The 263,493-nt window shown below is 40.5% G+C and overlaps 3 protein-coding genes across 4 annotated transcripts; 1 reads left to right on the forward strand and 2 right to left on the reverse strand.

Moving 5' to 3' along the window:
- Positions 1-97,108: 97,108 nt before the first annotated feature.
- On the forward strand, positions 97,109-157,962 carry LOC307135820 (otoferlin; the record flags this gene model as incomplete). Its single annotated transcript, XM_079832497.1, has 41 exons — positions 97,109-97,151; positions 97,369-97,471; positions 97,618-97,672; positions 105,174-105,305; positions 105,465-105,527; positions 108,002-108,086; positions 108,170-108,329; positions 108,729-108,915; positions 110,676-110,862; positions 113,475-113,698; positions 114,026-114,134; positions 115,244-115,421; positions 115,507-115,627; positions 118,703-118,803; positions 120,082-120,172; positions 120,281-120,397; positions 120,491-120,643; positions 130,981-131,170; positions 131,256-131,380; positions 134,437-134,571; positions 134,665-134,826; positions 134,911-135,030; positions 141,296-141,457; positions 141,544-141,706; positions 141,837-141,907; positions 142,919-142,948; positions 143,386-143,517; positions 143,628-143,685; positions 144,131-144,225; positions 147,460-147,603; positions 147,724-147,861; positions 147,935-148,062; positions 148,142-148,312; positions 148,469-148,629; positions 148,788-148,930; positions 149,018-149,106; positions 149,191-149,289; positions 149,789-150,030; positions 150,133-150,311; positions 152,003-152,103; positions 157,782-157,962. 41 exons carry the CDS (start codon positions 97,109-97,111, stop codon positions 157,960-157,962), a joined length of 5,328 nt encoding a protein of 1,775 aa, XP_079688623.1.
- Positions 157,963-165,310: 7,348 nt separating this feature from the next.
- Positions 165,311-210,212, reverse strand: syncripl (synaptotagmin binding, cytoplasmic RNA interacting protein, like). 2 transcript variants are annotated; one of them, XM_079833465.1, is made up of 12 exons: positions 210,081-210,212; positions 199,882-200,040; positions 196,163-196,281; positions 192,339-192,446; positions 192,094-192,207; positions 190,433-190,609; positions 190,219-190,354; positions 187,798-188,003; positions 181,930-182,079; positions 181,731-181,852; positions 173,043-173,406; positions 165,311-166,637 (listed from the first exon to the last, which is right to left on the reverse strand). In XM_079833465.1, the coding sequence occupies exons 2-12, from the start codon at positions 200,027-200,029 to the stop codon at positions 166,599-166,601; spliced, it is 1,683 nt and encodes a 560-aa protein (XP_079689591.1). In that variant the 5' UTR covers positions 200,030-200,040; positions 210,081-210,212; the 3' UTR covers positions 165,311-166,598. The 2 variants fall into 2 exon arrangements, 1 of the variants encoding a protein (XP_079689591.1); XR_013817784.1 differs by having other exon boundaries at positions 165,312-166,637; positions 172,836-173,406; positions 210,081-210,209.
- Positions 210,213-227,021: 16,809 nt separating this feature from the next.
- Positions 227,022-245,362, reverse strand: LOC307136444 (uncharacterized protein). The gene is made up of 4 exons (XM_079833467.1): positions 245,306-245,362; positions 230,879-230,907; positions 230,044-230,727; positions 227,022-227,418 (listed from the first exon to the last, which is right to left on the reverse strand). Coding segments are annotated over exons 2-4 (912 nt in total). The 5' UTR covers positions 230,880-230,907; positions 245,306-245,362; the 3' UTR covers positions 227,022-227,191.
- Positions 245,363-263,493: the final 18,131 nt, after the last annotated feature.

Consider the following 263,493-nt stretch of genomic DNA (forward strand, 5'->3'; position numbering starts at 1 on the left):
AATGAAAACGCTGTCATTCATTCCTCACCCTCATGTCGTTCCAAACCAGTTAATATTGCAGTTAATATTGTCCATGTACAGTGGTTCAACCTTGATGTTATGAAGCGACAAGAAGACTTTTTGTGGGCAAAAAACAAACAAAAATAACGACTTTATTCAACAATCTCTTCTCTTCCCTGTCACCTGCCTACGCAATTCACGTGAACACCAAACGCAGCGCATACAAGTTTGAAACAACACGAGGGTGAGGAATTAATGACAGTAATTTCATTTTTGGGTAAACTAACCCTTTAATGCTGATACTCATTTATTCATTATCAGACCCACAACATATGTGCTATTTCCAGAAGCATTAGATTATACTACATGTAATATTCATAGTTTTCATGTGATGTCACATCATGGGCATCAGAAGCAAAACAAATGTGGGTGGGTCCTCTCAGAATTTTTTTTACTGTAGATGGCATTTACATCAAGTACAAATATACCGCTTTGTTTGCTAAACGTCTGGTTGGGAAAGACAAATTTACGGAAATCACTGTATCGTTGAGAGTGGCAATAGTGTAGGGGCAAGATGCATGGCATCAAGTTTTGACGCAAATCATTCTGAGGTTCGAATCCGCCTTTTGCCGCACTCACTCTACTCCCTTTTCCCATCACATATCAAAACGGAAAGGCATTTATTTTCACAAAACAATGAAGAAAATATGAGAAAAGTGGAAATAAAGCGTCTAACGTGTTTAATAATAAGTGTTTATCAGGTAGGTAAACAGACATGTGCTGAATTAGAGACAATAAAAGGTCCAATATCATTGGTCTTAAAAAGTGGGTGGGTCTTGTCCCACCCACATACAATGGTTCCGACGCCCATGCGTCACACGCTAGGAACGCCCACCTGGAGGGCAAAGCAAGGCTTTCCTCCGTTGCCCAGCACCAGTCATTTTTACCAGGTTTGTAGTCATTAATGCAGTAAGACAGTGATATTAAAAGACCAAATTCAATATACACCTTATTGATGATGCATACTTTGTACAAATTGTAAAATGAAGTGGTGCAACAACTTGATTTAAAATAAAACCCATTAACAAATCCTTGATTAGCGTTAAACTTTGCTTAATTTAATCCTTATTGGTGCAACTCACCCTATACCCTATTTTTCACGTTAAGCGTTTTAAAAACGTCCCGCTGTTTTTAGTGACTGAAATACTGCAGCAGATGCGGTATATGGATCATAAGGGCACACACTGTAAAAAATCCAACTTGTGTTTTGTATGAAAAATTCAGCTTTTAAAGTTTATTCAACTATTTAACATGAAAAAAGTTTGTACAACTAATTGACCCTAGTTGAGAAAACTCAAAAATGTTTTGCAGCTGGTTGCCTTAAACTTTTAAGTTTTCTCAACTTTTTTTTTTTACAGTGACTGAACGTGCATATTGTTCACATATTTATGTTTTAAGATGGAAATTTGACAGGCTTGTCCTGCAGTTCAATGGTGGTTTTGCCCTCCTGGGCTCCGCGACAGTCACGTGACTGAAAACTATGAATTATGTCTCTTTAACAAAGAGACACATAATTTTTGAATGTTAAAAAACACATTATTTTCCCCATATTCTCCATTGTTGCAGCTCGTCTCTTCACAGTCTGTCAGTAACGCTCTGTTAACTTCCTGTCTCTATGAAGCCCCTCCTTCTGAATAGCACAGTGTGCTCTGATTGATCGGCTGGAGCAGTGTGTTGTGATTGGTCAAGCGTTCTAGCATTTTTGGGGAAATGTCCCATGGTTTGGGGAAATGTCTTATGGTAAGGGAAATCCCGTCCCTTTCCAGGAGTTTCAGCGTCTCAGGTCTAAACACGTTTTGACTTAACTTGAATTATATCACGAAAATATTACGAAAACGTCTCCGGTTACGTGTGTAACCTAGGTTCCCTTTCGAAAGGGAACCCTTGCAAGTATTGAACAGGACATTTTACAGTGGTATATTTGTATTTTGTAATTCTCTTATACATTTCTGTGACATGAAGGAGACAACGCACTAACTAACTCAACCAGGCCCCGCCCCTTTATTCTGCATATTAATTATTTAAATGAGGAATATTGTGACGTGTTTGTACCTGGAAGAAAGCTCAAGACTAATGGAGGCGTTTCAGGAGTTCAGAAACACTGACACTGATATAGAGAAGAACTCAGAGCTTTCTCGTGCTCAAACGGCAAAATAACACACTAAAGAAAGCGTAATAGGTCCTATTTAATAAACAATCCCCAGAATGCTCTAATTTGCCCCAAAGTCTTTAAAATAAACATAAAAATGTAATTCACGTTGAATGTCTTTGAATCGCAAATGTCTGTTCCAGTTCCAGGTTAATGGGTAATTCAAATTCACACTGAACATTAAATCAGTGTTATTTTAGTATCATTGAGATACTATTATAGTTTTTATTAATATTTTGAATTAAATTTTTATTTTTATATTTTATGTTTTCATTTTCATTTTAGTTAAAGGCACAATATGTAATTTTTCGCCGCTAGAGTTCGCTTATTCAAAACAAAGGCGTGTCTTGATGTCTTGATTTGGCGGAGCTTTTATTCTGCCACAGATGAGCACTTCCGCTTCTTCAGCTCGTTTGTGTGTGTGGTAACGCAGTGCTGTTTTATCATATTACACACATCTGAGTGTGTTAAAGTGATGTTATTATCTCTGTGCGTTCACTCGGCGCTGCTATGAGACACTTGTTCACACTGCAGTGAGCGAGATCATATCAGGCGGTAAAACATGGTACTCTGTGCGATAAATCAACAACACCAGATTTACACAATAAGACTAACTGTGTTGAGCTGGAGAACAATCATTAGTTTCTGTCCATCAATGATCCAAACAGTTGCTCATCTGTCTAATACAACAGCAGGTATGATGTCATTGATAGGCGGTCCGTGTCCTGGTTAAAATGGCTTCTTTCTCTGGATTTAAACATTCTTGAAAACATTTGGGATAATGAAAGTACACAACTCAACAAACATATAACATTGTTCTAGAAAAAAGTGCTCTTCTGATTTCCTGTTACCTGGTTTGGACCCTGTTTTCTGGATTGCCCTGTTTGCCTGAGTTCTCTGACTGGTGTTTGCATGTGTTTATGACCACTTGCATGTTTATTCCACAGCTTTTTCCTGGAGTTTTTCTCGCTAGCTTTGTCATTGAGGGCTATTGTGCTCGTGAGGGCATTTCCAGGATGAATTTTTCAATGGTTTCTGCCAGGCTAAGCCTCGCTTGTTTTCTGTACTTATGGAGACAAGGCTGAAAATCCTCCATATCAGGGCAGTAAGACTGTGTTGATGTGTCGGCCCTTGACTGTTGCCCTGCAGCAGGTTTAGCATCGCCTGCCATCACCTCCTTTCCCTTATGTGAGTTACTGCACTGGTAATGAGCTGCAGTAACACATACAAAATGGAAAACTGACCTGCAGTTCACAGTCTAAAACACAGCGTGACTGAATATGGAAGTGGGTGCATGAATCAAGGGTACGGCGATCTCTCACCTTTAATGTGTGTAAGTACTATCATTAGAGGCTTTTGCAGAACATCACCGGCAACCAAAGCACAAAACTTAAATTATGAGACAATGTAGATGGAATACATCTATGGCATTATAAATCTGAATATGTACAATAACAGTAATGAGCAAGGTCACTTATAACAGAGCATTTTGGATGGTGGTTTTATTACATTTAAAATAACAATAACTAAACTCATCTTGCATACATTGACACTGTCATGGGATTGCTCACACAACATTTCTGACATCATTTTCTTACCCACATGTCAAGACTTGGGTTATTTTCAAAACACCAATGAAGGTATTTGTAATGAAACCTGAGAGATTCCTCCATTTGAAAGTCCAGGTAGAAAGGTCATAAAGGCGTCGAAAAAACAAATCCATGAATTAAGTGGTTTAACCCTTGTATTATGAAGAGACTAAAAGCTTAATTAAGTCAGTTCATCATATAAAGCAATCATATCTCTTTACAAGACTGGGATTAAACCGCTCATTTTTCATTTTGCTAGATACGACCCTATTCCATGTCTGGGATCGTGCAGAGCATCTGAAGCCCTTCGAAGCACACTTTTACATATAAATGAATGCAATTGTTAGCAAAAACGAGGTTAACAGGTGTGTTTGGAGTAAGATCCGTTTGTCTGTCATGAGATACTTCCTCTTCTTGGCCGGGTTACGTTTCTCTATGTTGTAAACTTTAGGGCCGAGGCTTCAAAACCGTGAATTTTTAAGTGTTTGATTTTCAAATGACGATAGTTTTCAGCCGCCACATTTATCAAGGTACGATTCTTCAAGTCCAGTCAAGTCAACTTTAATTTATATAGCACTTTTTACAATGCCGATTGTTTCAAAGCAGCTTCACAGTGTTAAACAGGAAAATAATGCAACTAATGCGAATGCATTTATTTGAATACTTAGTTGAAAATGTAGTGTCCCCAACTAAGCAAGCCAAGCCAAAAGCGACAGTGGCAAGGGACCAAAACTCTATCAGGTGGCATAATGGAGAAAAATAAACCTTGGGAAAAACCAGGCTCAGTTGGGGTGCAAGTTCTCCTCTGGCCATCATGACGTGTCGGTGAGGAAATTATTAGATGGGGATGTTTCAAAAGATCGGAGTCATCCCGCTGGAGACGGGTTTATTGAGGATGCCGTGTCAGTGAGGCAATTATTAGATAGGAATATTCGAAGGATCGGAGTCATCACGCCAGAGACGGGTTTATTGAGGATGCTGTGTTGGTGAGGCAATTATTAGATAGGAATATTCGAAGGATCGGAGTCATCACGCCAGAGACGGGTTTATTGAGGATGCCGTGTCGGTGAGGCAATTATTAGATAGGAATATTCTAAAGATCAGAGTCATCTCACCAGAGACGGGTTTATTGAGGATGCTGTGTTGGTGAGGCAATTATTAGATAGGAATATTTGAAGGATCGGAGTCATCACGCTGGAGACGGGTTTATTGAGGATGCCGTGTTGGTGAGGCAATTTACATTTACATTTATGCATTTGGCAGACGCTTTTATCCAAAGCGACTTACAGTGCACTAATACAGTGCACTAATTACAGGGACAATCCCCTGGAGCAACGTGGAGTAAAGTGCCTTGCTCAAGGACACACTGGTGGTGACCGCTGGGATTGAACCAGCAACCTTTTGTATATCAGTTAAGTGGTTTAACCCACTGGACCACCATCTCTAAAAATTATTAGATAGGAATATTCTAAAGATCAGAGTCATCTCACCAGAGACGGGTTTGTTGAGGATGCCATGTCGGTGAGGCAATTATTAGATAAGAATATTCGAAGGATCGGAGTCATCACGCCGGAGACGGGTTTATTGAGGATGCCGTGTCGGGGAGGCAATTATTAGATAGGAATATTCGAAGGATCGGAGTCATCACGCCGGAGACGGGTTTATTGAGGATGCCGTGTCGGGGAGGCAATTATTAGATAGGAATATTCGAAGGATCGGAGTCATCACGCCGGAGACGGGTTTATTGTGGATGCCGTGTCGGTGAGGCAATTATTAGATAGGAATATTCGAAGGATCGGAGTCATCACGCTCGAGATGGTTTATTGAGGATGCCGTGTCGATGAGGCAATTATTAGATAGGAATATTCGAAAGATTGGAGTCCTCACGCCGGAGACGGGTTTATTGAGGATGCCGTGTCAATGAGGCAATTATTAGATAGGAATATTCGAAGGATCGGAGTCATCATGCCGGAGATGGTTTATTGAGAATGCCAGTCAATGAGGCAATTATTAGATCAGAATATTCGAAGGATTGGAGTCATCACGCCGAAGACGGGTTTATTGAGGATGTTGATGAGGCAATTTCAGAGGGGAGTCTAATTTACACGGTCTCTGCAGACACTTCAGCGATGCGTTGGTCATGTCTGGGAGCAGGTCCATCATCTGATCTGGATACGGCTCAGGTCTGGCTGACTGCAGTAAACCTTGTGATAAAGAGAGAGATCCTTCATACGATGGGATTGACACCATACGAATGTTTCATGAATCTCACGTGAACCCTGTCGTAAGATGATTTCTGCGCTCGGATCTGCGTTCCTTTCTACGTTAGATTGATAAATGAGGCCCACTGAATTTAGGCCTTCACATATAAACATTCATCAGTTGTGGTAAACAGACGCTCAAGCATGTTCGCTTGATGTGCGAGAACCAATGAGGTTCATTCTCGATTAGTTTTATGATCTCTTTATGAACAGGTTGAAGCGTCAAAGTAGTAGCTGTCTATGGAGGGACAGAAAGCTCTCAGATTCCATCAAGATTTTTGCTTATTTTTGTAAAATCTTACAGGTTTGGAACAACATGAGGGTGAGTAATTATTGACAGAATTTAAAATTTTGGGTGAAAAATGCCTTTGAGAATGACCCAAATATTGGCTTTGTGTTTGTGGGATGAGACCTTATAGGGACAGCTACAGCTATTACAGCATGTCACACAGTATGTGCAGTTAATTGTTGTAACTTCTCAAATGACACAGTAAATATTATTGTGATATTTATCTATGCTGACGTAATATAAATTAATATAATTGTACGATTATGAAATACTAGAAGATAAAAAGTGGAGCTTGGTTTTCTGGAATATATAATGAACTAATTAATACCCCAGCTCATTCCCTCTTGACCTCTGCACACCAACAACTTCCCACACAGGAGAAAAAAACACACAGGAACTGCTAACATGGGGCCAGACTGTTGGCACGGCAACAGAACAAACACAAATGTGATTGGAACTTGCTTCAAGGCCAGATTTGTTGCATTACTGCATTGGTTTCCCTGTTGTTGTTCAGCCTAATGCAATAAGACTGGTAAAATACTACAAGAAGAACGCCTGGGAGTCTCCCGCCACCGATATTTCATACAGTGTCTCTCTCAGCAGCCAGTTCAAGAACCACACTGGTTTATTTACAACACGTGCAGTTTTGCTCATGCATCCTGCTAGTACTGAAGATTTGCCAGGTTCAGTCTCAAGGTGACCAGACACCTATTCCTGAGTCCCGACCCAAAGTGTGCCTTCTAATTATCTCTCCATCCCCTATTCGCTGTTGGGAGCAAAGCCAAGGCACACCTAGTTACAGACTACTAACTACAGACTAGCTACAATCAACAACCCCCACTTCATTGTGGACATGTTAAAGGGATAGTTTACCAAAAAATGAAAATTCTGTCATTTACTGTTGTTCCAAACATGTATGACCTTTTCCCCCTGTGGAATGCAAAAGGAGATATTTTGAAGATTGTTGATCAAACAATTTCAGTTCCCATTGACTTTCATTGTATTATTTGTACATTGTACATATAATGGATGTCAATGGGAACTGAAACTTTGATTTTCAATATTCTTAAAAATATCTTCTTTTGTGTTCCTGAATATTTGGTGTTTGCTTGTTTGGCATGTTTTGTAAAAAAACAAAAAACAAAACAAAAGGCACAATCTAACCAGATAATTTACAGCTATACGTTGAGCCGATAAATGCATACACAAACCCTATAACATTTAATCATCCAGCAGTAACACATCCTCTTCATACAGCAGTCCATACTGTTGCTACACTGAGCCAAACTGATCCAGGCCGTTCCCCATTTCACGGAAGGACGGCGGTATGTTGCAGCTGAAGATGCAGAGGTCTGTCAGCATAAATTTTACTGATATCACCTCCATCGGAGGCCTATAAAGCTGATTTATTATAAAAACAGCTCCCCTGTGTTTACCGCACACATTCTTCTGTCTGCAACATCTTTCAAAGTGAGCACATGCAGGTGCTGAGCCCCATCTCAGCTGGACGGACTCGAGCAGAGAGGCATCACAAAAACGGAAAACTTAAACACAATGATGGTAGATATACAGTGAGCTTCGACGTTTGAGACCACTTTGAAAATCTAGGATTCGAAATGTGGAAATACACACTACTGTTCAAAAGTTTAGGGTCTGTAACATTTTGTAATGTTTTTGAAAGAAGTCTCACCAAGGCTGCATTTATTCGATCAAAAATACAGTAAAACTGTAATATTATTACACTGTAAAAGTATTGTTTTCTATGTGAATATATATTCAGCATCATTTTCAGCATCATTACTCCAGTCAAAGTTAAAAGAACAGCATTTATTTGAAAAAGAAGTCTTTTGTAACATTATAAATGTCGTTACTGTCAATTTTGATCAATTTAATGCACCCTTGCCGAATGAAAGCTTTCATATCTCTTGTTTATCTTATTTATCCTAAAACCTTTGAATGGTAGTGTATCACGTGTTTCCATAAAAATATTAAGCAGCAAAAACTGTTTTCAACATTGACAATAATAATAAATGTTTTAAGCAGTAAAGCAGCATGAAGAATGAGAATGATTTCTAAAGGATTATGTGACACTGAAGACTGGAGTAATCAGTCCCTCCAGAAAAACGTGATTATGCGATCGCATGATTAAATGCATAATCAGCCAAAGTCTGCATATTTATGCGAGGGCCGCATTTTTCAAATACGCCGCACTTTCGCCGCATTAATTGCCTATTTCCGCGTGCAAAATATGCGGGGCTAGCATGATTTCATAATCCCCGCTTTTTCGTTGCAAAAAAGTCATTTTAGCAGAAAGTTGAAAAAAAGAGCTGCCATTTCCCCCAATTGCCATGGGAATGTTTTGAAGTGACGTAATTACCCGACGCGAACTTCATCGAAAAGCTGCAAACCTCGTGGTGAAACCATAGATATCGGTGAAACCATGATGAAGCATGCAAATTCCCATTTGCCAACAAAAATAACAGCAAAAGACCGCGCAAAGCAGTTCCCTTTCGTTCAGTCACTACGACGTAACGTTAGTGACTAACGAATGGGGGTTTCGCTTAGAAGCCTATCATCTTCGAGCTTAGAGAAAACGCCCAATGGCGTGCCAATGCCATAGGGCATGCGGAATTTGCATACGTAACTCCGCCTCACCGCGTGAGTATATAAGGAAGTATGTGGCAATATGTTTCTGCTTTCGGAGCCAAGAGAACCTACCTCTTCACTCCTACAACCTTCTGAGACTCTGTCAGCTTCTTTGAGACGAGCAGCTTTCCAGTCGGTGTTGGTGTAACGGCGCGTTCCAGTGATCGCATACTTCCTGCCTGCTGATCTGCGCAGTGGTCTGCTAGACGGCTGGTATGTGTTTCCCTGGGCGCTTCGGCATCGACTGCGAGGCTTTCCTCTCACAAAAAGAGCTTGCGCGTGGCACGTCTTTTTCAAGACGGCTCGCCCGTGCACTTCCGGGTGCGATCGATTTCCGCTGCTGTCTATGGGCGCATTCACTGCTCAGTGTGTTTGGGCTTCAGCACGTTCGGGCAGTGTTTGCCTATGTGTCACGTTTCCATTGCGGGAACGTGACCATCGCGATGTCGCGGTCGAGACTCAATGATCTCCGTGAGGAGAGAGAGTCCCCTCTGCCACACCCCAATCTACCGTCCCCGAGTGAGATGGTACTTTGGCTGGTGGCCAGGGTGACCTGAGGGCTATGCTGTGGTATTAAGAACCCCAACGATCATTCCTCGGGCCACGCTCCCCTCTTGCACATTGCTTCCCGCGAGTGTTGGACTGAATCAACGGCCCGTCTCTGACGCCTCGTTCGTTCAGTTCACGCTCTGGATAGCAGTGAGATGTCGATCGCCGCATCCCAAGGTGGGCTGGAGTCCTTTGGGGATGGTGATTAGGTTATGCTCCGCCTCCGGGTGTGTCAGCATTGCCTGATCCGACCTAAAGTTGACAGCCATGTTATCTCGAGCAGCCGCGAGGGGCAGAAGGTGGCCACACGCTCCCTGGGTCGGGCGATGTCCACAGCTGTGGTCCGGGAGAACACCTGGCCTTACCTGGTGATGTGGAGGACGTTGAGCGGGCCCACCTCCTCAACTCACCCATATCCCAGGCTGGCCTCTTCGGCGGCGCGGCTGAGAACTGCGCCCAACGGTTCTCATCGAGTCCCGAGATGGGCATGGCAGTCTTGCGACAGCCCCTCCCTGGCCTATTCCTTTGAGACCGGACCTCCTTACTCAGAGACGGGGCACCCTATGGCACCCGCGTCCCGACCTGTGGAACCTCCACGTGTGGCTCCTGGACGGGACGCGGCAGGTTTGAGTGGCCTGCCACCTACGGTGGTCGCCACCATCACTTCCGCTAGGGCAGAATCCACTAGGCATGCCTATGCGTTGAAGTGGAACCTCTTCGTCACCTGGTGCTCTTCCCGCCAAGAAGACCCCTGGAAATGCCCGATCGGGTCCGTGCTTGAGTTTCTCCAAGAGGGGTTGGAGCCAAGGCTGTCTCCCTCCACCCTCAAAGTTTATGTGGCCGCAATATCTGCCCACCACGATCTCTTGGAGAACAAAAAGGTAAGTCAGCACGACCTGATTATCAGGTTCCTGAGGGGGGCGAGGAGACTGAATCCTCCTCGCTCTCCTCTCGTACCCTCTTGGGACCTCTCAGTAGTTCTAAGTGCTCTGCAGAGGCCTCCCTTTGAGCCTTTGCGGTCGGTTGATATTAAGTTTCTGTCTATGAAGACGGCTCTGCTGACCGCATTGGCCTCCGTTAAGAGGGTCGGGGACCTGCAGGCATTTTCGGTTGACGAAGCATGCCTGGAGTTCGGGCCGGCTAACTCTCACATGATCCTGAGACCCCGGGCTGGATATGTGCCCAAGGTTCCCACCACTCCGTTTAAAGACCAGGTGGTGAACCTGCAAGCGCAGCCATTGGAGGAGGCAGACCCAGCCTTGGCACTGCTCTGTTCAGTACGCGCCCTCCGCGCCTACGTAGACATGACGCAGTGTTTCAGGACCTCAGACCAGCTCTTTGTCTGTTATGGTGGAGAGCGGAAGGGAAGTGCTCTCTCAAAGCAAAGGCTGTCTCACTGGATAGTGGACACCATTGTTTTGGCTTACCAGCAGCAAGGTCGACCATGTCCCCTTGGTGTGAGGGCACACTCCACTCGGAGTGTGGCCTCCTCTTGGGCTCTAGCGCATGGCGCCTCGCCGACAGACATCTGCAGAGCTGCAGGCTGGGCGACACCCAACACATTCGCCAGATTCTACAATCTCCGAGTGGAGCCAGTGTCCGACTATGTACTCGCCCCCCCGAGGGGCCGGTAATGGGCCAGGCTCAGGTGTCTTCGCTTGCTCGCCACTCCACTCCTCGGACTGGATACGTGCGATATTTCCTCAGGTGAGCTCCCCGAGAGCCCTGAGCTCCTCCAGCACTGCTTACGCCGATACCTGCGTGTCTGCCCTCTAGCGAGCCCAGACCCTTGTGTCCGGCCAGGTGCCCCGTGTGCATGGTTCCCCTCCGGCGACCCCCACACGTGTATTTCACCGTAAGTCTCCGCAGTGAGCGGGTTTCTTCCCTTGGCGTGTCCCCGCCACCCCTAGGGTTAAAAATCCACCTTCGGCTGGTACCCTAGAGTTTTCCCATATGCAGCCCTTAGCGGGTCATATGTGTTCTCTTAAGTCCTCCCCACGGGTAGGCATCTTGGCATTCCCTCACTGGGATATGCTTCCCAGTGTACCTTGGTATTCCTGTGTTAAGTGGGAGTCCTTCGTCCGTACTAGTCTTATGACAGGGTACTCACACTAACGCAGGGCACTGGAAGACAGCTGAGTGGCGGGATTATATTGGGACCCCCATTCGTTAGTCACTAACGTTACGTCGTAGTGACTGAACGAAAGGGAACGTCTTGGTTACGGATGTAACCCTCGTTCACTGAGGAGGGAACGGAGACGTAACGTCCCGTTGCCACATCAGCTGTGCTACCTGGAACGCAGGAGTTCAGTCTTGGCTCCTCAAGCAGGTAACATAATGCGTTTATGAATCAGTGAGTCGATTCAGCGGTTTAGAGCGTTATGAATCAGTGAGTCGATTCAGCGGTTTGGAGCGTTATGAATCAGTGAGTCGATTCAGCAGTTTGGATTGCCAAATTCACGTATTTCAGCAGTTTGACACACAATCCGAATCATGAATCGACTCGATGATTCATAACGCTTCGAAGCTTCAGGATGATCGGCATCACTATAAAAGTCGTTATTTAGGTTTTTTGCGCACAAAAACTATTCTCATCGCTTCATAAAGTTATTGTAGAACCACTGTAGTGAGATGGACTTTGTAACAACGTCTTTAGTGTCTTTTATGGGTCTAGAGAGTGCACAGTGCATTGTGCCAATGGAGGCCTTTCAGAGCCATCGGATTTCAACTAAGGCCTAGTCCACACGTACACGGGTATTTTTATAACCAGAGTTTTTCCTTCTCCGTGTTCCTAAGATGAACGGAGGTTTTACGGGTGTCCAACGACATGAGGGGAAGTCATTAATGACAGAATTTTCATTTTTGGGTGAACTAACCCTTTAAGAGATTGCACTTTGTGCATTGGAAGCACTCACATGTCTGTTTTGTATTGCTACCTCTGTAAAACAGGAAGTTATTTATTATTTTTTTCAGAAGTTGTAGCCTATTCCTTTTGTAAAGCAACAGAACTTGTTTGACTCAATGTTTTGTAAATTTGAGCCATGTGTTTATTAATGTCTTCAATAAAACAAGATGAGAACTTAAATATTCCCAGCACTTTCTGATGTAGTGCTTTTTTTCTCTTTTTCATCAAACCGCAGTTTTTGCAAGTTCCCGCAATTTCATCGCATTAAATTGCATAAATATCCCGCATTTTCCATCGCATTTTTTAAGAAAACGTGCCGCATAATCAAGGATTTTTGTCCGCAACAGTCACAAAAAAACCCCGCATTTTTCTGGAAGGACTGAGTAATGATGCTGAAAATGTCTCAGTTACGACTGTAACCCTGATTCCCTGAGAAGGGAACGAGACGCTGCGTCAGATGTTGATGCTATGGGAATGCCTCTGCATGATTGCGCCTTTAATGATTGTGTGATGAGCTTTAAGCTATATAGCACACCCGGACCAAACAATGTCAGCTTCTGATTGGCCAAAGCAAGTTGATTACATGCATGCAGGAAGTATGGCAAGGCAACTCTTCTTAAGGAACCAGGGTTACAGTCGTAACCCAGAAGTTCCCTTTCAAGGGAACTCCATGCTTAACATTAATACTTAACATTAATACTTACTACACCATACTGACGGGTGCCTTTCCTAGTGTGTGAATCATGGCACAAACATAAGACATAAGCCCCAGAGACCCCGGTGTGGAGTCCAAGCCCAGGTTACAGAACCACACAAATGTATGCGGAGAGGACCAGCCCGCCATTCATTGAGACACATTCTGCAGAAGTTTCCACACTGCCAGATCTAATAAGATAACCAGCTTCTAGAGACTTGTCTCTGGTGTATTTTGAGTACTCTAGTCTGAGAGTGCTGCCCCGACCCCGGCTCGGGAGGTGACACTCTGCCTCTATTGTGCTCCAAATTATTTGGAATGCTGCCGCCTGCTTTTTTGACTCCTGAAACCTCTCGACAACTCAGGTGACAGTGTCATAGAAGAGGCCAGGAGGGGGCAACTGGGTGTTCAGGAGGAAAGATTTCTCCATATCTTTTATTACAGGGATGTAGCCGAGTCGGGAGAGATAGCTCACAAGTGTCTCTTCAACCTTAGGCATACCCATGTTCATTCAACACCTATACTGAAGAGTAGTTCAATACTTGGGGGCTGAAGACACGGGCGAAAAATGGTTTATTTCACTATTTTGACATCTCGATATGGAGATCAGGAATAAATGGAAGGCCCCGTTGCAGAGGTTGCGCTTTGCTAGGCAGGAAGCATGAACCTCCTGCCTGTCAACCAGCCATTTGATATTTAACTTGACCACAGCTCGAGTAACAAACTCTACAAGCTCCTCATAAGCAGGGGATGGAGGTGGCATGTCCTCTATCTCTCCAACCTCGATATTAAGCACTCCTCTGAGCTGAGCAAACAAACAACACATCAATTGTGTATCTCCCATGATGTAGCATGGGCAGGGAGCAACAGACCATTTAAATTGCTCTTTGCTCACCATATTAAAGGGGTCCTATAATACCCCTTTATACAAGATGTAAAATAAGTCTCTGATGTCCCCAGAGTGTGTATGTGAAGTTTTAGCTCTAAATACCCCACAGATATTTTTTTATAGCATGTTAAAATTATCCTTTTTGTGTGTGTCCCTTTAAATGCAAATGAGCTGCTACTCCCGCCCCTTTCAGGAAGAGGGCGGAGCTTCAAGAACTCATGTTAGCAGCTCAGATTACCTTATCTTTTATGACATTATATTGCATTTATATTATGTACTGGATTGCAATACATGTGAAAGACGGATGACAGCTTGAGCGACTCCTAAATGTGCTCGACTACAACCTCTTCTCAACATGGCCTTTGTTGTGTGTTCCCGGGGGCGGGGTTTATGTAAATTTTAGGGTTTGTGATGTCACTAATCCATGAATAAGCTCGTTGTAGTCCCTACCAGCTGTTTGTTGTAGTCCTTAAAAAGCGATTTCTGTAAAAGAAAATATCTCCCTTTGCTTTGAACTTTGAGCATTGTAACTTTGCAGGTGTTGTTTATGCTCAAATAGCAACATTACACACTAACTAAAGTTAAAAAAGTTGAATCATATCAACCATCCCTTTAATATTTAATAAATAAATAAACATTCAAATAAATTGTACAAATTTTTTTTAATTGTAATTATATTTCACAATATTTAAATTTTTACTGTGTTTTTGATCAAATAAATGCAGCCTTGGTAAGTGTAAGTTTTTTCTTTCTTTAAAAAAATAATTTAATTATTACAACCGTTTGACCGGCAGCATATACGCTCAATTATCTGTGAAAAAGCAAGACATTCAAGTTGCGTCTGTTCTCATTGCAATGCTTTAATGTCTGAGAGAGTGAAAGGTGGTTGATCTGGCTGAGGTCTGGAGGGCTTCAGATGAATGAGAAGCTGGCAGCATTGAGAGAGACTCATGGGGAACAAGTACACAACATCCACACTGTTAGACTGGAACACATTATGCCGGTGTATGAACAAGACCTTGCGAAATAGACACGTGTTCAAGGCGCTCCAGGAGAAATATGTCATAACACACCACTCTGCTTCTTTTCATTTTCATTAAAAATATATATTAAACATTAATAGCCACATAAATGTGGTCCAGGCAACGCCTACATTATCTTCACTGCATGTATATTTAAATATCCTAAAAAATAAAGTTATGAAACTTCTCTTTGCCCTCAGTCAAAACGATTCGGCAAACAACAAATGATGGTTCATGAGACCAAAGATCGCCCGTTAGATCCACACAAGATGAATTATATCTGATGTTTAACCACTACAGGACATCAGAGCCAGCGGCCGACGGCAGAAGGACTGTCCGAGGAAAGGCTGCTCTCGCCGGGGTTAATGAGCGGTGATTGCCCGCTGATCCACTGGAGCTCACAACAAAAATGCAAGATTTTTTTTTTTTAAATAGGCGCTCTCTTTATAAATAAACCACAGATTTGAGCTTTAAACAACTACATTCCCATCTGAAAAAGTCTTAAAACTACATTTTGCGACACAATAGTACTATTTTAAAATTATGCGGGGTTTCTCATCACGTCACTTTACCACGTGACAGCAGCAAGAAGGCTCCTGATTGGTTAACGCGGCACGAATTGACGCCAAAGTTAAAAAATTTCAACTCGGGCGTCAGACGCGAATTCGCTTCAAACGCGTGAATGCACAAAAAGCACCACTCACGCAAGACGCTTAATTCGTGTCATTCACGCGAACTGGACACGCAAATGAGGCGGAATCGCGTCTATCGCGCCTTTCCATTGACTTAACATTGAAATAACTCGCTCCTGACGCTCTATTTGCATTTGGTGTGAACGCAGCATTATGATGCCCATTCAGACACCTCAAGACAACAACTCTACTGTCCAGCTCATGGTCCTGCCGTAATTAAAGAGTAAGACGCAATGATAAAATAGACATGAGATTAGAACTGCGCTGCACTGAAAAAAGTGAAACGACTATGTCATTTAAATCATTTATTTCTATACTGATCTAATCAAAACTCATGGTTTCTGGTTTAAACTTGTTTTCCAAAGTATTCCAAACTTCCACTGGCATTAATTTCAGAATAAAAACTATGTGGTGGGAGCTTCATGGAATGGGTTTCCACAGCTGCATGCAAGCCTCACATCATGAAATACAATGCCAAGCATTGGATGTACTGGTGTAAAGCACGCCACTACTGGACTCTGGAGCAGTGGAAATGTGTTCTGTGGAGTGACGAAGCACGCTTTTCTGTCTAATGTGCGAGTTTGGGTTTGGCCAATACCAGGGGAACGTTACTTGCCTGCATAGATGTATTTTGCGGGTAGGACAAGTCCCCGCCAATTTTTGCCAGGGTCGATATTGTCTCCACCACTTTGTGAAACCCCTCGCGGTACAGATGTATCTAATGCAAATTAAACATCTCTAGTTGACTAGCAGAGTTAAATAATAGGCGATCTGGTGCTGGAACATGTTGTTTTTTAAATCAGAGTGCTCCTTGCCACTGTTAAAACTCGTTCTCAATCCTATTTGTCACATATTGACACTTGGTCAGGACCCCTCAGCGTCACTTTTTTCACACGCTTAACAAAAGTTCTACCGCCAGACCTTTCGCCAAGACATTTTGGACAATGCTATGTTTCCAAATGTGTAGGAACAGTTTGGAGAAGGCCTTTTCTATGCTTTCATGTCAATAAAGACATGGTTGGATGAGTTTGGTGTGGATTAACTTGACTGGCCCTCGCAGAGTCCTGACCTCAACCCCATCGAACACCTTTGGGATGAATTGGAACAGAGATTGTGAGGCCTTCTTGTCAAACATCAGTGCTTCATTAGTTCAGATGGAACTGGACAAATATTCTGAATGTTCCGATCCAATCTGACTTCTGACCTAAAGTGTTGCCTGAATCGTAATCATACACTGTTTGTTCATTGGCCAGAGGAGAACTGGCACCCCGACTGAGCCTGCTTCTCCCAAGGTGTTTTTCTCCATTATAGCCGCGTTTCCACCGTGGGAATTTCCCCCAGGAACTAGGGACTTTGGGTTGTTACTCTGTGTGTTTCGACCACAGGAACCGGGGTCTAAATAAAGTTCCGGATAAAGATTTCCCCCTCAAAATGGCCCTGCTCCCAAGGCAGTAGTTCAGGAACTTTCGGGGGTGGGACTTGGGCACTGAACATGCTGATTGGTTGAGCTCACGCAGCATTTTATTGTTTACTATACGAATCAACAATGGAGTTTAAAAAATATGACCGATGGACCGATGACGAGGTTCAGGCTTTATTACGGTTATTTGCGGAGGATGAAATCCAGTGGGCTCTGGAAAGTCGCGCACAGTCCTACGTCATCTGTCTAATCTTCAAGTTACTTTAGACTGCTATGGAAATGCAGACAGCAACAGGTCTGAGGGAAAAAAGAGTGCCTGGGACAAATTGTTCCGGGTAATTTCGGTGGAAACGGGGCTTATGTCACCTGATGGAGTTATAGTTCTTTGCCACCGTCGCCTCTGTAGCCTTTGGCTTTTGGCTTACTTAGTTGGGGACACTAAATATTCAACTATATTACTGATCCGCTCGCATTGACACCATTGTATGAGAATTAAACTGAGCTGGACGACGACATAATAGTTTTCTCCAGAGCGGCTGTACAGCCGAATCAAATTCTGTTGCATTACTTTCCTGTTACCACTGTGAAGCTGCTTTGAAACAACCTACATTGTAAAAAGCGCTATATGATAAAGGTGACTTGACTTGCTTGATATCACAAATGCTCTACTCACACATGCTCAAAAAAAGAGAGGAAGCTGTTAGAGCTGCAAGGGGAGGACCATGTGTTTAGAATGCAATATTATTACAGTCTCTGTTGGTTTAATGGTAATTTGTCCAAATCCATTTATCCATATAGTGTAGCTTTACAATAGAAAATTTAGCTTTCGTTTATGGTGAAATTAAGCTGCAAAGAGCTAAAATTGGAACTGGAATATGCCATAAAACAATTGCAAATAAAGCATTTTTTTCCGTCCCAAGTGTCCAAGACAAACAAATGTTTTAGCTTTATCTTGAGTGAAAATTCTACTTTCATATTATAGCAAATTTAGCTTTTGTTTATGGGGAAATTAAGTTGAAAAGTGCTAAGGTTTTTTTGGGTATGGTATATGCTCTTTATAATAAATAATCATTTTACTTTGAATTAATTTGTCTTTGGGAAAATAAATATGTTTAGATTACTATTAAAACAACATTTAAAGATTGAAGCATACCATAAATATAATTTGAGGAAGAAAAAAAAAACAATACATTTGGCTGTAATGATTTAGAATACTTTTTAATGTTTATTCAATGCATAATTTGTTTCCCAGTGTGGGAAAAAAAACATTTATGTTTTATAAACAACACAAACTATATAGCTCACAAAATCAAGGACTATACACTCTAAAAAATGCTATGTTAAAAACAACCCAAGTTGGGTTGAAAATGGACTAACCCAGCAATTGGGTTGTTTTTAACCCAGCGATTGGGTTGTTTTAAGCAAACATTTAACCCAAACGCTGGGTTAAAACGACCCATTCACTGGGTTAAAAAAACAATTACTGGGTTAGTCCATTTTCAACCCAACTTGGGTTGTTTTTAACATAGCATTTTTTAGAGTGTAGGATTATACTAGAAACCAGTTGAGAATATATCTGGGTCATAATTCACATAATTTTTCTTTCTAAGGAGCGTTTATAGCTACTTAAATGTCTTAATTATTAAGAATTACAAAAATTTGTTTGTTTTTCATTACAGAAACTGTAAGAACTTCACTTCAGGCAAAGTATAATTAAAATACATTCTTATTTTGTGACATTTATCCACGTCAACTTCTTAACAAGACACTTTTGTCCGCCTCAGTATGTAACTTAGGGTACGTTGACGGTACATTATAATCCCTGATAGGAGTGAGTTGGATGGAAGGTGCTATAGATAGAGAAAAGAGGAAGAAAGTAAGTGGAGGTATTTAAAGTCTTCTCACTGTGTAATACTTCCTCTAAAGTGCATGGTGTCAATGGCAGCTTTTCAGCAAGATGGATAGCAACACTATGGCTGGGCTTTTATCAGTCTCCCAGGAACCAAACACAAAAGATACCAGCCATTATACGGACAACCAGAAGGCGCCTGGGGATGTATGCATTTATCTAGATCTGCTGGAAAATGAAAGTGCTCCCTGTGCTTTGGGCTAAAATGTTAGTTGCTTTGCAAACTGCAATGTGTTGTCCAAGCATGCAGTTGAGCAGACCTGAAAAAATATGCACTTAAGGCTAACATATGCATGATAAAAGCAACAAAACATAGATTTTGAATTCATGGGATTTACTGTATTATCGCCTCTTACCTTTACTTCTTTACTTAATGCATGTCCTTTCTGCTCTGTGTATTACTCCAGCTTACAGAATAGTTGTAACAATGTTCATATTTTTATAACACTTTATATTAGGTGTACTGACTACTATGCACTTAAAAGTAATTGATAGGTACAATGTACTTATTGTGTTGTATTGCAAAAGAGCTTTGGGTTACACTTTATTTTAAGGTGTCATTGTTACAGTGTAATTATATATTTGGGTACTGAGTAATATTAATTAAATACATGTACTTACTATAGGATTAGGGTAGGATTATATTTGGCAAAAGGAAAGGCAAGAGCTCCTTTTCAGTCAGATAGCACCAATTTCAAAACAATTCTCCCCTTTCAGCCACATTGCCAAGTTTAATTGAAAGCCCATTATGCCAGCAGTGAATTACCCCTTTATTATAAAGTGGGACCATTTTATAGTTTAAAATTGCAAATATATTTGCTTTATACACGTGATGTCCAGACGATCTCTTGATAAAGTGGTTTGGTTCTGTAAGCAATAAATCATGATCAAAAACAGATACTGGCCATATGTGTGTGTCTTCACGTCAAGCTTGATCAAGTCCAAAATGGACAACTTATGTGGTATAAATCTTGACACATGCTTAAAGACAAGCAGAACATAGGCTGAAAGTAATATTTCCTCATCTTGACTCCATATTTGTCTGTTTTTAATGAGAACAATTGTAACTTTCTGTAGAAAGTGAATTATTTTGCAAGTTCCAAATTGTGAATTATGTGTATGTTAAAGATACACTCTAAAAAATGTAAACACTCTTAAAAACAACCCAAGTAGGGTTGAAAATGGACTAACCCAGCAATTGGGTTGTTTTAACCCACACTCTAAAAACTATTACTATGATTTACTCAGATAATTTGGTGAAACATTTTTACACTAAATTGTTTTTAATAAACTGAGTAAATGTAAGTAAAAAAATTAAGTAGATCTGAGTAACTCCATTTGGTACATTAACAAATACAATTGAGTAGAAAAAAAAATGGGTAAAAACATTTAAAAACCAATATTTATGAGTAATATGACTTGTTTTTATTTATGAGTAATATTTACTTTTATAGTCGTCTTGCGTTTCACTCGTAGCCGAAAGATGCTGCAACACGCCTGACACCATAACCTTCCAATAAACAAACAGTGCACAATTGTGAGAATATTTTATCATCCAAATTAATTATATTTGTTATCTTTAGGGAATAAAGTTGTATGTTTTGAGCAAGGCACCAAGCGTTTCAAAGACAGACGCCACACTCGTTTAGGTGACTCGCATTGTGTCCCTGTATGTTGTTTTGCATTGAATAAAATTATTTTAAGCACAGCAATGATTTTATAGATAAAATAAAACACACAAACCTGAATTTCACAGAGGAAATGTTCCAATTCTGCGACGTTGAGAAGAAGGAACTGCTCTGGAGACTGAAGAGAATTCAAACAGCAGCGCTCAATCAACCGTCAAGTCGTCGTCATGTCAAGGGGCGGGGGAGGGGTGCAGTGTTTTAATCGAGTAAACTTACTCAGTTTCTTCAGTGCATGTTAAATATTAATACTCTTGATTTGAATTAAGTAATATTTGTGGTTCTTGAAACAGATCGATTTAATTCTCCCTTCTCAAATATTTTGATAGAAGTTTCACAAATATATTAAGTATATTTTAAATAAATAATTGGTTATTCGAGTACTAAATTATTTTAGTGAATTAAACTTAAATATGACTGGATTGTTGGATTTTTAGTCAATTATTTTGGTACGTTCAACTCAAACCATCAAGTAAATGATATTCAAAATTTTATTAAGTTAATAAAGTTAATTATTACTGTGATATTTACCAAGCCACTGAATCATTTTTTAGAGTGCAGTGAATGGGTCGTTTTAACCCAGCGGTTGGGTTAAATGTTTGCTTTAAACAACCCAATTGCTGGATTAGTCCATTTTCAACCCAACTTGTGTTGTTTTTAACCCATCATTTTTTAGAGTGTATGTTTTTTTAAACATATACGTTCTATGAATAGAGCCCCTTTTTTACCAGTTAAAGGGATAGTTCACCCAACAATGAAAATTAGCCCATGATTTACTCACCCTCAAGTCATCCTAGGTGTATATGACATTCTTCTTTCAGACGAATAAAATCGGAGTTATTAAAAAAGTCCTGACTAATCCAAGCATAATAATGGCAGTGAATGTTGCTCTGTTTTTGAAGTCCATAAAAAATGCATCTGTCCGTCATATAACTGCTCCACACGGCTCTGGGGTGTTAATAAAGGCCTTCTGAAGCGAATCATTGAGTTTGTGTAAGAAAAATATCCATATTTAAAATAAAGTTCCAGTCGATCGCCTTCCGTGGAAAAGTGTTGAAAGTGCAATTCAAGATGCGTACGTGATGTCTGACGAGCGTACCTTATAACGTAAGCCTTTGATCGGCAGAGGCACTTTCAACACTTTTTCCATAAATGGAATTCGGAAGGCGATCGGACGAAACTTTACTTTTATAACATTTTAAATATGGATAATTTTCTCACACAAATGCATCGATTCGCTTCAGAAGGCCTTTATTAAAGGGTAACTTCAGTGATTTAGCATTAAGCTTCTCGTGATGAATGAGATCTGACTCCTGCTGAGATGCCGAGACTTTCGTTCAGCTCACTCGCACTTTATTGAAAAGACACGTTCAGTTTTTAATTTAAGTGTCTATTCACTACCTGAACAAAATTATTTTATTACTATGAATATCAAAACAACGTTGGTGGCGGTGTCATGGTGGGCAAGTGATAACCAGTAGCCGTGGCTTTGGGAGTGGCCTCGTTGGGCAGCGAAGCAAGTGCATTCTGGGAGTTGTTGTCTTTCATCCACATGAGACAAAAACACATTTTCTGTCTTTTCTTGGTCTAGAAGGAAACAAATTCAAAAATAATTTCATATTTCCAATACATAAATGACACAGTTTAAATACACATTCATCTTCCCAGCGCTGAAGTGCCCCTTTAACCTCCCAGAGCCGTGTGGAGCAGTTATTTGACGGACAGATGCATTTTTTATGGACTTCAAAAACAGAGCAACGATTACTGCTATTATAAAGCTTGGATTAGTCTGGACTTTTTAAATATAACTAAAATTTTATTCGTCTGAAAGAAGAAAGTCATACACACCTATAGGATGACTTGAGGGTGAGTAAATTATGGGCTAGTTTTCATTTTTGGGTGAACTATCCCTTTAACTTGAGTCGACAGTTGTAACTATGTTTTTGTCTTGTTGTAAAAGGGTACTTTAATTTTTGTTATGTTTCTGTAACAAGTTATTGTAAAAAAAAAAAAAAAAAAAAAAATTAATGGTGAGCTGCCACTGAGCAAGCCCACATCTGCCTCTTTCCTTCTCTCATTATTTCTCTCCGTTTTCAGGAGTACTATAAAATGCCTACTGCAAGTAAAAGCAGCTTGAGTCTTTCAGCATCGTGCTTTCTCAGATGAGCACTTTTTTCCACTTAAAACCTTCTCTTTTTTCACAGTTTATAATACACATTACTTTTCATTCTAAATAAGCAATAAAATCACAAGAAAACACATAGGATTGATATTTTTATGCAAGGATTCAGCTTCTACATTCAGCACATCAGCATACAACGGTATTGATACTCCTCAATCAATCTGCCCATCTCTAACAAAAAGAACATTTTCGTGTTGTTTCTTAAGAGAAAGCTCTTTGATAATAGGTTTGACTATGCTAAAGTAGAGGCAGCTGTCCAGATTCCTGAGGAGATGTATAATCATCCTATGATGTGTATAATTATATCGTGGATGTCAAAAAACAGAAGTGGCCAAGAGGGCAGCGAGTAGTGACAAGACACATTTATATGCTTTTTGCCTTTAGAGGGGTAAAAATCGGAAGAAGCCTAATCTCTCTTGCCCTTTTGAGTTCCTGAAAAAGTGCTTATTGAAACTAAACTGCAAAAACAGCTAGGGCTGTGCAACTCGGTGATGTCACACACAAGATTGCATCAGCATGACCAGCCATATTTACAGGTAATTGACACCTATTGCGTGATCAGTAACTTGGCCCATCCAGTCAGGGCGAGGTAAGACTTTATTACTCATTTATCATTATAAAAAACATTATTGACTGGGACTATTTATTGATAGATGCTAACAACATATTCAGTGTTTTATTAAAGTGTATTATGGATGCTGCTTTATTGGGACATTAGTTGTCCCAATCCCTAGTGGTGTGTGCACACTAGGGATAAAACGGTATGGAAATTTAACATCACGATAATAGCGACCCAAATTATCACTGTTATCAATATTATCACAGTTTTGTTCAAATGAGATGAAAGTGTTCAAAAAGAACAGATGCACACGCTTAAAACATTTCAACAAGTTTTATATTTGAAAATAAACAAGCAACAAACAAATAAAGCAGCTCTAAGCACTTTTTTAAGCTAGATTCTATTCTGTGGGATTTCCTTATAATGTCCGTCTTCAATAGCAACGCATAACTCATAAATAATAATAATTTGGTGTAAATATAATCGCTTATATTATCTCTGTAAATATATTCTCAAGCAATATTCTCATCAGTGTTCTATCAGCTATGACGCATTTAAATCAGCATATTTTGTGTAAGAGCCCAAAGAGTATCCTAGTGAAATAATGCATATCCATATTTTCATATGATTTGAGTTTATTTTATTAAATATCAAAAGGTGTGCATCACACCTGACACCTAGATGAACACTTTACAGTTTTATGACAGTAAGTCATTCTCGTCAAATGCTATTGAAGTTAGAAATGTGTATACCAATGTTGTATGTAACTTTAGAGATGGTCCCTTAATTCGGGAATCTCAACGTAAAGTCAACTTTATGCCAGTCATATCAAATGCGCTGTGGTTCTGCTTTGTTTGTTTGAAACTATTTTTGCTGCTAAAATAGAACCAAAACAGTGAACCACTGTACGACAAATTAATCTCCTGCATAGGCTACGTTGCATGTTCATCTCTGCTTTGAGTGCAGATTTCAGCGAGTTAGAGCCGCGCGCTCTGAACAAAACTCTGCTAATCTGAACGCCTGATTATTAGACATAGCATTCATAAACTCAATAGAAACAGGTGTGATGGTTATAATGCGCAACGCGATTATAACAGATGGCTTTTCAGAAGACTATAAGAAGTTCAACCGCCAAAGTGGCTAGTGTGAGTGACTGTGCTACACGCCACAGCCAAAATACACCCGCAAATGCCGGTTGTTAATGTCAAACCCTGATTATTATCCCTTAAATGTCACCCTAGTCTTGTCTGAACATGTTCGTTCGTACACAACAGCGTTGCATGCTGCGCCTGCACCAGACTGTCGCTGACTGGACAAGATTTACCCCGAGTTTTCAAAGTTGTGATAATCAAACGCGGTTTTAATGATAATTAAATTTTAAACAATATTACTAACCGTCAGTACATTTTATCGTGGTTTATTGTGAAACCGGTAATCGTTTCATCCCTAGTGCACACCAAAAGCGAAGCAAACATTCACATCGCGTTACTCGCGGGATTACTTATTTTACGCGTCACCCATGCAAATAAAAACATTGCGCAATGAGGAGTGTCTTCACGCATGTCAACAACAACAACAACAATATTTATTTCTGCCATTTTTTCACCATCAACCACCATGTTGGAAATAACTACTATTGCTGCTATGTGCCTGTTGTGGAAATCCAAATGCCGAAGTGTCTGGGTTCACAGTCCATCCAGAGGCGCACACAACTGCGCCTGGATGACAGCCACTTCCAGCGCTACTTGAGGATGACCGGTGCCCACTTTGATACCGTGTCAATAAGCTCTCCGCTGATTGGCTTGCGCAACAATGCATCATGCGAATTTTCCACTCGAGTTGAAATTTGTCAACTTGCACAGAAAACGGGATTGAGGCGTTCGCGTCAAGCGCGTCATTAGCGTTACCGGCATGAATTTGCATCTATTCGTGACTTTGTATGTAATCTACTCGCGCAAAAAGTTCACAATGCCCGATATTAGGCCTGATTTTCACTCACTGACAGGTTTTGTGAATTATCAAAGACGCGATCTGAGAGAATCGCAGATGAGTCGTCAACGCCTGTGAGATATTTGGCATGCTAAATATCTGGACATGTCGGCAATTGAAAAATCCTGCTGTGTGAAATGTGGTCTGACTGAAAATTACATCGGTAATCGATGACCTACAGCCAATGAAAGCATGAGTACATGCACTTCCAAAGGATGAGGACTCGGGCTCGAATTGATACAGTAAAACCAACCTCATCATTATTGTTTGTATCATTGTGTATCAAGTGCTAAGGAAGAGCTGAAATTCAGATATGCTAATGGGAGTTTTGTTTCCAGGCGGTCGACCAATCACAACAGACATCTGACCAACCAGAGCAGAGCAGGATCCCTGAAAAGAAGGATTTAGTGAGACTGTATCCTTGATCGAGCTGTTTCAGACACTGTGAGAAAAAAAGTTGATGTTGCAGTGTTATGAGGGGGAAAATGTATGGATGTGTCACAATTGCCAGTGAGAGTGCCCCTGATTACCACCTGAGGGCACTCAACCCCGGACTGTCACTCCATCACAAACTACATTACCCATAATCCTTTGCCCGGACTCATCATCACTATTTGTTTGCACCTATGTCTCATCACCTCATTACACCAGCCTATATAAACCATGTTCACTCTGTCATTCACTGCAAAGTCTTGTAAGTTGTATCACTGCATTTCTGAACGTTTCCCTGGTTTCTTGTCTCTTGGTTTTGGATTACTTGCCTGTTCCGTGGATTACCCTTTGGCCTGTCTCACCTGCCTGTTTGGACTGCTTGCCTGTGTATGACCTGTTGCCTGTTTTTGACTACGATTGTGGATTACCCCTTACAAATAAAGCTGCATTTGGATCTTCTACCTTCTGTCTCAGAGCAGTTCGTTACACCTGGTCATGTCCATCATTCATTGCGAAGTCTTGTATGTTGTTACACTGCATTTCTGAGCATTCTCCCCTGTTTCATGTCTTGTTGTTCTTTGGATCTCTTGCCTGTTTCCCGGATTACCCTTTTGCCTCTGTCCCCTGCCTTGTTTGCCTGTTTGGACTGCTTGCCTGTGTATGACCTTTTGCCTGTTTTGATTATGATTGTGGATTACCCTTCATTAAAGCTGCATTTGGATTCTCAACCCTTTGTCTCTCGGAGCAGTATGTTACAGGATGCATGTAAATCTGTTGACTTCAAAACGAAACTAGAAACTTTTATTATAGCATAATAAGGGCACTTTTCCCCGCCATTGACAAGATTTTCTTTCACACAATGATTCCCCGCCATTATTTTCCGCAAGTTTTTCTGGCAGTCCCTGTCTTCACTGGTTTTATGCATCTGCTAAAATAGTTAAGCATCTCCAAATCCAAAAACAAGCGAAGACCATCTGTGTAAACCCGAAGGAGAGAATAGAAGTTGTTTACACACAAGTAAGCAAACGTGATCCTCAAACATTCAACAGCATATTAATCAAAACTGCCTAAAGCCCAAAGTATACTTCGTTTTGTACACAGTTGAACGCACAGCGTTCACAACGACTAATACGTTCGACGCATGCACAGTTTTTAGCAGTCTTGCACCACGAGTTGCAACCCATGTAAATACTGCAAAAAAATGTAATGCGCATGTGCGACCTGCATGTACAAAGTACGCGTAAATGCGGTTCAGTACGCGTGTACTCTTCTGAATTCTCATCACGCGCACTGTACACTGACCCTCGCATAAGCGTAAAAAGTGAAGTATACTTTGGCCTTAACTGTCACAATTCCCCTTCTAGGACTTTTGTTTTGAAGTGTATTTTCTGGTCTTTTTGTTCCTTTTGTTTAGTTCCTGTTTTCCTTGGCTGTGTCCGAAATCGCCTCCTATACCCTTAAAAAGGGCACTATTTGAGGGGTCAGCCATGTATAGTGGTGTCCGAAACCATGGTGGACATTATCGAGTACATTAATTCAATCCCACAATGCACCAATGTTGCTACAGAATACCCATCAGGAAAAAATATAGAAGAATGCAAAGAAAATTGGTCAGTTGAAACTAGGACTTCCTTATTTGTTAACTTTTTTTATCACATTGCATTGCTGAAAGCAGGACTATAGAGTTGGGTCTGAGATAGGACAGTCAGAAATGAAATGTGGTTCAGGGAATACAACAAATGGACAGTTATTTCAATTTATGCTTTTGGCACACACTTTGAAACACTGGTGGTCAGAAATTTGACCCATGGTCAAGTGGACCCACTTTGCAAATTATGCTTTCTTTGCAAACATCCAGGCAAGCGTACAGTGTTTTGTTCTGGGACTTGAGTTTTGTCTCGACTGCATGATCACCTGTCCTATATACTTTGTGCATGATCTTGAGAGAACTGAAACACAGCTCCCCAGCTCCAGAGCTTGGACGAAAACTTCAGTTTTCAGCCTCAAAATGGACATTAAAATCATTGAGCTGACCTTGCAGATGTTGCAGGTGTCTGGCTGTATTACTGTGATTTATGATTGCCTTAAGCCTCTGCTATGTGGTATGACCTAATGTGTTGTTTGATACCATTATGAAATATTAAAGATGATATATGTTTTATGTTAAGGTTTCTTCTATCCCAGCTGGTATACAGATACAGAGACTATGTTTTAGTCATTACTAGGGTTGAAAAGTGTAAACCTCATATGGAAATATAGGGTAATTGATTGTATTGAGGGTTTTATTGTAAACATTTGTGAAATTACGTATGATCATTTTTTGGATTCTTTGTGAATCCATTCAATCTGAATAAATGTCCTCAAAGTCCCATTTTCTTAGATTAAAATGTTGTGGTGATTGATGTTTAGAAAATGCAGGGTATAGACCTAATTTTTATCTCATCTCATTTCAAGTTTTGCTGAGGTTTTCAGTGCTGCTAAAGAACACTTGTGCATTTGCTAGGGTTCTTGTTATCGTGTTGCTAGGTGGTTGTTAAATGCCCTGATATAGAGGGTATGCATCGCCGTCAATTTCCCGCCTGAAAGCCGGGATTGAGTGGCAGAAGAGCTGCTGTGTGACTGGAGTTAAGAGGGGAAAACGCGAGTAAAATGAACCGTTATCAGGTTAAACCAAGCGGCAACCTCCCGCAGTTTCTCTTGAAGCCAATACGGAAGTGCCTCAAACTGCAATTCATCGACTGGCCGCTAGGGACAGGATCCAGAAGGGAGCAGAATCTCATTGAGCCCCATGTTAAAATGGCCAACTTTAGAGCAGAATAAAACATGTTTACAGCCTGGTAAAAATTGTGCTTTTGGTCTATACGGCTCATTTTGCCCTTCATGACAACTGTGAGGGGGGTGATTTTTTTTATAACTCATTCGTTTACATTATATAAAGCCTTAAAATTCTGCATAATTAAGGGCGTGGCCATTTCGAGTGACAGGTGGATAGCAATTTATCTGCTGTCTGTTAGTCATCGCGTCACTTAAGCTCCGCCCACGTCCCGCCTTTTTGCCCATTTTCTGTTAACCGGGAGTGACGCGCGATGACGCGTTGCCAAGATGATACTTTGCGCTTCAGAACGGCTTATCAGAATCCTATGGGTGACGTCACGGACACTACGTCCATATTTTTTTACAGCCTATGGGTTAAACTAAAGGTTGGACTCAACATTAAAATGACCAAAGATTTAGTGATCCATGGATATTGACATGAAGACTAGATTTATATGATTTCATACATAAATATTTATCACTTTCAGTCTTCACAATTTCGAGTATGAATCCCCGCATGTATATGCGGATGGGCCTATGTATTGAAGCGTGCATGTGGTTGTTTGTCAAGAATGAAAAACAAAAGTTTTATTCAAATTCAGAATATATTATAGGTCTATAATTTTTTTTATATACCCCAGACAACGCGCAAAGAGCACTCCCTTTATAAACGCTAAAAGCTCACTCATTCAATGAACGCGATCTCACAAATCTTCGTTATATTAATCAGTGAAGCTGACGACACAATGAATCTCTTTTTTACATAATGTCTACACTTAGAGAGGATTGGCGCACATGCGAAACTCGGCACTGGACAAAAACTCCAGCAGTGGTAAGTGGATTCTAACTTCAACACCTTTGATTGGCCATTGCGTTCAAGAGATCAACTAACATGTCTGTGATTGGCCATTGCATTGTAGAAATCAACAAACATGTCTGTGATTGGCTACATTACTAAATACAAATACGCACTGGATTCTAGACCAGCAGTTATGGGCACCTTTTCCCTCTAAAAGCAATCAGTAGCAGAAGCAGCAGACGGCAGTGGTCTGAGTGAGAAAATGACACGCTATTATCAAGTCTATCTCCCTTCCTATCTTTCCGGAGGGGGGCACGGGGATGTCCATGGGGTCCGTGACCATGCCCCCCGACTCCTCACTCTGGCACCGGGCCTGGTTTTGTGTGATTTTTGTTGCAATCGCGCTGAAAACACTCAGTGTTTCAAAACACTTTTTGCCACTCAGTGTGGCGTAACCGCAGTCACTCTGGCCGACGGTGAAGTCCCATGCATACCATCTACAGTTCAAGCTAATTTGAAGAACAAACAAGTGTGATGTAGTTTTTTGAACAAAATCAGGCCAAACAAACTTTCCAGAAAAGTTCGCTCTGGCTGGTATTACCTTTGATTGGTCAGTAGCAAATCTGCGGGCTGTAAATGAAAGAGGTGTTTGTTCCCCTCCTGTTTTATGTAGTTACAGGGCGGAGCTGATGGAGGGAGGAACCATGGAGGAGACAGGGCTGATCTTCAGGGGGCCGACTGACAGAGGTGGAGGTGGTGCCAGTGCCAGTGGAGGCCAGGGTGTAGCCGTAAACCATGGATCCACCAGCCCAGATGAAGCTGTGGACTTGCAGACCCCACGGCGAACACACCACTCTGAAGGTGGACAGAAGGTGAGCGGAAGGGCTGACTGGAAGTAGGAGAGGTGAGGATAAGGGGGAGATGATGGGAGGAGGTGGGAGAGGGAGCACTGGGTGGGAGCACAGGAAGTCCTGGCGGTGCTGGAGTCATCCCTGGACTCTGGACTGGAGACAGGAAGTGGAGTCCACTCTGGACTGGAGACAGGAGGCGGAGTCCACTCTGGACTGGAGACAGGAAGTGGAGTCCACTCTGGACTGGAGACAGGAGGCGGAGTCCACTCTGGACTGGAGACAGGAGGCGGAGTCCACGCTGGACTGAAGACAGGAGGCGGAGTCCACTCTGGACTGGAGGAAGAAGTTCTCTCTGGACTCTGGGCGAAGGAAAAAGTCCTCTCTGGACTTTTGTTGCGGGGCTGAAGCCTTCTATTCACACTCGTCGCGGGCTGGAGCCTTCTATTCACACTCGTCGCGGGCTGGAGCCTTCTATTCACACTCGTCGCGGGCTGGAGCCTTCTATTCACACTCGTCGCGGGCTGGAGCCTTCAATGGAATTGTTGCAGGTGTCTGTGTCTTTCCGGGATACTCCGGGCTGAGCAGATGGGTAATCTCTGGAGCGGGCAGAGAGATGGTTACTGGAGGTGTTAATAGTCCTGGGTAGTCGGAGATAATAGTGTTGTGGTCCTCAACAACTCTCACGGTGAGGGAGGATCCGCACAACCACAAGGTGTAGTCGATGAACTCGATGAAAGGAAGGTGATCCTCCCCCAACAGCAGCGTCTGGCCGAGTATATCGTCCATCCCGCTCCAGAAATGCTGTTTCAGAGTTTCTTCGTCCCTGCGCGCCTCATGATAGAGTTCCAGGTAATCCTCCACATAATCCTCCAACGATCGGCCTAGTCCTCTTTATCCATTCTTAGGTCCAGTATTCTGTCACGGGTGTGTGTAGGCAAGAAGACGAAGATGGGCTGACACAATTCTCCAACGAAGCTTTAATGATCAAGGAATCTCAGGTGAGTAACGACAGGCAGGTAGGCTACACAACAAATTCTAGACTTTGACGTACAATACCAGACAAGGAATGACTGAAAAGGCAGAACGAAATAGGGAACACAAACGAGGATGATGACACACAGCTGGAACAGATAAGCTAATGATGACAGTGACCATGGAGACAGACAAGTGGCGGGAACCAAGAACAAAGGACCATGTGAAAACGGAAACAGGATGACAACACAAACTATTATAGTTACACTATAATTACCGAAAATTACACTGTAAATAAATTTTACTTATGCAGTCCTTTCCGGGCTGTAATCTAAAGCGTCACCGAAGCTTCTTAACAAACTGCATCAGGGCGTGCTACAGAAACTGCACTGTGTCAGATTAGAAGGCCCTCCAGCGAGTTGTAAAAACTGGCCAGTACATCACTGGTGTCTAGCTGTCCTCCTTCAAAGACATTTATCACAAACACTGCCTATGGAGAATATGATTAAAGATACCTCCCACTCCAACGATAGTATTTCCCTCTCCTACCATCTGTTAAATGCTACAGGTGCATTCGCACTAGTAGACTCTGGAACAGTTTTTCTCCATCAGCTAACAGCCTCTTGAACTCTGATCTCAGACACTATTCTCAAAAAAAACTTCTTGCACACTTTTACACTGGTAAAATTGCTAGAATGGTGATTTGAAACATATACCTTATTCTCTGTATTGTGTCCAAATGGGTATGGCAATATACATTTACCATGTACCTGTTCTCAAACCAAGCTCATGCTCAACTTGTCACCATGATGGTAAGCCCCCCAAAAAACATAATTACAGAAACTTTTCTAAGTTAGCATAGCAAAACATTAAACACTACTAAATCTCCCCCTTAAATGTGCAGTGTGTGAATTTTAATTTCATCTAGTGGTAAGTTTGTGAATTACAACCACCAACCACTCACCCCTCCCTTTCAAAGCACATAGAGAAGCTACGGTGGCCAACACAGGTCAAAGATGTTGTGGTCTGAGACAGCAGAGAGTAGCTAGCTCTATAGAGCAGTTTGTCCAGTTAGGGCTAGTGTAGAAACATGATGGGGCAAAATGGCGATTTCACTGTCAGGGGACCCGCGGTGTATGATAATAAATTCTAAGATAATAAAAAAAAACATAACGGTTCATAATGTAAGGTCTTTATACACCAATGAAAACATAGTTATGTGTATTATATGTGATCCTGGATCACATAACCAGTCATAAGTCTCACAGGTATACGTATTTGTGGCAATAGCCAACAATACATCGTATGGGTCAAAATTATACATTTTTCTTTTATGCCAAAAATCATAAGGATATTAAGTAAAGATCATGTTCCATGAAATTATTTTGTAAATTTCCTACCTTAAATATATCAAATGTATTATTAAGCAGAGGGTGACCTACAAAATGTTTAAAACTTGCAGGGACAATTCCGTTCGCTAGAGAACTGTTAATAATAGCTGTTACAGCTGGGCTCAAAGTTTCAAACACTTCCTTAAAAAGACAAGTTGGGATGACATCAGACTCACAGCTGGAACATTTAGCCTTAAAAACAATAGCAAGTAGCTGAGCAGAGCTAACTGGATGAAAACAAGTTAGTGAATCGGTTGGTGAACCGATCAAGGGGGGATTATATACTGCTGGCTTAAGCCTTGTTTATACTTTTGCCTGGCTCCGCAATGCAAGCCTCCACTGACTGCATGCGGCGCTCTCCAAACGGATGAGGCGTTTATACTTGACGCTCTCACCATTGTGCAATTCTGTGAAACGACAGAGGGCGACTCGAAGTAATTGTTCTATAAACCATCAGGAAACAGCAGTGAGAAGAAGTAGAAGAATGTACACTTGTGACGATATTCATTTTAGCACACTTCAACAAAAACAATACTACAAAAGAATCGTGTAAAACTCAGTAAACCTTGATATTATTACTTGTGACATGAGAACAAAATGTATGTAGGCCTACGATGACGTCTATTTTGCCCCGCTTAAATTGTCATTAAAGATGTCATTATCATTAAAAATTGTGTAAAAGTTCTCACAGGTTTCCAGAGATGGAACAAGAAAAGGAGCTGGTAAGAGTCTTAGTACTGAATCAATAGTCTTACACAGCATTCTCAGCCAATTAGCATTTTCAGTGATGAGTTTTGAGAGGAATTTAGATTTGGCCTCTTTCACTGACTTTTGGTAACTGGTTAAGCATGCAGTTAAACATTCATACGATACTTGGAGTTTATCTCTTTTCCACTTCCGCTCTTTCTTACGACACTTGTCTAAGAGAGCGAGTAAAATCATTTAACCAAGGCTGAGCGGGGCCCTTTCCCATAGCTTTTCCTGGGCTTAAGGGGAGCAAAAGAGTCTAAAGAAATGGAGCATGCTTTAGTAAAAGCCTCCACCATCTCTTCAGTGTTTAATTGGTCGAAGAGGGCAGCATCCGCAAGGTTGACTTAATAGTACTCTGAAAATAAACTGGCAGTAGAAGGTTGGATGAAACGAGAGTAACTCACAGACTGAGAGCAAGTTGAGGTGTGAAAAACACAGACAGATTCAAACACAATTGGCAAATGGTCTGAAATTGCGGTATCAACTACTCTTAGATTAGTTACGGGAAAACCAGGTGACAACACCAAATCCAAAGTGTGGCCCAAATTATGAGTTGTGCTAATGACAGATTGTGACAGATTAAAAGATTCAATAAGACATACAAACTCTGTTTTGATGGACAGCAAAGATGAAAGTCTTCTAGCAACAGCAGTCTATTACAACGAGATAAAATATTTGAGAGGAGCTCAGAGAACTTTTGACTGTGTTGACTCTCATTAACTCTACCTCAAAACTGGAATACACATCCGTTTGTTGTTTGTTTTTAAAATGTTTTTCAAAAACAGTAGCGACACCCCCACTCTGACCAGAGAGTCTTGGAGTGTAAAAAAGTCAAAAATAAAATGTCCAGCGAGTTTGAAATGAAAAAGTATTTTAAAATGAACGATTTATTGGATAATGACCTCAGATTTATCAAGGCCATTCTCAGCGTCGGCGAATCAGTTGTGGTTGCATTGGTTCATTTTAATTTATTACAGCGCTGACCACTGTAATATTAATGATTAATTTGGTGTTATTTTGTGCAGCATAGTTGACGTCACTTGCATTTACTGTATGGTGAATTCAGGATGATTGGGACAAGTCATCTCAATTGAAAAAAGTGTCCCAATCACCCTGAAATCACCCTACGTGCATCGCACGAACTGGTATGCCTGCCCCTCGAATGCAAACTGTTGAAGCATTCTGTGTCGAGGAAGAATGGAGACATGATAGTACGCGTCCTTCAGGTCGATTGCTGCAGACCAATTAAATGGACAAATGCATTAAAAAATGTGTTTGGCTGTCAACATCTTGAATGGAAGCCTGTGAAGGTTGGGAGGGCACTTGCCCTTGCGCTTTGGTTCAAGACACGCAGGTCCAGGATTGGTCAAAACCCACTGCTGTTCTTGGGTACAATGAAGCAGGGGCTGTAGAAGCCGGATTTCATCTCAGCTGGAGAGACGGCCTCTATCGCACCCTTCGCCAGTAGGGTGTCGACCTCCGCACGCATGACAGTGGCATTGCCACCCACGATGATATAGCGGACTCCCCGAAAGCAGGAAGGAGGCATTGCGAACTGAATCGTATAGCCGAGCCTGATCGTTCAAGCGAGCCAGCAGGACAGATTTGGAAGCTCTAGCCAGGCTCCCAAAAACTAAACCATTGGGGTCATGCGAACCACAGGTGTGACCACGATGGGGCAGCGAAGCGGAATGACCTGCCCAGATATGGGAGGCTTTGGGGCGTCCAGAGGTGTGGGCAGGGTCATGTTCCGGATCCTGACAGAGGAGGTCAGGGAAGGAGTGATCCTGTTACTATCTCCAGGGAAAGAGCTACGTTCACCTCCGAGCTGCCCGTCTCAGGAGCGCTGCTTGGCCTGGCGTTTGGCAGGCTTAGGGGCGGAGACCGCTGGGCCGCATTCCTGCGACCTCTTTTGCGCCCTTGCCCGGGTGAAGGCTGCTGCTCAGGCCGGGCGGGAGCTGGAGGAGGGTGCCACCGATGGGGAGCAGGCTGAGGCACCTGAGCCGGCGGCTGGAACTCACTGGAACGCGCTGTCACATCGACACTCTGGGGAGTTGCTCGTCTTGAAAAGAATAGCTCAGAAGGCAAGTGAACACTCGGCTCCAAAACAGAAACATAATGCAAGATTGCACTTGCAGCTTCTTATATACCCATGAGGTGGGGCGGAGTTGTGCTATGCAAATTCCGGGTGGGAGCTGCAGGAGGGCACCCTCACCGGGGAGCAGGCTGAGGCATCTGAGCCGGCGGCTGGGTGGAGGAAGCAGCTTGCCGCCAGGGCAAAATCTGTTTTATCGCCTCAGTCTGCTTCTGTGCAGCCGAGAACTGTTGGGCAAAATCCTTGACCGCCCCGCCAAAAAGCCCAGCCTGGGAGATAGGAGAGTTGAGGAACTTGGTCCGCTCAGCCTCTCGCATATCTGCCAGGTTGAGCCATAAAGGGTGTTCCTGGACCACACAAGTGGACATCACCTGATCAAGAGATCGTGCAGTATCCTTTGTCGCCCGTAGTGCGAGGTCGGTTGCTGCATGCAACTTTTGCATTAATGCGGGGTCAGCATTACCCTCGTGCATGCTTCTGAGCACATTGGCCTGGTCGACCTACAAGATGACCTGCTCCTCGTCCTCCCTCACTTGCACAGTGTCTGTGCAAGAAAGCTTACTGGGGAAAACGGAAACGCATCCATGCCAGGCTGAAGGTTTGGCAACAATACAGAGTAACTGGGACCCAGTACTTGCCGCTCTGCCATGCCCATCTCGGAACTCGGCCGTGAAGCCAGTGCTGAAGTGGTCTTATATGAAGCAACCAAGCAGTATTACCGCGGCTGCAGATGCCATATGCCCCAGCAGCCTCTGAAAAAATTTCAGTGGGGCCGCTGTCTTGCCATTGAACGTATTCAAGCTGTTCAACACTGACCGGACTCGCTCCTTTGTGATGCGTGCAGTCTGGTTGACCAAATCCAGCTCCATACCGAGAAAAGAGATCCTCTGCGTGGGGCAGAGTTTGCTCTTCTCTCGTTTGACCCGAAGTCCCAACAGGCTGAAGTGACGGAACAGCATGTCCCTGTGTTTTCACAACTGATCCCGAGACTGAGCCAGTATGAGCCAGTCGTCAAGATAGTTGAAAATGCGAACGGCGCATTCTCTGAGCGGAACAATGGCTGCCTCCACGACTTTCGTGAAGACGCGAGGCGACAGGCACAGCCCGAAGGGGAGGATTTTGTACTGATATGCCCTCCCTTCAAATTAAAAGTGTAATAACAGTCTGTGTCGAGGGACAGTTGAAACATGAAAGTATGCGTCCTTCAGGTCGATCGCTGTGAATGAATCTCGGGGACGGATGCATTTGAAAATGCATTTCAGCATTAGCATCTTGAATGGGAGCTTGTGCAGGGCCCGATTCAGGACACGCAGATCCAAAATTGGCCGTAACCCACTGCCAGTCTTGGGTACAATGAATTAGGGGCTGTAGAACCCCGACCTCATATCGGCTGGAGGAACCGGTTCCATCGCGTCCTTCGCCAGTAGGACAACAATCTCTGCCCGCAAGACATGAGCATCGCTGCTTCGCACTGAGGTGAAGTGGATGTCCTTGTACTTAAGAGGCCACCGCAAAGGCAAGTGCCCTTGGGAGGGCACTTGCCCTTGTGCTTGCCAGCGGACTTTGCGGGACCCTGGACGGGTTGGGCGCCTCCCTTACGCCCGACCACCTGCGGTCCAGGTGAAGGCTGCTGCTTGGGCTTAGCAGGGGCAGAGGCGGACACAGGGGGACGCCCTCGGCGACGAGCAGGCGGAGGCACTGCGGCTGACAACTGGGTGGAGGCAGCAGCTGGTCGTCGAGGCAGGATGTTTTTTATACCGCCTCCATCTGCTTCCTGCTTCTGGGCCACCGAGAACTGCTGGGCGAAGTTCTCTATGGCGTCGCCAAAGAGGCCAGCCTGACAGACAGGGACGTTGAGGAACCGAACTTTGTCGGGCTCACACATATCTGCCAGGTTTAGCCACAGGTGATGTTCCTGGACCACTAGTGTGGACATCATCCGACCCAGGGAGCGTGCGGTGACTTCCGTCACCCAGAGAGCGAGGTCCGTCGCCGCACGCAGTTCCTGCACAACCCCTGGGTCGGAACTACCCTCGTGCATTAAGGGTGCAGGACAGAGGGTAGTGATAAAGGGAAAAACTTATACAGATTATGTATTTTGCTGTTCCATTTGGTTCATTTTTCCGATGCACATCCGGGAAAAAAAGTATTTTAGAGGAAACGCTCTGACAGTGCTGAAGCACACAGGGGAATGGCTGTGGCTCACAGCAGCCCGAAAGTGCAAGCCTGCTGTGAGCACTCAATCTCATTAAAGACGCCCAGCTTTGAGCTGTGAGAACAGCTGTTTGTTCATCAAACGTGATGTGACCACCGCTTACCATGTTATATCAACCGCACCAGATCCAGAGAAGTCAACTCCAAAGGCAGATACATAGTAACAGTCTTCATAGGAAACAACACTGGAAACCACAGCAATTGTTCGGCTCCGAAGCAGAAAGCAAAGATGCGGTATTCCACTTCCTTATTTATACCTGCGCTGCAGGGAGGAGCGTGGAATGCGTGAAACGCATGCCAATGTTCATTGGGTCGTTTTAAAACACTCAACATAGATTGGTCTCTGAAAACGATCCCCAATTCGCTGGTCAGTTCCGACGTACGTCGAACGTGACGGACCTAAAGGGAACTACTGTATAAGTATGATGTTATGTTCACTTAAAGAAAACTTGTGATGTTTTATTAACAAATTTCAGGAGGAGCACGTTCAGATAATTAAACCTAATTAAACACAAGTGGAGAACGTTCAGATAATTAAACCTAATTAAACACGAGTGAAGCACATTAAGCTAATCAATTTAATCAACGATAAGAGGTGTATATATACAGCAAAAATAAAAAAAATATTTTAGCATCCCTCCACCACCCCACCCCATCTCCTCACTTTGATTTTAATAAACTCTTATTAGATGCCAACACAATCCATAATACAATACAGTCTAGTTCTAGACCAGGGGTCTCCAAACTCGGTCCTGGAGGGCCGCTGTCCTGCATAGTTTAGCTCCAACCCCAATTAAACACACCTGAACATGCTAATCAGTGTCTAACTAGGGCCTTGTAAGACACTGATTAGCTGGTTCAGGTGTGTTTATTTGGCGTTGGAGCTAAACTCTGCAGGACAGCGGCCCTCCAGGACCGAGTTTGAGGAACCCTGTTCTAGACTATCTCTATCACCGGGTGATACTCTGGGATCAGGCTAAAATTCTGAGCCCTTCCCCGGACAGCACGCCAAATACGCATAATCTTTACTCTATTTAATTGGATGTAAGTGTGAACTTGTGAAACAAGTATACTTGCAGTATAAAACTATTAACCTACTGAGAGTACACTTCAAAATGTACTTTCATAAACTAAAAAAATGTGCTAAAAGTATTTGACTAGTAAACTATCAGTACAAGTTCACTTGTAGTATAGTTGCAGTACAAGCTAAAAACTTAGTTGTAAACTAGTTGTGTGCTCAGTTTACTACTGTTACACTTAAAGTATACTTTAAAAGTATACTAGCTAAATACACTAAAAAGTGGGCCAATTTAGTCCCAAGTAGTTTTGAAATAGTACACTTACAAGTTCTAGTACATTGATATTAATATACTTACTACATAAAGTATACTTAAAATATACTTTACTTAAGTATGCTTAATAAAATTAACTTGAAGGATACTTACTTTTCGTAAGCGATTCACGTGGTTTGGACAGTCATAGAAACACCAAATGTTGCATAAACAGTATTTTTAGCATTTGAGGGGAAAAAAACGAAAACTAGTCCATTGGAGTGAAGAGGGGACCCTTTAATTCGTACCTTTATAGTCCGAAAAGTTAAATCGGGAAAAACTTGATAATCTGCAATATATAATATGAGGATGCGTAAGAACGCTAAACCCTTTGTAAACAGGTTGCGTGCATAAATGTTATCCCTGGCTAAAGAATGAACAATGTGAAAATGTCAAGCAAGATAACGCTTGATTATGATTCTGTTTACCCGAGGTTTAGAATGACCCAGAGTAAAATATTTCAAGAGTGATAAGCGCTAGAGAATGAAAATGAGGATGGAAAATTGTATAAATATTTGATGCAAAAATCTTCATAAGCTAACCTCCAGTAGCATAGCATAAAGATCTGAAAATGCATTCCATGACCCCTTTAAGTTAAAAGAAACTGAGCTTATAGAACACCTGCTGTAACATCAGGGGTGTCTAGCTTTGCAGTCAAGGAAATGTGACTCAAACTGTTGCAAGGATAAGCTTTATTGCAGAACCTCAGGTGGCCAAAGAAGGGTTGAGGGTGGAAGGCCACAGGGATGCTGGGAGGAGAATGCAAGGAATGTCCATTACTGTTTACAGCCCGGGACGCTTCACACATGCAGGTCAGGGGGCTGTCATCTGTCTTCCACTCTCTTACGCTCAGCTTCTCGTCCCCCCTCATTACACGAGGGTCAAGCTCAGAGGTGACCTAATTAAAAGCTCATTACATCACAGACAATATCCATTAGCATGCCAGGTCAAGCTGTTAATCCATTAGTGTTGCAGAGGCTGCTTGTCCAAGCCTCACATTTTAAAAGCCCCCTCTTTCCCAAAGTATACAAGTGCTCGCACACAGAATCTCTACTTAATACTATCTGCGTCCAAATATAAGATGATCTCGCACAGTCCTCGGATAATCATTGTGGAGTTTAAGGAGGGATCCATTGCTCACACTCACATGACAATGGATCTGTTCCAAAACTTAGTGAGCTGCCTACTTAGATGGCATTTCAAGGCATCATACATGCTTAATAATAAAGGTTCTTTATTAGCATCAGCTGGTTTAATGAAGAACTTTTAACATTCGTTGCACAAAATGTTCTTTATAGTACAAAAAGGTTATTCAGATTCAAATATTCTTAATGCAAAAGAGTGGATATTTGAAGACCTGTTCACTGAAAGGTTCGTTGGGGAACCCAAAAGGGTTCTTTTATGGCATTGTTACAAAAAAACCCTTTTGAAACATGTATTATTAAGAGTGTAGGCATGCACACAATGCTACAAGCCATTACAAAGAGGAAGAAAAAAGCCATCCCTGCATTTTTCCTTTGTAGAGAAGGCAATCACGAAATTCATTGCACTGAGCAAACAGAAATCATTGCAATGAAAAGATTTTAGAAATATATTCATTCATGGTGGAAGACCATTACTGGTGTAGTGAGGCCCGATTTACAACTGGTATTAAGATTGGTTTTGGTTGATTGGATCACAAGTAGATGGGGGAGACACATTCCTGTTTACACCTGGTGTTTTAATCCGTCTCTTTTGTCCACTCTCAACCACTTCTGTCCTGATTTCTTCGAGGGGAGGGTCAATGGGTGGGTGAATGTATGGACTTTTTCAGATCTTTTGATCTTATGGATAAAATAAGTTTGCACAATTTACATATGAAAGACAGGAAAAACCTACGGAGAGCATCAGCTTTCGTTTCTGCTCTGACAGCCGCAAGACCAGCAGAACACTGTGAGTGTGTGTAAGAAATCAGGAATGGTGAGAGAACATCGAGTTTGGTTAATTTTTCATCTTCAAACCAAACTTGGGTCTTTAGCCGACAAAGTTTAAATCCCGTCTGGATAGCGCGCTTCCGTTGATTTTTACGCAATAGGTCAGTAGGCGGAGAGTAGACGGTCTTTTAGTGGCTTGAGCGTTTACACTACGAAAGCAATCCGGTCGAATGGTTTTTCCACTACCTCTGGAAGTAGTCGAAAATGGACAAGCTCAAACCGTTTTAGACACATTTACACCTGTATTTAGAGTCGGCCACTTGTGATTCGGTCGTCCAAAACACATCTTAATACCAGGTGTAACAATGCGTGAGATGTTGTTCTGTGGATGTTAAAGTTTCTCCATGGAACCATAAATAAAGAATCTTTATTTCTATAACCAACAATTTGTTGTTCGCCATGACACATGACACATCCGCCAAGGTTAAACCAAGTAAAATACAAATTAGAAAACTGGTGATTTTGCAATACCAAGAGATAATCACTGAAAAAGATTTTTTTATTTTTTGTTTTAAAAATGGTCAAGCAACCAACTTCACCGTTTTTGGACCACCTGAGATGGACTGAACATTACACATAAGATTTGTTAAGCAACTCATTGGAAAAACAAATGACAGTAACATCCGTGCACACATTTACGCAGTCTACTTTTGAACTAAGGCTTTCCACAAGATGCCAGGAGACAGTGTGGATTTCGTGCATTATATCTGCACCTTCACATAGGCTTCTCCTGTCCCTTGAATCTCCTGTAGCGTCTATTGAAGTTTTGTTCAAACAACGACCCATGCACCTGCGAGCTGAATGCATGTATTTATCCGTTCACTGGGGACTGAGCCATACAGAAGCACTCTGCTATCTCTTTGAACCTGCTTCCCCTGGTGGCTTCCTAACTATACAGCACTCAATGCTTTGTAAGTGACTCCAGCAGTGGGGGCAGACTGAACAGAATAGAAAGTTAACCGAGGAGAAGAAATGGTAAAACAAACAAAAAAGACCTAGGAAAATGTCTTTGATGCATGAGGAGCACACAGGGGGATCAAAGACCTTCACTTTGACCTACGGCTTTTGTCTTTTAGACACTTTATTGAGCTCATGTCTGGACATCAGTGTATGTCACTACCATATTCAGGACAGGGAAGCTGGTTCCCACTGTGGGACACTAGATTGCCACCGATTCCTCTATAAAAAACTTCAGTCAACGGCCAATCTTGTGCCTTCCCCTCCTGCACGGTTCCAGAGTTTCAAGTGAAGGGGAGTGACATCTAAATCTTTACATGTCAGTTTCCCCACAAAGAAAGTGAGACAGTCGTGGGTAGATTAATGGAGAGAAGATTTGCCCAGTGTTGTACCTCCTTTAGAGAATCTGACCATTATAAAAAAAGTATTAACAGTAAAGGCTGGAATGCAGTGCACAACTTTTGTACACGATTTGCGTGTGAAAGCATTTCCCAGAAAGGTTTTGCTCATGTTCAAGTTGGTCACAGGAATTTGACAGAAAGTTGCGTGGTTTTAAAGTGACTTCTGTCATACGTCACTACACTATTGACAAGTGACCTGTTGGATGGGAAATTTCACTGAAATATCGCTAATGTGACAACATTAAAGGATTAGTTCACTTTTAAATAAACTTTTGCTGATAATTTACTCACCCCCATGTTATCCAAAATGTCCATGTCTTTCTTTCTTCAGTCGAAAAGAAATGAAGGTTTTTGATGAAAACATTCCAGGATTTTTCTCCATATAATGGACTTCAATGGGCTCCAAATGGTTCAAGGTCCAAATGACAGTTTCAGTGCAGCTTCAAAGGGCTTTAAACGACACCAGATGATGAATAAGGGTCTTATCTAGCCAAACCATCAGCTTCTGCGAGAAACCCAGCAGTATTTATGCTATTATTTTACCTCTTATCAGACGAACGTGATCATCTCTGAGCTCCGCCATAACTTCCGCTGAGTGAGGTCAAAATACGAGTGTTGTCATAGATGTATACGTAGATGCCTCATTAGCGCCTGCACGGATCATTAGAATGAGGCATCTATGACCGATATTTCTATGGCAATGCTCGTATTTGACCTCACTTAGCGGAAGATATGGCGGAGCTCAGAGATGATCACGTTCGTCTGATAAGAGGTAAAATCATTTATTATAAGTGCCGCGAAAGAATAAACATGTTTTAATTTTATCATGTGTTTTCACGTCTGCCCTCCTTTTATAGCATCAGCATTTTCATCCATCTTGTGGATGTCCTGGGAACTAAGATTCACTTAAAGTAGGATCTTTATTGCTTTTCCAACTACAAACTACAAACAAGCTACAAACACTACAAAGAATTGTTCTATAGACAGAATCTGAACTATAATAATGTCAGCATCACTTGGCCAATGAGTATAGTTTGACCTCATCCTAATGCATCCTATTAACATAGCTGTATGTCTTGCACACACCCAATCTATTGTTTTTCATTAGCTAGTAATATCTGAGGTAAATTTGGTGAAAGGTAGCTCTTCATATGCCATTATATGGGCGTTGTTGAATTTCATTTTAGATCCTTCCATTCTTTCTCATGTAGACAACAGGTAAAATAAAAATATAAGGATTATGTGATATAGTGCATATACAATATATTGCCTAAAGTATTGGGACACCCCTCGAAATCATTGAATTCAGGTGTTCAATCCCTTCATGGCCACAGGTGTATAAATCAAGCTCTAGGCCTGCAGACGCTTCTACACACATTTGTGAAAGAATTGGGCCGCTCTCAGGAGCTCAGAGAACTCAAGCGTGGGCCGTGATCGGCTGCAACCTGTGCAATAAGTCCATTCGGGAAATTTACTCACTAATAAATATTCCACGCTCACTTGTTAGTGGGATTATAAGCGATCTAATTATAGAGCGGGGTCAGCGCATGTTGACAAGTCGCCAACTTTCTGCAGAGTCAAGAGCAACAGACCTCCAGACTTCTGTGGCCTTCAGATGAGCTCAAGAACAGTGTGTAGAGCTTCATGGAATGGGTTTCCATGGTCGAGCAGCTCATCCAAGCCTTACATCACCAAGTGCAATGCAAAGCGTGGGATGCAGTGGGGTAAAGCGAGCCGCCACTGGACTCTAGAGCAGTGGAGACGTGTTCTCTGGAGTGAACAATCACACTTCTCTGTCTGGCAATCCCATGGACGAGTCTGGGTTTGGCGGTTGCCAGGAGAACGGGACTTGCCTGACTGCATTGTGCCAAGTGTAAAGTTTGGTGGAGGGGGGATTATGGGGTGGGTTTTTTTTTCAGGGGTTGGGCTTGGCCACTTAGTTCCAGTTAAAGGAACTCTTAATGCTTCACCAAGATATTTTGGACAATTTCATGCTCCCAACTTTGTGGGAACAGTTTGGGGACGGCCCCTTCCTGTCCCAACATGACTGCGCTCCAGTGCACAAAGCGTTGCTCCATAAAGACATCGATGAGCGAGTTTGGTGTGGAGGAACTGAGAGACAGGCCTTCTCTGAGAGCCAGGCCTTCTCGTCAAACATCAGTGCATTTTTCGTTTTGATATGAGTTTCTGAAGCGGAAAACTATGGAAGCTTCTCAGTTTCTGCCACAGAATAAAACATTTTAAAAGATAATTGTGACTTTTTACATCTTCAGACTTTTTTCCTCATAATTGCGAGATATAAAGTCCGAATTGGTAGATATAAAGATATAAATTCTGACGAGTTTATATCACGCAATTCTGACTTTATAACTCCCAAGTCAGAATTATGTTTTAAATATTCTTATTCTGTGGTAGAAAAAAAGCTTCCATAGAAAGCTGATTCTCGTTGTCCCCGTACGCATTTTAGCACATTTTAGCGCTCAAACTCAGTGAGGTCTCATTTTAGTACGTCAACACAACAAAAGATGTGATGGGCTACTCATCACAGAACATACTGTCAAAAAGGCACACAATTCTTATTCACAACATGTAAATTTATGTGGTTGCCAGTGACGAAATCAGCAAAAATATCTCTCGCAAATGACTATTTTTGGTCCCAATTTTTACGACCGTTTAGTTGCAGACTGGAGCCTTGAGTGAGAAACCTATCAATTGTTTGGCTTGATATGTTTTTTAGAGACTTTTGACAATTAGATAGAATTGTCCGTCAACGATTGCTTCAGTTTTTGTAAAATCAATCCTACACAGTCAGATCCTACCAGTGGCTGATGCATATGAGTAGATGATGTGACAAAGGAATTAGCATCATAAAGACTGTAGTCTTTATAAAGTAATCGCACATTATTTAAGTATTGTTGTGGCTAGTTAGGGAAAGTTGGGAAACTTGAAGTGTTTGCGGGTTGGGGGTGATTAGGGAGGAGATCTAGAGATGGGGGTTTAAGTATGTTGGGAACGAAGGCACACAAATTGTCCAGCTTTCATTAGTGTGGTGAGTGAAGACTCCGCAGAGGGCTTGATTCCCAAGACTCTCAGATAACAAGTGGCTTCTCACACTGGGGCTTTCTGTTTCCTCCAAATAAAACCAAAAAGAGAAAAAAGGAGCGAGATGGAGAGTGAGTTACCACAGAGGGGGGAAAAATGGGAGAGTGATTCCAGCAGCCAACTGTTATCTGCCTGACATTCAGTCAGTGTAGAGTTATTTTGGTTTATTTATCCCAAGAGCAATGAATGGCTGCCGACAAGATATTTCTGATAGATGTGATAAGGGCTTCCCTCCTTTAAACATGCCCTCTTAGCTTAAAGTTAACCTCATCTCTAAAAGCCATTAGTGACAGACATAAAGCTGGAGGTCTTCACTGAAACATTAATCTGCACACGAGTTATTCTAGACATCTCCAAAAGCAAACAGAAAAATGAAAAAGTCCAGAGTGGAATTTCAGGAATACGCAAGACTGACAGCTTTGTTTCAACTAGAAGGTCAATCATCTTTAGCTTTAGCGTGTTAACCACTAGAGCAAGGTCTTCCATGGCTGGGTCAAATTCAGAATTGAAGAATTGGCTCCCTTCCCTTCCAGTGTAAATTTGAATCGAACTGGACACTATGATTAATAGCTATTTTAATTTATAGAAAGAGGAATTTACTTATCAGATATTTAAAAAAAAAATGCACTCGATTTCATTAAAACCAAGTTTTTGTGGATAAGCTACAACAGGTAAACAAGTCAGCTGTGTGGACGCTAGGGCAATATCGATCAATCTTCATTTTGATAAACCGAGATCTTTTAGTCTATTCTGTTTTCAGTTGATGCATGAACAAAACTTCACTAAACATTATTTGTGGCACGCCTGTCATCCAATAATCGCAATATGCTTTGTTACTTTTGAAATTCTGTCAATTTTAGAACAAAATTCAAACAATAAATGTGGGTTTGGCGTTCTTTATTGTGGCATAACAGATCCCTGCAGCACCTCAGTTCAAGCGGCATGTTTTAGTACAAATTTGATTAAAACCACAGTTTAAATGTTTATCATTTCAACAATAAATTGGAGTAACTTTCTCATGTGCAATTTGAATATATATATATATACTTTTTTATTGTTAATTATTAAATAAATGTGATTAATTCATTATTAAATAAGCTTAATTGTTGGATTTTCGCTAAATTAAAACTTTAATTTCGTTTTCAGTGTTTTGGTAAACAATTCATTTTGATGCATCACTACCAGGAATCCTTTCCACCCCTTTATGCCCAGTACACTTTGTACGATTTTGGGCTGTCCCAGATGAAAGATGACCAATCGTGGCGATTTCTGTGGTCGTACGTCCACCGTTCAAAGATGGCCGCTGTCACGGTCTTGCGTCTGAAGATAGCCTTCGGTAATTTTCTGAATGTGTCAGTAATTTAGCATGATCATCTCACAGTGTGTTTGCTGCTACGACCTACGTCTACTGACCAGCCAATAAAAATGCATCATGAAACACTGTGTTGATGGCGCTAAAACTTAAAAGGCACTAAGTAAAATTATTTGTGAAAATAGCACATTTTCTTAGTGGGGTATTCTGTGTTAACAGGTTAATATATCAAGATTTTTGGTCTTGTTTAGTGCTTTTTGCTTTCATTATCCCACCTAAAACATAACTTAACCTTTTGACTGACATCTCTACTGTACAGTAGACCTTAATTCGATCATATTTTATGATATTATGTCTTGTAAGGGCCAAAATATTGAGGACCCTTCATCCAGTTTGGAATGGATGCGTTTCATTCTAATCGGTCAAGGACCCTCATTCCTTTTATGACTAGTAGCTTATGATTTCATTATAATGTGGAAATTCAGACAAATAATGAGTCTACATTTACATTATTATATGAAATCACCTACTACACTCAGCCATTGAATAATATGGGACTATTTTTTTTTTTTTATATATATATAATTTTTCATTTATTTTCATTTCACTTTTTGATACACAATGCCCTGTTGGGGCAACTTAATGCTGCACTGTTCCACCACTTTAAGACAAATGTATTTGTTGTTTGTTGTGTTTTCATAGTCAACAGATTATAAGATAGATGCAGCTTTTTTGAGTTTGCATTGAATGTTCTTCGACTTTTATACATTATACATTTGTTTATGAATAAAGATTGATCTGTTGAAAGCAGTTATTTTGAGTTAGATGCTAAATATTCTCCTCCTATTTATATTTGACATTGAAGGGGTGCATACAACACATTTGCCCATCGGCAACTATAGTTGCCGCACATACAAATACGATTTTCAAGAAGAAAAAAACAAACCTGGGGAAAATAAATATATGCAGAACATGTTCACATAGGACACTATTAACATGACTATATGCATGAAACCATTCAGAACAATTTGGTTGCATACAGTATGCAATAATAACATAGAGTGTAAATGATTATATTCATTAAAATTATTAAATGGATGCCGCCTTAATGGGACAATAAAAGCCCTCCCTACACCCTACCCAATAAATGCTTTTATTATTATTAAACATTTCGTTAGGCACTTTATTTCCATTTTTAGAACATTTTCTTAATATTTATTGAAAGTAAATGCCTTTCTGATGTGATATGTGACGGGAAGAGCGAGCTCAGCAAAAGGCGGATTCGAACCCGGGTCAATCGGGTCAAAACCTAGATCCTTAAGCTTTACGCTTTACTCACTACGCAACTGAAAACGTTGAATTACTCCCCTTATTTTTTTAATGTTGCTTTTTCCAAACAGGCATTGTTAGGGAAATGACTTTCGCTTCCTCCTCTTTTTTTCAGTGGACATAACCACAATTGCCAAAGTGCGATTCATCTTGCTCTATTTGTTTACCACTAGCACATGCTGATGACATTTTATTCTTCTATATTAACTTACGTCGTAGCCTGTGATTCAATAGCTGTGATCATAGTACGGCCTTCATACGTATTTTGTAATGATCTTATAGGATTGCCGAAATCACACAGTCTGTGACAACGCAGTAACAACAAGGCATTCATGACGGCCCTGGATGGAGCGTCTTTCAGATGGGCATGCATAAATTACGTTTTGAAAAAAAAAACAGGTATGTTTATAACCCCTCATCAGTGTTGGGGGTAACGCATTACAAGTAACTTGAGTTATGTAATCAGATTACTTTTTCAAGTAAATAGTAAAGTGACACATTACTTTTCAAATTTACAACAAAATATCCGAGTTACACTTTTCAAAAAAGTAACACAAGTTACTTTTTCACATTTATTTGATTGACAGCTCTCCTGCCCCCATGTTGAGAAAAATAAGTGCAGAGGTGTGTGTGTGAACATGAGGGTTATTGTAGTTCTAGACTAAATGTGAGCATTTATTTATCTCACTTGCACAATAAAGATTCTGTACTCCTCAAAATGAATAAAATCAGTCAAATGCAAAATCAGAGTACTATGCAAACCTCCAATAATAAAATTTTAAATAAAACAACAATTTTTATGCATTTAATCTACCTTTATTGACCAATGTCTTGCTGCTGACCTTTGATGATTCAGTTAAACCATGAGCAAAAATTACTAGATTTTTTGTGCTTATTGGTAAAACTTTTTTTTCTCCTGCGGCCTATTCTACCATTATCCAGAATGGCAGCAGAGCTGCGCCCTCTACTGTTCATGCGTGAATTTGCATTTTTACCTCAGCCTGGGGCTTATTATTTCAATTTTGGTTTGAAGAGGTCTTTACATTTGCACAAAAATAGAACTTTTTTGTTATAAAAACAAAAAAAAACAAGCCCAGCCCAGGTGAGAAAAAGTAACGCGAAAGAACCACAAAAGTAATGTAACGCATTACTTTTCTTAAAAACTTTTCTCAATTAGTTACTTTTTAAGGGAGTAACGCAATATTGTAATGCATTACTTTTCAAAGTAACTTTCCCCAACACTGCCCCTCATATTATATATTATATATTTTGGAGTTGTCAAAAATAATGGTTGACTCAAATGTACAGGTGTTATCAACCAGCTGTTTCTACACAAACCTTCTCATAAGGCGGCCAATACACTCTGTTTTTAGCGTATGAAGCGAAAGTTTTCATATTTCTGTGCCCAACCATCTGGCCAGCTCGTGATGAGAAGCAGAGATGATGGCTGGTATACAGCACTGGCAGTGCTCAAGTTTCTGCTATCTTTTGGGAGCCTTTGATGTGCATTGCTCCCACCCCTGGCTTCCTTCTCTCAGGAAATTGCATTCTGTCTGTTTCCACTGCAGATAAATGATCTAGGAAGGGGCTGCACACTGTCAGCAGCCAGTCCTGCATAACACCACGGCCTGTGTCGCGTTAACTGCGTGTGGCTTCATCTGCGGCCGGCCAGGTAATGAGCAAACACACTGCATGCATTTCAACCATATTCAATGAAATGAAATACAACGGTAATAACCCCTTGAGATTTTTTAAAGCTTTTACTTGTCTTGGAAATGACGGTTGCTAATAAGAGCCTACAGAGGCTGTTGGACATTAAACATCATGGTAAACAGGTAAACTCATTCACTAACTAGTTCGCTTTCACTGCCTCTTCGTGTTTATTCTCTTGCAAACTATTCTACCTCAAACTTTCAGTGAAAAGCGTTTTTAAATAAAGATTGAAAGAGTTGTCGGAAGCTTAATGGTGATGACTCTAAAGTCATGTGACCCTGGTGTATTTCGTTTATAGGCTACGTTTAGCTTTTTACTTCTGCCGATTGTATTTAGGCTTTAAAATTCATAAAAGTTGTGTTGAGTTGTGAGAAGTACATGAATAATGAACTTTTGTTGGCCACAAAGCTTATTTACTGCAATAAGCCAATGAAAATATATTATTGTTTTTTTTTTTTTTTTTAAGGGAACCAGGGTGAAGCTAACCTAAAGCGATAGTTCACCCAAAAATGAAAATGATCCTACAATTGATTCACCCTCAAACCATCCTAGGTGTAATATGACTTTCTTCTTTCAGTTATATTAAACAATATCCTAGTTCTTCCCAGATTTATACTGGGAGTGAATGGTACCTGAGATTATGAAGCCCATAAAGTGCATCTATCCATCATAAAAGTGCATCTATCCATCATAAAAGTGTATCTATCCATCATAAAAGTGCACCTATCCATCATAAAAGTTTATCTATCCATCATAAAAGTGCACCTATCCATCATAAAAGTGTATCTATCCATCATAAAAGTGCATCTATCCATCATAAAAGTGTATCTATCCATCATAAAAGTGCACCTATCCATCATAAAAGTGCACCTATCCATCATAAAAGTGCACCTATTCATCATAAAAGTGTATCTATCCATCATAAAAGTGCACCTATCCATCATAAAAGTGTATCTATTCATCATAAAAGTGTATCTATCCATCATAAAAGTGCACCTATCCATCATAAAAGTTTATCTATCCATCATAAAAGTGCACCTATCCATCATAAAAGTGTATCTATCCATCATAAAAGTGCATCTATCCATCATAAAAGTGTATCTATCCATCATAAAAGTGCACCTATCCATCATAAAAGTGCACCTATCCATCATAAAAGTGCACCTATTCATCATAAAAGTGTATCTATCCATCATAAAAGTGTATCCATCCATCCATCATAAAAGTGCACCTATCCATCATAAAAGTGCGTCTATCCATCATAAAAGTGTATCCATCCATCATAAAAGTGCACCTATCCATCATAAAAGTGTATCCATCCATCATAAAAGTGCAACTATCCATCATAAAAGTGTATCCATCCATCATAAAAGTGCATCCATCCATCATAAAAGTGCATCCATCCATCATAAAAGTGCACCTATCCATCATAAAAGTGCATCTATCCATCATAAAAGTGTATCTATCCATCATAAAAGTGCACCTATCCATCATAAAAGTGCATCTATCAATCATAAAAGTGTATCTATCCATCATAAAAGTGCCTCTATCCATCATAAAAGTGCATCCATCCATCATAAAAGTGCACCTATCCATCATAAAAGTGTATCTATCCATCATAAAAGTATATCTATCCATCATAAAAGTGCATCTATCCATCATAAAAGTGCATCTATCCATCATAAAAGTGTATCCATCCATCCATCATAAAAGTGCACCTATCCATCATAAAAGTGTATCCATCCATCATAAAAGTGCACCTATCCATCATAAGTGTATCTATCCATCATAAAAGTGCACCTATCCATCATAAAAGTGCACCTATCCATCATAAGTGTATCTATCCATCATAAAAGTGCACCTATCCATCATAAGTGTATCTATCCATCATAAGTGTATCTATCCATCATAAAAGTGCACCTATCCATCATAAGTGTATCTATCCATCATAAAAGTGCACCTATCCATCATAAAAGTGCATCTATCCATCATAAAAGTGTATCCATCCATCCATCATAAAAGTGCACCTATCCATCATAAAAGTGTATCCATCCATCATAAAAGTGCACCTATCCATCATAAAAGTGCACCTATCCATCATAAAAGTGCATATATCCATCATAAAAGAGCACCTATCCATCATAAAAGTGCATCTATCCATCATAAAAGAGCACCTATCCATCATAAAAGTGTATCTATCCATCCATCATAAAAGTGTATCTATCCAACATAAAAGAGCACCTATCCATCATAAAAGTGCATCTATCCATCCATCATAAAAGTGTATCTATCCAACATAAAAGTGCATCTATCCATCATAAAAGTGCTCCACATGGCTCCGGGGGGTTAATAAAGGCCTTATGAAGCGAAGTGGCATGTTTGTGTAAGAAAAATATCCATATTTAAAACTTTATAAAGTAAATTATCTAGCTTCCTCCAGATCGCCTTCCATATTCAACTTATGGAAAAAGTGTGGTGTCTCTCGCAGTTCAAAATGCTCAGGCTACGTCTGACGACATTGCACACCAGTTACGCTTTTTTCCAATCTAGCTGAAGCTAGATCATTTACTTTATAACGTTTTAAATATGAATATTTTTCTTACACAAACATGCCACTTCGCTCCCCCAGAGTCGTGTAGAGCAGTTATATGATGGATAGATGCACTTTTATGGACTTCAAAAACAAAGCAACAAGTCACTGCTATTATAAAGCTTAGATTAGCCAGGATATTTGTAATATAACACTGATTATGTTCGTCTGAAAGAAGAATGTCATAAACACCTAGGATGACTAGAGGGTGAGTAAATCATGGGCTAATTTTCATTTTTGGGTGAACTAACCCTTTAAAATGTATCGGAAAATTAATATATATTTAGAAATGAATAGTTCATGTGTAGAATTTAGCACGAACCACAGTTAATAAATTATGCAAATGTATTCATGGTTATTTCATGTTGGCTATTGCATTAAAAAATTGGAATACTTCACCCAAAAATCACTTACTCGATCTCATGTTGTTTCAAATCTGCATCGACATTTAAAAAAGAAGATATTTTGAAGAATGTTGGTAACCAAACAGTTATAAGTTCCACTTCACACACTTCCCCTTAATTTGCATCTACGGTTACATGAATAATTTTTAACATCCATGGAGCCTCTCGATTGCTCAAAAGGTTCTTCAGATATTTCAAATGTTCTTCACTCTGGTTCTTTTATGTACTGTTTACTGAAAGGTTCTTTGGCGAACCAAAAATGGTTTCTTTATGGCATCACTGCGAAATCCCCCTTTGGGAATCTTTATGTTTAAGAGTGCACCTCCTCAAAGTCATAATGCAACGGGTCAAAGGTCATCCCAACAAAAAAATCGCAGCCTTGGCTGTCATCAACATTCGCATGCACTGCCCACATTACGGCTCTGGAAAATGTTGCGTCTGCATTCTGAGTCATTCTCTTTGATGACAGACAAGAGCAAGGCTACCTCAACCCTCCGTCCCATTCCAGACGACTCCCTGCCTCTCGCAAGGCCTCTGACTGACGGGCCGTGAAGGTTCCCATTTCATTCAAGTACCGCGTCACCCTCCATTCACAACATCATAGAAAAAAACACACTTGAGTATTTCGGCACAGGAAGTTTCCTGCGGGGAGAATGTTTGGTTTCAGGTCAGTGTGCTTTAGTCGGAGAGGAGGTGCGCAGGGGGAGGTAGTGGAAACTTGAAGGCAGTGGGAGTGCAAGGCAGCTGGTCGGAAAAGGAAAGGCCGGTGGGCCTTTGGGATCTTGACGGTGGGGGTGGGCGATAGTGCCGTTGGGTCCTTGGAGGAAACATTAGCAAAGCGTGGAGGAAAAGCTGCCAAATTAACTTCTCACCCTTTCAATCACACCCCAGAGAATTCCTATCCCACTTCACCTCTGCCAGTCTGGTTCGTTTTTTCAGCCTCTCTTCCCATTCCAAGTTAAGACATCGAACGACCCCTGAACGCCTTCGCTCCCCAAATACCCAGAACACTCAGTAACGTTAACACACCAACAAGCCAATGAGGTCGTATGGCCTCTTTCTGCCCTCGACTTGTTATTTTTCCTTTTGTGTGCCTTACGAGCAGAACTTAGTGAGGCTCCCCCTCATGTACCTTTTGAAGGAGTGGAATAAATGTCTCATTTGTATCAGTGACACTTGTTCTAAATGGTCCATTTATGTTTAGGCCGATTTGAAGGTGTTATTGGGAGCCTTTTTTGCTTGAGGTATTTTTATTCTTTGCCCTTAATAACATTCACTAAAATGAAAAGCAGATGCGGACCATATTGGACCCATTGTAAAAAAAAAAAAATACTTTTTTTTTTTGAGTGGTACTAATTTATTATGCTCTTGCAACATCTGGAATTCTTTATAATTAATGCATTGACCTCAAGATTTACCTTCCACCTGTCAAACCAGAGATGCTCCTATAAATGACTATGGACATTGTTTTCTTTTTCCCAGAATAAGGAACCTATGCCTATAGAAACCTTTGCACATGTGCCATCCAAAAGTTTATTAACTATAATTTCTATATAGTCATATAACTATATATAAACTATTTCAAGTTATATAAACTATAACTATAACTATAATCACCATAGACTAAAGTAGGAATGATGTATTTTTGTAGGCTAAAAGCATAGACGGTAAAAAAATATGGACGACGCAACTTTATTGGCTGCCACTGAAGTAAGTGAAGCCTCCGGAGGTCCGAATATGGCGCTGATATCTTGCGCAGATTTGGGACCGGAGTCTGTGCAGTAGTGACCTCTGGACCGGAGTCTGCACAGCAGTGACCTCGAGACCGGAGTCGGTGCAGTAGTGACCTCTGGACCGGAGTCTGTGCAGTAGTGACCTCGAGACCAGAGTCGGTGCAGTAGTGACCTCGGGATCGGAGTCTGTGCAGTAGTGACCTCGGGACAGGAGTCTGTGCAGTAGTGACCTCTGGACCGAAGTCTGTGCAGTAGTGACCTCGGGACCAGAGTCTGTGCAGTAGTGACCTCGAGACCGGAGTCGGTGCAGTAGTGACCTCTGGACCGGAGTCTGTGCAGTAGTGACCTCGGGACCAGAGTCTGTGCAGTAGTGACCTCTGGACCGGAGTCTGTGCAGTAGTGACCTCTGGACCGGAGTCTGTGCAGTAGTGACCTCTGGACCGGAGTCTGTGCAGTAGTGACCTCGGGACCAGAGTCTGTGCAGTAGTGACCTCGGGACCAGAGTCTGTGCAGTAGTGACCTCTGGACCAGAGTCTGTGCAGTAGTGACCTCGGGACCAGAGTCTGTGCAGTAGTGACCTCGGGACCAGAGTCTGTGCAGTAGTGACCTCGGGACTGGAGTCTGTGCAGTAGTGACCTCGGGACCGGAGTCTGTGCAGTAGTGACCTCTGGACCGGAGTCTGTGCAGTAGTGACCTCGGGACAGGAGTCTGTGCAGTAGTGACCTCGGGACCGGAGTCTGTGCAGTAGTGACCTCGGGACCGGAGTCTGTGCAGTAGTGACCTCGGGACCAGAGTCTGTGCAGTAGTGACCTCGGGACCAGAGTCTGTGCAGTAGTGACCTCGGGACCAGAGTCTGTGCAGTAGTGACCTCGGGACCAGAGTCTGTGCAGTAGTGACCTCGGGACCAGAGTCTGTGCAGTAGTGACCTCTGGACCAGAGTCTGTGCAGTAGTGACCTCGGGACCGGAGTCTGTGCAGTAGTGACCTCGGGACCGGAGTCTGTGCAGTAGTGACCTCTGGACCGGAGTCTGTGCAGTAGTGACCTCGGGACAGGAGTCTGTGCAGTAGTGACCTCAGGACCGGAGTCTGTGCAGTAGTGACCTCGGGACCGGAGTCTGTGCAGTAGTGACCTCGAGACCGGAGTCTGTGCAGTAGTGACCTCGGGACCGGAGTCTGTGCAGTAGTGACCTCAGGACCGGAGTCTGTGCAGTAGTGACCTCGGGACCGGAGTCTGTGCAGTAGTGACCTCGGGACCGGAGTCTGTGCAGTAGTGACCTCGAGACCGGAGTCTGTGCAGTAGTGACCTCGGGACCGGAGTCTGTGCAGTAGTGACCTCGGGACCGGAGTCTGTGCAGTAGTGACCTCGGGACCAGAGTCTGTGCAGTAGTGACCTCGGGACCAGAGTCTGTGCAGTAGTGACCTCGGGACCAGAGTCTGTGCAGTAGTGACCTCTGTACCGGAGTCTGTGCAGTAGTGACCTCGGGACCAGAGTCTGTGCAGTAGTGACCTCGGGACCAGAGTCTGTGCAGTAGTGACCTCGGGACCAGAGTCTGTGCAGTAGTGACCTCGGGACCGGAGTCTGTGCAGTAGTGACCTCTGGACCAGAGTCTGTGCAGTAGTGACCTCTGGACCAGAGTCTGTGCAGTAGTGACCTCGGGACCAGAGTCTGTGCAGTAGTGACCTCGGGACCGGAGTCTGTGCAGTAGTGACCTCGGGACCGGAGTCTGTGTAGTAGTGACCTCTGGATCAGAGTCTGTGCAGTAGTGACCTCTGGATCAGAGTCTGTGCAGTAGTGACCTCTGGACCAGAGTCTGTGCAGTAGTGACCTCGGGACCGGAGTCTGTGCAGTAGTGACCTCTGGACCAGAGTCTGTGCAGTAGTGACCTCGGGACCGGAGTCTGTGCAGTAGTGACCTCGGGACCAGAGTCTGTGTAGTAGTGACCTCTGGACCAGAGTCTGTGCAGTAGTGACCTCGGGACCAGAGTCTGTGCAGTAGTGACCTCGGGACCGGAGTCTGTGCAGTAGTGACCTCTGGACCGGAGTCTGTGCAGTAGTGACCTCTGGACCGGAGTCTGTGCAGTAGTGACCTCTGGACCGGAGTCTGCGCAGTAGTGACCTCAGGACCGGAGTCTGTGTAGTAGTGACCTCTGGACCAGAGTCTGTGCAGTAGTGACCTCTGGACCAGAGTCTGTGCAGTAGTGACCTCGGGACAAGAGTCTGTAGAGTAGTGACCTCGGGACCGGAGTCTGTGCAGTAGTGACCTCGGGACCGGAGTCTGTGTAGTAGTGACCTCTGGATCGGAGTCTGTGCAGTAGTGACCTCTGGATCAGAGTCTGTGCAGTAGTGACCTCGGGACCGGAGTCTGTGCAGTAGTGACCTCGGGACCGGAGTCTGTGCAGTAGTGACCTCGGGACCGGAGTCTGTGCAGTAGTGACCTCTGGACCAGAGTCTGTGCAGTAGTGACCTCGGGACCAGAGTCTGTGCAGTAGTGACCTCTGGACCGGAGTCTGTGCAGTAGTGACCTCGGGACCAGAGTCTGTGCAGTAGTGACCTCTGGACCGGAGTCTGTGCAGTAGTGACCTCGGGACCGGAGTCTGTGCAGTAGTGACCTCTGGACCGGAGTCTGTGCAGTAGTGACCTCTGGACCGGAGTCTGTGCAGTAGTGACCTCTGTACCGGAGTCTGTGCAGTAGTGACCTCGAGACCGGAGTCTGTGCAGTAGTGACCTCTGGACCAGAGTCTGTGCAGTAGTGACCTCTGGACCAGAGTCTGTGCAGTAGTGACCTCTGTACCGGAGTCTGTGCAGTAGTGACCTCTGGACCGGAGTCTGTGCAGTAGTGACCTCTGGACCGGAGTCTGTGCAGTAGTGACCTCGGGACCGGAGTCTGTGCAGTAGTGACCTCTGGACCGGAGTCTGTGCAGTAGTGACCTCGGGACCGGAGTCTGTGCAGTAGTGACCTCTGGACCGGAGTCTGTGCAGTAGTGACCTCTGGACCAGAGTCTGTGCAGTAGTGACCTCTGGACCAGAGTCTGTGCAGTAGTGACCTCTGTACCGGAGTCTGTGCAGTAGTGACCTCGGGACCAGAGTCTGTGCAGTAGTGACCTCTGGACCAGAGTCTGTGCAGTAGTGACCTCTGTACCGGAGTCTGTGCAGTAGTGACCTCTGGACCGGAGTCTGTGTAGTAGTGACCTCGGGACCAGAGTCTGTGCAGTAGTGACCTCGAGCAGGAAGTAGAGGCGCGATATCCAAAGCCCGCCCACACTCTCACAGATGCAGATCAATGTATTATGTTGGTGTGAAATAAACAGTTATGGAAATGTGGAAGTTAAAGCTAAAGCTCCAATCTCCTCACGAAAATCCAGAAAAAAAAGTCTGGTGCCTCAGTGAGAACTTCAAAAGCCGTGAATCTCAGCTGTCAATCATGACTTCACACCCCCCCATTTTCATCAAATAACTCACTAAAACCAAACTCATTTAAAAAACGAACACTTGAAATTAAATCATTGTTATAAAAACTGCCTAAAATGACAGAAACCAATTTTGGAGAAAAAATATATGAAGTGTAATTTGATTGTTTAGTTTGTCTCATGTCCAATAGAATACACGGAGGGGCTAGGTTATGAGCTATACTGGGACCAGCCACCTGGAGGCGATTGAGGCGCGTCAGCTTCAGTTATTTACAGGAGTGCTGCAGGATTGGCTAAAACCTGAAAACGAGTTGTATTTTGGCACTTCCGGTTCCATCGCCCTGAAGTAAATGGGTTTTTGAATGAGTTTTTGGTTAAATGCCTGAAATATTTTTATATATTACTTTTATTGAAAAAAGTGGTTGCTAACAAGTGTCTAAATGGGACTACAGAGGTTGTTGTAAACATGACATGATGCATTTCAGTAGTTATATATCTTTCAACATACAGTCAAACCAAAATTTATTCAGACTCATTATCACAGTTTATTTGCTATAGTTTAGAAAAGGGTATTAAAATATGACAAGAACTCAGAATTAAACTGTGTCAGAACAAATTCATCTTGATAATGTCAGATAACTTTGATAGAAAGGGTAAGTACACAATTAGATAATACCAGTTTAGGTCAACCAATGACCAAGCAATGCTTCATTTTGTTCAGTCTGTGGTGTCAAAGGTCACATTAGCAATTAAAGAAAAAACACTGAAGCAAAACATGCTCAGGTCAAAGTGTCTGAATCATTTTGATCCCTAATGATTATCAATTTTACTGGTAGTCACTGTATGAAGAATTTTTGGGTATAATATGTCACAGTTAACTTTACTTTGCTATCCTCACATACATAAATTAACTATAATGTCCTGCACTCACTAGCAAAAAAACAAATATATCTGGTGTCTGAATAATTTTTGGGTTGACTGTACCTTCTGATGTTCATTCATGTTTATTTTGTGCTGTAACTAGCTAAAGAGGAAGAGACGATTCATGTGCGCTACGCTCTGCCGCTTCACTTGAACGACAGCGAAATTGACAGAATCTGAAGTTCTGAGTCTGTGTTTCATATCAAAAGTGACAAAAGTAACAAAGATCAAAGCTTCTGGGGATATGTTGGATGGGAGGCATGAGTTTTGTTCATTCTTCAATGAAGAGAATCACTTAAAAGGCAGATCTTGAAGGCAGCGAGTACAGATTGACAGCTGCCAGTTAATTGTAAATGTCTGAGCTGTCTTATCCAAGAGAACTACCATGCTATTCTGTTTGTGCCCATAGTGGATCGTATTTTATTATAACATGGTCCAAACTTAACATGAGCCTTAGATGAGTAAATGAAACAGAATAACTCACCTTTCTGTGAGTCAGAAACTTTATGAGAAACTGCACCATTAATTGGTTTAAATTGAACTGATGTGAGCAAATGGGATCAAAGACATATAAACGGTCTGCAGAAATCCATTGTAACTTGTGTCTTCTATCTTCTAAAAGACAGAAATGAAGCCAGTAAAACAAGACATGTGGTTTGCACAGAAGCAGTCCCTGATACAGAGGAAAGCAGGAGAACCAGAGGACCTTTTTGGATCACTAGATTATAGAATCATTAGTCTAAACGTAGCTTTAAAGGCTGTTACTCTACAGAAAATAGGGGACAAGCTAATTAACTTAAATGACTAACTGAGATAATGAGAGCCCAAAAGCTCATTCCTCTCAGAGCAGCAGCACCTGGAGTGAAAACTTTGATATTAACCTTCCATGTACCAATAAAAAATGTTCAACTGCTTCCCCAAAACAGCTTTTAATGTTTGTTCTTGATATAAAACTGTTGACCTTTGACCTTTAAGAAAACATCATGTATGCATGAAAAAAGATGACATTTTACAAGAAAAGTGGCTAATTTCGTAGGCCTATTTCTCAACTATTAATTTACGATTAAAAAAAAAGTATGTTTTAACTATATCATAATCATGAAATTCATTTCTAGAAGAAAACAAAATATAGCAATGCTAAGCTATCAATATCATGATGCAACATTGACAGTGCTGTGCACTAAATATGTTTTACATGGACCAAAATGATTATTCCACTTTATATGCAAACACCTAAAAAAGGAAATGCTTCAAAATATGCTTACCGTGCTTCCTTTCATCAATGATCCTCAAAAACTAGTCCTGCATTTTTGGGGGATGAAACCAAATAATGATACACATCATATCAAATATAAAACAACGACAGAATAAGTTTATGTGACTATAAAATTGAAAAGTGATTGATTACAAAAATAAATGATGCAGGCCCACAGAATGTTAATTAGTGGTTTCCACAAAGCCCAAACATACAAGAGCAAAGATTTATTGTGAGAAGAACAAGGGCACTCTTCCCATTACAGAACGCTTTCCTTTGTTTGACTTTATTAATACCAATATATTACTCAAAGAAGCAAGGGTGCATTACAGCCAGAACATGTACCCTAGGATAATAAATGGCAGCATTGTGAGGGCCTAAACATTTTCGTTCATCCCCAGCTGTTTCCTTGCTCATCATGCTGCGAGATAACATGAAACACTCACGCAACAGCTTCATTTCACAGACATCTGTCATCCATTAAGGACAATACACTCAGCCTCTAAGGGGCAGAGGCTGATCTCTGTAGGGTGTGTGTGTGTGTGTGTGTGTGTGTGTGTGTGTGTGTGTGTGTGTGTGTGTGTGTGTAAGAGAGAGAATGGAAGGGGTTAGGCTGAAACTAGATAGGGTTCCTTTAAAACGACAGATATTTCTAATGGACAAATTCCGCAGGATATAATGTTGCCAAAGACCTTAACAAGAAAGTTTCAACATTCCAACACTATTTTTCTCTAATTGCTTAATTAATATTTAGAGATGCACCGATCATGATTTTTTTCATAGCCGATTCCAATATATTTACAAGCAAATGAGCTGATTCCAATAGGCTACCGGTAGCCGATTTTTTTTCTTTAAGCAAATTTATTCGTTGTTTATTACATTTAACAAATAAAATATCTGTAGTCATTTTATAATGAGAGGCAAACCCTACATTCTAATCAAATAAAGATTGTTGATTGCAATTGTTTTTTTTATTTAAATTAGATTGTATAATTTCAAGATTTAAAGTAAAAACAAAATGATCTGTCTTTAGCTTTGTGAAATTATGAATTAACTAAAGTGAAATTACATTAAACATACATGCACAAAAAAAAACTGCAGACAAACTGAATGAAAATGCGAATTCACTCTCTGACAGTAGGTGGCGCTTATGAAACAGCCAAAGCATTTGGAAACAGCAGTCCTTGGAAATAGTGTCCTTGGTTACAGCTGTACACAAAGCAGAGCTTCACTTATAACACTAATTTAATAGGCATTATGCTGAGTTAAGAGGAAAAGAAAATGCAATTCATACTTTTCCGAAGACAGTCAGTTCCCTTCCAAATTTTTCAAACAGTGAGCGGTACAGTATGTTTTCTGCTGGCGCGTCTGTGCTTTCCTCTCCTCTTTGTGTTCATCTTCAGCGTGTCCCATCTTTGACTTCTGTTAACGTCCTGCTTACAGACTTTGTAATATTTCCACATTTTGGGAAATGATTGCAATGCAGTTCGTGTAGAAGTCCGGAAAAGCCAAAATAAAACAAAAAACATAAGTTTATAGCAAAAACCGTCTGGCTCGGATTGATTGCTGGTCGACTGCTGAATCTCTACTAATATTTGATCATGTATTAGCTCACGATCCTTTGGAGGATAAAGCAACTTTAAAACACGAACACAGAAGATCAATTAATTCATCTTGGGACTTCAGATACATCCAGCTTGTAATCTTGAACCACCTTCCGACGCAAAAAAAGCATTACGAATGGCCAAAAAATTGTCTTTTGTATGTCAAAAGCCAAATTGAAAAGTTTTAAATCTGTGTGACCAACTTGAACCTATTCCGAAATTTGCATGGGGTAATGTTTCCTTACACATTGCGTGTCTTTTGTTTATACGATGATGCCTGAGGTCGAAGAGACACATTGATAATTCACAAATTCTCGAATACACATTCTCTCAGAACAACCTCCACGATGTTGGGGAAAGTGTTTCAGGCAGTAGGTCAAGCTGGTGCTTCGCTCGATGAAGCTCAGAGAACGATTCTTCGTCGAACGAACCTCCTACACTCAAATCCTTTAGCAGGTCAGTCTACAGGTGTGCCAGACTGACCTGCTAAATGATTTGAGTGTAGGAGGTTTAATCAACGAAGAATCGTTCTCTGAGCTTCATTGAGACACAGACTTGTCGCTCTGCATGACTAAACAGATGGCCTGTGCCATTTGGTGCATTCAATGGTTGCCACGGACAGACATCTGTGGCTGAACCTGACGGCATCAACGACAGAGACAGAACGTTTCTGCTCGATGCCCCTCTTTAACCTTATAGGCTGTTTGGCGACTCGGTTAACACAGTCGTCAGTAGATTCCGGAAGGTGAAGAAACATGAGGAAGCATTTGTGTAATTCCTTCTTTGCCGTACTCAAGTAGAGCGGCTGTCGGCCACCCAGCCCAAACCCGGTCCTTCTCAGTGGTGAGAGGCACAAAAGCAGCATTAGGCGAGTCGCACTCCCTCTTGCCAAGATTGGCTTGTCTCGAAAAAGAAGAAGTCTGGATGGCTTTGCGTCTAGGTCCACAGATACTTTTCTATAGTAATCCTGCCACAACACAGCAAGTTCATGAGGTTTGCTTTCAGAGGCTGTCCAGCCCAAGGGATTTGGAGGGGCTATCATCTTAATTGGCAACTGCCTCGAAATGATGGCTACCATGTCCTAGTGCGGGTGGACAACACAGCGGTAATCTCTTATATAAACCAGGGTCGGTCTGAGTTTGCGCTGTCTAAAACAGGCTAGCACAGTAGACTCTGCTTTGGGCTCAGGACAAGTTCCCGTCCCTCAAGGCGATTTATATCCCTGGATATCTCAATGTGGGAGCAGATTTATTGTACAGGCAGATTGTGCTGAACGGGGAATGGAAACTCCACCCTGAGGTAGTCAAATCTGGGAACGATTCTACAAAGCAGAGGTGGACCTCTTCGCCTCTCAAGGGACAGCGCAATGTCCCCTCTATTTTCCTCTGAGTCATCCAGCCCCCCTGGGTCTGGACACAATGGTGTATGCGTGGCCCAGAATGCGCCTTAATGCATTTCCACCGATCGCTCTGCTCCCGGGAGTCCTGGCCAAAGTTCGTCAACAAGGGTCTTGCCTCTTACTTACAGCGCCATGTTGGTTGAACAGAATTTGGTTCTCAGAGATAATATCCCTCCTCAACGGTTTGCCATGGGTGATACCGAACAGGAGGGACCTTCTGTCTCAAACACAGGGGACAATACTTCATCCCCGGCCCAAATTGTGGAGCCTACAATTTTGGCCCAATAAGGGGTACCAACTGAGGGACACTGGGCTTTCAGTTGACATCATAGAGACCCTCCTCAGTGCTAAGGCCCCCTCCACGAGAAGAATCTATGCCACTCTCAGCAGGCACATGCCTTACCAATCTCAGGTTTTATGTGGCAGCCATATCAGCCTGCCACACCCTGACTGACGGGGTGCCAGTCGGGAAACCTCCTTTGGTCACCCTATTTACCCTATGGGGCCAGGCCTTCAAGGGGTTTGTTGAGATCCCCTTCAAACCTCTAGAGTCTGTATCTGACAAGCTTCTGACCCTAAATATAGTTTTTCTAATGGCAATTACTTCTCTAAAGAGAATTGGAGATTTTCAGGCTCTGTCAACTTCACCATCCTGCTATTTTGCATCCTCATCCTGACCTTGAATATACATCCGTTCTCGAATTCTCAAATATACATCCGTTCACAAAGCAGGAGCAAGCTTTGGCAAGGGACACCCCATTGCAACAAGTATGTGATGTGGCAGACTGGTCCTCTCCTCATGCATTGATGAGATTTTAAAGTTTGGAGTTCATGTTACCCTGTGGCTCTCACATCCTGGAGTCAACATCTTAGGCTCATATCTGGGACATTTTGCGTGCTTATGAGCACACACTACACAACCGTCAGGGGTCCAGACACCTCCAGTGCAGTAGCATGGGTATTCTTGTTCCCATGGTGCTAGAATCAGCACAGCATAGAGAGAAGCTTTTGAAAGGGAACATATCGGGTTACTTGACTGTAACCCTTTTCCCTGAAAAAGATGCTGCGCTTCATTGCCACACTGAGGATGTGTCTAGACATCTCTTCAGATAAAGTGATACCTAAAAGGCGGACCTGTTGCACATCTATTCGTAGCCTTTGACGAGCACACATTCCAATTCCCATGAGAGGTTCAAGTTCAAGAGTGTTTGCACACATTTTTCACAGCCGGTCACACACAAATCGTTCCCATAGCACTAGAATCAACACAGCATCTCATTCCTATTCAGGGAACAGGGTTACAGTCAAGTAACCCGAGACATTCACACTAAGACGAATACTATGTAGGAAATAATTAACAATTATGTCTGTTCAGACCAACATGAACATTCCCATAACGACAATGCAATAGATATTTTTGTACGAAGAGATTTTTTTCCCCATCAAACTACTTTTGGTCAAATGTCCAAAGCCACTGTGGTTACATAAAACTATGGCTTAGTGGCGCATATAGACAGACTATTCTGTTAAGTCTCCAGAACAGGCTCTCTAATCTCTGTACTCTTGTATTTGGTGTAGTTTGATGAAAAAAAAAATCTGAAAGGAAAGTTGGGTAACCAGTGTATTTCTGCTTTTCCACTATAAGCACCACCTACTGTGAATTTGTATTTTTATGAACCCTGTCTGCCATTTTTTACACATTGTACTGAAAATCGGACTGAATTTTTGTGCCAAGCATTTGTGTGCATGCATTACCCTTCTCAGTGAACCATGGTTACAGTCTTAACCTGAGATGTTCCCTTTTGAAGTAGAACTCTATACTGTATCATGGAGTTTATGCTTAGCTCTTACTGGTTACATCCATTGCACTGGCATGGCTATGGTGGCAAGGCTGGATCCTTCCATGAGGAAGCCACACTGGGGACAAGATAGCTTGCAAGAGACTCCTCAACCCGGGCCATCCCTGCAAATCTGTGTTCATTGAGCCCCTTAACATTGTTTGCATATTAAAGTGGCATAACCATGGGCCGAAAACGGCTTCTCCCACGATCTTGACACCATAAGCAAATCAGGTATAAATGCCATATGCAACCTCCTCAACCTCAATGGAGTCGAAACAACCATGCAAGCTCATCACTTCTTCTTCAATCAATGCAGAAGAACTCGATCGCCACTTCAATGCAATTGGACGGGACCATCAAAACTTTCTCCTGTGATTTCACCTCGGACGGTCTTCTACAGCTCAGGCTAAATGCAAGTTAATTACAAAACACAAATCACTGTGTAGTTAGTAAAACTGTAAAGACAAAGGAGTTTATCAATGATGGTTCTTCCCAGGTTTTAGACTCTCTGCATAACTTCATCCACCTGTTCTGACCCGGTTCTTCCAACCACATTAACTTTGCCTCTTGCCATGTATGTTTTGTGTATGTGTGTTTTATCTCTGTTCAATCTTGTGATTTAGTTATTAAAGTTTGTGCACAATATATTTTTGGTTCTGACTCCCTGCCTGAAAACAAAATGTCACTTAAATGATCGACCTCGTTATGCGCTCTAAGCACTTATGTAAATACAAAGGAAGAATTATTTTTCTGTGGCCATGAAAAATATCCTTTTCTTAAAATTAATTAATAATCAATACTGAATGTTCATAGGATGAACTAATTGATTTATTGTAATGTTAATGTTAGGGTGTTTGTAACTACATCAAGGTAATCTATTTAACTGATTCAAATATTCACAATTAATTATAATGAATAATCATAATGAGTTATGAATAATTATTCATAGTTTCCCCATTCCCTACATAAGAGAGCAGAACTACAAGTGTGAACACACCCTAAAGCTTACATCTTTTTTGTTGGTGCATTTCATTTCTGTACAAGGAAAAAAACTGGCACACACCCCCCCAAAAAAAAACGTTTTATGTGTGGTGTGTTCTCCATTGTTTCTATTAAAAATGTATTTGCAATAAGAAATTCACACGTTTGGTGTGAAAGGGCCTCAAGCTGGAAATTATTTGATTCCCATAAAATAACACTCCTACTAACCTGCTTTGAACACACTGTCTGGTGGCCTATCCTTGCATAAATGCTGCTTTTATTGTGTCACGGTTGGGAGTGGAACATGACGGTGTTAATGAATTATCAGTTAGACAGCATATCCACTAGACAAAATACACTCACGTTTACAGAAAGTGGCAGCCTGGCAGGTGTTCACAAAGACAACTGTTACATGAACAGGACTGAGTGGTTGTTAGAAGAGGTACACAATGAGGGTGGATTTCTATAACCATACATGAAAACATTAGGTGGCATTTAATTACAGCTTAACCCTAGCCAGAGGGCTCGCACAGGGCTTTGCCTCTTATTCATCTATACTGAGAATCAAGTTAAGTCGTTTAGGGACACATCCCTTGAAGATTTTTAGTGATACCACTTGATACCACTTGTACTCAGGGTGGATTTAGAGACAATAAATTCATAGAATGTTATCCCACAACATGGCCATGCATACTCTGTTGTCTTATGTTCACAACACTTATGTTTTTTTTTTTCTAATATCTTTGCTTTAGCTAGAAGAAGTTCTTAATTGCCATCAACTAAATTTAGAAGCCAAATTAGTGTACCTAATTAGAGATTATCTACACAGTGTGAAAGTACAACACTGACTTGAAAATGATGCTATAGATTCATCAACAGCATATATTGTTGCTCACTCTTCATTGCATTTCTCACATTGTCATGAGGTGAATATATATTGGTGACATTTTCTATTTTTAGACTTATGTACATGCCTAGAAAGATTGATATAGATATATTTTTTTTAACATTCATCTTGGTATATTACCTTGCCATTATAACCACTGACTAAACAATATCATCTTAATTGTATACCGGTATCAAGGATTCATTAAAAAGTTTTTGGGAAAAATGCTATTTTTTATTTGCATATTTGAATTAGAAATGAAGAAAAATTTCACAAACATTAAATTCACTTATGTAAGAGGAGAAATGAGCAGCCTGTTAGTAGGGGAATTGCATTGTCCAGAATCGTAGGTAGGTGAGGTATAAACGTTAATGTTTGCTCCCATCTAGTGGTGGAAGTTTAGTGTCAGGCTGGCAGAGAAAGACTCTGTTGACAATCCATGTCATTATCATGGAAGCATTACACATGAAAAACATTTGTAGACATAAAAAAACAAGTTTACTATCCATAACATTTTTTGTTTTAGTTGCTTACATAAATTGGCGTTGGCAACTTTATTAAGCCTTCAAGCATGCAGTTACAAAATCTAATTTAAATTTGAGAGAATTTGAGAAGGAGAAAAAAAAAATTTAAGAGGGAAAAAGTAATGTTACTTACATAAATCCGTAAAAACAATAAAGAGTTGTAATTCACACATTTATTCAGAAGAAAAAAATATATAATTAAAATGTTAAATATTAAATGCAATAAAACTTCATAACTAATATTTTTTTCTTAATATAACTTTAATAAAACATTTTAATATAATCATACACCCCTTCATGCACGTAGGGTATTTTAAATCCAATTGAGAAATCAGATTCAAAGGCTTATACAAACATTTTAACAACAATAACCCTGTGTTGATCATAAACCACACAGATTATGATCAACACCGGGTTATTATCGTTAACTAAAATATAAAAAAATATTTCTGTTAATTGAAATAAAACATAAATATTAGTTGAAAACTTAAACTAAACTACAATTATAAATGTTGCCGTGGCAATAATATTTAACTGATATAAGTTGAAGCAATAAAATATACATAAATTAAAGGTGCACTATGTATCATTTTTTCAGTGAAATATCCAAAAACTACTAAGCCAGTGTTATATATTTTGTTCAGTTGAGCACTTCAAATGTTTTCAACTATTTGTAAATCGTGAGATGCTATTTTAACCCGGGACGTGTGAGGGCGTGGCCTGTTGATGACATCATATTTGCGTTCCCCTCGGTTTCTGGTTTTATTCTGCAGAAACGCTTTACTCTCACTACAGTGTGAACAAGTGTCATAGCAGCCACTGAGAGAACGCACAGAGTAACGCCATCCCATCATCAACACACTCAGATGTGTGTAATATGATCAGCAGAGCTGCGTTACCTCACACTCATGACCAGAGGAAGTGGCGCCGGCGACTGTGGCATAATAAAAGTCCCGCTGCTCACGAGGCTTGTGTTGCGTTCATCTTATTAACAATCGCTCCAGCGGTTCCTCAGCTCCACAACACTCGTCCTGCTCTGCTTCACTACAGTAACGTTAATAATCACATCAACATGATTTCTGCCCGAGTCCTATCCCGATTCTTTCCCACCGGCTGTGAGCTGAAGACCACATGTCCCAAGATTCTGCGCTCAAACGTGCCGTCATCAAACTACGCCTTTGTTTTGAACAGGCGACCTCTAGTGGACGGAAAAGTTACATAGTGCACCTTTAAAACTAAAAAGCAATATTTTTAAAAATCAAGTAAATAACTAGAATTAACATGATAAAAATATAGCAAATTCATAAATTAAAAATATAAAAATCAAACTAAAAATATATACATTAAAATGTATCAGTCCAATTGAGCTACCAGTCAGATTATAAATGGATCATTTGGTTGTATCTGTAAACAAACACTAAAAAATGTCCATACAATTTCCAAATTACTGATGAATTTCATGAATCAGGCAATTAAGCTAATAGTCCTACACTGAAACAGCGTTGGTAAAACAAAGACAATAACCGACAAGAAACAGAAGAACCTCAGGAGTATAAATTCACAGGATGGTAACTAACTAAACTATAAACAGATGTAAAACATAGTCAATAACCAGAGTGACAAAGAAAGGAATAATTAGCAACTCAGGAAACAGGAACTGATAACACAGGAACAATAGAATGAAAGTAAAAGAATAGTCCTTGAATAGGCATCCATAGACACATCCATGTTACTTTTCCATTGCACAAATGGTTCTAGTTCAACTGTTTAATAAAAAATAAGACATTTTATGTTTATGTTATGTCCCCTGCTATACAGAAAAAAAATGTGACTTCTAAAACAAGGTAGGCTATGTACCGAACTGTCATGAAGGGTGTGAATGACCAGGCGAGAGAGAGGATCTAAATGCTAGGACGTTTAATAACACCACATGAAACCCGAATAACACAAGGGACCTAGGCAAACTCATACAACGAACCCCAAGTGAAACATAAGCACTATATATACACAGACAAACAAGCGAAACAAGATAACAAGGGGGTTAAATGGTAACACCTGAAGAGCTAAATCAGCATGAAAAACTACAAAGAACTGCAAAGCAATACACACAACAGGAAATAACATAAAAGTCCACAAACAGACAGGGAATATATAACACGAACCATCATTTTTGTCTATTGTTACATATCATCTAAGTTAACTGTTAACTATAATTAGCTGGCTGTAATCTTACTATATGTAACTGAATAAGACGGACCACTGATCTCTCTACCAAACACAGTTTTCACAGTGATCATTCCCTGCTCTACAGGTCTTCGATGTGAGAACATCCGTTGGGAAACGGATTCCCCAATAGGGAAAGCAGAGGTAATACTGAGTGCCAACCCTTAAAGGCCAGTGTAAACCCTCTGCTGTACCCCAAGAAGACTTTATGTGGTCTAATATTAGAGTCCTGTTGATCTGTAAGATCCAGGAAGGTCCATTAGATGCCTTCAGATATTGAAAGTAGATGAGTCAGTGGATTGACTCTCTCCCAACACACGAGGACGCTGGTTTCCCTGCTGTGTAAATAATCACCTACAACTGCACTTGTTCTGTCTCGCCCCACCAGCTAATATCTCCCATCCCCCATATGCCACAAAAACAATTACCTACTTTACTGTAATGCATACTAAACACTTTGTTGCACCTGGAAGCAAAAAGGTTAAAGCGGTGTTCTCATGTGCACCCTCATTGTACTCATCAGTAGCTTCCATAAAAGGTACTCTACATCTCCCAATAGTTGTAAGAGTTGGTGTGAGCATCTGTAATGGGACTTTGCCCCTAATTTACCCAACAAATAGATTCATTACTAATTTCAAGGAAGGATATGTTGACTACAAAATAAATCTATTGCCTATTGTCTCAAAAGTGCTCAGTTAACTGGTCGTGTAATGTGGGATTTGGGCTACAAATACTAATATATATTCATGCTTACGTGCAGTGTGTGTTTTGTAATTCCATCCTTAAGATCCCGTTTCTGTCTGTTGAGCAATCAATCCATGTACAGTGTCTTGTTATAATTCGGGGTGTTTCCCCAGCTAAACAGTGTAGTCCTGGGATCACCTTAGATCCATATCCAAACGTTTTGGTATAAACAGCCTCTCCTGCAGTAGAGATGTGTGTGTCCGTGTACTTTCTGTGTGGTTTGTTTGGCTTTCAAGTCAAGTCAGCTTTAGTTATATAAAGCTAAATCCAATAGAGCAGCGTTGCCCGACGTACGATAATTATCGTATTTGTACGATAATTTTGACCTCTGTATGATGTACAATTATGTAAAATACCAAAAAAATACCATAATGTACGATGATTTCAGAATTGTGTGACACTTCAAATGATGGCCGTTGTAATCATAGGGCTTCTATACATTGATCTCGCTGTGGATCACGTCTGCCGTCACAATTGTGAGGCGAACGTGGAGTTACACGTCTTCCATGTCATCATCGTGGAGAATAAATCTCTTAAGTTAACGTTCCTGCTGCGACGCTTAGGTCAGTTGTTTCCAAGCTAAGGTCGATAGTTTAGCGATAAAGCACATTTTCTTCAAAATACGATAATTTTGAGCTTCTGATACGAAACTGGGACATTTCCAATCTGGCAACACTGCAATAGAGATTGTTTCAAAGCATCTTTACAGGGATAACCAGGAAAATAAGGATTAAATGATGCAAACAGTGTTCAATTCTGCTGTAAATCAGCTCTAAAAAAAGAACATGGTGTCATTGTTCAGCTGAGGTCAGTTCAGTGTTGATTCAGTTCTGTTCAATAACCGTGTAAAGGTCATTAAATATGAAATTAGTTATAAAGCAGCTCTGCAGAAAACAGTCATCGTCCAGCTCAGTTCAGCTCTCCGCATCAGTGCAGTCAAATCAATAATATTGCTGAATAATAAGTGTCCCCAACTAATCACGCCAGAGGTGACAGTGGCAATGAACCCAAACTCCATCAGTGACAGAAATGAAGGTAAAAGCCTTGGGAGAAACCAGGCTCAATCGGGGAGCTAGTTCTCCTCTGGCCAAACAAATGAACACGATGAGGTAAGGAGTCAGGCTACATCACAACAGATTGTAGATTGGTATCATTCCGAATATTTCATCCAGTTCCTTCTGCTTGAAGATTGGGATACATGACGCCGGCATATGGTGGGTGTACCTGATTAGTGCCTTTCTAAAACTGAAATGATTGGAAAATACAATAAAGTCTATCTACTTTATAATTTCTTGTTAAATTCAATTGGTTACTTGCCATTTCTTTGTAATTATTTGTAAAAATCACTAGCAATTTCTGAGTGAAAATAGTTTTACACAATTTTTTTTAGTGATGACAATCTTACTTTTCACTTTTCACAATATCTAAACAAGGTTATATTTAATATATTCTCCAATGTCATTATGTGTCATAAGTTCTTCAAAAACCTGAACATCTCTGTTGGCCTGAAAAATGGATGGCAGGGTAATGTGCACTATTCACTTTTAGAAGATCTGTGGCTGGTTGCATAAAGCACCTAAAGTGTAATTTCCCCTTAAGATCACAAACTTGAGGGTGTTGCAGAAAATAACTTACTTAAAGAGATAGTTCACCCAAAAATGAAAATTCTGTCATCAGATAGAGCAACCATTGACTTAGCCTGGCTCCGCCCTCCTACGTACTTCCGCTCAATTTTCATTTTCCTTCAGTACTACGTCTGGGACTGCGGTGTATGTTTAGGTTTTCCCCCGAACAATTTTTTACCGGTCCAATCAGCGAACAGAGGGAGTGGCTGAGAGCGATGACGTTGATGTCGTGCGCTAGTTTGAGTTGTAGTTCAGTAATGGCGGCGGTGAAAGATGCGAGTGTGTGGCAGCGCTGACGAATGTCCAGAAGTTAAGAGTGTGGCGAGGTGGACGAGCGAGCGAGAGCGGTGTGCGTGATTGAGACACACCGGTCTCGAGTCCTCTCATGAGGGAGCACGGAGGCATATAAGGACGAGCGACACCGGTGAAGGACGAGAGAGGACCAGGCCTGGATTTTAAGTTGGGTTTTGTTATGTTTGTGCGCGGCAGTCGTCCGTGAGGGGCTGCCGCTTTTACTTTCATTTTGTGTTTATTATTTGATTAAAAGTTGTTAAACGTTCGCCGGTTCCCGCCTCCTTCTTCCCTGAACAAACGAACTCCCGTTACACGGAGCAAGAACAATCACTGCTGTACTGCTGATGTTGTGGTCCGGGAAAAGTCTTTTCCAGCTCGCTCCGTTAGTGGTGAAGGAGTTGCTGAAGCCGTCCGTCTCCCACCACCCGCGAGAAAAACCCAGGCTGAATTATCGACTTTTGACAAACACCAAGGTCGTGTGGTAATGTAATTGCTCTCCGAATCCACATCTCTGAGTTTTCAAGAATATATCACTTCAAAACTCACTGTTTATATCCTTTATAGACCCTCTCAGAGCACTGTACGGTTGCGTGAGCTGTAATTTGCATTTCTAGACTTGTATTTCTTTAAATACTGGCAAGTGTTTACAAGAGCAAAATATTTCACCACCGCTCAAAAAATAAAATAAAAGCACGTAAACATTTGAATTGGGCTGTTATTCAAGGCAGCATTTATTCTTATCATACTAAGCATATGACATTTTATTGACAGCATACAATCATGTTATTGATTGCACAATATGCACCACGAGAGCAGCGCGTTCTGATCACAAAACTCTCCTCCACCGTGAATAAATAACAATCCGAATGTACTAATGCACGAGGTTTTATCACTGACACTGAGGTGGTGTGCTCAGTTAACGTGAGAATCAAAGGCGAACGGCGCGTGACATACGTCACGACCAAACGTTAGTGATTGGTTAGGCAGATCCAGAGTGACTCTTGGCAGATCCAATAGTTTTAAACTTCAACAGAGAACCCGCCTTCAAGGAAGTAAACGCTTGTCAATGGAGAGTGGCCAGACTCTATGTACAAATGAAATGTACGAGAGTCTGGTAAAACCAGGCTACCATTGACTACCATAGTAGGGGAAAAAATACTAGGGTAGTCAATGGTTGCTCTATCTGCTTGGTTACAAACATTCTTCTAAATATCTTCTTTTGTGTTCAGCAGAACAAAGAAACTCATACAGGTTTGGAACAACTTGAGGGTGAGTAAATGATGACAGAATTTTCATTTTTGGGTGAACTATCCCTTTAAGGGTTTCTTTAGGTGAAATGTCATAAACCCTAAGAATTTCCCTTAAGGCGAGACACTACAGGTGAATAAGGATTTTTTTTAATTACAAGATATCACTGTGAAACTTCTCCAGTTTATTACTGGCATAAACATAAGAAAAAAATGTATTACAAGTTTTGTGTAAATTAATGTTTTAATATGCAAATGAGGCCTTATATACTTAAATATACGCTCATTTGCATACTTTTCCAAAAACAAAATCTGGAAATTGGAAAGGACCATGTTTAAATTGTATTGTTCTATTTGTTGACATATTAGATGAGATGGCTTTTACAGAGGGGATTCTGGATATCTTATTTTGTGCTTAAGTAAATTTGAGAATACTGACAATAGCGTTAAAAAAATCAATTTTCGCCATGTTTTTTGGAGTTAAAAGACCTATAACTCAGGATAGGAATGATATATCAACAAATCCCTCTGTAAAAGCCTTCAGAATATAGTTCAGTATAAGACTGCAAAAGTTGGTGCTTGTAGGTGCTACTGAAGTGGATATATCTGACTCTGAGTGTGAGGAAAAACTCATTTTGAGAAAATGGCCTTTAAAGTTTTATACTGTATAACTGCATACATTTCTATAAAACCCCCAACCTGCAAGCAAAATATATATTCAGTTAATTAATATCAGTAGTGTATAATATTTAAAACACGTGGAAATTGATAAATGAATAAATTATTAATAGCAATAGCTATTAGAGAACTACCTTAAGAGAACTACCTTAAGTAAATATTTTTCACTTAAGTAATCCCTTAAAAAAACTATGATAGTGTTGCATAAAGCCCCTTAAGTGTCATTTTCCTAAGTATAACAAAAGGTTTGGGAAAACTTAATCTTAAAGGGTTAGTTCAAATTCTGAAAATTCTGTCATTAATTACTTCCCCTCATGTCGTTGGACACCCGTAAGACCTCCGTTCATCTTCGGAACACAAATGAAGATATTTTAGTTGAAATCCGATGGCTCTGAAGATGAACGGAGGTCTTACGGGTGTCGAACGACATGAGGGGAAGTAATTAATGACAGAATTTTCATTTTTGGGTGAACTAACCCTTTAAGTGTGACACGGAGCTAGGATGTTCAATCCAAGTCTTCTAAAGAGACACGATCGGCCACTTTATTTGATAAACAAATTGTAATTAGGCGTTTATTCACATAAACATTGATTAACGGAAGCGCAAACGTACGTGCGTCATGCACAAGAACAAACCATTGGTTCCTGAGCATGTGTGAACGTTTGAGCTACTGAGACGGCCTGAATCATATGGATTACTTTTAGGACATTAGTGAGGAGAGAATATTAAAAATATCTTTATTTGTTTTCCAAAGATGATTGAAAGTCTTATGGGTTTTGAACGACATGTAAATGATGGCAGAATTTTAAATTTTGAGTTTCTCATCTGGTATTTCTCTTTCATATTTGGTTTTCTTTTTTGTTTTCCTTGTCCATGTTATGTTGTTTTCTGTATTAACAAATAACGAGTCCATGGCAACAATAGAATTTTATAACGGTAAAACCTGGATTGCTGTCGTGAAACACTTAACAGTTTCCTAAGAGAACCGTTTAAGGGATTATATGCACGAATGGATCATAGAGTGCACTGAGCATGTTCCCCAGTTTTGAAAATGGACCATCTACAGTACTTAAGATTTGATTAGCAAAACCAGTAATTTCCCTGTTAGCAGCAACATCCGGTGAGTGAACTAGTAAGCTAACCAACACAAGTTGTCCAACTGATACTATGCAGTGCCCAACGCCCACTTCAAGTTGGCACTTGCCATAGGAGTCAGGTGGATGAAGCAAACCTCCAAAGTGATGGACTCCAACTGCTCCTAATTTATATGATTTCACATGGGAAAATGATATTGTACCTCATGCAATTGATAGTTTAATTATAATGTTTAATTGGAATACAAGTGCTATTCTACCTAGTGCTATACCAGCAAGTGCTATTCTAGATAACAGCTTGGGAGAAAATGTCTTTGCTCACACCAACAGGCTCTTTGGTTTCCATAAGGGCTCGTTAGTATCCACAGGGAACATGCTACCTTTTGAGAGTAAATTAGTATTTAGGGTTACACTTTATTTTGATAGTCCACTTTAAACATTCTACTAACTATAAGTAACTTTGCAACTACATGTCAACTAACTGTCATTAGAGTATTAGTTGACTGTCAGTAGACTGGTAGGTTATGGTTAGGTGTTAGGGTTCGGGTTAGTAGAATAAGTTGAATTGTAGTTGCCAAGTTACTTATAGTTAGTAGAATGTCTAAAGTAGGCTATCAAAATAAAGTGTTACCGTATTTGGTTACAGAAAACAGCAAAGTCGTTGTATTGTGTTTAATGAATGCTCTTAATGCCATTTGACTTTTACTTTCTTTAAATATGAAGTGTCTAATTTTTCAGTGTTTAAATACTTTGTGCTTTCCCTCTTCAATGTTGTCTGGCTATCAGCAGACCAAGCTCAATCTTTTAAGATTGAATATTGGTCTGGGGAGTCCGCTCTGCACAACTGCACAAGAGGCGTGATCAACGGGCATAGTTCAAATTACTCTGTACACAATTGGATAGTCATTCAACCAATCAGACCAACGATCCATCGCTTCTCTGGACCTGTCCCAAATGGCACACTAAACCCTCACGGTCTTCCTTTGCGTCCTCACTTTCACGATGAAATGCCGCTTTGACTGCCGGGAAGAAGTCCTCTGCGTAGCTCGCAAACTTGAGGGCTCAGCTGAAGTGCGCATAACGGCTGCAAAGGGGGTGCTCACAAGCACCCTTCTTTTAGCTTAAATGACGAATGGGACACCATACAGTCTTGTGGACTTAAAGGTGCACTATGTAAAAATGTTTGAGTAAAATATCCAAAAACCACTCGGCCAGTGTAATATATTTTGTTCAGTTGAGTACTTACAATATCCCAAATGTTTCCAACTATTTGTAAATCGTGAGAAATTGCTATTTTAACCGAGGAACCGGGACGTGTGAGGGAGTCGCCTGTCAATTGCGTCATATCTGCGTTCCCCTCGGTTTCCGGTTTTATTTTGCAGAAACGCTTTACTCTCACTGCAGTGTGAACAAGTGTCAAAGCAGCCGCAGAGTGACCGCACAGAGTAACATCCTAACATTATTTTCAACACACTCAGAAGTATCTAATGTGATAAACAGAGCAGCCTTACCTCATACTCATGTGGCGCCGGCGACTGTGTCATAATAAAAGTTCTGTCGCTCTTCTCATTAACAATCGCTCCAGCGGTTCCTCAGCTCCACAACACTCGTCCTGCTCTGCTTCACTACAGTAACGTTAATAATCACATCAACATGATTTCTGCCCGAGTCCTATCCCGATTCTTTCCCACCGGCTGTGAGCTGAAGACCACATGTCCTAAGATTCTGCGCTCAAACGTGCCGTCATCAAACTACGCCTTTGTTTTGAACAGGCGACCTCTAGCGGACAGAAATGTTACATAGTGCACCTTTAATGGACACACGCACACAGCGGCCATTGTAAATCCACAACTGCACATGAAGTGTGTCATTTGGGACAGGGCCATTAATCATTGTGTTAAACCCGCCAATAGCGTGTCAGGTGGATAAGCCGGTTTGTGATTGGTCCCTGCAAATTTGTAACAGAAGCAGGATAGAAATATGTAATGCAAGGTGAAATCAAATCGCCAGCAGATTGGGCTGGGTTTACCCAGTCTATCTTCAATGTGCAGTGGTCTGAGTCAACAACTTTAACACTTATGACGCTAAAGCAATATCAAACTATTTTCACACAATGCTGGTTTACGTCCATAGTGCACACTTGGGTAGTCTGATATTGCTTTTGTATATCACTATGTCAAAAACAAGTACAAATACGAGCAATTAAAGGGTTAGTTCACCCAAAAATGAAAATTCTGTCATTAATTACTTACCCTCATGTCGTTCGACATCCGTCAGACCTCCGTTCATCTTCGGAACAGAAATTAAGATATTTTAGTTGAAATCTGATGCCTCTGAAAGTCCTCCATTGGCTCAATGGCACGGTTCACTCTCAAGACCCTTAAAAGGCACTAAAGACGTTGTTACAAAGTCCATCTCACTACAGTGGTTCTAAAATAACTTTATGAATTGGCGACAATAGTTTTTGTGCGCAAAAAACCCCTAAATAACGACTTACATAGTGATGACGATCTCAAAACAAAGCATCATGAAGCTTCGAAGCGTTATGAATCACTGAGTCGATTCAGCGGTTTGAATCGCCAAATTTCAGCAGTTTGGCGGTTTGACACGCGATCCGAATCATCATTCGGCTCAGTGATTCATAACGCTTCGAAGCTTCATGATGCTTTGTTTTGAAATCGTCATCACTATGTAAGTCGTTATTTAGGGTTCCCTTTCAGTCGGTCACGTTCGACGTACGTCGGAACTGACCGACGAATTGGGATCTATTTTCAGAGACCAATCTACTTCGAGTGTATAGAAACGAGCCAATAAACATTGGCATGCGGTTCACGCACCGCCCCGCAGCGCGGGTATAAAACACGGACGTGAACAACGCATACCGCTTTCAACTTCGGAGCCGATGGTTTTGCTGCTTACCTGCACAAGACTGTTTCTGCCGAGAGTGTTCAAGAGAACGAGTCTGGAGAGTGCTCTTCCTGGTGTTGGCGTGACGGCGCGAGTCAGCGAGTGGCCGCAAAAGACTTCCGGTGTTGGTTCGTTGGGCGTTTCCTTTGAGTGCTCACCCGCGGGCTTGCACTATCGGACCGCGGGGAGCCGCGGCCATCTCCCTGAGTGCTTCAGCACTATAAAACAGCATTTTTCCATTCACAAAAGAGCAAAATACACGGTTTGACCCTGCGTCTTTTTCAAGATGTCATTCAAACCGTGTGTTTCTGGATGCCGTCGTTTTCTGTCCCCAGTTGACGGTCATGATCGTTGTCTCACGTGTTTGGGCGTTCAACACGCTGAGGCAGCGTTCGTGAATGACTCATGTTCCCATTGCGGGAACATGACCATCGCAGTGCTTAGATCTAGGCTCGAATACCTCAAACGGGGTGGAGTCCCAATGCGCATCTCCCGATCTAGCGGTCCTCCCGCTGCAAAGCAGAGGGCTGCTACTTTGGCGGATGCCTTTGGTGGAGATCTGAGGGTGACGGTCAGGGCTTCGCCGACGGGCCAAAAACCCCTTGGGCCCCTCCCACCCTCCGCTGCGCCGGTGGAGCTTTCGGAGGAGCGCGCTGGTTCTTCCCACGGGGGGCCGGCCGTTTCCTTTGGGGCTCCGGCTGAGGATATGATTTCGCTGGCTGCATCGGAGGATGAGCTAATGGGTTCTGGAGATGACGACCCGGCTGCGTTGCCCCCTTCGGGTGTGGCAGCGTTGTCCGAGCCGGATCCAGAGCTTACGGCTATGCTCTCCCGGGCCGCCGCGAGTGTCGGGCTCGAGTGGAACCCTCCACCGTGTCCCGAACCCTCGCGGTTGGATGATTGGTATCTCGGGGCGGCCCGTGCTGGTTCTCAGCGCCCCGCCCCAGTGCCATTCTTCCCGGAGGTGCATCAGGAGCTCACGAAGTCGTGGTCGGCGCCCTACAGCGCCCGCCATCGATCGACTGACTCCTCCATCCTCACTACCCTCGACGGTGGTGCGGCTAAGGGCTACGTGGGGATACCTCCGGTCGAGCGCGCCGTGGTGATGCAACTGTGTCCCAGGGCCGCGGTCGACTGGCGGAATGCCCCGCGTCTCCCCTCCCGGGCGTGTAAGTTCTCGTCCGGGTTACTGGGCAAGTCTTACGCTGCCTGCGGAGAAGCCGCATCATCGCTGCATGCCATGGCGCTCCTGCAGGTCTACCAGGCCAAAGCGCTCAAGGAGATGCACGAGGGTAGTGCCGACCCAGGGATCATGCAGGAACTGCGGACAGCGACGGACCTCGCCCTCCGGGCGACGAAAGTCGCTGCCCGCTCCCTGGGTCGGGCGATGTCCACTATGGTGGTCCAGGAACGCCACCTGTGGCTGAACCTGGCTGATATGCGCGAAACCGACAAACTGCGGTTCTTCGACGCCCCTGTCAGTCAGGCCGGCCTCTTCGGCGACGCCATCGAGAGCTTCGCCCAACAGTTCTCGGTGGCCCAGAAGCAGACGGAGGCGATCAAGAACATCCTGCCCCGGCGGACCGCTGCTGCCTTCACCCCTCCGCCGGGTCCAGCGCCTCCTCCTGCTCGTCGCCGAGGGCGTCCTCCTTCGTCCGCCTCCGCCCCTGCTAAACCCAAGCAGCAGCCTCCACCCGGGAAGCAGGGCGCCGGACGCAAGGGGGCCGCCCAACCCGCTCAGGGCCCCGCTAAGTCTGCCGGTAAACGTAAGGGTAAGCGGCCCTGAGACGGGCAGCCCAGGGACAGATGGATCTGCTCGGAGGGAGATGGTGTCCGCACTCCTCCCCCCCCCGGAGGAGGACCGGGGGGCCAACTACATAACATCTCTGCCACTAGCTCCTCGGAGCTCAGTGGTACCCACATTGTCAATAAAAGAGCAGTTTCCTATGTCCCTGGGCCCCAAGAGGGCCAAGATCGTTGTGCACGACGCCCCCGGGCCTTGCCACTCCAGTCTTCCCCTCTTCTCGCCAGGGGGCAGTGTGAGGCTAGAGGACGCCCCCGGGCCTTCTCTCCCACACACTGCCCCACCTCGGAATGTTCAGACCCTTCTCCGGGTCGCCTCCGGGCCGTCCGAGTCAGGTCTGAACATTCCACCTCGCTGCCTCACCCCGGGTACGTCTGTGGTGCCGTTGGTCCCGCTTGCTCAGTTTCTGGGAGCCTGGCTAGAGCTCCCGGGGCTGTCTCGCTGGCTCATCCGTACCATCAGACTCGGTTACGCGATTCAGTTCGCGCACCGGCCCCCCAAATACAAGGGCATCCTGTTCACCTCAGTGCGGAGCAGCGATGCCCATGTATTGCGGGCGGAGATCGATGTCCTACTGGCGAAGGGCGCGGTCGAGCCGGTTCCTCCAGCCGATATGAGGTTGGGGTTCTACAGCCCCTACTTCATTGTACCCAAGAAAGGGGGTGGGTTACTGCCAATCTTGGATCTGCGCATTTTGAATCGGGCCCTGCACAGACTTCCGTTCAAAATGTTAACGCAGAAACGCATCTTCGAATGCATCCGTCCCCAAGATTGGTTTGCAGCGATCGACCTGAAGGACGCGTACTTTCATGTCTCTATCCTTCCTCGACACAGACCGTTCCTACGCTTTGCGTTCGAGGGGAAGGCATATCAGTACAAAGTCTTGCCCTTCGGGCTGTCCCTGTCGCCCCGCGTCTTTACGAAAGTCGTGGAGGCAGCCATTGTTCCACTCCGAGAACGCGGCGTTCGCATTCTCAACTATCTCGACGACTGGCTTATACTCGCCCAGTCTCGGGAGCAGTTGTGCGAACACAGGGACCTGGTGCTCCGTCACCTCAGCCTGTTGGGCCTTCGGGTCAACCGAGAGAAGAGCAAACTCTGTCCCACGCAGAGGATCTCTTATCTCGGCATGGAGCTGGATTCGGTCAATTGGACTGCACGCCTCACAGAGGAACGAGTCCAGTCAGTGTTGAACTGCTTGAATACATTCAAGAGCAGGACGGCGGTCCCACTGAAATTCTTTCAGAGGCTCCTGGGGCATATGCAGCCGCGGTAACGCCGCTCGGATTGCTTCATATGAGACCGCTTCAGCGCTGGCTACACGACCGAGTCCCGAGGTGGGCGTGGCAGAGCGGCCAGTATCGGGTCCCAGTTACCCCGTACTGTCGCCAAACCTTCAACCCTTGGTCCGACCCCTCGTTCTTACGGGCCGGAGTGCCCTTAAGACAGGTGTCCAGGCATGTTGTGGTATTCACAGATGCCTCAGCCTCGGGTTGGGGGGCCACGTACAACGGGCATGCAGTCTCGGGTCTGTGGACGGGGCCCCAGCTGCATTGGCATATCAATTGCCTGGAGTTAATGGCGGTACATCTTGCGCTAAGTCGCTTCAAGAAGCTGCTTCAGCACAAACACGTACTGGTCCGCACGGACAGCACTGCGGCCGTTGCGTACATCAACCGTCAGGGTGGTCTGCGCTCCCGTCGCATGCTCCAACTCGCCCGCCACCTCCTCCTGTGGAGTCAGAAGCATCTGAGGTCGCTTCGTGCCATTCACATCCCTGGTGCGCTGAACCAGACAGCCGACAAGCTCTCTCGTCAGTGTCCACTTCCGGGAGAGTGGCGACTCCACCCCCGGAGCGTCCAGCTGATATGGGACCTTTTCGGAGCCGCACAGGTAGACCTGTTTGCCACTCCGGACTCGTCCCATTGCCAGTGGTACTATTCCCTGAACGGGGGTACCCTCGGCACAGATGCACTGGCGCACAGCTGGCCCCGGGACCTACGCAAATATGCGTTTCCCCCAGTGAGCCTTCTAGCACAGACTCTGTGCAAGGTCAGGGAGGACGAGGAGCAGGTCTTGCTAGTTGCGCCCTACTGGCCCAACCGGACCTGGTTCGCCGAACTTACACTCCTCGCGACAGCCCCACCTTGGCCGATTCCCCTGAGGAAGGACCTTCTTTCTCAGGGAGGGGGCACTCTATGGCACCCGCGTCCAGACCTCTGGAAACTCCATGTCTGGTCCCTGGACGGGACGCGGAGGTTCTAGGTGGCCTGCCACAGGCAGTGGTAGACACCATCACTTCAGCTAGAGCCCCCTCTACAAGGCGCCTCTATGCCCTGAAGTGGAACCTGTTCGTTGACTGGTGTTCTTCTCGCCGCGAAGACCCCCGGAAGTGTTCGATTAATGTTGTGCTTTCTTTCCTACAAGATGGGTTGGAGCGAAGGCTGTCTCCCTCCACCCTGAAAGTGTACGTCGCAGCAATAGCGGCGTGTCACGATGTAGTGGAAGGTAAATCCTTAGGGAAGCATGACTTAATCGTCAGGTTCCTCAGGGGTGCGAGGAGACTAAATCCTCCTCGTTCTATCTCGCTACCCTCTTGGGACTTAGCCCTGGTGCTCAGAGCACTTCAGGGCCCTCCTTTTGAGCCTTTGCAGTCCGTTGAGTTAAAAATCCTGTCTATGAAGACGGTACTCCTGACTGCATTGGCCTCAATCAAGAGGGTGGGGGACCTGCATGCGCTTTCGGTCAACGAATCGTGCCTAGAATTCTGGCCCGGTAACTCTCACGTCATCCTGAGACCCCGGCCCGGATACGTGCCCAAGGTTCCTACCACTCCCTTTCGGGACCAGGTGGTGAACCTGCAAGCGCTGCCCTCGGAGGAAGCAGACCCAGCCCTGGCTTTGTTATGTCCCGTCCGCGCTCTTCGCGCTTACGTTGACCGGACACAAAGCTTTAGGACCTCAGAGCAGCTCTTCGTCTGTTACGGAGGCCAGCAGAAGGGAAAGGCTGTCTCCAAGCAGAGGTTAGCCCACTGGATAGTGGATGCTATAGTCTTAGCGTACCAATCGCAAGACGTGCCTTGCCCGTTCGGGTTGCGAGCGCACTCCACAAGGAGTGTTGCCTCCTCCTGGGCGCTGGCTCAAGGCGCCTCGCTGACAGACATCTGTAGAGCTGCGGGCTGGGCGACACCTAACACGTTCGCTAGATTCTATAGCCTCCGTGTGGAGCCGGTTTCTTCCCATGTACTCGCCTCCAACGGCCGGTAAACGCGAAGTGCCCGTTCCTGTGTCGGCTTGCTACGCCACTCCCGCCTATGGCCGGATACGTGCGTTATTTTTTCTCCAGTTGTGTTCCCCAGAAATGGTGAACCCTGTCGAGCTCCTCCGTCACCCCTTCGGTGTCAAGACGTTGCGGCCGTCTGACACCAGGCCTGCACCCGTATGCTTGTGGAACGTGTGTGTTAGGCTGGGTCCATATGTTGCGGTTCCCTCACGGTGACCCCATATGTGTATTTCCACGGTACCTGCTACCCTACTCGGCTAGCCCCGTGTCTTTCCCTTGACAGAGCCCGCTCTGTCGTCTCTGGGTGTGTTCTTTCCCCCCTGGGACCAGGTTGGATCCACCCCAGAGACTGCCATATGTAGTTGCTACCCAGTCAGGCTAGTCCATATGAGTATTTCCACCTCTCCTCCTCCGGAGGACGTGGCTCCGCAGCGTACCATCTCCCGAGACGGGCACGCTTTCCCAGCGTTATCCAATAGTCACGCTGAGTGGGTCTTGCAGAAACAGCAGTGTCGGACCTCCCTGCTTAAGCCCTGTCTGCTGCTCCAACTAGGAGCACCCAGTGAGCTTGAGCAGGGCGCTGGAAGGGCTAGCACCCTGGCGTTTTTGTAGGGATCCCAATTCGTCGGTCAGTTCCGACGTACGTCGAACGTGACCGACTGAAAGGGAACGTCTCGGTTACGTATGTAACCCTCGTTCCCTGAAGGAGGGAACGGAGTCGTACGTCCCGTCGCCAGGTGCTGTGCTTCAGCTGCAGGCCCGAGTCACATCTCGGCTCCTCAGTTGTAAAAGCGGTATGCGTTGTTCACGTCCGTGTTTTATACCCGCGCTGCGGGGCGGTGCGTGAACCGCATGCCAATGTTTATTGGCTCGTTTCTATACACTCGAAGTAGATTGGTCTCTGAAAATAGATCCCAATTCGTCGGTCAGTTCCGACGTACGTCTCCGTTCCCTCCTTCAGGGAACGAGGGTTACATACGTAACCGAGACGTTTTTTTGCGCACAAAAACTATTGTCGCCAATTCATAAAGTTATTTTAGAACCACTGTAGTGAGATGGACTTTGTAACGACGTCTTTAGTGCCTTTTAAGGGTCTTGAGAGTGAACCGTGCCATTGAGCCAATGGAGGACTTTCAGAGGCATCAGATTTCAACTAAAATATCTTAATTTCTGTTCCGAAGATGAACGGAGGTCTGACGGGTGTCAAACGACATGAGGGTAAGTAATTAATGACAGAATTTTCATTTTTGGGTGAACTAACCCTTTAAGTATGGTACGAAAAAACCAAACGAGTATCCCAAAGTCCCCTTGCTTGTACATCAGGCCTTTAATTTTGAGTAAATTATAATGAAAACGTAGTAACTTCAGTAAAATCAGAACACAGCACATTTACATTTGTCCACATCAATAGCTTCTGTATCCAGGTACCTGTTTGGATCTCTTTTCCCCAGGCAATATTTAAATTAGGGTTGCACAGTTAATAGAAAAAAATTATTACAACAATTAGTCTTCTGAAAATAATTATGAAAAGTGTCAATTACACAGCTATTTAGACAAACTCACACAGAAACAAATTCTTCTTTTTACAATGTGTTTTGCACTATTGAAAATAGGCAATGGCTGCGCAATGGGTCATTCCAACAATTCCCATGGTGAATGATCAATTCGTTTTAGTCGGTTCAATTTAAGGAATTGGTCTAGTTAGCAAGATGGTCTAAACCAGGGGCCACTGTCCTGCAAGGTTTAGCTCCAACTCCAATTAATCACACCTGAACCAGTTAATCAAGGTCTTACCAAGGATACTAGAAACTTATAGGCAGGTATGTTAGGGCAAGTTGGAGCTAAACTCTGCAGGGCAGTGGCCCTCCAGGACCGAGTTTGGACACCCCTGGTCTAAACAATCAATTTGCGATTCAGTCTAAATCATTTCGACAGGTCATGCACGCACCAAACCTGGTTATGGTATCTGGTTATCTCCTTATGGTAATCTCCCATGGAGAGCCGTGGACACAAGGTAACCACACTCGGGCTGCCCAGAATTGGGCTACCAGCAACAGATGGGCCCTGCCCTGACGGACTCTCTCCAGAACTCCTGGAAACAGAGCAATCAGGGAAAATGTGTACAGACAGAGAGGGGCTGGATGAACCAAGGCTCTGTCATGACAACCCTTGAAAGATTGGTATGGTAATAGAGATTAGCATGGTAATGAATATGGCAGTGTTAATGTATTTGGTCTTGGCTGAATAGATCATTAATGTGTTTACTGTGATAATGGACTGAGGGTGGGAGTGGGATTCTGTATCCGGTTTCGGATTCAGCAGAATCTTAACCAGTGGATTCGGTATTCGGCCAACCCCCAAAAATCTGGATTCGGTGCATCCCTAGTCATGACGTCACCCCACCTGTGACATTCTGCCATGCCATTGGACTGATTTTACACGTGTTTCAAGACACAATCACGCAGAGGCATTCCCACAGCGCCGCAACTATGATGCAGTGTGGGTTCCCTCGAAAGGGAACATACGAGAGGAAGGGGGCTGAGTTTTGTATGACGACTTCAGATATGATAGCTAGATTGCATTTAGATTGGAATGAGATCCGATCACAATGTGTGGGACATGCAAATCAAATAACAATCCAAACACAAATGCATTTACACTTGTCTTTTCAATGCATACATGGACAATGTTCAGATTAAGGTTGCATGTTACAGTTTTTCACGATTGCTAACACACTATAACTGATTAATTTGGCACAATTGCCCAAACCATTTATTCAATTCTCAAGACACATTTCTCCAAACTATAAACACATTTCATTTGTTTTCACACACATTCCAATTTTCAAATTTGGCAAAACTCTACACAAAAATGCCCTTATTTTACAGTGGTTTAACACACCAATCAGAATGGATGGGTTTCAGGTCACATTCATATGTGGAAATAAAGCTGATATGAATCAGATATGTGCATTTGTTTTGCTATTAATGTATCCTTCCTCTAGAGATATCAAAAATGGTTCAATGATAAAGCTTTGTGAAAATATAATCAGAATTTAAAAATTTCCACACAAAAAAAGAATTAAAATTTTTGGGTGAACTATCCCTTTTTCATGGTTTTTCGTGGAAGCATCGATGTCAATAAAGATCCTTTTTTAAGAGTGTAAAATAGCAAAAGGATATTTATCAGTCTTTGGGATGCATGAAACTGGCTGCATACTGGCTTGGGCCCAGCATTGCCACAGGCCCCAGCTGACCAATAGCATGTAAAAACAGCACGGGAATAGATTAGCGTGATATACTACACCACCGTCAGATGGTACAGCCATAGAGGCACTGGAGCACAAAGAGATTAGGATAATAAGCCAAAGCCAAGAAAGCGCTTTCAAGAGAGAACGTATAAGATTGCAACCTGCTATCAGGTTGGCTCTGGTTCGCCCTGGATGACATTGTGAAAGGTGTCAGTCTGTAGACTGAGTTACACACTCATTTATATTTACTATAACCTCAATTTTGTAACCTCATTTTTGGGAAGCAAATAATACAAAACTTTTTGTCAAAAAAAAAAAGAAAATACTTATATACAGTGGCCAAAAGTGATGGCCAGAGGGGATATTTGTTTTTAATGACCCTACAAGTTTGATTAAATCGTCAAAATATTAGAAAAATATTTCTTTTTTTTATATATATTTCAATTTTGAGGGAAGAACGCAAACTACAGCTACAGGTTTACATATTTTACTATGTTAAAACAAATGCATAGAAAAACTGACAGAAAAACCTTACATTGACTACAACATAATCAGTTATTAATATTTTGAAGGTTCATGTGTTCATAATTGAGTTGTATGACAGCCTAGCCAAAAATTATGTATGCACAATTTGGCATGTTTTATTGTGCTATTTCACAAATAAAACAATCGACTCTAGACACAACTATGATATGCTTAAAAAATATTTTATTCATTTTTTATAATATTTTGATAAAGGGCGATGATTTAAATTTTCCTAGGCTACTACTGTACTTCTAAAAAAAAGAAGGGTTTAAAAGGCAAATAATATTCAGTAATATTATCGATTTAACTGCACTATCAAAGTTAAAACTACAAATTTTACCAAATTTTTCCAAAAACTCAGAGAGCCCTATTTTGTCAATCTGAGCTCATGGTCTGAAGCTCATAGTCTGAAGCTCAGGTTGCTAGTTTAACAACGGAAAAACAGTCGGCGTGCCAGGCACATGGTCCAAAAGGGTTGTCCCTAGTCTCTTAAAGGGGCCATAAACTGGCTTTTAAAAAAAATTATACTGTTGTCTGAGGTCAACTTATGACATTTGCGTGGTTTTTACATTAAAAAACATCATAATGAATAAGTAATGGGCTATTTTTTGCCCTGGTTTTGAGGCTCGCTCAAGAAACGTTCGGTTTCTATGGGCGTGCCGCACTGAAGACTTGGAAGTAAACACCCACGGCTATGATTGGATAAGATTTGCATATTTAATGAGCTTCAGCTCCCCTCAGTACATGTGGGGATTGTTTTGAAAGCGTCTGGGGAAACGCTCACACGACTCGCGAAATGTCTTTATCAAACAAACACAATGATTCATCTCTTATCCACCCGCGATTGACTGGAATGTTAATTTTGTATTACTTGGCCGGCCGATTGGTGAATATAACACACGCCTGCGCACGCACAAGAAACGAATGTTATTTCACTATTTAAGATAGTCCGGCCTGCCGACGGGCTTTCGTTTTGGTAGCCCATCTGAAAAACACATACGACGTTGGGCCTTGCAAACTTTGAAGGAATGACTCAAACCTGAAGACTCGAGAGATGAACTAATCAATTCACGGCCCAGATCAGACATGATGACCTAACTAACGGCTGATACCCGATAAACTTTCCATGGAACAGACATGTTTAAATGTGAAGTGACAAAGGAAAGAATGATTTGGATCGGAAGGTGAGGTGAACTAACAGACTGCATACATAGCCTTAGCCTGAAGACCCAGCTTAAGCAAATAATTCATCAAAAGTTTGGCCATTTTCTCAAAGTTTGGCCATGGCTGCATTAGCTATAGTTTATTTTTTATTCCAAAAGTAGCCTACTAAATGTGTTGAAAAATGTAGCATGTAACATTTTAATTAGATTCTGCTGAAATGAACGAAATTACTTGAAAAAAGATTTGTTCATTTTGCTGAACGAGATTCAAAGATCCGAGTCAGTAAAATGATCCGAACTTCCCACTACTAGTATGTTTAGAAATTATATCCAGTTTAGCTCCATGTAGGCCTGTGATGTTATGTTAGTGGAGTCGGTGGGCGGGGCTACAGAATCAAGCGTTGTTCTTCTTCTGTTGAGGCGGTGCTTCACCACACGATGACGTCAATGGTCGACATATTCTGAGATCTCTCGTTTTCTAGGCCTGGTGTCAATAAAAGCTTTTCTTTGACTAACAAGGAAGTTTTCAGCTCTGAAACTTACAGGATATTCGTATATTACCATGACCTTTTATATATCAAAAGCTCAAGGGAAAGTTGATTTCTCAATTCATGACCCCTTTAATGGCAACATCTTCATTTCACAATATTTTTTTTATCGACATTTTAAAAATATTTTTGCGCAAATCTCTAATGGAAAATGACTATTGTTAAGCCCTGTTGTTGGTCTATTTTCAAATATATAAATCAGAGGTAAAAAGAATTTCGCAACTTACACCCACATGAGACTTTGATGAAGCAATGAAAATTCAGAGCATCTCTAACCTCTAATAGGCGCATTATTAGAACAAACTGTCCACTAAATAACACCATATCAGTTTGGTCTGTTTTGTTTTGTTGATTCAAATAACCATGAATAATTCAATATATATAAAGTGTTTAGGTTATGCAAAAATGCATTAGAACATTAAAGAGGAGGTCTTGTCTAATCTATTCTCTAAACAAAACTGTATACACAAATAAAACGTTGTTGTAGAACTTTGTTTATTCAGTATCATTCTCTTTTATTGGCTAATGATGCATAAATGTCTGTCAAAACAATACGAATGATGCTACCTCATTGTGGATGACGCATTCAACACTGATTGGCACAATTTAATAATTTAAGACATTTCACTGGATACAGGCAACTTTAGACCTTAAACGTATACCTTACAAACAGCATGTCTTATTTATGAGCTGATTACTTTAGTTTGACTTTTCAAACGCATTGTATTGTATACTGTCTGCTAAAGCATTGTTGATGGAAGAGACACAATGCAGGTGTTTTGCTTCATGCACATTTGATCATTTCCATCATGTAAGCAGAACTTTATATTATGCATCAGTGAAATGCAGACGTGGAATTAGCTGTAAAGACTGACACACATTTCATCTTTAAAAATATGCTCTTTGTACTTTAGCTAATTCATTTTTTATTAATATTGTTCTTTAAATAATGTATACAAATTAAGTTTAATATTTAAAAAAAAAAATTCTGGAACTTCATGAATAAGCAGTATCACATTTCAGGACATTTGCATTGTAGATTACCACATGACACTGCTGGGTTACTAAAGCTACATGTCGTCAGCTAGTCTGCAAGCTGCAGTTGGAACAAGACATCATTAATTATTGAAGCCAGAGTCAGTTTGATTTGTCTCCTGACAATTACACATGCTTCTGTTCAAGCATCTGACATTTGATGCAAACAGTTATGAGGCCAAATTATATTTGAATGAGTGATTCCTCAAATCATGAGTGTTGTTGAGCAGAGTATGCGTGATAGACCCACCGTTTTCACCTTGTGGCTCATGTAACAGGTTACTTTTCTCAGTGCAGATGAGGATATTACACTGACACGCTTGTTTATGAAAGCCATATGTTTGCAAGATTATGCATTGGATTTAAAGGGGTAGTTCACCCAAAAATAAAAAAATTTTCCCATGATTTACTCACCCTCAAGTCATCCTAGGTGTATATGACATTCTTCTTTCAGACGAATACAATCAGAGTTATATAAAAAAAATGTCATGGCTCTTCCAAGCTTTATAATGGCAGTGAATGGCAGCCCAAAAAAGCTCATCCACCCATTATAAAAGTGCTCCACAGTGTCAGAGCCAGAGGGGTGTCCAGGGTGTCCAAAATTTAGATCGCTAATCGCTACTTCCATATCACCTCCTATTGAAAGAAGCGTGTATTTTGACATGCGGCAGCATGGCACATTGTTCATGTATTAACGTTGAATATTAAAGGGTAACTTCAGCGATTTAGCATTAAGCTTTGTATCAGTAGAAACTCTGTATTATATTCGAATTATGGTACTTTTCCCCCTCTTATCCCCCTGAGACGAGATAATTATGCATTTTATTTCTGGAAAAAATCCTCTGATGACGCAAATATCGTCATTTTGCGTCATCAGAGGATTTTTGGCCAGAGGCTTGAGCAGGGATGTGCAAACTCGGTCCTGGAGGGCCACTGCCCTGCAGAGTTTAGTTCCAAACCTAATCAAACACACCTGAACCAGCTAATCAATGCCTTCAGGATTACTAGAAAGCTACAGGCAGGTGAGTTTTATCAGGGTTGGAGCTAAACTCTTTAGGGCAGTGGCCCTCCAGGACCGAGATTGCCCATCCCTGGGCTAGAGACTACAGGAGCTAGTTTTGCATGTTTTCAACCCGCCCACAGGGGAGAGAGCTCACTCACAGAATGTAAATACGCACGGCCGCTCGGCTCGGGCATTCATAACTGAGCGGTGCAGAGCAAAGTGAGTGTTTTAACTTTTCAATGAATTCCTATGAAAGTTTAGCTTCCATATGCGATCTGAAAACGTGCCATAGAGTCCTGCACAGGCCTCAAAACTAGGCCCTAGCCCGGCCCTTGTCCGACAGCTCATCAAAATGATCAGCCCGAGTCCAACTGGAGCCCGTGATTTTTTTTATCCTCCCTATTACACATAGTTCAGTTTTGTTTTAATGTCAAAGTAGTTATATTTCGTTTTGTTTCTTTTATTAAGTTAATTTAGAAAAATGTTTGCAGCATTTTTTGTTTGTTAAATTAAAGTTTTTGTTATTTAAAGTGATGACCAATCGGCCAGCGGCCAACAGTGAGTTAACCCAACGCTTTAGCCTCTGAAATCAACACTTGACTTGTCTTGCTTAAAAAATCCATATAAAACACTTAAAGCATCGTTTAAACGTTTAGCCTACTATCACCCCATCACAGTATAAAGACATTTTTGACAAGATGAGGCTGGCAGATCGCAACGGCGCGCACAAACGAAACGGGCTACACAATCTAAACAAATAAAAATAAAAAAGAACATGCAGGTTGTCTTACCTTACACCTTTCCCGCGAAATGAATATAAATCTGATCTTCAATTCCCGCGCTATATGCACATTTAACGGAGTTCATGTCAACGAAAGCAACTAATATGAGCATTTTATTCATCAGCTCATTTCAACATCAAAGACCGCATTATGAGAACGAGCGACCTAAACACTGGTAAGAGCCTTTAGTCTCGTTAGTTTTAATGAAGATGGTTGTGTTTTTGAGCATCTCAGACTTAGCTTATTTTCAGTTTCATTTGTGGCAGTTTGCGTGTTGGCTTGCTTTACTCATTTGCGGCGATGCGTGTTGCATATGCCGTCCTCTAAACACTGTGAGGCGGTCTTGACAGTTGCGGACTCGCGATATCATGGTCTCATGTTGTTTCCACCAGCGCAGCACATCTCATTGTTTCTTTTAATTATTGAATGTCTAAAATATGAAATGAAGGAGAAGCCTAAAAAGGCCCGACGCCCGGCTTGCGTTTGAGGTATGACGGGAAAATTGGCCCGAAGCCCGGCCCTAGGGGCGTAAAAAAGTCGGGCAGAAATGCAGGGCTCTAGCGTGCCAGACTAAACATGCGTCGTGAATGACTGCCGCGCTTACCACAGCTCTGCTCAGCTCTTCTCTTGTGATGAATGAGATCTGACTCCTGCTGCGTCTGTGACGGGACTTTCGTTCGGCTCACTCACACTTTATTGAAAAGACACGTTCAGTTTTTAATTGTAGTGTTTGTTCTCTAACTGAACGAAATTATTTTATTACTGCGAATATCAAAATGACAGTGGGGGCGGTGCTGCGGTGGGCAAGTGATAACCAATAGCCGTGGCTTTGGGAGTGGCCTCGTAGGGCAGCGAAGCAAGTGCATTCTGGGAGTTGTTGTCTTTCATCCACATGAGACAAAAATACATTTTCTGTCTTTTCTCTGTCCAGAAGGCACCAAATTCAAAAATAATATCACATTTATACTACATACATGACACAGTTTAAATACACATTCGTCTTCCCAGCGCTGAAGTGCCCCTTTAAGAGAATATTAACAATAGTTAGATAGATGCACTTTTATGATAGATAGATGCACTTTTATGATGGATAGGTGCACTTTTATGATGGATAGATGCACTTTTATGATGGATGGATGCACTTTTATGATGGATAGGTGCACTTTTATGATGGATAGGTGCACTTTTATGATGGATAGATGCACTTTTATGATGGATGGATGCACTTTTATGATGGATAGAGGCACTTTTATGATAGATATATGCACTTTTATAATAATAGATGCACTTTTATGATAGATGCACTTTTATGATGATAGATGCACTTTTATGATAGATATATGCACTTTTATAATAATAGATGCACTTTTATGATAGATGCACTTTTATGATGATAGATGCACTTTTATGATAGATATATGCACTTTTATAATAATAGATGCACTTTTATGATAGATGCACTTTTATGATAGATGCACTTTTATTATCATAGATGCACTTTTATGATAGATGCACTTTTATGATAGATATATGCACTTTTATAATAATAGATGCACTTTTATGATGGATAGGTGCACTTTTATGATGGATACATGCACTTTTATGATGGATAGATGCACTTTTATGATCATATATGCACTTTTATGATCATAGATGCACTTTTGTGATCATATATGCACTTTTATAATGAATAGATGCACTTTTATGATCATAGATGCACTTTTATAATGAATAGATGCACTTTTATGATCATAGATGCACTTTTATAATGAATAGATGCACTTTTATGATCATATATGCACTTTTATGATCATAGATGCACTTTTGTGATCATATATGCACTTTTATGATCATAGATGCACTTTTATGATGGATAGATGCACTTTTATGATCATATATGCACTTTTATGATCATAGATGCACTTTTATGATGGATAGATGCACTTTTAAGATCATAGATGCACTTTTATGATGGATAGATGCACTTTTATGATGGATAGATCCACTTTTGTGATATATAGATGCACTTTTATTATCATAGATGCACTTTTATGATGGATAGATGCACTTTTATGATGGATAGATCCACTTTTGTGATATATAGATGCACTTTTGTGATATATAGATGCACTTTTATTATCATAGATGCACTTTTATGATGGATAGATCCACTTTTGTGATACATAGATGCACTTTTATTATCATAGATGCACTTTTATGATGGATAGATGCACTTTTATGATACTTTTATTATCATAGATGCACTTTTATGATGGATAGATGCACTTTTATGATAGATGCACTTTTATGATACTTTTATTATCATAGATGCACTTTTATGATGGATAGATGCACTTTTATGATAGATGCACTTTTATAATAGATGCACTTTTATGATAGATGCACTTTTATGATGGACAGATGCACTTTTGTGATGGATAGATGCACTTTTATGATGAACAGATACACTTTTATGATGATAGATGCACTTTTATGATGGACAGATGCACGTTTATGATGGATAGATGCACTTTTATGATGAACAGATACACTTTTATGATGAGAGATGCACTTTTGTGATGGATAGATGCACTTTTATGATGATAGATGCACTTTTATGATGGACAGATGCACGTTTATGATGGATAGATGCACTTTTATGATGAACAGATACACTTTTATGATGATAGATGAACTTATGATGGATAGATACACTTTTATGATGGATAGATGCACTTTTATGATGGATAGGTGCACTTTTATGATCATAGATGCACTTTTATAATGAATAGATGCACTTTTATAATGAATAGATGCACTTTTATGATCATATATGCACTTTTATGATCATAGATGCACTTTTGTGATCATATATGCACTTTTATGATCATAGATGCACTTTTATGATGGATAGATGCACTTTTATGATCATATATGCACTTTTATGATCATAGATGCACTTTTATGATGGATAGATGCACTTTTATGATCATAGATGCACTTTTATGATGGATAGATGCACTTTTATGATGGATAGATCCACTTTTGTGATATATAGATGCACTTTTATTATCATAGATGCACTTTTATGATGGATAGATGCACTTTTATGATGGATAGATGCACTTTTATGATGGATAGATCCACTTTTGTGATACATAGATGCACTTTTATTATCATAGATGCACTTTTATGATGGATAGATGCACTTTTATGATAGATGCACTTTTATGATAGATGCACTTTTATGATGGATAGATGCACTTTTATAATAGATGCACTTTTATGATAGATGCACTTTTATGATGGACAGATGCACTTTTGTGATGGATAGATGCACTTTTATGATGAACAGATACACTTTTATGATGATAGATGCACTTTTATGATGGACAGATGCACTTTTATGATGGATAGATGCACTTTTATGATGAACAGATACACTTTTATGATGAGAGATGCACTTTTGTGATGGATAGATGCACTTTTATGATGATAGATGCACTTTTATGATGGACAGATGCACGTTTATGATGATAGATGAACTTATGATGGATAGATACACTTTTATGATCATAGATGCACTTTTATGATCATAGATGCACTTTTATGATGGATAGATGCACTTTTATGATCATAGATTACATTTTGTAATATAACTCAGATTTTATTCGTCTGAAAGAAGAATGTCATATACACCTCGGATGACACGAGGGTGAGTAAATCATAGGCTAATTTTCATTTTTGGGTGAACTATCCCTTTAACATAGACTGCTTTCCAGTTGTATTCAAGACACAGCTCTTGTATTTATAGGTTTAAACAATGATTTTTTTTTAATTGAAAAATTTACAACGTGAGAGACAAAAAAAAGGATTGTGTAAGTGAACAAGAAGAGAATCCTTGGTTACACTTTATACATGTATTATGCATTTAAGTACAGAGTAATATTAATTAAAACATGTACTTACTGTTGGGTTAAGTTTAGTTAGTTGCATGTAACTATCTATAGTTTACTGTTATTGTTGTTATTATAAGTAAGCACCGGTCAGAAGTTACATGTGATACTGAAGACTGGAGTAAAGATGGTGAAAATTCATGAAATGTTAAACTATAATATCCAACAATGTTACTGTTTTTACTGCATTTTTGATCCAATAAATGCAGCCTTGGTGAGCAGAAGAGACTTCTTTCAAAAACATAAAAATCTTACAGACTTCAAACTATAAATAATACATAATAGGAGTAAAATAGGTCAACACATTGCACTGCCATTTCCTCCGAATCTTGAGGAAGTTCTAGTTAGATTACATGTATCCCATCACTGGTGAGAGTTGGAGATTAGTAGGGCGTTATGTTCAAATTCCTTTAAACTATTGATTGTTGCTTCTGCAGTTTAGTTGGTTTTTCCCTGGTTTGTTACTCTGAGGATATGGCGTTATATAGTAGCGGCTTGTCAAAGTTCCACACGATCTCTCTCATCAGGAACTAGTTCTAGTTACCAGTGTCTCGGGTTCAACACTCATACACTATTCATGGCCATATCACATCTCTCCTGACCATCTTCAGGCTTAGACCAAACCAGACTCTTTTTGAGTTACTTTTGTGGCCTCTCTGTTTCTGTCATCCAAATGTCAATAATGAGTTTGTAGGCAAGTTATTTTAAAAGCATCTCGATATTGGAATCAGTTTGCCCTTCCTGCTAACTCCTAGATGTGAGAAGTCGAGAACCAGCTGCATTGTACGGTAAGTTTACAGCATCTTTACATATGAGACTTTGTGTGTCATGGAAAACATTGCAATCCTAGTGGCGGTAACTTAATGACAACGGCTTTCAGATTTGGCATGGTGTTGGTGTATTAATGAAAATGTATTTGGGATAAAAAGTTAAATCGATTTCTTTTTTGGTACAGTTAAAACAGTAATATTTGACTGTCTCCAACAATACCTGAACATTGCAATGGGAATATGTTCTTGACATTATAAAATCTTAATTTATAATTGCTGTTTGAGAAAGAAAAACTATTAGAAAATATTAAAGCTAGTAAAAATCACACAGAATCCATTAGCTATGTTTAGATTGTATAAAGTATCCATAGCTCTCAGATTTTAATGTGTTGTTGGTAATAATCTTTCTTTTTTGCTCATTTTCAACATTCAGCACTTTCATTGTTAGTTCTAAAAACATTAAATCCTTCATGTATCTGCTAATACTGATGGGTTAGGTTTAGGGTAATCAACTTTACTGAATAACTGAATGCAAATTACCTTTTTTTCTGGTTATTGCTGTTAAATTAAAATGTAATGCATGAGAGAATAAAGCAACACAAAGTTCCAAAGATATTGTTTATGTTTATGACAGATGTTTAACTTTTATTTTCCATTTTTCATGTTCAAAACGATCATTTATCCAGAGGATAAATCAAATTCATAACAATGAAGCGCAGCAAGCATCGCGCCTCCAAGGATGATGGCAAAGGTGAAAGCGTTTATTAACTTGTGTGAAAACGTTATCAATTATCATGAATTCTTCAACATAATTATTTCAATGTTTTATTTGTAGTGGATAATGTGTATTTAGATAAAAAAAAATATTTAATCGTTTATTTCATGTGTGAATGTAGTAAAAAAATAAAATAAAACCGAAATCTATTGTGCTGTTCATAATGACATTTCATCATATTTGACTTGTGAAGATGAACCGGCCATTCTTGAGACGGAGGATATGAGGATGCCAGACCCGGATACCATCTCTCTAGCATCAGTAACTGCCGTCACAACCAATGTCTCCAATAAGAGGTGACCAAAAACTATTTACATAATATCAAACATGATATTCCACGTTATATATATATTTATGATACGTTCTAACACTATATATTACTATATTCTAATGTAGTAGGTCGATCAACTCTTTCTATTTTCTTCACCCAAAAATGTTTTAGATCAAAGCCTGACATCAAGATTGAACCTAGCGCTGGAAGACCAATGGATTTCCAAGTATGTAAAACAGAAAGAGAATTAAATAAATCTCATCAAATGCCCAATTAGCCACTCTTACAAATGTTGATTACAATGTATTTTGATGGTCCCCTTAAGATATTCTGTTGACTATGAGTAACGTTGCACCTACAGGTTACATTAGTTGAGAATTAGTAGAAGGCTAGGGTTAGGGTTAGGGTTAGTAGAATAAGTACTTGAAAAGTTACTTATAGTCAGTAGAACGTCTGTTGGGGAGAATCAAAACATGTCTACTAATACTCTAATGTGAGTTAGTTGACATAGGTGCAAAGTTGCTTATAGTAAGTAGAATGAGGGGACCATTGTTACCCAAATATCCCAGTCTCAAGTTACCAGTGTAACCATGGCTCCCCGAGAAGGGAACGAGACGCTGTGTTTGAGTAGCGACACTATGGGAACATCTCTGCATGTTTGTGAAGCGTGTGTGAAATCAGTCCAATGATGTGGCGGGACATCAGCCCGGAGTGTGTGTGTGTGTGTGTGTGTGTGTGTGTGGCATCACAACCAGGAAGCTCTATAAATAGAACTTGGACCAAACAATGGATTAGGGCTGTAACGATTTGACCAAAAATAAAAACCTCGATTAATTGAACATTTTACCTCGATTACGATTAATGAACGATTATTTTTTATTTTTTTATTTTTTTGCCCTCATAAGGTTGAGTAAGTTCACTGATAAGGTTTTTACTGTAAATATTTTCTACTATTACAGTTTTTCTTGATTGCTTTGATGCAGCCGTCAGCTCAAACTCCACATTTTGAAATGAGTTAACACACAGGCCTAAACAGTGGCACTCATGGTCAAAATGACACATTTTGTTTGCAAAAGGCTGTAACCGCACCAAAACATTTAAAATATGCAACTAAAGCAAATTTTGCCTTCAAACAACACAACTTGCACACAAGTATATGAACTCTTTCAGGCAATCATTACACAATTGACAACAAAATACAAAATACAGAACTGTGCACCATTGCTTGTCATTGTAGTCTATTGCCAGTCACGTTTGTTGTCTTTCTATATAGGCTGTGTCAAATTTGCCTTTTTGCAAAGAATTGGATCCAGAATAAGAAATGCTTCGATGCATTTTTTATTGATTCCATGACATTCATTTTTTTTTTTTCAAACCGTGTCTGAAACCTGAAATACTGTAAATATTACAGAGAATACATGTAAACCAAAATACAGTAAAGTCTATTGGAGTATAAGACATAGCCACTATTGATACTCAGTCTCTTCTGTCGTGATGATATCACATTCACATCCACATCACATTCAATATCCTCTCTAGCAATGCACCCAGGGAAAAATCATCTTGCATGCCTTATCCAACCTCGACATTCCTCTGCACCTATTTCTTGGGCAGCAGCAGTCATTGCATTGCATCATAAACCTTCCACCTCCAAGCACTGAATAACTCCTCTATGGGATTGAAAAATGGGGAATATGTCATCCACCTCGCACACAGAATCCTCTTCCTCGGACCCCTCTACCTCTTCCTCTCACTCTCATCTGCCTTAGACCTCCTCCATCCATGCTGGTAAAGAACAACACAGACGTGGCACCTTTTTTTTTATAAGGCCTGCAGGCTGATTGCTAATTGAAGATTTTTGTAAAGGAGTGTCAAACAGGTGTTTCAGTGATTTCATACTGACCTAGGTAGTTTCTAATAGTCAGGAATAAATGGTTTCTGTTTGGTTACCATAGCTAAAACAATGGGGTCTGGACTGCTTGAATGACATCCGTGTTAACTGTTTTGCAAAAGGGTGGGGAAAATGTGTCAATCCAATGAGAAAGGGTGAACACATTTGCAAGATGTGTCTTCTGCTCTGCTGAGATAGTGATGATGAAAACGGAGGGATCCTAGTTTCTTTAACCAGGTCAAAGCAATCAAGAAAAACTGTAAAGGTGGATTTTTTTTTCTAATGAAAAAGTGCGTTTCTTTGTGATTTTAAAATGCTTGAAGGAAACGGTTAACTTTCAGCAGTTATTGTCTATGGGGCAGATTACTGCTTGTTGTACATCAGATAAATTAGCACATAGACCTACATTACATTTATTTGAATGCATTAATGAGAGAGTGATTGTGTGTGTGAATTACTCATACCGTGTATGAAGCTGTGGTTTGTAATTCAAAGGTATTCAAATGTATGCCTATAACGGTTGAGTTTCTGAGCTACTTTAGTGACTTTACTTTAGTCACAGGACAGCGTTTATCCTGCGTTTCTGCGCTCCTCTGCGCGCGATCTTCACGGGATGTGCGAGCTTCTGTCTGAGTGTTCGTTTGTCACAATATATCAGGCATTAGTTCAACATAATACACATCTGATGGTCTAAAATCACTCTAATGTTCAAACTGGCAGGACTTAAAACACATAAAAATGACAGCTTTGTGAGGACGCAGGTGAAAGTGATCTGCCTTCAGGGTCAGAGACGCGGCACGGCTCGGCTCTCTGTGTCACAGAAAAACGCTGAGCACTGAACGGAGAAGTTTTCCATATTGTTGTTTATGAATAGTGCACAATCGCTTTAAATGTTCAAGCCTTTAAACGCATTTACTTGACGCATTTACGTGATGGGAAAACGGAGAAGATTGAGTTTGGCGAAAGCCAGACTCAAAACGCGGGTCGATTTGTGTCAAAACTAGATGCCGTGCGTCTTACCCCTACACTACTACTGCTCTCAATGATATGGCGATTTCCGTACTTTTGTCTTTCCGAACCCTACGTTTAGCAAACAAAGCGGTATATTTGTACTTAATGTAATTGGCATCTACTCCAGTAAAAATATTTCTGAGGACCCACCCACATTTTTTTTGCTTCCGACGCCCATGCGTTCATGTAAATACTACCTTCAAATTCATCAATCGGAATAAATTGTGTCAGCTTCTGATAGGCCGAAGCAAATCGGTCACAAATATAAAGGAGGTATAGCTGGGCGATGCAGCGTCTCGTTCCCTTCTCAGGGAACCATGGTTACAGTCTAACCTGAGACCTTTCGAGGGAACTTGTGCTGTGTCAGAGTAGCGGCACAAAGCGTTAAAACACAGCACTGACTAGTGTGACTGTGCTCGTCTAGTGTGGTGTGGAGCCCATATCCAGGTCATAAAACCTCACGAATGTGTGTGGCGAGGACCAACCAGCCGCATCACACATTTCCTGCAGGGATACTCCTGACCACAAAGCTTTATAAGCCCCCAAACTCATGGTAGAGTGTGCCCTGACAGCCATTGGTGAAGGCTGACCGCACACCTCATAAGCAAGAGAAATAGCCTCGACTATCCACTTGCTCATAGTTAGTCACTGGAGAACCCTTCTTAGGAGAACACACCAATAGCTGATCAGCAGCTCTGTGGACATACACATCTATACTCTTACTGAGATATTTTTCCTGGTTCAACATCTCAAATGGAGGAAGGCGAAAGCTTTGCAAGGTTATCAATCGTGTAAAATTGGGAGGAACCTTAGGCACGTAAACCCATCTTGGGAACGGAAATGCTTTAACCATGAGCCAGAAATGTCTCTCCTACTGACTCAATAGGCACAAAGACTCTCTAGTACAGGGGTCGGGAACCTTTGTTGACCAAAGAGACATTATTATTTTTATTTATTTTTTTGGTTAATGCATTTTTCCAAAGGATCCACAGTAAAAAAATAAATAAAATTAGTATTAAAAAACATGCTTTTTTAAATTAAAATTTTAACAGTAGTTAATATTAGGTCCATGACTAAAAACAAACATATATGCAGCAAACAATATGGAATTAATGCAATATGGAATTAATTGTGCACGGCTTTTACTGTTAGCCTGGTCCTACCAGACTCTCGTACATTTAATTTGTTCAGAGAGTCTGGCCACTCTCCATTGACAAGCGTTTACATCGGCTATTATTTTATCAGTGATAAAACCTTGTGTATTCAGATTGTGATTTATTCACAGTGGAGGGGAGAGTTTTGTGATTGGGAATGCGCTGCTCACGTGGTCCATAACATGATTGTATACTGTAAATAAAATATCATATGCAATTAAATGACCACACGAAATTTGTTTGGAGAAAACCTAAGCATATACAGCAGTCCCAGACGGAGTACTGAAGGAAAATGACAATTGAGCACAAGTACATAGGAGGGCGGAGCCATCACTGTGAGGTTGACTTATAAATCCTCTTTGTGTGTATGAACGCACACAGTGCTTACGTCGACTGTGTTTATGTGAATCCTCGACTTGGCATTTTGATATATTTCTGTGTTTATTTGGTCGTTTAGGCGTGCAACTAAAGACAAAGGCAACTATGCTTGTCCGTGTTGCGCTCGGAGCGCGCGCACAGCATCCTGTCAGTAATTCAGTTGTCTTTCGCGACTTATTGTGCTTTTATTATTTATTTTTGTCAAACTGAAATTCACCAATCGGGTGAAATGTTTCGAAATGTCTCTTTGCACAGCAAAGCATCAGTCTCAATAAAAGGATAGGCCTATATTAAAGTTTATATAGCCTACTTTTACATTTTCACTGCTGTTCTAGAAATGGTTTTCGGTTACCTTAAACAAGCTACAGCTGCTTGAATCCCAGTGCAGGAGCTGTTACCACAGAAACATAAGTGGTTAGTTGATTGCTGTCGCGACTCATGACACTCGCGAACAGCACTGAATACGCGCAGCTAGTACAACTTGAATATTATTATCATCAACTTTTCATCAACTTCAGTAGGCTGTACAACAAGGGAATGGTAATTGGCTGCGTTTTTCTGCAGAGAGCGGATCTCTGTTGATGTGTCAAATTTTTTTATCGATCATTTGTTGGTAAAGGGTGAAAGACGGAACAATTCAGACAGAAGGATTGCTGAAGGCACAGAAGCTCACATTGTTTGGTCCAGGTGCTATTTATAGAGCTTTCTGGACTGATTTCACACATACTTCAAGATGCAAATACCAGTGATGCCAGTAACGCGTTACTTAGTAACGCGTTACTCTAATTTGACCACTTTTTCCAGTAAAGAGTAATCTAACGCGTTACTATTTCCAAACCAGTAATCAGATTAAAGTAACTTATCCAAGTCACTGTGAGTTACTTTTTTTTGTCATTTTCCTTAGTAAAAATATATATTTTTGCTTTCTTGTTTAGTCTCAGCAGGGTTTTTCCTGCATAGAGAATTACGAGGCGGCCGCTCCGTCTGTCGACAAAACTCAAGACAGGCAGTCACTTGTTCAGATTAGGCATGTCGTGATAATTAAATAATCATCAGAAATATATATTGTCACATTATCCTTCAGCAATCATTATTAGTATATTATTTGCTAGTAGCCTACAAAGTCATCTAAAGCCATTCCATAGCTGAATGTCTTTCCTCCGCTGCTCTGTCATTCTCCGTTCAGCATTCAAACTGCGCGTCGCGTTCGGTTCCAGTCAGCAGCTGCTCGGTAAAGCTCACTCCATATGCAATATTCCCGTTATAATACTTGATATGTTGATAAAATAATTTATCTTCCTGGAGTTTATCTTGCGGTTTCTGAAAGATGTTGTGCTCGCTACTCAGGTGACAACACAAGGACTATTAATTAGCATCACACGCACAATAACCAGAATTAAAAACTGTGAAGAAACAAATAATCAGTGAATGTTTGGACCGATAGGCTACATAGTAGACTAGGATTTGTGGGCTCAACGCTCATCTTCTCTTTATGCCGTGGACTTTTCAATGTGCACTCGCGCTGCACTGCACACTCTGATTCCATGTTGCTTTAAGCGCATCATTCTGCACCCGGGATGCGCATAAGCGCTTTGTTGCCGCTCTGTTTTGAAGCGTTTCATATATTTTCATAGTTTTGTGCACTTAAAGATTATTAAAAAATATATTGTTCTCACGGATCGATCATATATTTGTTGTCCCTTTACAGAGCTGCACATTACGTTTACAATAAAATATAAATCTTGTAATTTTATATTATTTGTGTAGGCCCATATAATTATTTACATTCATATATAAATATAAATTAAAAATTAAATATAAATTGTTTTTCATAAATGTATTTAATAAAAACAAAGTAATTTGTACCTTTTCATTAACATGTTTAGGGTTTTATGTTTAGTGTTTTATGTTTAGTATAGTGTAACATGTTTTATGTTTAGTGTTGGCAAAAACGGTTGTCATTTTTATGTTGAGGCTGCAGAGGTGTTGTCGGCAACTGATGAATGTAACTAATAAAGTAACTTGTAATCTAACTTAGTTACTTTTAAAATCAAGTAATCTGTAAAGTAACTTAGTTACTTTTAAAATCAAGTAATCTGTAAAGTAACTAAGTTACTTTTTCAAAGTAACTGTGGCAACACTGGCAAATACACACATTCTCAGGAAAAAAAGGTACAGTGGAGGAACAATGTTAACTGTACCTCTAAAGGTACACAATTGGTCCTAAGGGTACCATTATACCATTGTTTTCCTCACTTAGAGCAGAAGTTCGGTCCTAGAGAGCCGCTGTCCTGCAGAGTTTGGCTCCAGCCCTGAAAGACATCTATAGAAGCTCTTATTGAGAATTAACAGAGGTTTAGATGTTGATGTTTTTTTAGATGCTGATCGCCATTATGGAGATCAGTGTTTTATTTAGTTGGGCAGTTTGACTCTTTGCTTTTTATTTGAGTTTGTGGTTTTTGTTACAGTGTTAACAACACACATAATCTGTTCAAATCAAAAGAAGCCATACAAAAATTATCATGAAGAAAAATGTTTGATTGAACTCATCACTGACTAAAAATATTAATAAATAATATTCACCAACAATACTTTCTTGCCACAGATCAGACATTCTGAATTCAGATTTTTAAATACATTCCAGGGGAAAAAAAGTTTAGACGCACAATGATATCAAGAGTCAGCATATGAATCTCAACAATGGTGACATACTTAATGCTGCAATGCATGCTGGGAGCCATGAGTTTTATACTGTGGTGGCTTAGTAGGGTTGGAGCTAATCTCTGCAGGACATCAGCTCTCTAGGACCGAACTTGCCGACCCCTGACTTAGAGGTACAAAAATGTCTCCTTAAGGGTCCCACCCCAGTGACGGCCACTTGTACCTTAAAAGGTACAATTTTGTACCCTTTTTTTTTTGAGAGTGCAGAGGTGTTCCCTTAGCATCAATACTCCGACGCAGCGTGAGTTACCTCGAAGGGGAACTGAATGTACTCGCATTAGATAAAAAAGCATCAAAGCATGTTAAAACAGGGGAATTTATTGTAAAGAAAGAAAAGTTTGGTTTGGTTTGTAATGCTAAAACAATAGATGTAGTGCTGAAAATAAAGGTGGTCAATATTGTGTGATTTTTGCTTTGGTGAAACTTTAGTGGAACATGTAAAGACAAATCTGTAATATACTTCACCCGCAGATATAGATACTTGCTTTAATATTTTGTTTCTAATTACAATGGTTTGGGGCCACTTACCACATACAGTATTTCCTACATTTGTGTTATGCCCCACTTTCCAGGTTAGTGTCACTGTTATCGAGGCTAGACAGCTGGTGGGACTGAACATGGATCCAGTGGTGTGTGTGGAAATCGGCGATGACAAAAAATACACTTCAATGAAGGAGTCAACCAACTGCCCTTACTACAATGAGGTATGGGATTGTAATATTGTCCTATGGAAAATGAATGACCAAAGCAAAAACTGGTTTGTATGTTGTCTACTAAACTGTAATGTTATCTAAGCATTGTAGATTAAATGTTTTGGGAAAATTCATCCTAAAGCTTATTATATGCTTACTTTTTTTTTATAGTATTTTGTTTTCGACTTCCACGTTCCTCCTGATGTCATGTTTGACAAGATCCTGAAAGTGTCCGTAAGTATCATAGAATAACAGCCTCCCATTGTGAAAAAGATATACACTTTAGCATACTTTTAAAAAGAGTACTTATTATAGAATAGGAAATACTTATGTTTGAAATGAATGTAATGTTTTGAGACACTTAATTGCATGTAAATTGCAATTAAATATAGTTTAAATGTATATTAAATGCAAATTAGCTGAACTTTAGTGTGCTTTTTTGATTCACCTAAGTACATGTTTATTTGTAATTTCGTAATTATTTCTATTGTCTTTAAAAAAGGTTAAAGTCTACTTCCGAATGTACTGATTGTTGCTTGTGTAGATAAATTCAAAGGATGCTGTGTGATCAATTGAGAAACAACATTTAATAGACACAGAGACTACAATACACAATCCAACATAACATTAGCACAAGACTAAAAAAGCTTAAATACACAAGGTAAGGTAATCAACAGAACAGGGAACAGAATAATTAGAAACATGACAGCTAATGAAAGACTAATGCTGTGTTCACAGTCGCCCCCTATACCCTCATTCACTATTCCCTACATTACTCCACTAATATAGTCCACTTGAAGGAGTGAATGAAAACGATTGACTTCGGACACTGGGTGTGCCGGCAGGGAATTTATACCTGTATGATATTCCGCCGTATACCCACATTGGACCAGCGGTTTGGGAAATGGATGGTTGGTGGCGCCATCTTCTGGTCAGACGTGGGAATTCAATCAAGTCTCACAGTGCATTATGGGTTTTCTCTAGCTGTTGAGCATACATTGGTTGTGGGTATTGCCGTGCATTGATACCCAATAACGTCCACTATGGTTTCGGACACCACTACAAATGGCTGTCCTCTCAAATAGTATAGGGGGCGATTTCGGAAACAAGGCCTAGAACTCAGGGAAATCCTATTTGGAAGTTTATCCTGTAGGATGTTATTGGATTCTTAGAATCTTATTGGACATTGTGTTTTTATTTAATGGAATTTCACTTTGTCCTGTGATTATTATATTGTATTTATTATAATAATTAATTCATTAATTACTTTCTAGAGTAACTTAACTTTTTTCGAGTAACATTCTTTGTGTGTGTGTGTGAGAGAGAGAGAGAGAGAGAGAGAGAGTGAGAGTGAGTGTGAGAGAGAGTGTGTGTGTGGGAGAGAGTGTGTGTGAGAGAGAGTGTGTGTAAAAGAGAGAGTGAGTGTGAGAGAGAGTGTGTGTTTTGGAGAGAGTGAGTGTGAGAGAGAGTGAGTGTGAGAGAGAGTGTGTGTGAGAGAGAGTGTGTGTGTGTGGGAGAGAGTGTGTGTGAGAGAGAGTGTGTGTTTTGGAGAGAGTGAGTGTGAGAGAGAGTGAGTGTGAGAGAGAGTGTGTGTGTGTGGGAGAGAGTGTGTGTGAGAGAGAGTGTGTGTAAAAGAGAGAGTGTGTGGACTGGTAATCCCTATGTTATGGGGACAAAATGTCCCCACAAAGATGGCAATATACGAAATCCTCATCCTTGTGGGGACATTTTTTCGTCCCCATGAGGAAAACATCTTATAAATCAGATTAAGTGATGTTTTTGACAATGTAAAAATGCAGAATGTCTCCTGTGATGGGTAGGTTTAGGGGCAGTGTGTGTGTGTGTGTGTGTGTGTGTGTGTGTGTGTGTGTGTGTGTGTGTGTGTGTGTGTGTGTGTGTGTGTGTGTGTGTGTGTGTGTGTGTGTGTGTGTGTGTGTGTGTGTGTGTGTGTGTGTGTGTGTGTGTGTGTGTGTGTGTGTGTGTGTGTGTGTGTGTGTGTGTGTGTGTGTGTGTGTGTGTGTGTGTGTGTGTGTGTGTGTGATGGGTAAGTTTAGGGGCAGGGGCAGTGTAGGGGGATATGAAATACGGTTTGCACGGTATAAAAACCATTACGCCTATGGAAAGTCCCCATAAAACATGAAAACCCAACATGTGTGTGTGTGTGTGTGAGAGAGAGAGAGAGAGAGAGAGAGAGAGAGAGAGAGAGAGAGAGAGAGAGAGAGAGAGAGAGAGAGAGAGAGAGAGAGAGAGAGAGACCCAATTAGATCCCATTAAAATCCTGTAGAAATGATCCAACAGGATATTTATGTGTTGTCATATAAGACAATTCCCACAGAATCCTTTAGGAACGTTCCCAAAATATGATAGACATTCTAAATGGAATCCTGTGCAGGTTTCTTATTGGAATAATTTAGGATTTTTTGACATGGGATGTTAGTCAATATCAAAAAAAGTCAATTTTTAAGTGTTTTAAGAAACAGTCATGAATGTGTAATCTCTTTAAATACACTTAAGTGGCCTTTTATTTCATTGATGGTAAATTATCTGCAAGAACTTTTTTTATTTTTTATTTATAAACTTCTATGAGCTGATCGACGTACACTACAAGTGCACATTCAATACAATTAAGCACACTTTTTTTTCTTAAAAGATGATCTTTTTCAATTTTGCATTAAGCTTAATTTTAAACTTGTTTTAAATTGTTTTAGGTTATTCACTCAAAGAATCTTTTGCGAAGTGGCACACTGGTTGGGACCTTCAAGCTTGACGTGGGCACAGTATATACACAACCTGGTACCTGCTTTTACATGTTTCTATATGAAGCTCTCCATTTCACTGAAGACTTCGGGTTTTCAGGATCTTTTTCCCCTTTACAGAGCATCAATTCTTCCACAAATGGGCCAGTTTATGTGACCCCGAAGACATCACTGCAGGATGCAAAGGCTATGTCAAGTGTGACATCGCAGTTGTTGCAAAGGGCGACACAATCAAGACTCCACACAAAGCAAATGAAAGCGACGAGGATGACATCGAGGGGTAAACAACATGTCCTATACTGTTAATGCTATTATTAGCGTTATTTTATAAGATCACTCTTACACTGAACAAACTCCAGTGTTCCCAAATTGTTTGGACAGTCCTATGAACTAGATATTTTATTGTATATACTAATTACTATTCATAAAATATACTAAATTAAATTCATCTTTGGTGAAAAACGTTCAGAAAACCTTAGCAATGCCCTGGCAATCATGGCAGTGACTTTTTCACCATTCATAATTTCTGCAGGAAATGTGAAATATAAGTTTAGCATAGTATATAACCTGTCACACAACAATAAAAATGCCAGATAATTCCATATAACAACATATTTAAAGCCAATATAAAGGAAATTCCATATGCAGCAACACATGTGGCTTTCTCTTCTTGTTCTAGCAACCTTCTCTTGCCGGAAGACGTCCCATCTGAGCGGCAGTGGGCACGATTTTATGTCAAAATATACAGAGCCGAGGGCTTACCCAAAATGAACACCAGCATTATGGCAAATGTCAAAAAAGCTTTCATTGGAGAAAATAAGGACTTGGTTGATCCGTATGTCCAGGTGCTATTTGCAGGACAGAAGGTGGGCAGAATTCTTATTAATATACACACACACACACACACACACACACATTCAATTTTGTATTGTTTGCATGAACAGCTGAATCACTATTTCCTAATAATGTCAAAAGTTCCTTCTGTTTTAATAATCGTTTGGCCCGCTTTATGTTAATTAACATACTAAAGCTAATTTAATTATTTGTATTATTATTGATTGATTATAATTTAACTGTATAGTTTTATTTGACATTGCATTTAAAGTAAAGGTTACACTTTATTTTTCTTTATTTTAAGGAATCCATGTTACAGTGTAATTATACATTTAGGTACTGAGTAATAATTACTTTAGTTTTAATTTTAGGGTTAGTTGCATGCAATTATACATCTATTACTACATGTAACATGTAACACGGACACTGTAAAATAAAGTGTTACCAAACTGTAAAAAATCCAACACACCAAAATTTAGACTAATGATTATGTTTTAGTTAACTGGACAATTAAATGCAAAAAAGTTGGCTTAACTAGTGAAAAGAAGTTGGTTCAACAATCGTTGGTCCAACTTAGCATTAATTGAAAATTCAATTTGTAAATGTAAGTTAACAAGCATACAAGTTGCAACAAGTTAACAATGCATTCTGGGTGCATCATGCAAAACTCATCCATGGCTCCCAGAATGCATTGCGGCATGAAGCATGCCACCATTGTTGAGATTCATAGGCTGATTCTTGATGTCTGTGGGAGTAAATCTCACAGGAGGTCAAAGTTCTCAGTGTACAATCTGTTTTAAACCTTAGACAGCTATTCTGATTAAAACCGTGCTTGATCTTTTCAAGAATCACAAAAAAAGTTATATTAGTATATTGCTCATACTCAGTCATAAAATCAGTGAATTAAGCCACTACACAATGATTATATTCTTATCATCGAGCAGCCGACAGCATCTGATTGTGTTTTCACTTGCTTTTCTTGCCATACATTAAAAAGTCGTCAAACTGCCCAACTAAAGAAAACACTTATCACCATGATGGTAACATACAAAAAATAATAAATAAAAAAAAACTATAAAAACTCAATCAGCTGAACAAAATATCTTAAATTGGGAGACGTGACCTTACTCAGTTAATTGAGTTAAGTGAACTACTTTGTTAAAAAGTTGAGTAAACTCAAAAAAGCTGTGCAGCAAGTTGCCTTACAATTTTAAGTCATGCCAACTTTTCTTTTTTTACAATGTAATAAATTGCAACTTCATCATTATAAATGTGTAATTTGCAAATGTAGTTACATACCTGACATACATGTTTCAATAGAAATAACATTAAAAGTTTTAGTTTGCCATAAATACTTGACAGTACATTTGACAGTACACTTTGACCAAATTATAAAATGACATTTCAACATGTACTTAAGTCCTACTTTTAAGTGGGTCCAAAAAACACTATTAAGTTCAACTAATTGCATTTAATATAAATATACAATATAATACATTTTCATGTATTGAAGATAACGCAATTAAGTGTCTGAAAACATTACATTCAGTTTGGACTGAAGTATATTATTTTAAAGTAGGTTATTTCCTTTAAAAAAAAAATACTAATTACATTTTGCTAAAGTGTCCTTTTTTCACGAGGGGAGGCATCATAATCATTGGTACATTGTCCTTTAAGAGAAAAACTATATTTTAAGTGTGCACCTAACTTTTAGAAGGAAGCTAAATCTAACAGACATTAACTAAAAGTTACAAAAACTCGAACTGATGTTTTTTATCTGTCCACAATGCAGGGAAAAACTTCCATTCAGAAGAGCAGCTATGAGCCGATCTGGAATGAGCAGGTCGTTTTCACTGAGCAGTTTCCGCCACTGTGCGGGAGAATGAAACTCCAGATCCGCGATTCAGATAAAGTCAACGATGTGGCTATCGGCACGCACTTCATTGACCTGCGGAAGATTGCGAATGATGGAGACAAAGGTAACAGGGATGAGTTGGCAAAGTCTTCAAAATAAGTCTTTCTTGTTGTTTAAAACATCTTGCTTTGGATGCTCAACCACAGAAGCCATCACTATATTGCTGTTCAAGATCATTATCAAAATATTTGTAATGCAAGAAACGCTGACACTATTGGATGAGAACAAAACTTGAACTGTATTGAGCTGAATAATCATACTATTGTCTTCCGTATGGCTGCTTTACACTGAAACAAATGGTAACCTAAAAAGTATAACATCTAACCAAATTATTCAAGCCAAATTATTATTTAATATTGCCGAATCAACTTAAATACATTAATTTAAACCACCAAATACATTTTTATGAATAAAAAAATGTAAGTAAAAACAGCACTTTACAACTTTTTGCAATGTAGCTGAATCAAATTAGTTTCGTACATCGACACGCTTGAACTGAATTGATTCAACATTGATTTGGATTGAACTGAATAATACACTTATCTTCTGTTAAGCTGCTTATAGATGAATTGAACTCATTTCATAATTGAAAAACTCTAGTCTACACGGTTATTGAACTGTGTATATAAAAGGTGACTTGACGAGACTTGACGACGAATTTACTTGACTTTACGTCTTGACTTGACGTCTTGACTTGACAAGACTTGACAAGACTTGACGAATTGACTTGGCTTGGTGTCTTGACTTGACGAGGCTTAAATTGACGAGACGACTTGAGATGAGATGACTTGACGAGACTGACGACTTGACATTATGAGACTTCACGACTTGACGAGATGACTTGACTTGACGAGACTTGACGAGACGATTTGACGAGACTTGGCCAGACTTGACGACTTGACTTGACGAGACTTTGACGACTTGACTTTATGAGACTTGACGAGGCGACTTGACGAGACTTGGCCAGACTTATGCCTGGTTCAGACTACACAATTTTTTTTGTCTGTTACGATAGTCACTGTGTCAGATTACGCGATTTTGACACCTAAAATCTTGTCGTGTCCTGGACAAGAAACATGTCAGACTACACGTTGCTTCGCGACCAATCATCGCTTGTTGTCTTTAACGACGTGCGTGATGTCATCGAGAAGGCGAAACTAGCGACTGACTTCCGGAAACAAACAAGAACGTAACCAATGTCTGTAGCGGCGTGTTTTGTACTGGCTGTCTTGTGTTTAGAAAAGCGCAAAAAAAGAAAGAAAACCCAACCATGGACACGTTCCTGGCTTGCTCGAAGAGGGCAGTATGGGTTGTCAATCCTCCAAGGAGAACTTGAGGTAAAATATCGTTCTTTTTATATTAAATATTTTGTTATTTGCCAGTAGTGAAAGTTCTCTCTCACACACACACACACACACACACCCTCACTCACACAGTAACTCACTCTCTTTCTCACACACACACACACACACACACACACACACACACACACACACCCTCAATCACACAGTAACTCACTCGCTCTCTCACACACAACCTCACTCACGCGCACACAAAACACACTCACTCACTCACTCACTCATTCACTCAATAACAAAATCTCTATCTCTCTCTCACACACACAATTTTCTCTATAGCGAAGAAGAATATAATGAATGATTTGCTAGCTTAAAAGTTACAGCTAATTCCAGTACTCACTGGGTTGCTGAAGGGCTTCCGCTATCGTACGGCAGCTTTTTTTTTGTAATCTGTCGTGGTTGTCCCTCAATGAATCATCGTACAGGCAAGAGTACTGTTGCCACATCTCCACAAACCTTTCCTCCATTTCATAACTCCACCTAGCCGCACCATCATCTCTCTTGCGTTTCGCCATGTTTGAAAGCTTTGTACGAAAAGCGTCTGTGCTCCGATTGGTCAGCGTCACCCATGTGACGAACCCGTCGTGGGGACCTCAAAAAAAATTCAACATGCTAGTCTTTCTGCTGTGACGTCGTGAACTATCGCAGATGCGGATTCGGTTGTCGTATACTATGACACACTATACGAGATGATACGATCATTCTTGCGTCCCGACGTCCATTGTCGTTTACGAATCCCTACGACACCATACGTCAAACGGATCGTGCCAAATTCGGGCTAAAATCGTGTAGTCTGAACCAGGCATTAACGAGACTTGGCCAGACTTGACGAGACTTGACGAGACTTTGATGACTTGACTTTATGAGACTTGACGAGACGACTTGACGAGACGACTTGACGAGACTTTGACGGCTTGACTTTATGAGACTTGACGAGACTTGACTTGACGAGACTTTGACAACTTGACTTTATGAGACTTGACTTGACGACTTGACTTGACGAGACTTGGCCAGACTTGACGAGACGACTTGACGAGACTTGGCCAGACTTGACTTGACTTGACTTGACTTTATGAGACTTGAAGACTTGACGTGACGTGACGTGATGTGACGTGATGAGACTTGACTTAACTTTATGAGACTTGACGAGACTTGACGAGACGAGACGAGACTTGACTTTATGAGACTTGACGTGACGAAGACTTGACTTGACTTTGTGAGACTTGACGACTTGGCGAGATGAGACGAGACGAGACTTGACTTGACTGATAAGACGAGACTTGACAAACAGAAATATTTATCCTGCTTCCATTCTTAGGCTTTCTTCCAACTCTGGGCCCGGCTTGGGTCAACATGTACGGTTCGACACGCAGTTACACACTCATGGATGAGTACCAGGACCTGAATGAAGGACAAGGGGAAGGGGTTTCGTTCCGGGCTCGTCTGCTGATCAGTCTGGCGGTGGAGATACTGGACACCTCCTCTCCTGAAGTAATGAGTTCCACCGAGGTACAGGTGGAGGGGATACCCAACATCTCAGATGTAAGTGATCCACTGACGGGGGGGTTCGACAGGCCAATTACTGTGAATAATTAATTGTCTTTATTTATCTCCCTACATTATTCATTTAGCAGTAATACTCATTGTAGTTCTTTGTGTGCAAGACAATCATCTGCACAGTCAGAGCCAAATTAGGCTTCATGCATGTGACTTGTTAAAAATTAAAAAATTAATATTTCGGGAAAACTTCCAAAACTCTTCCAGAATTATTTATGAACACACTGACTTTTTTTCGTGTGTGTGTAATCTTAGGAAGGCCCTGGTATGCACAAAACATTATTTAATCTATTGTTTGTTGCTTATATCTAGAATGCCACAGGGAAAATTGAGGAATTCTTTCTCTTCGGATGTTTCCTTGAGGCCACTATGATTGACAGAAAGATTGGAGACAAACCCATCAACTTTGAGGTTACAATAGGTAAAATCTGTGGTAGACTAGTTATTAGCCTTTCAAGGTGTGAATTTTGCAGATTTTTTTTTCTGAAGCGAATTGCATTGCATGGAAGGTCTACACTTGATCCGTTCATGCATTCCCTAGGAATCAAACCCATGGCCTTGACGTTGCTAACACCTTGAACTAGAGGAATAGCTATTGTAATAAACTGCAGTGAGAGTTGTCTATCATTCAGAATGTTACTGAATTGAGATAGTAAACATTTATTCCGTTTATAGCCCATATGACTGAAAACAATCTTTATGTTTTGGTTGATTCAAAACATATTCAAAATTGTGTATCAAATGTTGCCAGTTTTTTTATATGCAAAGAGCATTAATTCGCACCAAAGACTATAGATATAGAAAGGCGGTTCACTCCTATTATTTAAGAATGGGGAAAAACTGCAACGCACAATATGGCAGAATAAGTCCCGCCTTCTAAATAAAAGGGCCAATCACTGATTGGCAAAGCCATTGCATCACTGCAGCTGCCATTAGAAGCTCCGGTTCCCATAGAAACCTGAGACTCGTGCTTAGGACTGGCTCGTCTGGCCTGAAAAATAAGCTTTTTAAGCACTATTTGAGCATAAGAAACAACATTTATGGGACAGTTCATATCAGATTTTGTTTATGATTTGAAATATGTTATTCAATTGTGAGTTCGGCCAGCAGTTTTTGAGATTTCAGGATTCCCCCATTCAAATAGATAGGACTTCGTCTTGGATGCCCGAAATAGCTGCAAATATGGCCGCCGAGTGAACAGACTTTCCTTGAAAGGGACGTTGTTGGCATTAACTAACACAAACTAAATATATGTGTTGTTGTTGTTCATCCAGCAAATGGATTAAATGGAAATGTTACCAAACATCATCAAGAACTATCATTTCTAGTCTCCAAAATATAGATATTATATTGTGCTGTCCATACATTAAACAGTTTGAGCAGTCTGAACTGAATGGCACCGTTTTGGACTCGGAAACCTGTTTGAAAACAATCATTTCTTTAATTTCACTTCACTTTTATGCAAGTAATGAAATGAATCTGGGAAATGTGTCAGATGCCTTCCTCATTAAACTATCCTCTCAACACAAGGAAACTACGGCAGTGACCTTGACACTCCAACCAAGCCAAAAACGAAGAAGAAGAAGGGTGGCGATGGCGATGAAGAGACTGAGCTCATTCACGGCTCCAGTGAGGAGGAGGAGGATGATGGTGGAGATATTTCTTCAGTTTCCTCCACCCCTCCAATGAAACCAGTCATCACTGACAGGTTCAGTCACTCGACACTTATCCCAAAAAAATGTTTTACTTTTGGTGCATATTCATGTGAAATATCTTGTTTATTTTTCCTGCAGGAACTATTTCCACCTCCCCTATTTTGAGAGGAAGCCCTGCATCTATATCAAGAGCTGGTGGCAGGACCAAAGAAGACGACTTTATAATGCCAACATCATGGACAACATTGCAGACAAACTGGTAATAAATCAATGAATATGGGTTATATCAGTTCCTGAAATATTGATCTTTTTACGGTTGTCTGTACACACTTTTTAGTTTTGACATACACTGCCGTTCAAAATGTTTTGATCGGTAGGATTTTTATGTTTTTAGAAGAAGTCTCTTCTGCTCACCAAGGCTGCATTTTTTATTACAAATACAAAAAACAGAACTATTCGTGAAATATTATTAAAATGTAAAATAACTTTAAGTTTTCTATGTGATCATATAGTAAAGTGTAATTCATTCCTGTGATCAAAGCTGAATTTATCATCATTACTCCAGTCTTCAGTGTCACATGATCCTTCAGAAATCATTATAATATGAGGATTTGATACTCAAGAAACATTTATGATTATTATCAATGTTGAAAAAAAATTTTCAGGATTTTTTGATTAATAGAAAGTTCAAAGGAACGGCATTTATTTGAAATAGAATATTTTGTAACGTTATAAATGTCTTTACTGTCACTTTTGATCAATTTAATGCTTCCTTGCTGGATAAAAGTATTCATTTCTTGAAGTTCTTTATAATAAATAAATAAAATATTCTAACTGTCAATACTTTTGAACGGTAGTACAATGTTGCAAAAGCTTTCCATTTCAGATAAATACTGTTATTTTGAACATTCATCAAAGAATCCTAAAATAACTGTTTTCAACACTAATAATTTAATAATCATAAATGTTTGTTGAGCAGCAAATCCTCATATGAGAATGATTTCTGAAGGATCATGTGACACTGAAGACTGGAGTAATGATGATAAATTCAGCTTTGATCACAGGAATAAATTACATTTTAAAATATATTCAAATAGAAAACTGTTATTTTAAATTTTAATAATATTTCACAATATTACAGTTTTTTGTTGTTGTTGTTGCTGTATTTTTTTATAAAATGAATGCAGCCTTGATGAGCATACGAGACTTCTTCTAAGAACATAAAAAATATTACAGATCAAAAACTTTTTAACGGCAGTGTAATTTCATTTTTCACAAAAAAAATTTAAATCCTAAGGCAAGCCACCAAAAGACTAATCAATTTCAATATCTCCATACTTTTATACCCAGTATATTACTCATAGTACATTAAGAAGATTGTTTTTTATTACAAGTTTTCTGAAATGAAAAATGCAAATAAGACATTAAATATTTAAATATGCACTAAAATGCATAAAAATGAAGAACAGAAATCTGAACACTAAAGCCAGGTTTGACATTCTTGTTTAATTTTGACATATTAGAGTTAAAGGTTTTTTCAGATGGGATTTGGATATCTATTGTTGTAAACAAAATCTCCATATTTTAAGGAATAAATTGTTATATCAAGTGATATATATATATATAATAAACCCCTCTGTTTAAACCTTTAGAAAGGTTCAGTGTGTTAAGGTTAAGTGAGTGGAGATTTCTTTAATAAATTGAAATCTATAGATGCAAATAGAAAAAGTGTATTAAAATAAACACTTAAATGTGTATTAGGTCACACTTTAGTTTAGGGTCCAATTCTCACTATTAACTGTGACTTTTGCTTCAATAAACTCATAATTACTGCTTATTAACAGAGGCGGACAGAGTACACAGCTTCATTACTTCAGTAAAAGTACAGATACCCCTTGATAAAATTTACTAAAGTACAAGTAAAAGTACAACAGTCAGATGTCTGCTTAAGTAAAAGTACTGAAGTACTTGTTTTTAAAAGTACTTGAGTATCAAGAGTACATTTTCTAAATATTGCATGACTTCTGCCACAGTGCTTACATTTATGTACAGAAATGTCCTACAGGGAGTTATGAAAAATGTTAATGTTATGGTAAAAAAGACGTTTCGTACTCAAGCTCAGATTAGAAAAGATACATTGTATGCTCTCTCTATTTGTCAGGGGCATGTCAAAACATGAATCTGAAAGGACTTCAGTTGATTATCTATGTTACAGGATTAGCTTGCCTTGGCTTACTATTGTCAGGCCAAAGTTAGCCATCTGAATGGCAAAATTGGCGGGTGCATGTGGCTTCGACTACTCAAACGTAACCGAAAATGTAAAAAGCTGCATTATCGCAGCTAGCCAATCATTTAGTGCACTTTTCTGTAGCTAGAATCTAGCTTAGAAGAAATGTAAGGAAGTTTATTTCAATGTACGTACCTTGACATGCTTCCGCAAGTTGGAGGTTGAATTTTTGTAGGCGGTGATTAAGTACTCTTTTGGTAAACACAGCAAACATTTGAAGCGAAAACTATTATTAACTTAAAAATGTAAAATAGTCTGGCGAGGTGGGGCCACGGGTCGGCACATTCCCGGAATAGACCTGCTGCGTCTTCATCCATTGTTTCGTCCATGGTTTCGTCTCTTATCTAAATCTGAACATGGAGTTGACTTTGGCGGAAAGCTGAAGTTGATTGCTGATAGGCTGTCCCAATCAGTGGCGCCTGCACAATCCAATCTCGTTTGAGAGGGAAACAACAAATTGAGGGTTTCCGAGATTTTCCTTTTTCCTTTTTTTAAATAAGTAACGGATACTTACGGTTATGGATAGAAATGTAGCGGAGTAAAGAGTACAATATTTGCCTCTCAAATATACTTGAGTAACGTCATGAGTACTCCCCAAAAATGATACTCGAGTAGTACAGATCCCTCAAAATCGTACTAAAGTACTGTACTCAAGTAAATGTAATCCGTTACTGTCCGGCTCTGCTTTTTAATAGTTAGTAAGGTAGTTGTTACATTTAGATTAGGGGATGTAGAATATGATCATGCAGAATAAGGCATTAATATGTGCTTTATAAGCGCTAATAACCAGCAAATACCCTAGTAGTATGCATGATAATAAGTAACTAGTTAAAAGTGAGAATGAGACCCTAAATTAAAGTGTTCTTTTATGTTTTATTTCCACTAGTCATGTTAAGACATGTTATGGAAGCCCCAAAACTTGAGGAGTGCATGAAAAAACAATGTTTTTTGCCTTAAATCTAATTTTTGTTGTAGTTTATTATAATAATCCTGTGAAAATACATCCATACGTTTACATTGATGCCTGTGCTCTGTATCATTTTATAGGAAGAAGGGTTAAATGATGTGCAGGAGATCATTAAAACGGAGAAGGCCTTTCCTGAGCGCAGACTCAGAGGAGTCCTGGAGGAACTCAGCAATGGATGCAGGTTTGCTAACATGTTATTCTGCAGATCGTAACCCAGACAGCAAATAGTGTCGGATACATGCGGATTAAACGCGTAACAGATGTAGGCCGGATCTGGGCCGACACTATGTTGCTGTCTGGGGAGCCAGTTATGAGTCGTTCAATGGAAACGGTGCAATTTGTGCTTCATTTGTGTGATTTAAAGAGGCCATAATATTCTCTTATTCAAAGTCTTGATTTTGTTTTTGGGCTCTATTAGAACAGGCTTTCATGCTTGAATGTTCAAAAAACACATAAGTTTTTCCCCATATTCTCCATTGTTGAAGCACCTCTCTTCCTAGTCTGTCAGTAGCGCTCTGGGCTGTGTTTCCCAAAAGCATCAACTATGGTCGCAAGTTCTGCTGTTATCAGCATAGTTCATTGAGTAGGTGTTTCCTGAAACCATAGTTCCAATGACATTTGCAAACAGTTGTGTGGTTGGAACAACAGCTCTCGACCTGTGGTTTCTTATTTGCATGACGTGTGGGCTTAATACATCCTTATCTGGACTGGAGCAAAATAAGCAAGCTGGCAATCTAGATCTTATATTTAGAATATATTCAAATGTCATGTACGTATTCTAGTTAGTCTCTTATTGGCCTGATTAACCAAGCTGTCCATAAATAAATAAAAAACAAGAACAATTTAATATAATAACACATATTATACTGACACTTCATATTTAATGGTAACTAGATTATTTGTTAATTGCATTTAATGTTTACGCTTTCAATAAAACATTTGCTATTGGTTTGACAATGTATGTTTGGACTGAGTTTCCGATGCATTTACACTGTTCTGGGGCTAAATACTGTTCTGAGTGCGTTGAAACAGTGAATCGTTTTGCGAAGCAATTGTCCACTGCAAAAAATGCTTTTCTTACTTAGTATTTTTGTCTTGTTTTCAGTCCAAATATCTAAAAAATCTTACATTAAGAAGCATTTACTAGACAAGCAAACGTTTTTGTCTTGTTTTGGGGGAAAATAACTCAAAATTAAGTGAGTTTTTGCTTAAAATAAGCAAAATAATCTGCCAATGGGGTAAGCAAAATAATCTTGTTTTCTTATTTTAAACAAAAACTCCCTTCATTTTGAGTTATTTTCCCCCAAAACAAGACAAAAACCTTTGCTGTTTTAAGAATTCAAGAATTTTGAGGCACAAATGGCACTGTTGAACGATTTTCACAAAACATTATCACTGAACCATTTCTGATATCTCTAGAGGAAGGATACATTAATAGCGAATTTTATATCTCTTTCAGTAACTTTGTAACTTTGGCAAACGATGATCAGAATCAGGCCGGGAAGACTAAACTGGACCGGGAGAGGGTGAAATTATGCATGCAGGAAATGGTAAAACACTTTCAGTTAAAAGCATCTCTAACAAATAAATGCTATTAATAACTAATGTTAAAATGTCATTATGTTTCTGCTGCTTGTTTTTGTGTCTGTTGCCGACAGGAAAACATGGGCCAGCAAGCAAAGAGCATGCGGTCACAAGTTAAGAAAAGCAACGTGAGGGACAAAATAAAACTGGCACAAAACTTCCTCCACAAGCTGAGATTCTTGTCTGATGAGGTAGTGCACAACATGTTTGGTTATATGGCCATATAGATGAATTCAAATCACTGTAGAAATATTCATGTCAATCCTTTTGGTTTTTCATCGTAGCCACAACATAGCGTTCCAGATATTTACATATGGATGATAAGCAACAGCAAGCGCATTGCATACGCCCGCGTTCCCTCCAAAGACATCCTCTTCTCACCTGTCGAGGAAGAAACCGGAAAGGACTGTGGGAAGGTCCAGACGATCTTTTTTAAGGTTGGGATGAATTCACTCGAAACGTGTCTTAAAAACAGCATGTCAGAATACTTATCTTGAATCATGGGGAATCATGAGTTCCTGATTTGTATTATGAAAACAACTCAAGACTCTCTCCCCTATTGAAACTACGCTGCCAGAACACAGAAAAGTAATGCTTTACAGTATTGCGTTACTCCCTTAAAAAGTACCTAATTGAGTTACTTAGTTACTTTTTAAGAAAAGTAATGCGTTACGTTACTTTTGCGTTACTTTTTCTCACCTGGGCTGGGCTTGTTTTTGTTTTTTTATAACAAAAAAGTTATATTTTTGTGCAACGGTAAAGACCTCTTCATACCAAAATTGAAATAATAAGCCCCAGGCTGAGGTAAAAATGCAGATTCACGCATGAACAGTAGAGGGCGCAGCTCTGGATGATGGTAGAATAGGAGTGAAGGAGAAAAAAGTTTTACGAATAAAAACAAAAAATCTAGTAATTTTCATCATCAAAGGTCAGCAGCAAGACATTGGTAAATTAAATATAAAGGTAGATTGTGCATACTGTTGATCATCTGTCCATCATCATATAAAGGCCGCCCTGATGATCTGATTGGTCCGAACAGCTCTTTTTCCAGCATAGTTGCTCCACAACGGATCAAGTCCAGACCAAACTTCCCAACCTCAAATGTTGTGGGCGGGGCTAAGTTCGGCTATTCCAGGCTATTGCAGTCATGGATCAAAAAATAATAAGTGTGATTTCAAAATGTAATAATACGTAAAAATATATTAAACAACATGAAAAAAAATTATTAGAATAGCAAACAATGTGGTCACGGATCGAATTACTATAAGCATGTATAAAAAAATTAAAAGTGCATTTAAAAAAATAATGAGCATGAATCAAAACTTTAAACATTAAAAATTATATTGCACAAAACTTAAAGGGTTAGTTCACCCAGAAATGAAAATTCTGTCATAAATTACTTACCCTCATGTCGTTCGACACCCGTCAGACCTCCGTTCATCTTCAGAACACAAATGAAGATATTTTAGTGTAAATCTGATGGCTCTGAAAGGCCTCTATTGGCAGCAATGAAATTTATACTCTCAAGACCCATAAAAGGTTCTAAAGACGTCGTTACTACAGTGGTTCTACAATAACTTTAGGAAGCGACGAGAATAGTTTTAGTGCGCAAAAAAAATCTAAATAACTTTTTTCAACAAGTTTCTGTTTTCCGCTTGGGCCTTTGACGTGAACTCACGAAGCACCACGACGCATGTGTGAGAATATGACATAGAGCCGGCGTTCTGACACATGACCCGGAAGCGAGGAGCTTTGTTTACAAGCAGAGGAAGACGCGCCGTATCTAAGCTGTTGAATTCTACATTGGTCTTGGCGTAGTGGTCAAAATGGGGCTAAAGTGTGCATTTCCTGGATGCCCGAACACCGGCTCTACGTCATATTCTCGCGCATGCGTCGTGACGGTGCTTCATGAGGTCACGTATGACTTATGTAATGTGGTCTTAAAGGTCCCATTCCGCATGATCCCATTGTTCAAACTTTAGTTAGTGTGTAATGTTGCTGTTAGAGCATAAATAATACCTGTAAAATTATAAAGCTCAAAGTTCAATGCCAAGCGAGATATTTTATTTAACAGAAGTTCCCTTTCAAAGCCTACAGCGAACGGCCGGCTTGGACTACATCCTGGTACTTCCTTCTTTAATTACGTCAGTAGAGCAGTAGAACAGACTAACCTCCGCCCACAAAGAAACGCGAAAAAGGGGGCGCGGTCTTGTTGCTCCCGCGTGGAGAAGCGGACGTGTCGCGTGGAGAAAAGGAACTGTTGCGTTGAGTGTGTTTATCGCCATGTCGTCGAGACGCTGTTATTTTCATCCAGGAGTCAAATCACCTTTGTTTGGCTTTCCCAGGGACGCTGTAGAGATTATTGAACGCATACATCTCTCCGTTAAGAGGTGTGACCTTTCCAACGTGCGCTAAGCTGCTGTCGAATCATAACACAGGAACTGCTGGCACGTGCGCTAAGCTGCGGTCGAATTACAACACGGTAAGCGCTTGCACAATCAGAACTCGTTACGTATTTCTGAAGGTGGGACTTCATAGAAAGAGGAAATCACCAGCCGTTTTTAGGACAGTGGAAACAGCGGTACACAGATAAGTACATTGTGTGAAAAATACTGTGTTTTTTTACACGCGAAACATGAACACATGTTATATTGCACACTGTAAACACAATCAAAGCTTCAAAAAAACACGAAGAACGGGACCTTTAAAAAGTATGTTGTCCTTGGAAAAGGCTAGAATTCATGCTGCCAGCAGTTATATCACCCTGTAGCCCAAGACTGGTTTCCCACTGAACCTAAGTAGGGCTGAGCCTGGTCAGTATCTGGATGGGAGACCAATTGGGAAAACTAGGCTTCTGCTGGTAGAGGTGTTAGTGAGGCCAGCAGGGGGCGCTCATCCTATGGTCTGTGTGGGTCCTAACACCCCAGTGTATGATGGGGACACGATACTGTAACAAGCACGTCCTTCGGATGAGACGTTAAACCGAGGTCCTGACTCTCTGTGGTCATTCAAAATCCCAGGATGTCCTTCGATAAAGAGTAGGGGTGTAACCCCGGCATCCTGGACACATTTGCCCATTGGCCCCTGTCCATCATGGCCTCCTAATCATCCCCATATATGATTGGCTACATCACTCGGTCTTCTCTCCACCAATCAGCTGGTGTGTGTGGTGGGCGTTCTGGCGCAATATGGCTGCCGTCGCATCATCCAGGTGGTGCAGCACATTGGTGGTGGTTGAGGAGAATCCCCCCTTGTATGTAAAGTGCTTTGAGTGCCTAGAAAAGCGCTATATAAATGTAACAAATTATGTTTTTGGAATGAATAAGTGAATAAGTGTAAAATAGTTTAAGTTTGAATTTCTCTTATAATGTAACAAGACAAATAAAAAGTAAAGCTTTACGAGACAAATTATGGATTCACGCATCAAATTCTTTGTGCAACACCCTTGTGGAAATGGCGAAGAACAGAAAATGGCTCAGATCGCCATTACATATTGCAACTGAAAAGTTGCACTTTTTGTTTTGTTTTATTCCATGGTAGAAATAAGCTTCCATACAAGGCAGCATAAAACAAGCATTAAATGTAAAGGGAAAACAACCTAAAAAAAAATGAATATTTTTTTTTTTTATAATACCTTTAATTGGCTTGTTCTGAACTTTAACTAATGCTCAATATTAATTATTTTGAGTAGGGAAAACAAATTAAACAAATTAGTTCAGTCAAATTAACATTTATGAGTATTTAGAACTTTCTGTTTATTTTGAGTTCTCAAAACTGACAGATTTAAGTCATCTGAATTGTTTCATTGTTTTGAGTTTTATAAACTTGTTTCTTTTAATTTAGACTAACAAATTTAACTGAAACTGGGCTGGGATTTATATTTCCCAGCATGCTTTGCCATAACACTCGAAAGGGAGAGTAAAAGCTAAAATGTCGTCTTATATAGCGTTTTTTTAGCACAATTAACGTTAAGTGGGAGATTTAGTAGAGTTTGATGTTTTGTTACAATAGTTTAGACGAGTTTCTGGTAACACTTTACAATAAGGTTCATTAGTTAACATTAGTTAACTATGGAAAAAACTAAGTCTGGAATGGTTGACACTTCATGCACTCGACTGTCGAATTACATAGCGGAGAGGGAGGGGCTACCAGATTCCGATGCTGAATGACAAAATAACCATGTAAAGTTCATACACTACACGGTTGAGTAGATAGTGCATAAGTGCATAGTGCGTCATTTGGGACACAACTATTATGTTAGCAATTAGCAAGTTAGCATTTACTGAATTAGCTAGTTAAAGCTAGCCAAGTTTCCACTACTAAAAATATTTAAGTTGAGATTACATGATCATTTGAATTAAAATGTATGAATTTGCTTAATCAAATATGTATAGTTAAGAGCAATTAAAATGTACAAAATATACAACATGACTTTGCGTAAACATACACGCCACTTTCTAAAGCCAAATGGTGTTATCTGTACGCTTTTTGAGCTATCAGCGTGTACGTCTACGCCGTGTGATTCCGCATGTATGTCCACGACGAAACGAACCATTATGTGTGTGTGTGTGTGTCCACAATGTAAATGGATTCATAAACATACTAAATTATGTTTTTTTGAAAATGTAAAAATGCAGAATGTATCTTGTGATGGGTAGGTTTAAGGGCAGTGTGTGTGTGTGTGTGTGTGTGTGTGTGTGTGTGTGTGTATGTGTGATGGGTAGGTTTAGGGGCAGTGTGTGTGTGTGTGTGTGTGTATGTGTGATGGGTAGGTTTAGGGGCAGTGTGTGTGTGTGTGTGTGTGTGTGTGTGTGTGTGTGTGTGTGTGTGTGTGTGTGTGTGTGTGTGTGTGTGTGTATGTGTGATGGGTAGTTCCCTTTCGAGGGAACTCGCACTGCATCGGGACGACGCTTTGGGGATACTCCCTTAGCATCAGCGAATCTGAAACCAGAATGCCAACTAGGCCAATCCGATTGGCATGCGTGATGACGTCATCGTGACGGCATACCCGGAAGTATAAAAGGGGGGCTGGAACGTAATGGCGGTAGTCATTGCTCTTCAGCAGGCGCTATCTGTTACTGTCTGTCTATTTACTGTTGTTTGTCAGTGAAAGTGTGTGAGAAAAAGTATGGAAAGTGTGAGAGTGAATGAATTCAAACAGTGTGTGCATCCGTGTCCCAGGTTCATGTCGGGCTCGGATACACACCTGCTTTGTGTGCACTGCCTGGGCGTCCAGCATGCCCAAGCGGCTCTCGAGGGAGCCGCTTGTGAGCACTGCGAGAAATTGACGCTCAGGGTGCTTCGCTCTCGGCTGGCTGCGTTTGATGAGGCCGGCCAGCCTCGTGAGCCCCGTGGTTCTAGACCCGCAGTCGCTGAGGCGGCTCGGCGTCGCAGATCATGGGGCTCACAGCGGGATTTGTCAGAGGGTTTCGGGACTGCTGCGGCACTTTCCCGATCCTCCTCTGACAGTTCCGAGGATCTTCCTCCCCGTGTGGAAGCCCGCTCTGCGGCTTCTTCCCCCGGGGTGGGAGGTCCGGTGCTTGTTCTCTCTGGTTCCGAGGAGCCGGAAGAGATAGGCACCGAGGCGGGGGATGAAGCAGGAATTGTTTCATCACTTCATCCACCCGCCCAAGAGGAGCTGGTGGAGGTGTTGACCCGGGCAGTGGCCAAATTAAATATAAGTTGGCCACAAGAGGCTCCGGAAATCCAGCTACCCAGCAGGCTGGATGACCGGTTCCTCTCACACCGGGTTCAAACACCTCGCCGGGGCCTGCCTTTTTTCCCGGATCTACACACGAGGTGTGTAGATCATGGAAACGGCCCTATTCCTCGCGTGTGTCCAATCCTCCAGTGTTGGATTATTCCAATGTTCTGGGGGCACGCGAGGCGGGCTATGGGGCGATGCCTCGGGTGGAGGAGGCTCTCGCGAGCTATCTTTCACCCGATTCTGCATCGTCCCTCAAGGCTCCGGTTTTGCCCACCAAACCCTGTCGGGATACCTCATCTTTGGTGGGCAAAGCATATATGGCGGCTGGTCGGGCTGGTGGTTCCCTGCACACGCTATCAATTCTGCAGGCATACCAGGCCGACCTCCTTAAAGAGTTGGACGAGGGAGATGGTCCCTCTCCGGAGGACATTCTGGAACTGAGGAAGGCTGCAGATTTGTCTCTCCGCGTCACCAAGGAGACGGCCCGCGCTATCGGCCGCTCCATGGCTTCCATGGTGACCGTGGAGAGACATCTCTGGCTGAATCTGTCGGGGATAAAGGAGAAGGATAGATCTTTTCTCCTGGACTCCCCGATCTCGCCTTCTGGACTGTTTGGAGACGCGGTTAACACCGTTGTTTCCAGACACCAGGAGGCGAAGAAACAGTCAGCAGCCTTCCACCAGTATCTCCCTCGCCGCTCTAAACCTGGGAAGGCTGGCCCTAGCGGGCAGCCTCAGCCATCATCCAGCTCCTCGCACCGAAAGGTGCAAAAGGAGAGCGTTGCTTCTAGAGCCCCTCCCCCGGGAGCCTGGCAACAGAGGCGGCGCTCTCAGCAGCAGCCTTCAGCTCCTAAAGGCGATCTTCGGAACGTCCTTCAGGCGCGGAAGGCTGCTGGGAAGAAGTCCTAGCCACGGCAGGGCTTCTAAGAGCGGTCCCCCCCGCGGAGAAACAACCGAGGTTGTTTCCTCCGCGGCGCTCTGGGGAAATCGATGTGGTAATCCCGCCGTCTATGACGCTTCGGGCCACATCGATTTCCCGCGAACGCATGCTGCACCAGCCGCCTCTGGAAAGACCTGCGGCTGGTCAGCTCGCGCGTCCGCACACGGAGAACCGTGTAACACCCGACGCCAGCCTCGAGAGGCTGGTTCCCTTAGTAGATTATTTCGGCGCATGGAAATGCCTTCCGAATATTTCTACGTGGGTCCTGCGTACTGTAGAAAAGGGGTACAAACTGCAGGTCGGTTTTCCTCCTCCACAATTCAGGGGGTTATACTGGACAGTAGTGAGACCCGAGCAGGTTCGGGTAATGGAACTAGAAGTAAAAACTCTTCTAGCGAAGGAAGCCATAGAGCGTGTTCCTCCGTTGGAAAGGGAGTCCGGGTTCTACAGCCGGTACTTTATAGTTCCCAAAAAGGATGGAGGGTTGCGTCCGATTATAGATCTGAGGGTTTTGAATCTGTCTCTGAGGAGCTTCAGGTTCAAAATGCTCACTATTCCCATGATCGTGAGTCAGATCCAGTCCAAGGACTGGTTCGTCACGATAGATCTAAAGGACGCATATTTCCATGTCTCCATCCTCCCATGTCACAGGAAGTACCTGAGGTTCGCTTTCGGGGGCGAAGCGTACCAATATCGAGTGCTTCCCTTTGGCCTAGCCCTCTCCCCACGCACGTTCACGAAGTGCATGGATGCAGCTCTGGCTCCAATGAGACTTCAGGGCATCCGTGTGCTGAATTATATCGACGACTGGCTCATACTGGCCCAGTCGTACGAGGTGGCGGTTCGGCATCGAGATGTCGTTCTGAACCACATGAAATGCTTGGGGCTGAGACTCAACACGAAAAAGAGCGTGTTGACGCCGTCCCGGAGGACTACGTTCCTCGGGGTCGTGTGGGACTCGACAACGATGCGGGCACGATTGTCTCCCGCGCGAGTCGAGACCATACAGGCGATGGTCTCAGGAATAAGGCTAGGCCACAACATCACTGTGAGGCACTTTCAGAGAGTGCTGGGTCACATGGCAGCAGCGTCCAACGTAATACCTTTTGGCCTGCTGTACATGAGACCCATCCAGTGGTGGTTGAAAACCAAGGGGTTTTCTCCCAGAGGGAATCCTTTCCGTATGATCAGGGTAACGCGCAATTGCTCTCGTTCCCTAGCCATATGGAAGAAACCTTGGTTTCTGTCCCAAGGGCCAGTGTTGGGAGCGTCTTGTTGCCGGAAATCCGTTTCAACAGACGCCTCCCTCACTGGCTGGGGCGCGGTCATGGACGGCCGCTTTGCGAGGGGCCCATGGGAGGGCCGTCATTCCTCCTGGCACATAAATTGCCTGGAGATGATGGCGGTCTACAAAGCTCTCAGGAGCTTTCTCCCGCACCTCCGCGGCCAGCATGTCCTGGTACGGACAGACAATACGTCTGTCGTAGCGTACATCAACCGCCAGGGGGGACTGAGGTCGCGCTTTCTGTACAGGATAGCACGCCGAGTCCTCCTGTGGACCCAAGGGAAACTGTTGTCCATCAGGGCAATGTATGTCCCGGGGGTCCAAAATCAGGGAGCAGACATCCTGTCGAGGCAGGGGCTGAGGCCCGGGGAGTGGCGACTCCACCCAGAGGTGGTGGAGGCCATATGCAAGAGGTTCGGCCCAGTGGAAGTGGATCTGTTTGCGTCTCGAGAGACGTCCCACTGTCCACTGTGGTTTTCCCTCACGCATCCAGCTCCGCTGGGGCTGGATGCCATGGTGCAGACGTGGCCGAGGCTGCGTCTGTACGCATTTCCCCCGATTGCTCTGCTCCCGGGAGTCCTGGAAAGGGTCCGTCGACAGGGGGTCAGTCTACTTCTGGTAGCACCCCGTTGGCCGACTCGAGTTTGGTTCTCGGATATCATAGCTCTGCTAGCAGGTCAGCCGTGGGAGATTCCTCTGAGGAGGGATCTCCTATCTCAGGCGGCGAGTACGATATTTTACCCCCGCCCGGAGATTTGGAACCTATGGGTCTGGCCCCTGAGGGGACCAGATACATAGAGGCTGGCCTATCGGCGGAGGTGATAGAGACCTTACTCAGCTCCAGGGCTCCGTCTACGAGGAGACTGTACAGCCTCAAGTGGAATGTATTTTCCACTTGGTGCAGAGAACGTGAGGTGGACCCAGTTAACTGCCCAGTGGCTTCAGTGCTGGCTCCAAGATCGTTTTTCTGCAGGGCTTACCCCGTCCACACTCAAGGTGTACGTGGCTGCCATTGCGGCTTTCCACACTCCTCTGGGTGATGGGCCTCTGGGTAGGCACCAGCTGGTTGTACAATTCCTCCGTGGGGCTCGGAGGATGAGGCCTGCGGCTCGGACCAGAGTTCCAACCTGGGACCTGGCAGTGGTTCTCGAAGGATTGGCTGAGGCCCCCTTCGAACCATTGGAGTCGGCTGGACCAAAGGATCTGACCCTTAAGGTGGCTTTTCTCCTTGCCATTACCTCTCTCAGGAGAGTGGGAGATCTCCAGGCCTTGGCGGTAACGCCGACCTGCCTGGAGTTTGCCCCGGGAGGAGTAAAGGCCATCTTACACCCTAGGCCGGGCTACGTGCCTAAGGTGCCATCAAGGGTGGTCAGGTCATTGGTCCTGCAGGCATTTCATCCTCCGCCTCATGTGACGGCGGAAGAGGGGAGACTTCACCTACTCTGCCCGGTTAGGGCGCTCAGAGTTTATTTGGCGAAGTCTGCACAGTGGAGGAGATCACAACAACTGTTGGTGTGTTTTGGCTCACCTAAGAAGGGATTGCCTGCGTCTACTCAGACAATCAGTAATTGGATTGTCCAGGCGATTACCATGGCCTATCAGGTGCGCAGTTTGCCTTCACCTGTGGCTGTGAGGGCTCATTCCACCAGAGGCATGGCCTCTTCGGTGGCCCTTCTTTCTGGGGTCCCCTTGCAGGATATCTGCGAGGCGGCCGGGTGGGCTACCCCACACACTTTTATCAGGTTTTATAGCCTGGATCTCCCTACGACGCCTGGTGCTAGGGTGCTCCAGTCCTAGCTGTGCCCGGTTTCCGGCTTCACACTAGGGCAGGCGCTACCCTTCGGTGTGGCCTAGTGGGTACTCGTTCCCCAAAGCGTCGTCCCGATGCAGTGCGAGTTCCCTCGAAAGGGAACTGCTCGGGTTATGTATATAACCCTTGTTCCCTGAGAAGGGGAACGAGCACTGCATCCCGACGCCACACCTTGGCGCGCCTGGAGCGCATGCTTCAGAGCAATTACTACCGCCATTACGTTCCAGCCCCCCTTTTATACTTCCGGGTATGCCGTCACGATGACGTCATCACGCACGCCAATCGGATTGGCCTAGTTGGCATTCTGGTTTCAGATTCGCTGATGCTAAGGGAGTATCCCCAAAGCGTCGTCCCGATGCAGTGCTCGTTCCCCTTCTCAGGGAACAAGGGTTATATACATAACCCGAGCAGGTTTAGGGGTAGGGTGATAGAATGAAACAGCGTTGATAAACACGCTAAAAAACGATTATGCATCTTGATAGCACGCCAAAATGGCATACGAATTGGTGCGTCATACATACGCCATTTCATGAGATCAGTCTGAAATATAAATCTGGCAATTCTGCTCACTTAATCTTTTTTGAACTGATTACCTCTACACTGCAAAAAATGCTTTTCTTACTTAGTATTTTTGTCGTTTTCAGTCCAAATATCTAAAAATCTTACATTAAGAAGCATTTACTAGACAAGCAAAAGTTTTTGTCTTGTTTTGGGGGAAAATAACTCAAAATTAAGTGAGTTTTTGCTTAAAATAAGCAAAATAATCTGCCAATGGGGTAAGCAATATAATCTTGTTTTCTTATTTTAAGCAAAAACTCCCTTCATTTTGAGTTATTTCCCCCTAAACAAGACAAAACTTTTGCTTGTCTAGTAAATGCTTCTTAATGTAAGATTTTTCAGATATTTGGACTGAAAACAAGACAAAAATACTAAGTAAGAAAAGCATTTTTTGCAGTGCATTACTGGGAGTTTTGACAATTTATTTGGGTTTACAGTGAGTACTAAATGACTTTCACTCATCCTGTCTTTCTAGCTTCCTGGTAAGAAAAGTTTTGGACCTGCGGGCTGGACGGTTCAGGCTAAAACTGAGCTGTACCTGTGGCTTGGCCTGAGCAGACAGCGTAAAGACTACTTGAGCGGACTGCCCAATGGCTTTGAGGAGAACAAGGCCGTGAAAGGGCCTGGCGTTCAGTCCACGCCCCCCATCAGCCTGATGTACACCAGTAAGACACAGATGCATTTACAGGATTGGCTTCAGACTGTCTGTTTAATATTTGGTGATGATAACTCTTTCGTTCGTACCAACAGTGAAGCAGATCTTCCAGCTGAGGGTTCACATGTACCAGGCTCGAAGTCTGTTTGCGGCAGACAGCTCAGGCCTGTCAGACCCGTTCGCCAGGGTTTTCTTTTCTACTCACAGTCAAGTCACAGAGGTGAGATCAAAGTTGCACGGCAATTTGTCAACATGCTAGTAACATTTTACCTCAATGTGCAAATTTAAGAATACCTTTAAGCACATCTGAAAGACTTAAAAGGATTGTTCACCCAAAAATGAAAATTAGCCCATAATTTACTCACCCTCAAGTCATCCTAGGTGTATATGACATTCTTCTTTCAGACGAATAAAATCTGAGTTATATTACAAAAGTCCAGGCTAATCCAAGCATTAGAATTGGATTCATAGTTGCTCTGTTTTTGAAGTCCATCAAAAGTGCATCTGTCCGTCATATAACTGCTCCACACGGCTCTGGGGTGTTAATAAAGGCCTTCTGAAGCGAATCGATGCGTTTGTGTAAGAAAAATATCCATATTTAAAACTTTATCAAGTAAACTTTCGGCCGACCGCCTTCTGTGGAAAAGTGTTGAATGTTGAAAGTGAAACTCAAGATGCGTTTGTGACGTCATGACGAGTGGATTTGGTCGTGTTAGTCTTTCCATCGCAGGGGAACTTTCAACAATTTTTCCATAAATTGAACAGGGAAGGCGGTCGGCCGAAAGTTTACTTGATAAAGTTTTAAATATGGATTTTTTTCTTACACAAACGCATCGATTCACTTCAAAAGGCCTTTATTAACACCCCAGAGCCACGTGGAGCAGTTATATGATGGACAGATGCACTTTTGATGGACTTCAAAAACAGAGCAACTATTACTGCCATTCTAATGCTTGGATTAGCCTGAACTTTTGCAATATATCTTCGATTATATTCGTCTGAAAGAAGAAAGTCATATACACCTAGGATGACTTGAGGGTGAGTAAATTATGGGCTAATTTTCCTTTTTGGGTGAACTATCCCTTTATGGTGAGAATTCATATTCCATACTCCATATTTAAAATGTTTTACACTTTATCCAAAATAAACATTGAAGACAAAATAGGAAATTATATACAGTACACGAATAGTATGAATATATTATTCTTATAACATGTTGAAAAAATTAGAGCATTTTGCGAAACTAAGTATTCTTCCATTATTATCCATAAAATGATTATTGAATATTTATGTTGGTGGCATTTCAAAAATGATGATTATAAATGTTATACTTAACTTATATGTTGTGTGTATGATGATATTTGATTTATTCGAGATGAATTATTATATGACAAAAATATGAATTTGAATGATGTAAATGTATATGCATTTATTTAAATTACGAATAAATCAAGAGTTCTTCCAGCATTATCCATAACATTAAAGTTAATTTACTGAATATTTACACAGGTGACATGATTATTAGTAGTTACATTCTACTAACTATGAAACATTATCCACTACATGAGAGTTAGTGGAATAAGTTGACATGTAGTTTCAAGTTACTTATAGAATGTCTACTAGTGTTACCTTATTATTATATATGATATACATTATTATATACATGTTATATATGATTATTAATACCCCCTGTGTTGTGTGTATGATGGCATGTTGATAGGTAATTAAATCGAGGAAAAAATATAAATTTATAAAAAATTTTATATTATTAAATGTTATATGATAAAATTAATATTATTAAATGTAATTAAATTAACAATTCTACATTCGGTTTGCTACATCTCCTCAAGTTTCATATTCAGGAATTGAAATAAAAAATAGATGATCAATTACATTCCTAATGGTGTCAAACCCAAAAAACTTGCCAGCCCTGATGAAAAATGTATATTGAACTGAATATACAATATATTGCCAGAAGTATTGGGACACCCCTCCAAATCACTGAGTTCAGGTGTTCAATCACTTCATGGCCACAGGTGTATAAATCAAGCACTAGGCCTGCAGACGCTTCTACACACATTAGTGAGAGAATGGGCCGCTCTCAGGAGTGTGTGTGTGTGTGTGTGTGTGTTGCTTCTACACACATTAGTGAGAGAATGGGCCGCTCTCAGGAGCTCAGAGAACTCAAGCGTGGGGCCGTGATCGGTGGACATCTGTGCAATAAATCCATTCGGGACGTTTCCTCACTACTAAATATTCCACGCTCAACTATTAGTGGTGTTATAACAAAGTGGAAGCGATTGGGAACAACAGCCACAAAGTATAGGCTACGTAAAATCACAGAGTGGGGTCAGCGCATGCTGAGGGTCACAGAAGTTGCCAACTTTCTGCAGAGTCAAGAGCTCCAGACCTCCAGACTTCTGTGGCCTTCAGATGAGCTCAAGAACCGTGTGTAGAGCTTCATGGAATGGGTTTCCATGGTCGAGCAGCTCATCCAAGCCTTACATCACCAAGTGCAATGCAAAGTGTGGGATGCAGTGGGGTAAAGCGCGCCACCACTGGACTCTAGAACAGAGGAGACGTGTTCTCTGGAGTGACCAATCACGCTTCTCTGTCTGACAATCCCATGGACGAGTCTGGGTTTGGCGGTTGCCAGGAGAACAGGACTCGCCTGACTGCATTGTGCCAAGTGTAAAGTTTGGTGGAGGGTGGGTTATGGGGTGGGGTTGTTTTTCAGGGGTTGGGCTTGGCCCCTTAGTTCCAGTGAAAGGAACTCTTAATGCTTCACCAAGACATTTTGGACAATTTCACGCTCCCAACTTTGTGGGAACAGATTGGGGACGGCCCCTTCCTGTCCCAACATGACTGACCAGTGCACAAAGCGTCGCTCCATAAAGACATGGATGAGGAGTTTGGTGTGGAGGAACTTGAGTCCTGACCTCAACCCGATTGAACACCTTTGGGATGAATTAGAGCGGAGACTGAGAGCCAGGCCTTCTCGTCCAACATCAGTGCCTGACCTCACAAATGAGCTTCTAGAAGAATCCCCATAAACACACTCCTAAACCTTGAGGAAAGCCTTCCCAGAAGAGCTGAAGCTGTCAGAGCTGCAAAGCTTTTGGCAATATAGTGTACCTAATGAAAAAAAGTAGTTTGGTGCTTCTTTTCAGCTTGAGCAGACGAGCAATGAGCTGTTTGAGATTGAATGTAGTAAATCACCACACAGAGTTTAAAGATGTTTGAAGAACAAAATAAAAAGTTGATTATTTCTCTCAGGTCCTGAATGAGACGTTGTGTCCTACATGGGATCAGCTGCTGGTGTTTGATAATGTGGAGCTCTATGGCGAGGCTGGCGAACTGAGAGACGATCCTCCTATAATCGTCATTGAGATCTATGACCAGGACACTGTGGTGAGTGTTGATATCCTCAGAAGTGTTCATTTCCTTCTGCTTTTCATGCTTTCACGCTCATAAATGTGCTCCGATCTCATTCTGCTTCTCAAGGGAAAAGCCGATTTCATGGGAAGGACATTTGCTAAACCTATAACCAAGATGTCAGATGAGCATTACGGGCCGCCGCGCTTCCCTCCTCAACTGGAGTACTACCAGATCTACCGGGGAAACTGCACTGCGGGAGAAATGCTCGCCGCCTTTGAACTGCTACAGGTGCGCCTGTCTGTGTGTGTGTGTGTGTGTGTGTGAATATATATATATATATATATATATTCATTTATTGTGGAAATCTTTCAGATTGGACCAGGTGGAAAAGCCGACCTGCCTCCAATAGATGGACCAACAGATATCGACCGTGGTCCAATCCTGCCTGTTCCTATTGGCATAAGACCCGTCTTGAGTAAATACCGAATTGAGGTGAGTTGCTTGTTATCTTGTGTCATTTTGAGGCCAAGGCAACCTCCAAAAGTCTAAAAATAAATGTTTATTTTACCTTTGGTAATTACATTACGCGATTATTGTATTTAGGTACAAAAATGTACGGCCTTTTGGGGAATTTTGTCAGTTTGAAGCCCAAACATGTCAAGTAAAAATGATCTGTGTAGCATTTTTCTATACACATTGCTTTAAAGTAGCTTTATAAAAAAAGATGATGATAAATTGATAAATTCGCTCTGAATCAGAAGTTGCATCACTGGTCTTTTCTTCCCTATTGTGCCGTATATCCGAGTGAAACAAGAACAAATGTAGGGCGGGGCTTGATTTTGTCTGTGAAGATTTGATTGGATGATTGTGGTTTGCTATTGGTGGATCTCATGTGAGTGACAGGTTGCCCCGACCTCGTCATCAGAGAAGAGATGTCACTGCTTTTCTGATTTAAGATTACCAGGAGCATGAATTTAAAACAATAATGATGTGTACCAATAAATTCTGCAATATTCCATTAAAAAATATGAATTGTCAGTTTTAATTTCATTGCGACTGTAATGTTTATAATAACTTAATATCCTCATGCCTTATAGTAACATTTATCAGATTAGAGCTAGATTGTTATATAGTTATATTTTACGATAATATAAAAATAAATCAAGCCGTTTATATTTGCTATATAGTACATAGATACTGCTTTATGTGTCTGTATGTATGCAGGTAAGTTTGGATATACTTATAGTGATTTAATAATTTGCTATTAATTATGAATTCATATGAATTTGAGTTTTATTGAGAACCTGAGTTCCCTTTCAGTCGGTCACTACGACGTACGCCGGTAATACAGACGAATTGGGATCACTTCAGAGAGCCCCTATCAGCTTCGAGATTTAGAGAACAGGCCAATGGGCCATTGGCGTGCGAGATTTGCATTTGCCCTCTGGGCGACGAAAGTCCCCACCCGTTCCGTTGGTCAGGCGATGTCCACCTTAGTGGTCCAGGAACGACATCTCTGGCTCAACCTGGCCGATATGAGGGAGACTGATAAGAACCGGTTCCTGGACTCCCCCGTTTCGTCGGCCGGGTTGTTCGGCGACGCGGTCGAGAACTTTGCCCAGCAGTTCTCGGCCGCCCAGAAGCAGACGGAGGCCATTAAACACATCCTGCCCCGGCGGTCCGCTGCTGCCACCACCCCGCCGCCGGCTGCAGCACCTCCGTCTGCCCGTCGCCGAGGACGTCCTCCTGCGGCCGCCCCCGCTCCCGCCTCAGCCCAGCAGCAGCCTCCACCCGGGCAGAGGCGTGGAGCCGGCCGCGGGAAGAACGTCCAGCCCGCTCAGGCCGCTGCCAAGCCAGGTGGCAAGCGCCGTCGTAAGAGACCCTGAGACGGGCCACCCAGAGATGGAGGAAACTGCTCTTCAGGAGATGGCTGCAGCAGGAGGGCCGGGGGAGAATCTTTTGTTTGTCTGTTCCACCACTGGCCCCAGTGCCAGCGGTACCCAAATTGAAGCAATAAAAGAGCAGTTTCCAAAATCTCTGGGTGCCAAGAGAGCGTGTCTGGCAGTATGCAACGCTACCATGCCTTGTACCCCTCAGACGCCTCTCCCTTTGCCAGTAGGGGGTGCTGGCTGTCGGGACGGACACACTCAGCCGCTTTAAAACGCCGCTCAAAGACAAGCACGTTCTGGTCCGAACGGACAATAATGCGGCCGTTGCGTACATCAACAAACAGGGTGGTCTACGCTCCCGCCGCATGTCCCAACTCGCGTGCCATCTCCTCCTGTGGAGTCGGAAGCATCTATTGTCCCTTCGTGCCATTCACATTCTGGGCCTGCTCAATCGTGCAGCAGACGAGCTGTCACGGTTGCCAGTGCTCCCCAGAGAGTGGAGACTCCACCCCCAGGTGGTCCAGCTGATCTGGAGTCGCTTTGGGGCCGCACAGATCGATCTGTTTGCCGCCCCCGACACGACCCACTGCCAGTTCTTTTATTCCCTGACCGAGGGGACCCTCGGCTCGGATGCTCTGGCACACAGCTGGCCCTGGGGCCTATGCAAATATGCGTTTCCCCCAGTGAGCCTTCTTGCACAGACACTGTGCAAGGTCAGGGAGGACGAGGAGCAGCTCCTCTTGGTAGCTCGGTACTGGCCCAACCGGACTTGGTTCCCCGAACTAGCGCTCCTCGCGACAGTACCTCCTTGGCCCATTCCTCTGAGGAAGGACCTCCTGACTCAGAGACGGGGCACCCTGTGGAGGTTCTAGGTGACTTACCACAGGCTGTGGAAGACACCATCACTTCCGCTAGAGCCCCCTCTACAAGACGGCTATATGCGTTGAAGTGGAACCTGTTCGTCGACTGGTGCTCTTCTCTCCGTGAAGACCCCCGAAAGTGTTTGGTCAGATATGTGCTCTCTTTTCTTCAAGATGGGTTGGAGCGAAGGCTGTCTCCCTCCACCCTCAAGGTGTACGTTGCCGCCATTGCCGCTAATCACGACCTGGTTAATGGTGAGTCCATAGGCAAGCACGATCTGATAGTCAGGTTCCTGAGGGGGGCGAGGAGATTAAATCCGCCTCGTCCTCACTCTTTACCATCTTGGGACTTAACTCTGGTGCTAACCGCATTGCAGAGAGCGCCCTTCGAGCCTTTCCAGTCAGCTGAGCTTAAAATCTTGTCTCTAAAGACAATACTCCTGATTGCATTGGCCTCTGTTAAGAGGGTAGGGGACCTGCAGGCATTTTCGGTCAACGAATCGTGCCTGGAATTCGGGCCAGGCAACTCTCAGGTAACTTTGAGACCCCAGCCCGGATATGTGCCCAAGGTTCCCACTACTCCCTTCCGGGACAAGTGGTGACCCTGCAAGCACTGCCCCCGGAGGAGGCAGACCCAGCCCTGGCTTTTCTCTGTCCAGTTCGCGCCCTGCGCATCTATGTTGACAGAACGCAAAGCTTTAGGACCTCAGAGCAGCTCTTCGTCTGTTACGGAGGACAGCAGAAGAGAAAGGTTGTCTCCAAGCAGAGGATGGCCCACTGGATAGTGGATGCCATCGTCTTGGCGTATGAATCCCAAGACGTGCCCTGCCCGCTCGGGGTTAGAGCTCACTCCACCAGGGGTGTTGCTTCTTCCTGGGCGCTGGCTCGTGGCGCCTCACTGACAGATATTTGTACAGCTGCGGGCTGGGCGACACCAAACACGTTCGCTAGGTTTTATAGCCTACGTGTAGAGCCGGTTGCTCCTCGTGTGCTCGCTTCCCATAGTCAGCAACACTGAAGTGCCCGTTCTAAGTGTCGGCTTGCTGTGCCATTCCCTTCCCCATGGAACGGATACGTGCGCATATATTCTCCAGTCGAGTTCCCCAAGGAATGGCGAACCCTGTTGAGTCCTCCGCAACCCGCGGCAGTCGGATGTGGCGGAGCGTCCGACACTAGGTCTGGCACTTGTATGCATTTGTGGAACTTGTGTCAGGCTGGGTTCCGTATGTCGTGACCCCTACGGCGGTCCCATATGTGTATTCTCCACGGTGCAGCTCCCTTCGGCGAGCTCGTGTCTTTTGTCTCAGTACGGTGTTCCTCCCCCGCCTGCAACAGGCCGGGGCCACCCCTGTTGCACTTCCGTATGTTGCACTGACGTTTTTTTTTCTCTTTCAATTCAAACAATTTGGCATCATGACAAGCCTAATCACTGTTTGTTGATGTGTATCACTTAGCTTATGTGATTTGTGCAGTTTTTGTGTGCAGTTGGTTGGGAAATATGTTAAATTTTTTTTACAAAATATCAATTTGTGAACACAATACAGCAGAAGAGTTTTAGCATTTAATGTGAGATGTATTTTATATCCATATAAATGTCAGCTTGTTGTGAAAATGACTTTTGCCAATTGGCTGAATGCTAGGGAATCAGTGTCGTATGTTAGACTAAAGAGAACAGCCTCTTTGTAACGGGTACAGATGAGAGGATACGGATACTCCATCCCGGACTGTCACTTCCCCAAGGACTACATTTCCCACATCACTCACTACTAGGGATGTCCCGATCAGGTTTTTTTGCCCTTGATTCCGAGTCATTTGATTTTGAGTATCTACCGATACAGAGTCCCGATCCGATACTTCTATAATACATAAAAAAAGAATAAAGAAGAGGAAAAAAACTGATCCAGGATGTTCCTTATTTTTTATTTAATTCACCTTATTTAACCAATAATGTCTCTGCAACAAAGTGATGTCATGCCGCACGCGTTGCTTTTCTGTGTGGAGTCAAATGGGTCTAACTCTGTGCCACCGCATAACTATAGATGTGTTAAAAAACAATGAGAATATATATACATATATATCCGAGTCCTGATCGGGAGGTAATGTCCGATTCCGATCGAGTCTGAAACCACGTGATCGGGCCCGATTTCTGATCACATGATTGGATCGGGACATTCCTACTCACTACCCAGACTTCCTTCCTGATTACATCCACCTGCACCTCATTACCTAGCCTGGTCATGTCTATCATTCATTGCGAAGTCTTGTCTCGTCTCACACTGCATTTCTGAGCGTTATCCCTGGTTTCATGTCACTTGGTTTCGTTGGAATTCTTGCCTGTGTCCCGGATTACCCTTTTGCCTCTGTCCCTGGTTCTGTTTGCCTGATTGGACTGTCTACCTGTGTCTCTCAGAGCAGTTTCGTGACACTCAGTTTCACACAATGTGCTGATGGTTTCGGTTTCTTAATACAGAATACGTGGAACATTTTAAAACAATGCAGGACTTGCTGGATTAGCGACAGTAAAGGCATTAATAATCTATATTCTCACTTTTGGCCATAATTCAAAAGTATATAATTGGGTCTGAAGACATTTCAGTAAATATTACAGTGAAAACTTTTTTTTTATTATTCAGGGTTGGGTTTTTCCAAACAATATGATCAAAAATTAAATTCCACTGTTTTCCATACATGAAAATGTAGAGCAAATAAATTTAGCTTGGTTCATTATAGAAATACACCGATCAGGCATAACATTATGACAGGTGAAGTGAATAACACTGATGATCTCTTCATCACCTGTTAGTGGGTGGGATATATTAGGCAGCAAGTGAACATTTTGTCCTAAAGTTGATGTGTTAGAAGCAGGAAAAATGGGCAAGCTTAAGGATTTCATCGAGTTTGAAAAGGGCCAACTTGTGATGGCTAGACGACTGGGTCAGAGCATCTCCAAAACTGCAGCTCTTGTGGGGTGTTCCCGGTCTGCAGTGGTCAGTCTCTATCAAAAGTGCTCCAAGGAAGGAACAGTGGAGAACCGGCCACAGGGTCATGAAGGACCAGTGGAGAACCGGCCACAGGGTCATGAAGGACCAGTGGAGAACCGGCCACAGGGTCATGAAGGACCAGTGGAGAACCGGCCACAGGGTCATGAAGGACCAGTAGAGAACCGGCCACAGGGTCATGGAGGACCAATGGAGAACCGGCCACAGGGTCATGAAGGACCAGTAGAGAACCGGCCACAGGGTCATGGAGGACCAGTGGAGAACCGGCCACAGGGTCATGAAGGACCAGTGGAGAACCGGCCACAGGGTCATGAAGGACCAGTGGAGAACCGGCCACAGGGTCATGAAGGACCAGTAGAGAACCGGCCACAGGGTCATGGAGGACCAATGGAGAACCGGCCACAGGGTCATGGAGGACCAATGGAGAACCGGCCACAGGGTCATGAAGGACCAGTAGAGAACCGGCCACAGGGTCATGAAGGACCAGTGGAGAACCGGACACAGGGTCATGAAGGACCAGTGGAGAACCGGCCACAGGGTCATGGGCGGCCGAGGCTCATTGATGCCCGTGTGGGCCGATCAAACAGACGAGCTACTGGAGCTCAAACTGCTCAAGAAGTTAATGCTGATTCTGATAGAAAGGTGTCAGAATACACAGAGCATCTCAGTTTGTTGTGTATGGGGCGGCACAGCCGCAGACCAGTGCCCATGCTGACCCCTGACCCCGCCCAAAGCACCAACAGTGGCACGTGAGCATCAGAACTGGACCACGGAGCAATGGAAGAAGGTGGCCTGGTCTGATGAATCACATGTGCCTGATTGGTGTATATGTACTGTATCAGGAATTGAACCTGTCCCATATGCATACTACAAAAATATACCACTAGACTATCATGAGTTGCAGTCTTGTGAAGAAGAGCCAGAACGCTCACAAAAAAAGCTAGGTGCACTTATACAGCTATAAAAATAATAAAAAAGTATAAATGTAATGAAAAAAATATTTGTGCAGGTTCTCTTCTGGGGCCTGAGGGACTTGAAGCGGGTGAACCTGGCCCAGGTTGACCGTCCCCGTGTGGACATCGAGTGTGCTGGGAAAGGCATTCAGTCAGCGCTGATTCAGAACTACAAGAAAAATCCCAACTTCAGCACTCTGGTTAAGTGGTTTGAAGTGGTGAGTTTTCGCATTTTTCTATCTCAGGATTTTCAAAATGATGTTGATTGCACTAAAATGTGATAACGTTGAGGATTTCCCCCCAGGACCTGCCTGAGAACGAGCTTCTCCACCCCCCTCTGAACATTCGGGTGGTGGACTGCCGGGCTTTTGGCCGTTACACGCTAGTCGGCTCTCATGCCGTCACATCTCTACGCAAATTCATTTACAGGCCGTCGGACAAGAGTGTCAATAGCTGGTCTGCCATGGGTGTGTATGCAGGGCTGAGATGAAAGTTATATAAATGATAATCATCAAACTTTTGACCGGTGGAGTATACTTTTATATTCGTCATTTCTCAGCTATATCAAGCACAACTAATGTTGTTTCTCCTCTACAGAGGAGGTTGTGATCCACACAGAGCCAGAACCAGCCGTAAAGAAGATTGAGACAGTGGTCAAACTTGACTCAGTAAGGAAAATCTATACAAAAATAAAAAAGTATCAATCAAACATTTGGACACATTTAAATGAAAAAAAAAAAAAAAATCTATGCTTTCACTTTACTTAAATCCCTCCCTATTCTAGCTTATGCTACTCTGTCTTATGTCTGAAACTTTGTATTTTGAGCACTTTTTGTGTTTACTCGCCTCTTTGTGACGAATCACTTCCTGTATTCCTCATTTGTAAGTCACTTTGGATAAAAGTGTCTGCAAAATGAATAAATGTAAATTGTTTAAGGTGTTGGATTGAGTAGTGAAACAAAAGAAGCCAAAAAGTTTGCAGTGATGCATGTTTCACTATCGTTTATACCATCAAATATACACGTTTTCATTTGTGTCACGTTTTCATCACTACATCATGCAGACTGCATTTGTGTTATTTCACAGTTTTTGTGACTGTACTATTAGATTTTATTATAAACAATAAGTAGTTTTGTCCAAACTTTTGTCTGGTACTGTAAATCATGTTTTAACGCAATAAGGATTTTATAAAAACATATTGGGCCCCACTTTATATTAGATGGCCTTAACTACTATGTACTTACATCAAAAAATAAGTACAATGTACTTACTGTGTTTGTATTGTATTGAAAAACACTTTAGTTGATATTGAGGTGGGATACAGGTAAAGTTAGGGACAGGTGTGGTGGTATGGGTCAGTTTAAGGGTAGGGTTAGGGACAGGTGTGGTGTGGTGTGGTGTTATGGGTAAGTTAAAGGGTAGGGTTAGGTGCAAGGGAAGTGTCAACAAAAATAATTATAAATGTAAGTACAGAAATTAATTACACATGCAGGTATTTTTAAAAATGTAACTACAATGTAAAAACATGTATGTACACAATAAGTGCATTGTATCATATGCTTAATTAATTTGTTAGTACATAGTACTTAAGGCCACATAATATAAAGTGGGTCCACATATTTTTTTATATTTAAAAAAAGAGACTTTTGAACTTGTTCATTTTATTGAATCTGTTTCAGGCATCTGATGCTGTGGTTAAAGTTGATATGGTATGTATACAGATATCATATGTTTCTTATTGTGTTCAGTGCCTGTTATATTCATCCCAGCTAACAAAAATATGTTCTGAGAATGTTTTGCTAATGTTCACATAAAGTTATGCAAAACATTTTTTAACATAACTCAAAACATAACTCTGAACATTCTTGAACAACTAGTAACATTTTAAAAACATTCCCTGAACGATGTATACATGTTTTTGTGCTAACATTCTAAGAACATAATTAAAGACCAGATAGCTTTGAACAAACATTATATTAACGTTACTGGAAGAACATTTGTTCATAACTTTGAGAGAACCTTGCCAGAACATTAGCCAACGTTCTGAGAACATTCCCTGTTGGCTGGGGAAAAAATTACATTCAGAAATTCATTATTTTTGTGTGAAAAGGGCTTTTTGAATTTTGTGTCTTGAATATTGTGGCAGCCAGATGATGACAAAGGCGGGAAAGGGAAAAAGAAGCGGAAGAAGGGTGAGGAGGTTGAAGAGGAGGAACTGGATGAAAGCATGCTGGACTGGTGGTCCAAATACTTTGCCTCAATTGAAACAATGAAAGAGGTAAAATCTATAGAAGAATTATTTAACATTTTCCAGATACCTTGAAATCCATAAAATGCATGAAAAATGCATTTTTTTCAACTGAGAAAATTGTATACTATTTTATTTAGACCATGAAAGCACAAGAAGCAGAAGCTGAAGAAAAGGATGATTTTGACTCTGGAGAGGGTGGAGGTAACTCAAGCAGTGTCACTGATTATGTCTCTAACACGAGACACCTGTAGAAATCTAAAAACATTGATTAACTTGCACTTAAAACTTTGCACTAATGCCTGACATGAAATATTGTTTTCAAAAAGTTTTGCATTTTGTTGTTGTTGAGTATCATATTTGACAGATCAGTTTATGGCTCACATAGTCTGATAATAGTGAGAATAGTAATTTATAATTAATAAATAATATATTTATGCATAATTATGTAAGACAATATATCTACAATTTTCATACAAATATTTTTAAAAAATTGTACTGCCCAGATGAAGTGATACATTTATTTACATATAATAATCCTGTTCAAAAGTTTGTATGCACTCTATTCGTAATACTGAAAATCAACGCTTGTTTGTTCTCTTCTCTTCTGTTCTTTGCACTGATGACTAAATATGTTTGAAAGGGACCAAGAAGAAGAGAGGAAAGGGAAACAAGAACAAAGCCATGTCTGGGGAGGGCGTACCCGAGAAGAAGAAGCATAAAATAGAAGAACTGAAGGTACATTTGTAGTTAGGTGTTTAGCAACAAAAGTATATTTGAAAAGGGAAGGCATAGGTGAATTCGTTCAGCCTATAATATGAATAGCTCACAAATATGAAGATAAATGATACGCTCAATTCAAGGACATGAATTTATTGCATGGATGGTGCAAGAACATAACGTCTAAAATGCATATGCACATTTAATTATAACGTTAACTTTAACTTGATGTCGTTGCATAGAATGTACAAAGTAAACTGTATGCTGAAATTACCGCAGCATTAACATTTTGAAAATGCGAGTGCAACTCTCATTCCCTGATGAAGGGAACGGAGGCGTTGTGTCGAAATACTGACACTAGGGGTCACTCTTGTGATCCCCAAACATCTCTGATGTATTCAGAAAAGGCCAATTGGCCTGTGGAATTTGCATGTCTGCAGACAAGCCCCTGTGTACCAAGAAGGTGCAGCTATGCTACTTGCAACCTACCAATGCCAAGGGGAAATAACCTCAGGTGTCCACATTACAGGGTGATCCCCCCCACCTCTTGGAAGAGGTCACTCCGTAGGGCCTCTTATGATTTTTCACAAAGGATTTATTTTATAGCAGAGGACACCTGTTTAACGTTGGGAAGCATTCTCCTTCTCTTTTGAGAAAGGAACACTACAGAAACCCTATCCAAAGGGGAAGTTAGTATATGGAAAGTACATCCTATGGACTCACCTAATGGGGAGTACTACATATGGTCGAGTCAGGTGAGTCGACCATAGAGAGTCGCTGTGGTGGGCTCCACCTGATGAGGGGGAAGACACAGGGTTCAGCGATAGGGAAACCGATCAGTGGAAGAATACATCTTATGGGGTCACCATTAGGGAACCACTACAAATGGAGCACTAGCCAGATTACTAGGGGTCACCTGAAAGGGGAATACCACAAGTAATGGGCCTGGTGGGGAGTTCCTTAGCCGAACTCACTACCGATAAATATCCTGGGTTCACCAAACCTAGGGAACTCTCTGGGCAGAAAAGCGCACGTTACCACCTCAGAGAGGGGGAAGGCGCCCATGCAAGCACTACACCCAACCAATCATCCTAATTTTACATGTTATTACCCAAGATTAGAGACAAAACTGGTTCCATGCAGAGATTATAAAATGACACAACAAAGACAGGGCTGGGTCTCCCTTGTCAGGAGGGATCATTTGCAAGTTCATCACTTGGTCCCTGAAGGGAGTAGTGGGAACTTTGGACACATATCTGGGCCATGGTCTCAGGACCATGTGAGAGTCTCTCAAATTCTAGACACGATTCATTAACAAAGGCGGCTTGTAGGTCCCCCACCCTCTTAGCGCAATCAGGAGGGCCATCTTCATAGAGAGGGCACTAAGCTTGACTGATTGTAATGGCTAAAACACATCTTTCTGTAAGGCCAAAGAAAGACCCCAAGAGGTAATGAGGCGAGGTCTTGAAGGATTCAACCTTTGTGCACCTCTCAGGAACCTAATGATCAGGTTGTGCTTCCCCAGAGACCTGCCACCCACAGTGTCATGGTTTGCCGCTATTGCAGTCACGTACACTTTCAGGGTGGAAGCGGATAGGCGCCTCTTAAGGCCCTGCTGGAGAAAGGAAAGCACGGACCCGATGCCACATCTCCATGGGTCTTCACCATGGGAAGAACACCATGTAGGTGAAGAGGCCCAACAAGGCATACAGTCGCCTAGTGAAGGTCTCTTGTCTGAGTGATTTTGTGTCTATAACCGCTAGTGATAGCAGTGAATTCTTCCTCATCCCATCCAGTAATCAGATGTGGAGGTTCCAGAGGTCTGCGTGGGTGCATGTGCCAGATTGTGCCCTGTCCCTGAGAAAAAAGGGCCAGGGAGGGATCGATGTTATCAGCATGAGCTCTGAGAACCAAGTCTTGTGTGGCCATACAGTGTAATCATTGAACCTGTTCTTCTGATTGTCTGTACAATGTGGGGAGCCGAAGTGTTCGAGTCTGAGGTTCTGATGTGAATCTTTGATGCCTGCCCATCGTGAAAACAAGGGCCATGAACACAGTGTGTGTGACCCAGGGAAAGTGCTCTTTTTCTGACCATGTCAAATTCACTCCCCCCTCTAACGGGAGTGAGTCCTTGGGCGAACAGGTCCACAGTCTCTCCTTCCCTGGGTCGCCTGTGTCAGGAACACTTCGAAGCCTTACGACAGTTCCTAGCGGCTTGCTGATGGGAGGGCGATACCACCTTCCTGCTAATGGACCTTTGAGATCGCTTACACCCAGAAGGACACGGAGGGAACTGCATCTTTAAAAAGATGTGATCCGCAGTGTAGCTCTTTTAGAGTAATTTGCTTTTTTATTAAGCAAACTGCCTCTTGTAGAATGCCGCTGGGCACTCCATGCACTTATCTGTGCAAATGACTACAGAGACCGCTGATGTGTGCTCAGGTTCCAGCAGCAATGAGGTGAATGGAAAATTTGTTTCTTTTGCATAAAGAGAGAACAAAGCTGAGTGTGTGGTACATGCCTTTCATACCCATATGTCCATGGCCAGACATGCAAACTCCAGACTTATTGCTCTCTTATGAATACGTCAGAGGTGTTTTGGGCTCCCAAGAGTTACCCCTGGTGTCGGCATTTTGACAAAACATTGAAAGTCACCAACAGAAATGGATCATTACTTATATAATGAATGTGTGGTTTATCAAACCAGTCAGTCAGATGTGCATGGAAGTTGCGTTTGTTATAGGTTGTCCACATGTTTTCTTTCAGCACTATCATTGGCTGGTAGAACGAAAATGTAATAAAAAAAGGTAGCATTTTATTTAAAATAAAAATAAGATAAAGACCTTTACGTCATGTATCTAGAATCTCTTCATGTATTCCAAGCTAGATTCAAAACCTTCAATATAAACCAGTTTTACCATGTAAAACTAAATCATTGAGTTCATTAGAGTATTTTTTTAACCAGTTAATTTAAACAAATCGTCCAAAAGAACCTGTTCACGGAAATTAATTGCACTTCCAATCATTATTAGCAAGTGAGAGACAGAATAATGACTAGCTCTGTTGAACTGAAAAAGGCTCTTAAAGAAGAGTCGATTCCCTTTGATGGAATGGATTCCAACTTTTGGAATCAACTCTTGATTCCCTACACCTTGGAATCTATTCCTTTTGGAAATGGACTCCCAGGCCAGCCCTACATATGGGATACCTTGTGGGTGTAAAAGAGTGTGGGAATTCTTGTTTCCTCTACAGGTGTACAACAGAGAGCTTGAATATGAGTATGGCACCTTTGAAGATTGGCTTCACACCTTTAACCTGTATCGAGGGAAGTGTTCTGATGATGCTAATGTTGAGCAGAATGCAGCAGATGAAGACAGACTTATTGGAAAATTCAAGGTTTGTCGTCACTCATTGCCCATTGCCTCTTGTTTCTGACTTGCTAATTCCCACAAATGTATGAAACACATTGAACATTCTGAAGCTCATCTCGGAGTTTGTTTGTTGTGTATCCTGTAGGGTTCCTTGTGCATCTACAAAGTCCCTGTATCGGATGAAATGTTCAGAGAAACAGGATTTGATTCCAACATGGGCATGTTCCAGAACATTCCACACAATGATCCAGTTAACATCCTTGTCCGGGTCTATGTCATCAGGGTATGTAGTACCACAGACCCTTAGAGTCTTTTTCTGTGTGGCCATTTGAACAATTGTTATGTCTTTGTCTCAGGCAACAGATCTGCATCCCGCAGACATCAATGGGAAAGCAGACCCATATATTGCCATCAAGCTTGGCAATTCAGACATCAAGGACAAAGAGAACTACATTTCTAAGCAACTCAACCCTTTGTTTGGAAAGTTAGTACTGTTGATTAAAGACTTCTTATTCATTACTAGATAATATCAACGTTAACTTCAACTGCCTTCAAACTCCCAGGTCTTTTGATATTGAAGCAACACTCCCGATGGATTCTACCCTCACTGTGTCCATCTATGACTGGGATTTGGTGGGAACCGATGACCTGATTGGGGAGACGAAGATTGACTTGGAGAACCGTTACTACAGCAAACACAGAGCAACATGTGGTATCAGCGCCAACTATGCAATGTATGCAATTCTTATTTTAAACACATAGACACTTGGTGACTACTAATATTCAATGAAATGTATGCGAAAATGCTATCATTATCTGGGGTAGTTCGAGGTAACGATATTGCTTCAAAAAAAGGATGGATAAAACTTTTCCCACTGTTTTTCTTTTAGTCATGGCTATAATGTGTGGAGGGACCCACTGAAGCCAACGCAAATCCTTGCCAAACTCTGCAAAGATGGAAAAATGGATTCACCCCAGTACGGCCCAGGAGGAAAAGTGAAAGTGGCGAACAGAGTTTACACGGGACCAACTGAACTTGAGGATGAAAATGGTATGTACGTTTTCACAAAGCATTTGGAAAGGGAACAAGTATAATGGTGGTCATCTTGGTCAATCGTCTTGGTTCAGAACAATCACATTGTTCTGAATTGCTGAGTTCCCATCGGAGAGCAGCACATCAGAACAAATGCACATACTTTTCTACGGCAGGACTGAAGAAACAGACGGATGAGCACCTGGCTCTTGCTGTACTAAACCGCTGGGAAGATATACCACGATTAGGCTGCAAGCTGGTTCCAGAGCATGTGGAGACGAGGCCTCTCCTGAATCCTGATAAACCTGGGATTGAGCAGGTCAGGAATAAAGTCCCAAAAGCACCACTGTCAGATAACGAAATGGCGATAATGAACCGTTAGTGAACATGAGTGCTTGTGATGTAGGGGAGAATTGAGATGTGGGTGGACATGTTCCCGAAGGATATGCCTGCACCTGGACCCTCTATTGATATTTCACCTAGGAAGCCAAAGAAGTAGGAACAACTTGGTGAAAGTTTTTGGCCAAATACAGAAGAATATAAATGAATATACTCAAAATACCTTTTCATCATTAACAGATTTGAGCTCAGGGTGATCGTGTGGAACACAGATGAAGTCGTTCTGGAGGACGATGACATTTTCACAGGAGAAAAATCAAGTGACATATTTGTGAGAGGGTACAGGATCTTTTTCACTGAAATCGCTTGATCCTATATACAGTCTGTGAATATTAAGAACGCTTATATCCACCATTGAATAAAAAAAGAGCTAATTGTGACACTTTATCTCACAATTCTGACATTTCTTTCTATTCTGACTTTTTTTTTCTGAAAGTCTGAATTGTGAGGTATAAACACATTTTTTTTTTTAATTGCCAGTTTACATCTCATAATTCGTCATAATTGGAAGAAAAGTAAATTGTGAAAATTAAAGCCAGAATTATGAGGAAAAAAGTACATTGCAAAAAAATAGTCCGAATTGTGAGAAAAAAAGTAAATTGCGAGAAATAAAGTCTGAATTGTGTTTTTAAAAGAAGCATTTTATTTTCAACAAGGCTGCATTTATGCAATAAAAACAGTAATATTGTGACAATTATGTCACATGATCCAGTATACCGTTTGTGATCACAAGAGTACCAACTAACTGTACCATCACTTTGCAACTTGTGACCAACAGATGGCTGAAAGGCCAACAAGAAGACAAGCAGGACACAGACGTCCACTATCACTCGCTGACCGGAGAGGGCAATTTCAACTGGCGCTTTGTTTATCCCTTCGACTACCTCCAGGCCGAAGAAAAGATCGTCATCTCAAAGAAAGAGTCCATGTTTTCTTGGGATGAGACTGAGTATAAAATTCCTGCCCGACTGAATTTGCAAGTGTGGGACGCGGATCATTTCTCTGCAGACGACTTCTTGGGTGTGCTGTTGTGTTTTTACTTTGTAAAGTCATTTTAGATTCAGGCTCAGTCTTAATGGCCTTCATTCATATGGTCACATGTGTGTTTGCTTTTTGTTTCAGGTGCAATCGAACTTGACCTGAATCGATTTCCTCGAGGTGCAAAGACAGCAAAGCAGTGCTCCATTGACATGGTCATTAATGAGCAAGATATGCCCATGGTCAACCTCTTCAAACAGAAGAGAATTAAAGGCTGGTGGCCGTTTGTGGCCCGTGATGAAAATGATGAGATGGAAATTACAGTAAGTGACCTGCAAATAAATATAATCATTACGAAATGAACAAATAGTAGTGATAATAGAAACATTTTCATCAATTGCTTCGCAAAATTATTCACTTTTCTGAAGAGCTTGCAAAGCCACAGGCTAGTGGTGCCTGCTGGTCTAAATGTTGTAAACCAATTGAGCATAAAATATTATAGCATATTTGAATGATTTCTTAAGGATCATGTGACACTGTAGACTGGAATAATGATGCTGAAAATCAGCATGTATGCCAATGTAACCGGTCCTACTCAGCCCTAGCGTGCTTCATGAGACCAGGGGAGTGAGGTTTACACACGCAGCTCTTACTGGCTTATGTCCATTACACTCACCCCCCCTAAACCTCACTCGCATCTGGGTCATGGCACCAAATGCAGCCGCTCCTACTTGACCCGCTCCGAGTGGGATTCGAACTGGAGTCTCAGGCATGGGAGGCGGGTTCGCTAACAAGGACACTAAAGACCGCAGCCTCTAGCGTCAGTTGCTAGCGCACCTCTTGAGGCCAGGGGAGTGAGGTTTACACACGCAGCTCTTACTGGCTTATGTCCATTACACTCAACCCTTAAGCCCAACTCCCATCCGGGTCACGGCACCAAATGTGACCAGTTCTACTCATGCTCAGAGCAAGATTCGAACCGGTGTCTCCGGCATGGGAGGTGGGCGCGCTAACAAGGACGCTAAAGACCGCAGCCTCTAGCGTCAGTTGCTAGCACACCTTTTGAGGCCAGGGGAGTGAGGTTTACACACAGAGCTCTTACTGGCCTATGTCCATTACACTCACTCCCCTACACCTCACTCCAATCCGCGTCATCTCACCAAATGTAACCGGTCCTACTCAACCTTCTCCGAGCAGGATTCAAACCGGTTTTCTGCATGGGAGGTGGGCGCGCTAACAAAGACACTAAAGACCACAGCCTCTAACGTTAGGGGAGTGAGGTTTACACACACAGCCTTACTGGCCAATGTCCATTACACCAAGACATACACAAACATCTGCCAGTGAGCATCCAAGCTGCGGCTGCACAAACGGACATACTTGAATTCCTGAAAGCAGATATAGACATGTGGTGCTGGGGAGGAGGAGGGTGAAAGTGATGTGAACACGTGAACTTACAGTGACACTAGCACTAGACCATTTAGATTCATTGGCTGAAGGATTACACATCAGGACCCATCAGCTCATGCCATGAAGTACACGAGGCAGTTGGCTGGTAGATTACACATGAAGTATGACTACTGTATGTGCAATATTCATTTTTATTCCAAACCAAAATTGAAAAATTCTCCCCTCTATGCTTTCAAATTCCAAATCTCATACGTCTGCATATTCAAACTCAGTTGCATGATGCACAACATTCTGAACAATACAAATCATATGGACTACTGTAATGATATTTTTATGGTGCTTTTTTAAAAAAATTTGGAGCTTGGTAGTAAAAATCATCTTTCAACTGTTCTTTGAACATTCTTCAGAATATCTTGCTTTGTGTTCAGTGAAAAAGAAAATCTTACAAATTGTAAACACATGAGAGTGAGTACATTACTTCTTTTTTTCTTTTTCTTTTTGTTGCATGATCTAACCCTGTGAATGATAAAATGTTACTCCTAAACCATTTCAGCATTTTTGCTCAGCTCTGATGTTTAGTTTAATGTGTTTTTAATCCCTTAAGGGAAAAGTAGAAGCAGAGCTTCACCTGCTGACAGGTGAGGAGGCCGAGAAGAGTCCTGTTGGTGAAGGACGCAATGAACCAGAGCCTCTAGAGAAACCCAAGTAAGAGCAACAGTTACACTTTTACATCTGACAATTTTTTACTTTCACTAAAGTCACATTTAGTTTGTTGAACTACACATTATACATCACTTTAAAAAATGTATGATAACACTTAAACAATTATATTTAAACACTATTTAAATTGGCACAAAAAACTCTCGTTGGAGTTTTTCAAATGCAAAGGTTTTAAGGGCTTTTACTTATTCTGATGAGCTAAAGCATTATGACCAGTAACAGGTGAAATTAATATTGTTGATCATCTTTTAACAAGGCCACATATTAAGGTCTAGGTAGATTAGATGATCAGCAAACAATCAGTTCTTGTAATCAACGTGTCGGATGAAGGAGAAAAGGTCCGGAATAAAGATCTGATGACCAAATTGTCATGGCAAGGCGATTGGGTCAGAGTATCTCTGAAACGGCAAAGCTTGTTGTTGCTCCTGTCAGCAGTGGTGATATTTTACCAACAGTGCCCGAGGAGGGATGAATAAATAAGAATGTAGCTAAATGTCTGCTAGAGTGGGAACCCATCAGCGATCGCTTAATCAGAGCAAGATTCAACTCAAAGTACTGTAAATGGACCATATTGCAGTGCTATGCTCATACCAATGAGGCAACAGATGAGGACAAAGATGACTGGTATGAGCAATTACAACAGGCCACCAGTAATGTCCCACAGCAGGATTTGCTCTTGATGATAGGAGACATGAATACCAAAGTAAGCTGTAATAATACCAGTGAGTTGGATATGGGGTATCTCAGTTGTGGAAAAATCAATGACAATGGAGAAAGACTTGTTGACTTCTGTCTTAACAACAGCTGTCTCATTGGGGGCACCATCTTTACTCATAGGGACATTGTCAAATTGAGATGGAGATCGCCAGATAACCACACTGTTAACCAAATTGACCATGTTGTCATCAATAACAAATGGCGCAGGCATCGATCCCTACTAAATTTGAGGGTACATAGGGGAGCAGATGTTGGCAGTGATCACTACTTGGTCATGAGGTAAAGCTAAAACACCAAAAAACAAAAAACACCAAAAGCAGCGAAAGATTCTTCATGCCAGCAAGTTACGGCAGCCAGAGACAGCGAAAACCTTTTCCATCAAATTGAGGAACCACTTTGAAGCACTAGCAGTTAAAGATGGACAAGAGCAAGAGAACGTGGATGATATATGGGGTAATATCAAGGAGGTGTTTACAGAGACTGCAAATTAAGTGATTGGCTACAAGAAAAAGAAGGACAAGGCATGGTTAACACCTGGTATTTGGAAGAAGATAGATGAAAGAAGAGTACCCAAGGAAAAACTATGGAGTGCTAGATAACCCAGACTCATTGAGCAAGCACAAGAAGAGTATAAGACCAGAGACAGAGAAGTAAAGAGGAGTGCTCGAAATGATAGGAGAACCTTTGTTGAGAAGCGGAACAGGCTGTAGAACGGGGAGAAATGAGTATTGTTTACAAGATCAAGCAGTTGAGTGGTCAAAACATAGTTCCAACCATCCTCAACCATCTGGAACCAGATGAGCCAGCCAATCCTGCTCCATCCAGTAATATTGAGGGAATAGACTGCCACCCTCCCACCAAAGAAGAGGTAGTGGATGATCTGATAAAGCATCAGGGATTGACTCCTTGCAAATAGAGCTGTTGAAGGCAGACACATCACATCTACACATCAACCAGCATGTTAACAGACTTTTTTCAGAAGATTTGGGAAAAAGACACTATCCCAGAGGATTGGAGCCAAGGTCTCATATTCAAACTGCCCAAGAAAGGACACTTCAGCAACTGGGACAACTGAAAGGGTATTACACTTCTTTCTATTGCCAGCAAGGTTTTCTGTAGGATCCTGTAGAAAAGGGTTGATAGTGCCATAGACCACAAACTGAGAGAATAACAAGTAGGTTTATGAAGGGGGAGAGGATGCATAGACCGGATATTTACACTGTGTAACATCATAGAGCATGTCTGGAATGGAACCGATTTTAAAGACTTCAAAAAGGCATTTGACAGTGTCCACCGATAGAGCTTATAGAAGATACTAAAAGCTTATGGAATACCATCCAAGGTTGTACAACTTTTTGGGAAGTTCTATGAACACTTTGAGTGCTCCATTATCCTTGAAGGTACATTGACAAACCTTAGAAGTCAGGTCTGGCGTACGGCAGGGTTCAATTCCTGATCACCATTGACTGGATTATGTATCAAACAACATCCGACCATGCCCGTGGCCTTCAATGGACTCTTATCTCTCATTTGGAAGACCTTCACTTCGCCGATGATCTAGTAGTACTATCAGCCCACATTCAGGAAAGGTCAGACTGAACAGATTTGCTAAACAGACCTGCTTACACATAAACAAGCAGAAGACACAGGCATGCGTATCAATGCTCCTGTCTCTTACCCAGTTACTATTGAGAGCCAATCGAGGATGAGAATGATTTCACGTATCTTGGCAGCGTCATTAGCACTGATAACGGAGCCCAAAAAAGACAACAAGGTCCGAATAAATAAAGTAAGAGGAGCTTTTTTGCAGACTCAGAACCATCTGAAGTCTAAACAGCTAAGCCTCAGAACAAAGCTCAAGCTTTACAACAGCAATGTTAAATCAGTTCTTCTGTGTGGCTCTTAATGTTGGAGAATATTGAAGCAAGATAGATGCCTTAGGAAGATCTGCTGGCCCAATATCATCTCTAATGTCAACCTGTTCAAAAAGACAAGATCCAAGAACATATCTCAGGAGATCAAGATACGCCAATTAAGATGGCTCGGACATGTACTCAGGATATCTCAGTAAAGGATACCTAAAGTGGCTTTGCATTGGACACCAAATGCAGGAAGTGCAAACGAGGCAGGCCAAGAACATGGCGATGGACAGCGGCCTTGTCTCATCAAGTAAGTCAAGAGGATCAAGTAATTAGTCAGAGGAGGGACAAAGACCAATCAGAGTACCTATGATGACACCGTCCACCGTCGAAAGCTCCTACAGTGGGTATGAGAGCGTTGGGAACTGGACCTTGGAGCAGTGGAAGAAGGTTGCTGGTCTGATGAGTGCCATTTTTCTTTTACATTTACCCGGGGAAGTGACGGCACCAGGATCACTGTGGGACGACGACAAGCCGGTGGAGGAAGTGTGAGGCACTGGACAATGTTCTGGTGGGAAACCCTGGGTCCGGCCATTCATGTGGACCTAAATATGCCACCTACCTAAACATTATGCAGAGCAGGTACAGCCCTTCATGACAGTGGCTCTTTCAGCAGGATAATGGTGCCACACAGCACACATGGTTCAGGAATGGTTTGAGGAACTTGATGAAGAGTTCAAGGTGATGCCCCCGGCCTTCAAATTCCCAAGATCCACTGGATGCACTGGACCAACAAGTTTTATCCACAGCGGCCAAACCTTGCAACCAAGACTTGAAGGATCTGCTACCAGAGACCACAGGACACCTCCAGGGCTTTTGTAGAGCCCAGGCCTCTGGGGGTCGGCACAGTTTTCGCAGCACGCAAAAGGACCAACAGCATCTTAGGCAGGTGGTCACAATGTTTTGGCTCATCAGTGTATATGTTAGATTCATGTTTTCCTTGTTTCCAATGCTTGCAGCATTGATTAAAGAGTACATTTCTAAAAAATACATAAATAGATACATAAAATAAAAATATCTGATTATTTCTTCCATGACACTAAATGTGTGGACAATTGTCTGTGCATCATAAATTAAGTAATAATATAACTACCCATTACGCACGTCTGAATAAATCGAGCATAAATCGAGAATAAATCCTAAAGCGTAATAATTATGACAGCTAAAGCTCGAGTTTTACCACAAGTTTTTCTTTGTCCCACCAGCCGTCCTGACACAACCTTCCTGTGGTTCCTTAGCCCGCTAAAGGCAATCCGCCATCTCGTCTGCAAACAATACAAGTGGCTGACCATCAAAATTGTGTTGGCTCTCTTGATATTAGCAATGCTGGGCTTGTTTCTGTACAGTATGCCAGGTTACATGGTGAAAAAGCTTCTAGGTGCTTGAAAAGCTTTCTCGACGCCTGCAGTTTTTGATATAACCTGGTACTTGTTTGTTGAAGTCATATGCATACGGATTTTGTTAAAATTCATTACTGCTTTAATGGGCAAAGCCCAACTGAGAACAAAGTTCATACATTTTTGGGAAATGCTGTAAAGGCATTTGGGGTTTTAGCTTTTCAAATTGTATTTGTTACTTTCCAACCAGAGTTGTTAGCTGTTTGTGTGTCAGATTTGTCTGCATATTCAATGCTGATGTAAAAAAAATTGTTTGTTTGGGGTTATCAGATTGTTGGAAGTAATTTCTTCAATGAAAGATGTGTTGTGTGCTTTGGCTTCTACTAATAAATCAGTAATAAAAATAAACTAAACACGCATTTTATTTATAACAGTTGATGAAAATCCTGCCACTTTTCAAGAACCAATCCAATCGTGAATTATCTTTGAGCGCAATTTCCTATTATTTTCCAATAAACAGGCACATCTAAAATCCATTGAAAGCATCAATTGAACAGCCATGTTTGTTCTCCATTAGCGATTCAACACTCGGGTTTCGTTGAACAGCTACTCTTGAACACTCGAGTCCATGCATGAGCACTAATGTACACATGAAGGCATGTTAATCCCTGCTTTGAACCTGCCAAAAGTGCATGCCATCAGTGAGACAAACATGTAAAAATTGTCTTTGTTCACAATTTTTAAAAGCTTGTTCAATGATTTTGTCCCACCAGCCGCCCTGACATTGCATTGCTGTGGTTCCTTAGCCCGCTAAAGGCCATCCGCCATCTCATCTGCAACCAATACAAGTGGCTGGTCATCAAAATCGTGTTGGTTCTGTTGATATTAGCAATGCTGGGCTTGTTTCTGTACAATATGCCAGGTTACATGGTGAAAAAGCTTCTAGGTGCTTGAAAAGCTTTCTCGACGCCTGCAGTATTTGATATTACTTCAAAGTTATTTCAGCTAGAATGATGTATTTGTTTGTTGAAGTCATCATACCTATTTTGTTTAGAAATCATTGCTGCTTTAATGGGCAACTAAGAACGTAAAGTTCATCATTTTTTGGGAACGGCTATAGAAGCATTTGCAGTTTTGGCTTTTCAAATTTGACCTGTTACTTTACAACCATAGTTGTTAGCGGTTTGTGTTTCAGAAAACGTACAAAATCCAAAAACATGTCTCATTTCTCTGCATATCCGATGCTGATGTATAATGTTTTTATATCGATTCGTTCGTTTCTGGGGTTATCAGATTGTTGGAAGTTATATTTCTTCACTGAAAGATGTGTTGTTGTGTGCTTTGGCTGCTACTAATAAATCAATAATAAAACAAAACGTGCATTTTATTTATTAAAATTTTTCTGCACCTATACTCGAACCAATCCAACCGTGAAATATCTTTGAGCGCAATTCCTATTCAATATTTTGTAGCATTTAAAATCCATTGAAAGCATCAATTGAACAGCCATGTTTGTTCTCCATTACAGATTCAACACTTGAGTCTATGCATGAGCACTAATGTACACACGAAGGCATGTTAATCACTGCTTTGAACCTGCCAAAAGTGCATGTCATCAATGAGACAAACATGTAAAAATTGTCTGTGTTCACAATTTTTAAAAGCCTGTTCAATGATTTTGTCCCACCAGCCGCCCTGATATTACATTGCTGTGGTTCCTTAGCCCGCTAAAGGCCATCCGCCATCTCGTCTGCGACCAATACAAGTGGCTGGTCATCAAAATTGTGTTGGTGCTGTTGCTTCTGGCCCTTCTGGCCCTGTTCCTCTACAGTATGCCTGGCTATATGGTCAAGAAACTCCTGGGCGTCTGAGAGGAGAAAGCAGTAGATTCATTTAGTACAGGGGTGGGGAACGTTGATCCTGGAGGGCCACTCTCTTGTACCCCTTTTCCACCAAGGCAGTGCTGGTTCTGGTGCGGAGCCAGAGTCTAGTTTCCAATCGGTTCTTTGTGGAAAGACAAACCGGTTCTTAGAAGGCTCTCAGTCGCACTAGCACTGGCTCTGAACTAGCACCCGGTTCATTCTGGTGGAAAAGGGCTATTGCAGAGTGTAGCTCCAACCCTAATCAAACACACCTGAAGCGAATCAAGGTCTTCAGGATTACTAAAGTTACAGGCAGGTGAGTGTTTTCTTCAGGGTTGGAGCTAAACTCTGCAAGAGAATGGCCTTCCAGGATCAGCGTTCCCCACCCCTGATTTAGTAGCTTAATCTCTTCCACATCCTACGTTTTAAATGCATGATTTGTATGTCTGCATTTGGCAAAATAAAGACATCAGTTAACAGTGTCTTGTTTTTCATTGTTGCGTTCAATGTTTTAGGCTAGTGGGAGTTTAGAGAATGATTGCGTTTTATTTTTGGTGGAGAAACATATACAACTCACTTTAGCCTTTCATAGGTTCTCTGCAATCCAGTTTGTAACTAAAATAGAGATGTTATTAAAGGACAACTCCGGTGAAAAATGAACCTAGGGGTGATTAACACATGGTAACCAAGTAGATCGTTCTCTGGGATGGGTTTTGTAAAGAGTTTTATCTCTAAAAACAGATTAGCTTATAACGCTAGTATATGGGGCATAGAATAAGTCAAATTAAATCGCCTTAAATTAAATTGTCCTATAATGTATAGGTCAAAGTACAACCCTGTATTTTGTTGGTTTAGCTCAACTGTATCACTGCAAACTCCCCTAAAACGACTGACTGACTCGAGCCTATACAGTACAGGTACTTAAGTCTCATCCAGATTATAAACCTTATTTCATTTGGGAGCCATGCATTGAAACTTTGCTGCTCCGATGTACGGCGTCTGGGCTCAAGAGGAACAATGGGCCAATAACTGTAGCCATAAACATGGAGTCTGGCCGTAAAAAGTATCCACACATCCCATGACAGATTGCTTAGAGCCAAAATGCACAATAAGTGTGAGTTTTACAACCATGGTGTCTTTTTACCCCCAAAATGTCCTGTTATTTCCTTCAGGTAGGCCGACACCCGTCTCTCAAAACTATACAGTATTCATATTTGATAATCGACTCTGTAGTTCATACACCAAAATATCTTTCTAAACAGATTTTTATTCAGACGCTTCTCTCAATATAACCTTGACACCCTTGTACAAGATGCATGAATGTATGTCAGCATCATAAATGGCATGCAATGCTTTTTGATGTTGTTTGAATGAAGACTTTAGCAGGTTTGCTCAAGCCGTCCTGTTGTCCACGTCTACCACGTCTTTAGTGACGTTTGGACATTGCACTCAGGCCAATTTAATATTATGGGTCACAACCAAAAATGTCAAATGATATGGAAACGGATATGCATATGAACACGTGTTTTGGAAGCACTGAAGGATTTGTAGGAAAGACATTTTTAGGTGCGGAGGCTCCTATTGAAACCGTTATTATTATTCTGCCATTAAAGTCTATGGCAGCCCATAGAACCGTTTGCGGGAAAGTTATGAAATTTGGCACACAGATAGAGGACTGGCCCAACATTCACCACACCAATTTTGGAGTCTTTAAAACAATCCCTCTGGCGCCACCACCTGTCCAAAGTTTCACTCATATTTATGCTAATAACCTTTGAACCCTAAGGGATAGAAACACAATTATTTTTACCCTCTGATTTCTTGGCTCAAGACGATTTGATTGCATCCTGTGACGTAATTTTCCGTCATGAAAACGTTCCCGCCATTTTGAATTTTCTGAAAAACCTACTTTTGCGAACTCGTCCTAGGCCGTTGCTCCAATTTTCACAAAAATTGAACCAGATCATCTTCAGACCCTGCTGACAGAAAGTTATGGAATTCAAGTTGATTCGTCGAATCGTTTTCGATAAACACGCAAACAAATTTTATGTAGCGGTTGCAAAAATACAAATAAGGCTATATCTCCTTTATCGTATTCTTTAACGCTTTATCGTAATCAAACCAAACTTGGTACATGTCATCACAAGCATGACTTGAGGCAACATGCAGCGTTTCGGCGCAGCGCCACCTACTGGTCCGGAGATACAAAAAATTGCTATTTTGGCTTATAACTTCTGAACTGTTGAATTTCAATTTCAGATAGATTTAGGACGACATGCAGAGTCTGATATCCAATTTTACCATATCGGCCATTTTGAATTATGTGCTAAAATGCTGTATTTTATGAACACATGAACGGATTGTTATGAAACTCGGTTTGGGTCATCAGCACGATGCCCTGAAGTAGCCTGAAAAGTTTAGAAACAGCTCCACCAAGTGGAGAATTTTTTCCCCAAACGCTGGGTGTGATTGACTTATTTTCATGGGAGGAACTATTTTTGTCTCCTGAATCCTTGCCGAGTCCAACAATACAAGACTTGCCAGGTTTCAGCGTGTGGTTTGTGCATCGTGGTAATTTAGCGCTTTAAAAACATTAGCTGATATCTTTGTAACCGCTAGTATGATCGAGACTAAACCAGCGTCAGAAGTTCGTAAACATAGGTCGATAGCTGAACTCACATGCCCAAATGTCAAAATATTGATAGTAAAGGGGAGTAAAATCCAATCATAGTCAGGTGTCAGTCATTTTTTTACATGTTTTTTCATATATGTCTATAACCCTAAAACGAAAGGAGATATTTTCACCAAAATTGATACACACATGTAAGGGCTCACTCCGATGACACGTATACAATTTTTTTTAGGATTGTGCCTCTTGGTGGCGCTATAATAGAACAAAACATGAAATTCCCTTAGACTACAATGCATTTTTCAGCCTTTTTGCCTTAAATCATCTTTAAATGTGTTTAATTGCTCATTGCTGCCGTTTATCTGACACTCCCAGCCATTTTGGCATGGCTTGTCTTCTTATTTGCGCTTGGCCCCGGTATTGCTGTATATATTTATATTATATGTATTTATATATTATAGCTATATTCTTGTCACAGATCCAGAGTTATTGGGGGGATGGACGAACAAACAAACAAACAAACAAAAACAAAAATTTGTGGCCAATTCTTAACTCATTTAATGCACGGCCTCAGTTACCTTTTTATTGTTTAGTCAAAGTTATTATTTGGCTTTTTTGTTGAGATCTTCAACTGAGTTTTTCATGGCTTGTTTAACACTTACCCTTAAAGACGATATACATCAAATTTTCCTTGCACGACTGTTGCGTTTAATTGTAGTGCCCTCTATGGGCAGAATTAGACAGAATTTGGCATGAACCCTCAGAATATCCTGCTGTCTGTGTGTATGAAGTTTCATTAAGATCAGACAATGCATTAAACAAAATATAGGACATTTAAATAGGCAATGCAGACCATTTAATTAGCATTGATCTTTGACAACTCAAAATCCTTTTGATAACATTAGACGGTTTGAGAATTCTGAACTAAAAAAGCAAATATATTTTAAAATGAGTTATTTTATGCATTATACAGCCATCCTAGTGTCGGACAGACGTGTGGGTGTGATTTGAGAGCTTGGCTTTTTTTTTATAGAACGCCCAGAATTGTTTTAGTGCAGCAAAAAATTATTAGCAAAACTGTACAAAATACCAAATTATTTTTATGAACATTTTGGCCGATAATTCTTTATATTTGAAAGCTGATGAACGTTATGTTATATTGGCCGATAAATCTAAATCCAAATTTTTAACATTTTTAAAAGCCTGATTACAAAAACAAAAGCCTCAGCATTAAAATCCATGTCCCAGGCACACAATAATATTCTTATTATGATTTTATGTAGCTGATATGACAGACTTGCGCTGCACATGTTGCTCTTAACCGTATTTTCCTTTTTTTTTTAAGTGATTTCAATCATATAATCAAGCAATTCAAACTAGGGATGCACCGATAGGATTTTTTGGGGCTGATACCGATTTTAACAAACAATTATTGGCCGATATTTGTCACTTGCCCTCTTATTTGAAATTGTCATTAAAATAGAGCGTTTTGATCATGTTTTAAATCAGCAAAGCTCTTAAAAAACATACTTTAACTTATAACCTACTACCTAGTTTATTGCTTCATTATCAAATCATTTCTAATAAAAATAGATTGGATCCTTTTAACATTCAGCTGGCCAACATATATATATATATAAAATACACACACACACACACACACACACACACACACACACACACACACACAACAGAAAATATGAAATAAACAGTGCTTTTTAAGTAGGTTTAATGTTAAATAACACTGCATATTCTTCACTGTATGGATGAAATGCATACATTATTACATTGCTCTTCTGTACAACATTAATCCTGTCACAATTACCTCGTTAAACTGAACTTTTATTTTGCCGGGTTGTCGTGTGCTTCGAGTTCCTGTATGTGTTTATGATAAGATGTTAGATTTTGTCGAATGAAACGGTAAAATGTGACTGGAGATGCATTCATGTCTTCATATTGAGGTGGCAGAGGGAGATTGATCAAATAAATCACTGCATCCCTAATCAGGGCTCCAGACCTTTTTTCCTGCTGGTGCGACTGAATCTGTTTGGAGCTTGCACTGGTGCCCAACTGATAAACATTCACCATGGATTTAATGTAGTAACACCCCATGGTATTGATAGAAATATATAGAATATATATAGAAATAGTCAAATGTTCATTCGTTAGATTATTAGATTATTCATCTCAGGGTTCGTCCAACCTTTTGGGAGTGAAATTTAAGCACTTTTCAAGTGTTTTACACTTTTTCCACCACTTCAAAGCTCTAAATATTATCCGATTTTAATATTATTTTTGTAAAGCTAAAATTTTAAAGGTTCTGGCCACTTTATGGCAAAAAAAATACCACTATAACCAGTAGGTGGTGGCATTGGAGCACTTATTTGACATTTCCACTACTTAATACAGGGGTCTCCAAACTCCTGCAGAGTTTAGTTCCAACCCGATTAAACACACCTCAACCAGCTAATTAGTCTAATTAGGCCCTAGTTAGACACTGATTAGCTGGTTCAGGTGTGTTTATTTGGGGTTGGAGCTAAACTCTGCAGGACAGTGGCCCTTAATATATGGAAAAAAGTAGGAAGTCACAAAGTCTCATGAAAAACTAAAACTTATCTTCAAATTGTGACTGGATTACACAGAAAACAAGTAAAGAGTGTTCCTTTTAGTTAAGTATAGTTAAGTATTAGTTAAGAACGTGGAATATTACAATTTTAGGTTTTTGCACATTACTGTTGTTAATAAAAGTTCATTTTTTCTGCATAATTCAAGCTCAGAGCTTCACTGTTAAATTTTATTAGTAACTGGACTTATTAACAAAATGCAAAAAAATAGTAATTTTATGATAAAATTAACCTCATGATACATTTTCCTCCAGCTCCACCAAATCAGGTGCTGGCGCCACCATCTGTAGAACTGAGTGGCTCTGCTCTCAAATGTTATTATGTATTATCAAAGTATTTATTAGTAATACAGTGGAAAGTAGTAGATTTGGTTAGCATGTTGATTTACAGTGTGCGCCCCTAAATTTTCTGGTTGTGCCCCTAAAATGTTCAGTTGGGGGCCAGTGTGCTCCTAGTGAAACCAGTTAGATTCAAACCCATCATGGTGAACAGTGCGCATATGAAGTGTCTCAGCTCAAGGATATAATACATTAACCCCCGGTTTCACAGACAATGCTTAAACTAATCCTAGACTAAAATGCATGTTTGAGCCGTTTTAACTGAAAGAATCTTGCACTGACAAATCTTAAAATATGTCAGTGGCATTGTTTTGTCTCAAGATGCACACCAGCAATGTTTTTTTCTTGGGCACGTTTATAAAAGTTACTTAAATGTCCTAATTGAACTAAGGCCTAATCCTGGCTTAGTCTAAGCCCTGTCTGTGAAACCGGGCCTATATATCAGCTTTAATATATCGGAAAATTTCTCTTATCAGGCTGATCAATATCATTAAAACCACTTCAGCTCTGCACCCCCTCACTGACCCACCCGTGTGATCATAATCATTTGAAAAAATCTGTAAGTTGTGCAGCACAAAACTAGACATATACGGTATTGTTTGAAAGATTAGAACCTCAGCTTTCATGATAACCCAACCACTTGCATTTATGTTACATAGAAAAATATAATATTCTTTATATCCCCCCTGCAATGACCCCCCTTGAGAAAATCAAATAAAATTTCATATTTATATCACACAATCTCACCAAAATTAGACAAGTGTGCAGTTTATTTCACCGATCCAACACTTTACGGTAACGTTATTATCAAAAGAATCACGAAGATGGAAATGACTCCTTTGAACAAGCTAACACGAGTCATTCCTGTTCGGATCATTAACGTGTTGTGGAGCTAATAGCCACAAACGCTATATCGGCTCATTCCTTAGGTTGTTTTCTTCAAAATGAGACCATTTTCACATGTGTGTGAGCGAGCACGGCCAAACCACACTGTGATATGTCGCCGATGTCCAGATCAAAACAAATACTCTTATTATCCTTAGTTTTGACCGTCTTTGTTAGCCGTGTTTTTGATGATATCATCAAGCATTGTGCCATCCGTCAAAAAAGCTGTGTATCTCAGCTCACTATAGACATGTCGATCATGCTTCTAGACCAATCAGAGCCAGAGATCTCCCTTTACAAAGTTGAGGAGGCGGAGCCTTCTTTTCGATTTCCCAGCGGCAGGCGTCAATCAATGCAGATGAGGAGGAGCTATTAGATAGTTTGCACAGATTCATCTCAATAACTTTTTTTGGGAAGGAGATAAAGAAAATTATTTTTCCCTCTGTTTACTGACACCTAGTGGAATCAACAGAAATACACCAAACAGCCATTTAAAATAACAAATTAATTAAAAAATATGACTTTTTATCTGTTTATCATAAAATTGTGAATAAATACAAAATAATACATGCAATAAAAGTGTTTTCTGTAAAATGAGACTCCAATGTATGCGAGTAGGGCGCTCTTTTAAATTCAGATATGCCTAATTCTGTAACAAAATCTAAATATGTTGCAGAGCTGAAGTGGTTAAAAATGAACATATCGGCCGATATATCGTGCATCCTTAAGTATTTTACACAGATTGCTGGAGTTGATTGCCTTTTCTATGGCACATACCAGTATTTTTTAACTACTGAAGAAGAAAAAAAGTGGTTAACATGAGCCAAAACCACCAGCACGCAAACATCTCTCCACACAACATGACGACAGTGAACAGGATTTAAGATAGAATTCAAAACCTTTATTACAAAAATAAGTTACACTCACCTCATTTTACAGTATAAAACAATTTATTTGCTGGAATGCAAAAACGTTGTTGGCCACCAACAATAGTTTAAAACTGCTCACATCTTTTCAAAAGGTTGCAATGTTACAGCTTTATCGAGAGGGAGTTAACTGTGTACAAAACCGGTTGAATGGTTCGGTCACCTGCTTGCTATATATGGAATATAAACTGAAGCTGCAGTGTCCCTTTTCCTGCAGACACAAGTTCATCTCTTGCCTGTGATGATGGCGGCAAGCATTAAAATTGATCGTTCGACAATAGTCATGATTGATTATAAAACCGACATAATTCATGGAACGGGCGTTCTCGAAAAAAGGACACTGCAGGGCTTAGCAAATGCAGCGGATGCATTTGGGATGTTTAAGCCAATACAAAAGTAACATTTTATTCCAAACTATCATACAATCATACACCCAGTAACTACATAATCTGAAGAAGCAAGGCAGCTAATTCAGCTGAAAGGAGGATAAAAGCAGGGCTTGTTCCAGCTCATCACATGAGATTCATTTTGCATGCCCAGTTTCACTGTTTGCAATGTCAGAGCAGCAGCGGATTGACTATATTACATTAAGAATATCTGCTGAGCTGCTGCCCTTGTGCATATTTCATAAGAAACAAGCCCTGCTCCTATGCTTTTTTTTTTTGTTTGTTTTAAGTGTCCCTATTTACAGTACAGGCAGGGTAGTTGAATCCTCTCTACTGAGGTAGTTAACCGACCCTTAAAAAGACAAGTTCTGAAAAGAACCACGTTCCTGGAATGCCTGACTTGTCCATGCGAGGTGGTTACACCAAAAACCCGCAGATGTTCTCTACCAGAATCCAAACGTTTTAGGCTAACATGGACATTCCCACAAAAAAAAAAAAAAAAAAAAATGTAGTTAGCACAAAAATATACATCAGCATCAAGCTCCTCTGAGCCACTTCAAACACAGGAGAAAAAGAAGAAGAAAAAAAACAGAAAGTGCAAAACAAATCTGACGTGTTGGTATCCTTGAGAGTCCCAAAATGTGGCATGTTTAGGCGTGGCTATGTAACCGGGGGCAGTTGCGAGTTCATTGATTTAGATGGGCTCCGAATGGGAAAATGGCAAGTTGGGGATTTTTTTTGTTGTTGTCGGGAGTGGCAGTACAGGAGATATGCTTCAATACAGGCTGGAATATCATTGAGTTTAACCTTATGAACACTGGTAGCATCCGGTGTAACCCCATACAACAAGTCAGTCTTCATACTACCTGGTCAGGACCAGCCTCGACCCCCTTTCCCTGGAGGAACAAAAAGATACGCATGCTTTATTTATGCAAACACAAACGGTATATAATCAGTCAGCTTCATGCAGGACCTTTACAACAGAAGCACAGGAGACGGTCATCCAAAGCCTCGGAAAATACGGCCCATTTTAAAAGGGACATGATCTTAAGACATCCGTGGCACAATATCCGTGTTGATATTAATCTGTGTGCTAAAGAAGCTCAGTTTCATTGGAGATGCATTACAGCAGAGGCTGAAAGATCAGGGCCTGTATTCTTAAAGCTCCTAATTTACCGTAAAAACTTCGCTTGAGGACCGATCTGAGAGCAACTGAGCAGGGAAAATACAGAAACTTTTATCTTACCAAGTCTTCTGAAGACTGTGATTGGTCGGTTGTTTTAAGTGTAGAGTCTATATAAACCTTAACTTTGAAATTACAGGCTTCCTTTTTCCTGTTATACCGTACTCCCTCTCACACGTGTAATATACTTTAGTTTTTATTTTCCATGCTGTTAATTCTGTACTTAACTACTTAAGCTCTGGGACCATTTTTGGGGATTTCCGTCTGGATTTGGCCGATCCAAATTGAAAAGCTTCCCATACACACGTAGTGTCTCTAAATACACAATACTGGAGTCATTTTAAAGCAAACACTTTGAAGTTTCATAAAACACTGCTAAAAGTGATAAACATGTAAGTATGTTGTCTAAGCTGTAATAACCCCCCCCCAAAAGAGGCGATTTTTGATTTTTTTAGTTATAAATTCAGTTTTGAAAGTGTGTAATTTATGTGTGCTTTATAGGGGTGTAACGGTACACGTATTTGAACCAAACCGTTTCGGTACGGGGCTTTCGGTTCGGTTTCTGAATGCAGTCTTTAACAGTTAACAGTCGGCTTGTTTTAAGCACGGAACACACTTCGATGCTAGTTCCCACACGAACATATTAAGTATTCAGTCCATTTTATTATGAAATTCAAATGATAAATGTCGTTTTGACGCTCTTTAATGTGGCATGATTGATCACAGTTCAAACGGCCGCGATCATCTGTGAAGGCGATCGATCATCTCTTACTAAAGAATAAACATGAATGAACACCTGAAGGTATGCTGAGGATACATTACAACTTACTGTCATTTATACTACGGGGCCGTTGAATGCTTGAATCTGATTGGCTGATGAAAGTTCTGAGGTGTGCAATTATTTTCTGGGAGACACACAGCGAACGTACTTCCAGGCAGCTCTTGACCGCATTACAGTTCCATATCACTTCGCATAGTTAACTGTAATAACGGAGATTACAGGACTGAAAAACAACAATATGACAGACGATTTTCCTAAAGTAAATCTTAATATTTACGGTGAATATAAAACGTTCAACAACTGGGCAGAAGCAGTATTAGACAGTCCAGATGAAAACCAACAGACGGAAGCGGACATCAAAGGCAAGCTTTTCTGTCTCATTACTGAAATCACACACACTCGCACACGCACTACAGTTTGCACAGAAAGGTGTCAGCGCTGCCCTGACCATTTGATCAGTTAGCCTATATAGTGGAGCAACTTAAAGGCTACACGTGACATTTTTTCACTAGCGAGGTAATAACAGCGCTGTTTAGAGACGCACAGAGGCAGCCTAATTCACACAAGCACCCTCTCTCTCTCTCTCTCTCTCTCTCTCTCTCTCTCTAATAACTTCATTAATAACTGCAGTAGAATGCTATCAATGGCTCAAGCCTTCGTTAACAGCTTTAAAATGACGTTTCGGAACTAACAAAAGAGCCATTGGATGAGACGCGGAAGAAATAGTCCTACTCACAATAGCGATTTAAGTACAAAAACCGGACGAATCCCTTTAAATATATCTTCGGATCGATGTCTTGAGGTGTGGTAACCGTAGTATAAGCGGAATAATTGACGACGGGCCGTTCAATTATTAGAACAATAACGCATCACCACCTCGGGTGTGCATTATTGTTCTAATAATTGAACGGCCCGTCGTCAATTATTCCTTACGTATATATGTGGTGTAATCGCGAAATCAGTGTTTCAGCGGCGGAAAGACGTCAATAAAACTGCTGTAAACTAAACAATGTCATGTAGCATCACATTTACCTCAGAAGTCATCACAATGCCCACAATTTTATTCACGAGAGAAATCATCTTTCACTAAATATATGCTCTATATTAGCCGTTATATTCATTATATTCTACTTAACTTGTTAGGGATGTCTTGATTATTTCATGCATGTTAAATAAACCTGTCATGAAAATGACAGACACTGTGTATAAATGATTATATTTCAACAACGAATTGGAGAATAAACTATTTTATAATTAGATTTTGAAGTTAATGCAAAAATTGCCTCATGTGAAGTTTACATGTTGCCACACAATGTGTTATTTGAGTGTTGATTATTATACCTAAAAATAAATAGCAACTGAATTTAGGCGAATAGTTTGGTCTCTGTTGTTAACCTTTAATATTAATGTGCAAGTAAGGGCTCCCTATATAGTTTACAGCATTATCTTCAATAAACTTTTAGCTATAATTTAATTCATTTAAGGACAGACACTTATTTTTCAGGTAAACCACTGTTTAATAAAATAAATAATAAACAATTTTGTAAAACTGCTGTACCGAACCGTGATTTCAAAACCGAGGTACGTACCGAACCATCAGTTTTGTGTACCGTTACACCCCTAGTGCTCTAGCACCCTGCAGACAGTTTGGGCTGTTTCCACTAGACTCCAGAAAATACTGGAAAAAATTATTGTCTGTATCATGTATGCAAGATTTATTCAAATGGATCTGAAGGGAGGACCCCTAATATTGCATTTATACCACAGGCGGAAATTACATCATAAAAGGTCATATTCCTCCAGTCAGATTAATTTTAATAAATCTAGCATAAGATGCTTTCTGAATTACTTTCTTCTTTACTAGGAATTTCTCTTTCATTTTAAGAGGAAACGCCCACCTTTCTTAGAATTGTGTCACTAGGAGCTACTCATTGCATTAAAGGGGGGGTGAAATGCTGTTTCATGCATACTGATCTTTTTGCACTGTTAAAGACTTGGATTCCCATGCTAAACATGGACACAGTTTCAAAAGCTAAGGTGGACGTTTGATGGGAGTATTTCTTTGCCAAAATTAGTACTTCCTGTTAGTCATAAGTTTAGGAAAGTTTTTTTCGATCATGGGTCCGCTTGACGTCAACAGGGCGGAATTTCCTTGTATGGGCCGTACGGACAATTCTACCGGAAGAGCGCGCGCGAGAGAGAGAGAGCGTGAAAGCAATAGGCTACGCCCATCAGAGCGCTGGCTCGTACAGATGGAATTTGCTTTTCCGGATCAGCAACTGAGTTGCGCAAATATTTATGTCTGTTTCCTGCATTTCGGTGCCGATTGTTTTATAAACAAGGCCCAGTTCGACGACGGATTTTCAGATCGCCTAATACTGAAGGATGGAGCGGTCCCAACGATAAAGGTCCCAACGTTGGAACTGCAGGTTTGACTGCTTCAAATGTCTGTTTTTGCCTATGCCCATCAAGTAACGTTAGCCCAAACATGATCACGTATTGATCAATGGAGCATGCGATGTATAGTGTGTGTACATTTGTTTAGCTGGCCACTATATGTGTATGTTTGTGTATTGTAAAAGCACTCCAAACAACAATACACAAAGAATGGGGAAATATGTTGAACTAAATAAGCGCGGTTCTTCATTCAAATGCGCTACTATTCCATGTCTTTCTATGTAAACACTAGCCTGACGCGCAAAACCAGTCCGCTTACTACAAATCATGTCTACACAAACCACGCGTAAACACACACACACACACACACACACACACACACACACACATTGTAACACTCGCGCTTGACATGGTGTTCTAAATAACACAAGCCGCTAAACATATTATATAGTTAGTGTAACTTATACCACATAGTTGACGTCCTGCTCTAGCCGTTTTTGCTGCTGCTCCTGTTCAACTTCAGCCTCTGGGTCTGATTCCGGATCATAGATGAATGGCTGTATCTGATTAAAAGCCATTTTTTATGTTGAATAAAGTTTCCCCCCGCTTTTAGGGATGACGCAGCTTTCAGACGCACTCAACACAGTAACAGCGGCGCGCGCTCGACATTCTTTAGCTCCGCCCACACAATACGCCCCCAGCCGCACTGCTTTTTTCGGAAAGACTCGGAACAGCGCATCTTCCTTTTATAATTATAATAAAAATAAAGACTTTTCGGAGATATGCAGGATGCAGTGCTACTCTATAGGTACTCAAGATTGACATGAGTGCCCCCCCTCCCCCCCTTAAGATTTTGGTAACACTTTACAATAATGTTCATTAGCTAACATTAACAAAGATAAAAAAGTGCAGTTCATTATTAGTTCATGTCCATTTCAACATTTACTAATACATCATTAAAATATTGTTAACATAAGTTAATGCACTGTGAACTAACATGAACAAACCATGAACAGCTGTATTTTTATGAACTATTGTGATCAAAAATTAACTATTGCTGAACAGAGGTGTTGTTCATGGTTAGTTAATGTTAACTAATACAACCTTATTGTAAAGTGTTACCAAGATTTTTCAAGAATACAGGCCCAGATTATCAGCCAATTGGGTTTCCTAAAGAGTCGATCTTTAGACTAGTTATACAATCCTCTGAGTGTAAGAGAGTTAATACAGGCGTTTTAAAAGCCTCTCATTTAAACTTCAGTAGCAAAAACAGTGCGTAAGTTTGTTCAAATGGTAAGTTTACATGATGATTAAATAATCTTCCATTTGTTCAATTAGTAAAAACATGCAGGGGTTGTTTTAAACCAGATTTGTAGTGTTTTTTTTAAATGTTGCATTTGGAGAATCTACTTTGCAGAAATGTTTCTTAAAGGAAAGTGCCCTATTTCAGAGCAAATACTAGTGATTCACCAATAGTTTTTTTTACTTAAACTGAAAATAACATTTGGATTCAGCTAAAAACCAAAAAAAAAGTACTTAATCAAACGTATTTAATAATCAACACAAAAACTGAGTTGTATATAAACACTTTACAAAAAGGTTTCATTAGTTAACTACTTAACATGTATTAAAACGAACAGTACTTCTACAGCACTTATTAATCTCAGCATTCACTCGTTAAAATCTAAAGTCGTTTTTGTTAACATTAGTAAGTGCGCTGTGAACTAACATGAACATGACTGTATTTGTATTCACTAATTAGGGCTGGGAGACTTCTGATTTTTTTATTCAGTTTTGAATAAAAATGTTAGCAAACGTTACAGTTAGACATGTTCACAATTATAAGAGTTAAGAGAAGAAAGTGACCGGACGTTCACTCAGAAATTAGTTATTGTGCAAAGTTATTAGACTCGAGTTGAACTTGTTTTTAACTTGAGTGCAACAGCCAAACATAAAAACAATAGGAAGAACAGCGCAAGTCTGTTTTTACAAAGCATTACTGATGTTATTTATTGCAATTTGTCTAAGAAATATTTCACATTTTTAGTATTTTATATTATTTCTGAGTTGAAAGGATGTTTAAGATGAGATTGTACGATATTTGCCTTCATATTTCATGCATATTTTCTGCAAAGACATTTAACAAATAAGAACTTTATTGTACATTTACTCCATGTTGATCATTTTAGGAGTGTGCACTTGGAATATAAACTTTTTAACCAGATGATTAGTAAAGAGAACGTTATTGTTTTTAAGTTGACTAGCTAAACATTATAAAATCCAATCGGTACATTTTTGCTGTATCGCCCAGCCCTATAACTAATATTAACAAAGATGAATAAATACCGTAACTAATGTATTGCTCATTGTTAGTTCGTGTTAACGGATGAGACCTGATTGTAAAGTGTTGCCACATTTACATTGCACATTTGTTTACAACTATTTACTACTCCATGTTGGAGTAGACGGTGGCTGGAAAGCGGTATGCTGAAAACAATCAATGAAGATTGATTAAAAATGAGATAGATCGACCCTCTACAAATGTTTTTCTGGCTGCTAGAATTTGGGTGCATGACTAGCACATACATCAATATCTGAAAAATAAAGATATTTTCGCTATATTGCCCAGTCCTCCATACTTGTGCTACAGTACTTAAAGACATATGCAGCAGAACAAAACAAATCTCAAGCGCGGTGAATGTGATTTCCAGAAATTAAAAGGAAAGTGCAAACCTTTGGTCCATTTCGTCCACAAGGTGCCTTGCATATGTAAGCAATATGAAAAGGAGGGGAAGGAAAAACAAACGCCAAAACATGTATTTTGATCACTATGTCCTTTGTCATGATTAAAGTCCACTTAAAAAGACTGAAAATCTAGCCTAGAGGGTTTCAAAACCTCCTGCCAACACTCCAGGAATGCTCCACCCACACATCACGTACCACTCGACATCTCTGCTGGACGCCTCCTCTGGAGCCTCTGGAGCCTCGGCTGGATCCCAGACCCGGGCGCTGGGAGAAACCGGCCCTTCCTCTGGGAGCGCTGGAGCCGCGGCCTCTGGACAGTGTGGGGCCACGGGCTCCTCGGTTGCCCCTTCCTCTAACGTGAGCTTGGAAGTCGTCGTAGCCGTAGTAGGGATCGTCGTATCCGCCTCGGTAGTTGTGATAGTCATAGCCGTAGTAATCGTAATAATCTTCATAGCTGTAATAGTCATGGGGATACGAATAACCTCCCCGGGCACCTCGTCCTCTCACTCTCGTTGGGGCATGCATATGGGGTGGGCCGTAGTAATAATATTCGTCATACCTGGAGAAAGAGAAAAAAAAAGAATGCATTTGGTTTAGTAACTAGTAGGGATGCCACAATTCTCAATATAATATTGAACCGTTCGGTGCGGCATTCACGGTTCAATACGCGCTTGTGAATTGCGTTTGCATTGAATTCATTATTTTTCTACAAATTCTATCATTTCCCTCCATCCCAATACTGAACAACACGACATATATTCACATCACACGCTAGTGGTAGAGTTATACTCACGCAACACTTGAGTTATTCACAATCAAGAAAGTTCATTATTTGCATGCGTTTTAAAGCCTTGTCGGCTCATTCGCGTGCGCGGTTTTAACATGCGCTTTTCTGAGCGCGCGCACTAAACGCCTGTCAAACACGTGATTACTGAACTAAGTAGTCGTCTTACTGCGCTAATACTGTCAAATACACACAAGGTTAACATAAACACAGTCGGTTATGTCTAAAGTGAAAGTAAAATCGCGCGTGTGTGTGTATATTAGATGTGTGCAGGTCTTTAATTGAAATCGGCGCAGTCTATAGTGAACACGCTGTCCTTAAAGGGACAGTTCACCTCTAAAATTATGATTATTTACTCTCTAATATTGTTCCAAACCTGTATTCATTTCTCGATGACAGAATTTTCATTTTTGAGTGAACTATCCCTTTAATGTTAATACAACAAAAGACAAAGAGAAAAATCACTCACTGTTCTTGACTGAAAAACTAATACATTAGTTTTAATAAGAATCAATGTATATTTTATAGTAAAGTCTATGTAGTGTTTTATTTTTACATTTATTCACTCAATTTCATACTTAAATGCTGCTGTACTGCTCTGAGCTGCAAGTGTAAATCTTTATATATATTTATTTTATTTTTTACAGTACACTAGGAACCTGTAAAAGGGCTTTTTTTTTAAAGTAAAGTTTTAAGTTTAAGTAAGGGTTTTCAATTCTTTTCAAGTAAAATAAAGAAAGAATATTGCAATAAAAGAATAGTCTTTTTTCTCCTTAACCTCTTGCTGTTCCTGTCGCCTAAGAATAGAATAACAAAAAACTGATGTGACAAGCCATCCGAACCAAACCGAAAACCGTGGTTAAAAACCGAGGTATGTATTGAACCGTGGACTAACTGTATTGTTGCATCCCTAGTAACTAGATAATTCAGTCTTCTATTATGCCCCATTACAAATCTTGATGTTGTTCTACTAGAGCAGGCTTTCCTGCTTGAATGTTACACTCGGATTATGAGGGCATAATTAAGGGTGTGGCCACTTGAGTGACAGGTGGATTGCCACTATGGTCGAGCTAGGTGGGCGTGTTTTCAGCAACCAGGCACCTCAGCTCCGCCTCTTTGCCCATTTTCAGTTATCCAGGGGTGCTTCTCAATTCTTATTTGAGCATCCTTGTTTCCTTTCCTAGCTTCCTTTTCTCGCGTCTTATCTCCACCCCTTCAGGATGCGAGAGAAGGACGTAAGAAAAAGACGTGAGGATGGAGGAATTGAATCAAGTGAAATTATATATCCTTGCTCCCTTTAGCGTCACTTCAAAGCGTCGTCAAATAATGGGGACTCTACACCCAATGGATTTAGTTTGCACATCGGGATTCTTGAACTATAACTATTTATATTGTAATAGTTTCAACCATTGATATGTATACGAAGATGCCCCATTAGCGACTGTTTCTATGGGCCGCTATACGTTAGCTGTCCGCCTTTTTTCGAACGGTCAAAGCTGGTCGCTAACGCACTTTGTGAATATTCAAATGTTGCCTGTGCGTCTGCAATCGTAGTTATACACATGCATGTATGAAATTAATATCTATACATCAATAGACTGAAGCAGATGAGTTAGGATTTGTTTATCATTAATGGTAGATAATTCTGCATATGCTACAAGTATTTTCTTAATCTCATTAATATTGACCATCAGAGAACCCTACAGACACATTGCTCAGCTTTCACTGAACTCATTATAAACAAGTTCATTGGAAAGAACTCAAACCATCAACCAATCAGCCATCAAAGTAAATAAATTATAAAAATAGTATTAACTTAGCTAGTAATGTGTTTAATAAACATCAATATAGCCTATTTATTAAACCCATGTTTAAAGTTATCATAGATGTTATCTGAAAGCTTAAATTCTCAAATCATCCAAAAAAAAAAACCCTCAAAATTATACATCACATACCTGAATTTAAACCATTTTTAAGAAGAGGGAAAATTATGAGTCAAAATGATAAATTATACATTTATTTAAAATATGAAAACAAACCAACACATTGTCACCTGTGAAAGGTGATCTAATTTCTTCGGGAATTTAAATCGCGCTGGGCTTTACAGAGGCTGTTGTTTTTTATGCGAGTGATGATTGACAGCATCTGAAGTGTTGACTGTTCTAAAATGGCGGCGCGTCGAAGAGGCCGAATGGGGCATCTACGTATACATATCTATGGTTTCAACCCCTACAAAATACCACATTTGTCCATATTTTATTTAACATTACCGGTTATTAATAACAACTAATTATTCCGAGTTATTAACTGCTTTTTATTTGTTGTTTATAGTATTACAGTTTGTTTCTTTCATTTTCTTGTGCTTTGATATAATTCTGTAACTGTCAGTTGTTGTTATTTGACATACATTTGTGTCTTGTACATGTAAACATAATTAATAATAATAATAATAATAATAATGAATAAACTGTGGCACGATGTGAAGGGGGAGGAGAATTAATAAGTGTGTCACGTTTAGTTGATAAAACACTTCCGCCAATGGATACACCCGTGTATCCTCGCTCATGACTCCTCAGGAAGCCTCCTCAATCCTCGAGAATTGAGATGTCCAACAAGATGGCTGAGCTCGGTCGGTTTCCGGGTCATAGGATGGAGGACGGAGGAGCGAGAAACGAGGAGGGATATTGAGAAGCACCCCGGGATTGACGCGCTGCCAAGATGGCGACGGCCCACTTTAGGCTTCAAAAATGCTCTTCGGAAATCTACGGGTGACGATTTTATTTTTTTTCAGTCTATGGTTTCAACGCAGTAACTGACTCAACCAGGCCCCGCCCCTTTATTCTGAGTATGAATTATTTAAATGAGGAATATTGTGACGTGTTTGTTCCTGGAAGAAAACTCAAGACTACAACGGAGGCGTTTCAGGAGTTCAGAAACACTGATATAGAGAAGAACTAACAGCACCATCACACACTAAAGACAGTAATACAGGTCCCCTTTAAAGCATTCAGTACACTGGTTATCTTCCAGGGTAAAATTCACCTATATAAGTGGATTTTTATAACAATTTTACTTGCCGACTGGAGAAGTAGCCGGATTAAAGCGCCAATAACAAAACATCTAGGGAATCGCCAAAACAAGAGAATGACTCTGATTTTATGACACTTATAGTAAGTGTATAATGTGGTGAAGGTAACACGGTTGTGCTGTTGAGTGTGTGTGCGAGTGTGTGAGCGTTATCGTAACTTAAGTACACTACTTGACAGTTTCATCCGCCATTAGTATTCACTAGTGTTTGTTAGCTCTAAATGCTCCTGTCAGCTGCTGTGTTCAGACTTAAGGTGTGTTTGATGTTTGCTATATTCAGGAAGTGTACTTTCTTGGAGCAAATAAAATAAAAAGTGAGTTCATATATCTGACTGCTTGTATTCATTTGTAAAAATGTAGCCATGTGAGGTAATATTAAAAACTGAGGATGCAACGCATCGCGATATCGAATTGAATCGTTGGCATTATAATCGTAATCCAATTGAATTGTGAGACCAGTGATGATTCACACCCCATCAACTGCATTTCATTACTGAATGATTCAGCGTTTTGAACGAATCAAAGATTCAATGACCCGTTCATAAACGACTGCCTCATTCTTAAACGAATCGTTTGAATGAATAACTCAATCAGGGCTCTACCTGTTTTTAAAACTAAAAAAATGTGTGTGTTGTAAATATAATTTATTCTTAAGCAATATTCTCACCAGGTGTTCAATCAGCTTTGACATGTTTAAATATGTACCTTTTATAAATTGCATTTTCCCTAATCTTATTAAATATAGGCCATGCTTCAGCTTTCATTTCATATTCTTGAATTTGATCAATAAATTAAATTAGAATAAGACACTATAGGGCTGTTACCAATCAAATTAAATAATTTACACTAAAAAAAGTTACAACTGCTTTAAATAATGTTATGAGATTGTTTAAAATATTTTTATCACCAGTAGGTGGCGCAGGTCTGAATGAGTGAGTCAGAGTCGCTTCGTTCAAACGGTCGTTTATGAACAGGTCATTGAATCTTTGATTCATTCCCTAACACACACTGTTGCTGTGAGATGCGTTGTGGTTCTGCTGTGATAATTGTGCTGCTGAAATCGAATAAAAACAGGCAAAATTGCATCTAAAATGTAAGTGACTTAATGTTAATTGTTTATGGAACGGTCATATGAAATCAGTGTCACGTTTTCAATTATGATGGTATTCAGGAAAACAGCACTCTTGATTGTATAACTATCATATGTTAAAGCTACACTGTGTAACTTTTTTAGTCTATTCTTAGCTAAAAACACTTAGTTCTTTCAAAAATATATGTGCTCATTAATGTATATTTACTTCTTTCAAGTAATAAAGTATTCTCGTAAGTTTATAATATGCCATTGAAAATACATAAGGTAATGGGATCTAACGGTGGTCGCCATGTTGCCCCTCCATCTTGAAAGTACATTAGCCAAAGAGGGACATACCCGTAAATTCAAGCTTCGCTTTTCGCGTTTTAACCGGTTTTAATACTCGATGGCACTTTAAAAAATTCTCTGCGTCGCGCATGTGCGCGTCAACTTGTTCAGACTTGTCTGGTGCATGTGCAGAGAGTTTTCATCTCAGCAGCTCCAGTAACAGAGTTATACAGAGTTTTCCTGGCTTGTTTATTCCTCAAAAGTCTGTTTTTCCTTGTGTGGTATTTCTGTGCGTTAATAACTCCGTAAGTAATAATAGTTATTGTCATTGTAGATGTGTTTCAGAGTGTGTCATCGCGTAATTCAGTTGATGTCACCTCAGAAGTATTTTTGTGTCAACATACAATAGCGTAACGCTCACCTATTTGAATAATCATTCAGTTATTTTGTTATCAACAATGTTTATTCGTTTATAGAAAATATTTGCTTGTAATGTATGTTGATGGAAATATGTATCAGGTCTGATCGGCATATTTAACAATTGTTATACAGAGCGCACTGCAGTGCTAACGTTAAAGCGGCGCACACACTTTTGTAACCGGACACCGCTTGTTAGCAGCAGCAGCTCCTTTTAATGCAGCTGCATTTAGCGCCTATATATGGTACAATAAGCTCTGGTTTACGGTTACATTATACAAATGTTACTTATAAGTATAGTTATACAGTTCTTAACTGTGTATGTATATTTACCATCCTTATTTGTTCTCTCACAGAAACCACATTTATGTACATATCCACGCAAACCTGTTTATGCCTTGTAATTGGATGACTGAATAAACATTACTATCATCAAAGTTCACTCTGGATTAGCTGCAGTTCTTTCTAGCCGAATAATTAGGCCAGTTGAGTTCCAACCATCCCACTGCGCACAGAATATCCCACAGGCACCGTGTCGAATGTGGGCGAGGTCGAACTGGAAGCCATGTTAATCTTGGACTAAATCGGCCACCGTAGTAGTTGAAACGAAATCGGAATTGAGAGGAACAGAAACTTAAATTCACTGGATAGTCATATACCAGTTCACCACTAGATGGGGGAAAATATCACACAGTGTAGCTTTAATTTATAAATATAAAAACTTTGCGTGTGAGCGGCGCTCATTTGTTTTGATTTCTCCTCGAGAGACTGTGCGAGTGTCAACAGCTCAACCTTGTTACAGTCAGTTCATTATACATTATACATTATCCTCTACCGATCGCCACTTACACTAATGAATGCAGAATCATTCTTTCATTTTGGTGATTCTCTAGTTATTTTTGTTATTGATGTTTTAATCAGGATGCATCCAGTCGGGCTAGTAAAATTCTCTTTCATTGCCCCTTCAAAAAATCCATTAAGCCCCTTCAAATTCAGCGTTAAAGGTGCACTATGTAACTTTTTCCAGTAAAATATCCAAAGGCCAGTGTTATACATTTTGTTCAGTTGGGCACTTCTCATGATTTACAAATAGTTGGAAACATTTGTATTGTATTTTACATATATTTACGTATGTACATATTGTATTTTAACCAATGAACGGGGACGTGTGAGGGCGTGGCCTGTCGATGACATCATATCTGCGTTCCCCTCGGTTTCTGGTTTTATTCTGCAGAAACGCTTTCCTCTCACTACAGTGTGAACAAGTGTCAAAGCAGCCGCTGAGAGAACGCACAGAGTAACGTCATCACATCATCAACACACTCAGATGTGTGTAATATGATCAGCAGAGCTGCGTTACCTCACACACACGAGCGGAGGAGCGGAAGTGGCGACTGTGGCATAATAAAAGTCCCGCTGCTCGTGAGGCGTGTGTTGCGTTCATCTTATGAACAATCGCTCCAGCGGTTCCTCAGCTCCACAACACTCGTCCTGCTCTGCTTCACTACAGTAACGTTAATAATCACATCAACATGATTTCTGCTCGAGTCCTATCCCGATTCTTTCCCACCGGCTGTGAGCTGAAGACCACATGACCCAAGAGTCTGCGCTCAAACGTGCCGCCATCAAACTACGCCTTTGTTTTGAACAGGCGACCTCTAGCGGACGGAAAACTTACATAGTGCAGCTTTAAAGTCGAGCCATGTCAATGACTCTCATTAAGACGGTAACTTGCCGCCACCTACTGGTGGTTTAGATTCATGTTTAAAAGTATCATTCTTTCCAACATTTCTTACAGTGTTAATTTTGGCTGCAATTTTTGATTTAGTTTTAGTCATATTTTAGTCACCGAAATTTTTTTTAGCTTTTAGTCTCCTAAAATCTAATGAGTTTAGTTCAATTGTAATACAGTAAACATTTAAGCTTTACATAACTGACTGTCACTTGAACTGACATTTATTTTTGACATTAAAAATACACGAAACAGAGCTCAATTCACTTTTCTGTTTGTTTTTTAAAAACATCTATATAGTTTTTATAACTTTGTATTTCTGTTTTAGTTAGTAGGCCATATCAGGTTAAGCTAAAGCTTCAAATAAGTTTGTTTATTTATTTATTTTAATTTCCATTAACATTTATTTAATTTCAAGTAATGACATTTTTTTAAATGGTTTTAGTGAACTATTATAACCCTGATACTTTATTGAATATGTGTCAAATACTGGTCTTTCCTCCTGACTATGAATTAAATGGGAATGAAATTAAATACAGTTTATTGTGTAACCAAAAACAAACATATAATGCGTGACTTTTAATGATAAACAAGCTCGAAATACACCGGGACTCTTATTTTGAAATGCGCCTTACTATTGCAGTTGCAAGAGCTCATTCAAGTTCAGATTACATAAAATATGCAGTTACAACCGTCTAAAACATTACTATATAAACATCGTAAAGTAAACAGTCATTATTCATCAGCATTAGTTCATAAACAATTGCCTGGCATAAATGTGCGCTCTTCATTGATTGTGAGCCTGTAGAAGCTCAACAGCGCCGTGTTTTCCAGCGGTTAGATCAGTTCAGATCAAATGTCAAGTCAACTTTATTTATATAGCGCTTTTAACAATGTAGATTGTTTCAAAGCAGCTTTACAGTGTTAAACAGGAAAATAATGCAGCATAATTTTATTCAGCTGTATAGCCATTCTGGAAAAAAAAACGCTGATGTCAGTTCATTTCAATTATCATACAGTGACATTGTGGGCTTTAGATCAATAATTAGATCAGTAATTTAGTTTAAATGGTTAATTTAGTTTATTAATTAGATTTATTTCGATGTGCGCATCTGTTACACAGGACATCAGTTCTGACTGGATCTCTTCCCTAATCATCCCTTCCCAACATTCTCGTCTCGTTTTTATTTGTTGACGAAAATGACAGTTGATTTTCCTCATAGTTTTTGTCATCCAACACTAGTTTTTATTTAGTTATAGTCTCGTTTTCGTCAGTGAAAAAAGGTTGATGAAAATTACGATGAAAATTATTCGTCAACGAAATTAACAGATTTCTTATTTGTATATTCAAACCATTTTTGTGTCCTGTGACTTCAGAAGGGTGGTATATAGCGCATTAGTCCTATGGACTTTTGTTCTGATACTTTAAGCACCTGGAAAATTCTGCCATGTTTTTCCATTTTCTGGGGAAGAAAGTTGTGACAACGCTCATGAATGCCTTACATTTGAGTTTTAGCAGCTTGTCTCTGGGCCTTCCGCTCTTTCCTCTTCTGATCAGGTGGCTTTGCAAAGACGATTTCAATTTGTTCCCCTTCCAAATCCTTCCCATGCATTTCGGCTAGAGCCTGTGGAAAACACAGATTAAAACCTGCGCATAAATTACCAACAACCTCTAAAAGGATGCAGAGGAAGAGATAATTACCTTAACAGCACCATCTCTCTCCTCAAAGTGGATGAAGGCGTAGTCTTTAAGCTTTTTGACCCTTTCCAGTTTGCCAAACTGACAAAACGTCTTCTCGAGATGCTCTTCCGATACCGTGCTTGCCAGGTTTCTCACAAAAAGGACTTTGACCTAAAAAACAGAAGAGAAAAATCATCTTTTCAGTAATTAGACAACTTCTAATTCAATGCTCTATGAGGTGACTGTCGTGAGGGGGGAAGAGTGTTCGGGTTTCACCCAAAAAAAAAAAAAAAAAAAAAAAAAAAAAAACAGAAAGCAAATATTTTGCATAAAGAAAAGGCCAATTTAAGACCATCTAACATTTACATAATTCCCTTCAAATCATAAAAACACTCGCGTTCATCTCTGTAATATATCCAGCGTCCTGTTTTATTCTCTTTCGCAATTATTCTCATTATTTTAAGAACTTTTTCCACAGCTAACCAGTTAATCAACCTTAATTTGCTTGGTTAATGTCATCGGTATACACATTATTTATGCCTTTACTAGTGGTCACTGATTTAGATTTTTTTGATGACGATGCCAATATAAAGCCAATATGATATAATGGTATTTAATTAAAAAATATATATAAATAACATGCATAATTTCTGCAATTAAAAGTTTAAATATAATGAAAATAATTAATATTATATTTAGTATACTTAATATGTGACCTGTTCTGGCAAAATGAGTCTTAAGATACTGTGGAATACTAGCACCTGTACTTTATGATAATGTGGAAAAACACTGAAAAAAATATTTTTTTAGCTAATTTCAAAGAACAGACATTCAAAAATAATCTCCCAAAGTTTCGTAGTCCAGATAATTGAGTAAAGGCATTTATAAATGACTATTAAAGTTGACAAAGTTCTACTAAATTCGTTGGAAATGAACATTGCTTTTCTCACTGCTGAGCATTGCTATATTCCAGGTATCCCCTGAAACGTCACTATCTCTGATCTCCAAATATGGTGTTAAACGTTGTATAGAACCGATCAAAAAGCTTAGAAATGTACACAAACAGTGACTCACTGAATCATTTAGAGCGGCTATAGTGTAGGGGTAAGGCATAAAGTTGAGACGCAAATCGACCCGATGTTCGAATCTGCCCATTTCCCATCACATATCAGAAAGGCAATAAAAATTAAGAAAATGTTAGAAAAGTGGAAATAAAGCATCTAACGCATTCTATTCTCTCTCTCTAGCAAAAATGTAGCACCTCTGTTCAATCTTTCTGATTTTAGTAACATTTTGTAAAAGTGCCTTTTAAAATATTCATTCAAATAAATACTTTAAAATAATTTGAGCTTCAGCCTCGTTTAATAGCATACATACAAATATCTTTGGTCAAATTAAGCTGTAAAATATATAGTTTATCCCTTTAAAAGCAATGGATTTTGAAAGATATTAACAAAAAGCAGGTTACAACGATTTTCTCAGGTTTTAAATTGGAAAAAGAGGGCGGACGACCATAATTCAAATGGGTATATCTTTAAAACCATTCAAGGTATGGTCACTAGGACTCATTTTGCTCGATCAGATCACATATTTAATATTTTACATATTTACTAAAACTATTTGAATAGAAAAACTAACACTTTTAATAAACATTCTTGATTCTGTTATCCTACTATAGTATTTTTTACAAATAAAGATGCTAAAAACACAGATTAACCTCTTAACAAGCGCCCCATTTTTGTGGAATTTTTTGAAAACGATATACCCAAATGAAAATGTCTGCAGCTCTTAAACCCTATGGTCTATATTCATAAACCTGGTCTTATTTTAAACTAGACACTTGAAATATTGCTACCCAAGAGTCATAATAACTCAAAGTAATATGGGAACAGAGTAATATACATGTAAATATACATGTAAGTGACTCACGTTTTTTGTTTTTTGTATTCACTTAGGGAAAAAAATATTATAATTTAATGTTAAGAGCCTGAAAATAACTTAAATATAAAACTGAATGTCTAATCATGTCATGATTCAAATATGAGGATGATTCTCTCAGTAATGTAGCTTCTGTGAGCTTTTATGTCAAGAAAAGTCTAGGCGTCATTTCAAAAAGGCCATTTATTTCAGAACATTTGCTATTGTAAAGAGTAGTTTTTCATTCAAATAAATCTGCAATAAACTGCAATATACTACTAATTATAATGGATAAACAGTTACTGAAAAACTAAAGCAACTATTTACAGAGATTACAAAGTGTAAAAAACTCATTTAGCTGATGGGAAGCGTCAGTGAGAGACAGCGCGCTCCACTGGAGTTGCGCCATGGAGAACGTGCAGCCAGCGCGCAAACTGTATTCACCAAAGCCTACTTACGCAAACTGCGCAAGATAATGCCTTTTGATTGGTTACTAAGTCCATCAATCAAACCTTTGTTGGAAAGGCATTGGCTGGGCACCGAGTGCCTTTATCCAACGAAAACCATGGGCGCAATGATTGACAGCTCACCAAGCCTGTAAGGCACTTCCTCTATATGATGCATCCCAGAAGAGTCTCTGATTGAAGGAGAGAGACGGGGGAGGGTTTAAAATACGTGGGAGAAGCCATTCTAGCAGGGGGAGTTTGCCAGACACGGAATAGAATCGATATTTCATTGAAAATGGACATGATTGATCACGCTAACTCAAAACTCTCTTGCAAACAACGGAGGATTTTTAGTTTTTTCCCTATTTTTTCGTTGTTTTGGATTAAAAAGTGGGATGCATTTTGAAGAGTGGACTCTTACACAGAGATGTATGCGGGTGTTTATTGGATTCGTCCGATCTGATCTGAACGACAGGAGATGAAAGATGAGTAACGCTGATATTTTTCTAATGTTTACATGGCTGGTCCTTTAGGGTTTCATTTAACCCTTTCCTCTCTGGTGTATTTATTGCAAAAACAAGTTCAGAACATGAATCTTGAGTGTTTTAGCTTTCAAATGATGCATAGTTTGTGATAGTTGATTGAATATTTTGTATAAAACAAAAGTAAATAAAAGTACACACACCCCCACTTCCGTCAACCCCCCCGTCCACGAACCAGTGCGGGTTAAGAAGTTAAAAGAAAGTAAACACCGTAATTAACAGTTTACTCCATAATCTGAGAATTATATTGGTTATATGCACACAAGACGACCTGTTTTGTTCTCATTGTATATGCTTCCTCTTGGGACTATTCTTTCTAAACATGGGGTGTCATTTAATTTTTATGCTGATGACACTCAAATGTATCTGCCCATAAAGAAAAACGACAAAAAAAGCTTTAAGCTCTTTATCAGCATGCTTGTCTGATGTCTTGGTTTTCTTTAAATTATTTTGCATCTAAACGAGAGCAAAACTGAGGTTCTCTCTGTTTTCAGGCCTACAGATGCGTTCGCAAATTCTGATGGAGACCTTGGAGATTTGGTCCCTTATGTAAAACACTGGGTGTCATTCTTGATTCTGCCCTTAAATTTGACAAGCAGATTAATGCGGTTATTAAATCTAGATTTTTTCCAATTAAGACTATTATCTAAGGCTAAGAGTTTAACATTTGCATCGAGACTTGACTATTGCAATTCTCTTTATATTGGGATGAGCCAATCCAATATTAGTCGTCCTCAGATGGTCCGAAATGCAGCAGCCAGGCTGTTGACTGGAACTGGAAATGATATAATATTTCCCCAATATAACAAGCGTTGCACTGGCTGCCGGTTAGCAAAAGAACTTATTTAAAAATTCTGCTTTTTGTTTTTTAACTTGTTAACCCGCACTGGATCGTGGGCGGGGCGGTTGACGTGAGTGGGCGTGTGTGTACTTTTATTTACTTTTGTTTTATACAAAATATTCAATCAACTATCACAAACTATGCATCATTTGAGAGCTAAAACACTCAAGATTCATGTTCTGAACTTGTTTTTGCAATAAATACACCAGAGAGGAAATTGTTAAATGAAACGCTTAAGGACCGTCCATGTAAACATTAGCATAATATTAGCGTTACTCATCTTTCATCTCCTGTCGTTCAGATCAGATCGGACAAATCCAATAAACACAGCATACATCTCTGTGTAAGAGTCCACTCTTCAAAATGCATCCCACTTTTTAATCCAAAACAACGAAAAAATAGGGAAAAAACTAAAAATCCTCCGTTGTTTGCAAGAGAGTTTTGAGTTAGCGTGATCAATCATGTCCATTTTCAATGAAATATCGATTCTAATCCGTCTCTGGCAAACTCCCCCTGCTAGAATAGTCTCTTCCACGTGAAATTAATCCTCCCTCGTCTCTCTCTTTCAATCAGAGACTCTTCTGGGATGCATCATATAGAGGAAGCGCCTTACAGGCTTGGTGAGCTGTCAATCATTGCGCCCATGGTTTTCGTTGGATAAAGGCACTCGGTGCCTAGCCAATGCTTTTCCAACAAAGGTTTGATTGATGGACTTAGTAACCAATCAAAAGGCATTATCTTGCGCAGTTTGCGTAAGTAGGCTTTGGTGAATACTGTTTGTGCGCTGGCTGCGCGCTCTCCATGGCGCAACTGCAGTGGAGCGCGCAGACTCTTACTGACACTTATTATCAGCTAAATGAGTTTTTTACACTTTGTAATCTCTGTAAATAGTTGCTTTAGTTTTTCAGTAACTGTTTATCCATTATAATTAGTAGTTTATTGCAGATTTATTTGAATGAAAAACTACTCTTTACAATAGCAAATGTTCTGAAATAAATGGCCTTTTTGAAAGGACGCCTAGACTTTTCTTGACATAAAAGCTCACAGAAGCTACATTACCGAGAGAATCATCCTCATATTTGAATCATGACATGATTAGACATTCAGTTTTATAATTAAGTTATTTTCAGGCTCTTAACATTAAATTATAATATTTGTTTCCCTAAGTGAAAAAAAAAAAAAAAAAACCTTAAGTCACTTACATGTATATTACTCTGTTCCCATATTACTTTGAGTTATTATGACTCTTGGGTAGCAACATTTCAAGTGTCTAGTTTAAAATAAGACCAGGTTTATGAATATAGACCATAGGGTTTAAGAGCTGCAGACATTTTCATTTGGGTATATCGTTTTCAAAGAATTCTCAAAAATGGGGCGCAAGGTTAAGAGGTTAAAGTCCTAAATGGATCAGCTCCAAAAGATCTCTCAGAACTTCTGAAATTAAATAACCCTGCTAGATCTTTACGGTCATCTAATCAAAGACAGTTCCGAGATCTAGACTTAAGACGAGGGGTGACCGTGCTTTTTCTATTATTGGTCCAAAATTGTGGAATAGTCTTCCTCTATCTTTAAGCTTAGTATCCACAGAGTCTGAATTTAAATCCAAGTTGAAAACCTACTTTTTCTCTCAGGCTTACAACTGTATTTGATTTTTAATATTGATTTTAAAGATTTCGAATTAGTGTTTCCGATGTAAAATCCCTTTATTGCATTATTATATTTATTTATTTATCCTCTTGTACAGCACAATGGCCAACTACTGTTGTATTTATTGTGCTATATAAATACATTTTTGATTTATTTGATTGATAGCTGGATAGTTTGTTTAGTTAAATGTTTATAAGATATTAAAGCGCTTGTTTAAAAGTGTATTCATGATATGGTATCCCTCCTTATTCATTACTCCGCTAATTTCTAACTTTCCAGTCGTAGTCCGTGTTGCCTGGACTTGTGAAACAGACTCGAGATTTAAACACCTGTCAAGATTGGAGAAACCATGGAGTGCTTGGTTTATTAGTTCTCAGAATTTAGGAATATATGAATTACATTATTGGCTTCTTGATACCTAATTATGCTTCATATTTACTTTGTATGAAAAGTGAGACATTATGCATAAAAAAGAAAGTACAAGTGCACACCGTACCTTGGCCATGACTTCGGGGTCGGGGTCTTCTATGGGATCAGCCCATTCTACCGTCACCACGTTCCCCCAAACCTTCACTTTGCCGCTCATTAACCTGCGCCGCGCCTGGGCTGCCGTTTTATGATCCTCGTACTCTAAGAAGCAGAAGCCTCGATTCTTCTTTTTGTCATCAGGCTGGTGATATAAGATGACGTCATTCAAGCCCTCTGTTGGGATTGAGAATGGAAAATTATTTCCTGGAAAACTGAAGCTCGTTTTGTCAATACTCAACTCTTTAGTTCATCAAAAAAAAAAAAAAAAAAACATTCAGGACTCAAACATGCTTTACATAATTGCACAAACACACAGGTCAAGACTGACCGCCTTCCCTGTTCAATTTATGGCAAAATTGTGAATTGAAAGTTCCCCTGCGATCGAAAGACTAATGGTGCGTTCACACCGGACGCGATTCGCACGAGTGATTTACATGTTAAGTCAATGCAGAGACGCGAAATGGCATTCTGCGGCGCGATTCGCGCGAATGAGGCGGCGCGAAGGACGCAAATTGAGCGCTTTGAACGCGCGAATCGCTCAAGCGAATTCGCGTCTGTTGTGCAGTGGATGTCACACGCGATTGAAGCGAGTAAACTCAAAATGTTCAAGCGGCCACCTTCGCGCGGTTAGCGTGAATTATTCGCGCGAATCGCGTCCGGTGTGAACGCCACATAACACGATCAGGTCCGCTCGTCATGACGACACGAACAAATCTTGAGTTTCACTTTCAACATTCAACACTTTTCCACAGAAGGCGGTCGGTCGAAAGTTTACATGATAAAATTTTAAATATGGAAATATTGTTCTTACACAAACGCATTGATTTGCTTCAGAAGGCCTTTATTAACACCCCAGAGCTGCGTGGAGCAGTTATATGATGGACAGATGCACTTTTGATGGACTTCAAAAACAGAGCAACTATGAATCCAATTCTAATGCTTGGATTAGCCTGGACTTTTGTAATATAACTCAGATTTATTCGTCTGAAAGAAGAATGTCATATACACCTAGAATGACTTGAGGGTGAGTAAATTATGGGCTAATTAATTTTCATTTTTGGGTGAACTATCCCTTTAATATTGATCCCGTGCATGGTCAAGTGCTTCATTAAATTGGTGGTTTTGCCGCCTTTGGTTGCAATACTCTTATCTCATATGTTGCACTTTGCTGACTCGGCATCCACTTTTATAAAGTGTAGCCACACTTTAGACCTCTTTGGCATTGTAAAACGACGCGGTATAACACATGAGAAAAAACAACTACACTTGTGTTGTGTGACTGCGAGTATCTTCAGAAATCATGTGGTGGTGGACAGCCAATCACCGGTGCTTTAGGTCCTTACATGCAAGTATGCTACAGGCTCACACACACACAGCCGCTTGGCTTTTGGAACCGAGATTTGGCACTGAAAGATAAATCATTTTTCGATACTCATAGTATCTAAGTTTTTCGTTCGATACCATAAAAGTATCGCCGTAAAGTGACTGCAATGGATTGTGGGACATCTGCTTCCCTCCTGAAACTTTTGAGGAGTCTTTGAGACCAAGCGTCACGTTCATCCTCCAGACCATCTCTATCATTAGAAATGCTATTATTATGCATACTATAAGCAGGGCTCCAGACTGGCAAATTTACCAAATTAACAAAAGGAAGGAAATAAAGTAAAGTAAAATGTGGGAGCGTTTTAGTGAAGTAGTTTAACAAGAGTTGGGTAGCCTATGTGATGTGTAACAGCTGTGAAGCGCTCTATGTATATGACAATAAATTAATAAAGCCTATAGTGGAGAAAATTGCGAAAATCGCTCTGTGTGTGTGTGTGTGTGTGTGTGTGTGTGTGTGTGTGTGTGTGTGTGTGTGTGTGTGTGTGTTAAAATGTTAAGAGGCGCATAGATTTAAGTTGTTTCAGTTCTACACAGGCAAAAAAGCCAATTTCTCATTAAGTTGTCTTAATGAGAAAGAATGGAAGAAGCCAAAAATGAAATTAAGCACCGCCCATATAATTGCACATGAAAAATTAAAATACGTTTATTCTTTTGTGGCACTTGAAAAAAATATTTGGCGCCTACGTTTTTCCCTTATAGGAGCCAATGGCTCCTTAAATGATATTTTTGTCTGGAGCCCTGATAAGTTAACCGATTTTACAGATAACTGAAAGTGGAAAATCTAGCTTAAATCAGACCAAAGCAAACTGGACCACCCTAGAAAACAAATGATTGGATCTGCATGAAGCACAAGTGGCATCTTTATTATTCAAAATTAAATAAAACGAATTAAGATGAAAGCTAAGCCACTTCATAACATTGTTGCTAGAACCCTCCAGTGCAAATAGAAAATCTATAATGGTAATGCAAATCTCCCAGCATCTGGATGGATAACACCAACACTTACCAGTAACTTTGGCAAACTCCTCCACGATCTGGTCCTTAGTTTTGCTCTTAGGGATGGACCCCACAAAAAGACGATTATTGGCGACAGAGATGCATACGCCGATGTGTTTACCAGGTCGAATTTCGTTGTTGTTACACTGCAGGAAATATTACAATCAGAATCCAAAAGACTGCGGCAAGCTGGCTAGAGACCCACAGTAAGGACAATCACTTACAAGTTTAACGGCTTCCTGCGCAGCGTCTTTAGTGCAGAAGGTGACGAAGGCGTATCCTCGGTTCAGCCCGCTGAGGGGGTCCATCATCAGACGCAGATCCCATATGGGCCCGGCTTTCTCAAACAGAGGGACCAGCTCATCTTCAAACAGATCTCGCGGGATCTTTCCCACAAAAATCTATCAACATTTGAAGATATCGTCAGACCAAGATCAGCCATAATAAAAAGATTGATAGCATAACACATTTGAGATTAGTTCAGTTTGTGCATACAGAAGCCAGTCCGTCATTTGGTCTTGCTAAAATAAACATCACTCTCAGCCGACTCCTACCTAGCAATGGGAAATGTAGAAATTCTAGGGATTGTGCACGAGTCAACACTTCAATAGGCTTTTTTCACAATGACGTCAGAAAACTTCCGCCTTTCCTCAAAGCAGTGTATACACACTTCCGTTTAACCGTACTCACGTTGGATACTTCAGGAGTGTGTGCCAGAACTGGCTACCTAACAACTTGTATAAAGTTTACAATAATAATGTTTATGTATTTACAAGGTTTTATATTTTAGTTACGTTTAATAACGTTAATGATCATTTCCAGTTTACCCTTCTTTAACATGTACATTAACTGGATGGGAAGCCTGATTCCAAAATGGATTAAATTCATTATTCTCCTCAAAATTCTACAAACAACAACCAAAAAATGACAACATGAAAGACGTGCGTCTCAAATTTGGTTTAAAAAAAAAAACCTCGCATGTACATAATTATTTACCGCCTTTGCCATGACACTCAAAATTGAGCTTAGGTGCATCCTGAAAAGTGAAAGACTAATTGTTCGGTTATAAATAAAAATGCTTCAGTCTGACAACGCCCTCTCGCCTACAACTACACTCGAAACTATTCCAAAGCAATGTTTTGGTGAAATAGCACAACAATAAAAACGAATATGTTACCGACTTTTATCTAACGACACAGAATCTATAGCTAACATCAGAAATATGGAAACAACAGTTGTGAGCTCCAGTGGATCAGCGGCGCTCAGCGCTCATTAACCCAGGCTAGAGCAGCCTTTCCTCAGCCAGTCCTTCTGGCATTTGCCGCTGGCTCTGATGTCTCGGGTTGATCTTTGGTCTAATGAATCTATTTGCTTGCCAAATCGTTTTGACTGAGGGCAAAGTGAAGTTTCATAACTCTTTTTTTAGGCTATTTAACTTTAGACTGGGTTGTGTATTTTAGTCTGGTATCGTATCAACACTATTCTATATAAACAGTATTTGCTGATATTCTCTTTTTTTGTTATGTTGGTTTACAAATTTGTACCTTTTCACATTTTTACTCTTTTAGTTTTACATTTTGTCAAGGGCTTGTTTACATTTATACTTTTTTATAGCACACTACTGAAGGCCAACGTTGCAAGTTAAATTAAATTTTTAAATGTAAAATTGTTGAAAATGATTGTGATAAATTAGTCGATATAAAAATTGTCATTGGCAGAAAGTTTCAGTGGCAGCCCTACATCATATACCGCAAAACCGGATTAATTTAGAAAAATACTGTGATATACATTTTTGGTCAAACCGCCCAGCACTAACTTACACAGAATAAAGCACACATCAGTCACTCACTCAAACTGATAGTGTTTAACGGACTCTAGCACTAACCTCTGTGCCGACAGTGGGCTGTACTCCGGCATGGGTCGACCCTGGAGGTGGACCACCATACTTGCGCTGGCCTGTTGTCACATCAAGCGTATAGCCGGTTCTCTCGAGCAAAGCCTGGAGAAGCAGCAAATAAAACAGATGACCGTCAGACAGCCGCTGAAGTTACTGTATCAGCAGAAAGAGAAAAAACAACAAACTACACACAGCCAGAGAGGACAAGCAATAGAAAGGTTAAGTAAACTTGCTTTGATTTTGGCCTCATCTGGTCCTTTAGTGGAGTCTGACACTTTGGTCCCCTGTTTCTCCCTCTGCCTGTATGTCTTCATCACGCCACAGAGGAAGGCACTTTTATTCTGTTCAAAACATGAGCAATAGGTGAGCAGAAGTGTTCGTGAGCCTACAAGTGGATGGGAGTAAGGACTGCCTGATGGCCCGGGACAGTTTATGGAATCGCCACCGGCCACGAAATGACTTTCAATGTCAAGACTGCACCAAACTAATTCAGTACTCGCTAGGGCTGAACGATATATCGTTATCGTATCTATATCTAGATATGAACTTTCAAGATATTACTATCGAAAAAAGCAACGATATAGATTTCCCCTCTCCGCGCTCACCCTGCATACAACTCTGGCAGTCACAACAAACATCAGTTTTACGAGTGCCCTTGAATGCACCGCTAAAGCCAGCGCGCGCGCGCACTACAGGGACTTGAGAGGGGGGCGGCGTTTCCATGGTGACACGTCATTGCTTGTCACGTGACACACCGCAGCAGCAACAGCGCTGAATGAATGATGATCTGCTTTTGTCATTTTTTCCTTTTTTATTCAGAATATTCACAAATGTGTTAGCTATGGCATGAAATATCTGATATTCCGATTGTCAAATACATGCAAGTGGAAGTATATTGTCGTTTAAACACCTGTATGCGCGATGGGCGCCGCCGTGTAATGCTGCCTTCACGTGCTCTCGGAATTATCGTAAATACGAGTTTCCTAGGTAAACATTGCACATGAACGCCCTCACATTTTGAAACTTGAATGCAATGCGCTCGTAATCACGATTTCAGAAGTCGGAATCATCAAATTTCCGATAGCCCGTGAAGGCAGCATTAGTTTGTGCCGCAGACGCAGAGAATCGGATCTGTTGGATTTACAACCTCTATGTTTACAACACGTGAATTCATCCACTTCTCTCGAAATACTTAAAAGTAAGTGGCTGATGAACTGGGAATAGAATAGAGCAAACATTGAAGTTAATGTTTATCTGATATGAATAAAACGTGTCGAATTACAATGGAAAGGATTATTATTACCTCTTCTATAGACATCAGTGTGTATTTTACAAACTCTAAATGTATTGTTTTTTTAGTACTTATGTGAATTTATATGTTTGAAACCTAAAATAAACAGTATGTGGTTGAAAACACTGAAAAGTTGTTATATATGACAGCTTTGAGCGCGCCCGTCTCTGTTGATCATGTGATGCAGTTGATCATCCGCTCCAGGACCAGCCTAGACTGATTACACCTGTGTGATCGTACGTGCCAAAGGCTTAAAAACAATACATTTTCTGACACAAATTTTTGAAATGTAGGCTTAAATCAAACACATTTTAATTCAGATTCTGGTTTTCACCGAACACGTAGTCATATCGTATTGTATCGATATCGAGATATCTGGCATGAAAATCGAGATATGAAATTTTGTCCATATCGTTCAGCCCTAGTACTCGCACGCGGATGGTTTGCAGCACACAAAAAGCGTCTCTCAGACTGCGCAACTAACAAATTGAGTTCTCTTTCGTGTCTTAACACACTTCAATGAACAAATACAAGCTACTCAAATATCCTTGTGAACAAACGTTAAAGGATTAGTTCACTTTTAAATAAACTTTTACTGATAATTTACTCACCCCCATGTCATCCAAGATATCAATGTCTTTCTTCAGTCGAAAAGAAATTAAGTTTTTTGATGAAAACATTCCAGGATTTTTCTCCATATAATGGACTTCAATGGGCCCCAAACGGTTCAAGGTCCAAATGACAGTTTCAGTGCAGCTTCAAAGGGCTTTAAGCGATACCAGATGATGAATAAGGGTCTTATCAAGCCAAACCATTAGCTTCTGCGAGAAACACAGCAGTATTTATGCTATTATTTTACCTCTTATCAGACGAACGTGATCATCTCTGAGCTCCGCCATAACTTCCGCTAAGCGAGGTCAAAATACGAGCCTGGTCATAGATATAGTGATCATAGATGCCTCATTCTACTGATCCGTGCAGGCACTAATGAGGCATCTACGATCGATATATCTATAACGACGCTTGTATTTTGACCTTGCTTAGCGGAAGTTGTGGCGGAGGTCAGAGATGATCACGTTCGTCTGATAAGAGGTAAAATAATAGCATAAATACTGCTCGGTTTCTCGCAGAAACTGATCGTTTCGCTAGATAAGACCCTTATTCATTGTTTGGTATCATTTAAAGCTGCACTGAAAATGTAATTTGGACCTTGAACCGTTTGGAGCCCATTGAAGTCCATTATATGGAGAAAAATCCTGGAATGTTTTCATCAAAAAACTTCATTTCTTTTCGACTGCAGAAAGAAAGACATGGACATCTTGGATGACATGGGGGTGAGTAAATTATCAGCAAAAGTTTATTCAAAAGTGAACTAATCCTTTAACAACTGGGAAAAAACTGATGTGTTTCAGTACATTAGATTAGACAAAAAGACAGAACATCACTCACGCCTCTTGACCTAACTTATGCAGGCTTAATAAGGACTGATCCACATTTAATTTATACCGTAAAGACTATGCAGTGTTATTTTATATTTGACTGGTCAAAACTTTCTCGCTTTTGATTCTGATTTATGAACCAATATCGATTCTTCAATCCCAAGAATCGAGTTTGATCTCCATGCTGTTTTCAGCTGATGTGTAAACAAAACTTCAATAAAAGCTCCTCCCATCCAATAAAACTCAATACGTTTTGTACTTTGTTACTTTTCATATGAAAGTTTTAGGTTTCAAATTCTGTGACTTATGAAATTTAAACAATAAATACCGTTTTGTGTCACTTTAATGTGGTGTGACAGATCGCTGTAGCTCGTGAACGGATCATCTCTTCCTCTTTACTACTAGTTACAGCATCAAATAAACATGAATGAGCATCAGAAGAAATGCTGGAATATACAGGACAACTGAAGTCAATAATGTCTCATGTAATCACTCAGTGTTTCAACCGCAGAAAAACGTAAATAAAATCACTTTATCATTTTAAGCAATGTCATGTGACGTTACATTCACCTCAGAAAAGCCGTTCAATGACCATAAACTCGATTGTCAAATAGAAAACCAAAGAGCACTATTACATATTCTATATTTTTACTTTCAAGATTATAAATAATTCTGCGTGAAAATCATTGTTTACATTTTTAAATATCAAAAAACAATGTCATAAAACTATTATAAAAATGGCCTTATGTTTGTACACAAATCAGCTGTTAATTTGAACCTTTAATATTTTAATTTACCTACTAACAGGATTTCTAACCTACTGTACCTGATACACGCACCGATCAGGCATAACATTATGACCTAATATTGTGTTGGTCTCGCTTTTGCTGCCAAAACCGCCCTGACCCGTCGAAGAGATCATCAGTGTTATTCACTTCACCTGTCAGAGTAATAATGTTATGCCTGATCTGTGTACATTTCAGATTGAGTTTAATAATGTTTCGACTTGAAAGTTGACTTGTTGCGGTACCGAATATTGGAATTGAGAAATTTCACTGGGTAAAAAAAAAATAAATAAATAAATAAAAACGCTATGAAAACATTTGTGGCAGAAACAGTGAAAATTAGTGACTAACTATGTTGATTTATGATCATTACAGATAACATAACACATTTTTCACTTCATGTTCATAATATGTACATTTTAATCCATGCTTTGACATTTTGGCCATTATGATATACATATCTCAATTAAAGACAAATCATAACATGTCAAAATTCAAACAGAAACCTGGTGAAATGGTCAAAGTGTTGCTGTCAAACATACCTGAACATGCGACAGGTCGCTGTCTTTAAACTGCAGGAGAACTTGCAGCGCACCTTCTTCATTGAACTCTTTCAGGGCTTCAATCGCTCGATCATCGAGATCGCTGTGAGACACGAGCCCTGCACAAAAACAGTCTGTCAACACATTGCACTTAACTGGATATAATAAGACACCATTTGAACATCGCGATCTGAACTACTGCTGTACTTTCCTCAATTGATGTCAAGTGTAATTTGACACAGTAGAGCAGAGCCATTGACTGGATCTCATGGACACAGTGCTTTATAAGCGCTAATCATCCAATCACGACCAGCCATTGTCTCCGCATGTGCTTCCCCAAACTCATCTTGATACAAATCAGTTCATGCTAAATTAGAAGTAGTCAGTTAGGCTGATAGCAATGTTCACACTCCCCTACTCGAACGGTTCAACACTGTTGACGATAAATGGTGTCATGTGGTGAGTGTGTTCAAGCAACAGCCAACAATGGCACTGCATACATTCAACAGGACTAAACAGTGGCTGCAATGTATTGTTTGCATAAATTACTGTAACAGTAATGCATTCAAGAAACGTGTACAGTCCCAAGCACAAATGAAAACGCTTTTATCCATTTTAAACATTCATACCGCCAAACAGCTTTACACATTATAATTAGTGTTAGACCGATATATCGGCCGGCCGATACAAGGCTGCTGCGTTCGCCGATATTTTTTCCCTGCATTATTTACAGACAGGCGTCCACAGGGCAGCTCTCACCGTCTTCAAACTGTCTTGCTCTCCCTCGCGCATATTAATCAAAATCAATTGAGAATTGACACGATGGTAAAAGGTGGAAAGACTGAAGTTTCACGTGGAGCATTGGGAGATTTTTTCCTGAATTACCGCTGGTGTCGCTCTACAAGAGATTAAGTGAAGTGCACCTACACTCTAAAAAATGCTGGGTTAAAAATAACCCAAGTTGGGTTGAAAATGGACTTACCCATCAATTGGGTTGTTTTAAGCAAACATTTAACCCAACCGCTGAGTCAAAACAACCCAATTGATGGGTTAGTCCATATTCAACCCAACTTGGGTTATTTTTAACCCAGCATTTTTTAGAGTGTAACCATTAAATGACTAGGTTGTAAATAGTTTTAAAATGAAGTATAGTACAGTCAGTGTGCACTTTATTATGCTGCTTGCTTGTTGACACTGTGTGCAATAGTGTAATTATTTTATTTATGCTTAAATATTTGTTTTCAGAATTTATTTTCACCACTGAACTCTTTTTTTTTTCTTGTTCTACATCACCTGTTTTTACTATTTGTTAAATATTGTTTTTTTTTTAGTTCAATAAATGTTCCTTTTTTAAATTGTAAATTTTAAATTATCATCCTGATCATTGTGTCATTTTTATGTTGTAAATTGAGGGAGCAAAAGCAGTATCTGCTCCAAATATCGGCAGCCCGTATCGGCTGAGGCTGATGAAAAAAAAAAAAAACGGTATCGGCACTAAAAAATCCGTATCGGTCGATCCCTAGTCCCAATAAAAAAAATTATAATAATAGTAGGGATGCACCGAATCCAGGGTTCGGGTTCGGGTTCGGCCGAATATTGGGCTTTTTGACTGGGTTCGGTTTCTGCCGAACCTCAGAATTTATTTCCACCGAACCCGAACCCTAGGCTTGCACTATGCGCGCCCCGCTGGTCGAACGTAATGACGCTGCTGTTGAAAGTGAAAATGGAACTCATGAACAGAAAACGTGGCAGTATACTTTAAGTCAAAAGAAGGCGATTCAAGTTGAGCTACGCGTTCAATTTGCAATGCCGATTTGTCTCGTGATGACAAGGACCCTAAACAACAGCCGCTGTTAAAACATTTGCATATGAAACATCCGAGAGAATACGAGTTGTGCATGAAGGAATCTACAGACAGCAGCCAAAATGTATTTTATTTTACCGTTCAAACAGCCTATAGATCTATAGATCAGATAAAATATAAATAAAATTAATTAAATATATAGGCCTACACTAAATATTTTTCACTTAAATTAAGATGACAAAACAAAAATACACTGAATCCGTAAGCTTTGAAGAACCGGAATTAGGTAAATAGGTAGATAATATACTATATATCTATCTTTCGTTATTTTTACTAACCCAAATAATGATTCATCCGCTGCACGTGAGGGGGAAAAATTGGTTTCTTCCACTTAAGAGTTGAGCTCTTTTTATTTTAATATATCTCTTTACATAAATACTATTTTCTACTTTTAAAAAAATAACTTTGTTATTTTACTAACCCAGTGTTTTGTATGTGAAGCTGTTTGACGTGAATATTACCACAGGAGTGCAGCACAAAGCTTTGTTTAGTCTAGAAAGGAAATAATGGTCAGATTGCACTTTTTCATTCTGTTTTGCAATCTGGATCTGGTCACTCGATTTTCCGTTAATTTGAACAATAGGCCTAGTCCATTTTATCCCAATTGACATGGACATCTCTTTTCTTTTCCCAAATCTTCACTCACGTCGCACCTGTTCGCAGGGGATTATAAACGTTTCTTCCTTTCGTTTGCTTATAATTAAGTCTATTAAAACTATTCACATCCTTTACTGTGGGAAAGTATAAAAAACACTGTAAGACGAATACCTTTTTACTTCAAATTTTATTTAACACAGTTTGTTCTTGTTATTAAACTTGGTAAGGCGCGTCAAGTTTGGTTTATTTGAATAGCGCATTTCACACACGCCGGTGATTTTAGTTTCGTTTTCTTTGGCAGTGAATAATCAAACATTGCCTAAATGTCTTGACCCTGTGGAAAATAAAATCCGCTCTTCAGACCTTTTACAACAAGTGTTGCTTTGCAACATCAGTAGAACATATGAAGATGAAGATATTTGAGAAGGTGTCTATTCAGTGTCCCATTCCTCTCAAAGCGCAGAGGGGTAGCCTATATGACGCATCTTTGCGGGGAAATAGTATGAATCAAATATTTCTAATATTTAATTTTCATATATTCTTGAGGTTACCATTATTTACTGAAAATCGTTTTTGTTTTATAGGCTGTGTTGTTTCACTGACGGAAGTGCTAAAATAAACACATGCTTATGGATGTTTCAGCCTCAAATGATTTCAAAATGTAGGCTATATATCTGGCATAGACTACAGTATTTAAAATAGCATATGCATTAGTTACATTCTCAATTTAATTTACAGAGCAATCCCTGCTAAGTTTTTAGTTTAACTAATACTATAGAAGAGGATTAGAGTGTGTCGCACACAACAGACTCGCAACGGGGGCGTGGCATCACGATGGTGGCGCAACCCTAGCGCGCGCCTCCTGCTCTCCGTTGGGTTGTTCTTTGAAACGACAGAGGACGACTCGGGGTAATTTTTCTATAAACCATCATGAAATAGCGTCGAGAAGAACATACGCGACAAAGTTTACTTTAGTAAACTTGACCAAAACAGTTAATGGTCAATAGCATCCCTACACTGCTGTGGACTTTGTTAACGTCATTAATGTGTTTACTGTGATAATGGACTGCAGATGGGGAGTAGGATTCGGTATTCATTTCGGATTCGGACGAATCTTAACCAGTGGATTCGGTATTCGGCCGAACCCCAAAAATCTGGATTCGGTGCATCCCTAAATAATAGTACAGCAAAAGTTGAGCAAGATGTTTCCAGTCTCCACAAACGAATCCTCCGGAGTGTTAGATGCATGAGGTCTCACCTGCTATGTAAATCTCATCTAGTTTGACTGCAACTTTCCTAGGTAAGCCGGCGTCTAGTAGCGTCTGGAAGTGCTCTGAATGGGTCACCGCCGCTGGAGACTCCACCGGTTCATCCGTACCATTTCCATTTATATGCTCCGTGGCCATGTCTCCGTGACCTGGGCAGAGGAAAGGGACAGAATTCATCCAAAACTGGGCCAAAGTTGACGGATCATAAGAGATGGAGAAACACTGCAGGACAACACTTACTTGATACAGTTATTGAGAACACATTTTTATTACAGTACACTACTGATCATTTAGGTATTAGAAGAGTCAAATCATAGATATTAAAAAATGCGGTAACACTTTAGAATAAAGGTCATTAGTTAACATTAGTTAATGTATTAACTAACCATGAGCAGTACATTTGTTACTAGAGATGCTCCGATCAGCATTTTTGGGGCCGATCACCGATTACCAAGATCATGATCTGCCGATTGCCGATCACTGCCGATCACAGAATGGCAATCTTTAATCTATAATCTTGCAGAGTTTGCACCATTTGTAGAAATGAAACTAACTCTAAATTAACTGAGTCAAGATCTTGAAGAACCACCAAGTGTTTATTTTAGAAAATGAGATAACTTAAGGCTACTGTAGACCATCTTTCCCAAATAAATGTATATAATAAATGTATATAATTATCTCACCTAAATATTTGATCATGCAGTGTATTTTTGTTTTTAAAAACAATTTTTCAGGTAGGTTTAACATTAGTATTGAGGTAAGAAATACTAAAGACATTTAATAAGAAATCAAATGTAAATTTATATTGGTCTTCCCTGAATAAATTAAATTAGATTAATCCTTACACTTAAGGTTGCAAAAGTTAGTCATTCAAGAGCAGTGAGTGTCAAAGGTTCATCAAACAACACAAGACACAGAGAAACTCAGAGACAGCAGCAGTTTATTCGACAGCTGTCACTTTAAGAGCGAACACGGATACGGTTACAGTTGCACAAACGTTCACTCGCAGGTCACGACGGGGTTTACGTGCATACTCGTCAAGACGGTCATTTAGTACATACATTTGTGTGTATCTGACCATTTCAGCGCAATTTGTACTTGCAAGCTTTTTGTGAGATGGCCTGTGTGTGTGTGTGTGTGTGTGTGGGCGCGCGCGCTCACGGTCTGGAGAGCGCGCGAGTGCTGAGCGGTTTGAACACTGGCAAGACTTAAAAATAAATGCAAACGATAAACTTTAGTGACGATGCGACACTGCCTCGATTGTGCAAAGTGGCAAATCCTGTGTCAACTGTGCAGCTGGATTTTAGTGCACATGCGATGTGCTGATGTGAAGCCATTTGAGCATTTTGAAAGGGAGAGAGAGCGCGCGCACACGGTGATTCACGCGCGCTGTTTGTGAACTTACGTCCCACAGAAAGTTTTCAAATGACTGCGTAAGTTATTTAATATAGAAATATGAATAGTACCTCACCTTCAGTATTATAATCAGGGCTCGACATTAAGCCGGTTCACACGCTTGTCCTTCGGACAAGTAAATCTGTCATTCACTTGTCCAAGTAAAAAATTTGCTTGTCTGGATTTTTTTAAAATATAATCTATTCTGAAGCAATATTCTCACCAGTGTTCAATCAGCTTTGACATATTTAAATATGTATATTTGTGATATTTTTACCTTTTTATAAAGGGCATTTTTCCATAATCTTATTAAATATAGGATATGCTTCAGCTTTCCTTTTATATTCTTAAATTTGATCTAGAAATTAAATTAGAATAAGACACTATAGGCCGTTACCAATCAAATTAAATCATTTACACTGAAAAATTACAACTGCATTAAATAATGTTATGAGATTATTTTAAATATTTTTGAATATACAAATAAGAAATGTTGGAAAGATGAAACTAAACCACCAGTAGCTGGCGCAGGTGACCGTCTGAATGAGCCAGTCATTGAGTCGATTCAGTGAAACGGCTGAATCATTTAAGAATTTGGCGGTCGTTTACGAATAGGCCATTGAATCTTTGATTCAACCGATTCATTAAAACTCTGAATCATTCACTAACACACACTGTTGCTGTGAGATGCGTTACGGTTCTGCTGTGATTATTGTTTGGAACTATTTTCGCTGCTGAAATAGAACAGAAACAGTCCATATTGCTTCTAAAATGTAAGTGACTTCATGTTAATTGATTGTTTATGGAACTGGCGTATGAAATCAGTGTCATTTCCAGTCGTGATGGTATTCAGGAAAACAACACTCTTGTTAGTGTAATGTTGCTTAACTGCATCATATGTTATAATAAATATAAAAACTGCACAATTTTAACTGTGTATGTTAACTGAGTTTCTGTGTGTGAGCGGCGCTCATTTGTTTTCAATTTTCTCCTCGAGAGGCTGCGCGAGCCTCAACAGCTCAACCTTGTTAACGTCCGTTCGTTTTATATTATTATCCACTAACGTTATCCATCTCCACTTACACTAGTGAATGCAGAATCATTATTGCACTTTGGTGATTACCTAGTTATTTTTTGTTTTGACGTTTTAACCAGGATACTTGTCCGTCGGGCAAGTAAAATTATTTTTCACTTGCCCCTTCAAAAAATCCACTTGTCCCGGACAAGCGTTAATGTCGAGCCCTGATAACTATTTTACCCGCGCATTATTTAATCTATTACCCGCGCATAATTTAAACTATTTTATTATTTTAATAAGGCATTAGTAAATGTTGAAATTAAGATTAACTAATAATGAACTGCACTTATAAAGCGTTTATTAATCTTTGTTAATGTTAACTAATGTAGTTAACTAATGTTAACTAATGACCATTATTCTAAAGTGTTACCAAAAATGCTTGTGCATGGCAGCTATCGTACACTTAAATGTGGTCAACACTCGGTCAATCTTAGGCTTGTCACGATAATTAAATACTCGTCTGATCCGTTATTTGATTATAGCGCTTTATATACGGCACAAGGGGGAATCATAGACCAAAAGAAACAGACAAGCACCAATATATATCATGCTATACATCTCATGCTATATCTAAAGTGCTATATATCTCAAGTCATCTGAAGCAATTTTTCAGTGCATTTGTTTTACATTATATGGCTATTACAGTCATAAGACTAATGTTTTTAATATTAGTAGTAGTAGTGGTGTTATGTAGTGTAATGTAGACTGAGACACTATTTCACAACTAAAAAGAGTTTTGAGTCCACTTTAAAACGCGAGACATTCAAAATGTATAAGAGGATTAAATTGTTACAGTTTTTACTTTTACGGAATATGTTTTAAGTTGTGTTTAGTCATTGAGGACTGTTGACTCTTCAGTGTCACTATAATTTAGGGCTGGGTAAAAAATATATATTTTTACGAACCGATATCTATTCTTAAATTAAAAGAATAGTCATCCTGTTTTTAGATGAATAAACAGGACATTGTAGCTGAGGTTGGGTATCGTTTGGGGTTTTTTCGACACCGGTGCCAAACCGATACATTGAAAACGGTACCGGTGCCTGAACTGATACTTAAAAAAACAAAAAAGAGCCACAAAACGAGGTGGATGAGATTAAAGAATGGCTTTTTATTGAATTTTTTTATTATTATTTAATTTAAACAATTTATTCAAAGTTTAAAGTAAACTTAAATATATAAATAAATACAAAACACAATTTACTTAAATTCACAGTAAAACCTAAGCCACCTAACCAACTACAACAGGCCTAATTTAACACTGAATAACAGTTACAGTAATAACAGCAGAGTCTGTATTCTTGGCGTGCTACAAACTAGCTTCAAGGTTCAGCTTTATTTTGAAATATGACCATATTCTCTGGCTAAATATTTGAGAACGCGTCGCCTTATTGTTTCCAAATGACACAGCAGCCGCAACAGCGCTGTATGACAGTATCGGGTTTATTTCGGTTTTTTCTTTTTTATTCAAAATATTCACAAACTTGCTATGTCATGATCTTTCTGATATTGTTATTTTCAAATATGTGTGAGTGAATGTGTGTTAGTTGATCTATAGTGCGCGATGGGCGGCACCATTTTAGTTTGCGCCTCAGAGAATCGGATCAGTCGGATTTACACCATCACGTAAATTCATCCTCATCTCACGAAACACATGAAAGTGAGTGACCGCTGAACTGGGAGAAGAGTAGAGTAAACTATATAATGTGTATCTGATGTGAATAAAACACGTAGTCAAATTATAACTGAAAGGATTGTTATTGCCGCTTCTATAGACATCAGTGTGTGTTTTTTGCTAGTATTTATGTGCATTTAAATGTCTGAAACCTACAATAAACATGATGTGGTTGAAAACACGGAGTAGTTGTGATGTGTTGAGCGCTGAGTGTGTCTGTCTGTGGCTCGGCGCCAGCCAAAGCGCGAAAGCACGTTTTAATTAAAGTGGCACCGAAATCTGCGTTCTGATTCGGCGCGGTTACATACCGGCTATATAGGTACCAGGTTTCGGTACCCAACCCTAGTGCCATGTTTGTTTAGGAAAACAAGTGTTGAATGCAGCAACAGCGTCAATTTGTATATTTACTTTTTTTTCAATCAGAAAGCGAAAAAACATCTGATGAAAATAAAACATTGTTAGAAGAGCTGTAATGGTATTAAGTACTCGTATCGGTACTCGGTCTCTGCAAGTACACAAGTGGAAGTACTTGGTCTGAAAAAAAAGAGGTATCGGTGCATCCCAAGTAGGCATGTGCCGGTATCAAATTTTCATGTTGCGATTAATTGCTGAAGCTTTTATCACGGTATACGGTATTATCACGATATTGAAATAAGTTGCAAAAAAAGTGTTGTCATACTAAAACAGGTTAAATCACTTTCTTATAACAAAAGAACCAAACATTTAAATACAATAAAGCAATACACAAAAATGTATAAATTAAACAAATATTTAAAACAGATTAAAGTGCAAAAGAATTAATTAAAGAACAATAGGTATGCTGAAATGTACATTTAACTAAGATTAATACATGCTTTAGAAGTATTTTTCATTGTCAGTTTGTTAATGAATGAACTAATGTTAAATAATGGAGCCTTATTGTAAAGTGTGTGATTGAACAACAGTCAGAACATATTCAAACAATATCTAGGGCATGTAATTTAGTCCAGATTAAAATATAAAATTCAAGTTTGAAAATGAATAGCCTTAAGTCTTTAAGTATTATGTATTAGGTTATGTGATTACTGGAGAAACGGCTGCATTTCTGCTGTTCCGTCAGCGCCCTCTGCTGTCGAAGAGTGAATGTGCACTTCAGCACGTCTCATTCACGGTCTATTTACGTCAGTGCCAGTGCACGTTCCTCTTTGACGTGTTGTTCATTTTAAACGGTTGATGGGTTAAGTATTCTTAAAATTCATTCTAAAAATCTGAATAATTCGTAATAAATAATTATTCACGGTATTTTGAAGTGCCCACGATAACAATATTGTGCATGTTCATTATTGCGGTATATCGTATTACCGTTTACCGGCACATGTCTAATCCCAAGCTTTATACCATTGTTTGAACTGCAAGCCATATTTTTATATGAAAATAAGCTAAAAACATTCTCCCTGAAAACCTAGTATTGCTTTTCTGTTCCATTAGCCCCTTCCACACAGGGGAATTATACTAATGCTAAATCACTGTAAAATTACCAGAACTACTTTACCGGTAAATACAAAAATGTGCCGTTCAGACAAGCGACGGCGCTCCAAGCTGAACTCTCCTGTCCGCTTTCACTTCGCACGGAGAGACCGTCACGCACAAAAACACATTCATGCTGACGATCTCACGGCTGGATTCCAGTAAATCTGAAAGGGTTGTGAAATTAAATGTTTATTGGATATTCAGAGATTTGCTTTAACGATATAGATGTGTATTAGCTGAATGTTGATGGTAAATGAGAAGATATTATAGCCTATTGTTTGCCTTTCTGTTGCTAACAATATAAAAGCAAACGCTATATTTTTTCGCAAACCGCTTACTTTGTTTAACAGGTCTATATGTAATAACGTATTAGATATGACAATAACGAAGACAGAAGAATGTGATTCGCTGTGTGATCAGACGCTGCCGTTTTCAGCGCCACCCGTCAAAATAAAGTCACGTTTCTACATTTGTGAGTAAATCTTCACTCTGGGCGACTAAACAATACCCATCATTAGCCATTGGCTGATAAGTGCTTAGATTTTACTCGCCAGTGTATGTCTAAGAGGCTAAGAATAAGTCTAGCATATATATTTTCGCTCGCTGAACACTGAGAAAAAGCTTTGCTCTCCGTCAAGCGATCTGTCTAGTTCAGCTCAACGGATGCTGTATCTGACGTACCGTAAACTCTAGTGTGAAGGCACTCAACTCACCGTCACTTTGAGAGCGCTGTGTTTCTCACACACAAAAACAAACAGAGACTTGCATACCACGCAGAATCGACGCTACATGTAAATAGGGCTGAAGCAAAAAAAATAGTTTGTTCGATTAATCGTGTTTTTTAAATGTGGTCGATTCAAAATCGATTCGCAAAGGCCACAAATCGATTTTGTCCCTATATTTATTTCCGCAAACATTAAACATAAGATTAAACATAATTACTAGTCTTCTCCACTTGATGTCCTCCTCTTATTTGGCTTGCGCAATGTTACAAAGGAGCGAGAGGCGCGCCTGTCATTCATTCATTCACTGCGACGTATGTAACGTTAATGCTGAGGTGAAATAGTAATGCTACATATCTGCGGAACTAGGGCTGCGCAATATATCGAAATATCGCAATGTACATATCGCAAGGGCACGCAATATCTGAATGATTTAATAGGCTACTTCAACATTGTGAAAAGTGTACGTTTTAGGTTGATGCATATCAGAGAATAGACTGAGCACACGACTGTTACTTATGTGACTTGCTTGACATTAAAAAGAGTTATTAAAAGCAATAACTTGCGAAAAACAACTCCTTGCAGTCTCGCGCTGTCTGACACACACACACACCGAAACAAGCCGTTCTTTTTTTAGTGTCTTGTTACACACTCGAAACTGTCAAATACACACACAGTTATGTCTTGATGAGTATTCATGTAAACACAGTCGGTTATGCTTTAAGCAATATCGTATCGCATATCTCATTATTTAACAAGGATATCGCATTTTTCTTCAATATCGTACAGCCCTATGCAGAACCATTTGATGAGACATCACCCAGGCGTTGCAACACCCCCACAGCCGAGCACACACCCCCTAAAAATACACACACACACACACACATGCGAATGCTTGCCTTGCATTATGATCATTAAACTTTAGGATTCACTTAAGCACAAATGTTAGCCATTATAGACATATTCAAATCAGCTGAGTCAATAGACAGCGCAGGACCAATAATTCAAAAATAATAGCTTATATTATAAACAGATTTCCTCATATAAAAGTTAGTCCACATAAGTCAGCACGTTAAGGTATTGTTGTTAGTTACCACGGCAACCACTTGTGTCCAGGTATGAACGCGCTTCTCGTGTATGAAAAGTAACTTCACACATGATGGGCAGCAAAAATGGCAAGAAAAGCTTGTCATGGACTGAAAATCTCAAAATATCCATAAAACTAAATTGTATAAAATACTTCTCAGAAACATTTTTTAGAATGAAGTCAAAATTGTATTGTATTTAACATAATTATATGCATTTGAGATAAAGAGATGGGTTCTGTTTTAATGTACCCGAGTGTACCTAAAATAAAAAGAGTTTAATATACAGGTTTGTGGCTCTTCATTTCTCTTTAATTACACACTTGTAAACTTATGTTCACTGTTCTTTTTCTATAAATATAGTACTTGTATTAAATCTATATTCATTGAGTTGAGTATCGAATGAATCCAATACCCAGCCCTACATGTAAACCATATTCTTTGTTGTATGTTCCTGTCAAAACAACAGAGTTCATTTGGAATTATTCAGCTTTTAAGAAGCAGAAGATACGATAGTGGGCGGGACTAATGTGCAATTGGCTGGCGCTCATCTATTACCTTCACTGTTTTGATTTCAGCAAATCAGTTTGAGCGAACGCAGACAACGTGATTAATATTCATGAACCCAGCAGCTCGCCGGTCTTTAGTGCGTTGTATATTGTTAATAATAGTAGAATTAGTAGTAATATTATTATCTTATAAATTATTAAAATGTTCTAGTACTATTATTTTTTTACAGAAACACTGAATGACCAACAATATCTTAGGCACCACCACCAGTCCTGAGTTCAGTTAAAATATCAAACATGCGAGTATAATATATATGTATGGGCTGTATGTGTGTACTGTGTATAATTATGTGTTTATATATATATATATATATATATATATATATATATAAGAAATATTTGCATGTGTATATACTGTATATATATTTATATAATTTATAAATATAAAAAACATTTATTAAATATGTGTGTATTTATATACACCTAATTATACACAGTACACACACATATATTATGAAAACACAAACTTTTATTTTGGATGCGATTAAACAGTTTGACAGCACTAATATAAATAAAAATAGTATATCAGTCTAGCGAGTAAACAAAAAAATGTACTAGCCAATGGCGATTCTATTGCCAAGGGTTGTTGAAACACATCAGCCAATCAGAAAAATGTATCGGCTGATGCAGTTATTTTAAAAATGCCAAAATATTAGTCGACCACTAGCACCAACTTCCACATTACTTTTAAAACGTACTGACAGCTTTGTTATAGTTGTTTTCAAGCATGTGAAAATGGATGAATTATGCACAATTAATTTCAACAATTTAAAGTCGGCATGAAACGGAAACTGCAATACTTATTTCTATCCTATTGTGACAGAGTGAAGAAGTAGGGCGGGACTTGTTGTCCGTTAGGAATTGATTCTGGTTTGCTATTGGTGGATCTCGTGTGAGTGACAGGTTGCCCCGCCCACACCAGTGAAGAGGGAGGGGCAGTTATTCTGATTCAAGATTATGAGTCAGCACAAAAACCGGTGTGGATGGATAAATAATTTATTATAATTAATAAATAATGCAATGTTCCATAAAAATAAGTCAATTTTTATTTCATGGGGACTTTAAGAGAGAGAAAAAAAGAAGAAAAAAAAGGTTCATGTCCGAGATTTATTTTTGCAATTAAAAACGGAAGCGCAGACATTTAAAATTACATACATTATGTTGTACAGTACAAATATTTCAAGTGTCCCGTTATTTTTGCCGAATTTGGCACCTGTACTCTGTACAGAAAATTCGCGTTTGACGAAATTAATCATTCATGCTCCAAAGTATTTATAATATTTTAGTATATAATATTCATAATAGCTATACAACCCTGGCGGAATCACGGCATGTTTTTTACCGGGATTTCATCACTCTGACGTCCACGTGTTCCGCCGGCCGGATCATTCCCGCTTCGCGAGCACGAGCACCGCGAGATGACGTTTACAGTAAAAAACGGTCACAATATCAGTGCGGTTTACAAACCTCTGACACATTAGGGCTTGATAAATAAGTCGTTACTTCGTTTAATAACGCGATTTGATCCGTTTAACGACATAAGCGACGCGACTTCTTGTGAATGTTCAAAAATGTTCAACTTTAAACACGATTGAGGGTGGATAAAATGACCAAATGTCATGTATTCTCACCGGGCTGTCTCTCTTTGTTGTGTCAGTAATGACAAGTACACACACACACACACACACTCACTCACTAGGCCACAACACACATGAGCTACGTGGACACTCTGATAAAGCCCATTTCAGCACCTCCGAGGAGTCTTTCAACCAGATTTCACACGCCTTAAAGACAAAAGAGCCAAGCAAGTTCACAACAAACTTTAGCCGTGGTTGGACGTGTTAAATGTGTTTGTTTGACAACGTGTGTGTTTGTTAGGAGGTGGGGAGGAGGGGGGCGACATCGTGTTTGATCAGCAACCACATCATGACTTCACCACATTACTTTTACGTGCATAGAAAGCAAACAACCGTCGGCGAATTACGGATAAAATGTGTAAGAATGGCGCTCGTCTGCTCTGTGGTGAGTTGAGTCGCGCGCGTGCCGCCACAGAAGCCGGTGCGATCACTCTCTACTCTACCGATAGCCCAAGCATCACTTCACCGACAACACAACGGACTCCGCGCTCATGAAATCTGAAGAGAACGGTCTCATACCTGTCAGTTAATATCTTGGATTATGTTGGGATAAATCCAGAGAGAAATGTACTGAAAGAGAGAATAAAGTGGCCAGATCCCGCCGTGTCTGCTATCTCACTCTTTTCAATAGGTCTGATGCAAAATGGCGGCGAAACTCATGCCGCGGGAGTTTTTTTCCGCTTCCGGTTGTACGGGGTTTCTCACACAGCCATTGGAGGGGTCACATTACACCGACTGCCTCACTACTCACTGCACACTGCGCAGTATATACAGAACTGCTTACTATTTAACAGAAGAATAAGTAAACTGTACTGTCAGGAAGCCCTTCTACCACATGCTAGGCTTAACATAAGTAATTCTTCACATAAGTAAATCTTACACATGACTGAAAAAGTCAACACAAAAAGTAGAAAACTTGACAGCTACTAGCTAATTCATTATTTTGTTTCATATTTATGATATAACTATGACCATTTCAGGACATTATTAGATTAAAAAAGTTAAAATTATGGGCAAACTGAAGATGCTCTGTAAAATGTGTAGCCTAAATGTATTTATGCCTGGCAGGGCAGGTTCTAGATGTTTGGAGGCGAAATTTATGTTACCACACCACACCCCTCCTCATAAAAAGCATTTAAAACAAATATGATTCCTAACGCTTATTCTCTATACAACATCTGGTATTAAAATAGTATATATTTTTCTTCTATGTCCATATTATGTCCATATTAATTAAAATTACTTCTCCCTGGAAGAAAATGTTGTACATTTTAAAGATAAATTCATCAATCTGGAGCACTTTGAGAGTTTGAGTATGCAAACTGAACAAAGAAAACGTCAGTGCATTGACTTACCTGAACTTTAAAGGGGACTCAAACCACTTTTTAGTTGTGATATAATGTCTCAGTCTACATTATACCAATACTAATATTAATATTAATAATGCTATGTATAATATTATGTAATATTATAAAGTAATAGCCATTGTAAAACACATGTACTGAAAAATGATTTTGCATTGACAGGATTATTGCACCAATATCCCATAGCACTGCGCCAGTCTACAAATCAACTGCTAGTGAAGTGAAAGAGACAAATTTCTTTACTTTTTTTTGCTACTTTGATATTTTGCTAGTCAACTTGCGACGCAATGTCATGAATATACGTGTCTGTCGCTATGGTTTGTCGGCGCTCGCGCTCCTTTAAAGGAACACACCAACTTTTTGTGACTTTAGCTTATTCACCGTATTCCCCAGAGTTAGATAAGTACCATTCTCATTCGCACCCACCACTAGCCTAGCTTAGCACAAAGACTGGAGGTAAACGGCTCCAGCTAGCCTAGCTTAGCACAAAGACTGGAGGTAAACGGCTCCAGCTAGCCTAGCTTAGCACAAAGACTGGAGGTAAACGGCCTCAGCTAGCCTAGCTTAGCACAAAGACTGGAGATAAACGGCTCCAGCTAGCCTAGCTTAGCACAAAGATTGGAGGTAAACGGCTCCAGCTAGCCTAGCTTAGCACAAAGATTGGAGGTAAACGGCTCCAGCTAGCCTAGCTAAGCACAAAGACTGGATGTAAACGGCTCCAGCTAGCCTAGCTTAGCACCAAGACTGGATGTAAACGGCTCCAGCTAGCCTAGCTTAGCACAAAGATTGGATGTAAATGGCTCCAGCTAGCCTAGCTTAGCACAAAGATTGGATGTAAATGGCTCCAGCTAGCCTAGCTTAGCACAAAGACTGGAGGTAAACGGCTCCAGCTAGCCTAGCTAAGCACAAAGACTGGATGTAAACGGCTCCAGCTAGCCTAGCTTAGCACAAAGACTGGATGTAAACGGCTCCAGCTAGCCTAGCTTAGCACAAAGATTGGATGTAATGAGGTCCAGCAAGCCTAGCTAAGCACAAAGACTGGAGGTAAACGGCCTCAGCTAGCCTAGCTTAGCACAAAGACTGGAGATAAACGGCTCCAGCTAGCCTAGCTTAGCACAAAGATTGGAGGTAAACGGCTCCAGCTAGCCTAGCTTAGCACAAAGATTGGAGGTAAACGGCTCCAGCTAGCCTACTGCTCAATTAGGGTGGCCATACGTCCGTTTTAAAGATTTTAAACTCCCAGTCCGGCGCAGCCTCAAGCCGGACACTCATTTGTCCTCCTTTTTGGAGTTGCGCTGAACCGGCCTATAAAACCCCGCTCTAGGATCTTTATTGGGACGCAGCAGCACAGCGTCTAATGCCATAAGATCTCTGGTCAAACAAACGATTGGCTGAAAGCAGTGTCAAATAAATATCTGATATATCATTGGTTCAAAACGTAAATAAGCCTCCACGATGTGCTGGCTACGTCATATCATAACGTTAACATGCCGAAACGTCAGACCTCATTTAATCTGGAATGGACAAAAGAGCACAAATTTATATCAAAAGTGTCGCTGTGAAGTGGACGTTAGTCAAGGGAAAACCGCCATTGACCGACATGCCAACACGGAAAAACATAAAAGTAACCGACGAGCCGCAGGTACGTCTTCCCTTAGGTCATTTTTTCGAGAAGCAACATCACCTCAGGACGACACAATCTCCACTGCAGAGCTTTATAAAGTCTATCATAATAATCATGCAGTCAAGCATCACCAGTCATACAGAAATATATAACCAAATAATCTGGCACAGTGCCAGGAAACATTACATTTCTGTAAATAACAGAAATACATAAATAAACAAATAACGAATGCGAAAAATAAATGAATAAATACACATTTCAGATAGCAAAGAGCGGCCTGAGCTGCTGCAGAGGGTGAACTTCTATGCATGCATTATGGAAAACATTATCTAGATTTTTTTTAAATTCTTTTTATTACTGTAATATGATGCTAAAATTGAAATCCATTTTAATTTTTACAAAATTCTGTTTTATTTAAAAATTATTTAACTGTCCACGTATGTGGACACACCATGCATCAAAGGCGTAAAATGGGACAAAAAGCCACAGATGACAATATGGAATATTGTGCTTTTATTATGTCATTTTATGCTATGCATAACAGCTCAGATATTTAAAACATTAATATTACAATATAACGACGATAAAACACAGAGTGTAGGAACTATACTGCTAGTTACATATATGTGGAAACCTAATAGCAATATGGGCTGGGCTTTGCTGGCACACACTCCTCATCACACACACACTGTCCTCTGGGATGTTCTCTGTTATTCTGGACTGAGTGCTTGACCTGTGCTGTCCCTGTTTGGTAGGCAAAATGCAAATTTGTCTCGGTATGTATGTGTAAAGTTGCCATTTAATGCCATAATATGTCACTTTTAATGATTATTTATGTTGATATATTTGTTAAATGTCTGTTTTATTACAATATAAGACAATTCAAAACATATTTGCAAAAACAGAACACATATACTAGCAGGTTACAGAAATCAGACTTTATGAAATCTGACTCCACTGTTGCATGACGTCCACATACGTGGACAGTTAGTTTTTGGTGTATAAAAACGAAATTTTACTCTAAATTTTAGTGTTTTAAAATACTAACATATTCATCATACTTTACTTTACATACTAATATTTTTTTTTAGCTCAATTGACCTCCTTATGTAAAAGTTTTTCACAGATATGCCTGGGGCATTTGGCACATGGCTATCGCTGTCAGCCATCTTGTATTAATGATGTCATCAAGCAATGAATATATGGGTTACAAGCATAGACCGTAAAAAAATATGGACGACGCGACTTCATTGACTTCCGCTGACCAAAGTTGAAGCTTGCATAGGCCCGCACACGGCGCTGACATCTTGGGACCGAGTCTGCGCAGTAGCGATCTCGGGACCGGAGTTGCGCAGTAGAGAACAGGAAGTAGAGGCGCGATTATCAAAAGCCCGCCCACACTCTCGCAGATGCAGAACAATTAATTATGTTGGTGTGAAATAAACAGTTATGGAAGTGTAGAAATTAAAGCTAAAGCTCCAATCTCCTCCCAAAAATCCAGAAAAAAGTCCGTTAGTGCCTCAGTGACAAGTTCACTCAGAGAAGCCGTCAATCTCAGCTGTCAATCATGATGTCACACCCCCCGTTTTTATAGCATCAAATAACTCACTAAAACTAAACTTATTTAAAAAATGAACACTTGAAATGAAATTATTGTAATAAAAACTGCCTAATATGACAGAAACCTTCTTTAGGAAACAATTATTTGAAGTGTAATTAAATTGTTTAGTGTGTCTCGCGTCCATTTAAATACATGGAGAGGCGGGGTTTAGGAGCTATACTGGGACCGGCCACCGGGGGGCGATCGAGGCGCGGAGGCTTCAGTTTCTGACAGGAGTGCTACAGGCTTGGTTACAAGACAGTAGCCATTGTTAAAATTTTGCTGTCAATCTACTGACACTGTAGCCTGGTTTTACCAGACTCTTGTACATTTCATTTGTACATAGAGTCTGGCCACTCTCCAATGACAAGCGTTTACTTCCTTGAAGGCGGGAACTCTGTTGAAGTTTAAAACTATTGGATCTGCCAAGAGTCACTCTGGATCTGCCTAACCAATCGCTAACGTTTGGTCGTGACGTATGTCACGCGCCGTTCGACTTTGATTCTCACATTAACTGAGCACACCACCTCAGTATCAGTGATAAAACCTCGTGCATTAGTACATTCGGATTGTTATTTATTCACGGTGGAGAGGAGAGTTTTGTGATCTGAACGCGCTGCTCTCGTGGTGCATATCTCGTGCAATCATAACATGATTGTATGCTGTCAATAAAATGTCATATGCTTGGTATGATAAGAATAAATGCTGCCTTGAATAACAGCCCAATTCAAATGTTTACGTGCTTTTCTTCTTTTATTTTTTGAGTGGTGGTGAAATATTTTGCTCTTGTAAACACTTGCCAGTATTTAAAGAAATACAAGTCTAGAAATGCAAATTACAGCTCACGCAAACGCACAGTGCTCTGAAGGGGTCTATAAAGGATATAAACAGTGAGTTTTGAAGTGATATATTCTTGAAAACTCAGAGATGTTGATTCGGACAGCAATTACATTACCACACGACCTTGGTGTTTGTCAAAAGTCGATAATTCAGCCTGGGTTTTTCTCGCGGGTGGTGGGAGACGGACGGCTTCAGCAACTCCTTCACCACTAACGGAGCGAGCTGGAAAATACTTTTCCCGGACCACAACATCAGCAGTACAGCAGTGATTGTTCTTGCTCCGTGTAACGGGAGTTCGTTTGTTCAGGGAAGAAGGAGGCGGTAACCGGCGAACGTTTAACAACTTTTAATCAAATAATAAACACAAAATGAAAGTAAAAGCGGCAGCCCCTCACGGACGACTGCCGCGCACAAACATAACAAAACACAACTTAAAATCCAGGCCTGGTCCTCTCTCACCGGTGTCGCTCGTCCTTATATGCCTCCGTGCTCCCTCATGAGAGGACTCGAGATCGGTGTGTCTCAATCACGCACACCGGTGTCGCTCGCTCGTCCACCTCGCCACACTTTTAACTTCTGGACATTCGTCAGCGCTGCCACACACTCGCATCTTTCACCGCCGCCATTACTGAACTACAACTCAAACTAGCGCACAACATCAACGTCATCGCTCTCAGCCACTCCCTCTGTTCGCTGATTGGACCGGTAAAAAATTGTTCGGGGGAAAACCTAAGCATACACCGCAGTCCCAGACGTAGTACTGAAGGAAAATGAAAATTGAGCGGAAGTACGTAGGAGGGCGGAGCCAGGCTACTGACACTGCCCTCAAGTGGTTTGGAGAGAATTACCAAGATAAATGAACCCTAAATGGAGTTAAATTAACTGTCCCCAAATGTGGACACCATGCATGAAAGGGTTAAGAACTGAAATGTGTATTCATTTTTCGCATTCATTGTTTGTTTATTTATGTATTTCTGTTATTCCCAGAAGTCCAGAAATGTTATGTTTTCAGGCACTGTGCACTTTGACATCACAATGTCTTAAATAAATACAAATACTGTGAACAAACACTTTTTTGCCTCTTCTGTTACACATACATCTACATCAAGAAGCTAATCATTAGTGGTGTCAACAATAATCGATTCAGCGATGCATCGCAATGCGGGGCATGCACGATTCAGCATCGATGCGGCAAAGTGCCATAATCGATTATGTCACCGTTTATTTTCTGGACTTGAGTTGGACAATAAAGTTGTAAAGTTTCAATTACTTCCAGGGTCATAACAACAACAATCAAGATGGCTGAGGCGGAGGGAGATGACCGCGATAGACGGGTAATTAAAAACGCACCCAAAGCTTGGAAAGCGGACATCTGGGCACATTTCGGATTCTGACGCCGGCTTCACACCGCACGCGGAGCGGTGGGTATGGAGAGCCGGAGCCCGCGCTCCCATTGTGGATTCACACTGGCAGCGTTTGTCTCGCGCGGATATTGCAAATACAGACAAATATTGTACATTATGTCACATTTTCCGGTCTTCTCCTCCGAGCCCCGTCTGTCTCGTGCTTTGATTTATGATGGGCAGCATATGCTGCAAATGCGACCGTGTTCCCCTCTGTCCCAAACACACATGCATATAACTTGTTGTATATAAGTAGTTCACATGATAAATGTAAGTTAACATTAAAGTGAATATATGCTTCTAGTTTTAATAATTTAAACGGGCTTTTGAAGTTTGGGCAAAAACTTCTGGCAGTGTTGTGTTTTTAAAAAAAAATTTAACAGCTCTGGATGTCACTTCACTACATGATTTCATGGTGAAATTTGTTATTTTCCATGTTAATCTGGTCAGTTTTGATCAAGAACAATCCACTGTGGCTTTAAATCAGCGTGAGCAGCGCGGCAAAAATAGACTCTGCGCCGAAACGATCGCGGCACTGCTGCTTCTGCTCCTGCGATGCGCTGCCGCGCCGCCTCTGCGTGCGATGTGAATGCTCTAATCTGTTAACATGGGCGCCGAAAAAAATATGCGCTGCTTACGCGCCTGCCACACTAAAATCAAGCACGAGAATTGGCGAGTCGCTAGTGTCAACGTTACTGTGTGTGTTGCACTGAATATTTTTATTGCTGGGTGCCTGGGTGGTGGTTGTTGTTACAATAGTGTGACTGTAATTACGGATTAATATTTGCACAGGAGTTCATGAAGTGCCCTGTCTCAAAGCTTTTTACTGTACCATTTTATTTTATTTCATGACATTATGTCAAAGATACAGGAGAGTGATAATACACACATAGCAGCCAATACAATCTGTTGTTCAATATCTGACTGCTTGTATTGCCTCATGAGTCATGACTGATTAAAAATTTGCCTTGTTGTGTGCAGTAGAATTTTGATGCATCGCAATGCATCGTAGAATCGAATTGAATCGAATCGTTACCTGGTGAATCGTAATCGAATCGAATTGTGAGGGCAGTGCCAATGCACACCCCTACTAATCATAGATCAAAATGTCTGTTAAAGGTCCCATGGCATGGCATTTTTCTATTATTTTATAGTGTTTCCTGAGGTGTACTTATATTGTTAGTATGATTTTTACATCATAAAATGTCATAATTTAGAAATAAAAGGCATTTTGTCTATACTGTTGTTTGCCCTGTGGCTGAATGCCCTGCTTCAAGAGGCGTGTCTGCTGTGAGACTTCAGTAAAAACGCCCACTGTTGTGATTGGCTGACATCTTTGCATTTGAAATTAGCGGAGGGGGCGTGGTTTAACGAGGTCTACGACGCACGAGCTGCTGCCAGAGAGACGGATGGACCTGTTCACTTGCTCATTCAACTGATCCGTGCAGTTCACTTCTCATCAGTTCTCTCAGCATGTCTCAGTTCAGGGTGAACTGTTGTAGTTACTAGTATATACTTCCGGTTATTAGTTTATTTCTAGTCGGAGGGGCTGTCACTCATGTCAGAAAGTTAGTAACTTTAGTAAATTATGGATCAGCGCTGACTCGAGACGCGAACCGTTTAGAACGATTCAGCCCGATTTGGTGAACTGGTTCGGTTCACTAAAAAGAACCGATTCAAAAGAATGATTCGTTCGCGAACCGGACATCACAGAGACGGAGCGATTGCTAACAAAGTTATTTATTTATAGTAACTACTGAGTTATGAGAGGGCTGTCTGTCAGCGCGAGTTTATTGTGTTTGTATCTGAGAGTTCTGAATAAACACGAGTCCCAGTCACGCCGAGTCGTCTTCATCCTTATTCTACCAACTTTGTCACACATGCAATGTACCATTACAGCTGTCGAGATGAACGAGTTAGTAAGTGTTGATTAAAGCAGTATTTCTAGATATGTTCCAATTATATGAAAAGCGTCAGTGACGCGCATTGAGTAACTTACACAGCGCAAACAAAGACACAACAGCAGTAATCGAATGTAATCCAGTTTATTGTGGGGAAAGCTGGCTAGCCTAGCCCAGATACCCTCACGCTTACCCCCGTCTGCTTAATCTCACGCCGCGTATGGTGCCTCCGCTGTGGGCCAGATGCAGTACTGGGGGTCGGGGATGTTGAAGGCCGAGCTTCGGCGTGTGTGAGGTTTATCTCTAAAGATGCTGCTGTACAGTCTAGTACAGACTACTCTGCTGATGTTGAGCAGAAACGACTGTATGCACATTTAAGAACAGATAGACGCGACGAGGACGTACAAAAACACTGACTCACAAGATAGAAAACACGAAAACACCGTTCTGTCGGGAGAGAGAGAAGCCGCCGTGTGTGCAAGAATAATAAATAATTAGCTTCACATAAGAAATCAATGATCACAGATCAGAAGGAACTGAAGAAAGACTTCTGTTTTCATTTGTACATCCAAACACTGAGAAACTGCCAGCTTTCACTCGTTCACAAGTAACGTTAATGATCTCTCGAGCGTTTGCATGGGCGTGCCAGAGTCTCTGGGCGGAGGAAAGGGAGGTAACTGCTCCTGCTTGGACGTCAAACCAGGAGACTTCAGGATTGGCTCGTCTGGCCTGTCATTTTCTCAAAGGCAGAGAAAGACAGCCAGAACTCGGTTTTACACCGATCAACATTTCTATCCACTTGGGGACAATATTCAGGCTAGGGGAACTCATATTAATGTTGAAATACCTCATAAAATGAAAATTTCATGCCATGGGACCTTTAATGAATAGAGTTGGCTATTGCAGAATCACTGTATCAGTCATAATGATTTGGCAGACAACAAATTATAGATTCATGAGAGCAAAGATCTGCCGTTAGATCCACACAAGATGAATTATATCTGATGTTTAACCACTACAGGACATCAGAGCAGCGGCAGACGGCAGAAGGACTGGCCGAGGAAAGGCTGCTCTCACCGGGGTTAATGAGTGCCGCTGATCCACTGGAGCTCACACACACACACACACACACACACACACACACACACACACACACACACACACACACACACACACACACACACACACACACACACACACACACACACACACACACACACCAGATCACATGTTCAACTCCACACACACTCTTAAAAAAAAGGGTTCCTTGAGGTTCTACATAGAACCCTAGGGTTCTATACTTGGCCAATAGAACCTTTTACAAAAAAATGGTTCTATGTAGAACCCTTGGAGAGCAAAGAACCTTTTATATTAAAACGGTTCTATAATTCATGTTTTATGACTGGTGTAAACTAAAGATTACACAATAATTATAGGCCTACACAACACATTCACAAAGCTTTTTGAGGAGAATGACTGCTGTAGTCAAAAACAAGAGTCAACAAAATTTAATATGCATGAATCAATGTATGATTTGAGCTTTTTAATCCAATTTTGTACATTAGCATGAAACTTATATTTCCTACTACATTATAGTTGGCTTTTTAACGAATAATTGTGTAAAATAAATAAACTAATCAGGTGTTTTCTTTATTTTGTACCATGGTTTAATCTAACCCGAAGGGGGCATTAAAAAACAAATAATCGTAAAAATGCAAGTAGTGACGTATATGTGTTGCGTCATCCTTTCTTGAATTCCTATTGGTGGATTGGCGAAGATGAACTTTTGAGACGGTTAATTTTTAGTACGCCATCTGCCCGTTCAGCCATCAGGTAAGTTAAGTTTTTACATTTTTAAAACCATATTACTGAAATATGTAGTACCATCAGTTAATATTCTGTTAAAATTAATGTTAAATAGTGATACTAGAAGAAAAATGGATAATATTTACTTCAGTTAAAAGTATTGCTGGTTAGCACTGAGAGGCTTCGTCAGCCGTTGGTTCAGAAAGCCCTGTTAAAATGATTTTGCTCGGTTTTTAAACGAATTAAGTTACAGTCTCCTTTTATTCCCTTGTCAGTGTTAATTTTGTTAATGTTAATGTCAATAACAATAAGACAGCTGTGTTTAGAAGGAGACTACCGGTAAGCGTGATTTTATTATTTCAGTGAAGCGCGGGCTCGCTGTATATTAACGGTAACTAATTGTACAATAACGTTAGGCGCCGATTAAAAAGTAAAAGCGAACCCGTTGGAAGACGGAGGGATATGGGAAACTTTGTGAAACCATGAAACATTATCTACAGATCAAGCATAATAACAGTAACATTGAATCATCTTGGAGAGAGTTTCGTCGTGTTGACTGTCGTAACCGAGCGCGCCACGCAGTTTGAATAGAGGATGACTGACAGATGCAGTGGAGGGAAGCATTGACGCAAACTTGAATTTATTTATTAAATTGTGCACAAAGCATTAATGATGCAACCTCCAGTTCGTGATGACTAATTTGTTGTGTAATTTGGATATATGCACCTGAAGTAAACAATGTTTTGTATTTAAGATGCTGCATGAAATGACAATGAGGTTTGGAACAGACTTGGCAAAGAACATGGAAACCTCTCTAAATGAAATGGCCCCAAACATCATCAGGAGTGCAAAAGAAGGAAGTAAAAAAAATCTATATGCCAATCTCTTTGGACCAGCAGAGGAAATCACAGAAGGTAACTTCACCAGGGTTTTTCCTGCATAACTTTTATGTCCGGTACCCCTAGAGCAGTGGTTCTCAAACCTGTCCTGGGGACCCCCAACCAGTGCACATTTTGCATGTCTCCCTCATCTAACACACCTGATTTAAATCATCAGCTCAGTAGTAGAGACTGCAAGACTTGGGACGTTTCTCAGTATGCGTACTTGTCTGTACTTTTCTCGTGGACTTGTGAAACGTCATCAGTGGCTGCACCTATAAATTGTTGACCTATAAGTGTTAGTATTAAATTAATAGTTTACCCAAAAATTTAAATTCTGTCATCATTTACTTAACCCATTTAATCCCACCGGTCACAATAGTGACCGTAAAAAAATGTTTCATTTCTAAGGCTATAAAAATGTTACTGAATGATCTATCAATGCATTTCCAGCAGATATTGAAATAATAAAGGGTCTCAATGAAATATGTGCAGTGTCGCATGTTTACTGTAAATTGTCACATGACCAGAGCTGTTTACTTCCTGTTTGTGCCAAGAGAAGAGGATGGCAGCAGGAAAGCTCCCAAAGAAAAGGCTGGTAAAGTATGTTAACATAAAGATAGGACATAGATTTTTGGTACACATCTTGTTTAAGGCGTCTAGTATTGATATATGCATTTGCAATTACTCAACTTTGTTTAATGTGGTCATAGAACTCACAAACATGTCATCGGCAACAATAGTGACCGGTGGGATAACCCATTGTATCTACATACTAATACACATAGGCTAACTGTTCTACCTTAAGGCCTGTTCACACCGGGACGATTTTCGCACGCGTTTATCGCCGACGTTTAACGCCTCGGGACTAAACAATGGGCGCCAATGTGAGTGTTCACACCGACGCGCAAAACGCCAGGCGTAAAAGCGTCATTTTTAAAAAAACGCCTCGGGTTCGTTTTTTTATTTTGACGCGGCGCGTAAAAAACTGTCCGACCAATGAGATCGGCGCTTTTGTTCACGTGCCTGGAGCTGCTGAAGTGACAGTAAAACACGACTTGGTGGCGCTCAAGCACAAACCGCTCTTGCCGAGCACACAATTGATACGACGAAGAAGTAGTAAGTAGACAAAGAAGAAGATGAACTGCTAATGCTGCTTGCCAGTTAGCAAAAAGTGTGTGAATGGTTTTGTCCATATACATAATATGTCTATGGTTTTGGCAAGCACGTAAATACTGTCTCTCTTCTCCTTCTGTGTGACAAGCGAGTGTCAGAGGCTTAAAGTGCCGCAGCACCATCTTGTGTACCGGGAGCGCATCGACTGAATGTGCACTTTCACTCGGCGCAGCGCCAGTGAAAATCGCTTGGGTGTGAACACTCAAGACGCGCCGAAAAACGGCACGAAAAACGCTGGCGATAAGCGCGCGCGATATTCGTCCCGGTGTGTACAGGCCTTTACTTTCTACCTAATTTTACACACACACACACACACACACACACACACACACACACACACACACACGTCTCCTCTGATGTCTGATCTCCCCACACACACACACACACACACACACACACACACACACACGTCTCCTCTGATGTCTGATCTCCCCACACACACACACACACACACACACACAGACAGACAGAAACTCACACACACTCACTCACACACACACACACACACACACAAACTCACACACACACACACACACACGGTCACGTCTCCTCTGATGTCTGATCTCCACACACACCCACCCACACACACACAGACACACAAAAACAAAAAAAAACATACACACACACACAAAAACACACACAAACACACTGCACAGGTCAAATAGTCCTATATTAAATCAATACAATGGTTGATACAACACAGTATCCCACCGGTCACAATTGTGACCGATCATAAAACACACTTTTTCACACACTTTTCCATGAAAATTTCAAAAAATGATGATTGATTGTTTCAAAGGGATACTAATGACACATGATTTGGATATTTTTGTGTCTGGGAAAAATTTGGGATTAAATGGGTTAACTCTCGTCATTTCAAATCTGTATGACTTTCATCGTCAGAACACAAAATAAGATATTTTGAAGGATGGTAAACGAACAACGGCGGTGCCCATTGACCTACATTGGTTTTGTGTCCATACAAATCAAGTGAATGGGTACCAGCGTTTTTCAGTTTCCAAGATTCTTCAAAATATCTTTTTTTTTTTTTTTTTTTTTGATATGCTGTAGAAAGAATGCCATTTATGTTTGAAATGACGAGAGTGAGTGAATGATGACAGAATTTTCATTTTTTGGGTAAACTATTCCCTTAATTGAATTCAGTGCCTGATGTACACTAGCTTGTATCTGTTTGTAGGTCTTGTTAGGAATGCTGCACTCATTTTATTGTCAGCACTTTTCAAAGAAAACGCCAGCTTCCTCTACTGTGTAGATAGTGTAAGTATAGAGTCTTCTGTAGTTTCATTAACATTTGAGGGACTTGACTTAATAAAGGAACTGTTCATTTAAATATAAAAAAATATTAGTTTACTCACCCTTACACCAAAGTTTTAAAAATTTTTCAATAAAACTTACCCTATAATTTACTCAATCTCTTTCTTAGTAACAAGCTTTGTAATGTCATTGAATAGCACCCCAACTTTTGAAACTCCCAAAAAGTGCTCTCCAGGGGTTAAAATTCGTCCCTGGACAAACCCTGTGGATGTTTTTTTTGCTGGAGTAAATAAATGAATAACTAAGCACAATCACACATCGGCACATCAGCTTCACATAAATAGTTTTGAGTCTTGTTGGTTCTTGCATGTCGAGTGCCTATGTTGTGTCACGATTCAGTCACAAGAACGAATGAACCAGTGGGATTCAAAGTAATCAAAGTGGCATTACAAAGCTTGGAATGATTATAATTAAATATAACTCAGATTGTGTTGAACTGAAAAAAGCAAGTCATAAATGTCTAGGTTGCCTTGTTGGTGAGTAAATTATGGGGTCATTTTAAGTCTGTTTCTATTAATTGGTGAAAACCACACATTGTTTGTAATTTTTGTTTTACAGGAACCCAAACTGTAGTGCTTAACGGCTCTCCTGATCCCCTCAAGGCTGAAAGTGTCAGCATTATAATGGACAACGTGAACATTATAAGAGAGGCAGACATTGACATGACACAGGCTGTGGAATGCCTGTTTGCAGCCTATTTTCTTTTCAATGTTCAGTACCCGCTTGCCTTTAAGAACACAAAGATTTTCATTCAAAAATACATGCTTAAACTAAGATCTCGTCATGACACAAGAATACCAATACCTGTACTAAAAATGTACAGTCAACTTGTGTAAATAATACTATTTAATAAATGTGTTATTTTTGTTAGGATTGTGATTAGTTTTCTCAGTTCAGAGACATTTAAAAGAATGGTATATATGTACATAGGGTATATAAGCAAGCTGGTATATATTAAAAATGTAAAATGCGTGAATGTTTATTAAATTGAAAAAGAGTAAAATGTTCAATTACAATTTTAAAAAAGTACAATTGCAGTTAATATTAAATGGTTGTATGTAATTAAACATTTCAAGTTTAGCTGTCTAACACAGATACAGAGATGCAATTTTAAATGTTTATGTATGTTTTTTAAAAAGTGAAAATGCTTGGTCTAATACAGAATATACAGATTTTAAATGTTTATGTATGTTTTTTAAAAAGTGAAAATGCTTGGTCTAATACAGATTTGAAATGATAATATTTATTCTATTTTTTTAAATAATACATTTAATGAATTTTAACTTTTTGTACTGTCTGGATTGGTTATATTATTAAATACCGGTGATAACTTAATAATAAAGAACCCTTAAATGGTTCTAAAAAGAACCATCTAACTTGGATTCAAAGAACCATTTGGGGTTCTTTTTAATGAACCCTTTAATATGGTTCTATATAGAACCATTTTGGGGTTCCATATATGAAGCAGGTGATAGAACCATTTCTGGTTCTAAATAGAACCATTTCTTTTAAGAGTGCACACCAGATAATTTTTTTAAATAGGTGCTCTCTTTATAAATAAACCACAGATTTGAGCTTTAAACAACTACATTCTCACCCGAAAAAGCCTTAAAACTACATTTTGTGACACAATAGTAGTATTTTTTTTAATTATGCGGGGTTTCTCATCGCGTCACTTCACCACGTGACAGCAGCGAGCAGGCTCCTGATTGGTTAACGTGGCGCGAATAGTTTAGATTTTTCAACTCAAGCGTCAGGCGTGAATTCGCTTCAAATGCGCGAATGCACAAAAAGCACCAAATAAAATCACTTGCGCGTATCGCGTGTATCGCGCAATATGATCAATTCCTGTCATTCGCGCAAACTGGATGTGCAAATGAGGCAGAATCGCGTCTATTACGCAGCGCGAATCGCGTCTATCGCGCTGCAGGACCTCCAGACGCACGTCAACTCGTCTTTACAATGACTTAACATTGAAATTGCTTGCTCCAGACGCTCTATTCGCGTTTGGTGTGAACATAGCATTAGGCTTAATATAATTTAAAACAAATTAGTTATAAAATAATTCACCCCCTCTCACAGTCGTCATGAAGGGCAAAATTAGCCGTATAGACCAAAAGCACAATGTGTCCCAGACTGTAAACATGTGTTCTTCTGCTGTAAAGTTGGGCTTTTTAACATGAGCTCAATGAGACTCTGCTCTGGAGTCTGCCTCTAGTGGCCAGTCCATGAACTGCAGTTTAACTCACTTCAGTATCGGCTTCAAGAGAAACTGCGGGAGGAGCCGTTTGGTTGAGGCACATTAACTTGCTCTTATAAGAAGGCAGTGGTTATTTACACTAAGTGTACCAAGTGTAAATAGCAACTAGATACTATAAATTTTCTTAGCGATAGATGATATTTACACTAAGTGCAAATAGCTGTAGATGCTATTTACTAAGTGAAAATAGTGATATATTCTATTTACACCATGTAAAAGTAGCCGTTCTTTGCAATATGTGTAAATAGTAATTAGATGCTATTTATACTTTATTTTGACAGATACATACTATTTGCACCTCAGTATTGTTGTACATTAACCCATACAGGGCCTTAAAAATGAGGATTACAAATAAAACGTTTTATAAGAATCTAAAATGACATTAAGATTTCTTTAACAGATTTAAGATTTTAAGACATTAAGATTTCTGTTTTAGGCACTCAGAGAGGTGTGTTGTATTCAATTGTTTTGATGGAGGGAAAGAAGATATATTTCTAGTTTCAGTGTAAGTTGTTGTTCATACATTCTTCTTTAAACACAATAACTATCAGCTGTTTAAAAAGTTACCTACATTTGGTTCTTGACCATTGAAAATTTACTGATGGAGCCGCATCAACATCTCCATATCTCTGGGATTGAACCATATAGGGCCTTTAAAATAAAGATACCAAAAGGACTTTACAAAATAGTGGATTACTCTGTGACATTTAATATTTTGGCTTTCATCAGAATCAGAAAGTGTACGTTGTAGTCTCCTGATGTCTGATTTGGCAGCTGAAAGGTCTACAGAAAATAAATTAGCTGGGGACCTTGAGTTGACATGGAATGACCCAATAGTTGGACTAGGGGAGGACTAGGTTCACCAAAAAAACACATTCTGCATAATTTACTCTTCAAATCTGTAGGACTTTCTTCTGTGAAACACATGAAGATCATTCATCCACTCCTTCAGTCAACATTCACTTTTTAATGAAGTCAACCTATCAGTAATTATCAATCAAACTCTCCCTCAAGTTATTTAGTGGAGCTATTAAAATATTAGTACAGAAAACCCTTGGAAGAAATCAAAACTTCAAACCAATTACTGCATTTTCATGATGAATTGCACAACTGAACATAACAATAACAACAATCATAAATATTGAGGTCTTTTTGGTGTCCATGACATGAGGGATACTGAACCCATCAGCAAAGTTGAATCCATCAGATTAAAAGAAACACAAGGCCTGCAACGGTTTTACACATTAGATACAGAGGGGAAATAGACAGGAAAACAGGTGATGATTTTATTAAATACTGTAAATGTTCAGTACAGTATCAAAATAATCAAATAACACTATTGTGTGTTGTTAATTTAGTGCAAACATCAGGCTTTTGGAAAGAGATTTTATAATGTTTTTGACTTTTTTCCATTTCCCCAGAGATACAATTTCCAATAAACCATTAAACAGAAATGAAAGTTTTTTTGTATTTATCCAGTTTTTGACGCTCTTGAAGCATCTCTGTGAGCTCCAGAACGTGCTTCAGTTTTCTTTCTTTCGACTCATGAAATTCCTCTGCTTGTTTTCTGGCTTCATCTTGATGTTTCTTCATCATGTCTTTTATTTCATTTTCATGTTCCTGTTTCTGTCTTCTTGTCATCTCTTCTATTTTTTGATTGTATTCAGCTTCTAAACAAAAACAATAGAACAGTATCACTGATTGTCTTTGATTATTTTTAATCACTGGGTGAGAATTACTAGCCTGGTTCTACCATACTCTCGCACATTTCATTTGTTCAGAGAGTTGCTCCATTGACAAGCGTTAACTTCCTTGAAGGCGGGTACTCTGTTGAAGTTTAAAACTATTGGATCTGCCATAACCAATCGCTAACGTTTGGTCGTGATGTGCCTCCACGACACATGCGTGAGAATATGACCTAGCGCCGGGTTCAGGAATCCATGAAATGCACACTCTAACCCCATTTTGAGAACTACGCCGAGACCTAAAGCACGATCAATGTAGAATTCAACAGCTTAGATACGCGCGTCTTCCTCTGATTGTAAACAAATCGCTTCTGGGTCATGTGTCCGAACACCGGATCTGCGTCATATTCTCGCGCATTCGTCGTGGAGGCACACACGGAAGACAATAACAAGTTGGATAAAGGTGTTATTTTGATTTTTTTTTGCGCACAAAAACTATTGTCGTCGCATCGTAAAATTATTGTAGAGCCACTGTGGTGAGATGGACTTTGTAACGACGTTTTAAGTGTCTTTTATGGGTCTTGTGAGTGTAAATGTACTGAATGCCAATGGAGGCCTGTCTGAAGCCTTTCTCAGCATCAGCTTTACACTAAAATATCTTCATTTGTGTTCCGAAGATGAACGGAGGTCTTACGGGTGTCGAACGACATGAGGGTGAGTAATTAATGACAGAATTTTCATTTTTGGGTGAACTAACCCTTTAAGTCTACAGTCATGTGATTAAGGTTGAGTCGACGTCAACTAGTCGCTGATGGCGTCATTAATGAACAAAAAAGCCTGAAACTAAGCCTGAAACACTTTGACAGAAATGGAGCCATTCATCCACTTGAATGACTAGACAAATCTCCTCCTCCAGACCCATGTGGTCCTCTCTTCCAACCAGCTGGAGATGGATCTCCGTCTGCAATCCCAGACGATAAGGGGTCAGAAGAGCAGGTTTGATCCACTCACTTGCAGCTTCCTGGATCCGAAATCGGAGATTGCACTGCCACAGAATGATCACCCTGGCGGAGCCGCGACATCTGCTCACAGGCTTTATTCTTGATATACACTCACCTAAAGGATTATTAGGAACATCTGTTCAATTTCTCATTAATGCAATTATCTAATCAACCAATCACATGGCAGTTGCTTCAATGCGTTTAGGGGTGTGGTCCTGGTCAAGACAATCTCCTGAACTCCACACTGAATGTCGGAATGGGAAAGAAAGGGGATTTAAGCAATTTTGAGCGTGGCATGGTTGTTGGTGCCAGACGGGCCGGTCTGAGTATTTCACAATCTGCTCAGTTACTGGGATTTTCACGCACAACCATTTCTAGGGTTTACAAAGAATGGTGTGAAAAGGGAAAAACATCCAGTATGCGGCAGTCCTGTGGGAGAAAATGTCTTGTTGATGCTAGAGGTCAGAGGAGAATGGGCCGACTGATTCAAGCTGATAGAAGAGCAACTTTGACTGAAATAACCACTCGTTACAACCGAGGTATGCAGCAAAGCATTTGTGAAGCCACAACACACACAACCTTGAGGCGGACGGGCTACAACAGCAGAAGACCCCACCGGGTACCACTCATCTCCACTACAAATAGGAAAAAGAGGCGACAATTTGCACCAGCTCACCAAAATTGGACAGTTGAAGACTGGAAAAATGTTGCCTGGTTTGATGAGTCTCGATTTCTGTTGAGACATTCAGATGGTAGAGTCAGAATTTGGCGTAAACAGAATGAGAACATGGATCCATCATGCCTTGTTACCACTGTGCAGGCTGGTGGTGGTGGTGTAATGGTTTGGGGGATGTTTTCTTGGCACACTTTAGGCCCCTTAGTGCCAATTGGGCATGGTTTAAATGCCACGGCCTACCTGAGCATTGTTTCTGACCATGTCCATCCCTTTATGACCACCATGTCCCCATCCTCTGATGGCTACTTCCAGCAGGATAATGCACCGTCACAAAGCTCCAATCATTTCAAATTGGTTTCTTGAACATGACAATGAGTTCACTGAACTAAAATGGCCCCCACAGTCTCCAGATCTCAACCCAATAGAGCATCTTTGGGATGTGGTGGAACGGGAGCTTCGTGCCCTGGATGTGCATCCCACAAATCTCCATCAACTGCAAGATGCTATCCTATCAATATGGGCCAACATTTCTAAAGAATGCTTTCAGCACCTTGTTGAGTCAATGCCATGTAGAATTAAGGCACACACACACACATTGTTTTTGTGAAATGTGAGGACATTCCATAGGCGTAATGGTTTTTATACCGTACAAACCGTATTTTCTATCCCCTTACACTGCCCCTGCCCCTAAACCTAGCCCTCACAGGAGACTGCACAGTTTACTTTCTGTGAAATAAACCTTGTTCTGTGTGATTTATAAGCATTTTGAAAAGTGAGGACATGGGGAACGTCCTCATATTTCACCCTCTTTTTGTAATACCTATGACATACCCATGTCATTATACACATTTGTGTCCTGATATTTCACAAAAACATGCCCACACACACACACACACACACACACACACACACACACAAAGAAAATACACTCACCTCCTGACTGAACCTTCTCTTGTAGCTCTTTGATTTTATTTTCCATTTCACTCAGTTCTTCTATATATTTTTTCTCCACTTCATGTCTAGCTCGGTTCTCTTGGGCTTTCACATACATCGAAAGTGTATAGGGTTCAATCTTCATGTTCTCTATATAATCTAGTAGTTTCAGGATCTGTCTTGAGTTTTCAGATTCCTTTAATCCCATCACTCTGTATCGACCCCCATATTGATCGATTAAGCTCTGAAATTCTGGACTGCATTTGACAAAATCTGTCACACTTTCAACTGTTGCCTTCTCTTTTGTGAAGAGTATCATGAAGTGCTTTCTGGAGTCAAATATCTTGTGGATCTTGTCTATTTCTGCTTTCTCATCATTATTAAGTGGAGCATCAGGAATAATGTGGAGAAAAACATGAACTCCCGGATCACAGAGAGACATACAGCGGAGAGTCTGATGCATCCCCTCCTCCTCTGAAAGATGACTGAGAGCTGGAAGCTCCACCAGACTGATCAGACGTCCATGAATCTTCTCTTTCTTCACACACACTTCACTGCTCTCTCTCTGATGTGAAGGTTTTATCTTCTTCCCTCGTAACATTTTGGACACAGAGACTGTAAGTTTTGTATCACTTCCACACAGCACTAGATTCAGCTTCTGTTTCCCAGAGACGTTTGCTGACACTAAAGAATATATTACAGGACATTAGACATAGCTTAAGTTTTTGGTAAACAATCACTTTCAAACAACATATACATGTGTGTGTGTGTGTGTGTGTGTGTGTTTGTGTGTGTGTGTGGGGGGGGGGGGTTTGATATGGTTTAATCAACTTACTGTCGAGATGATTCCTGCGTAGACTTTGCCTTATGTTGATTGAAAAAAAAGTAGTGTGTTGCAATGAATTATATTGACATCATCAAGATTAGACAATGTTAAACATCTTAGGTTTTTCAAAATCACTCAACGTCAACTTCAATTATATACACATATATATTCTGTATATCCTGTACATAAAAGTATAAATAGATTTTTTTTCTATACGTCCAATAGTTTCAAGGATTTTAAAGGGGTGATGAATTGAGAAATCAACTTTCCCTTGAGCCTTTGGTATATAAAAGTTCATTGTGATATAAGAATATCCTGTAAGTTTCGGACCTGAAAACTTCCTTTAGTCAAAGACTTAATTAGTTAAATATATATATATATCCTTATACATCAATCCAGGTAACCACATCAAGTACACAACAGCGAAAGACCTAATGATTGAAATACCACCGATCTTCACAGTTAGAATATTTCATTTGTTTTATAACATTTGTTAACAAAAAAAATCACGTATTAATCCAAATATCTCATTATAGAAAAAAGGACAAATCTAATTCCTCATTCATGCAGTTAGGAGCAAGTGATTTCAATTTATAAATCCAAAATGCTTCTTGTTTCAATAATTCTTTATTTATATTAAAATTAGTGCTGTCAATAGATCAAAAAATTAATTAATTAAAAATTAATCGCACTTGTTTTTTTTTTTTTTCAAAAAAACATTGGAGTTTTATACTCAACTTTAAGACAGTATATATTTTAAATATTTGTTGTATTGAGCCTGGCATCTTTTTATGAATGAAGGTCAGTATTGTTGCATCCACCAGCTGCGAGTACCCTTGTACGCCAGCAGAGGACACTCTTGCCACTCAGTTTCCCACAGTACTCTTGCCTGTCATTTGAGTTGTGCTGATATTCATGTGCATTTTAACTCATAAATACATTTTGATATGACTTGAAAACATCACTGCTGAAGCTAAACCTTGACCCCATTGGCCTGCCCCAACGTCCTACCATTGGTTGAACCAGAAGTTGACACGTCAGACCGCTATGCTTGATCTATGTTTCGAACACGCCATAAAGCCAATGCCATCACCCTCACCAACAATCGGTTTAGCTAAATAACCGAACTCACTAGTGCACACTATTGGGAATGTTGCAAATTTGGCACATTTCTCAGAAGGAAACCCTTTAGAGTCTAGAAATTCATTGCAGTTAAACACAAATCTGAAATGCTGAAAATATTTTTAGATGAGGCGTTCTTTTTGTGCAAACCACAGAAAATGTGAGGTATGAACTGAAACATCCAGTTTGTTCTGTGAACATGTGCTGTAAGGGCAGAACTTTTCCACAACTTTTGCCTAGTGCAAATGTAACAATGAGCAATATGCAAATAAAATGATTTAATTAGTTAAATATTTAAGTACTAGTAATGTATTTTGTTGAATCCTCTGTTGACCTGTTATGATTAAATGTACAATTCAATGAACTGAATTTGAGTTCTACTTAAAAACAGTACAGGCCTAGATAAAAGTTTACAGGGAATGTGTTTCAAGTTTTAAAAAAATGATAATAATCATGAAGTTTTATAATTATGACTTTAACCGTTTCAATAATTTGCCGCACTTTGAATATCAGGTAGGCTATTGTTTCATTCAATTCAATGCACTTTCCACAATTTTGCCTGTCCTGTCTTGTGCTGCACATGAGTGTTTTGTGTTTTGGGACAAGTGCTCGTGTCATTGTCTGATCCCTCCCTCTTGTTATCTGATTATTGTTTGATTTCCTCCACCTGTTCCCTCCTGATTATTTTCCCTCGTGTTTGCAGTCTGTGTCGGTACGTTGTCCCCGGTTTTCTCCAGTATGTTTCATGTTCTGTTTGGTTTTGTATTTACTGGTTATGTCTTTCCCCCTCGTGGGTATTGTTTTGTGTTTATGTTTATTTTGGTAATAAAGCTCATTATCTCCTGCATTTGAGTCCTCACCTCAGTTTTTCCTTGATTTTCCCTGACATAACATATCGACCACATGAGGACTCAGCGGGGAAGATGTGCGCAACAGTCTCCTGTCCGCTATTGGAGTGGATGCTCCAATTTAAGGAGTTAGTCTCCCTCCGTCAGCAGGGGACGGAGGTGAGGGAGTTTGGCTGGAGGTTCAACAGCGCAGCTGAGGGCTTGAACCATAGATCGTAAAAAAATATGGACGACGCGACTTCACTGACTTCCGCTGACCAGAGTTGAGGCTTTCGTAGGCCCACCTTCGCGATTATCAAAAGCCCGCCCACACTCTCACAGATGCAGAACAATTCATTATGTTGGTGTGAAATAAGCAGTTATAGAAATGTAGAAATTAAAGCTAAAGATCCAACCTCCTCCCGAAAATTCCGAAAAAAGTCTGTTAGTGCCTCAGTGACAACTTCACTCAGAGAAGCCGTCAATCTCAGCTGTCAATCATGACGTCACACCCCCCGTTTTTATAGCATCAAATAGCTAGCTAAAACTAAGCTTATTTAAAAAACAAACACTTGAAATGAAATCATCGTAATAAAAACTGCCTAAAATGACAGAAACCATCTTTAGGAAACAATTATTTGAAGTGTAATCTAATTGTTTAGTGTGTCTCGCGTCCATTCGAATACATGGAGAGGCGGGGTTTATGAGCTATACTGGGACCGGCCACCGGGGGGCGATCGAGGCGCGGAGGCTTCAGTTTCTGACAGGAGTGCTACAGGCTTGGGTTGATCCTTAGCAAGGACGCTTGTAAAGACTTATTCAATTATGCGCTTGACGAGTCGATTGGACTGGCTGATCCGAAGTGTATTCGATGGGGTCAGTTTTGAGGCTATGGTGGAGGGTCTCGTTCGCCATCAGGAGAGAGCTGCCAGGGAGGTGGTCCCGAATCCGGAGGTCCCGATTCCTGTGATCCTGAGTTCGGTGGTCTCGAAACGGAGGAGGAGAAGGAAGGCTCCCTCCATGGCAGATCCTGTTGCGGTGGTCCCTGTGTCGGCGCTTGTTGGTCAGTCGGGCCATCTGATCGTTCTGATTAGCTGTTCTACTAGCAAACCAGTGCACGAGAGAAAACCCCCCAGAAGTGAGCGTCTGTGGTGAGCGAGATTATGAGGTTCTTTGTTTATGGTAAATGGTAAATGGACTGCATTTATATAGCGCTTTTAACAGACCTACAGCCATCCAAAGCGCTTTACATTTTGCCTCACATTCACCCATTCACACACCGACGGCGGTGTCAGCCATGCAAGGCGCCATCCAGCTCGTCGGGAGCAGCTGGGGTTAGGTGTCTTGCTCATGGACACCTCGACACTTGGTCAGGTGGAACCGGGGATCGAACCACCAGCCTTCCGGTTTGTAGACAACCTACATGAACCACTGAGCCACTGCCGCCCCATATAGGGTATGCAGGGTAGCTCTTCCGGTTTCCCGCTTTGAATAATGAAAACAGATACTGCCACGTGCTACTTGGCTGTCGGATGAATTATGTCTTTTGAATTATGTCAATGATTCTGCGTTTCGGATGGCGTTGGGAAGATCGTTCCACCAGCTGGGAACGTTGAATGAAAATGTTCTGGAAAGAGATTTTTTGCCTCTCTGTGATGGTACTACAAGCCGTCGCTCCATAGCTGAGCGAAGGCTTCAAGTGGGGGTGTGGATTTGTAGAATCGAGTCAAAGTATGAAGGAGCTGAGCATGTGGTGGATCTGTAGGCAAGCGTCAGCGCCTTAAAGTTTTATCAATTTAAGCCCCATTTCCACCGAAATTACCCGGAACAATTTGTACTAAGAACTTTTTTTACAGGAACTTTCCCCCCCAGACCTGTTACTGTCTGCGTTTCCACTGCGGTCTAAAGTACCGTGAAGATTAGGCAAATTAGTCCGGTGACGTAGGACTTCCACGAATGAGCTGCTTTTGCTGGTTATGTATTGGTTTACTAAAGAGGTAATTAACAAAACTGCGGAAAAGAGACAGCTGTGAGGTGAAGAAGTTCCGGGGGTCCCGAAGCAGAGGAGGAGGAGGAGGTGAAAGGCCACCTCCGTGGCGGTTTCGGTGATCCCAAGCCTAGAGACCATCCCGGAAGTTGCTGCCGTTTCCGACACGCCGTCCAGGCATCTTGCTCTGCCCGCGCCGCCCAGGCCTCCCGAACTCCGCAGGCCACCCTGGTCTGTCCCTCCCGTTCCCTCCTGATTATTTTCCTTTTTATAAGTCCCCTCATGTTTGCAGTCTGTGTCGGTACGTTTTCTAAAGTCTCCCGTTCCACGTGATCCTGTTTTCTCCGGTATGTTTCATGTTCTGTTTGGTTTTGTATTTACTGGTTATGTTTTTCCCCCTCGTGGGTTTTGTGTTGTGTTTATGTTTATTTTGGTAAAAAAGATCATTATCTCCTGCATTTGAGTCCTCACAAAGTTTTTCCTTGATTTTTCCCTGACACCGTCATCGTGATAAACCCGCCAATAGCGCGCCAGGTGGATAAGCCAGTCTGTGATTGGTTCCCGCAAAAGTGTAACAGAAGCAGTAGAAATGAATGTACAGGTTTCCAGACTGAGTTGCAGGGCGAACTGAAATCGCCGGCAGATCAGGCTGGGTTTATCCAGTCTAAGAACTTGTAACAGCATGAAAGAACACAAAGTAACCCAGTTTTGCATGGTGGCGTAACTGGTAACGCAAGTGCACTTGTGTGGCAGCGACCCGGGTTCAATTCCAGTCCGTACTGGTTCCTACAATCAATATACAGTACATATATCTATTCTCATTCTCTCACTGATGTTCACCGGATAAGCAAATTAATGGTATACTGCGGGGTGTCTGTAAAATGTCAGCAAAGGGCAAATTCATAAGCTGTGCCGTTATTTATAAAGATTAATTTACTGTAGCCTATTTGAAGCACACTATAATGATGCCACTAGCGCACTTCAAGTTTACTTGCCATTTCAAGTTTATCAGTTTAATATTAATGTATGTTCAATCGAATTGCAATTGTAATGTACATTTGAAGTTTATGCAGAGTGAATACTTATGTATACTAGGAATAGTTTCACTTTAGCACAAAAACGTAAATTTAATACAACTTTAGTTTTACTAAAATGCATTTAGTACACAATTAGTTGTTCCAATTTAACAGACTTTAAGTATACCAATTTGTGTCACAAATACATTTAGTTATTCTAAAGTACATATGAATAAATTGTGCTTAAGTATACTATTTTTTACTTGGGAACCGTTCCCTGTTCCTCATTTTAACATTGCTTCATAGTTTCTTGTCATGTGGTTCCTTTGAATTCCAGGAGTTTGAGTTTAATAAATATATGATGGCACTTTTGTTTTAAATTAATGAAAGGATTTGCAGCGCAGGTTTCTTACTGAAACACTCCTGGTAATAATTAGTTATGACTGATTAATCAGCTAATGTGTAAATTACATTATATCAACAATTTATACTGCATCAGGTCTAATATCAGTTATCTCTGATAGTAAAACTCATGATCATAATCTTATAAGAGCAATTCTCAAAACATACAATGTTTTCCTTCACTTCGCTTTTTCTGGCCCTTGGGTTTTCCATCATCACTGTGGTAAGATCTCTTCTTCTTTTCTTCTTCTGCTCTGCTCTGCTCTTCATCCACTGACGTCACATCACATGTGAGATACTCTTACAGGTTCTCCTCGAGTATTTGATCAACTCTTTTAAAAATATCTGATTGCCATTCTGTGTTTTCTTTTTCAAGCTGCAGACGTACTCCTCCACACTCCTGTATTAACTGATGAATACTTGTATGCTTTGTACTCATGTGTGTCTCTTCATCAGTTGTGAGCACTACAGTGCGTTTAATGGCCTCTTTACTGAATTCCTCCAGCACATATTTCACTCTTCTCATGTCTTCCTCAGTGAAGTCATTATACTGCAGTATGATTATTAACACGTGAGGTCCTGCATAAATGTATAAATAGATTTTTTTTCTGTACGTCCAATAGTTTCAAGTAATTTAAAGGGGTGATGAATTGAGAAATCAACTTTCCTTTGAGCCTTTGGTATATAAAAGTTAATCGTGATATAAGAATATCCTGTACGTTTCAGAGCTGAAAACGTCCTTGTTAGTCAAAGAACAGCTTTTATTGACACCAGGTCCAGAAAACGAGAGATCTCAGAATAAGTCGACCACTGACGTCCTAGAATGCAGAAGCGCCGCCTCAAGCCCCGCCCACCGACTCGTGGAGCTAAACGGGTCGAGCTACCGAGCAATAAACATGCAGGTTCCAGCTCACGTGTGTAAGACATTGCGCGTTTGTTCGCTTCATTTCACTGCGGATTCATTTGTAAACAAGACACAGGTTGAGACTGGATTTGCAGACATATTGAGATTAAAACCCAATGCTGTGCTTCTGGATCCGACAGGAACGCTGCCACACACTAATGTGAGTAAAACATGTTTTTATATGTGTTAGTATTGCATTGTTACAGATCGTTTGATATCTATTGATTACATACCTTAGCACGCGGTCACAGGCTGGAGAAGCTGTTATTGGTTCATTCGGGATCAGACTCGGACTTGTAACGCCAGCTCGCAAAAGTCCTGGGGCTATGTGCTTTTCAGACGGGCTATAGTGAAATTCATTCCTTTCTTGCGCACGCACGCGCGTGTGGGCATGTTTTTGTGAAATATCAGGACACAAATGTGTATAATGACATGGGTATGACATAGGTATTACAAGGTGAGGGTGAAATATGAGGACGTTACCCATGTCCTCACTTTTCAAAAGGCTTATAAATCATACAGAATTCGTTTTTTTTTTTCACAGAAAGTAAACTGTGCAGTTTCCTGTGACAGGTAGGTTTAGGGGCAGTGTGTATGTGTGTGTGTGTGTGTGTGACGGGTAGGTTTAGGGGTAGGGGCAGTGTGTGTGTGTGTGTGTGTGATGGGTAGGTTTAGGGGTAGGGGCAGTGTAGGGTGATAGAAAATACGGTTTGTACGGTATAAAAACCATTACACCTATGTAATGTCCCCACATTTCACAAAACCCCCCCGTGTGTGTGTGTGTGTGTGTGTGTGTGTGTGTGTGTGTGTGTGTGTGTGTGTGTGTGTGTGTGAGAGTGTGTGTGTGTGTGTGTGTGTGTGTGTGTGTGTGTGTGTGTGTGTGTGTGTGTGTGTGTGTGTGTGTGTGTGTGTGTGTGTGTGTGTGTGTGTGTGTGTGTGTGTGTGTATAGTTCGTGGTTATATTCACTGATGATCCGGCAAAATAATACAGAAATAACATTCCAGTCAATGGCGGGTGGATGAGATGAATCATTGTGTTTGTTTGATAAAGATATTTTGCGAGTCCTGTGAGCGTTTCCCCAGACGCTTTCAAAACAATCCCCACATGTACTGAGAGGAGCTGAAGCTCATTAAAAATGCAAATCTTATCCAATCATAGCTGTGGGCGTTTACTTCCAAGTCTTCAGTGCAGCACGCCCATAGAAACTGAGCGTTTTTCAGAGAGCCTCAAAACCAAGGCAGAAAATAGCCTATGACTTATTCATTATGATGTTTCTGAATGTAAAAACCACGTGAACGTCATAAGTTGACCTCAGACAACAATATAAAAAAAATTTAAAAGCCAGTTCATGACCCCATAAAAGCAAGCGCGTGCATGGTTTGGCATGGTAGAATGCAAAGTGGGCTCCCTTAATAATTCCTAAAAAGCTGACATCTCAGTTCAGCGCAATCTCACAATTCTCTGTTATCAATGAAGGTGACTGCACAATGAATCTTTCATAATGTCTACACATTCTCCTTGTTATAATCTCCCGCTGTCAGCGTTTCAAAAAGCTCAGTACATTAACAATGGAGCGCTTAGAGTTTTATTTTGAACTTGGGCTTAAGTATAAATAAATACAGTCAGTGCTTAGTTCAATGAGTTCAGTAAAGTTGGCAATATATTCACAGATTTGAACTTCCCGGATCAATAACTCGTGAGCTAAACGTTGTTAAAACACAAATGATACCTCTTTAACATAGACAACGAGCTACAACCTAATTTTCCTCAAAATGAGCCTTCTAATATGAGAGAAAAGCACAGAGGGAAAGTTTGCAAAGTGCAAAGCCCGAAACGCGTTACTAAAAAATAGGCAATAATTAGGTCTCCAAATTCAGTTCACACATCAATGCTCTCTCATTAAGTTACTCACCGTTACACAAATACATATATATCCTGTGACCGCTATAATTCAACGGACAATTAAATGCACAGCCATTCGCAATTTGTTCTTTGCATTGAAAATACACTCACCTAAAGGATTATTAGGAACACCTGTTAAATTTCTCATTAATGCAATTATCTAATCCACCAATCACATGGCAGTTGCTTCAATGCGTTTAGGGGTGTGGTCCTGGTCAAGACAATCTCCTGAACTCCAAACTGAATGTCGGAATGGGAAAGAAAGGTGATTTAAGCAATTTTGAGCGTGGCATGGTTGTTGGTGCCAGACGGGCCGGTCTGAGTATTTCACAATCTGCTCAGTTACTGGGATTTTCACGCACAACCATTTCTAGGGTTTACAAAGAATGGTATGAAAAGGGAAAAACATCCAGTATGCGGCAGTCCTGTGGGAGAAAATGCCTTGTTGGTGCTAGAGGTCAGAGGAGAATGGGCCGACTGATTCAAGCTGATAGAAGAGCAACTTTGACTGAAATAACCACTCGTTACAACCGAGGTATGCAGCAAAGCATTTGTGAAGCCACAACACACACAACCTTGAGGCGGATGGGCTACAACAGCAGAAGACCCCACCGGGTACCACTCATCTCCACTACAAATAGGAAAAAGAGGCGACAATTTGCACCAGCTCACCAAAATTGGACAGTTGAAGACTGGAAAAATGTTGCCTGGTCTGATGAGTCTCGATTTCTGTTGAGACATTCAGATGGTAGAGTCAGAATTTGGCGTAAACAGAATGAGAATATGGATCCATCATGCCTTGTTACCACTGTGCAGGCTGGTGGTGGTGGTGTAATGGTGTGGGGGATGTTTTCTTGCCACACTTTAGGCCCCTAAGTGCCAATTGGGCATCGTTTAAATGCCACGGCCTACCTGAGCATTGTTTCTGACCATGTCCATCCCTTTATGACCACCATGTCCCCATCCTCTGATGGCTACTTCCAGCAGGATAATGCACCATCACAAAGCTCCAATCATTTCAAATTGTTTTCTTGAACATGACAATGAGTTCACTGAACTAAAATGGCCCCCACAGTCACCAGATCTCAACCCAATAGAGCATCTTTGGGATGTGGTGGAACGGGAGCTTCGTGCCCTGGATGTGCATCCCACAAATCTCCATCAACTGCAAGATGCTTTCCTATCAATATGGGCCAACATTTCTAAAGAATGCTTTCAGCACCTTGTTGAATCAATGCCACGTAGAATTAAGGCAGTTCTGAAGGCGAAAGAGGGTCAAACACAGTATTAGTATGTGTTCCTAATAATCCTTTAGGTGAGTGTATATATGAACACGCTGTTGCATACCTTTGATCACTTTTGAGGCTTATTTTGTGGAGTTTTATGAGCCGTTTGGTCGGTTAAATGGCCGTGAAGAGTGGTTACACTCACAGTGTGGATGAATCACGTTTGTGTGAAGACTCAAGATGTATTTAAGATAACCTATGCAACGCAGAAACTCATACAAAGCGGAAAAAACACTTGTTTTTGATCCATTAATGCATCTCTCACTTGTATCACTGTGTGTGATCTCACTGTTTGAAGCGGCAGTCAGAGGAAAATGCCTATCAACGCCTGCTGTCATGAATAAATAAGCGAGTGCTTTCGTGAATTAAGAAACGTGTCTTTACATAGGATAAAGACTCGCAGTCTCATGAATAATTATGAGACACAGATGAGTCATCGTCGTACTATAGTAGGAGAAAACTTCACAGCCTATGACGTTGACATGAAGACGAATTTAAACCAGGAAGTTGAAAATGGAGCAAAAAGGTTTCAAATTAACTAGTTTTCTCCCACATTCAAAACTAACAGATGGTAACATTGTCTTCCATGATGTTCAACACACATACTTCTGTTAAAATCTCAGAAAATTTGGTTTAGGGTTTCATGACCCTTTAATGACTTGTAGTAGGCTAACGCTTTTCGTGTTTTGCACTTTGCAGACAGTCCCTTCAGACTTGTCTCTCAGTCGCCTGCTCATACAGACCAATTATAAGGCTCGCTTTGAGGAAAATTAGGTTGCAGCTCGTTGTCTACGTTAAAGAGGTGTCATTTGTGTTTTAACAACGTTTAGCTCACCGGACTCATTGAACTAAGCACTGACTGTATTTATTTAAACTTAAGTCCAAGTACAAAATAAAACTCTAACCGCTCCATTGTTAACGTACTGAGCTGTTTGAAACGGCGAGGGAACGCAAACATTTTTGGGAAAAAAATGTCCTCCCATCCAACATTTTTTCCACCACCACGTCCATTTAGGAGCTCCGTATAGGCCCTACCGCCTGTGCCCATACCTGGCCATCAAATCTAGTCCCGCGATAGTCTCTACACTGAAGTACCTCTATTTATTATTAATTATAATTTAATTAACTTAATGTTAGGATGGTCTTTACCATGAGCGTCAGCCTTAGGCCCTTTTTAGGGGGGCTTCAGCCCTTAAACTTCTGTCCAGCCCCCCTAAAAAATGTGTGATTAACCTTTCAAACTGGCGGGAGGCTTTGGCTCCGTCCCGTCTTTTAGTCTGCGTTAATCAGCGTGTTCTTCAATCCGCTGTGGCAGCAGAGGTGTGTGCGTTCATCTGAGCCTCATTGGTCTGTCACCGCTCGTCAATGTCAAAATATTTGAGAAAACCAATCAAATCAGAGTAGGCGGGCTTTATGTTCACAGAAGCTGCTGAGGCTGAGCACGAATTTTAGCAGCGCGACTCGACGTCAAGTGCGAGATATGTAGCTAAACTAAACTGCTTCTGTAAGTCAGAAATGTTAAACAAATGACAAAAATATTCAGCCTAATTAATAAACTTTTGTCTAATTTCGCCATTTTGATTTAAAATAGGCCTATGTAATGTCATTTATAATATAATTAACAAACAAGAAATATTAACAAAGCCGTTTTCTTCAGATTAGGCATAAGATTATTAGTAATGAATGTGTGCATATTGTGAATTAATTTAATACATTTAGTTAGCTTTCCTGTTAGCCTTCGAAAATGATTCATAAAACATATAAATATCAGTTAAACATGTGTTTACTTTCTTCACTGACAAAAATGGAAAAACTTTATCAGTCATATCTGCCCACTGACATGGTTTTCAAGCTACTGTTATCTCAATGTTTGGTGTTCAGAACATCTTAAAATGCACATATGTAGATCATAGAAATCAAAATTTTCTCGAGGGGCCATGCCCCCGAAACGAAATAATAAACAGCCAATATCCTAATATGCATACTAATAAGCTACTAGTTAATAGTGAGAATTGGACCCTAAACTAAAGTCTTACCAATTTTTTTTTCATACGAAAATGACAAAAATATTCTAATTTTAGCAGCACGACTTGACGTCAAGTGCGAGATATGTAGCTAAACTAAACTTTTCATATTTGACAGCTGCTTCTTTAAGTCAGAAATATTAAACAAATGACAAAAAAATTGGTAAGACTTTAGTTTAGGGTGCAATTCTCACTAGGGGCTGAGCCCCCCTAAAATGGAAATCCTAGAATCGCTGGTCTTTACTTAGACTTTGTCACCTTTCAATGAAAATAAAATCACCCATATAGTATGCGATGTGAAGAAGATAACAATCAAACCTTTGATGATCATAATTGGATTATGCGAAAAGAACATATGAAGGTATAGCCTTTTATGAGTCTTAAAGGCACAGTATGTAAGTTTTCGCCGCTAGAGGTCGCTTATTCAAAACAAAGGCGCAGCTTGATAACCCCGTGAATGAGTGTGGAATCATGGGAGTTGTAGTCTTGACTACTTTCATCATTGAGCCGATGAAAAGGAATCCGACGGACTCGGGCAGAAATCATGTTCATGAATGAGTGAATGCGTTAAAGTTTTATTAACATTACAGTGATATGAAGTAGGGCGGGCTGAGAGCCACGGGTGAGAATGCTAATGAGAGAGACCTGTGCGAAAACATCAGTCGGATCAGGTGTGGGCGCTGTTTTACATTAAAACAATCATATTAAATACATACTTACTCTGTGCGTTCACTTGGTGGTAGCTATGAGACACTAAGGAAACACTTTCAAGAATAATGGTCCGTCGTTAATAGGTAACTATGCAGTTAGTAATGCAGGACTAATAAGTAGTACTACATTAACACTAATCACAACATTAACGTGTCTGAGATTGTCTTTTTTTACTCTCAATGTGGTCATAACTAATTACTCTAGTCACTCTGCAGGAACTACTAGTGATCTGGTAGCCTGACGTCGTCATACTCAATTCTAGTCAGAATATGAGTCTGATACTGCTCCGTTGGGCTGTGATTATGGGGCGTGTTTCAACCGAACCAGGAAAGACCTCAATTGGATAGACCTACAACCAATCAGAGCAACGGAGCGACGCATAACGTTATTCTGCGTTCTAGGCAGGTTTTTGAGCCCGTAAATCACAACTTCAAACCACGACTCACGACTTTGTAGTGTTCCAGGCAAAGTCACGCCAAACTGCCTAGCGCAAGGAATTGTGTGGTAGTTAGATGTAAACAAAGCATGGCGGACCGTACTGGGTGTATGCTCATTTACAATAATTTCTATCGCCAAAGGTGCTTACTCCTTGCTTATTTGAGGGAAACGGAGGAGAAAAACAGCGCAGACGGCAAGAAAAGCTGTTATACCTTTTATTTTACGTTATTTGTATATTTGTTTCATAAACACTGCATCCGTGGGAGGCTGCCATTGTTGCTTTGCGGGCTATGTGATGTCAAAACTCGTAACTGGGAGTACATCGATCTAGTACGAGTTCACGGGTGGGAAGTCACGGGTTTGGCTGCCGTTCCAGTGCACTTTCACGGGTAGAAGGTTGGAAAAACACGGGTTACGGGTTGCCTGGAACGCGGTATTAGTTGTCAAATGTCAACAGAACTCAACTGCACTGTGTTGCCATGTCCGCGGGTTGAAGCGACCCCAATTATGTGATATGCAAACCCAGGAATGCGATTTTTAGCTGCCAGCCCTGCCAAAATAACGCATATTTTACCCCCCAAATGCCTTTTTTCCCGGAGAACCCCCCCTGGAAAGCTATTGGCTTGTTTTTGGCTAGTTTTGAGGAACGTTAGCAATTGGGCGGGTTTTATTGTAAAAACTTGGCAACCCTGTCTGCACGCATGCTGGAATAGGTAGCCTAGCGTTAGAAGAAAAAGATGAGTGTAAACGATCTTTGCCGGTGTTGTAAAAAAAGAATTTAAGGATACACAGAGTACTTACCAACACGATCATCATTTCTGAGAGAAATAGTGAAGGTGAATGCATATACGAACAAGTTCTCCATTTAGGATTAGAACAAATTCAACCCAAGCGGCTTTTGATGACGTGGATGATTACGTTACTGTTGATCATCTGTCCATCATCGTCTAAAGCCCGCCCTGACAATTTCAGTGGTCCGAACAGTTTCTGTTCGGGCATAATTACTTCTCTACTGATCAAGTCCAGACCGAACTGCCCGAGTAAAAATGTTGTGGGCGGGGCTAAGTTCGGCTGGCATCCAGGCTAGTGATCTGGACCATTTAAAGTGAAAACAACACTTTAAAACAATGGTCTGGTTCCCGAATAGTGACTAGGTAACACTTACTGATTAGTGATGCATGTTATGACTTTATTCAGAGTAAAAAAGACGACTGATTAAGTCTCAGACACACAATAAGGTTCTTTATCATTTGTCAGTTAGTTAATAGCCATTAGTGATGCCAATCTCATTCAGTAATTATTGATTACCTAACAAGGAACTATACAGTCCTAAATTTGACTTACTGATTACTTACTGATTAGTTAGGCTTGTTTCTATATTAGTTAATAGTACTACTGCATTACTTCATGTATTACCTATTAATGACAGACCATTATTCTTTACCGAAACTTATTGCACTTTGTAGTAATCTAGATCAATATTACAATATAATATTGATAAAGCTGGATGACGAAATGACTGTTGCTAGCTGATGTACAATTCATTTTAAAATATATTGTATGATGGAGAAAGCTGGTCATTAACACATTGCTAAAACAGCAAAGTTGGTGGCCTAAGACTTTTGCACAGTAGGCCTACTGTAATTGAATCTGGACAAAACAAAGCGGAACACAAAATAAACACCTACAAAATACCAAACACACAACTAAACAAACTTTTCAATAACAAAAAAATAGTAACAAATCTCCTCCATATAAATTACTTTTGATTATTTACATCCAAGAAAATCTTATTCTTATCAGATTTGTTGCTTACCCATTATGGATTTCACTGCCACCGGCTTGTCTCGCTTTCTGACTCCTCACAGATTCTTCCTTCCGTAGCTTGCACTCGAAAGACAGGCAGCGGCTTTGGCACTATGGCAAGCCGTTTTAATATTTAATCCTTAAAACGTACTAGTATCTATTTTCATGCTACCAGTACTTATTCAATAGATACTAGTACCTATTTATTAGATACTAGTATTTATTCCAAATGTTACTAGAAAGATTTTTAATTGAACTCTACAGTGGCCATAGTCATAAGAAGAGTAGAAAAGCAGTTGTGACTAGTGAGATAAGAAATGTTACTAGTTACAATTTAAAAAGATACTATAGTGTATAATGAATAAGTACTAGTATCTAATGAATAAGTACTAGTATCTAATGAATAAGTACTAGTATCTAATGAATAAGTACTAGTATCTAATAAATAAGTTCTAGTATCTAATAAATTAGTACTAGTATCTAATGAATACATACTAGTCGCTATTGAATAAGTACTAATATCTAATGAATAAGTACTAGTATCTAATGAATAAGTACTAGTATCTAATGAATAAGTACTAGTATCTAATAAATAAGTACTAGTATCTAATGAATAAGTACTAGTCGCTATTGAATAAGTACTAGTATCTAATGAATAAGTACTAGTATCTAATGAATAAGTACTAGTATCTAATAAATAAGTACTAGTATCTAATGAATAAGTACTAGTCGCTATTGAATAAGTACTAGTATCTAATGAATAAGTACTAGTCGCTATTGAATAAGTACTAGTATCTAATTAATAAGTACTAGTCGCTATTGAATAAGTACTAGTATCTAATGAATAAGTACAAGTCGCTATTGAATAAGTACTAGTATCTAATAAATAAATACTAGTATCTAATAAATAAGTACTAGTATCTAATGAATAAGTACTAGTCGCTATAGAATAAGTACTAGTATCTAATGAATAAGTACTAGTATCTAATGAATAAGTACTAGTCGCTGTTGAATAAGTACTAGTATCTAATGAATAAGCACTAGTTGCTGTTGAATAAGTACTAGTATCTAATGAATAAGCACTAGTTGCATTTGAATAAGTACTAGTATCTAATGAATAAGTACTAGTCGCTGTTGAATAAGTACTAGTATCTAATGAATAAGTACTAGTCGCTATTGAATAAGTACTAGTATCTAATGAATAAGTACTAGTCGCTATTGAATAAGTACTAGTATCTACTGAATAAATACAAGTCGCTATTGAATAAGTACTAGTATCTAATAAATAAGTACTAGTATCTAATGAATAAGTACTAGTCGCTATAGAATAAGTACTAGTATCTAATGAATAAGTTCTAGTATCTAATAAATAAGTACTAGTATCTAATGAATAAGTACTAGTCGCTATAGAATAAGTACTAGTATCTAATGAATAAGCACTAGTATCTAATGAATAAGTACTAGTATCTAATGAATAAGCACTAGTCGGTATTGAATAAGTACTAGTATCTAATGAATAAGTACTAGTATCTAATGAATAAGTACTAGTCGCTGTTGAATAAGTACTAGTAACTAATGAATAAGTACTAGTCGCTATTGAATAAGTACTAGCATCTAATGAATAAGTACTAGTCGCTATTGAATAAGTACTAGCATCTAATGAATAAGTACTAGTCGCTATTGAATAAGTACTAGCATCTAATGAACAAGTATTAGAATAAGTACTGGAATCCGTGTCCCCTCCATCCATTTGTAGGTTCCCCATCTACGAGCAGGGTTAATAGGTGAATGAAAAACGGGTTTTAATTTGGATAAATATTTCTGTTTCAGTTCTGTTCAATTTTCCTGAATGCCAGAGGAAGTTTGAGGTGGACTGCCACTGGACTAAGGATCTTAGAGACAGTTAAAAGGGCCAATAAATTTAGGAGCTTTAGGAGCTTTAGGAGCAAGCTTGTTACAAACGGTGCGGAGAGGAATGTTCTGAGTAGAAAGCCACACTTCATATTCGGGAGGCTTTGACCGGTGGCAATCAGCCTGGGCCTTAGTGCGCTCCCGCACCCGGAGAAGAGCAGGTCTAGTTTTCCTCCAGGTGGGTGGAGGGTACCACGACTTCGGATTCCAGGTTCTGAAAAATGGGTGGCTGGTAACCTAAACTACCTTCAAATGGGAATTCTGAGACACCAAATATTGCAACACCTGTTCCAAGTCTTGGTTTGCCCTCTCAGTTGGACTTTTTCTCTGAGGATGATAACCAGAAAAAGACTAACTTTCGCCCCCATTAATCAACAGGGGAATAAAATAGACCGCCTTCAAGAACCAGTCCACCACGGTTAAAACTACCGTGTTGCCCTGGGAGGGTTGGCAGGGGTGTAATGAAATCAAGATCAATGTGGGACCAAGGTCTCGAAGGGACAGACAGCGGCTGCAGGAGGCCCGTCGGGGGTCGATTGGAAGTTTTCCCAACGGCACAAACTGAGCAGGCCAAAACAAAACCACAAATGTCTTGAGCCATAGCTGGCCACCAGATTCGTTGTTTAACCAAATAAATGATATGATTAACTCCTGGATGACAAGCAATCTTGGAACAATGACCCCAGCGGATAACATCAGACCGCAAGTCCTTAGGTACAAACAAATGGCTCGGTGGCAGAGCATATGAGCGAAGTGGAGCGGTGAGAATCTCCGCTCATCGCTCACGGAACTGTTCACCCCTCCGCTCCCCCGCTCAAAGCTACATCAGGCCGCTCCGCTCATTATCGCTCAGCGCTCAACGCAGTTTGCTTCGCGCTCCACTCAAATCGCCCCCCGCTCGCTCCAAAAAAGGAAAAAAATCTACATGTATATCACTTTTAGCTTAGACCACAGCCATACCTCCTAAAGAACTGAGCAACAACAACATTTTTCAAATTTAAATGTTTTATTTCAAATTACAAATTAGGCTAGTCACAAAAAGTCCTGTAAAATTAAACAAATAAATGGGCCTAATAATATAAATAAAAATTATATAAACAAAAATATACATAAAAGTTAATTAACTATTAGGCCAGAATTTTGATTAGTGAACTTCTGCGCAACGCGCATGATTAAAATTTAAATTGGTTTATATCCATCCATTGTAGGCCTACACACAAACTGCTGTAAAATTAAATGAATAAATGGGCCTAATAATATAAATAAAATGTAGGCTATATAAACAAAAATATACAAAATCCACAAACGTTTTAAAAGTAAATTAACTATTAGGCCAACATTCTTGTAACTGATTTTTGCGAAACGCGCAGGATTATTTTAAATTTAAATTGGCTTATATCAATTGTTCAAAAAAATGCTGTAAAATTAAACGAATTAATGGGCCTAATTATATAAATAAAAATATACAGGCTATAGGTCTAGATCAAAGTTTTTTAATTAACTATTAGGCCAAAATTCTTAACTGAACTTTTGCGCAGAGTGCAAAAAATATATAATTGCTTTCCATGATTGCATAACGAATTAACAATTCATTACCACCCGTCAGCATGTTTTAATAATTTGTTTCCTCATTTTAATTAGATCGTGGCCATATTGTAGGCCTAATAATCCATTCCCTATAGTTTTAATAAAATTGGAGAACGAATTAGTTCAACGTGGCCATGATTTACTTAACCAGGGAGAACGAATTAAGAAGTTGTGGGAACGAATTTAATTTGTGGCTACGATTTAGAAATGAGAAAACAAATTCTTAATTCATGGGAACAAAATATTAATTTGTGACCAATGGCCATGGTATATTTTTGTCTGCATGTAATAAGAGCAGGGCTCCGTATACACGATAGACCTACCGTGCCTTACCTATTTATCTATTAATTTATTATCGAATGATATATAGCTCACCTTTTGCTGCACTGCCATGTTTGCGCAGCACATCCTCGTGCTTTCTGGCAATGTGTCGATTTAGATTCCAATATCTTAGCTAACTCTCACAATCTCTCCACACTCCCTTTCAATTTCTTCTCCCTGCTCGTTCTTAACTTTGTGCATTTATGTATAAGGCTCGCAACTTCATTAAAACAATATTTGAACTCCATAACCTATTGCTCCACTATTGCTTAGCTATTTCACAGATTCTAGATCTAGCAAATCACCAAAGGGGATTCTGGGTTGAGCGAGTTGAGCGGAATCTTTAGAAAGGCGCTCACCGCTCTGGAGGAAATATTACTGCTCCGCTCACATGCTCTGCTCGGTGGACAACCGGATGGAGGCGTTACCTCTTGTAAGGCAATACGAACCTTCGATTCGATCTCCCAGATGACCGCAGAAATTACCAGTTTCTCCGGCATGATGGAATCGGGAGAGGATGGACACTAGGAACAATCAAAAATGTGAGACAAAGCATCGGGCTTGATATTTTTGGAGCCCGGACTGTACGCGCCAGCCCCTACCTCTGACGCGTCGACCACCACCACAAACTGACGCAAGGGATCAGGGGTTACCAGAATGGGAGCCAAAACAAAGTGGCTTTTAAGTTTGTAAAATGCAGCCTTCACTGCACTAGACCACCTGAACGTCACCCTGGTGGAGGAGTGACCAGTTGGCTGTGAATAAAATGCCTGAAAAATTGGCAAATTCCAGAAACCTCTGCAGGGCCTTGCAGGAATCTGTGGTTTGCCAATCCACCACAGCCTGAATCTTGTCGGGATCCATGCGCACTCCCTCAGATGAGATGATGAACCCCAAGAAAGGGACAGACTGTGCATTAAAAACTCACTTATCCCCCTTGACAAAAAGCCCATTCTCGAGCAGCCTCTGAAGCACTCGCCTGACTTGCTGAATGTGTTCCTGGAGAGACGGAAAAATACAATATCTCATCCAGGTAAACATATATTGAACTGATCGACCATGTCTCTCAGCACGTCATTGATGATGCCTGGAAGAGAGTGTGGGAGCATTGGACAGCCCAAACAGCATGACCAATATCTGTTCTTCCTGTTGGTCCATACAAATGTTATTATTGGATAGAAAATTTCTCCACTCACCACTTGCTGAATCCATCCTGGTCAGATCGTTAAGTCAGGATAAATTACTTGAGATTCAGTTGCAAGTCCAAGAATCCTTTATTAGGATAAAACGTAGAACAAACAATGTGCAATGGTCGGAAACATCGTGGGTGCAGAGTGAATCCTTGGCAGCACAGAGACTACAGTGGGCAGATGATCCAGGACAGAAACTCCAACGAGTAAACCTCACTCCTCTGATCTCAAGAGACGCTCTAGTGACTGACGCTAGGGGTTCAGCCTTTAGCCTCCTTGTTAGAGCGTCCGACTCTCATCCCAAGGGATCCGGGTTCGAGTCCCGCTTGGAGCGTGCAGTACGAACAGGAGGGGCTACATTGGTGGTGTAACCCGGATGGGAGTGTGGTTTAGGGGGGGTATGTGTAACGGAGGCCAGCTAGTAGTTGCTGTGCGAGTAAACCTCACTCCTCTGATCTCAAGTGACGCTCTAGTGACTGACACTAGGGGTTCAGCCTTTAGCCTCCTTGTTAGAGCGTCTGACTCTCATGCCAGTGGACCCGGTTTCGAGTCCCATTTAGAGCAGGCGGTATGAACAGGAGGGGTTCAATTGGTGCCGTGACCCGGATGGGAGTGAGGTTTAGGGGGGTGAGTGTAACGGAGACCAGCTAGTAGTTGCTGTGAAAATTAAAACCTCACTCCTCTGATCTCAAGAGATGCATGGATGCACAGGGAGTTCTTGCCCAGAACAGAACCACACCACCAATCCAAACTACATGCTAATCTTTGACGATAGGGGGCCTTGACAGAACAGGGGAGTGTTTTTTTGTTTAGGGAAATGGGTGTGGTTTTTGATAAATGCTGTTATGGTTTTGAAATTTTCATTCAAAAGCCTTGTTATAGTGTTTGTGCATCGAGAAAAACTGTAATAGGTACAAGTTTCTAATGAAAGAGTTCCAGTATCTAAAAAATAAGAACTAGTATCTAAAAAATAGGCACTACTAGCTAATGAAGTACTAGAACTTAATGCAATAGATACTAGTTTCTAAAAAAAATAAGTACTAGTAGCATGACAATAGATACTAGCACGTTTTAAGGATCAAATGTTAAAACGGCTTGCCATATTAGCGCTATTGAGTCTTGTACAGCCAGACTTTCAGGTTTCAGTCTGAGGAACTTCAGTTCACGGCCGTTTAAAATCAATCATTTCCCAGAATGCTAATCATCAAGACAACATTAAGTAGTGACAAAAGCGTTGTCTAAACTTAAATGAACAAGCATGAACTAATTCGGAGTAGACACTGCAGGTCCACTCAAGTGAATCTCAATGAGTTTTACATTTAGATAAAACTTAACTTTGATGTCCAGCTGTCAAGAGTGGTGAAGTGACGTGTAGTGTTTTAGCCATTTTCATGTAGCCTTATTATTATCAGATTAGAGTCTGTGCTATGAATGTGAAGTGTGTGTGTGTGTGTGTGTGTGTGTGTGTGTGTGTGTGTGTGTGTGTGTGTGTGTGTGCGTGCGTGTGTGTGTGTACTATACAGTACTGCAGGGCCTGTTCTAGACATTCGGGGGCCCTAGGCAAAATGTATGTTGTATGTAAAAACGTATCCCCCCGCACCACACCCCTCCTAATAAAAAACACTTGAATCAAATATGATTCAACCTTTTTATTGTATATTTTGCATACTATTGTATACATTGTATATTTTCACTGATATGTCCATATTACTGAAACATTCGAATTTAGAAGATACAGACAGTTGAGATAGCCTAAAGTTTTTGAAACTAAAAATGCTCTTTGACTTTGAATATGAAGTTCTTTACATTTACTTCAGTATTTTGCTAGTCAGCTCCAGACGCAATGTCATTCATTGTACGCACAAATTAAAAGTAACAGTCAGCAGTGCTCGCGCTCTTTTAAACAGGCGTAATTTTCAGGTGGGACATGTCCCCTCCACTTTTTGCCAGGGTCGTTATTGTTATTGTCCCCACCACTTTTTTAAAACATCTCTCTGCACGGATATACCTAATGCAAATTAAACGTATAATTTCTCTTAAATAAGAAGTGATCATGCAATGTGTTCATTGCCACTGTTGTCAAAAAGTTCTATTTTGTCAATCTATCACATTATGTCGTTGTTGGGACTCTCTATTCTTTCCGGTGAAATCACAAAATGCGCACAAACATATCCCTGCTCTTGATATACAATCATTGATGAATATCATTGATGATCTCAATGAGGGGGGAAAAAAACTATACGAAGGCTCAATCGGAGTCTCTAACTCAATCGCTCTAGAGCCACCAACTGTCCAAAATTTGACTTTTGAACCATAAGGGTTCATGAAATCATGAAAAACAAATTCCCGCCGTTTAGAATTTTCCGAAAAACTTCTCCGGAGGATGTTGCTCCGATTTTCACGAAAATTGAACCAGATCATCTTCAGACCATGCCGACAAAAAGTTATGGAATTCAAGTCGATTGGTCTCAAATAACCGCCATAATGAACGTGAGGCTATATCTTCGCAACGCTTTAACATATTCTGACCAAACTTGGTGTGTGTTATGACAACCATGACCGGAGGCTACCTGCAGCATTTCGGCACAGTGCCACCTAGTGGTCCGGAGATACAAATATTTGCTATTTTTGCTTATAACTTCTAATAATAAGAATCATCATAAAACTGGTCTCTTTAGATTCGAGGCATACAATACCCAATTTTCCCATTTCAGCCCTTTTGGCCGTCAGCCATTTTAAATTACTAACGGATTGGCGTATCATTACGAAACTCAGTATGTGTCTTCAGCACCATGCCCTGATAGTACACAAAATGTTTCGGGTCACCTTATCCCAAATGTTTCCAAGAATGTGTAAATTCAGAGAAATAAGCTATTTTGACCAGGACACGGACCGCCTATCAATAGCCCCGTTTACATGCACACTTTTATGTCATTCCGATTAAAATCATTCCGATTGAACGATTCTGTGGACAGTTTACATGAGACCTAATCTAAACCGATCTGGTGTTGCTGTAAGAAAAATCTAAATAAATTTTTCTGTCAGGCGCAGTTGAAGTAGAAAATGACAGGGACAAACGCTGTCGGATGAGATGGCGTAGCCAGGCTATGTCTGTGTCATTAATCCAAAATTATCTTCATAACTTGTTATGAAATAAAAAGTTTAACACTTCAGAAAAATGAACTTTCTTCTCATCAACATTATTGCCTACTGTGAGACTCTTCCCTCTTCAGTGGTGGAGGCGCGCGCTAGTGTTGTAGTACTCGAGACCGGTCTTAAGACCATTTTTTGATGGTCTTGGTCTTGTCCCGGTCTAGACTGCATTTCTCCTCGGTCTTGTCTTGGTCTCGGACTTGGAGGAATGGGGATTTTATCTCAAGACCAGTCAAGACCACAACTGCTGGGATATCACTAAATTGCCGGTGCGTTGTCTAATTTAACATCATTAATGTGATTCGATGTAAAATTTACTGCATAAAATGCCATCAATAACTTCTTTGTAATGTGTTTTCTTTTGTTACTGTGCTGCCGGGTTTAAAATCAATGCAGTATTGTCTCAAAAATGCCCAAAATGAATATAAATGCCCACAAAATTCTAAGATTTCCTTTTTTTATATAACATAGAATATAATTAAACAATATCACAAGAGCAAGAGAGCTGTTTTCATGAATATAAGTGTGATAGCAAATTATATTGATTTACACAAACGTTCAATAAACAATAAGTTAATTTTAAATGACATTTCAGACAGTGTCTTTGCTAATTCGGCAGTGTTTCGTGATTAAATGAATCTGCTGCTTTGAACAAATCAGTTGAATAAATGATTCCGTGACTGTTAATGTTTTAATGTTAAATTAAAGGAACACGCCAACTTTTTGGGACTTTAGCTTATTCACCGTATCCCCCAGAGTTAGATAAGTCCATACACACTGTTCCCATCTCCATATGTGCCATAACTCTGTCTGACACACTCACTGTTAGCCTAGCTTAGCACAAAGACTGGAGGTAAATGGCTCCAGCTAGCCTAGCTTAGCACAAAGACTGGAGGTAAATGGCCCCAGCTAGCCTACTGCTCAATTAGTGACAAAATAACGCCAACATTTTCCTATTTACATGTTGTGATGTGTATAGTTACATCTTGTACTAAGACAGACGGAAAAAGAAAAGTTGTGATTTTCTAGACTGATATGACTAGGAACTATTCTCTCATTCCTACGTAATAATCAAGAGCTGTGAGCCGTCCCATGAGTGCAGCGGCGCAATGATATTACACAGCACCTGATAATAGTCCCCAGCGCTCTCTGTGTAAGCAGATTGTCACGTTGTGTAGCGGACCCTGTCCGAATGATGGCCAGACTTTACTGATGTTTCATGGAGTTTATTGAAACCGTTTGATCTCCAAAAAATCACTGTAAGAGCTGAACAAATAAAGCAAAGAAGTGCGCATTAACACCTCGGTCACAAACTCTCTCTCTTCATAGCATTATCATTAACATACAGCGAAATACACAAAAATACTTTACAGATGACAGTAAACAAGAACATACACACCTTATGCCTTTTCGGGGGTGCTAAACAAACTGCAAACTTTAAATCTGCCTAAACACTCCGATGAACCGCAAGCTCTCACTATCTTTCCGTAGACTACAACATCCATCAAAATAAAAGTCCCTACTTATTAAGACAGATAATGCAGACCTTAAACCTATTTAAACACACAGAAATGTCAAAAATGTACACAAAAAAAACAAACAAATTATAAGATAAATCACAATGAAGTCTGTTGCACGTTGGTTATGTTGATGGAAGTTAGCCTATTTTCAGGCGCTGTGTAATATCATTGCGCCGCTGCACTCATGGGACGGCAGATCATTACGCAGGAATGAGAGAATAGTTCCTAGACATATCGGTCAAGAAAATCCCAACTTTTAATTTTCTGTCGGTCTTAGTACACGATGTAACTATACACATCACAACATGTAAATAGGAAAATGTTGCCGTTATTTTGACAATTATTGAGCAGTAGGCTAGCTGGAGCCATTTACCTCCAGTCTTTGTGCTAAGCTAGGCTAGCTGGAGCCATTTACCTCCAGTCTTTGTGCTAAGCTAGGCTAGCTGGAGCCATTTACCTCCAGTCTTTGTGCTAAGCTAGGCTAGCGGTGGTTGCGTCAGACAGAGTTATGGCACAGAGATGAGAATGGTGTGGACTTATCTAACTCTGGGGGATACGGTGAATAAGGCTGCGTTCACACTGCAGGCTGAAACGACCCAATTCCGATTTTTTTGCCCTTATGCGACCTGTATCTGATCTTTTCATGACAGTCTGAACGACACAGATCAGATCTTTTCAAATGCGACCCAGGCCACTTGGTTATGTGGTCCAAATCCGATACATATCCGATCTTTTGAAATGCGTCTTCAGTCTGAAACGTCATCATTGTACGTTGAAGTAGGCGGGAATGAGAAGATAAACAACTATGTACCGACGTTGCTACCACTGCTCCACAAAACGCCATGGCCAAAAACCTTGCTCTCCTCCTCTTTTTTAATTTTCTTCTTAACATGAGAAGGTTGTAATGGTGCTGGCTCCGTTGCGAAAATAACTTTAATAAAGCTAAACGAACTCCAATGCTGACACCCATATTTGGCTACTTCCGTAAACAACAAGTGACGTCGTTGACCGTTGAGTACTCTTCTGCGCATGCGGGTCACTTCTGGGTCATTTCACGTTCACACAGGAGATCACAAAAGGTCGCATTTAATTGGAAATGTGAACGCCCTTGCAAAAAAATCGCATTTTTTCAAAAAATCGGAATTGAGCATTAAGCCCTGCAGTGTGAACGCAGCCTAAGATAAAGTCCCAAAAAGTCAAAGTCCTTTAATCTGAACATGATTTATGCAGGTGCAATTTAACCAATTCAGGTGCAACTTCTGTGCCATGAGTTTTATTGTCAGTGATTGATTGGTAACAGCGCTATAGTGTTTTACTATTCTAATTGTATTTATTCATTAAATATAAGTCATTTCTCAGACAGTAGATGTGGATCTTTTAGATGAATTTAAGGAGTGCTGGTCTGGTCTCGGTCTCAACCCCACAAAGTCTTGGTCTCGGCACACGCTGGTCTTGGTCTCGACTTGGTCTTAGGTGGTCTTGACTACAGCACTAGCGCGCACTGTTTATCACGTCACAGAAGGACGTACACTCACAGTAATCGGATCAGGTCATTTACATGGGGGAGTTTTTGTTTGATCGGTTCATCGAAAGGTTTATCCCACCCCTCTCAAACCAATTACAATTTAATTTGGTTTGGCCATTTTTCCGATTGAGGTGTTTATATGGAGCATTTTCATTCGGTTTGGACTTTTAATTCGATTACAGTGCTCCATGTGTGTTTACTTGAGGTGGCAGTGGCTCAGTGGTTCATGTAGGTTGTCTACAAACCAGAAAGTTGGTGGTTCAATCCCTGGTTCCACCTGACCAAGTGTTGAGGTGTCCATGAGCAAGACACCTAACCCCAGCTGCTCCTGCGAGCTGGATGGCGCCTTGCATGGCGGACACCACCGTCGGTGTGTGAATGGGTGAATGTGAGGCAATATGTAAAGTGCTTTGGATGGCCATGGGTCTGTTGAAAGCGCTATATAAATGCAGTCCATTTACCATTTACCTAGTGACATCATACCCGTGTTACCCTCGATTTCCGGTTTTATTTAGTAGAAGCCATGGAAACACCAAAGACGCTTTAGTATAGATGTTTTATTAGACAGGTGAGCAACTGTTTGGATCACTGATGGACAGAAATGATGTTTTACCGCCTAATATGATCTCGCTCACTGCAGTGTGAACAAGCGTCTCATAGCAGCGCTGAGTGTACACAGAGATAATAACATCACTTTAACACACTCAGATGTGTTATATGATAAAACAGCACTGCGTTAAGTAACAACAATGAGTTTCGGGGAATAATTAATTCAAATGGTATAAATATTCATGAGTCTATGAATATGATTTGCTTGTTGTACAGACAATATTAACGTATAACGGAACCTTTAATCATTTAAAAGCAACCTTTATCCAAATTGATTTCTTCATCAATTATCAATCTTACAAACCTTAAGAAACATTAATCTGCTTGATCAGGACAAATAATATCTCTTATGTTTGTACAATTTGTATTACTGAAGTAGTAATACAGGAAAATCAAGCTTAAATGGGTATAGCTAAAATCTTACGTCTCATTGACTTGGATATTTGTGAGCAAAACAATACGGATTCAATTTGATGCAATCATTGGGTTTTAATAAAACAACTACAGTTTACAAAGCTACGATTTACACGGGGGAAATATGCATATATATGTAGGAGAAAACAAACAATGTGGTACAAACAAGGAAAAATTAAACTTAATGAATAATATAAAGGGAAAAAGAATGATGGAAAGAGAGAATTAACAAGGGAGAGAGAGAGAGAGAGAGAGAGAGAGAGAGAAAGACAGAGAGAGAGAGAGAGAGAGAGAGAGAGAGAAAGACAGAGAGAGAGAGAGAGAGAGAGAGAGAGAGAGAGAGAGAAAGACAGAGAGAGAGAGAGAGAGAGAGAGAGAGAGAGAGAGAGAGAGAGAGAGAGAGAAAGACAGAGAGAGAGAGAGACAGCTTCACAGCAATTTCACAAGAGCCCTCAAGAAATTCACAGTCCCGTGAACGGGAATAATTCAGACAACCTTTTCCAAGCAGTTTGATTGTGAAATGGAATACTTGCATTACTACGGCTTCTCGTGTGAGTGTCTGAGTTCGAATCATCGGGGAAGTTCGCTAAGGATTTGCGGGTCCCAGGAGAATTTCTTTGAAGTTTAGGAAAGTCGCTCCAGAAGTCTGCCGGTTTCTCTCTCCGTGGCGGGGATGCCATCTCTCAGGGTTGGAAGACCAGGGGTGGTCTTCCCCTTCATGGCGAAATGCCAAGGGGTTCTTCTCTTAGTAGCAGAATGCAAAGAGTTGATGGTCTTTCCTGTTCTTGTAGAGGGGATGGCCAACGCTCCAATCTCTTGCGGCTACACGATGACGCCTCGGATCTAATCAGCGTAGATGATTACATCAACACACAGGCCCTTTGTTTAAGTATGATTTGATTAGGAAAGTCACGAGGGCTGTGAGGAGTTCAGACTTTGGCCATCCTGCCAGATGACTGATTGAATCAGAGCATTATTGCTACAGTTACAACACACACACATGAGCGGAAGAAGCGGAAGCACTCGCATAGATTTAAAGCTTCGCCCAATCAAGACATCAAGACACGCCTTCGTTTTAAATAAGCGACCTCTAGCGGCGAAAAATTACATATTATGCCTTTAATCACAATGGCTTGTGTTTGCTGTAGATGACTTCAACTGTTTCTAACTATTGTACCGCAGGGGGAAAAAAGCAAACTAGGCATGTTTAACAAGATTTCACCTTTAATATCAATTAATAATTTATACTTGTAAGTTTGTTTGCTTCTTTTTGAATCTCAATTATTAAATGTTTTATTATATAGAGGTTTGCACAAGAGTAAACTGTGCAAACTTTCCTGAAATGAAATGTCTTATTTGGTCTAAACTATAATTACGTTTTTGACATATTAGACATGTTATTATAAGACGAAAAAGAGTGAATGTGTGCGCATTTTAAAATAAAATATATTTTCAAATAGCTTACATTGATTACTTCATAACTACAATTAGACCTAGAACTCATTTTATTTATTTCCTTTAATTATTTAATAAAAAAAAATATTTACTTTGGGCATGTGTAAGCTGTTGTATTTTTGTTATGTGATTTGAGTCCTTTACTGATTTCTTCTCCTCTCTGTTCCATCATTACACCAGCAGATGGCGATGAGCGAATATTACTGACAACCACGGATGGACAACTAAATGATCATAAATGGCAATGAACAAATGCCACATTGTATCATGAACAAACATGAGTGAACCATAAACAATGGCTAATTCATAAATGAACAGTTTAACAAATGCTGTAAAAATGTTGATTGTTAGTTCATGATATTGCATTAAAAACATATTTAAAGTGTTACCTGTCCTTTTATAGATACACAGTAAAAACTCCAGTGTTAAATGAACTCTCCTGGGAGTATAGAGACAGAGCGTATTTAGGCCACGCCCACACCGGGGGGGAAAACAATCCAACGCTCTCCATTGACTTTGCATTGCGTGAGGCTGCCTTATTGTCATTTCGGACTTATAACAAAAAACAGAACAATGTCTAAAAGCTGATATGTGACAAGGTGTACAGCAAACAAGCTAAAAAACACAGAAATACATTTTTATAAGCTGTCGACCCAAAAAAACGAGCGTTTAAGAAGATAAAAGTGGATACAGGCAATACGAAGTGAAGCTTCAGCAGGAAGAATGGGTCAATTTTGGGATCCTGACACTCAGTGTGTCTCAATATGTATATGTGTGCAGTAAATATGTTGTCACTGTTAAAGCAGCACTAGGTAACTTTTGCTCTCAGGTCCCCCTACAGTTGGGAAACAGTATTGTCCTCTACTACTGTCGTAAACTGTCATTCTACATCAGTGGATGCATCGCACGTGCATTTGTTGACATGAAAACCATGATAGCCCTGAACTCTGCAGGAGTTCACATGCGTGTTCTGCTTGCGTCGCGTGTGAAATGTCTTCATCCCAGGTACAGTGGCATATGTTTCAGCATGTCATATGAATATAATTTCATGGGTTTTATTTTTTTCAAACGCCAAATGATCGCGATGCTCACGTTTACAAGCCAGCGTCATTATAGTAGCCTAGTCTATTGGTTCCAGTTTTACAGAATCTATATGATACTTCAGTTCAATGTTTGAGTGGTAGGTAATAACCATATATTGTCAATATTATAATATCAAGCTACCCTAGATGAATCTGGAAGTTTGAAAAATCGATTTGCATTATAGCTTGAGGAAAGACAAATAAACCAATATCACAGACATGTTAGGTATCCTAAAATATGATTTTGTATGTATTACGTATTTTCTTGCAAGAATGTAGCCCCTCCTCCTTCAGCTCACGCCAACGAGCAAACGCTGCCCAATGTTGATCCTCCTGCCTTTAATCCCATCACTTTCTCGTTTCCTCTTTTTGCTTTCCTCCGACAAAACCTTTGCTTTCTTATTTTTCTGTGCTGCTTCGGCCATGACTAAAACTATCATTTGTTTGCCAAATGTTATTCTCGCACGTCCGAATTTAAGGAAGTGGGGGTGGTGGTGGAAGTGACGTATATGCTGTAAAGCGGTCGAATTTTGTAGTTCTTTTTTTTTCTCGGGTTACTACCCGAAACCCGAAGTTTAAAAGTACGATTAAAAACGATACAGACCCCGTCAGGCTATGGCAGACGTGTCATTCAACCTATTGTAAGTCGATGTATCATCACAAGAGTTTTGAAAATATATTATGAAGGTTGAAAAAGTTACCTAGTGCTGCTTTAAGTCAAATATCCAAATTTCCGTTTTATATATTATATTTACTGTCGCTGATTACGTTCCCCTCTAGTCGTCGTAGTTCTCAGTGTAATATGACCCGTGGCGCGCTGTCTCAATGGCCTGAATCCACTTTTTTGTCCTTAAACGCTCGTTTTTTGGGTCAACAGCTTATAAAAAAGTCTGGGTTTTTGCTTCTGGGTTTTGTTTAGCTTGTTTGCTGTACACCTTGTCACATATCAGCTTTTATACATTGTTCAGTTTTTTGTTATAAGTCCGAAATGACAAAGAGGCAGCCTCACGCAATGCAAAGTCAATGGAGACGGTTTGATTGTTTTCCCCCCCGGTGGGCGTGGCCTTCAGATTATGACGCGTGTCGCTCTGTCTCTATATGTGAGACCACACTCAAGAGTGTTAAAATAATAGTGTTAAAGTAACACTGAAGCAGTGTTAAAGTTAATGAGATAATTAACTGATTAATTGAGTAATGATTGGCTATTATTGAAGATACCTGATGTTAACAAGCAGAATCACCGAAGGAGAACATCACACTTTTCACAAAGTCAACATTATGGTGATCAGTGTTTGCTTTAGTTGGGCTCTTGACCCCTGATCACAAAGGACAAAAATGAAGAAATTCAAAAATAAAATAATAAAAAGCAATGATATGACTAATAATGTTGGTAACCAAACAGTTCCATAGTATGAATAAGATACTATGGGAGTCAATAGGGACCAAACACTGTTTGTTTAGCGAGAAGAAAGAAACTCGTACAGGTCTGAGGGAGAGTAAACGATGAACACTATAGAAAGCTCTAAGCAAAAAAAGCAAAAAAATATATACAATTTTATATAAAAATGTAAACATTAGATCATTTATGCACGTCGTTGTGTTTTTTAAGGCTTCTGACTGAATTTCTTTGTCGCTTTGCATTTGAAGTTAAAGCTGCACTATGTAAACATTTTTCAGTCAAATATCCAAAAACTGCTAGGCCAGTGTTATATATTTTGTTCAGTTGAGTACTTACAATATCCCAAATATTTCCAACTATTTGTAAAGCGTGAGAAATTGCTATTTTAACCGAGAACCGGGACGTGTGAGGGCCTGGCCTGTCGATGACATCATATCTGCGTGAGCTGCGTTACCTCATACTCATGACCGGAGGAGCGGAAGTGGCGCCAGCGAACTGTGGCATAATAAAAGTCCCGGAGCTTGCGAGGCTTGTGTTGCGCTCTTCTTATTAACAATCGCTCCTGCTCTGCTTCAGACTACAGTAACGTTAATAATCACATCAACATGATTTCTGCCCGAGTCCTATCCCGATTCTTTCCCACCTGCTGTGAGCTGAAGACCACATGTCCCAAGATTCTGCGCTCAAACGTGCCGTCATCAAACTACGCCTTTGTTTTAAACAGGCGACCTATAGTGGACGGAAAAATTTATATAAAACACTGTCTAACATTACATACAGCTGATATGGTCTCAATGTTCATATTTGTTTTATGTTTATTATTATTATTCTATAAAGCGTCACAGCATTATATGAAGCTGGTTTCACCGAGCCGTCCTCTTCCTTGCGCTGCTCTGCTGTGGTTTTGGAGGTGCTGGTCTGCTCCTGATGTTCTGGCACTTTGGGATGTGTCTCTCTGCCGGGCCTGGGGCAAATGTCCTGTCACAGTGAGGGCAGGTGACGTAGTCTGGGTTGAGATTGGAGACCGGCTGTGGCTCGTGAGCTTGACCCTGACGCATGGTCTGCATGAAGGCCTCGTGTTTCTGCCGCCAGTTATTCTTCTACGCTGGGGATGAAGACAGTGTGACATCAGTGAAGAGTATAATCATAGCAAAACACAATCATTCATCTCAAACAGACTGAAGGCAACAAACAACACTGTCATGAAGTAGGATGCACGATATATATGCATGTTGATTTTTAATGTTATCGTTATTGGCCTGATAAGAGCCGATATATTAAAGCGATAAATAATGTATTATTACCTTGAGCTGAGACACTTCAGATGAGCACTGTTCAACATGATGGGTTTGAATGGCTTGAAATAATCTGTCATATCGGCTACATAAAATCCTAATGAAAGTATTATAATTGTGTGCTTGAGACATGGATTTTAATGCAGAGACTTTTGTTTTTGTAATCAGGCCTTTAAAAATTATATACAAAGTTGGATTTAGATTATCGCTAATATATTGGTATCGGCTTTCAAATATACAGAATTATCGCCAATATATCAGTAATCAGCTTTCAAATATACAGAATTAGCGGCCAATATATCGGTAATCAGCTTTCAACTATACAGAATTATCGGCCAATATATCGGTAATTTTCTTTCAAATACACAGAATTATTGGCCCATATATCGGTAATCGGCTTTCAAATATACAGAACCATCGGCCAATATATCGTAATCGGCTTCAAATATACAGAATTATCAACCAATGTATCGGTAATCGCTTTCAAATATACAGAATTATCGGCCAATATATCAGTAATCGGCTTTCAAATATACAGAATCATCGGCCAATATATCTGTAATCTGGCTTTCAAATATACAGAATTATCGGCCAATATATCGGTAATCGGCTTTCAAATATACAGAATTATCGGCCAATATATCGGTAATCGGCTTTCAAATACACAGAATTATCGGCCAATATATCGGTAATCGGCTTCCAAATATACAGAATTATCTGCCAATTTATCGGTAATC

This window comes from Gobio gobio (genome assembly GCF_949357685.1).
Source record: "Gobio gobio genome assembly, chromosome: 13".
Classification (NCBI taxonomy): domain Eukaryota; kingdom Metazoa; phylum Chordata; class Actinopteri; order Cypriniformes; family Gobionidae; genus Gobio; species Gobio gobio.

What these genes read in the sequence shown, in the direction of transcription:
- syncripl (XM_079833465.1), bottom strand. Translation starts at nt 200,029, where the DNA reads ATGGCCACGGAGCATATAAATGGAAATGGTACGGATGAACCGGTGGAG. An exon ending in AGCCCACTGTCGGCACAGAG is followed by an intron (nt 190,610 to 192,093) that starts GTTAGTGCTAGA and finishes AAATGTTGATAG; the next exon opens with ATTTTTGTGGGAAAGATCCC. An exon ending in CAAGCTGCTAAAACTCAAAT is followed by an intron (nt 173,407 to 181,730) that starts GTAAGGCATTCA and finishes CTCTTTCTCCAG; the next exon opens with GTATGACGAATATTATTACT.
- LOC307136444 (XM_079833467.1), bottom strand. An exon ending in AGAGAAGGTTCAGTCAGGAG is followed by an intron (nt 227,419 to 230,043) that starts GTGAGTGTATTT and finishes GTTTTTGTTTAG; the next exon opens with AAGCTGAATACAATCAAAAA.